Source organism: Anabrus simplex, chromosome X (assembly GCF_040414725.1).
Source record: "Anabrus simplex isolate iqAnaSimp1 chromosome X, ASM4041472v1, whole genome shotgun sequence".
NCBI lineage: Eukaryota > Metazoa > Arthropoda > Insecta > Orthoptera > Tettigoniidae > Anabrus > Anabrus simplex.
The window spans coordinates 154,891,049-155,179,406 of record NC_090279.1 but is presented as its reverse complement, the minus strand read 5'-3'; the positions used below and the strand labels follow the sequence as shown (position 1 = coordinate 155,179,406).

The following is a 288,358-nucleotide window of genomic DNA, read 5'->3' as shown; positions in this document are numbered from 1 at the left end:
ATACACTGACACTGTATAGCTGGCTATTGCACAATATTACACATGAAGTCACTTGTGTTACACCAGCTTGCTTCAAGTAAAACTTGTATGAATACCTATAACTCTCTCCCACTTAATGAAATTATTATTCTATATTTGACACACTATAACTCCTTGCCACTGTTACAGGATCATATTAACTTTATATCACTATTCAATATCCTTAGTCTCGGAGGTTGCGGATTCCAGACTTGCTCGAGTCTGTTCGCTCAGCACTTAGACATGAAAGGGGCGTGTCGCGACACGTGGTCGTGACAGGATGTAATCAGTTTGGTTCTTAGAATGCCCATTCGGAGAGGTCCACGTAAAGAGACGATGTTTGTGGTGTTTAAATGTGGAATTCATAATGGAAAGACTGTTGTCGGTTTTAAACTGTATCAACTGATTGCCTCGCTGATTACGTGCGCCCAGGCCTTACTGTCCTACAGTTTCTCGCAAGTGGTTGTCCATCGAGGTGGTTCCTACTTTTGCATTGAAGTCTCCCAATATGATGATAATACCTCTTGGTTTAAGTGATGCTATAGTATCTTCCATGTCTGCATAGAATTCTTCGATCTCTTGGTTGTCTGCAGCGATTTTGGGTAGATATACCTGGATCAGGTGTAGTTTATATGGTTTGGTGTTGAGAGGGAGGGTCAGTATTCTTTCATTGACAGGTCTGTATTCCTCAACATATTGGGATATCCGCTTATCAACAAGAAACGCAACACAATTTTGACCTGTATCATTTGCTCCGGTGATGTATATTACATGGTCATCTGTTTCATAATGGCCACATCCTTTCCAGTCAGTTTTTGACAGTCCACAAAATTTGAATTTGATGTTTCTTTAATTCTCTTTCTACAGTGCAAAGTTTTCCCATCTGAAGTAACCCTCTCACATTCCATGTAGCTATTGCTTTTTACCTTTGCGAAGTTGGTCTGCATTTGGTCGATCAGTAGCAGATTTACCACACGAGGCCTGATTGTTCACCTCTGCACGTCCGGTCGCACATTTCACATGGTTCGGCCCGGACCCAAACTGCCGCCGATCGCTACTCGGGTCGCGCAGCATACCAATATTCATTTCTTGACCCTGCAAGATGCTCATGGGATGATAATCAGGTGGTTTCCCCTTACCTTCCTGATCCTATGCCGTTGCCCATCCAGTGGTTCTTCCGCCTTTAGGGGCAGCTTCCCACCCCAAGGACAAGAGGGTGCCCTGGACCTCTATCTGCTCATCCGCCCTCCAAGGAGGCCATTGGTACTTGGTAGAGAGGGGCCACTTATACCGATGGTCACTCGGTAGACGCAGTTTAATGTCTTGCCCGGGACCTAAATCTGCATAACAGCTAATTTGATTTCCGTCCCATACCAAGTTCTCCTGTATGGCTATTTCATCGAACATCAGGGAAGCCAGTATTGGCTCTGTACTTGCTTGTGCCTCTTGCTGCAATTTCAAGAAACTCTTCTCTGTAAATCCAGGATTTCCGTCAGGAACAGAAGCCCAGTACTGTAAGGTCCTTGGATGCGGTAATTTGATGAGTTTTCTTAGGTACTGATGTGCCTGGGCTGAATGAAAATGGGTAGTTAGAGGAAGTTTTTTTGCACTTCACTATTGTAACTTTGTACGTCATCATCCCGAGTAACCTTCAAAAGTTCATTCAGAATGCCTTCAAAGCACTTACCACTTCAGATCCTGCTTTTATTTAGCCCTTTAAAATCAGTTTCTGGTAGTTAATTATTTTTCATTCTTTTTGGAGAACAGCCTGATTAGCAGATTTGATTTTACTTCTTAACTCTGTATCCACTTCACGATCCAACATTTACTTCATCTTCAGTGGGCTAGGGGCAGAATAGGCGGATCATGGCTAGATCCTGCACTTTACCTTGGAGTTTCTGAAAAGAAAAGTATTAAGCCTGTTACGTTTGCAACAATGAGTTCAAAAAGATATATTTTTTTAGCCATTACTATTAAAATGACTCAAATCTCTCTCCCTAAATGTTAAGACAGCTTAACATATTTACTGCAACATACAATTTGATTTCAAATTCTGTGTAGTTGCTTGGAAACTTTGCTTCTTTTGTGAAGGTCTACAGGTCTGCTTCTTCTGCAGATGTGCAGGAAAATTGAAAATTGCAAGCACTTGCATTAGCTAAATAGATGTTCATGTCGTTTACTTCATACATATATTTATCTTCGAAAAGTAAATGAAGACAGGAAACTGTATCTCATAGGATACCTTTTATCCTTTTTAATGTTGACAGCACATCTTTTTGTTAGCTCCTGGTTCTCCAAAGGGAATCTGAATTGTAATAATCACACACACTTAAAACTGCTGCATCACATTTTCATTTGAAGTCTACCACATGCTTTTTCTACCTTGCCCATACATGAGACCAGGCCGGACAGTGGTTTTGTACACTTTGCCTTTAACCCTTAGCAGACATATTTTTTTTCTTATGTAGTACTGCTCTAGTATTTTTTTCTTCAAAAAAGCTGTATGTTTACAATGAAGGTATAATGAAGATCCAACGTCTGACTCACAACATTATGAAGTAATTTATCAATCTAGATACACACTATAAGCAATAAACATGTAGTTAAACGGGCAGTTTGCCCCTTTCCCATTTATATTTCTTCTCCGTCTGGTACTTCTCGTAGCATGAAGTCTAGGATGAAGTCTAGGTTTCTTGGTGCAGGTGTTGCAAAAATACGCTGTTTCTCTTCTGCCCTTTGCCTGCCTGTTGCTGCACACTGTACAATCTTTGGAATTTCCCTTGGTGTTTGAATATATGAAGCAATGCTTCCCATTCAGCCATTCTTCTTCATTACTGGTCGTCCTCTCTTTTTGACATTTCGGTTACGGGCATCACGAAGAAACTCTCATACCAGTTCTTTCCTGTATCACCTTTGCCTTGGTGGTTTCTGCTGCTGCTGTGATTTCGTCTCCATGTTGAAAAATAAGCTGTACACCACACAGACATCCAGCAACCAGAAGAAAAGTTTACGCCACAGTTTTGTAGGATTTCCTCCCAAAATTATATGTTGACGTATAGTGGACAGAATAGGATCAAAATCCTTCTTACTTAGGTGTGTTTTGCTGCATGCTGATGTTGTTTCATGTATTCGAAATTGACACAATCCTTTCGTCCTTCCATGAAAGAGCAACCATTTTATCCTCCTTCCTAAATGCCACAACATCATGCTTCATCTTCTTCTTCTTCTTCTTCTTCTTCTTCTTCTTCTTCTTCTTCAAAGCCGTTGATATCATTTGAGTTGGCAATCCTTTCCTGTTTGTATTCACTGTTCTCGTAATGTGAAACCCTAATTTCAGCAGTTCGTCTGCCAGATCACAACTGGTATAGAATCTATCGGTATAGATGTGGTAGCCAGCATTACCATTGCTGTTCTGAAGCATCTGTTGCCATAACTGAAGAGCAATTCTTGTTGTAAACGGGTAATTAGGATGTGTTAGTGCATTTGTTATGGGATCACTGTAGTATGGAATAAATGAGCATACAAATGCTGCCTGTGAATCTGCTGCTACAAATATGCGCAGTTCCAACTTGGTTTCTGGGCATTGTAACACTTGAAAATGATGCGTCCTTTGAAGTCCACCATACTTTCATTTATAGAAATGTTACGCCCTGGAACATAATACTCTCTAAATTTCCTTTCCAAATAGTCCACTACATTACATATTTTGTCACCTCTAGTTCTAGTAGCAGAGGACCGGAGGGCACACGTGAAACATAAAAAAATTGGATAGAAAAAGTTCTCTGCAAAAAAACAAAAAAAAAACAAAACAAAACAAAACAAAACACTAACTTTGGAAAATGAGCATTTTCTACCGAATCTTCAGCAAAATAATCCTTTATATCTAGTTTAGAATTCATGCCCATATTGAGAGTACCACACCGGGAAAATAACCCCTCATTTCTGCGATTGTCACATCAGTCCAATTGGCCCAAACACTCCTCTCCCTCAGTGGTGTATTCATTTGTATTTTTTCTCTTGCATAGTAATTTGTTGTACTAATTCTTCCTTAAAAGCAGTTTAAAAATTTAGACAGGAGTAGATGGTTTCTTACTGCAGGAGATGAGTCGTGTGTGGTTTATTTACAAAGTTCGGATCAGCTGGGCGGTAAACTCTCCAACCATTGTCTGGTTCACTACTACTTGTATTGCTTTCATTCTTGCTTTCAATTACTTCCATTTCACTAGAATTGTCATCTTCACTCTCGGAAACATCAAACTTGCTGTCCATAACCGCTAATTCGTCATCACTGCTGTCAGTTTCATCTAAAAATCGAGCTATATCAGACGAAGGAGGCCTACCCTGTCTGCGCGCGGCGATTTTCACAGCTAACATAAACAACAACTCGTTCTTTATTTACCTGTAAAACTCTTAAAACATCTGTGACTGCTAAAAGTTCTATACAATAACTACAGACAGCAGCAGCATGCATAATTGCTCCCACGCGTATATATTTACCATGGAAACAGCTCGTGGGTATATCTCGACACCTCCAAAAGAGGAAACTAGGATGTCGGGAAAAGCCAGACAGTTGTCCGCTGAGGCTTAATTTGACTGGCACCCGCTTATCACACCGAACAGAAGTAAGAGACCGCCATTTCATCCAACCCACACTGAGCGGTGCTTGACATCTGTGTCGATATTACCATCAGTTGTGATGACTGATCAAAGATATTTGAACTTGACGGTCATAATCAGCAGTCTCCAGCATGGAAGACAGCTTGCCCTGGCTGCAGAAAGTTGAAGAACATATACTCTTGTCTTCTTGCGACTTATTCTTAATCCATTCGCCTCTAGTATTACTTGCCATCGTTCAAAGACTTCCCCAACCTCCTAACATGATTCACCAACCAAAACAATATTGTAATTTTTTTTTAAATTGGGGAAGATAAAATTCATTATTGCACTACTTCAGTTAATTTCCTCACTGGTTCCTGTAGCGTCGCTAGTCCACAATTAACCTACTGTCTTTTCTTTTAATTCTTGAGGAGCGCGATAAATAAAACAAGTGATTTCTAGTGTGATTATTAGATGTACCAACACTTGGTGACAAAGCACCAGCGTATAGTTCCAAGCTCATACAGAAAGAATACTGTGGCAAATCCAACAACTACTTGAATATTTCGGGGTAGAAAAACAGTCATACCACATGAGTTGGCCAATTAAATAAACAGAGTTAAGAAAATGACTTTTTTTCACACAGAAAACTCACAGGATATGAAATAAAGGAAAAAAAACATTAAATAATTGTTAGTCTCTATCACAAATTCACTATCAGTCGGTATAGAAGATATTTTGAATTGAATTGGAGCCTTGCACAGTGGTGACAGAGAGACTACTTTGCTGCTCCTGAAAACCAATAAAAATCTTATGAAGAATGCCCTGACCATTAAGACTTTTCGTCTAGCGAGACATTTAAGTGCTTTATAGTACTTAACTTCGTATACTTTGCAAAAGAGGATTTTTCCCTCCGGTAGAGAAGTATCCCTCCCCAAAATCTTTAACACAGTTTCTGAATTGAACACTGTTACTGTTATGTCGGCTGAGTTACTGTTAATGTATCTGTAGCCTTAAATATTGTTGTTCCTGTTGAAATTACCGGGCTGAGTGGCTCAGACGGTTGAGGCGCTGGCTTTCTGATTCCAACTGGGCAGGTTTAATCCTGGCTCAGTCGGGTGGTATTTGAAGGTTCTCAAATACGTCGGTCTCATGTCCGTACATTTACTGGCACGTAAAAGAACTCCCGCGGGAAAAAATTCCGGCATCTGTGTCTCCGAAAATTGTAAAAGCAGTTAGTGGGGCGTAAAGCCAATAACATCATTCTCTTTTGAAATTTGTAAGAGAGGCGGGGGTGGGGGGGTGGAGGAACTATGTAATTTAGGCATTACCTGAAGTGTTAATGGGCCACAAATGCTAAGATAAATAAGAAGATATTTCCTTGTCTCTTAACACTGTTGACATTCTAGTGGACATTAATACCCACACTGGAAGTCTTGCTCTAGAACTAATGATGTAAACACAGATGAGATACAATAAGCATCCGCTACTCAGCTTGGAGGCCTGAGCTTCAAGTTTCAATCAATCCAGTTCGTACTGATCTGGGTTTAGGGCAGTCATCCAGGTGGAAGATTCCCTATCTGTTGTTTTCCTAGCCTTTCTTAAATAATTGCAAAGAAATTGAAAATTTAAACATCTTCCTTGGTAAGTTACTCCAATCCCTAAACTCTTCGTCCTATAAACGAATATTTGCCCCAATTGGTCCTCTTGAATTCCAACTTCATAATGTGATCTTTCCTACTTCTTAAGACAACACTCAAACTTATTAGTCTACTGATGTCATTCCACGCCATCTCTCCACTGACAGCTCAGAACATACCACTTACAGAGACTTACAAATTGAAAATCTTCCACTTGCAAACAGGCCACTTAATCGAGAAGCTAGTCTCCGTTCTCCTAAGTCTTCCCAGCCCAAACTTTGCAACATTTTTGTAACGCTACTCTTTTGTCTGAAACCACCCAGAATAAATCGAGCTGTTTTTCTTTTGATTTTTTCCAATTCTTGAATCAAGTAATGCTGGTGAGGGCCCCATACGCTGGAACCATACTCTAGTTGGAGTCTTACTAGGGACTTACATGCCCTCTCCTTTACATCCTTACTACAACCCGTAAATACCTACAAAGACATTTAGAGAGGCAACGTCGGACATCACACTGAAAGTACAATACATTTTTCTGTGTAAAATATTTTTAAACAATTAAAATGACCAAAATATGACCAAACCAATTAAGAATGTAAAATATACATTTATATGCCCAATAAAATAAGGCTAAATTTGCTTAGAATTGTCCATTTCGTACTTAATTCCAACAAATTGCCAAAACAGGAAAAAGACATTTCCTGAACATCCAAACCCTGGTAATCATATATAGGATATAATATTCTGGAGGAAATAAGCTTTCTAGTGGTGAAAGAAGAGTGGCTTCCAAGATTACCCTCCACGTACAAACAGTATTACCAGTTACAGTTCTGAGGAGTTGGACAGTATTCCGATTACTGCTTTCATTCACTCTTTGACGGGCCATTTCTTTGCAGGGTTGTGAACTTGAGTTGGAAGGTTGATATTGATTGTGAATTACTTCTTTGTTTCCTTTTGTCTTTGTATTGTTTCTTGAAGTATTATTATACATGTTGTTATATATTTAAAAAAAGACTGCTTTAGAAGAACATTAGTTATGTCACCAGCAGGTTTCGTAATTCTTATTTTGTGTCATATTGCTGGAGTGTGTTTCTTGATTTAAACGTTATGTACCGTGTCTGAGTATTAGCACATCTCGCAAGTCTCCTGTACTAGGTACAACCTTGTGCTTACGTTCGGCCTGTACTGAAGCAACTCGGTATTGAGAATTGTAGTCTACTGCAGCAAAACCTCTGCTCGAAAATTGTGTACAGGCCAGCTGAAGAAAGACATCATTTTGGTGAAGCTGGTAATTATAGAATGAGTGTGGTAGGAAAAGTATAAGACGCCATTTAATTTCAAGAGCTGTTCTGAGAAAAGAATAAAAGATTTGTTATGTAGAATTCTCTTATCACACCTTGCAGTCTCCAGTATTGCACATGGGAACAAAAATTGATCACATCTATGTTCCTTCATTTTCAGGTTATGACAAAAAATAAATTTTCAAAATTAACTATATCTATATATGACAGATCTATGAATGAAAATTATACAATCATTTAACGAGATAGAACATATAGGACAAAGATACTCTAGCTTATCTCTGCCTCAAGAAAGGCTTCACAAATTTGTCTTGTGACATCTTTTAATTTGGTAGGGTTTTTATCAGTTCTTAAGAGAATTGTTTCATACAGCTGAAGTAAGATATCATTATACAGTAGCTGTTCGTTGAGACGTTTTGACCCCCCCGCTGGAGCTCAGAATAGTGAAGTGTTACTTTAGATTTGTCTTCCTCAAGCTATTGAGGTTGTAGAAAATTACAAAGAATATCAAGTGAGCTCTGTACAATCGTGTTTTATTGTTAAAAAATTATTAGGTTCTTAAATATTGGAGGTAAAAATATTCTGGATACACATTCAAGTACATCAGCACTATTTTAGAAAGGAGAGATATAGGTAACCACTTAGCATTTTCTACTGTTATCCCAACTGGCTTTTTTGTGGGGATGTTCTTTAAAGACAGAAGAAGTAGGGGGTTTTTCCTACACAAGTATAAATTTTTTCAACTACCAGTTTTCATTCAATTCTATTATGAATCATAGTCTGTAGATCATTAAGAGAAAGAAGGAAAGAATTGTAATCTTTTTAATTGTGTGGAAACTAATTTATATCCTGAAAATCACATCACTGTTGTTCATGTCCATTCCGCTGTTCGGTGCAGTAGACTGTTTCTCCCACTTCACCTGTTTGAGGGTTGCAGAGGCTACGGTTCTCAGGACCTGACAAGTGCTGTGTCATGGTCCGTGAGCTAGCATTGTCCTAGTCATTGTACACATATGTATACATGGTGTTCACCATCACATACATGCAGATTGTTCATATAACTGTAGGTAGACCCCTCCCCCATTCCCCCTTTAGTGTGTATGTAGCAGTAAGTTAAAACACTTGTCATTCATAATGTATATAAAAACTGAATATATCTCATTTTAAACATTGTTTACACAGTAATTCTCTAGTTGTTTTCCTTTCATTCATGACCCCCAGTCCTTTTCCCTTCTCAGCATTGCTGCTAATGGAGTACCTAAATTCTCTAAAAGGCTTAGTTCAACAATAAAGACCCTCCGAAGCACTACACGCCGTAGGAAAAAGCATACAAGAACTTGACGTATGCTTCGGCAAGTCCTGTCCTAAGTGGGATCGAGGAGGGAACGGAAAATAAGAAAAACAGCACATCATGATCATGTCCTTGGACATGGAAGGTATGTATTGTCTCAGCTTGGAAGGAGAGGAAACTGTTGAAGGATTTGTGGCTCTCTTGTACACTACAGTGCCATTAGGGCTTGGAAATTGAAGACCTATAAATTGTCTTAAACAAGATCTAAAACTGGCAAAAAGGACGTAAAGATGCAATCCAAATTCATTCATACTTTGTTTTAATTACATTTATAGTGAATGAATATTATCTTTAAAAGTACAAAATTCTTGTGGTATGCAACATACAGTGGGAAAAAATTTGAAGGGAGGAACATTTTCCCAATATTACTACCATCTTGTGGCTCTAAGAATGTAGTTTCAGTACTCTGTCCAATAAAGGGAAGGAACCTGCTAAGTTCCTGGATATGACCGATTTTAAAAACCATACACGGAAGGAACATGGTGTTACAAAATTTTAATAATGCTCTCCTGTAAAATGATTAAAACGTGACTTCGCATGTTCTTTCCCTGGACCCTTCATTTTTAGATTGACATAATTTTAAAAACACATACCAACTTTCAAAAGTAAAAAATCGGGAGAATTTTTTTTTTTGCGGCATATCCCAACATGATATAGATGTTGATTCCCATACGGAACCTGAAATATTTGTCCCAAATGAGTAAATTTATAATACCAATATAAATGGTCCATTATTGGACATTATAAATTTTCCAGCTAACTCATTACTGGTTGCCAGCGTTTCGCCCGTGTGTGCTGAGAAGCCTTACATCTGATACGTTTTTGACATGCTCTATTGGTGAAAAATGTCTAATTCCCTCCATGGGAATTTAAAATTTTCCTTTTCCACATGTTCTCGTCCACCCTTGAAGTGGACTAAGTATCTCTAGGCCTAAGATAGAGAAAGTGAAATCTGTCTGCAAATGAATAAGGGTAGAAAATCTCCAGGATGAGGAATTTAGACAGAAGAAACGCTGGTTAATAGAGCAAACGCCTGAAAAGCCTTGCATCTGATACATGTGGAAAAACAGAAAGACGATTGCCATCCTCAGACCAGCATTACAGACAGAAACATTTGTGCGGTTAAAGACATTATGAACGATGATCGACGGGCAAGAGTATCAGGAATTGCAGAACAAATCGGAATCGGTTATGGGAGCTGTCAAGCAATCATCACAAATGACCTACAGTTCCGTAGTGTGTTCCAGTTGGGTCCCTCACTTTTAGACCGAAAATCTGAAGTTTGGAGGTCTGTCGGAGGCTTACAGCAAGGTTTGCGGAAGGCGATTTACTTGCAATTTCCATTTGTTCGGACCACATAAAGAAGCTCTAGGAGGGCAATGATTTGCAGATGACGAGTGTGGAAGACCGTGCGCAGTTGGCTGGTGACATGACCCTGTTCTTTTTACGATGAGGACATCAAAAAGCTGCCCATATGCTGGGACAAATGCTTTTCCAAAGCAGGTAGTTATGTGGACAAATAAATTGTAATTGCCTTGTTTTTTTTTTTTTAATAAAGGAATTTAAATAAAAAGTAAAATCCCGTTTATATTTTCCCCTCCTTGTATCTATGTTATTAGTGGTCCTATTGATAAATACCACATAATAGAAGTTATAGAGAAAATAATTTCAGATTTATGCCTTATACAGTTGTATCTCACCGGCTACGATGCTGCTGCTTAGTCTACATCAACGCCAAATATCGCTAATGTGGAAATAATGTTCAATAGTTTGAACTGGCAATGGTGGTGGCTTGAAAGATCTATTTGCAGTTCAAGGATAAGATTTGTGAGAAGTTTCGAACAGTAGACAGTAAGCAGGTTCAGGATATAGAAAGAGAATGGGTGGAATACAGGGATGCAGTAGTAGAAACGGCAAGGGAATGCCTAGGAACAACTTGTGTGTAAAGATGGGAAAAGACGAATATCTTGGTGGAATGATGAAGTGAGAGCAGCTTGTAAATGTACAAATAAGGCTTATCAGAAATGGCTCCAAACAAGGGCCGGGAATTTTACGTGGATAAAAGAAACAGAGCGAAACAAATAGTTGTTGAATCCAAAAAGAAGTGGGAAGACGTTGGTAATAACCTGGAAAGGCTAGGTTAAGCAGCAGGGAATCCTTTCTGGACAGTAATAAAGAATCTTAGGAAGGGAGGGAAAAAGGAAATGAACAGTGTTTTGAGTAATTCAGGTGAACTCATAATAGATCCCAGGGAATCACTGGAGAGGTGGAGGGAATATTTTGAACACCTTCCCAATGTAAAAGGAAATAATTCTGGTGGTGTTGCAAACAGCCAAGCTCATGGGGAGGTGGAAAATAATGATGGTGAAATTATGCTCAAAGTAGAAAGGATGGTAAATAAACTCCATTGTCGTAAGGCAGCAGGAATAGGGTGAAATTATGCTCGAAGTAGAAAGGATGGTAAATAAACTCCATTGTCGTAAGGCAGCAGGAATAGATGAAATTAGACTGAAATGGTGAAGTATAGTGGGAAGACAGGGATGAAATGGCTTCATAGAGTAGAAAAATTAGCATGGAGTGTTGGTAAGGTACCTTCAGATTGGACAAAAGCAGTAATTGCACCTATCTATAAGCAAGGGAACAGAAAGGATTGCAACAACTATCGAGGTATCTCATTGATTAGTATACCAGGCAAAGTATTCACTGGCATCTTGGAAGGGAGGGTGCGATCAGTCATTGAGAGGAAGTTGGATGAAAACCAGTGTGGTTTCAGACCACAGAGAGGCTGTCAGGATCAGATTTTCAGTATGCGCCAGGTAATTGAAAAATGCTATGAGAGGAATAGGCAGTTGTGTTTGTTTCGTAGATCTAGATAAGGCATATGACAGGGTACCGAGGGAAAAGATGTTCACTATACCGGGGGACTATGGAATTATAAGTAGATTATTAAAATCATTCAAAAGCATTTATGTTGACAATTGGGCTTCAGTGAGAATTGATGGTAGAATGAGCTCTTGGTTCAGGGTACTTACAGGGGTTAGACAAGGCTGTAATCTTTCACCTTTGCTGTTCGTAGTTTACATGGATCATATGCTGAAAGGTATAAAATGGCGGGGAGGGATTCAGTTAGGTAGAAATGTACTAAGCAGTCTGGCCTATGCTGACGACTTGGTCTTAATGGCAGATTGTGCTGAAAGCCTGCAGTCTAATATCTTGGAACTTGAAAATAGGTGCAATGAGTGTGGTATGAAAATTAACCTTTCGAAGACTAAATTGATGTCAGTAGGTAAGAAATTCAATAGAATTGAATGTCAGATTGGTGATACAAAGCTAGAACAGGTCGATAATTTCAAGTATTTAGGTTGTGTGTTCTCCCAGGATGGTAATATAGTGAGATTGAATAGAGTTGTAGTAAAGCTAATGCAGTGAGCTCGCAGTTGCGATCGACAGTATTCTGTAAGAAGGAAGTCAGCTCCCAGACAAAACTATCTTTACATCGGTCTGTTTTCAAACCAACTTTGCTTTACGGGAGCGAAAGCTGGGTGGACTCAGGATATCTTATAAGTTAGAAATAACAGACATGAAAGTAGCGAGAATGATTGTTGGTACAAACAGAGGGAACAATGGCAGGAGGGTACTCGGAATGAGGAGATAAAGGCTAATTTAAGATTGAACTCGATGGATGAAGCTGTACGCATAAACCGGCTTTGGTGGTGGGTTTATGCGAGGCGAATGGCGGAGGATAGGTTACCTAGGAGAATAATGAACTCTGTTATGGAGAGTAAGAGAAGTAGAGGGAGACCGAGACAACGATGGTTAGACTCGGTTTCTTACGATTTAAAGATAAGAGGTATAGAACTGAATGAGACCACAGCACTAGCTGCAAATAGAGGATTGTGGTGACGTTCAAGTAAATTTACAGAGGCTTGCAGACTGAACGCTGAAAGGCATAATGGTCTATAATGATGTATGTATGTATGTATGAAAAGTATAGGATGAATGAAATGAAAACCTATAACCTGTTTTCCAGTCAATAACCGGGTCAGAGATGGAATGAATGAAGCCCCCATCTTGCGGCGAGGATAGGAATTGTGCCAGTTGCTGAAGCCTGTCGCACTCCTCTGGGGCAATGATTAATGATGGACAGATGAAATGAAATATTAGTGGAGAGTTTTGCTGGAATGAAAGATAACAGGGAAACCCGGAGTACTGGAGAAAAACCTGCCCCCGGCTTGTCCAGTACAAATCTCACATGGAGTGAGTGGGATTTGGACCACGGAACCCAGCGGTGAGAGGCCGACGCGCTGCTGTCTGAGCCACGGAGACTTTATGTAAAGTACAAGATATGAACAGAAAAAATAATTTGCTGCACTGAAAACTGCATAGTTTATGGAAAAAAGGACAGAATAGAACATTTATTTATTGCAGCAAGGATGTGCACCATGGTACTTAGAGTTGCACAACACATTGTTCGCCAGTGCTTTAGGAGGTAAGGCAAACCATGTTTAGAGGGCATCCAAACCCCGCTTCGTACGGGGACCCTTTAATTCCAAAACGTACAGTGCTGCTTATCATTAACTGGACAAACCTTAGTTCACGGCTCCTTCCGTGGTGTTGTGCTCCTGCCATCCATGTAGTTAGCATATTTTCTATGTCTTGACTTGCTTGCTCTTCGCAGCCTTGGCTCTGTCTAGATTTACCATGCACAATCTAAAAATTGGGTCATAGTTCACTTAAGCTGTTCATTATTTTGTTAACGAACACTTGACCATAGTCGACTGTGACACTGAGGGAGCGCCTAATAATGTAAAAATGTCAAATGTCCCATGTCATTCCATCTATATGATGGGTCTGCAAATACCTTCTCAGTTTTTTTGGACTTCAGTAGCCTGAGAACAACGAATTTAGTGAGATGGTCCTGATAAACCTTTATGAATTTATAGTCTCCTGGTTGCGATTGGAGGTCACTGAGATCAACTTGACATTTCGAATTTAAGTCTTTGAACATCATGCGCTTCACTAATATTTCTTTCTTCTGACATTTTTGTTTTTGCAAACAAAGCTCACACAAGCTAAGACAAATCTGGAAATCTCTAAGTTATATTATGGTTCTTTGACTAAGTATTTTATCTTTAGGTTGCGTCCATCGTGGCCAGTCGTTACATGAGCATCATGCAGAATATCATACAGTTCTTAGTCGTAAACATAGTACTAATTAATCTTGTCTTCTTTAGTAACAGGTTGTACTAATTTCGTTATTCCATTCACCTTGAGCACTTCATATCACTTGAAAAATTGTAGTTGTTGGCGTCCCTATTTTGTCCCAATTTTAGTGATTTAACCTTGCTGAATAGACTCGTACCTTTCTCTGTCCATGAAGAAATAATTATAATTGGGATTTCCCCGTTCCACTCTAAGATGTTCGTAAAACTTCACCGATTCAACCAGAGTTGCACTGCTGCACAACATAACAATAACCAACTGAAGACAATTATATTCATGCCAATGCCTGGTACTGTCGCTGGATGCTAATAGGCCATGTTAGAGGACAAATAAATCGGTCTATTATTTGATCATATTCATAGCCAGTAAAAATTCATGACCAAATTAAACGCGCACCATTAATAATCTGCTACTGTACAAGTTCACTAACCGGGGCCAGTGATGGTGTACCTTCACTTGTGTATGTGTTTTATTCATTTTATGGTAAGCTTTCACTGATCATTTTAGTGATGGTAAGCATGCACTAGAGATATTTGGGATGGAAACTACAGGTAAAAAAAAAAAAAGTCTGTACCACAACAGTTTGTTTAATTATAAACCATCTCTGACACACTTATATACAATACTCTAAACATATTATTTATAAAAAAAATAATTAGAAAATTTCTCCAATCACAAATTATAAAAAAATATTTTGCACTTTCATTTGTTTTGACATTATTAATGCAAACTCTCACACGTGTTAATCTTGCCAAACTACTCATGAGGAATGTACAAAATGCTCATCAAATAGTTCCAACCCAATGACACAATGAAGGTGGATAGTGAAAGATAGATTTGTGGGGACTTTTTTTTGTGTGGAAGTGACTGAGCAGGGACAAGTTCAAAAGTTCAGGGATCCCAATCTGGACCTTCTTCGTTTAAGGACAGGGGCTTTCAAGCTTTACACTTTTGCTTACTGATGAACAGCACTAAATGGGCATATCTGTAAACTGGCCAAACTGAGCCTTGACTACATTCCTATTTCAGATTCAAAGTAAGGAAAATCTCCTTAATGGAATTGTTCTCAACTGCCATTTCTGCGATTTTTTAAAATGCACGAGCTAACAGAGCCAAGCACACAAACTTACTTAATGCCTTAAGTCACCAGGCTGTGAAGATCTACAACTCAAATGCAAGGGATCATAGCACCTGCTGCAAGGGCAAGCACAACAGCTACTACGCAAGTTAAATCTGCACACATATTGCAGATGATAGGTCTGGAGGGCATGTTACTGTCACTTGAAAATGTGGATGCTTCCATATCAGTTTATTGATTCGTATTGGAGACATCAACACCACACACAAACTGGGTTCAGTAGTATAAGAAGGTGTAATTAGATACTATGAGACTGGGACTTGGGTTTAAAAATATACATAAGAAACAGCCAGGCGCGGCTGTGAGCTTGCATCTGAGACATAGTGGGTTCAAATCCCACTGTAGGCAGCCCTGAAGATGGTTTTCTGTGGTTTCTCATTTGCACACCAGGCAAATGCTGGGGCTGTACGTTAAGACCATGGCGGCTTTCAATTCCTAGGCCTTCCCTATCTCCCATCGTAGCCATAAGACATATCTGAGTCGGCACGAGGTAAAGCCACTTTAAAAAAAAAAAAGAGGCCAGGACTGTTGAAATGCAAGTTTATTGTAACTGATTTGCATGTCAATTTTGATGTCCTAGACAGGCCAAGCCACTGCAAATAGCTACATGTCACACATCTAGTGGCAAAACTAAAGAGCTCTATTGGATTACAATACTAACAGAATGTGTGCTGTGCATTTTCCTCTTATAAATTCTGCTGACCTCATAATGAGACAGCCTGGCACCCAGGAGCCCCAGTTGAGCCTACTTGTGGAAAATTTCTTTCAGACAATTGATGGTATTACGCCCTATCACTAGCCAACACCCTCTTTTAATTTTAATTCTCATAATTCTTGTATCCAGCCAGGGGGGCTGGGGTAGTGTGCCCACCTCTTACCAGGGTTTGATTCCCAACCAGTCCAGGGATTTTAATTCTGGAGTGGGGTTCACCTAGTCTCATAAGATTACCCCAACAGCACAGAGTGCCAAACATTAGCAGAAGTAGAGTGCTTTACAAATAGGCAACATGCAGCCTCAGCATTATCCTACCATCAGTTGAAGGATTGTGAAATTGACAAAATTTCTTTTACACAGGGATAGTGTATTTCTTCCTCTTTCTACTAGTGTATATATTGACTTTTTTCCCCAGCAACTTGAAATTCATCAATTTGTCGACCATGGCTGGAAGCTAAAGTGCATCTTTCCGATGAGAATATTCTTTTCTAGTGAATAGGGATACTGATCTTAATTACAATGCTAGTTTATTGATAAATGACGTTACTGAGCTGAAATTAATACGACAACAAGGTGAACGATGTTCAGCCACATGCTTGCACGTCAATGAGACACGTCTATTCACGTGGGCCAGTGGAAGATATTTTGTAATGTAAAGTAGAAGAGTGAGCGTATTTTGTGTGTGCTTGTGCCAAAACTCCCAAGTTACAGCGGTTCCAATATTGCACATTTTGCACTCCTAACTTGCAGTGAGTTACGCCTCCCCACTCCTGCACCAGTGAATGACATGCTGTGCTGTGGGGTTATCCGAGTAGCTGCCCCATAGAAGAGGCAGCAGATGCAGTGAAGAAAGCCAAGCAAAAGGCAGAGGATGTCATAACGCTGACGACGTGGCGCTTCAGTACCTGCAGGCCAAGCAGCTGAGAAGGCCAAGGCTCTAATGGGCTATTGTGCCACAGGTTTGTTTTTGTCTTTTCTGTTTTGATAATCCTTCCATACTGGCCCTTCGTAAACACAAGACCATGAAAAGAGGCAGCTTAGTACAAGTAGGAAAGATTAAACATGAAACAAGTCGAGGGACATAGAAACCGGACAACTACTTCTGAAAAGGCACACAGCCTACAATAGAAATTAGTAGCAGGCCAAGTTCAGGATGCTACTCCATTGCGTTCAAGGAATGGAGATACGAGGTATGTCATAATAATTTGTGACCACAACTCTGGCTTTAATTTAACTGTTCCCGAGCATGTTATAAACGTGGGTTTGTTTCTTTATGCAGCTGGTGCAATTTCATGAGAGTTGACTGTAAATATTAGTTTCTTTGTAGAATATAAGAGTGCAAGTGTATTAGAGTGGGTGGACATTTAGGATCTGTAATTATACACAGTAATGTGAGAATGTGTTGTTTTGAAGTAGGTCGCTCGTGCTGTGTACTGGGTTGTAAGTCAAGCTATGGCATTGCCTTTCTAAGTGGATTAGGAATATGTACATTGTGACTGTTTGGAAGTCGATGACGAAATGGTGTGGATACATCTTTTCAATTCTAAATGGTGAATTTGTTTGTGTTCCTCAATAAGTCCAAAACTAAGTAATGATGCTAACTCCACAATTTTCCCTAACCAGCCATCGTAACTAACAGCGATTCTTATCAAAGAAAGGGAAGATCCTGAAGCATGTGTGCAGCAGATATGAGAGAGACACGAGAAGAATTTTAACAGGAGTATTGCAAATTTTGACTTTTTCATAAGTGAAATTAAGGATAGGCAGGTAATTTCATTAACAATTGTGAAGGAAGGCTGTTATTTTCATTAAAATACGTGATAATGGACATGATGATGTAGACTTAATTCTCGATTGGAATTTCTCACTTCAGTGAACTCAACAGGGGTCGACGTATGTGTCCTTCCTCCATTCTGATGTGTTTATGTTGTGACATGTAATATACACTTTGAAGCTCAATTTTTTGAAGTTGGAAAAACAGAGGCATGCTGTGATTACATTTTAAATTATGTTATGTATACAACATATCCAGTGAAATGAAATCAAATCAAAGAGAGAAAGTGAATTAAGTGAAAATTCTAAATCATCACTTTCCCTTTTGCTGCGGGTCTATAGTAGTAGCATTACGAATAAGAATACCTAGTGAGATCACTCACCGAGTTCAAGCGCGCTCCTGCTGAGCGGAAATAATCACATTTAACCCGCATTATGATACCTTTTGATAGACACTTGGCTTTTGGGCACCGGTAATAGAACTAGACTACAACTGTCGGTAGATGCAGAGTAGGTTTCAGGCCATAAGTGGCAACGGCTGGTCCGTGGTCTAACAGCTGTGCACTCGGACCGGCCAACCGCGTAGAGAAGGGGTGGCAACAGCTCTACGCTTCTGCATTCGGGACTGGGCTGGCCCCAATCGTTAGCTGTTCTGAGAATGGATTTCCATTCTCCTTCACTAAGGCGAATGCTGGGACAGTTTCTCGTATAGGCCGCGGCTGCCAACCCCCTCACTTTCTCCGTTTGTCTCCTTCACCGTAACAAATCTCCCAGCCTGCGAAATGGTGTTACCGCCTAAGAGGCCCTGCTCCCTCTTCAGGGGAGGAATGAAAACGTTTTAGTAGTAGTAGTAGTAACTACAACTAGGCTGACTCTGAACCTTACCGTTCACTCTTGCTATCACTGCTTCACTCTCATGGTGATTCTTGTTCCTTATCCTCTTGATACTGTCTTCATTCAGTTTCCTACTGGGTGCCTTTTACAATTTTACCTCAGGGGATAGATATCTCAGTAAACTTAGAAAATTATGAGGCGCCGCTACTGGTTTTAATTTCCACCTGATACAAGAAAGTTCAACATTTTTTACCATTCACAACGAAACAGTCCGCCTTTTTAAGTCAAATTTGCCGAAAGATGCAGATCACATATTCTGCTTTTGGCTGACAACTGCTTTTCTGCAGAAAAACTCTCGACCACTTCGCAAACAGATTATTTCTTTTTGGTAGTATAAAAAAATTGACTACCATCAGGCTTCCTTCCGTAACCCGATTTACAACTAGGAACGAAACAGTACAACATTTTCTGGAAATAATAGAAAACTAGTCGAGTGCACACAAAAAGTACTGCACAGATATTAGTACAGACTTTTGGAATACATCAAAACAAACAAATTCCCTTGATAGGTGTTAGCATGCGTGCATGAAGTCGTGATAATAATACTATTACCTACACTGACAATTTGGCGCACATGTTGTTGCCGCTTGTTCGTTGCAACTGCAGCGGCACCAACAACGTCAAGCGAGTGGAGTGATCATACTAGGTATTCTATTCGTTATGGTAGTAGATTACATCTACATGGCTAAATGGTTAGCGTGCTGGCCTTTGGTCACAGGGGTCGGGTTTGATTCCCGGCAGGGATGGCACAGGGACTGGGTGTATGTGCCGTCGTCATAATTTCATCCTCCCACGGGAGTTAAAGCAAAAGACCTGCACCTGGCGAGCCGAAATCCTCAAGACACATCCCGGCACTAAAAGCCATACACCATTTCATTTCATCTACATTCTAGTAGATTACATGTGATGGGTAGTTGTTGACGAAGCTTTTGCACACATACAAGTGATTTTACCTTGGTTTAATAAAAGTTGGAATTCAAGAGAATCTGGGTTAATTATTCCAATCCCTAATTTCTTGTCCTATAAATGAATGCATATTATGAATGTAATATTTTGCGTTAGCCAATGGCAGCAGTTTACAGTCCAAGCATCTGAGTTGCTTTTGGCTAAATATGTGCAGCAGTCGAGTGGTTAGGTTGTGGGACTAGTAAGTAAAGGATCCTGGGTTGAAACCCCGCTAAAGTAGTTTAAGATTTGTTTCATGCATAATTTTTTGAAACAGGAAACATATATTGTAACGCAAAACATGTACTGTTGTGAGTGAATGTTAGAATACTGTTGTTCACATTGTGCGGGACTTGTCAACATCGATATTTTGACAATTCATTCACAACACTGCACATCTTTCTTTACACCAGTTTCAAAATGTGTGCATGATATGGTGTTACCAAACCTAAAACAAACAACTAGCAGGATTTGAACCTGAAATCCTTCACTTTCTAGTCCTGCATCTTAACCACTTGATTGCTATGTAGGACGTTCAGCCTTGCACGTAGATTAGCATGCATCGTAGTCACTGATTATATGATGTACCAGTACCTCCATTCCTTGCACATTTCCGCTAGTTTTGTAACATTTCACGATATCTATTTGATGGTCTCTCCTCGTTAGTGCCAACCTTACAGATAGTTCAAGTCCCACTAAGAGGGTCTTTATGGCCTGCATTAAATGGCTTCGCTTTTCGATAACAAATGGGTTAGGGGATGATGGAAGGGAATGTCTGTATACATAAGAAAAATATCATTTTTTATAAAAGACAAAATACACTTACAAATGACACGAGCTGTAATCAACTCGTATGCTTGATCAGAAACCCTTCACAAACACTGTACAATATTTACACTGGAAAGAGTTTGAAGGAAAAGTAGTGTAACTCTGTAACTTTCAATAAGGCAATTTCTTTTAGCAGAAAACCAGTTTATATTATATGAAGCAGACACATGAGAACTTCAGTTTTTGAAAAAATAATCCTAATATTTTTATATCTGCATTATTCATTCTCACTTGTGTATTTCATCATGAGGATGGTCCTCCCATTCAGCACTGTGGCTGCTAATGAAAGTGTCAAATTAATGGATAAAAAAATTATTTTAGTCTGACGATATGAAACATGTCACGGTCTCAATAGACTGCCAAAGACAAATTGAGGGTAACATAAAAAAGCCAGGTAAGGAAAGTACTGAAGAAGATTAAAGTAAAACAAAAAAGAAATATGTAACATTTTTCTGATGAATTTGTTATAATATTTCAACCATATTTACTTGCATAATCCTCCCCTCCCCCCCTACCCTCAGGAGTTTTAGGACATCTTTTAAAAAGCATATTTTTCTGAAATATTTTCTGCCTTATAGTTTACAAGTGTAGTAAGTCTATAGTTTCAAAATCTTGAGCCGGTGAATGTTACAAAACCATGAAAAAATTTCAAATTATTTTCAGACAATAGGTGTGACAAAAGTGTTCAATATCTCATTTTAAAGAGAAAGGTGCCAATGTTAGCAACAAGTGTTTGACCTCTGTATCACTTCATCGGGTGATGCAATTGCACTACCATCTTGACGTACTAAAAATGCTATGCTGCAAGGAAGAATCAAATAGTGAAAATCTGAGAGAACTGTGGTATGATGAAATGTGAAACATTCATTTCAAAAAGTGTTGTGTTAAATGGCTCAAAAATTATTGAAAATGCATTCAAGAGAATGAAGTGGCTTGTAGGAATTCCAAAAGTAAAATCATCAAGGTCGGAAGGCTTATTAGGAGCATCTCAAAGGTGGTTGAGGTGAGATCCACGCTACTGGAGCCCCATTACATAAAATCAGCTTCATGGTCCGTATCGCACTTCAATAGATTCACAATTAAGTATTTATTTATTTTCCACCTAGTCGATACAATGATTGCTTAAGGCAATTTTTAATGGTCAAAAGTGGTACATGTTTCGTATATTATCAACATCTTCAGCCACATAACATTGTTTAGAGGAAGTGTCCTTAAAATAATTTTAAGCATTACTTTGTCAATTTTATATATTTTTCATCTAAACAGTGTTATGTGGCTGAAGATGTTGATAATATACGAAACGTGTACCACTTTTGACCATTAAAAATTGCCTTAAGCAATCATTGTATCGACTAGGTGGAAAATAAATAAATACTTAATTGTGAACTGGAGCCCCAATCGAACAATGGTGAAAAATAATTTTGAACTCGTGGATTTGTTAATTTGTTTAGAATTAAGAAATGTTTAGAATAAAATTTCAAACCCACACTGACAATACCTATCAGACAATACATATTTTATACTGAAACCTGCAGTTGTAACGCACCCCCATCCAGACACGCATACATTTTAAAAATTCATTCAAACCACAACAACTAACCCACGGCCACGTTGGTCATGCCTATTAGTTGATTTCCCTACTTTTCCTTCTACCTATTGGTAAGAGGATCAGGTACAGAGACAATTCCTTTGTCCTTCAAAATAGTTACCACTTATAAAAATGAAGGAAGTGAAGTATTGGAAATATGATACGTACCAGTAGTTCTACGGATGACAAGTCATGCAATGATGTGAACAATGACAGGATCTTCATGGCGAAAGCAATAAGAAATGCAAAGGAACATGAATTTTGTTTAAGTAATTTATAAATACACTGACTGACAGAGCAAATGCAACACCAAGAAGGAGTGGTCAGAACTTTATGCCAATTGCAGGGTAGACTGACGTCACTGAGGTATGCTCATGATGTGAAATGCGCCGCTGTGCTGCGCACGTAGCGAACGATAAATGGGACGGCGTTGGCGAATGGCCCACTTCGTACCGTGATTTCTCAGCCGACAGTCATTGTAGAACGTGTTGTCGTGTGCCACAGGACACGTGTATAGCTAAGAATGCCAGGCCGCCGTCAACGGAGGCATTTCCAGCAGACAGACGACTTTACGAGGGGTATGGTGATCGGGCTGAGAAGGGCAGGTTGGTCGCTTCGTCAAATCGCAGCCGATACCCATAGGGATGTGTCCACGGTGAAGCGCCTGTGGCGAAGATGGTTGGCGCACGGACATGTGGCACGTGCGAGGGGTCCAGGCGCAGCCCGAGTGACGTCAGCACGCGAGGATCGGCGCATCCGCCGCCAAGCGGTGGCAGCCCCGCACGCCACGTCAACCGCCATTCTTCAGCATGTGCAAGACACCCTGGCTGTTCCAATATCGACCAGAACAATTTCCCGTCGATTGGTTGAAGGAGGCCTGCACTCCCGGCGTCCGCTCAGAAGACTACCATTGACTCCACAGCATAGACGTGCACGCCTGGCATGGTGCCGGGCTAGAGCGACTTGGATGAGGGAATGGCGGAACGTCGTGTTCTCCGATGAGTCACATTTCCGTTCTGTCAGTGATAGTCACCGCAGACGAGTGTGGCGTCGGCGTGGAGAAAGGTCAAATCCGGCAGTAACTGTGGAGCGCCCTACCGCTAGACAACGCGGCATCATGGTTTGGGGCGCTATTGCGTATGATTCCACGTCACCTCTAGTGCGTATTCCAGGCACGTTAAATGCCCACCGCTACGTGCAGCATGTGCTGCGGCCGGTGGCACTCTCGTACCTGCAGGGGCTGCCCAATGCTCTGTTTCAGCAGGATAATGCCCGCCCACACACTGCTCGCATCTCCCAACAGGCTCTACGAGGTGTACAGATGCTTCCGTGGCCAGCGTACTCTCCGGATCTCTCACCAATCGAACACGTGTGGGATCTCATTGGACGCCGTTTGCAAACTCTGCCCCAGCCTCATACGGACGACCAACTGTGGCAAATGGTTGACAGAGAATGGAGAACCATCCCTCAGGACACCATCCGCACTCTTATTGACTCTGTACCTCGACGTGTTTCTGCGTGCATCGCCGCTCGCGGTGGTCCTACAACCTACTGAGTCGATGCCGTGCGCATTGTGTAACCTGCATATCGGTTTGAAATAAACATCAATTATTCGTCCGTGCCGTCTCTGTTTTCTCCCCAACTTTCATCCCTTTCGAACCACTCCTTCTTGGTGTTGCATTTGCTCTGTCAGTCAGTGTATATAGAAATATTTTATGGGTCAAGTATAATAATACACTGATGTCTCTGTAGGCAGGACCATTCCCCAGACCAGCCAAGGTCACATTACATTTTAGAACAGCAATATAAGACACCCAGCAAATATGCTCGTAATTGTCAATTTTGTGTACGTATATATCTATATAAATAATGAAAACGTTTTTCAGAATAAATCAGTAGTTGTTGATTTATCTGATACCAAAATCAGTGTATAGTCCTGCTTCATGGCTAAATGGCTAGCGTGCTGGCTTTCGGTCACAGGGGTCCTGGGTTTGATTCCTGGCAGGGTCTGGAATTTTAACCATCATAGGTTAATTTCCCTGGCATGGGGGCTGGGTGTATGTGTCACCTTCATCCTCATCACGATGCGCCTTTAAATTTTGAGGGAGAAAATTATGCAAGTTGATACGGCATTTTGAGTCTTTCTAGTCTAAGAAAAGTGTCTGTCCTGTATATCTTCTATACCAAAGTTACACAACTTTTAGATATGAGTTTGGTAATGAAATCAAATACTGTTGACAACTGCAGTGGCTGGGCACAGTGACATACTGTGTACGTTGTACACCCACATATTAAAGGGTTTAACCTATAAGGGTGAAAACCAACCTTACATCAGTAAAGATGCACGTCAGTGGATAGGAAATTTTATGTATGTACAAAGATAGCAACAGATAACCACAGACCTCTTGCATAAAAATCAGGCTTCAACAATGATGATATGAACAGGAGTAGCACATTTGGGAACAAGTTGACATCAGTATTTGGACAACTATAACATCTATCCATCACAATTGAGAAACTGACGAAAAAATGTCTAGTTATTTATGTACAGAATTGAGACTCGGGTGAGCAAAACAATCACCACAATAAAACAACAAGAAAATGAGATCAAATGAAAGATAAAAAGACACCTAGGAGTGAAGAAAAGGTTAATGTACATTACATGAGAAAAAATTCAGTCTACCAAATTCAGCAGCTAAAAAATAAAACTACAAATCTTTTCTCAAAGTTTGTTGTTCACAGTCAAATAGCCTTATAAAACCTTTATGAAATGTTTACATCAATTGAAAATGTTCAAACTGAAGCTTTGCAAAACATTTGATGAAATATACCCAGTTCTAGTTTCCAGAGCAGGAATGAGGGCAGAGCGTAATTATAAACAAACAGGGTTGTTACAAGTTTGATAATTGAAGAAAATCATACGTCTTTATATGCAGCTGAGCTCCATCTTGATCCCACATGAAATGCAAGAAGAGGCAGAAATGGAAATAGGCAAGAGAATCACAAGTTAAACACAAATGTGAGCCCAACAGATCGGGTGGCAAGAACATTTGTTGTACGATTAATGGCAGTACAATCCCCACAAGAGTGCGGATCAATTGTTTCACAGGGTACCATTCCATTTGTTTAATACAACAGCAATAATAATAATAATAAAAGAAAATTCAATTAAATCTTTGTCAAAGGTTTTATAAAATTATTCAACAAATTTTGATCGCGAGCAAGAAAGGAGCAACAGGATGCAATTGGAAAAGTTTTGGAACACAATTAGTCTCATTTGATCTCATTTTTGCAGTTTGCCAGTTATGGGCTACCCTACAGAAACTTATAACTACTGTTCTACTTACAGCCTGTTTTAAAATGAAATAAAACTTAATCCACTGGATAAAAGCCTAAAAAGCACTGGAAAAAACTCAATACAATGTTGTGTGTTTCAACAAATGTAAGATCCTAAAATGATAGTGGAGTACAGTAAATTTCTTTTCAGTAAAACATTTGGCGATAGAGAATTACACTTTAAAAAGTAGGTGCTTTATGTTTTAAAAAGAAACAGCAGTTTTGCCCTGGAAAAGGGATTTACTGTACTTGAGTACAAGTAGTCAGTAAAATATTTACAGTTTTTCCATTTTTTGGAAACTTTTAAAAAACCTTGACATGTGGAAAAGGAAATTGAAATATTTTTCTTAAAGTTAAAAGTTTCAATTTTAAAAAGAAACATGTTGCATACACTTCTTGATAAGGTGAGATTTAAAATTGGGTGGAATCAAACAACAAGTACTGGTACTAGCTTATAACAAGATCTCCATTTGTAAATACATTTTCTTTGAAACACCAGTAATAAATAATTATCATCATACACCCATCTTCATTACAGACTGTTATGCTTTTCAGCGTTCAGCCTTCAAGCCACTGTAAATAAACTAAGCTCCACCATAATCCTCCCAAATGACCTCTGTACTGAGAGCAATTGATGTGTACATAAGTAGTAATAATCGTATAACCTCAGTACTTGGTTCCATGTCTTCCATTTAACACATTCATCGTGAAATGTGCCACCAGTGGCACACGATTAAAATATTTTACCTCTCACAAATTACTTTGCATTCCTTAACCCGGCAAAGCCGTGCGGTACCGCATGGTACCAGTGCGCCTTACTTTCAGATTTTCTCATACTGATCATTACTCGCGACGTAAATATGGCAACTCCGCTTTAGAATGTAAAGGTGATACTCCCTACAATGCCTGAAATCAACATAGGGTTTTATTTTGAGCGTTTGTTCGCGGCAACAACTGCTTGAAATGTGAGATCGTGTTGAGAGGAATAAAAATGACTGCCCGTCTATAGTCCTCTCCGTGTAAGGACGTACACTAAGGGTGCAACCTTACCCTTTCTCCCCTGTAATATTAAGGTATTGGTTTATAGTGACTTTTCTTGCTGTTGGGTCTTTTTCAGTGTCGGTAACCATACAGTTTAGGGACCCTACTTGCCGATACGACGTCTTACTGTTACCGTTAATCTGGCACGTTGGCAACGTTCAGTCACTGTTCTAGCGTGAATTGTGTGTTGCCACCGCATTGCCTCTAAAGTCACTAGCGATACATTTGCGAGAATATTTAAAGCATATTTTCTTTTTCTGTGGGATTGTAAATCTATTTGGCTAATACCAGGTAAGTAGAATTGTGGCATGTTCGGATAATGCATTTAATAACATAGTTTGTGTGAAATGATGAGCACATCATTTTATTAATTACGTTCCTATTTCGTCCCATACTTATACGAACAGAATTCGATTGGGATGTCTAAGAAGGAAGAAAAATCTGCAAAAACTCCTCCGAAAAGGAAACCAAGGTTACGCCCTTTACAAGCTTCAGGTCAAGAAATGCTTGTACATTGCTACGAGCAATTGAAACAGGAAGACGACGAAGAAGGTATCAGTCGTAGTGATACGAAGCTAATGGCAAGAGTTTCATTATTAACTGGGGTAAGTGTTCGTTTTTATCTTGTTTCTATGATAAGTTTCTGGCATAATGACAATCAGTTGAAAAGGAGCAGTATTTCATTCTGAACCTAACCTAACCTAACCTGATCATGTACGCCTAGGCCTATACCGGTACCATGTCTTGTGTCGACTTCGATACGGTTCGTAGACTTAACCTTTGTGTATTCATGTTGACTTATGGTATATGTGTATGTAATATATTTCTGTGTGTGTATTCTTACAGTGTAGTTTCGGTTTAGTCCGAAAAGTAATAGGAAATTTCAAGAAGGGAGTTGAATTTTCTACACCAGGTAAACGCCGAAAGCGTGAACATCCAGTGACCGGCATAGACAGTTTTTCTAAGGAAGCGATAGCAAGGTTTATTTATGATAAATTACATAAAGGTAAGGTGACTTCATAAGGAATCTATTGCAACATTATTTATAGAAATTGGCACGCAGGTGAGATAAGCTCCCAGAAATGTTTTGTGCATGTATTGTCATACAGCTCTTTTGAGTCCCTTGTAACTCTCTTTTTTCTTCCCACAGGAGAAGTCGTAACTGTAAGAAAGGTTTTCGACCACATGAAAGCAAATTATGACACTTATTTGTACAAGGGCTCCGAAACATCATTAAGAAGAATTTTGAAGGCCATTGGGTTTGTGTGGAGTAAAGGTGATCCCTATGCGTATGTTAGAGAAAATGAAGACATTTGTTTTAAGAGATCTTGTTTTCTGAGGGAATACATGCGTAATAAGGACAGTGAGAAACCAAAACCTGTTGTTTTCTTGGATGAGACTTGGATTTTTATGAATGGTGAATATATATGTTATATATTACATTTTATATTTTAAAAATCTTGGAATAATTTATCTTCATCAGGTGTCTTTGGTTTCAATTGTGCATTTGTCTTTCAGGGTCACCCACATACTCCTGGAATAAACCACACAAATCTGGACATGATGTTCAAGGAGTAATTCGTCGACCTGTGTCTGAGGGAGGAAGACTGGTTATTGTTCATGCTGGAACGAAGGATGGCTTTGTACCTGGTATGTTCTTAATTTATTTTACTTCATTTTATTGTAGTGAGGTGATCTCTCTTTACATAGTTATGAGGGTATTTAGGGTTTGTAGTACGGATGCAGGGGGGGGCACATAAGTCTCTGATAAGACCCCAACTTAAGTACAGTTCCTGTGTATGAGACCCTCACTGGGATTACTTGGTTTGAGAATTGGAAAAGTTCAAAAGACAGAAGCACGATTTGTTGTGGGTGATTTCTGACAAAAGAGTAGCGTTACAAAAATTTTGTCGGGTTTGGGCTGGGAAGACTTGGGTGAAAGGAGACAAGTTGCTGGACTAAGTGGTATATTCCGAGCTGTCGGTGGATAGGTGGTGTGGAATGACATTGGTAGACGAATACGTTTCAGTGGTATTTTAAAAGTAGGTAAGATCACAGTACAGTGCTAAAGTTGATGAAAAGTGGGGCAAATATTTGTTTTTTTTTTAAGAAGGGAGTTAGGGATTGGAATAATTTACCAAGGGAGATGTTCAATAAATTTCCAAATTCTTTGCAATTATTGAAGAAAATACTAGGCCTATCCCTGAAACTACATCTTCTGTCCTAAGTGCAGATCAGTGGTGACTGATTGATTGAAATTGACTGGCACTAGGTCGGAAGTGGCATTATAACTTACCGCTCATTGAGCTCTGTACGTGGTTTTTGATTTTGACTTCTCCACTGTTATTAAAAAGACTTGCAGGTATTCACTTTAGGCCAATGATTAACCTTAGAGAGGTATTTCAATCAAAACTTACTCAGTGTATTTTCATATAATATTACTGGATATTTGTATCAGTAAATTACTTGTATTGTAGGCCTATTTATTATGTTTATTCTGCATTCGACAATCTCCACCTGAATCAGTGCTTGATACCTGACTGTTGAACACCTTCCAAGCTTCTTATTTCTTACTGCCTGATATAGGTTCAGTGTTCGCAGCAATTACATTTGTTCTAAGGTATTGAAATGGGTGTTTATACTTATATCTTTTATGCAAGTGATCGTGGACTTCTAATCCAGATATAGGCCTACTAATGGAGATACATTCATGAGAGATGTTACGATAAAGTAGTGTAAGTAGTAATTAATTGACTTCATCATCAGGTGACTTTGCTACACAGTAGTTGGTTTTACTTAAAATCAGACAGCTTTTTGTATCATTCAACAGAAATCACATTTTTTATTAATAGGCCTATACTTTTTTTAGAACAAATAACTTCATACTAAAACTTAAAATTCTTACAGGTGCTGATTTGATATTTGCTACAAACTTGAAGAGAAATCAGGATTACCATGGTGCTATGAACAGCGAGAAATTTCAGATGTGGGTGAAGACGCAATTAATCGTAGGATTAAGAAATATAGGACCCTGTGTTATTGTAATGGATAATGCACCATATCACTGTAAGCTTGTTGAGCATCAACCAACAACGAAATGGAGGAAGGATCAATTAGTGGTAATTATACTTAATTGAATATTTCCTTCTACTGAATGATGTTTAATGATGTTACAGAAATTAATTTTTATTTTTCCTTTAATTTACAGTCATGGTTAAGGCAGAATGGAGTTTCTCCACCAGAAAATGCCACAAAAGATGAGCTGCAAAGGTTGTGTAATATGAATCGAAGTCACTTAAAGAGGTACAGAAGCACGTAAACATAAGTTTAGATAATGTTGTTTACACTCGTGTATTTGACTTTCATGTATGCATAACAATATTTCTCTGTTTCTTTAAAACCAGGTACATTGTTGACGAGATGCTGCACAGTGAAGGCCATACTGTCTTACGACTTCCTCCATACCACTCATTTTTCAATGCCATCGAATTTGTATGGTCTGTGGCAAAACAGTATTATAACAAAACAGTGGCTTCAAGACCTGGTCACGGATTGGACAGAGCTACAGCTGTGTGGAAAGAATCTCTTGATCAGGTAGGCCAAGTGGAAATGTTATTTATTGGATATATGCAAGTGGAGTTTATAATATATTTGTCAGGTTGTGATACTTCAATATATCTTATAGGTGACAGCAGAGATGTGGAGAAATGAAGTAAAACACACTGAGAAGAAGATTGTCGAGTTCTACAATAATGAGGTGAGAGGTCTTCCTGAAGTGGAGGAACTAGTCATTCATCATGGAAGCAGTGAATCGGAGGAGGAAGATGAAGAAGATGAAGAAGAAGAAGAAAGAAGAGAAGCCGAGGAGTTAGCTGTACCATTGTAAGAGCCATTCCATGAGATTAAGAATGTTATAACTTTGCTGGGAAATAATACATTTCTGATTGCCCCGTCCTTTCTGATATAACGAAGTTACATTTCAAAATTGTGGGAATTGTGTATCTACAAGTTACAGGGCGGTATAGATGTGCAGGTGGGGATCAGTGTCCAATCGGAGTGGAATTATCTAGAACTGCTGTGGCGCAATGTGATGAGGAGCGGGCAAGGGGGGGAGAGAGAGAGGGAGACAGCACTCTGTCACCAATACACGATGTAAACATTGTACGCCTGTTAAAATACTGACATAACTTAAATTTTATACACTATCTAATGGTTTTCCACAGTTCTCTGAAAGTCACAACTCACGTATACTGTATATATATAGAGAGAATTACATATAAAAATACCTGTGTACACAATAAGTAGCCCACATATTAAATATAAATCAATTTGCTTTACGTCGCACCAACACAGATAGGTCTTATGGCGACAAAGAGGATAGAAGAGATAGGAAAGGGCTAGAAGTGGGAAGGAAGCGGCCGTGGTCTTAATTAAGGTACAGCACAAGCATGTGTCTGGTGTGAAAATGGGAAACCACCGAAAACCATTTTAACGGCTGCCGACGGTAGGATTTGAACCCACCATTCCCCGAATGCAAGCTCATAGCTACGCGACCCTAAACGCACGGCCAGCTAACTCGGTCATCTTTGAAAATGTCTTTTTCTATCAGCAGAGGCTTTTTTAAAATCGTCATATTTTGTATAGGCTACAGGAGATGTACAGTAGCCCACTGGTTTTCTGATTAAACATCATTTATTTAATCTATTGCATCAGTCTACTTACATACTCACTGTCCACGTACATCGGTAACCTCGTGATTCGATTATTGAAGTATTGTGCAATGATGCGACATACAAACTAAGAGAATACCGAGTGGTTCTTCCAAATATAAAACAGACAATTTCGAGTGGTCATGAGCATGACTCATAGTCATAGGGTAGGCTAAATAATAATGTTATTGGCTTTATGTCCCACTATCAACTTTTAGGTTTTTTTTGAGACGTCGAGGTGCTGGAATTTAGTCCTGCAGGAGCTCTTTTATGTGTCAGTAAATCTACTGACATGAGGCTGAGCACCTTCAAATACCACCGCACTGAGCTCGGCCCTGCCAAGTTGGGTTCAGAAGGCCAGCGCCTCGACCGTTTGAGCCACTCAGCCAGGTGTGGAGGCTAGAGAGCTGAGTTTAAGTAATTGTCGAACATCAACTAGTTATAAAGATACTGATTGATTAAACTAATACAGTAATTAGAATAACCTAATTGACTACCTACTTACAACCTAGGTACTTTGGAATTGTGTTCTATCTTTTTAACACTGCAAATAAATCCATGTATTGTTTAAAACTCCCTGTAAGAAGAGGACAGTGGATGCGAATAGGTATTATTTTCAAATGAGCTGAGCTCGAGAGTCCATTATAGCATACGATTTTTTCAGTGTACCATGACTCTGTATGTATTGCTTCAGAGGAAGTTCGGCTCCCCGCCAATGTCCAGTGTACCGATAATGAACCATGTGTGTGTTGTGTCTCACTGATCCATGACTGCGTACGATTCTTTCAGTGTGCCATGATTCACTGTGGCTCACTGCAGCGAAAGCTCGACTCCCCGCCAGTGTCCAGTGTGCCTATAAGGAGCCGTGTGTGTCGTGTGGCTCACTGAGCCGTGATTGTGCATGATTTGTGTGCCATGAGCTTGCCGTTCCTGTGAATCGATTCACTCGGACACTGAATGAATCGATACACTGCTTCGAATCAAGCACTCAGTAGCCTACAATAGTAGAGGTACATAGTACATTACCATTAAGATAGATAGCATTGCAAAGTAATTTGTCTTTACCATAATAACAATAATAATAATAATAATAATCGTATGGCCTCAGCTACCATGTGCAGACATTTCAAGTTGACGCCATCTGGCTGTCTGCTCGTCAATTTTGACGTTCCGTTATACTCTAGGCCCACTAGATGGCAGACCGAGTAAACCGAAACTCTCTTGGGCGTCTGTGGCTGAGATTTAATGAATTTTGTCGGGTAAACACCAAATGCGTCACCAGAGATCTTTTACATGCCGACATCGTACGACATGAAGTGTCGAATGGACTTTTTTCTGCCCTTCAAAAATCCGACTACCTCTGCCGGGTTTGAACCCGCTATATTGGGATTCGGAGGCCGTCACTCTACCACTGATCCACAGAGGCAGCTGTCTTTACCATGAAATACATCGTCGTCGTACATGACTGAATTACTATCAATATATCTTAGAGAAACTGTAATGTACATGAAACCGAAATTGAGTTAATTTCCACGATACATTCTTCCTATATAAAGGAGACCATGTAGCTTATCCACCTTCATTTCAGCCACATAAATATTCAGCAAAAATTGCAAAATCACATTAAAGGACAAATACAATTTTTTAAGTAGAAATAGTCTGGAACATAGATTAGTGAGGTTGGACATCCTGCGCGTCATCATTCAGGAGTCGCTGTTGAACATACTGTACTTGTCAAAACTAGTAAGTTTCTATTTTACACAATAATAGTGAAATGTTGATGAAGACGACATACACCCAGCCCCCGTGCCAGAGAAATTAACCAACGGTGGTTCAAATTCCCCACCCTGTCGAGAATCAAACCCACACCCTGTGACCAAAGGCCAGCACGCTAACCATTTAGCCATGGGGCCAGATAATAATAGTGAAAAAGCATGTTCACTGCAGCTATTGTTGACAGGATATTTCTTCTCTTTAAAGAACAATGAGTACCACGAATTAATATCCTGTTTTGTTGATTCCTGTAAACTTTGTATGTACGGTTTTGGTTCGCCAGTTCCTAGCGTATCTACTGAATGAAAACTTTGTAGACCAATGGATTCAGTTTTATGTTTATTGCCTTCAGTCGTCACGACAGTTTTTTCAATGACAACAGTCGCTCAATTACAAATCCTGTCAAACCTAACCTAACCCTGCGACAATCAGTGGTTTTCGATGGATCACTACCTAACCGGTCATTATAATTTGTTTTCGGTGGATCACAACCAAACCTGTCACTATCAGTGGTTTTCGGAAGAATACAGTGGTTTTGTCACAAGTCAATACAGACTCTTGAATCAATGTGTGAAAATGGGAAAGTGTAGAAAACCCTCTTCAGGAATGCCAATCTCTAAGTCCATAGTCTTTTCAGCGTTGTCACACAGCTGAAATTCACTTTAGAAGTAATTGTAAAAAGTCGTATATAGGCTCTACAGATACATAGTACATTACCAATTCCATCTCGATTGCTATGATACGCACACTGCATAGCGGTTTTGCTCTATAGATAAATCATATTATAGTGAAAAAAAATTTGTTTAAAAAAAAAATCTGTCTGGCATGAAGGTCCAGAAGGAAAATACTTTCATTGAATTCTTATTTATGTGCTCACCACCCTAGTAGGTTTAAATAAACCTTATAAATACGTTGTAAGACCCATTCTCGAATATGGATCTGCATGTTGGTTTAATAAATTCCCTAGAGAAAGTTCAAAGAAGAGCGATGCGTTTCGTAACTGGGAATAGAAGGAATACCATTAATTGGGAAAGTCTTGAATCTAGAAGAACTAGAGCTCGCCTGTGTGGTCTTTATAAGAGCTATACGGGAAGGGCTGCTTGGAGTTGTATTAGGAATAGGTTATAACCTCCCTCATTGTATCACTATTTGCAGCGATAGCCAGGAAGCGTTAAAAGCACTATGTGCAGTTAAAACAACATCAAAAATGGTATGGGAATGCCAAAGGATGTTAGATCAGCTGTGTGAATTTAGCTCAGTTACCCTATTACGGGTCCCTGGGCACACAGGTATCAGTGGAAATGAAGAAGCTGACAAACTAGCGAAACAAGGCTCAAAAGGTCCTTTTATAGGACCAGAGCCCTTCCTGGGAGTGTCACTCCGAAGCGTGAAACTGGTAATATCCCAGTGGACAAACCAGTCTCACTTAAGACATTTGGAAGAGGTTAACTATAGCAAGGCAGGCACGTGAACTTATCAAAGGGCCTAGCCAAAGTTATAAAAAGGTCCTGATAAATTTGAATAGGACCAGAATGCGAATGGTAGTTGGACTGTTGACAGGCCACAATACCTTAAAGAGACACCTACACATCATGAAAATCAGTCAGGATCCGATGTGTAGAAGATGCGGTAGGGAGGAGGAGACCTCCGCGCATGTGTTATGTCAGTGTGAGGCTCTTGCAAGCACTAGACATCGATACCTTGGCTCACATTTCGTGAGCCTGGAAGACATCAGGAATGCCAACATCCGGGCACTGGTATCCTTTATAGGAGCACTAGGTCTGGACTAGGCAAACCCGTTTAAGGGACACAAAGGGTCTTCACAGACCTACGTGTGGAGCCCTGCGAAGGCAGGGTTCACCCATTCTTTATCTATCTATCTATCTAACCTCCCTCATACTTATCGAGAAATTATCATAAGCATAAAATTAGGGCCAGAAACCAGCATACGGATGTATTGGAAATAATTAAATTGTGTATGAAACTGTACATGATGCTGGATTTAGAATGACTAGTAGTATTTCTTGTAATATTTTTTTCCATGGAATTCCTTTTTGTACTTGAGTTGTTGTAGTTGTTGGGTAGTATGATTTAACTTTATTATCACTTGTAGTGTTAAGCTAGTAGTAAGTTCAATCTATAGTATTGTAATTTGTAGTGTTAAGTACTGGAAATACTTAAGTTGTGTGTGAATATGTATATAATGACACTGGATTTAGAAAGTTTAATTAGTAGTATTTCTTGCTTGTTGTAATGTTGTTGTTGTTGTTGTTGTAGGGTAATTACGGTTTAACTTCACTTTATTATCACTTATAATGTTAAGCTAGTAGTAAGGTCAACCTATAATATTGTAAGCCAAATTGTTAAGCACTGTAAATACTTAAGTTGTGTGTGAATTTGTATATGATGTTGCTCGATTTAGAATATTAAACTAGCAGTAATTCTTGTTATATTTTCCTTCCATATATCTGCTTCTTGTACTCTTGTTGTTTGTTTGTTTGTTTGTTTCTTTGTTGTAGTTGGGTAATTATGTTAACTTTATTATCACATTACTGTAAGTGACCGTTGCCACCGGGGTATTTCCCATTTGCAATTTATTAATAATAATAATAATAATAATAATAATGAGTGACAGAGGTTTAACGTAATTTGGAAGGAATGTTTTGCGTATGATAAATGAGTACCAGTTAACTATTGGGGGCAAAGGCGGTCATGCGTTGAGCTAACCACTCCACCCCACCCCACCAAGTGCCAACGTCATGGATAGTGGAAGCCTTCACCTTCCCCCTTTCCAATGGCTTTCATGGTTTGTACGGAGATGACTTTGCTTTTTGCTTTTTAAATATTAGTATTCATGTTTATTATGTTTGTTTATTCATACCCCTGCTTTGTAATTCAGTGACCATGGAATGGCTCTAAATGTTGTAAATTATATTTATATTTACTTGTATTTATTTCCTTTTTCCTTATTGCACACGTTTGTTGTTGTTATTGTTATTACTACTACATATCGCTTAACATGTAAATAAACTAATATTTAATGCAGTAAATAATGCTTATCTCTTCGGATTCATTTCTTCGTTGCGTATTCGTTTTGCTATGACAACATGACTTCTTTATGATATAAATAAATATAAAATAAAAGTATTTCTTCCCAAACATATTTGTTATACGTGCACCAATCAGAGAACCAACTAGGGAAGTACCTCTTACTAAGGTGCATAATGTTTTTGCATACATGTATAATTGAAGAATTGAAGATCCATATACAGGTAAGTGGGTCGCCCATGTGGTAGGCCTATTACGCGTCATAGGAAACTGAGTGAACTGGCTGTGCAGTTTGATCACATTGCTGTTAGCTTGGTTTCAGGAGATGGTGATGTATTCGAACCCCACAGTTGGCAGGTCTGAAGTTTTTTTTTGCCCGTCATTTTCATTTCAGGCTAGTGCTGTGTCTGTACGCTTATTTACATCTTAAATCCTAGCCCTCTTTCCTATCCAATTCTTGCATCACAACCTGTCTTCATGTGATTTAAGCCAATATATATGTAAAAATCTGGTAATGTTGTAAGCTTGAGATACACCAACTTGTAAGCTGAAAATATGTTTAAAATGCCAAATGCCAAAAACCGTAAAAGTTCTTAGTGGGATGTAAAGCTGTTAGCATTATTATTAAAAGGAAGGACATATGTCTTATGTGGTAAGTCCTTGAACTTGCAGAAACCGCAATGAATTATTCAATCTATATTCCCTCCCCCCTTTCTTTAAGAATGCAGTTATAGTAATGCATACATCAGAATCAGAATAAAGGCAGGAAATGTTTAACATTATTTTAAGCGAGTGAAGGAGAGAATGTATGACTAGCTCATGTTGGCGGATTCGAGTTCGGCGGTATTTGAAAGTGCTCAAATACTCCAGCCTCATGTCTAGATCTACTGGTACATAAAGAACTCTTGCGGGACGAAATACTGGCACCTCGGTGTATGTGAAAACGATAGAAGTAGATAGTAGAACTAATATTCAATTCTGCAGTGAGCTTGAAGCTGACCTAATTTCCGTTCACGTAGCTTGGCACATTAGTATTCCTATATGTTTCCTGATAACCGTGAAGATATAACCAGCCTGCAGGCTGAAAATATGCCCAATCTCTCTCCTTAGGCTACGGGTTACCGGTATTGAAGAGAGAAGGAAATGTTCGCGCAAAAGAAAGGGAAGTCATTGGACTTTCGAAAATCACACTGCAAAGACTTATTAAACAAATTGCATCGTTTAACACGCCCCTATTTTCAAGAATATGGTTATAGTACGCCTACTGCATATCAAAATAAAGACAGATATATGTAACATTAATTTGAGTGAGAAAGGGTGTTTATTTCCTAAATTTCTCATTGAGCGTGGAAACCGACTTAATTATGAATATCTTGATTTATTTCATCTTAACTTTTATCATTTACTAGGGTAGGGAAACATTTATTATCGGTGTTTACATTGAGGTTAGTTTGTTTGGTTATGTCTGGTGATTTTAATATGTAACCAGGCAGGTTGGCAGCAGTGATCAGCCATTACAAAATAGAGAAAAGAAGAGCATCGGGCGGCGATATTTACTTTCTGGGGTATTTCGTTACGTGGCTATTACTATACCTAAGTTGCTTTATTTTATTTATAAATTTTGACAATAGAATTTGGTATCGCGTGGTTTATTATCTTGAAATATCAGTCCATGATTTGAAATAACAAGCAACTGGTCAGCACTTCTGTGTTAGCTGTTATGACACCAATTAATTTGTCGGTACCGTATGGTACCGTACGGCGCTTACCGTACCTCTCCGTTTCTTTTCTCCTCCATGGTTCTAAGGGCGATTTTAAAGAAACAATTCATACTGTAGTTGCCAATAATGATTTATATGTGTCATTAAGTTGTTTAATTATGGATTTTACTACAAAATATCCACACTATAACGCACGTGGCGAGCGCGATGTATCGCGTCCAATGATACGTGAACTTCATTCGAGTGGTTTGACGCTTGAAGAGGTGCTAATCCGCACTCCATACAGGCCATGAAGGTAAATAGTGTCGATGGTTAAGAGGATACCGACGCTGAATCCATATACATTGAACCTCCGGAATGTAATGTATTATCTGATGAAGATCCGGCTGCGGAAAATGAAGGGGGTCTCGCAGATAACCTTACTGGAGGTGAACTCCGAGCACCAGCTGAAGTAGTGCTGAGCCAGTAAATTTCGCACAGGAGTACAAAATCCATGCCCGATAATGATTAATAGCCCACGAAAAGACAAAAATCATCACCTCGTACACCAGCTGTCTGGATGGCGGATAACCTGGTTCCCACAACAATCCATTTCGCTAGTTCTAAATGTTCCACTTTTCGAAATATGATGCTGACCGAAATATTTTGAGCTTAATTTTAACGATGAATTTATGAATTTCTTGTGCTCTGAAGCCAGCAAGTATGCGCTTTTTAAATATGAAGAAGATCCTAAAGTAACCTCCCAAGAAATGAAAGTATTCGTCATCACTGTACTTCACAGTGGCTATGTGTAAATGCCACCATCAGAACTAGGAAGGTGCAAGATATTTAACACTATATACATGGGTGGTATTTTGAAGAGAAATAAATACAGTTGTTCACGCTTCTTTTCTTTTGAGTATCTGACACTAAGATTCAATGACCTACATCACTATATCGTTCCAACAAACCAACGCCGGTGCCGCGTGGCCGCTGGATTCGAATCCTGCGGCCGCACAGAACGAGTCCAGTGTAGTGTGGGTGTCTGTAAACTACTTTCTGCCAGTCTAAACTAGTGAAAAGTGGGAATAGGTTAATAGAAACTGAAGTGTATAGTAGTATCATTCCAATTTCCTAAAGATATGTCACGTTTGAGCTAATGTTATTTTTCGGAATTCCCAAAGGGATGTCACAAATGAACCTATAAACACAGTTTTTTCTTTAATTTATTACTAAGTAATTTGTAAAAGATATTCTGTAACAATGTTAGGCATTAAATTTTATGGTATTCGAAGGAGGTAACAATTTCTATGGTTCACCCAAAAGGTATGTCAAACGCCGTGCGGTACCATACGGTACCAGGCCCTCATTTAGAAACCAATCATCAAATTTTTAGAGAAATGACTTAAGTGTTCTATAGGATGTGAATGCTGGGAATATCAAACAAAAATTTAAAAATCGAAAACTGAAAACTCTGGCGTTCCCGGGTTAAAAGACTACACCAGATTTTTATACAAACAACGTTGTTTTTCACATGAAACATCAATGGCCAGTTTGCGTATTATAAGAGTTTTAGGAACATTTTACAAACTTTATTTTGTGTGCCACGGATGGTACATGCAATTTCATGGTCGTTGAAGTAGATTTTGAAGATTTTTAATCAGATACTGAAAGTGATAGTGACCTTATAAGTATGCTGGAAGAAAGTGAGGAAGAACGAAGTGATGGAAGAAAGGAGTGATGGTGATCCAGTATAAACGGTGCTGTTCATAATGATCACATAATTAATATTTTGGAGTGGAGTGAACTTGAAAGCCTCGTGTGGGGAATTTTCTTTTTCAGGATGTAACAGACCCCGTTACACTATAGGCTATAAACAATTTTTAGATGATGAATTCTTAGATGTAATAGTTTTAGAAACCAACAGATATGCAAGGGAATACGCTGCCTCCAGAAAAGTAAAAAGACACTCACTAATGGATGATTAAATGGAAGGACTGCACGAAAGAAGAGTTGTTTAGATTTCTCATGATCATAGGCATATTGTCCTCTTCCTCAAAGAAGAATGTATTGGTCTAACAATCCTATGTATGGAAATGAGGTTATAAAGAAAACTGACACACAAAGTTGACACCCAGCTGAAATGCTTGCATTCCATGATAACGAGGAACCAACCATTGTTAAACCACGCCTGGCAAAAATCAAAACCTGTATGTTCTTACACTATGAAGGTCAATTTGCAGTGGAATTTAACAAAACAACCTTATTATAACTATACAGAATTCTGTAATCTTACAAATTGTTTAAATACATTAAACAGATAATTAAAGGAGGTTATTGAATGACAGTTATTAACAAGATTTTTGTGCACCAGTTTTGTTATAACATGTACCACCCATGGTACAAAATGTATACAAATCCTAATAAAGTCGAAGCATTACTCTGTTTCCTTGTATAAACGCCGACTGTAATATAAAGCAACATGTATCCCGAACCATATTGTGTGCCACCGGTGAAGCACGTCGGGTTTTATAAAGACAGCATGGCCCGCTGGTGGGGCAGTTGGAATTTTGGGAACTCAATGATTGTTCACAGTTGGGCTGAACGTATAAGTTTTCCTTAAGCAGCGTTTCCTTACAAAATCCCAATGTAGACTAATGAGCACATTAAGCTTGTAACTTACAAGCATACCTGCCAACTTTTAGAAACCAAAAATAGGAAGATTTTTTTATTCCTGGATTTCATCACATATATTCCACCACGGTCTAGGTGAAAAAAGGTCAAGATAAAAGGCATACATATCTACAGTTACAATGCGAATTGACCGTTAAATTTCAAATCTTAAACTACCAAAACATGAAAATGGTTACAAGAAAATGTACCTTATCATTATCATTTATGACACTTAAACGAATGATAATATTTATGTCACACCGACACACGCAACAAAATGCATAATATCGTATTTTCTCGCGTAATTAACGCACTTTTTGACGAAAAATACAGGCGAAAACTTCGGATGCGTAAATTATTCAAGGAATTAAGATATTTGCAATTCATTTACATTTAAAAGATACATAAAATATAATATAAAAACACAACTGGTTCAACTCGTTTGTGGTTATCGTCATTTGGCGTAAAATTCCGGAGTGAGATTTTTCCTGAAAATTCAAATAGGGTACATCAGGTAAGTTAGACACGTGGGATTGAAGTACCAACTGGAAAATATTCTTCCCATTACGAGCTGACAATACGACCTGGAGTGAAAACATGAACTAATAAAAGTACAATTCATGTAATGCCATAACAATGACATACCGGCAAAAAGAAACTGTCCAACACGAGAAGGGCCGGGCATCGAAGGAGGGACCCTGCTACATTACCCCAAACCGTTCGTATCCAATCTTGTACGAGTGACGTGTCCATCCATCCTTCTTCTTGAATGCGAACGTGAATCACTCGCGGAAATTTTGCTTTGGGCATTGTTTTTCGTTTTAGATCAATGTAAGGTGTAAGTTTTCTGAGATCAGCTGTTATAGCAAGCATTGCAGTACATCGTTGTTTTTTGCTTCCGGTAGCGTGTACGATAACACTGTATGATCCTTTCTTATCGATTGTTCGACTTTGTGGCATATGGAAACTGATTGGCGTCTGATCTGCGGTTCCTATAAGGGAGATCAAATATTCCTCACTTTACGCTTCTCAATCACAAAACGATGAAAATGGTTTAAATCATTCGTCATTTTTTGGCATGATGATGTTCTTCGCCGAAGAGGAAGTCCATTTCTCTTCATAAAATTAATCAAGACTCGGCTAACCTTCAAATCCGAGACACTGATTCCATGTGCAGCGGTTATTTCACATTCTTTAAAATACTGCATTTCGTGAGAAATTGCTTATCCAACGTTACGTCACAAAATCATATATTTAAGCAGATCCTTCTCTACTTGCGGAAACTTGCCGCTTTTTGGTCCGCGAAATGCTTTGCGAGACATGTTGGCTGCTTGACGTGCACTTCTGTTAACGCGGTAGCGCACGTTTCATTTGGGCATTGAATACTCGCTGCCCTCTTCCCGTATGTTTCGGTGTAACTGATCACCGCGAGTTAGTATGATGCAGTATTACTCGAATACTGTGGACTGACAATTTTGAGATCACAGAATGTCACGTACCCGAAACACTCGTAAAACTAGTGCCGGCTAATAACAGCACGTTGCCCTGTATCTGGAATGCCCGCTTTCGCAATAGGAAGCCTGCTACTTGAGTAGTTGACATCTTTATTTCGAAACGCATCCGGAGCTGCGTGATGGATGTTCGAAGTTGTGGGAGCGTCAAATACGTGAACATTTGTTTTTTGTCCACTTTGGACCCAAAAACATTGGGATGCGTAAACTATGCAAGGGCGTTAATTACGCGAAAGAATATGGTAGTTTCTTTATCAGACGGTAAAATGAACGGAAATTTATAGGTATCTCTGAACACTTGGAGATAACGTTTGTTATATTTTTGGCCTTAACGAGAAAATAAACTACCTGAAACTGTCACCGACACAACCCCCTTAAAAACATTCAACTCATTAAAATGATGCACTTAAATACGCGAAACTACCACATACAAAACAATTCTATATGTCCCATACATTATTAACATACGACTTTGGCAGTGGGGGAAAGCACACAAATGCAAGAAAAAAGGGGACTAAAACTCCGACGAAACTACGCACAGAAACGATGTTAACAGCGCGCGAACAACAATAATAAACTCATTCTTTCATCCCGATTAACTGAGTCGCTAGCGCGCGCCAGCCTGTCTTGCTTGCAGGACGATTGCCGCCCCGAATCCCAGCTGCATAATGCGGACACGCTGCTGTGGTGAGCGGGAAACACGATACACGAAGGCGCAGGACGAAATACTCACGAAATAAAGCATCATATAAATACTCTTGAAAATGAGGTTTCGTAAATTACACAAACACATAAGAATTTATCGTATGGGAAGAGTATTGGCCGTGCTACAAATTATATTGGTCAAAAATAGGAAGAAGTAAAAATAAATCGGAAAATCGGAAGACGAGTTAAAAACCGGAAAGTTTCCGGGTAAATCGGAAGGGTTGGCAGGTATGCTTACAAGAAAACAAGCAATATGAATTTGCAGTAGATAAGAGAATTATGTCACTTCCTGATTGTTTACTATCAGTGGTTGATAGGTCAATCTGTCCCAGTAATCATCTTGGTCGGTAGATGCAGACTGGGTCTCGGCCCTCAAGTGGCCACGGCTTGTCCGTGGTCCAACAGCTCTGCGCTCTGAGCGACCAACTGAGCAGAGGAAGTTTGGCCATGGCTCTACCGTGGCTCTATGCTTCTGCATTTGGGAGACAGGACAGGGCTGGACCTCGTGGCTGGCCCCAACCGTCAGCTGTCCTGAGAATGGTTTTCTGTAGTTTTCCATTCTCCTGCACTAAGGCGAATGCTGGCAGTTCCTAGTATAGGCCACGGCTGCCAACCCCGCCACCTTCCCGGCAACAAATTTCCTGGCCTGAGAGATGGCGTTACCGCCTAAGAGGCCCACCTGCCCCTTCAGGGAGGATTGAAAAGGTTTTATTAGTAGTAGTAAAAATCTCCTGTATGCCAATCAGAATTGCTCTGCAATAGGAGTATCTCTCTTTCCTCCGTTATTATGTAATGATGAGAAGAGCAATTCTAAATGGTCTTGGTTAAACCTTCTATAAGAAAATATCTGAGAAGTGCAACTTCTGCCCAGATATATTGTCTCTGCTGGTTCCTTTAGCTTAACAGGTCAATAATAAATTCACATACTGAAACTCTTCTGTCTGACTTGTATACAGGAGTACCACCCTAAAGTTTCAATTTCTTTAGATAAGTGATACACAGATCTGTTGAACAACTAGGTCCTTTTCCTTTTCTAGAAAGAGGAGACCTTGTCCCTTTTCCCATTCTATAACTTTTACGAACTCCAGTCAGTTCACAGCCATGGAATTCTTCTGTTCCTATATATAAGCATAAATCCAAAGTCTTTGAAATGGAATTGCTTATAAAGTTTCTGCAGCAAGAGAAACATTCATCTTTTGACTTGGCCATTGCATATGACATAACCTTAATTTATTAGATGCATCACGCATGTAAACCTTCTCTCTCTCCTGTAGAGAAAGTAATCTACAGAAATATTCCCATTTAATTTCATCCTCATTGCATTTCCAAACCCGATTCACAAAGCCTTCAGTTTGATCAATTTATGAAGTGATCGTCAGTCAGGCTGCCTTTTCCCCGCCTAACTACAATCTGCTTTACCGTTTTGAGTTTCCACTTCAAATCACCATTTTTGCCCCCTAAAGGGTCATATAATTTCTGAAGCTTTTTGGGACACTCAGCCTGAGACACATTGGCTGTTTCTTTGACCACTTGTTTCTTGAGAGGTTCTTTGCTGCTGTGGTTTCTTTGTAAATGGGATGGGCACTGCCTTGGTCAGCAAACATCTCCTATCATTAACTACAGTAAATATTACACGTCCTGAACATTTTTGCTTGGGTTATAACTTATCTCTCATCACGTTATTCACCCACTGCCTATTTATGCCTTTTAGTAGGAACCCGTGATGAGAATTGGAGCATTACAGTGGTGAAATTCAAGGTCTTTCAAGATAGCCTTCTTATAATAGAAATAAGATATACTGTTTGGCTGCTTTTGTTCAAACAGTAGCACACACAACAGAACGCAGGCATATTCATGCTACAATAAATAAAGCAGGTGTGTTTGCGCACCACATGCCCCCTGTGCCAGCGGCAGTTGTATAGGAGACCTTGTGAGCAGTGGCTGTGCATGTGACAGACGTAACATGGAACGTTGTTGTGAAGTGACACCGTTCGAAAGGGGTATGGTGGTTGGTGCCCGACGGATGGGAAGTGCGATTTCGGAAGTGGTGCGGAAATTCGGCTTCACACGATCGACCGTGTCTAGGGTGTATCGTAAATGGTTGAATGTGGGTGTCACCATCCACAACAGACGAACGACCGGCCGTCCAGCCACCCTCGATGACCGTGACCGGCGACATCCGAGACGGATTGTCAATAGTGATAGACGGGCAACCGTGCAACAAATCACGGCTCAATTCAACACAGGCCGTGCTAGACACATCTCCAAGTGGACAATCCGTAGGAACATGGGTTCTATGGGGAAGGGGAGCCGGCGCCGCACACGGGTGCCACTGTTAACCCAACGTCATCGGGCACAGCGACGCGCATTTGTCACCAGTCGTGAACACTGGAACAATGGCGCAACGTGATATGGTCAGACGAATCACGATTTCAACTGCACCATGCCGGTGGGAGGCACCGTGTATTGCGCAGACCACATGAAGCGATGGATCCCGCCTGCCTCGAAGGTGTGGTCCAGGGCGCTGGTGTCTCTGTTATGGTCTGGGGTGCATTTACCTGGTATGGAATGGGCCCCCTAGTTGTTCTGGAAGAGACTTAGAATGGTAGCGGTATGTTGAGCTGCTCGGAGACCATCACCCATTTTTGGCCTTCCAGCGCCCAGGCGGTTGTGCGGTGTTTCAAGATGATAACGCGCCGCCACATCGCTCCCACGTCGCCCGGGAATGGTTCCAGGAACATGCAGTGGAGGTCCAACGACTGCCATGGCCACCCAGGAGGCCCCGATATGAACCCTATCGAGCATATCTGGGATGTCCTGGAACGCAGGCTCCGTGCCATGGATCCTGCACCCACGAACAGACCAGCATTTGGCGGTCGCTCTGCAAACGATTTGGTATCGGCTGCGTCCAGAGGACTACCAGGGACTTGTCGACTCACTTCCACGGCGTCTCACTGCAGTTCGCAGGGCCAGAGGAGGCGCCACACGCTATTAGGTGACTATCCCATGACATTTGTTAAGTCAATGTACATCCAGACTACAAATAAGGAATTTTCCATCAACGAACTTGACACACAGCTCCAGACAGTTGACGTCAGCTAGTATATTTATATCATGGTGGCGGTAGTGTTGCACGCCTCCGCCCAGAGCACTAGTCGAGCTACTATAGCCACCTTATCGATGGCCTAGATTGAATACCTCGTATCTCAAAATGTTCTTCCTAGCTATTATTTGCCTTAAGAGTGGTCACGCCTCCCAGCCACACATGAATATGCAGTCCATCAGAACAATGTTCATTACGCTGATGCGTAAAGGAAAATGAACCTTATAAAATTAGACTGTAGGAGTCAGTAAATACTTTCCTATAGTACGGTACGATAAGGTTCATTTTCCTTCACACGTTGGCATAGGAATAAAGAACACAACGAACATTGTTCTGATGGACTGCGTATTCATGTGTGCCTGGGAGGCTTAACCAGTCTTAAGGGAAGTCATGGACAGGAAGAACTTTGTGAGATACGAGGTTTTCATTCTAGGCCATCGTTATGTATTATATGTCCGACTCATTGGCTGAACGGTCAGCGTACTGGCCTTCGGTTCAGAGGGTCCCGGGTTCGATTCCCGGCCGGGTCGGGGATTTTAACCTTAATTGGTTAATTCCTACGGCACGGGGGCTGGGTGTATGTGTTGTCTTCATCATCATTTCATCCTCATCACGACGCGCAGGTCGCCTACGGGAGTCAAATAGAAAGACCTGCACCTTGGCGAACCGAACCCGTCCTGGGATATCCCGGCACTAAAAGCCATACGACATTTCATTTCATGTATTATATTCTAGCCCTTTGATCTAAAGCATGCTCCATCTGTAAGAAGGCATGATTACCTCAATGGCTTAGCTGCTGCCTTCCCACCCAGAGGGCAGAGGTTCAAATTTCAATCAATCATGGGTTGACAATTTCATTTAAAAAATTCACGGAAAATGCTGATATTGTTAGTGGTGACATTTTCATATCCCCTCCCCTGAAAATCACCTAAGCGATGAGGACAGTGAAAATGAGGGAGAGGGCCCTGTTACCATTATTAACTTAACGGGGAACCAACTACGAGCTCCAGCATAATTTCGAGGCAACGAGAATTTTGCCTGGTTTTGGGCTGGAGAAAATAAACATTTACACAAGAGTGTACTTCAAGATTGTGTTAGTCTCTCAACTTCAAGAAGACTCAAACTAAATGATGCTCATTGAAGTATCGCTAAGTGACAGTATCAGTGGTTGTGAGATATATATTTAAAAAAAACAACCAGAAGACGTTTAGACACAGGACAGGGGAAAACTGCTGCTCAGCCCGAAGACCTGCAGATTACGAGGTGACGCATGGTCAGTGTGACAAAGCCTCTCAGCCGATATTCCTGGCTCTCTACATCGCGATCGCCATCTCGCCATTAGATAGCTCCTCAATTAAAGGTATTCACAAAGGCTGAGTGGACCTGGAACCAGACTTATATCCAGGTAAAACTGCCTGACCTGGTCGGAATCGAACCCGGGCCCTCTGGATGAGAGGGAGGCATGTTAGACCGTGAAACCACATTAATTACCAGTACGCGAGTTCAAAATGTCGATACTTTATATTAAATTTTACAGGGGAATCTTCGTCAGTTTCCCGTGAAAATTTCTTTCAGTTCAGCAACTTTGATTAGTCAAACTTTGATAAATCTAATAACGGCAAGCCAAACGACAATCTACCACAAGTAGTTTTTAATTCTCTCATTTAATAAAATAAAGCACATTAGATACACAAGTGCCCAACATGATGGCGAAATCCCTACTTTTCTTAATCTTTAATTGTAATTTGGTCTCCGGTATACTGTTTGTAGTCAGTTTCTCGAAATCTTGTACTGTTACCGCGAAAATTAGGCCTACATCGACTTAAAGGTTATGTTGAACTCTAAAACATGGTTTCGACAGTAAGTATCGATTCTCAAAAGTTCTCGAATGCATTATATTCAATTCTGCCGTCACTAATCCAATCAAATTGAAAAGATAAAAGAAATATCATCAAAACTTCAGAAATTACAGTTATTCTTGACCATGAGGTCATCTAGAAAGCACGCTCACTGCACATGTCACTACGAGTTGGAAATAATACAAACCATTTAAATGTACCGGTAACGTGCGCAAATAAAACGACTGCGGTTTTTGGTATTTTAACACGAAAACGTAAAATTCCCAGTCTTACATTAGGACCTAAACAGTAATAGGCAATCCCAAGACCTCCCATGGCTTTCTTTTTTAATGTAAGGTGCAACATCTGTTCTGGTCTCGCTAACATAATCGCATACGATAATATACAAATACTAAATTTGTGTTAAGGAGCAGTTTCGATTCCTGCCTGCTCAGTAGTACGATCGAAAAAATGTTAAAATATAAACATCTAACCATGGACATAATGTGTACGCTTTAAAAGTGCGAACATTTGACGAAACTCGTTCCGTCTTCAAGCAGAGCTGTCGAAATGCGCTGTGTCTCCTTACAATTGTTGTGGCCACTCTCTGCTCTATGATTTTTTAGATTCTCTAAACAATACCTCCGAATGCGATGCTAAGATGGTCCGTTATGCAAGTTCACCGCCGATCGCTTTTCCAGTACCGATATATTACTTGCTTTAATTAACACAACGACGGGGCGTAAACGCCAAGATCCATACGTATGCCATAGCCATCCTTTCGTGAGATACAGTTTATTAAAAAACAATTGATCGAGGATTTAGCGTTGATAGGACTGGAATTTATGGATGGTTGATCCGGGAAATCGTTTATTCGAGGAACGGATAATGCAGGATTTTTACAACGTGATTTAATTATGATGCTCGCGGGACCACGCAATTTGAAGGCATATTCCGGGAAAACGTAGTTTCCGGGAATAGATAATCGAGGTTTCACTGTAGTTTCCCTGTTAGACTGCATTTCTCTAGAACAAGTTTTTTATTTTTATTTTTTATTTTTACAAGTTGCTTTACGTCGCACCGACACAGATAGGTCTTATGGCGACGATGGGACAGGAGTGGGAAGGACGTGGACACGGCCTTAATTAAGGTACAGCCCCAACATTTGCCTGGTGTGAAAATAGGAAACCACGGAAAACCACCTTCAGCGCCGCCAACGCTGCCAACGGTGGGATTCGAACCTACTATCTCCCAAATACTGGATAATGGCAGCACTTAAGCGACTGCAGCTATCGAGGTCGGTACAGAACAAGTTTTAATATCAATGTTGACAATATCGTCTAGTCTCACACCCCCGATTGTACTTGCCTGTGCTTGTGGTCAACATGCCAGCTTCTCAGGCCCACGATCGCTGGTTCATTCAGATCAAGGTCAATTGATTTTTACAGATGAAAATATCCATAACATCACGTCACTTTTATCTGCACATAAAAGGATGTGGGGGGTGGGAGTGTCAGCCTCCGGATTTCAAACGTCTATTTGGCACTTCTATCATAGGATATCAGCATGTAAAACATATCTGGTGACATATTTGGTGTTTACCTGACAAAATTAATTAAACTCAGTCATATGTTGCACAAGAGAGACCAATTCCTTTACATAAAATGGAATGTCAGAGTTGACATGTAGGCAATCTACCAGAGCCAAGTCAAAACGCCCACATATCGTAGCTGAGGCCATACGATTATTATTTCACCTTGCATATTGTCCTTCGAAGCAATATAATATTCCATGCTGTTTCATTACCCTAGAGTTTAGACAACTGCTACACTGAATAAAGACGTTAAAATGCAAAACCACTGTGATATTCTCCCTGCAGAGTAATTTTATGCCATGTTATTTACTGTACAAGAGCATTTCTCATCAAGTTGGCGATATTCTGGGTAATAATAATAATAGTTTTTTAAAAGTATTTCAAAACCAGTTACAAATACTATGTAACCTGCTCCCAAAGCCTGCAGCAATAACTAAAAATTCATAGAGAATTATTCTAAAACTTAAAATCAACAGTACAATAAAAGGTACATATTCCAATAAAAAGCCCTACCTGTGGCTTCATCTATCTGTACACATTTGTAGATGGTTCACATAGAGATCTTGCCAAGCTTAAGATACTAGCTGTTGTTCATTGTCTACAAAGTTATGAAATGGTACTTCAGAGATGATAAATTGTGTTGTAAACAGTTATCCCCTAGCTTCTAATCTGTGGGTAGTAACTTTGTTAAATTTACAGATTTCAGCAGTAATCAAAACATATATTTTAAAATTAATCTTTAGATTAAAGAGAGAAACTAGTATCAACCATTTATGAGAACTTGTTATGTAATTCCACTGCGCAATTGAAATGAAAATATTCTACAAGTACTTTCACAAATTGAAATCAGCCAAATATCATCTAATATCAAACACAATTAAAAATATTTTCTTTTAAACTTAGAGGTAAAACTTGTCACAATATTTCATTGTTATTTCAGGTTTCACTGCCAAGTTCAATTCTATTGCAAGCTGTCCACTTCATTACCGTATCGATGAATTCAATCAACAAATTATTAAACAAATTAATTTAAAACACCACCTAATCAATAATTTATTTCTTGCCTTTTGGCAGAATTATAAAAACATTATCATATACAGGACACTTAGTGGTCATCTTCAGCTGTCTTTAAATAGCTTAGATGAAACAATTTGATTAGTAAGTACATTAGTACATTAAGATCTTAAATTACTTTCCCATGGGAACTTATAACTATTGCTTAAAGCACTCAAAACATTTTTGGGGAGGGGGGATTTTAGTGATGTGGTGTGTAAAAAGGTACTTAAATTACAATTTGCGCCTACAGTAATATGTAAAAACTTTCTAATTGAAAACGTCTGTAATTAAGCACTTTTTGTAAAAACATTAGGTGGCTTGATCTTGTTTATGTTAAAATTGATGTCTATAACAGTCGTCAAGGGTTTTTTTTTTTTTTTGTTATTTGCTTTACGTCGCACTGACACAGATAGGTCTTATGGCAACGATGGGACAGGGAAGGCCTAGGAAAGCGAAGGAAGAGGCCATGGCCTTAATTGCATATTGCAGCCTGGTGTGAAAATGGGAAACCACGGAAAACCATCTTCAACGCTGCCGACAGTGAGGTACGAACCCACTATCTCTTGATTACTGGATACTGGCCGCACTTAAGCGACTGCAGCTATCGAGCTCGGTCTTCTTCAAGTTTCATATTGATTGTCTGTTGTGTTATCTTCCTTGAAAGTTGCTTTTTTACTTTTAGTAACAGGTTGTGTTGAACTGTTAATTTACAATGGTCCTATGGTGACTTCTCTATTAAGTTATGTGAAATGGCGGTCCTCAGATTTGGGCAGTTTGCCTCACAATCTTTCTGGAATGGTGTTTATACTCCGCCGCCTTGGGACTGTTTTCGTGTACACGACCTATTGCCGCAGGCACCAAATTAGGCGGGTGAGGAAAACTGCGCTGTCGTCAGATATGGGAACGGCGAAGCGACAGAAGATCGAGAGTCGCTTACCTCTGGGTACGGATTGGCAACGCTGATCGTGCAGTGCTGTCAAACTGAAGCCCATCCGCTCCAGGCCACCTTACCCGAGTCATTCCCTGTCAAGCAGCGTTGAGCTCGCATCGTAAAGTCAGTTAAAGATGGATAGTGAATGTGAATTGATTTGGGCTCAAGTCAAGAGAGAAGTGGCAGAGAGGAACAAGACATACAAAATAAAGGGCGTAGAAAATCTCACGTCAGAAGCCATTGACCGTGTGACTGCTGCAGATTGGGAAAAGTGCTTCAATCGCGCGGAAAATGTTCAGACGATTGGGCCAAGGAAATAGTAAGGGACGAAAGAAAGGAGCCATTCATCATCAGTGTAAAAGACGACTCGACATATAGTGAGATGAGTGATGACAGCGACAGACTGCCTTGATGCCAGAAACCGATTCTTACTTGATTGTAAATTAATGTAAACCTATTCTTTAAAGTTGTTCTTTTTCTATATTACTCGGTACAATATACAGTATTCAAATATTTATAATGTAATAAAACTGATACGGATTAATATGTAATCCGAAAGTATTTACGGGGCCCTACAGCCTGTGCTGGTGCGCGCGCCTCGAACTGCCTCGGCTAGCGACATTTACATGATCGCTTTCCGGGCCATTTTCCAGTAAAATTACAAGACTCACGGAAATATTTTTCAGATAAAAAATATAAGTCAGGTGATTTTTTACATTTTTCCCGCAGACAAAATTTTATTGGCTGAAAAAATAAAAACTTGGCCGCTTACTGAAATTTTCAATACATGATTCTACGGATTTAAACTTACTCGTTCAAGTTTTTATTTTTCATTATTATTTAAAGTGGTTTATATGGAAAATAGTTATACCATTGGAATCAGCAGTCTTTTCTGGAGCTTGTAGTATAATTTGTCTCTAAACATTGTATGAAGTAACATCAGAAGCTTGAGAAAGAACAACTTGCCTCGTGCTCCGAAATGATGTGTTCAGTTAGACATTTCTTCGCCAGTTGCTACATAACCTTGGCAACAGCGTAATTTCTCTGACCCGCCTAATTTGGTGGCCGCGACAATAGTGTTATAGCAATAATCTTTAGATTAAAGAGAGAAACCACAGTAATATAAACCATTTATGAGAAACTGTTATGTAATTCCACTGCACAATTGAAATGAAAATATTCTACAAGTACTATCACAAATTGAAATCAGACAAATATCATCTAATATCAAACACAATTAAAAAATTTTCTTTTTAAACTAAGAAGGTAAAAACTTTTCACAATATTTCGATTTTAACATAAGCAAGTTCAAGCCACCTGGTGTTTTTACAAAAAGTGTCTAATTACAGATATTTTAAAATTTTTAAATAGGTTCAATTAGAAATTTTTTAAAATATTACCATAGACGCAAATTGTAATTTAGGTACCTTTTAACACACCATACCACTAAAATTCCCACCCCTTATCCCCCCTAAATTTCAAGCGCTTTAAGCAAGAGTAATAAGTTCCCATGGGAAAGTAATTTAAGATTTTAATGTACTTACTAATCAAATTGTTTCATCTAAGCTATTTAAAGACAGCTGATATGATATGATAATGTTTTTATAATTCTGCCAAAAGGCAAGAAATAAAATATCGATTAGGTGGTGTTTTAAATGAATTTGTTTAATAATTTATTGAGGTTCAATTCTACCAGCCACAGTAAAATATTTGTTAACACATTAAACACGGCTCTTACTGCCATATACAGAACCTAAAAATGTATTCGGGAAGGGACGGAAATGAAGATAACTCCATTACAACGCTGGCCTGTGAACTTTGTGCCAAATTTTTAAGACATAGTAAAATTCGAACTGTAGAAGATGGATTACTTTTAATGGCCACATTTTTTCTTCTTTTCTTTTTCTTTTAGATAGCATGAGAATACTAATGTAAAAAAGTTGGATGAGAATTTGAAAGAAATTTAATCACATACAGTACATGCAATGAAAACACGAAAAAGTGGAACAACTTAAAATTTCATAAATACATTGGCTTCCTTTTCAATTTTAAATGAGGAGCTAGGAAACCAAATCCTTTCAGTGTTGGGACAGAAGTTTCAAAAATAAAAAGAAGAAGCACGTGGCTCCCAAACGGCACAAGTTATAAAGCCTCATAATATGGCTAAAATGCTTGGTATACAGCAGCTAACATGTTAAAATATGCCAGTGGTCAATGTGTTAACAGGATAGAAAACAAGGATATAAAGAGAAGGTTTCTCACAATTACCCATCCACCTTCAGTTTGGTTTGGGCTTTGTACTTCATTACACAACTTTCCATAGAAAACTCAGGCAGAATGTCGTCCGAAAGCAATCATCATCTCTTCAGATGGTGTTGTAATTGTTAGGATTGATAGTCACCGACTTGGTGCAGTCATACGTCTTGTAGATGCCTACCAAGTGGTCAGCTAACTCGAACATGTTAGCACGGAGTGAGATGACGATGAACTGAGCATTCTTGGTGCGTTCCTGTTCAACAAAGAAACAAAACAATGCCTATTGTACAGTAGTTCTTTTACTATCTACAGGTGGTGACAAATCTTTCACATTAAATTAATTCACTGATCTAAGTTTAACATTGTTATTTAGAACTGGCATTTGACCACCCAATGAATATTGTACCAATACACTATACCTCTAATTTCAAAAGTTGGGACAGGATAACCAGAAAGTTCAGAATTTAGCACCTGCATCTTGTACAGTGCAAAATTCTTTCACAGCTTTCGACAGTCCTTATCGGAGAGGTGAAAGTAATCTGTCTTCCCTCGTTAGCACGCTGAACAGAGAAATAGAATGCCTTTGTTTCAGTTACCGCATCTTGTGTCCACCAGTCATTAGTGTCTTATTAGCGTGCGTTTTTAATTATGGAGAAGAAAGTATGACAGATAACCAATTACGAAAGGCTGACGACATTCATTCAAGTAGACAATAATCCTCCCATGAAATGTGTGTATTTTGTGCAGAAACTGAACATTCTTCCATCCACACTGAATACCATACTAAGGGAAATAAAATTAAAAGAATGTACGTGCGAAGAGACTAGTGGCAAAATAGAGTGAATGCACGAGGCTGTTTCCCGAGCTGGAAAGAGAGTTACTGAAGCGGATTAAACAAACCCACGTGCCTAATATCCCACTCCACGGAACTGTGGTTCGAGCCCAGGTGTTTCATTTAGCATAGCAGCCAGAACTCTCAAACTATCAAGCAACCCGTGGTTGGATTGAGAATGTAAGAACAGGCATAGTCTAGTGTATAGATGTGTGCGAGACAAGGTTGCTAGCGTGAACCCTGAGACCACAGGAACACGGAGAGATGCTACATTGCAATCACTTCTCAAGAATTACAGTCCAAATTATGTTTTCAATGCAGACAAAACAGGGCAGGTTTTTACCTTCTACCAGACAAAACCCTGGCATTTAAGGGCACGAAATGTCACTGAGGAAGTTGTATAAAGAGGACTGACAGTCCTATAGGGTTGCAATGAAGGTAGAACAGGAAAGTTAGTTCCTCTAGTAATAGGGAAAGCAAAGAATCCACATCGTTCTAAAATTATGCAGGCATTCCCATGTAAGTATCCAAAAGCCTGGATTGCAGCCACAGTATTTGAGAAATATTTGTGTGTGCTGGATACCTGGATGGGTGTTAAAAACCAGAAAATCCTTTTATTTATTAACCACATGCAGCACATCTAACCAAAATATCATCTCTTCAGAATGTGAAAGTTGTTTCCTTCCCAGCAAATTGTACAAGTAATCTGCAGCTTCTCAATCAGGGTATCACATGATATGTTAAGTAAAAGTATGGAAAAAATATTGTTCAAAACTGGTTGCCTTCTCTTCATTCCACAGTAAGGAAAATAAACATCCTGGATGTGATTCAGTTCATGATAACAGTATTTGAAAAAGGAATAAGTTAATTAAATAATATAATGACTGACCGACTAAAGTGATCCTATGTGGTCATAAAAGAAGAAGAAGAAGAAGATGATGACATGTTTTGTTCTTGAAAGATCATCAGATTCTATCAGATCACACACATTTTTTCATCATCTTCAGCATCTTGAACAAGTTCCAGTTTCCAGGGTGCGATAAATGAGTAGGGTTTTATTCTATAACCTCCTGCAAATCCAGACCTCGCCCTGTAAAAAATTTCTAATCTGATCGATCCACCTCTTGATTCCTTCTCAAACCACACTCTAGCTGTTCTTTGTGGGTCCATTCTTTCGAGATGACCACACCATTTCAGACTGGCTTCGACACAGATCTTGCTGAGGGGTTGTTTAACTTGGACATGAATCTCATTGTTTCTTATTTTGTCACCCCTCGTTTTCTGAATCATAGTTGTTAAGAACTTCATTTCCACTGCTTGTAGTTTGCTGATATTTCTGTTGGTATGGATGCAGGTTTCTAGATTGTATGTGGTAACAGATGAAAAGAAGCTTCTGTAGAGTATTAATTCTGATCTTAATGGGACTTGCTTACCTCAAAGAAGTTTTCTCACAAGATGATAAAACTGTGCTCCATTCTGTACTCTACAAGTGATTTCTGAAAATGATTGGCTATCTGTTGTTACTGTACTGCCAAGATAGCAGAACTGATGCACTTTTTCCAACATTGATCCATCCAGAGTGATGTTAGTACAGATGTTTTTGTCATCTAACAGGCAAGACTACCATTTTGGATTTGCTTATCAAATTGCTTGAGTATAGCATTACAGTCATTCAGTTTCTGTTGTACTTCGGCCTCATTACCACCCTGTATCACAACATCATCTACAAAGGCAAGAGCTTTAAACTCAAGAGTTGTTTTGAGTCTCTTGAGTCTTTTCATTATTTCATCCATTACACCAATGAATAAACGTGGCAATAGCACGCTGCCTTCTTGCCCACCCTATCTAGTCTCAAACCACTCTGAACAGCCATCGTCTATTTGGACACAAAAACAAAACAAACCCCATGGCACTACAGCCCTTGGAGGGCCTTGGCCTACCAAGCGACAACTGCTCAGCCTGAAGGCTTGCAGATTACGAAGTGTCGTGTGGCTTTCTAGACCGGGGCCGCCATATCACCGTCAGATAGCTCCTCAATTCTAATCACGTAACCTGAGTGGACCTCAAACCAGCCCTCAGGTCCAGGTAAAAGTCCCTGACCTGGCCGGGAATCGAACCCGGGGCCTCCGGTTAAGAGGCAGGCACGCTACCCCAACACTACAGGATCGGCCTATCTGGACACAACTCGGGCAATATTCATACAGCATTTTGACTTTATTAATTAAAGCCTGTCTTATAGATCTATTCTCAGGCATTCCCAGATTTTTTGTCCCTGTACACTGTCGTAAGCCTTCTCGATATGTAGGGAAATAAAGACGATATCTTTTCCTTCTTCCCAGGGCTTCTCCATGATCCTTATAGAAAACATTAAACCTGCTGTTGCCCTATTCCTTCTAAAACCATAATGTTCAAGCTGTGGTTCAATGATGGTTCTTAATCTCTGTTCTATTATTTGTCCCATTATTTTAAGTCCATGAGATAGAAGAGTGATGCCCCTCCAGCTGCTGGGTTTCTGTCTGTTCCCATTCTTCAATACAGTAGAGGGACGATGACTCCTTTAGCAATATCTTTGGGTTGTTTTCCTTCATTTTAAATGGCGTTTATGATGCTATACAATCGTTACAATCCTTCCACTCCAACAGCCTGGATCGAGCCAGTGCTTAATTCACCTATGCCTGCTGTCATGGCTTTACTCATGTTCTTTACGGTATTTACCGCTTCTAAATCGGTGTTATAGTGGGCTGCACATTTTGAATATTTTCTTTTCGCCAGGGTCTCCTAATGATCGACATTTAAATTTTCTCCATTATGTAATTTTTTAATTTTATTTTATATACATATTTATTATTCCAGTTCCAGATGGTACTGCATTGCTCGCTAGGATAAAATGGTGCTGCTCCTTCCTCAATTTTAATTATGAACAGCAATAATGAAAAGGGAAATAGATTTATCTTTTTTTTTTTTTGAAATTACAAAGGGCTACAGAGAGCCAGAAAACTAGCACATCCTGACAAGCTGCCGATGAGGAGAGGCATGCAAACGTATGTGCCTCAGAATCTGGGCAAAACACGAGGGGTGGATAAAAAAAAACATGACGCAAATGCTAAGTGATTGTTCCGTCAACTATAGGAACTACAGCTAGTCACTTTTAGATGAAGACTGTAAAACACAATAACAAACCAATGTGCTGTATTATTTATGTAATTTCCTCAATGATTTTTAAAAAAAAATTTTAAAAATCGAGTATTCGAGGGCAGAATACTAACCTTAATGTAATTTCCTACAATGGACACGTTCCTGAAGTCGAGAGCAGCATCGATCTCGTCCATGATGTACAACGGAGATGGTTTGTAATAATGAAGGGCGAATACCAAAGCAAGCGATGCAAGCGTCTTCTCACCTCCAGACAGGTTGGAAATGTTCTTCCACGACTTCTTTGGCGGTCGTACACTAAAACAAATGCATTGTAAATTAAAACTGCCAGTTCACATAGATTACAAAACAAACTGTGAATATCTTCAGCCTTGGAAATATCATTGAAATGATCAGGGAAAGTAATCATAGTTAATGTTGCTGGTTACATGTCCCACTACTGTTATTTTCAAAGTTGCCAAGGTGTTGGAATTTTGTCCTGAAGGAATACTTTTATGTGCCAGTAAAAAATAAAGAACCAATCAAAAGCAAGCAGTAGTTTATAACAAAATCAGTAATCTATTCAATAAACAAACTAAGACCAACAACAAAAACAACAACAACAACAACAACAAACAAACAAACAAACAAACAAACAAACAAACAAACCGAGTTGTACCCAAAAGTGGTCCAATACAAACATTTCAAATAAAGTAACAAACTTTAGAAAAAGGTCCGAAGTTTTAATTTTCAACAATGTCAATGGATAACAACATAAAACAACTAATCACTGACGTTGAAACTGCATCCGACATGTAAAGCCACACCGTGATAACAAAATGTGGCAACCAAACACTAAAAAATATCAGACTAGGAAATTCAACAAACAAACCAAATTTTAACGCGATGAGTGCCAGACCAAAATTCATAAGATTGCTAATAAGATCGAATTACTCCCTGGTGCCAAAACGTTCACAGGCTTAACCAAGCAAATGATCGCTGAAATGAAGATATATTTGTGATATATTAGGTTAACTTATTATGGGTTAGGTAAAATATTGCGACCCCATATGGGGTGATACTTACCTTTTCAGGAACGTGTTATACGCCGTTGATTACGAGAGATGTGTTAGCTTCTTCATACTGGGGCCGTAAAAAAGTACGATCTGTGATTTTAGGTCAAGAAATGTTTGTAAATGACGATCTTCCGATTTGAAGTTGGAAAATTTTTGCATAAAATGTTATATAAAGTAGTGAAAATTATGTGAATTTGGTAAATTAGGATGTAAGAGAATAATATTATAAGAAGAATTAGTAGTTATGAAATACTGAATAAGTATATAATTATATATTTTTTAAAGCTATTTGCTTGGGGCATCGACCTAGAAAGATCTTTTGATCCCTTCGTGCACCATATGTTAGGAACCTGCGTGTATATGGAAATTGCGGAAGTGTAAAGTGTTGAATGTGAGGAAAGGAACGTGAAAGACGACGCAAACACCCAGTTCCCAGGCAAGGCATATTAATCATTTACAATTAAAAACCCCTGAACCAGCCGCGAATCAAACCCGGGGCTGCAGGGTGACAGGCGGACGCATATCCCCCTACACCGTGGGGCTGGACATATAATTGTGTTTGTATAACTTTGAATTTGGGTAAGAGAACCCAGCAGCGATGATTGTGCAACATGGGAACCAGTGACTATATCGCTGAAGACTGTCATAATTGTTGCAACAGCTGGCTTGGGAATCCGGAGTACAGTGGGCATGTGTATGCTGAATACTGTAATTCATCAATGTGGATGAATGTGCAAGGTCGCTATTTGCTCTGTACTGGGTTCAAAATCACTAACTATATACTTCGTGTATATCATCATTGCCTGACTTATTCGATATATCATCCAGACTATCTACATTAAGTCTTTTATTGCTCGATTTACTCATAGCGACTTTAAAAAGACAAGGAATCTCACAGCAATGCACACTTGCATAAACAATCCGTGCGCGAGATATAGATAATGATTTTGTCACTCTACTGAGCACTCTTGACGTACCCATATGGGGCCGTGCCAAAGCAGGAATTGACGAATGGAAGGTGGACTATGTACGTACTTAAATAGACGACCAACAGATGGCAGGAAGAGACTTAATACAGCTTCAAAGCACATACATACTGCGCACCCAAATGGGTTCGCACAGTTCCTGATTTAGAACGAATGTACGACTCCATATGGGCACGTGAAACTAAAAAACTTGACCAAATGGGGTCGCTTGGCACTCAACGTGTTAAAGCTCAAAACTCATTACTAATAATAATATTATTGTTTTTATGTCCCACCAACTACGTTTATGGTTTTTGGAGACACCGAGGTGCCAGAATTGTAAATCTACTGACACCCTCAAATACCACTGGACTGAGCCACGATCGAACCTGAAAGGTTGGAGTCAAAAGACCAGAACCTCAACCATCTGAGCCACTCGGCCAAAGCTCATTACTAAAAGGCATCAAAAGCAAAATAAAAAGCGATAAGCTAATGGTCACAAAAGTAGACAAGGGAAACTCAACAGTCATAATGAAAATGGACTAATGCATACAAAAAACGAACAAATTCATCAGCAACAACGGAATACAGGAGATCAAATGCGACCCAAGGAATACAATTCAAATCGGCATAAAGCAGGCAATCAAGAAAACAGATTTAATCCCCGCCAAACAAGAAAAATCCCAACACTAAGAGCACTTCCCAAAATACACAAAGACACATGTCCCATCAAACCGATGCACCAAGTTATAATGTAAACAAATTTTTCAACAAAATGTTAAAAGACAACAATAAAAAAGGACAGGTCGATAAAAGACATATCAGAACTAACAAAGGAGCTAAATAAACAGAAAATAACAGAAAGCACGAGAATATATTTTTTCATCACCAACATGTACAGTAACATACCAATAGAAGAGTTGGTTAAATTTATACAGAAAAACATCTAAAGGAAAGTAACTGATCACAAGAAACAGAAGAAATAATCAACCTGTTAAAAACGACCTTAACCAAAACACTATTTAATGTTTTTACAGGGACCTGATTTGTTTTACCTTAAATGGGAGTTGACCCTAAATCGAGGTTTCAGTAGAAAGTGCACCTTTTCCAGAGATCTTTGCCTGTATTAACATATACTATTCCATCATACATTATTTATTTACACAGTGACAGCAATAAAACAATGAGATATCCACCCTACACACTGTACTGTAGTTATGGTTTGTGCTTCAATTTGATTAATTTTTGTCAGTGAATGCAAAACTGCTTCGGTTTAAGGTTGTTCTTATAACGTTATGCACGATTTTCTATAAAAGTTGGGAAAGATATCAAACTCGGACAAAAACACAATAAAATCGGTATAAAACAGCAATCTGTTTGTTTAAACATTTTAGCGAATGTTTTCTAAGCAGCAGCTTACTCAGTAGCATGTATTATCTAATTCCAACAGTCTGAACACACATATTCAGTTTCATTCTTAAAAAACATCATTCCAGAGGCTTGCGGCAAACATTTTCTTACTTCAAACGCCATCACCTAAGATAGGTTTACCGCGCACATATTATGAAAATATATTTCAAGCTTTCTGTAGAATCATGATAAAATTTTCACTATAAATTTACATAAGAACAACCTTACTGAAATTTAACAAGATGCAAAAGTACATAATCTAAACCTCTGAAAATAGTTATGCACACCACTGTATCTTGAGAAGGAGAAGTAATACATTCTTATTTGATTTCAGTACATAGTATTAAAATTAAGCAATTGTTTGCTTCAGCCTCTATTTGTAAGGATTTAACAACTTCTGGCATTGCACTTATTAAAAAAACATATTATCCCGAGGTTTGTTTACACAAGTAGGAGTTGTGAGCTGTGAGGAGACATCACGCTCGCTCAGGATTGACTCGCTCGCGTGTAACGAGGAACCGATAAGGATAATGAATGATAGCACTCAATATAAACACTGCAGTTGAGTCATTTGCCCATAATAAAAACTTAATCTGTAAAAGGTTCTCATTGTAACTGAAAGATATTGCACAGCCCAATATAAGAATTTTCAAAGGTTATAATAACATTGTCATTAAAACGGGGGGGGGGTTCTCTTCTGCTATAGCAGCCGTGGTTAGATGTGCATCTGAGTCCGACATCTCACTTTAGCCCTAAGTGCTTGCACTTTAAATTCCTCTTCTGCCTTGAATCATCCTTAGCAAGCTTATGAAGTCTTTTTCATAGGTTCTTAATGTCCCATAACCAAAACAAATAGAAATAAGTATTTGAGAATTTCAACATTTCCTTAATGCTAAATGCGGGTTTTGCCCTACTGTGAATTACGTTAAATCTAATATAAAATTGCATTGCTCTTATGGAATAATTTTTGGGACTGGAAATTTCTTCTGTTAAATGCAGGTTTACGTTAAATCGAGGTCACGCAAAATCGCAGTTATACTGTATGTATGTATGTACAGTCAAACCTCGATATCTCAAATCTCTATCTCCTGGCCGTTTGTCCTATTCTTCACAAGTATTTATTTCACAAATTTCTCGATTTCTCAAAGCTAACATTTTCTCCCTTGAAGCAAAAAATACTCTGTAACTTGAATTTTGTGCAACATTAACTGTGCAATATGGCATTTGTGGTCTGTGAGGAACAGTTAACAAGTCGTCATCATCATTTCTGAGTTTACAAATTTCCTGGCTAATAGCTCACTTCAATTCATAGCAGTTTGTGTTTAAACTTCCGGTGACTGTACAGGCGAATTTTTGCAGAACATACGTACACACATCGCGCAGCTGAGGGACAGGGGAGATCATGGCTTGGTTAACAAGTAAAGTAAGGTTTACGGTGATGCTGGGAGCTACTTTGATGGCAACCAAAGCTAAAACTTCTAATGATCGGAAAATTGGAGAAGTATAGCTGTTTTTTGGGTGTGAATTAATTACCAGTCGTGTACGAAAGCAACTCCCGAGGTAGCAGATGACAAGTTCCATTTTCGAATTTCGGCTGCATGGTATTGACAAGAAGTTTCAACATGAAGGGAGGAAAAGTTAACAGTAACAAACAGAAGAGACCAACAGATTTTTCTCTAAAGGTGTAAACTGAGGTAAATTTCTCATTCACTGCTGTATGTACTGTATCCTATCTTCTAAAAGGTTAGTATAATGAGGGTTATACTTAAAGTAATGTCGTAAAATAGAGTTAGCTTGCATATTTTAAAATACTGTTAAAAATATGTAGCCTGTAGATACATATTATTCAATTATGTGCTATACATGCTCAAAAATGTTATTCTATATATCTCAAAATTTCAATACCTCAAAATAAAATCTAGCTCCCGAGGTGATTCAAGATATCAAGGTTCCACTGTATGTATGTACCGCAGAACCTCTGATTGGCTGATTGGATCCTCAACACCTCCACCGTTAGCTGTCATAGGTGGCTTAGGCATCACCGAAGAGGCGTGCTAGGGAAACGAGGAGTAAGATAGTTTCCCGTTGGTCTCTCACTGAGCCAGGAGTTGCTACTGCATATCAGTCTGCCAAGCCCACTGGAATGCATGCACCAATCGATGCTATGAGCAACATTTTCACACCATTCATAACAGGTACTGGCTACATAAGGAACGGTATTACTACCATCGCCCATACCTCAAGTCACTTTCATATTGTCAAAGCCAAGGATAAGACTGTGACAGATCAATGAAAGTAAGTAACATTGTTCTAGCCCATACCAGAAGACAGTGCAGTGTGAACACTGGATCTCCCCAGCAAAGGCGTAATATATTCACAAAAATGAGGATTAGCAGGGGTTTACCATTATCGAGAATAATAGCGAACAGATTCCTAAACAGCATTGAGAACCAAGTAGATGTAAGTGGCCTTTAAATGGTTTGTTAACACGTTCCATACCTGTTTCTGAGCGGGGCACTTGAATGCCTGCACCAGCCATTTTCATGTCTGGCCCTCTTAACGTGCATTATTTAATAAAATTCACCATTACTCCTGAACTATAAATATTAGAAACATGATACTTTGTGCTAACTTCTAGTAAATATGTCGGGAGTGATATCTGGTGTCACAGGTTCCAAAATACGTCCAATTTTATACAGCCTATCTGTACTTTCGGCATAATGATTACTGTCATTGCAGTGAAGAAAGGAAAGAATATGAAGGAAGAGTATTTGGAACATTGGTCCAGTACATTTTTATATAAGGATTTTGGAATAATCAGTTTTCACGTTTGCATGAACGATTTCTTCGTGAAAGGCCGGGGCGCCGTGCCTATCACTTGACTCGTGTATAGATTGGTCTGCTCACACACACATACTGATAAAATTCGTCATTCGTGAAAATACTCACCTAACTCAATACATCCTGCTCATTTTCTGTTTGAACGTTTATAGTTTTCTTCCGTAAGAAACTTTGTTTTATAAGCCATTATACTACACTCGGTAAGGACGACACACACTGCATTGGAATCTCAACTACCGACTTGACAAGCGAGGAAGTGCTGAGATATTTCCGCTAAAACAGCTAAGATACCAACGCGGGAGTTATCTAAAAAATGTCAACCAATTTCCTGCTACAACCAGTAACGCTGACTAAGGTGTAAGAATGCACAGATGACGAATATAAACAGCATTGCTTCGCGCGGAACATTAAACGTCTTACGCCATCCACGGCCCGCAGCATAGGAGGAAGCTTAAACGTCTTGCGCCGTCCACAGTCCGCAATGAATTAATACATCCGTCCAGTAGCTGCAAAGTAGATGGTAGGCCACCAGGAATGACTACCTTTTTTTTTTTTTTTTTTTTGGAAGGAATCGGCCGTGGCCTTAATTAAGGTACAGCCCCAGCATTTGCCTGGTGTGAAAATGGGAAACCACGGAAAACCATTTTCAGGGCTGCCGATAGTGGGGTTCGAACCTACTATCTCCCGAATACTGGACACTGGCCGCAATTAAGTGACTGCAGCTATCGAGCTCGGTTGGAATGACTACCTGCCGTGACTTATTTTTGTTGAGAAGTTGCTTCACTTTGTTCACAATGTGACCGTGGAAACTACATATAACAAGCAGAGCCTGGTGTTTCAGTAGTGCACCGGGTCTTCTATCCCACACCAGTTTTAACCTAGTAAGCATGAGCTCTACATCCATCCAACACTTTAGTTGCACTCGTACGTCAATTCCACGGGAAAACTGTTTTTTCTTAGACACTGTTTTCTTCTTGAAAATTACGTAAGGCAGCAACATTCTTCTGTCAGCTGTAATGGCAAGCATTGCTGTCATTGTAATTTATCATTACTGCTGATTTACATAAATACGTTCCATGATCCTTTTGCAGTGCTGTTGTGAGGCATATCAAAAAAGACTGGAAAATGATCAGCATTGTTTCCTGGCGCAAACGTAAGACAAATTGGTGAAGATTTACCAACCTTGTCTGTGCAATCAGCAGGCAATCTTTGACTTAGTGTTGTTTTCCTTTGCACTGACAGATTGTCGACTTGCTTTAAACTGAGTTATGGGAATGCTGTGTTTGTGCTCTGCCTCCTCTGTCTTCTTTTGTAACATTTTATGTGATACACTGCGGCCATTGTTAAAGGCCCTACAAATGATCTGATCTGGTCAGGCGCTAAATCAGGTTGGGTATAGTTGTGTTGTTCGACGAAACTCTTGTCGGGTGAAGTCAGGTGGCTGTGCCATCAGACTGCCTGACCACCTTACCAAATCACATCATCTGGAGCAAGTCTTTTAGGACCTCTAAATATGCTTCTAGATAGGTTTGTGTATTTTTAGCTTATCTTTTAATTTCCACCAGTCATGCACCTACTTTTCATTCACAGAAATAATCCTTTAGTATGCAGTGCTGTGGAGCTATGTGGTAAAACACATATTAGAGTAAATGCAAAGAGAACTTCATGGCGGAACAACCAACCAAAGGAGGCAATACAGAAGATGAAATGCATCCAGGAGGGGCAAGGGTACAGCAAAACTTAGAAGTGACTCAATAATTGAAGAGACTGGTAAAACTGAATGTAAAGTATTGATATTTTTAACTCGCGTAATTATTGTTTGAAGCTGGCCTTGTGATCTAGCTTGCCTGCCCTCACCTGGAGGCTCCAGGTTTGATTTCCGGCCAGGTTAGGTATTTTTACCTGGATATGAGAGCTGGTTCCAGGTCCGCTCAGCCTAAGTGATTACCGTTAATTGAGGAGCTACCTAATGATGAGATGGCGTCATGGGTCAAGAGGCCCAGTAATAACAGCCAAAGGATTAGTCACACCGACCATGCGTCATGTTGTAATCTGCAGGACTTTGGGCTAAGCAGTGATCGCTTGGTAGGCAAAGGCCCATTCTTCTTCTACTTCTCGTATCATATCCTCATTGGATGTTGGCTGTCATCAGGGCGATCTGCTTCTTGTTCTCAGCACTTGGAAAAGAGTGGGGGTACTAAGGACATACCATTCTCGTAGATTCCATAGCCAAGATATTCTCCTTCTTCCCCTACTTCTCCTTCCTTCAATTTTACATTGTAAGATAAGCTGAAGGAGTCTATATTTATCACTTTAAATGATATGGCCAAAGTACTCAAGTTTCTTCTTGTTGATGTTGTGCATGACATCTAGCTCTTTGTTTAGGCATTGGAGTACTTCAGTGTTACATATTCTGTCAACCCACGATATTCTGAGCAGGCGTCGGTAACACCACATCTCAAAAGACCAAATTTTTCTTGTGGTGTTCTCTGTTGGGGTCCAAGTCTCAGTACCATAAAACACAATGGAAAATACATAACATCGAAGTACACAGAGACGGAGATTGATCTTAAAGTGCCTCTTACAGAGCCGGCCCCGTGGTGTAGGGGTAGTGTACCTGCCTCTTACCCGGAGGCCCCGGGTTCGATTCCCGGCCAGGTCAGGGATTTTTACCTGGGCCTGAGGGCTGGTTCGAGGTCCACTTAGCCTACGTGATTAGAATTGAGGAGCTATATGACGGTGAGATAGTGGCCCCGGTCTAGAAAGCCAAGAATAACAGCCGAGAGTATTCGTTGTGCTGACCATAAAACACCTCGTAATCTGCAGGCCTTCGGGCTGAGCAGCGGTCGCTTGGTAGGCCAAGGCCCTTCAAGGGCTGTAGTGCCATGTTCTCCCCAACTCCCCCCCATGTTACAGAGAAGTTTGCTGATTCCTCTGAATGCAGTCCTTGCCTATTCAATCCGGGACCTAATTTCAACAGTATTGTTCCATACTTTAAGTGTTGGACTTGCTCCAGTGATGTGCCAGCTACAGTCAAGTTAACAGGTTCAATGACATGTTTGCTTATGAGCATTACTTTGGTCTTTTTTGTGTTTAAACGTACATTTGTTGCAAGCAGAACAATATCATCTGCACATCGCAAATTATGTATTGTGTCCGGCTCCATGGCTAAATGATTAGCGAGCTGGCCTTCGGGCCAGAGGATTCCGGGTTCAATTCCCGGCCGGATCAGAGAATTTAAACTTCAGTGGTTAATTCCCTTGGCTCGGGGGCTGGGTGTTTGTGCTATCTCCAACATCCCTACAACTCACACACCACATATAACACTATTCCTCCACCACAATAACACGCAGTTACCTACACATGGCAGATGCCGCCCACCCTAATCGAAGGGTCTGCCTTACAAGGGCTGCACTCAGCTAGAAATAGCCACACAAAATTATTTATTAATATTAATATTATTATTTATTGTGATTCCATTAACAATGATGCCCTCCTGTTTTCTTGCTAGTGCTTCAGAAAATACCCCTTCAGAGTAAATACTGAAAAGGAGAGGAGACAGAACACGGTCTTGCCTCACTCCTTGCTTTATTTCAATAGCAAAGGTGTTTGTGCTGTCAACCTTAGCTGATGCGGTTTGATTCCAATACAGGTTGGCATTGGTTTGGTTTGTTTTGTTTTAGGAGTGTTTGTAAGACTATATAATTACACATATTTCATTTTGTGATGTTTAACCAAATTGTTGATGGTTGTAATTCATTCCCAGATTTTCAGTTTTCCCGTGTCACACTGTCCCCCCCCCCCTTTGGTCCCTCCAAAAATAGCGAATCGAGGTTCCACTACATCAGGAATGTCATGAAAGTATATTTCGATAATCTCTTAAAAGGATCTGCAAACTCAGAATCTGGTGAATGGCCAGGAATAAGAGATAATTGTACTGATTACCTGGAATGAGGTAGAAAGAACAATACACCAGATGAAGAGTGGTAAATCAGCTGGGATGGATGAAGTAACAAGTGATCAAAGCAGCAGGACAATCTGGCATCCAATGGACGTACCAAATTCTTACCGTAGTGTGGCATGAGAATCAGATGCCTGAAGATTAGTCCAAGAGAGTAATTATTCCGATATTTAAGAAAGGAAGCCATTGAAAGTGTGAGAACTATAAAGGTATTGCAATGGATTAAAGATAATGGAAAAGATTGTGGAAGCTAGAATCTGAACCTTATTAAAACCCATCTTAGTGGAAGAACAGCATGGGTTTAGACCTCACAGGAGCACCGTAGACCGGATCTTTGCATTGCGGATACACATGGAGAAGTACTGGGAAAAGGAAAAAGACCTCTCTGTGGTCGTCTTGGATTTAAAGAGGCTTACGACTGTGTGTTCCGAAAGATGTCATCTGGAGAAAGCTACAAAAAAAATAGCCATACCAGAATACCTTATTCATTTTGTTATCATCAAGATCAAAATGTTACACAATAAGTGCTACAGTTGCATCAGAATTGGCGATGGCCATTCAAAATGGTTTCAGACAACTCGGTGAGTACAAGAGAGGAGTGCTTTTTCACCTTTGCTGTTTGTGGCAGTTATGGATACCGTAATGAAGGGCTTGGAAAACAAAAACAAAAAAAACCCCAATTAAATGCAGAATTAAATGCCTTGGTGTTCACTGATGATTTTGCCATTTGGGGGAAGACAGATAAGGAAGTACAAGACCGGCTGAACAAATGAGTAGCCGAGTTCAATGATTTTAGGATGAAAGTGAGCAAAGCAAAAACCGTTGCCATGGAAATGTGGTTGCCAAATACAATTTGATGGACAATACACTACAACAGTACAAGAAGTACTTAACAGAGTGGCCAATGGGTCTAAATATCTATAACCTCATACGTCCCCTGATCCGGGACAAGAAGGTACCCCTGTGAAGCAAGATGTCCTTGTAAAACTCGTATTTTATTTCCAAACTCACATATAGCCTGGAAACCTGCATGTTGTGGTCAAGAGACCTCAGTAAACTGCAGGCCTGTGAAATGAAATGAAATGATGGCTGGACCAAATGAAGATGTGCGTAGAGAGTACAGAAAGAGACTGGAGATTGATGATGGAGAGAGAGAGACCTACAGGGAGAGACAAAGCTGGCGAGAGCTTGTTCAACACCACCCTAACTGGCATGCTGGAAAGGTTACATGATGGGAATGATGATGACTGAGGATTAATCACCTATGCCAAATTTACCTAAATATTATCCCTTCGCTGAAAGGATCAAGTGTGTCGACCAATTCGAACTCTGCATCACCACCTAGCGTAATGGTTTGGTACATCTCCCTCAGCTTCGTTGTAATAATGGTGTAGCCGTCCATGAAGTCCGTCAACCTTCGTTTTCTTACATCTTCCAGGATGCTTCGAGCCTTATTTCTCCTATTTGTCACTTCTTCCAGCTCAGCCACGCGGTTAATGTACTGGGCTTCCTGAAAACAGACAAAGGTGTGTTTTATTATCTATACAAAGAAAATAAGAGTTTTGTCTGTACTGTAGTCAAACATGTCATGTCCAGAAAAACGAGGGAATGCCATTTTTAAATTTCCGTCGTGTATGTATATTTGTATGTATGTATGTATGTATGTATGTATGTACTTATGAATGAATGCGTATCACACATCAAGAGGCAGAACAGAAATTAAAATATGTATTTAAGGTCAGGAGAGAAAGCACTACAATCTAGGCCAGGGCCTTTCAGAGTGCATGTGCCCGTGCACTGCACGGCGCAAGGTGCAGGAGACGACATCACTAGGTTGACCAGAGTGCAAACCCCCACTCCTCTTTCCCTACATCTCTCTCACCCGTTCGGCCTGTCTCCGCCTTCTTCACCTTCCCCACTGATTCTCCCCTCACTGCGAACTGTTGTATGAGACAATGTCACCAGTGTTAAAATACTCTTCTTTCAATTTGGTTTGAGCAGAGAATTTATCTTCTCTAGCTCTTCTTTTCCTTTTTATTCGCAATTATACCAGTAATATCTGGAACAGGCGATCAGCTGACAGCAATTCTGAGAGCATTCTTTAAATTACGATCAGAAATACTTGCACGCGACCTAGTTTTCGTACAAGTCAAAATAGAAAGGGGGAAAAAAAAAAAACTTTCACATATGCATGTGGGACCAAACATACAAAATAAGCTGATTCTCGATGCAGCTTAGGAAAACCTCCCTTTGACAAATTTTCGTAGAATTTGAGCAAAGCCTTTGTACTGAAAAATAGATCTTTTTGATAATGACATTGTACCGGGAGGTACACCCCAACGCTGCGCATTTATAACATGTAATTTAAATCTTGCGCCTAAAAAAGAACTCCTCTACTGGAGAAACCATGAAATTGAAACTGGACCAACTTATAAATTTTCTCAGAAGATGTCACCACATCAAGATGTTTGGACATTTTTCCATAGATGTCACCGCTGAAAAACTATGTTCATGCACCTTATTTTTATTCCGAGGTTAAGACAATGGCTGATGAAGCCTTCATAGTAGGCGAAACATGTACCATTTTTAGTTAATAGATCAATGTAAATCATCCAAGACAATGACTTATTGTATTGATTAGGTGGTCAATTTAATAAATAACTTACTGTTATTATTCTAATTTTTCTATTTTTGTCATCTCACCAAGTGAGAATTTGTTAACTTGTTGCTTTTCAAAAAAAATATAACCTTCTATTTCAGTTTTAAATTCTTTCTTGACATTGTAGTTAGACCCGTTCACCCCGGCACCTTCTTTCACCTCTGCGTTCCACGAGTAACCCCGTAAAAAGGGGTAGCAGAGCGTGGTCGAATGGGTCTCAATTCAGCCCATTTTGACGGCTAAACATAGATTTCGGATCGAACTCGAAGAATTTTCTCAGTCGCTGGAAATTTTTTTTTCTATTTTCTAAATTTGTAAACTTCTTTGAACATGTCCGGCCCTCGCGAAGTCCTCCATCCTGGCTACATGCGCAAGGAGGAATTAATTTACGAATTGCTTATTAGGAATGTTCAATCTGGAGGCACGGTTGCGGCCGATACCGCCAAGCTTAAAGAATCATTAGTTACCAATTTGTATCCCAACATTGGGAGAGAAGGATATTGATGACGCTCTATCCACTATCACCTACAACACCACCGAGCTAGCTTCTGTAATAATTTTTTTGAAGTGAGCGATCCTTCTGTTAACCAACTTAAAGAGTGCAGGCAAGATTGTTCCACTTTATCACAGGGTGAGCGATCTATTGTCTCTAAAATTAAAGGAAGGGCATGCTAAGGAGGTGAGTAATTTAATTGATCATCTATCAAAAAAGTCCAGTAAAGTTAGTCAATTGTTAACTGGGTCTGCTACTCCCAAAACCGACCAAGCCACTGTTGTAAACATCGTAAGTGAGGAGGATTCTTCCAAAGGCGAAGAAAGCGGAAAATCTGTGGCAACTCAACAAACTTCTGCCCCATTAGGAAATGAACCTGAGTGTCGTACATCCATTCCACCCTTTTTTTTTTTTTTTTTTTTTTTTTGCTAGTTGCTTTACGTCGCACCGACACAGATAGGTCTTATGGCGACGATGGGACAGGGAAGGGCTAGGAGAGAAGCCAAGAACAACGATGCGCCAGAGGAAAGGGAGCTCCGACCTGGAACACTAGTTCTTCGTCAAAACCATCCCCTCAGCAACAAACTCCAGAACTTCCACGCTGGCATGGCTCCCAAGTGCCTCGGACCTTTCAAAGTGGATACAAAGTTGGGAAATGGTGTGTATCTCCTAAAGACTACACCGCTGACGAAGGTGAATGCATCAGAATTGAAGGCGTTACCCCAACCCCTACAAGAAGTCAGAGAGACTGAGGAGTCAACACTCTCTACGGGGCCCCAGAAGAAGGCAGACTTCATGGAGGATCAGCACACACCGATACCTATCTTGGAGGATAAGCGAGATGAAGTCATAGATATAAGGACACCTAGATATAATTTAAGACCTAGAGTAAGGAATGTACAGAATAGATGTTGAAGGTTTTAGGGGGGATAATTATCAATGCTGTAACTGGTGTAAAACCTTCAATTCTTATGTTTAATATATTTTAATTATAAGGCTAAATTATCTTTTATTAAACGTTAAATATGATTAATGTATGTTTTCCCTGTAAATATGTAGTATAGATTTGTATAACCTCAAATACGTAGTTTATAACCTCAAAATCTATAGAGTCGAAAGCGGTAGAAAATTCCATAATGTTCGTATGTTAGACTGATTGTACTATATCTATATATATAAAATTTTTATATATAAAATAAGAGTTTTGTCTGTACATTGCTCAGAATTTGAAAAGAATGGTATTTCTGTATTGGTCATGTCCACAGTAACAAGGAAATGCACTTTTTACATTTCCGTAATTCCTGTTGTCTGTCTGTCTGTCTGTATGTACACGCATCACGAGAAAACGGCTGAAGAGAATTTCATGAAAATGGGTATGTAAAGTCGGGGGATGAACCACTACAATCTAGGCTATAAATCATTTTAATCACGCTGAGTGAAATGGTAGTTTAGGGGAAGGCCTAAAATTCAATTCTCAAATATTTATATTATTAGTGGTCCTATCGATAAACACTACATAACTACAGTTACATAGAATTAATTTGCTAATTATTTATGTCTTATACATTTTTACTGTACTGGTTATGATAACACAGATATTCATGAATTTCGATTTTTGTTGCTAAGTCCACATCAACGCCGAGCCACGAGAAAATGGGTTATCAGAATTTAATGAAAATCGGTAAACTGAGTCGGGGAAGAAGAAACTATAGTATAAGCTATAAACAATTTTACTGACCATGGATGAAATGTAGTTTAGGGGTAGGCGCCTAAATTTTGTTTTTTCAATACCTATGTTACTTGTCCTATAGAAAAGTACTACATAACTAAAGTTATAGAGAATACAATTTCCCATCATGTATGTTTTATTCAGTTTTACTGTACCGACTATGATAAGAGTAGTATTTCAGAGTCGGAAGAAAACTAAATGTGAAGGCCTACAATATCAAAAGCGTTCGGTATAGCATTGATCAACAATGACATTACATTGACCACGGTTTGTTGTGATGTTCTTTGCCTCTTATGGTACCCTCAACTCCGATAGATGGGATTACTGTTGCGTACCGAGTATAACAGCCTGATTGAATATTGGCAGGAAATAGCTAGGGGGTTAGAAAACTTTTTTCTTTAACATGCCATTCCTCTGGTTCATACATTGTGTGATACTGCTGGTCCAACACTGGTTCATCATAGTATACGAGCTATTCAATCCCTACTCTGATGTGCTGTTTTGAATGAGCAGTGTGCACATTTGGCAGATGCTCACTTAGTGCTCACCTGGTCTAGAATTACAATTTAGGCCTATTCCAAATTATAGCACCACAGTTCTCTAAATAATTCAAAATTCAACCCTGAAAAGAGCCGTTTCTTAAGAAAAGCGTCTTCCTCTTCCCTGTTATTAAATTCTACATTCATTTTATTCCAAATAAACAGTGAAGAGGGGTTTTCTCCTCTGGCTTGGAGGAAAAATTTGCTTCTAAGTCATATAGATTTTCCCGCCATCAGTGTAGTGAAATGAGATTTTCCGACTCATCGGGTACTCCTAGGAAACGTTAGTAACAGGGCATAGATTTGCCTTGGGACTCTCACTATTCGACCACCCCCCCACCTTCCGCCGAAAAAAAGACGAAGAGTGGAAGAGTGTTCACAGATCACGGCTGTCTGCGGCTTGGTCATTCCAGCTCTGGAACTTTGGACAGTTAGATCGGCAGCATAGAACCGTTCGTTAAAAGTGAGAAAATGCGTGGTTTTATTAATTGGTCGAGTATTTCATATTGCTTTTCATCGCGCCATTCCTACTGATGTCATTGTAATGATCTATGTCCATTTCACTTGGGAAAACCACTAAGACAGTCTTTCTGAGGATGTAAAACAGCAAGTGGAGAGTGAGTGTCTGCAATTATAATGAAAACTCTCTAATCTGATTGTGACTGATGGTAGGCAAGCAGGCCTACCATTACAATGAAAATTCCCTAACCTAGTCTTCATATGAGAAAAGACGTTTGGTGACTTCCCCGTCACGTTCCTAGGGTAACGTTAAGAGCTATGCAATATAGTACAATCTTGCTCACAAGGTGTACATTACCTAACGTAGAATTCTGTATACAATGTAGAATTCCGTACCGAAGCACGGGTACATCAGCTAGTGTGGTATATATGAAGGGTTCTGGAAACTTACTGCAAGGTTTTATTATCCAGATACATGTAGACACATTACGAATGTTGTAGATATTTCCATAGATGTTTTTAAATACTGAATGAATGTTCGAGTACCCATTCGACTAGCTGGTCGATCAAGGTTTCGAGTGTGTTCCATTAGAGTGTTGTAAGAACTCTTTTAGAAGTCGATCATTCTAGATGGTTGATCGAATAGTATAAATATCGAGCTGTCAGTCAGTGTGACAGTCTGAGTACTGGACTCAAGTGAGTGAGGCGATGAATTCAAGTCTGAATGTTATAGTGCACGCATCAGCGTTGTTGATATCTGTACTTGTCAGAACAGACTTCAGGGTACTCCGCTACTGAGTGTTGTATATGGTGTAATTTACTACTGTGTATAATTGTGGGTTGTGACTTACAGTGTAAATAAAGTAGTTTAGACAAGGAAGTGAACGTGTTCTCGTGTGATATTTATTTACGTAAAATAAAATCGCAACGTACAACGATAAGTGACTTCATGCCTTTCTATACTGAAAACCTACAACCTGTTTTCCAGTCAGTGATTGGGTCAGGTATGGAATGAATGAAGCCCCCAACTTGCAGCGAGGATAGGAATTGTGCCGGCTGCCGAAGCCTGTCCCACTCCTCTGGGGCAATGATTAATGACTGACAGAGGAAATGAACTGCTAGTGGAGAGAGTTGCTGAAATGAAAGATGACAGGGAAAACCGGAGTACCCGGAGAAAAATCTGTTCCGCCTCCACTTTGTCCAGCAAAAATCTGACAGGGAGTGACCGGGATTTGAACCACGAAAAGCAGCAGTAAGAGGCTGACGCGCTGCCACCTGAGCCACGGGGGCTTTCATGCCTTTCCATATCATCCGCGGTAAATAATGCACAGTAATCTACCGACGCACCTGGTGCATGATACGCCTGATGACCAGCATTACGTCTCGATTTTAACCACCGTGCGGGTCAGCAACATTCAAAACTCCAATTATTACAACTTTTAAAGAGTTCTCCACAAATATTTTGCTCAGGTTGGTGAGTATGACATGCTCTACTAATACGCAGTGAACGTGTTAAATGGCAATCATTTGTATTGGATAGGTGGACTTAACACAATTATACTCTGTATGGCTCTACATCTAAATTGACGTTTTAGCAGATTTTGGCTCTGTCTGGTGGTTATGCGCTGAAGCATAGACATCCAACCAATCCCAAGCTGCCTTCATATCGATTTATATCGGCAGAGCACGATCTCGAAACCCAGTTGCCAACTCTAATATTTACATTCGCCACGTGGTTAACCTCTCTCGCTCAGCATATGTGGTATTCGGTACGGTTCGCGATCTTTTGCATTTTCCTTGAATATTTAGTGTGTTTGTCATATTGTAGGAGGGTTCCAGTGACTCTGAGATCAGTAGAGTGTTCCCTTTGTAGGCCATAACCCCCTTTCTGTGCCAGCCATTAGCCGTTAGTGATGTATTATTTCCTCATTCTCTTTTATTGTTAATAATATATTCTCTTTTAGTGCCAGATATTGTTAGAAAGTGTAGTTCTTGTGAATTTGTTTTCAGTCCATATTCATTCGTTTTTCTGAGTATGTATTACAATTTAAAAGGTCTGTTTACTGCGGTCATACTGCATCAGCTGTTCTCGCAGGCGTAGCGCACTGGCAACAGAGGAAAGGCGATGCTCATATGTTTTGCGAAACTTCAATTTAGAAGTACGGCCGTGCGGAGTATACATTCTTTTTAGAATTTTATCCTAGTTCCTATCAATGTGAAGGAAGTACAGTAAGAAGCCACTCATTTATTTGACTAGATCAAGCTTTTGGTGTTGCTTAAGAACCACTTTGGAAGTGGATGGGAACCAAGAGAAGGACTGCAGTGTTATGCAGATGTACTGAAGAACTTGTAAGCTGATGGTGTTCAGATGGAGACGTTAAGTCTTCGCCAGAGTAGGATGTTAGCCGGCACTAGGTTTCATCCTCTTCTCTCCTACCATAATATAATCACATCATTCATTTCATCCCAGTAACACATTCAAATGGCCACACTGTTGACTGAAAACAGATTTAATTTGCCCGTCCATAGTTTGAGTGCACCTGTCACACAAAAACATGCATAAAATATAAAATAATGCAGATCGCTCAAATTTTGCATACATGCCATTGAGGGTTATGACTTACCTATTCTTCATTCCTTGAATGACTGCTGGCTGAAGTACGAATGTTTCATTCGAAATAATTTCAAAAAGAGCAGATCCCTGCACTCTAAAAACATTGCAATTTTGGATGGTGGGTGGACTATACATTTTCCATAAATATTTCTGAAACACTGCTGTATCCATGAAATGGATATACACTACTGTATATCAGGTTTATTGTCTTTATTTCTCCAATTTCCAATCACTACGGTTCTTTTTTGTCACCAGCCGTGCGCATTTGGAAGAACCTAGTGCGGCACTTTCACTCACACCAATATTCTGGATAGGAGAAGTCAGAAGGCCTGGAGGCTACTCAGGCGCCTCAGTAATGATCCCATCTCTTTGTAAGGTATCTGCAAACCAAATTGCTCACCGACTTGTCCAGTTCTAAAACAAAAGCGGATGTTACTAAGACAAAATTCAAACAGGAGACCAGTATGCTTTCTAATCCCTTTACCAGAACTGAATGAGGCTATAAATATCAGTAAAAATGGAAAGGTTCCTGGTGTAGATGAAATCTGTATTCAACAAATCAAGAATTTTGGACCTGTTACTAGAGAATGGGAACTAAATCTTCTTAACAACAGCATTCGAACATGCAGAATACCCAAAATTTGGAGGAAATCTAGAGTTATAGCATTCTTTAAACCAGGAAAAGATCCACATGATCCTAAAAATTACAGACCAATTTCCTTGCTCTGTCATTTATTCAAGATCTTAGAACGAATGATTCTGGTAAGGCTTACAAGAATAGTTGAACCACTTTTGATCCCAGAACAAGCTGGTTTTAGAAGAGGGAAGAACTGTACATCGCAAATCCTCCATTTGACCCAATAGATTGAAGATGGTTTTGAAAATTAGAAAATAACTGGTGCAGTCTTCATCGACCTAACTGCGGCCTATGACACAGTCTCCAAATTCTGTTGAGTAAACTTTATAAGATGACAAACGATAACAAGCTGACTGAATTTCTTCAATGTCTTCTTGAAAACAGAAGATTCTTTGTGGATTTCCAAGGGCAACATACTCGCTAGAAGAACCTCAGGAATGGCCTACCCCAAAGTAGTGTTTTGTCTCCAACAACCCTTGCCAAAAGGAACAAAAAGCTCCATTTATGCAGATGATCGAGCTCTTGTCACCCAGGGTGATCAGTTTGAAAGTGCTGAACGGAGACTAATCAAAGCCTTAGATGAACTGAGTCCATACTACAGAGAAAAACCATCTAAAGCCTAACACCTCAAAGACGTAAGTCTGCGCTTTTCACTTAAAGAATATGCAGGCAAGAAGAAAACTGAAGATTTTCTGGAAAGGTGCTCTCTTGGATCATTGCTCAACACCCAAATATCTAGGGGTAACTCTGGATCGTGCACTCACGTATGAACAACATTGTGTTAATACAAAACACAAAGAATCTACGCGAAATTCCATTCTTCGCAAGTTATGCTGTACCAAATGGGGAATGCAAGCTCAAACAATGAGAACTACTGCTTTAGCACTGAGCTACTCTGCAGCAAAATATGCATGCCGTGTTTGGTATAGATTGTGTCATTCCAAACAGGTAGATATTGCTTTATTTTTTTTTTGCTAGTTGTTTTACGTCGCACCGACACAGATAGGTCTTACGGCGATGATGGGACAGGAAAGGGATAGGAGTGGGAAGGAAGCGGCCATGGCCTTAATTAAGGTGTGCCTGGTGTGAAAATGGGAAACCACGGAAAACCATTTTTAGGGCTGCCGACAGTGGGGTTCGAACCTACTATCTCCCCAATACTGGATACTGGCCGCACTTAAGCGACTGCAGCTATCGAGCTCGGTGATATTGCTTTAAATGAAACTTGCCGGCTTATAACTGGTTGCCTACGATCTACACCTTGTGACAAGGTGTACTGCTTGGCTGGCATTGCTCCTCCAGATATAAGATGTGAAGTATTTGCCAAACATGAAAGATCTAAAGTAGACATTTCCCAAACACATCCGTTACACGATTATCAACCTGCTGAACAACGAATGAAATTGAGAAGTTTTCTTCGTTCCACTGACTGCCTTTCGGAGTCACCTCAGTCATCAAGACCAACTTCCTGGAGATCCAGAAACCTCCATCTCAATGGATGGATGGATCCATCTGAAACTCTTCCAGCCGGTTATGAAGAGCCGTGGTCTACATGGAAGAGTCTGAACAGTCTGCGGTCGGTCGATCTAAGAACAATATGAAGTGGGGTCTTTCGGAAGAGTCAACCTTCTGTGCCTGCAGAGAACAAACCATAGCGCACCTACTTAATTGCAACTCCTTCCCTCTCGTTTGCACCATGCTAGATTTGGTGAAGGCCACACCAAATGGTTGAGATCTCGCCAAATTCTGGTCCAATATGATACAATTGTTACTTGAATATAACTCTAGTATGTTTTCACCAGTTAAGCCTATCTCTCATTCTTAATTAATAATTTATATGATGTATTGCTTCTGATACGAATAAATAAATAAAAAGTAACTTTCGCTGTTGCTATCACTAACCTCAAACTCTGAATAACTTTCTGAAATATCATTATTGCCATAATTGTCATCTAAAAGAATGTCTACAAGAGCTTTCAATCTTTCATCATCTATCGGTTCTACTGCATAATGAATACTGAATACCAATGAAAAACTAATTCAACAATTTCATTGTCACACAGTAATACAGACAGCATTGTTTACCAACAGTACATACGTCTAGTTTCCTACAATGTGTATTGTTAGAAACTATATTGCAAAGGGAATCTAATATGTACGAAGATAAGAGATGCATTGCGAGGTGAGCTCGTGATTTGATTCATGCGCCAAAACACTGTGCGCGACCACAGCCCGTCATATGTCGTGAATGGGTTAATTACTCTGATGATGTTGACATCATGAACAGCATCCGGTCGTAAAAACCCTCTAGGAAGATACATCTCACTTCATCCCAGACCCTGTAGAGAAATGGGACAAGGGTTGGACACACATTGTCTATTCAAAAGCAGGCTGTTAGCAGACGCTTATGTGACGTGCTATCAATGTGAATGATTTTGAGTACAACAGCCTGTCTACTATTGGAGGGGAGGAGCTGGGAGAAATCACTTAACTTAAATTTTAGTCAAACGTGTAAAGAACCATCTACCTTTTCCTTGTATTCCTCCAACACAGCCATGTTCGGCCGCCTGTTGCTCAGCTCATTCTCCTTGACGGACACTTCATACGATAAAGCACTTTCATCCACCTTGAGTAACTCCTCTTCTGTTAAAGTTACCAGCTCACCTGGAGACAAATCTCCGGGAATCTCATGCAGTTTGAGAGAATCCAACTGCAAGGAACAAAGAAAACATATCAGAATGAACAATGAATCTTAAGAACCCCTGCATCATATGCCTTAATTCATTCCCCATTTTTTAAAAGTTAATAGAAAAGGAACAAACAATATCAATAAATACCAAGAAAGGGATCAAGCTGATACATCAACTCAACAGACAGGCAAATGTTCTTACAATGAACAAAACATACGTATTTTATAGCCTTTCATAAAGGAGAATTGCAGGGTGCCCGCTAGTCTTATCTTTTCATACAACTTCAACAGACAAACAACTTTGGATTTTATCTCATCTTTAACCAAATTAACATAACTTTCGAAGAGACATAACACCACAAGCTCTAGGCCTACTCAACCTCACACATTTTCCATTTGACTTTTAATACAAGAAGCTACAACCACGTCTACCAGCTGTATTTCTGGCGAGTACTTGTCCTTGCTCCCAAGTGCTTTAAGAAGTTTGTCGTATTATCTTTTTGTATAAAATTAACAACTTACCATCACTAAGAGCGACTTTTATCCTAACTATTACGCTGTCATAAGCTACTTACGCCATCTCCAGAATAAGGCACCATATTTACCTAATTTTACTTCAGCGCAGCAATTTACGTATTCTTTTTGAACTTTTAACTAACCACTTGTTACCACATTTTCAAAACCGAGACATTCGTAAAGATCTACAATAAGGATTGACTATAAGACTTTGTCATAAGAGTACTTATAACTACTATATTCTACCTGCTAGTCATTTTATACACATTTGTACCTAAAACAGTATCCTCTTATTTAGGTATAAGAACAATCAGGATCCTGATCTATCTATCTTTCTTCCAAGTATGAGATTTTTAGGCTGATGATGCCCTCATTATGGGTGAAACATGTCCCTATCTAATATGTTAAGAACTATTTCTTAAATTTAAATAAAAAAACTCTTATGTATTGAACAGGTGGAATTTATAATTCTAGTATTATTATTTGACTTTAGAGTAGAGCGTAGCCGGGAAGGTGGTTTCGTATCTTCGACTGCGCAGAGAGATGCAGAAGTATGAGGTGCGGTGATGCCAATTTGGCTACTCATAACAGCACAAAAGTGTGAACATTTTTTCATCCAGTTATATCTTTAATTCCAAAGTGACCTATATTTTTTATGGGCTTAAAAGTTTCGTAAAAGTCCAAATTAATTTTTAACACCAAACCCCTAAAAAGTGATGAGGGAAATTTTCGAGATATTACGGAAGGTAACTGGACGTTGAGAGAAATGAAAGGCGAAGTGCAGAGACTTAGAGAACATGCATTATTGAGACACTTTCAAGCTCCCTAAAAACTTAAAAATTTGGTACCAGAGAGGCTGATACATCCACGATCACATGAAAAATAAAAAACTCCTCAAAATAACTTAGCAGGCCAAGGTGGGCAGGTTCAAATTTGGGGATCAGAAGCTAAACACGGGATAAGAACACAAGCCATGTAGAAATTAATGAATATGCAATTACAAAACTAATGTACTAAATACACTTGTGTGTGTTACACATCTTTATCTATACCGTATTGAAAATGAGAAGCTTTAAATTCCTAATTTTATAATATGAAAAAGAAAGCTAACAATGCACACAGAGTGAAAACAACTGTAAATACTGAAACAAAATTAAAATATAACAAATTAAATTAATAAATACAATATTACCTGGTGACCTGAACACTATATTATTTTTATACCTCATTATCCTCTGCACTGTTCTTTTGAGGTGTGGCAACATAGTGTTTCTCACCTTCCCCACCTCTGAATGCCTGCTGCTGCATGGTCACAAAATACAAATACACTCTATATACTACTTCCCTCGCCTGTCGATGCAATACTTGTCTTTTTGCTCTTCCTGGATCCATCTTACACACGCAAATAATTCCCTAAATTTGTTGATAGTGATATTTACAAATAAAACTCAAAACATTAACTCGTGACCTGCACAAACAGGCACCTCTTACTGAAATGATTCTACTGGCTAAACTGCCTTCCTAGCTGTATTCTACTCTAGTAACCTAAAACAATTTTCCCTGTCCCTTCCCTGTGTTTTCCCTGGGATACTCCAATTTTTCCTGCATCAAATTTACTGGGACACTGAACTCAAGAGTGACACTCGAGATCTTTATCATACTCTGGAATCATCATCTTGAAACATATTTTGCACGAACACTTACTATGGCATGTATGTGTGCTCCAAAGAACTTGAAATAAATGCATCATAAGTCAAGCTACACCTTATCATAAAGTGCCAATCTGTGAAGTGGGTTAGCTGTAATCCCAGACACTACAAGTAACAAAAAAGAACTACATTAACCACACCAAGCCAACAGTCAATCACTGTTCAAACTAATGGCTGTGTTCATCAGGGACCTTATTCTCGAAGTTAGCGTTAGTAAGCATGTCAGTTTCTAAACAGAAGCATATGGGTTAGTGGTCCGAAACTCAAGAATAAGATCCCAAGTCCTGTAGCAAATGGAAGTGTTGTTCGAATATGTATGCTGGTCAACTATTGTGCATAGGAGAAAGCACCACCGACACATTTCTTCGTATATACAATATTTCTGTGATACCGAATTTTCTCGCATAATTAACGCCCTTGCATAATTTATGCATCCCAATATTTTTTGGTCCAAAGTGGAGGGAAAAAAAAAAAGTTCATGCATTTAGGCGGGTACTCACTAGGAGGCTGCAACACGTAACGCAACGGTTACTGCAACCTTGCATAATGTGTACGTTCGTCAAACCTCAATGCGAACACCAGTTCCGCAGCGTTCGTTGTGACACATGCAACAATGCCATCCAGTATAGTCGTCATGAGTACGGTGTATATTCTGCTGCAATACCTAACTGAAGACTATAAACATCCCCGTCGATGGTGGCAAGGTGACTTTTACAAAGGTAAAGCTAATTCCAATTTGCTTCTGGATTTGAAATTGCAAGAAATAAGAGGATATTTGAAGAATTTCACTCGTATATCACCGACCGATTTCGAGTATTTATTAAATTCGGTTGAACCGAAAATAAAAACAAGGGACACAAAAGTTAGAAAAGCTATATCTGTTCAAGATAAATTGGCACTTACTTTCAGATTTTTAGCCACCAGTGACAGCTTCACCAGCTTGCAGTATCTTTTCAGAATATCCAAGCAAGCCATAAGTAATTTTTTAAAAATAAATATAATAATAATAATAATACAAATCAAAGACAGAAAAGAGAAGAGGATTTTGAAGAACAAAAGCATAAGTCTCAAACTAAAAGCAGTTGAACGGAAACAATATACTATATCGGACACACAAAGGGCTTCCAGGTCGGAGAGGATGAAAAAGTTCTGGGAGAAGAAGAAGAAGAAATTAACTCAAATGTATTGATTTCAGTGCTCCAATGTGGGCGTAAAATATGTAAATAAATAAATAATAATAATAATAATAATAATAATAATAATAATAATAATAATAAAACAAGGAATATCATCAAACAGACACTTACCAACACCAAGTCAAAGGTCAAGTTCATGGGTGAAATATCGGAGTCCTTTGAAGTCAAGACTGGTGTGAGACAAGGGGATGGACTCTCACCAATTCTTTTTAACTGTGTCTTCGAAAAGGTGATAAGGAAGTGGAAAGAAGGAATCGCAAACAAAGAAGCATTCCGTATTGGAAGAGGGGCAGGTGCTATACGGATAGACTCCCTGGCATATGCTGATGATATCGCAGTCTTTGCCAGTGACATAGAAATAGCAAAGAAAAGAGTGGAACAACTCCACAGCATAGCAGAAATAACTGGAATGCAAATATCATACAGTAAGACTGAATTTATGACCAACATCAAAGAGGCTCCCCAAATGTTAAAGCTGAAAGAGGGGAAAGTCAAAAGAGTAAAGAGCTTCAAGTATCTTGGAGAAATAGTTCAAGAGAATGGATCAGAGAAGCTAGCTCAGATAGAACGAGCGAGAAAAATGGAAACAGCATATCAGCTCACTAGAGACACCTACAACAAGAAAGCTTTGTCATATGGAGCCAAATTAAGACATCTGGACACAGTCATCAGACCTGAATGCTTATACGCAGCGGAAACATTGGACATGATTGGAGATCTAGACAACATCAGAAAAAAAAAAAGAGAGGAAAATGCTCCGGAAGATCTTGGGCCCGAAAATGAAAGGTGGGGAGAGGAGACTTAGACCCAACAAAGAACTATACCAGAAGACAGAGGAAGTCGTCGTATTCATGAAAAAGCGAAGGCTTCAATTTTATGGACATCTACAGAGAATGGACACCAACCGACTGACAAAAAGGATTTTCAGCTTCTCCAGCCTAAGGAAGACGGAACCAAAATGGTTTTGGGAAGTAACGACCGACCTGGCCAGGATAGGAGTAGAAAAAGGGGACGTACTGGACAGAAACAAATTTAGACAAAAAGTGAAGGAGTTCAAGGGTTTCCAGGAGACTGGGGAAGAACATGTGAAGAAGAAGAAGAAGAAGAAGAAGAAGAAGAAGAAGAAAACCTACACAGAAGAAAGAAGTCAGTGCAAGGATGAAGAAGTACTGGCAGAATGTGAAGTCAGGACTGGGTGAAAAATAACAAAGACTGTAAAATGTGGTCCATAGATGGCCGGAACGATAATAAATAAATAAATAAATAAATAAATAAATAAATAAATAAATAAATAAATAAATAAATAAATAATAATAATAATAATAATGATATTTGCTTTACGTCCCACTTTTACGGTCTTCGGAGACGCCGAGGTGCCAGAATTCAGTCCCGCAGGAGTTCTTTTACATGCCAGTAAATCTACCGACACGAGGCTGTCGTATTTGAGCACCTTCAAATACCACCGGACTGAGCCAGGATTGAACCTGCCAAGTTGGGGTTAGAAGGCCACCGCCTTAACCGTCTGAGCCACTCAGCCCGGCAGTAATTTTTTTTTTTTTGCTATTTGCTTTATGTCGCACTGACACAGATAGGTCTTATGGCGACGATGGGATAGGAAAGGGCTAGGTCTGGGAAGGAAGCGGCCGTGGCCCTAATTGAGGTACAGCCCCAGCATTTGCATGGTGTGAAAACGGGAAACCACGGAAAACCATCTTCAGGGCTGCCGACAGTGGGGTTCGAACCCACTATCTCCCGGATGCAAGTACACAGCTGCGCGCCCCTAACCGCACGGCCAACTCACCCGGTAATCATAAGTAAATTTGTACCACAGGTGTGTCAAGCAATCATCAGCGAATTAAAAGATCACATAGAGGTAAGGTTCATTTAATTTTATTTCATTTCATTAAACTTTTAAACTTTTTTTTAATAAGATATCATTTATATTGAAATCATTTCGCACTTCCCTGAAGGGTCCCATAATAATGCTATTTGCTTTACGACCCACTAACTACTTTTACGGTCTTCGGAGACGCTGAGGTGCCGGAATTTAGTCCCGAAGGAGTTCTTTTACGTGCCAGTAAATCTACCGACACAAGGCTGTTGTATTTGAGCACCTTCAAATACCACCGGACTGAGCCAGGATCGAACCTGCCAAGTTGGGGTTAGAAGGCCAGCGCCTTAACCGTATGAGCCACTCAGCCAGGCAATAATATACAATTGCGATACAATACTATTAAATTTAGACAGGATTCCTCAGTCCACTCCATGACCTCCGTGCGTCCTGACTATGAAATGTGTCTCGAACACGTCAACGAACATACTGCGCGCTGCTTTGTGTTCACCGGAATACCGACAACCAGATGGATCACAGCGCGCCTCACTGCGAACGGTTGCAGCAACGAAGCTCAAGGCGTACTCATTAGAAAAATATGGTTGCAGCCTCCTAGTGAGTACCCGCCTTTTGACGCAATAACTTCTTCGAACATCCATGACGCAGCTCCGGATACGTTTCGAAATAAAGATCTCAAAAACTCTGATAGCAGCCGCCCTCCTGTGAAATCGGGTATTTCAAATACTGGGCAACGTGCTGTTATCAGTTGATAGGAAATACCACTGCACTAGTTCAGTGAGAGAATCAGCGCAGAAGTGACTAGTGACGCTCTATTCCAGTCTGGTACAAACATATTTTGCGAGTGTTTCGGATACGGGACATGCGTTTTCTGTGATCTCAAAATTGTTTGTTAGTGAGCAAGTATTTGAGTAATACTGAATCGTATAAACTCACGGTCATCAGTTGTGCCGAAACATACAGGAACAGGGTAGCGAGCTACAAGTAATCAGTGTTTGAATGCAACGTCCACTACCGCAGTAACAGAGAGTGCACTTCAAGCAACCAACAAGTATCACCAAGCATTTCGCAGACAAAAAAGCCGCAAGTTTCTGCAAGTAGAGGAGGATCTGCTTAACTATATTATTTCGTTATGCAACGCTGGATATGCCGTTTCTCATGAAGTGCTGTATTTTAAAGGATGAGAAATAGCTGCTGCACATGGAATCAGTGTCTCGGATTTGAAGTTTAGCCACGGCTGGATGATTAATTTTATGAAGAGAAAGGGTCTTTCTCAAGGCGAAGAACAACATTATGTCAAGAAAAATACCGAATGATTTCAACCACAAAGTAATTGATTTTTATTGTTTTATGATTGAGAAGTGTAAAGTGTAGGAATATTTTATTTCCCAAACAAGAACTGCAGGTCAGATGTCAATCAGTTTCCATGTGCCACAAAGTCGAACAGTCGATAAGAAAGGGACATAGTGTGTTATCGTACACACTACTGGAAGCGAAAGACAACAATGTATTGTACTGCAATGCTTGCTGTAACAGCTGATGGCAGAAAGCTTGCACCTTTCGTTGTTCTAAACCGAAAAACAATGCTTGCGTAAAATTTCTGCGAGGGATCCACGATTATATGCAAGAAAAAGTTCGATGGACACGTCACTCGTACAAGATTGGATATAAACGGTTTGGAGAAATCTAGCAGGGTCCCTCCTTCGATGCCCAGCCCTTCTCATGTTGGACAGTTTTCTTTGTTCTTTGCTGGTATGTCATTATGTAATTATAAAAATTGTATTAGTTCATGTTTATTTCACTTCATGTCGTATTGTCAGCTCGTAACGGAAAGAATGTTTTCCATTGTCGGTACGTCAAACCCATGTGTCCAACTTACCTCATGAACCCTATCTGACTTTTTAGAAAAAACTTTTAAACTTTTTTTTTATAAGATATCATTTATATTGAAATCATTTCGCACTTCCCTGAAGGGTCCCATAATAATGCTATTTGCTTTACGACCCACTAACTACTTTTACGGTCTTTTACCCAAATGACAATAACCGTAAATGAGTAACAATTGTGTTTCTGTAAATCATTTTTAAATATCTGAATTCCTTGAATATTTTATGCACACACAATTTTTGCCTTATTTTTCGTCAAAAAGTGCGTTAATTACACGAGAAAATACGGTAATTTCGCTTTCTGTTATTTTTCCTTAATAGTGAGGCAAAACCCATAATAATTATGTGCAATCCATAATAATTAGCACCTCTACATATGTAAATTACATGGGTAGGTTTTAAAACACTGGGCATTTAAAAGGAACATTATGACATTCTTTTGTCTTTCCCTTCAAAATTCCTATACTGAACTTTGTATTATCCTTCAATTACAGCGAGAGCCCTATCAACGACGCATCCGTTATTATGAGCGATTAAGTGTGCATGATTATTTTCCGTTACTGACATTTATGCACCCAGCGATTATATTGCAAGCGTTCGATAATCTTCTGTAACATGTCCTCGCTATGTCCACTAGCGAGCTCTCTCATCAACATTCAAAGGCAATCTTGGATACCTGTTGGATACCAATATAAATGGTCCGTTATTGGACACAATAAATTTTCCAGCTGACTCATTCCTGGTTGCCAGCATTTCGCCCCCCTGTGCCCCAACTACCGTGGCATCACTACTCTCTCATGCACTAAAAATTCTGGAAGAAATTATAAGAGGATAGATTATGAGAAATTATAGAACCACTTTTAGAAGAGAAACAATATGGCTTTAGGCCTGGAAGATCAACAACATTATATTTGCTGTCAGGATGCTAATGGAAAAACAATGGGACATCGAAAAGGCCTATAATAGCATACCAAGGGAGCTTATTTGGGAGTGCCTGAGAAAGCTCAAAGTTCGAGACAGTCTAATTTAAAAAGTTAAGATGCTTTACGAGAAAACCAGAAGCAAGTCGGTTCTGGATTGTCAGACTGGTTTGAGACAAAAAAGGGAGTACAACAAGGTAGTGCTTTGTCGCCCCTATTATTTATCATTGCAATGGATACCACATTAAAGGCGCTAAAAGAAAAGGGGCAACAAGACTTAAAAGCATTTGCATTTGATGTAGTAATTTGGGGTAACTCAGAGAAAGATGTGGAAGAGAGACTGCAGGGGTGAAGTCAGGAGTTTGAAAGAGATGTATTAAACATCAGCAAGGCTAAAACAGTGGTGTTGAAGGTACAGAAGGGTAAGTCAGCCAGAAATCATGCTAAATTGCACTAAGCTGGACAGTGTCACAGAATTTAAGTACTCGAGTAGCATAATGTCCAAGGATAACTTAGCTAAATATGAAGTAAACAGTCGAATCAGCAAAGCAATATATTTTTACCTCCAAGTAAGACAGCTACTATGGGATAAAGAAGTACCACTCAAAACCAAGATGACACTGTATAAATCACACTACACCCCTATCCTTACATACAGCCTGGAAACCGCTACATTAACAAGAAAGGACAACTCAAAACTTCAAGCAGCAGAAATGAAGTTCCTACGCACAATGATCCAGAAGACCAGGAGGGATAAAATCAGGAATGAAAAAGTCGGAGAAGACTTAAGACTAGAAGACTCCTTACTCCAGAAGATTCAAAAGGCAAGACTGAAGTAGTTTGGTCATGTGAAAAGAATGAGTGTCAATAGGTCTGCAAGAAAGGAGTATGAAAGAGAAATAAGGGGAAAGAGACCAGTGGGCAGACCTAGAGAAAAATGGACATACTTAACGAAGAGGGATGTAGAGGAGAGAGTTCAGGATTGGGAACGGATTGTGAACGAAGAATGGTTCATGGACCGAACAAAATGGAAGGGGTTCGTATACCACACCTGGGAAACTAGAGTTGGTCAATGATGATGATCATTGTTTAGGTTAAGGCTTAATCATAAGGGTTCAATATTGTAAAATTGATTGTAATTTATTCCAAGAGGCAAGATTTCTCTGTGACATACGGAGACATCAATAGGTATGAAAAACCTGAATTTACAGGAGTTAAAAACTGATCTAGTAGTTCAAAATGGAAATAAAATTGCATTAATTACAAATTAGAGATATAACCAATAATAATCATATTGATTAGTACAAAAAGTTGTTTTGCTTTTTTTAAGATTTCCATTTTGCGGTTACAAGGTACGCACAGACAAGTGCAATACAATTCGAGAAGGCAGTGTTGGTTAATTTTAAGCAATTCTGCTGGACAGTTAGTGACACGGTCTCCTTAGAACGATCTGGAGGCTTCGTATAATCATAACAAAATAATTAGGCCTATACAATGTTTCAGAAAAAATGCAGAGACAAGTTATCCATTCTTAGGCGATAATATGCATTTTTGCAAATAAATTCAGTTGTCATAAAATTGTACTTTTACCCTGGAGAGGGCTCTTAAATGTAACACCAACTAGTGTATGGCACTGAAGTAACGTGAGGCCGTCTGACAGCCTGTAAATTTGGACACCAGATAGGAGCACCAAACCAGTTAATTAACATTTTTTAAACAAAAGTGAGGGAGTTTAAAAAAGTGACAATAAGGCACATACCTGGTTTTTAGTAGCATTTAACTTTCCTTTGTTTTCCTTGAGTGTGGCATTTATTTCATCCAATCTGGGTTGACTGTCTGTCATTGCAGCTTTCAAGTCGTTTTCTTTCTTGGATTCTGCAGCCATCGCTTCTTTCCTCTTTTTGACTTCACCTTCCATTTCCAGGTTAGATTCCTAGGAATAGAAATACACATACACAAAATTTTAAATACTTTAGCTTAATCCACAAGGAAAGCATAAGGATGATGAGGATGATGATGATGATGATGATAATGCCTCAGCTACCATATGCAAACATTTTAATTTGTCGCCATTGTGGCTGCCTTTGTCAATTTCAATGTTCCATTTTATTCTACTAGATGATAAGAGTAACTGGACCTGTGTTGGGTGATCCGTGGCCAAGTTTTAATTAATTTTGTCCGATAAATACCAAATATGTCACTGGAAATAAAAAATATGGACTCTTTCATCTTCTTTTATAAAATGCGGGTTTGAGTCCGCAATCCTATGATCATAGGGCTGCTACTCTACCACTGATCCACACATTACCTTATGTCAAGATTGAATCCAATAGAACCTCGATGCATCGTTCCCAGAACTGTTGTTTTTCCCGTATTCATCATTCAATTTATTTAGTTTTGAAAATGTTCCATATAAACTAATGTTAAATATTCCTGCATCTACCATTCCTCAAACTACTGTTTATCGCATCGATCGTAAAAAAAAAATACTAGTCCTCTGCCACAATTTCCCCGCGTTGATCGTTTATGAGAAAAATATTTGCAAACATTCTTTTGAATTTAAAGTGGCATGAAATAAGGGCAACCTGTTACGCGAAAATGTATGAGTTACGACCGATTAGGAGTTTCTAGGCTTGAGCAAGGTTCATGTAGGCTGGACTGCAGTACGCAGATTAATTATGTGCAACCACACTATATAAACATGCCTATGAGCCTCCTGGCGCCAAGGCTTCTGCTCGAAGCGCCAAGCTGCCATTGTGCTGTTTCATTTCATTCTGAGTGGTTCTGTGCTGTGTCTAGGTTGTCTGCGGTGATTACAATTTTATCTATAAGAAATAAGTTGACAAGACCTTCGATCTTGACCATGACCTTTTCAATAAAATACATTAAGCAAACAGTATAACATTAGTCTTGGGGACTACTTTCAGCCACTTAGTAGCCACCATCAGCCAAAATAAAAATTAAGCAAAATCGTATGATAACAAAACATATGTACAGTAAAATCTCGTTAATTCGAAGTTGTTGGGATGCAAAAATTGGACTTCGAATGATGTGATTTTGAATTAAATGCCAACTCGTAATTCAGAAATGCCAAGTCTTGCTGCGTCACAAAATATCTAAGACCCATTACTTCATGCAATTAACCTTGAATCAGTTTAAATCATGCCATGAAAAAACTATTTCCAAAATGTACCCTACAAGGTGCATGTATAGTATTCATATAATGCACTTGGATAACTTGCCTACAAACATAACGTCACGCAACAAAAGAAGAAAAAAGCATGAAAGGAGAAATCTACACTGGCTTCCCTGTGCAAGAGGTTTATTCATTGGATTACTGTACTGTATGTATTTTAGATGCCATGTACTTGCACAGAAAGTACCTGATGCCCTTAAAGCATAGCGGCTTATCAAACTTTCCTATGAGTGGAGGAAGTCTCTCGTTTCTGTGTGCATTGCTACACAGTAAAACGACCCCCAACCTTGTACAATTTCCAGACAGCACTTCTACTGTTTAAAACTGTTAAGTCCGCTTGAGCTCGGCATTTAAAAAACAATGCAGTTTCATTGGCATTGACAATATTGTTCGGTGCTTACGAACCACGCTATTTTGCAAACTGTCGGCATAGCCAGTGTTTGCAGATTCTGTTTCTCCACACACTGCCTGCTACGTGATGTGGCGTTCCTTAAAACGCTGAATGCAAAAGAATTACAAATTCACTCTAATTTAGCAAATATGAAGCAAACTGTACACACACCGAAGTGAGCGAAAGTGCGGAAAGCTAGCCCCGCACGTTCTGGAAGACGCATTCAATAATGACGCGGATACATTTTGAATTTAAATTACTCTGTAAAATATTACTTTTTTTAATGTACTGGCAGTTTCGAATTAAAAGTTTGAATTTTGATAATTGGACAGACATTTTCTTCGAATTACGAATTATACGTATTTTGAATTAAACAATTTAAATAACATGCAAAACCGTACCTCATGTTTCCGGGAATGAGAGTATCTTCGAATTAGGCAGATTTTGTATTAACCGATTTTGAATTATCGAGGTTCTACTGTATATAAGAGACAGACAATGTTGTAAGAGCGATTATAACATTAAAATACATATAACAACAAATGTTACGGGTGTGACCTTCGTGTCATAATATGATGCTGTCTTTAAATTGAACTAGGCAAATCAAAGCAGATCTCAGGGAATGAAGTATCCCTGCACGACTTTGGAGATGAAATGGACCATATGGCTAGCGTTGACAATCTGGCCAGTATCAAGTGTGCTAAGATCTTATGGTGTTCCTGAACCTGTGTGTAACTGCTACACACAGAGCCAGTGTGAGTTCTGACGCCAGCAGCCATGTACCATGCAGTACTACTGCATTTTTCAGACCAACCACATTGCAATGTTGCCAAAATAGCAGCTGCTCATTAATGGGGCCCGGATATTTATGTCATATCAAAGTACAAAATAAGTAATATTCATAAAATACTGTATGTAATAGTACTAACGGATTAAATTTACAAAGATGTTCGTAAATGCCTTTTATTATGTTTTATGGTTATGACATAAGACACTAAAATACCTCTATATTTTACGACAGTCATCGTTGTTACTTTAGATAATTTATATAGTCTACTGCTTTCTAATTTTGACAGTATTAAATATGGTATAATCCCGAATACCACCCGCACTCTTTAACCCAAAATATTGGTTCTAAATCTTCTAAATATTCAAGCCGTTCATTCTCGTAAATATTTACTAAGTTTACAAGGAGTATTGAAAGAGATTTGGATACGGTTACCATACTCAATATACCACATGTAAACGGACATTCAGGTCTTTTTGTGCTTTACTTGCGTTCTAGAAAACAAGATCGATTTTTCTCAATATGGTTACAGTGGCATGTAAACGCGAAATGTACGGTAATGAAATACGGTCAATCAAAGAATATGGATAAATATGCAGTAAATATGAAAACCGCTGCTGCTGGCATGCTGGGTGCGCGAATAGCTGATCTCACGGGATATCATACTTTGGAAATTCTAAGTTCCCATGAAGGGAATTAGATTCTTTTCCACCAATAGAGCATATCAAAAATCAGATCAAAAATTAGATGTATGGCTTTTCCGGCGTTTGCTCTATTAACCAGCGTTTCGTCTTAGGTCTGACACTAGACTCTTCAGAGTGGGATGTGTCAGACCCTACCCACTCAAGGTTCTTAAACACTACTAAAGGTTGGGCCCAACGCGAGACGAGCTGCTATTGGTTAACGAAATGACGTCACAGAAGGAGCAAAGCAGCCAAGCCCATAGCGCGCAGTTCAGTAGGAATCTCATAATACCAGCAAACATTACAGTTTCTAAGAACTAATTGCACACCAGACACAAAGTTTACTGCTGTTATAAGATTGAAAGAAAGTACAGCATAGTAAGTTTCATTATTTCTGTTACGAATAAGACGTAAATGTAACGCGACGGCACACTGACCAACGCTCGAAATTTATTAACAAATCCAAGTTCCTCTATTTAGTTTGAGGAAGGCTACGTGCTTTCAAATCTGTCAACATAAATATTTAGAGATACGAAATGTTTGTAATATTAAATGTTGACAGCAGAACTTCCGTAATGTAACTACCGCATGTTAACACACGATATATGACTCACTTCCGCAGATATCGAGTTTGAAACTTAACACATATTATAACAGCAGCAGAAGTAAGTTCATGTTCGAAACCTTGCATAGATATTCCTACTTTTTAAAATTAAATAAGAAAGAACAGGAAAAACACTTAATTAGAACACAGTCCTACCTGTGAGATCAGATGTCATGAAGTGGTTGCTTTTGAAGATAAAATCTACTGCCGTGCCTTTCGCCGATGAGCTGCTATGGATTTTTCAGTCCTTTCCCGAATGTTCATTTGTCGTATGCGTATAAATGTTCTCGTCCTAACATACATTTTTACTATTTCTGGTGGTACAGCGGGGAATTTACTGCTAATTATTTGAAACACTTTGCGTATAATATTAGGTATGCGTGACAGTTCAGCACGTCCGTGAAAATTGTTGTAACCAAGGTTGAAGTTTACAAAACACAACTTTTATTGCTTCACTTTATGATATTTACACAAATAACTGAAATTTATTTTGAAGCAAAAAGGAATATTGAATCTTGAGAAAAGTCTGTCTTTATACAATATGTACAGGTTTACAGTCTTTATATACACTTCTATCTTGAAAAGATAGTCTTTGTGAATTGACACGTTGATAGTCGAAAACTATCTGGCACACGAACATAAATGTCTTTGAGAGTCCTTGTTTGTTGAAGTGCCTGAATTCCTAAAAAGCAAGTTCAATTGATTGAAGAAATTCCACCTAGCGAAACTAAGGGAGCTTGCATAACTTAGGGAATGAAAATGGCTTGTAAAAGAATTACGGAACATAGGCAGCGGAAACAGGTAAGGGAGCGGTGACCAGAGGTGAAACCTCGTACTGCCAGAAATTCAGTCCACCTGGTCGAAGCACATTTTCAAGAGGAGTAGCCTCCGTGCTCGACGTAGGGTGTATTCTGGAGCTGGACACCGGGGCGAGTGGGCAAGTGAGCAGGCAGGGAGCTCCTATTTATAGTACACTCGATGGTCAGGCACGCGCACTGAGGGCTGCGCGTCGAAGCTAGCAGAATGATACACAGGCGCGCGTGCAGCTGGCTGGCGAAGCGAGAAAGGAGCGCCGGACATACAACACCCTCCCCTCCTAAATACGCCGGTACGGCGTGAAACGGCGGCGGCGCTGGCGGCGACTGCGATGCTGGGGCGGAGCTGCTGATTTCTCTGTTGTATTGTCCGGAGCTGGAACTGGGCGGAGTGGCGCTGTCTCGTCCTGAAAGGAACCCATTGTTATTAAATGATCTAAAGCGCGTTCAGCAATAGATTTATCAGGTTTAGCAATAGCATCAATAGCTGGACAGGGGCGGTAGCGCAGACGTATCTGATCTTGATGGCGGCAGATACGTTTCTCCGTAGTCTGTATCTCATATAGACGATGACCCAAGGATCTGCAGATGACTCCAGGTATCCAGAGTGGGTTGGATTTGAATGTCCTGGTGTAGACCTTGTCGTTGAGGGAGAACTTCGTTGGTGATGTCTTATGCTGGGCCGGAAGAGGCTGTAACAGAGAAAGTAAAGTTCTGTGAGGTCGTCCATGGAGCTTCTGTGCAGGAGTGATATTATCAGCGCCGGGTAGAGTTCTGTAGTTGTTTAAGAGTTGGAGCAAGGCTTGGTCTTTAGTTAAGCCTGAAGAGACAGCTTTCTTCATACTTCTTTTAAATGTTTGTACGAAGCGTTCAGCTTCACCATTAGATTGAGGGTGAAAAGGTGGTGCTAGGATATGACGAATGCCATTATGTGTACAAAAGTTCTGAAAAGCAGTAGCTGTAAATTGAGGTCCGTTGTCTGAAATGAGTACTTGCGGTAAACCTTCTGTAGTAAAGATTTTCTGGAGAGCACGAATGGTAGCTTCGGTTGTAGTAGTCGAATGCATATCCACGACATATGGAAAGTTTGACAGTGAATCGATGACTATTAACCACATGGAATTGAGGAAAGGACCTGCGAAATCGATGTGAACTCGTTCCCATGGAGTAGTAGCAGGAGGCCATGAAGCAAGATCAGAAGACGGGGCGTTCTGATTCGTTTGACATTGCTCACAATGACGTATTAGCTTTTCGATGGCGGCATCAATACCGGGCCAGTAGCAGTGTTGACGGGCGAGTTGCTTTGTTCTGGAGATACCCCAATGGCTTTGGTGTAATAATTCGAGAACTTGTTTCTGTAGGCTAAGTGGGATAACCACTCGGAAGATGGTGCCTGCTTCTAGTAATACAACTCCGGCACGAGTCGTGAGACGATGCTGCATACGATGATAAGGTGCCAGGTGGGCAGGAAGTGTGCTCTGAAGAGGCCAACCGTTGCGGATGTAAGTACGTACAGTAGCAAGTGTACTGTCCTTATCCGTAGCTTTAGCTATGCAGGTAGCATCAATAGGAAAACTGGATACAGTATCTTCAAGTTCTATGTCCAACTGAAGACATTCAGATTCTTGAGAATCGAAGGCAGTATCAGGACCAACGGGTAAGCGGGAGAGGGCATCAGCATTACAATGCTGGGATGTGGCTCGATATACAATCTGATAGGAATAATCAGAAAGGAACATGGACCATCTTTGAAGCTTTCTGAGGGAATTCTCTGGGATCTTATTACCAGGATGGAATAAGTGTACTAGAGGCTTATGATCGGTAATGATCAGGAAATGGTTGCCATAGAGATATTCATTGAAACGGCGAATACCAAAGATGATGGCTAAAGCTTCTTTCTCTATCTGTGAGTATCGACGTTGATGGTCATTAAGTGTTTTCGAAGCGAAGGCGATGGGGCGTTCTTGTCCATTACGATCCTTCTGGGAGAGAACGGCACCGACACCGTAGTCTGAAGCGTCAGTAGCTAGTGTGATCATCTTGTCGGGCTGAAAATGAGTGAGTTGTATAGCTTGAATTAAGGCGTTGTTGATTGTTTTCCATGCCTGTTGGCATTGCGGAGTCCACTGAAACTTAACACCTTTTTTACGTAGAGCGTTTAATGGAGCTGCCACTGTAGCGAAGCGTGGAATGAACTTATTATAATAGTTCGCTTTGCCTATGAAGGACTGAAGCTGCTTGAGGTTCTGAGGTGCTGGCATGTTTACTATCGCTGAGACATTCTGTGTACTAGGACGAATTCCATTCTTATCAAGTATATGTCCTAGGTAGTGAACTTGAGGCTGAAAGAAGGTACATTTAGCGAGATTCGCTCGTAGTCCATTGTCTTTCAATTTCTGGAGAAGTAGGCGTAGATTGGTTAGATGTTCCTGATGATCTTTTCCAGTAACAATAATATCATCCAGGTAGTTAGCACAACCGGGAATGGAGGCGGTGAGTTGAGCCAAATAGCGCTGAAAAATAACCGCTGAGGATGAAACACCGAATGGGAGTCGCTGTAGCTGGAGCAGTCCGAGAGGAGTGTTGAGTGTGAGAAATTTCTTAGATTCTTCGTCTAAAAGTAGCTGGAGATATGCTTCTTTAAGATCAACTCGAGAGAAGAATTGTCCACCAGAGAGACGACGGAATAAGTCTTCTGGACGTGGAATAGGAAAGATATCTGTGTCGAGTTGTGAGTTGACTGTAGATCGAAAATCGCCACAAAGTCGAACATTACCATCAGGTTTCTTGATTACCACGAGTGGAGTAGCCCATTGACTAGAAGTAACTGGTACAACAATTCCAGTTTGTATCCATCTTTCTAATTCTTTCGTGACCTGGTCTTGAAGTGCTAGGGGTACTGGACGTGCTTTGAGGAAGCGAGGCTTAGCTCCGGATTTCAGCTGTATGTGAGCTGTATAGTCTTTGGCTGTTCCGAGCTGAGAGTCGAAGACTTCAGGAAACTGCGCTAGGAGAGCGGTAACGTCAGAAGTAGGATGCAATGTAGATACGACGTTAATGTTGTCATGTATCTGGAAACCAAATAAGTTAAATAGATCCATGCCCATAATGTTTGATGCAGTGTAGTTGTTAACTACGAGAAGAGGAATGGCCTTCTGAATTCCTTTATAACTAGCCTGAAGCTTGATTTGACCTTTGATGTCAATTTTCTTCTTGTTAAATGTCACGAGCTGGATGTCAGCTGGAGAGCATGAAGGTGAACCTAAGTCGTGGTAGGTAGTCAGGTTAATAATAGAGACAGGGGATCCAGTATCTAATTGAAAATCGACAGATCGATCAGAGAATGAGAGAGGAATGATGATTTTGTGAGAATCCTTTGTGGGAAGAATAAGATTGATCTGATCAACTTCCATGTCTTGGCGGGGCTGTATATGCTTCCGGCGTGCTGCAGTAGTCTTAGCAGGGCGGAGCGAACTTTGACAGACAGTCTTAATGTGTCCAAGTTTATTACATCGTTCACAAGTAGCTTTGAAAAAACGACAGTCACGACGTTCATGATGCTTGAAACAACCTCGGCAGGAAGGCAGGAGTTTCGAGGTGCTTTTAGAATTGGGCTTCCGTGTAGCATTACGAGAGGGAACCTGGCGAGAATGCTTGGTGGAGAGCGCCTTATCCGTACGGTGCACTGTAGCAGAGGACTTGCGGGCCTGAGGCGAGACTTGTGCAACTTCGTGTGGAGAAGCTATGGCTGCGGCAGTCTTGGTAGTAAGCTCATAAACCGTAGCAATACGCTGGACGTCTTCTAAAGAAGGGTTACTCTGCTTGACAGCGTCAAAACGTATTTTGTCTTCAGGAGTATGTAAAATTATCATGTCCCGAATGAGAGAATCAGTGTAGGATGAACCACAACCGTCCTTGGAGCAGATGAACTGGCAGGGTTTAGCTAGACCACGCAATTCAGTTATCCATTCAGTATGTGTCTGATGGGGTTGCTTTCTGCTCTGAAAAAATTTATAGCGAGCAGCCACTATGTGAGGAGCTTTGGCATAGTGTTCTGTGAGACGGGCCAAGAGCTGCGTGAAGGGTACCTCAGATAAGTGTTCTTCTGGACTTAATTTACGTAGTAATTCACACGTAGCATTGCCAACCGAACTAAGAAATAGTGCGCGGCGGCGTTGATCATCTGTGACAGAATGGCAGATGAAATGCTGTTGTAAACGGGCTAAATAAACTGACCATTCTTCCTTAGCTGGATCAAAAGCAGAGAACGGAGGAATAGCTGATGGCTGTGTAGAGACAGAAATAGCTTGAATAGCCTGAATTAATGCTGCCTGTTGTTGTTGCATAAACTGTTGTTGTTGCTGCTGTAAGGCTTGGAAGACCGTAGCGAGTTGTTCCGCAGTAGCCATTGCGAGATGCGTGCAAGAAAGAGTAAGGTAAGCTGTGTGTCAGAACTGGTTGGAGTGTCGTTGTTGTTTAACACGTCGCCGTAGAGTTGACAACTGGGCCTGTTGAATGGTAGTGTCGTGTTGACCTCGTTGCTATAGAGTTGGCGATTGGGGCTGAGGACGTGTAGTTTGTTGCTTTTTAACCTCGTCGCGATAGAGTTGGCAACTGGGGTCGAAGAATTGTAGGGTTGCTGGTTTACCTCGTCGCCATAGAGTTGGCAACTGGGGTTGAAGAATGGTAGGCTGTTGCGTTTTTACCTCGTCGCCATAGAGTTGTGTTGTAACCAAGGTTGAAGTTTACAAAACACAACTTTTATTGCTTCACTTTATGATATTTACACAAATAACTGAAATTTATTTTGAAGCAAAAAGGAATATTGAATCTTGAGAAAAGTCTGTCTTTATACAATATGTACAGGTTTACAGTCTTTATATACACTTCTATCTTGAAAAGATAGTCTTTGTGAATTGACACGTTGATAGTCGAAAACTATCTGGCACACGAACATAAATGTCTTTGAGAGTCCTTGTTTGTTGAAGTGCCTGAATTCCTAAAAAGCAAGTTCAATTGATTGAAGAAATTCCACCTAGCGAAACTAAGGGAGCTTGCATAACTTAGGGAATGAAAATGGCTTGTAAAAGAATTACGGAACATAGGCAGCGGAAACAGGTAAGGGAGCGGTGACCAGAGGTGAAACCTCGTACTGCCAGAAATTCAGTCCACCTGGTCGAAGCACATTTTCAAGAGGAGTAGCCTCCGTGCTCGACGTAGGGTGTATTCTGGAGCTGGACACCGGGGCGAGTGGGCAAGTGAGCAGGCAGGGAGCTCCTATTTATAGTACACTCGATGGTCAGGCACGCGCACTGAGGGCTGCGCGTCGAAGCTAGCAGAATGATACACAGGCGCGCGTGCAGCTGGCTGGCGAAGCGAGAAAGGAGCGCCGGACATACAACAAAAATTAACTCAAATTTCTTTACTTGGTTTAGCCATTCTTCCGGTGGAACGAGTAGACCTCCCCGAGATAACACTTCTATTCATCCCACAGGGGCTGTACCAGAAGATATGGAAAGCATTTCCCCAGTGGGATTTCCCATTGACCTATCATATTTTCTTCCACGGTAGGCGATGTAGCCGGTGAGGTACCGAAATCCCTCTGCTGAACAATCAGGTGTCGCTGTAGATTGCGGTGAATCATTAACGGCACGATTTTCTATCGCAATGTCCCGAATTTCTGTCTCACCTTCAATCATGCGTAATGCTTCAGACATATCCGGCAGTAAATCTACAAGTTTAGATGTCAGTATCACATTATCAGTTTCTGAAATCACTGCAGCTTTATTGGATAACGGAATATTTTCTGAGTTCGCGCCCAGAAGTAACAGTCTCAATCTAAATTTCACCTCGGTTGGTAGCGGATGTTCATAGAAATGCCCGAGTCCTCTTATCTGAGAAAATAAATTTTCCAGACAGTCTTGGTTTAATCGAGCAGTCAAAATGTACTTTATGTTGAGATATTGGAGGTCACTAAAAAGGCCAAATAATGAACGGATGATCGTCATAAAACCTTTCTGAAATGGAAGCAATTGACTCGATTTACCAACACAGAAATTTCCCACGCAGATATATACACTACAATTATACTATGAACACAGAAATTTCATTCCAGCTACTATTACACTCTTCACGCAACTGACGAAAAGAAAATAACTGCACGAAAATACAGTAGGCCACTATAGAAACCAATAGCAATATACGGAAAGAAACTAAGTATAGATATTACTTGGAAATCCTTTCTTTATAAGGCAGACAGCGATAAACAACGAAATAAGATACACGTGCGGTTGTATGCTACACAGTCACGGTGCTCCTTTGATGACGTCGCGCAGGACGAGAGAAAACTAACATCTACTGCGCAGCCAATCTGGGCCACCCGTGCTACCCACTGACGCTGGGGTGTATGCAGGTGAACTTATCAGAAGCTTATTTATGAAGCACAGTCTGATAACTGCAAACGGGAGATAAAACTCCACAATGGAACCAATGCCCGCCTAGCAATTCCAAATGGAAATTCTAAGTTCCCATGAAGGGAATTAGATTATTTTCCACCAATAGAGCATATCAAAAATCAGATCAAAAATTAGATGTATGGCTTTTCCGGCGTTTGCTCTATTAACCAGCGTTTCATCTTAGGTCTGACACTAGACTCTTCAGAGTGGGATGTGTCAGACCCTACCCACTGACGCTGGGGTGTATGCAGGTGAACTTATCAGAAGCTTATTTATGAAGCACAGTCTGATAACTGCATACGGGAGATAAAACTCCACAATGGAACCAATGCCCGCCTAGCAATTCCAAATGGAAATTCTAAGTTCCCATGAAGGGAATTCGATTCTTTTCCACCAATAGAGCATATAAAAAATCAGATCAAAAATTAGATGTATGGCTTTTCCGGCGTTTGCTCTATTAACCAGCGTTTCGTCTTAGGTCTGACACTAGACTCTTCAGAGTGGGATGTGTCAGACCCTACCCACTGACGCTGGGGTGTATGCAGGTGAACTTATCAGAAGCTTATTTATGAAGCACAGTCTGATAACTGACACATCCCACTCTGAAGAGTCTAGTGTCAGACCTAAGACGAAACGCTGGTTAATAGAGCAAATGCCGGAAAAGCCATACATCTAATTTTTGATCTGATTTTTGATATGCTCTATTGGTGGAAAAGAATCTAATTCCCTTCATGGGAACTTAGAATTTCCATTTGGAATTGCTAGGCGGGCATTGGTTCCATTGTGGAGTTTTATCTCCCGTATGCAGTTATCAGACTGTGCTTCATAAATAAGCTTCTGATAAGTTCACCTGCATACACCCCAGCGCCAGTGGGTAGGGTCTGACACATCCCACTCTGAAGAGTCTAGTGTCAGACCTAAGACGAAACGCTGGTTAATAGAGCAAACGCCGGAAAAGCCATACATCTAATTTTTGATCTGATTTTTGATATGCTCTATTGGTGGAAAATAATCTAATTCCCTTCGTGGGAACTTAGAATTTCCATTTGGAATTGCTAGGCGGGCATTGGTTCCATTGTGGAGTTTTATCTCCCGTATGCAGTTATCAGACTGTGCTTCATAAATAAGCTTCTGATAAGTTCACCTGCATACACCCCAGCGTCAGTGGGTAGGGTCTGACACATCCCACTCTAAAGAGTCTAGTGTCAGACCTAAGACAAAACGCTGGTTAATAGAGCAAACGCCGGAAAAGCCATACATCTAATTTTTGATATCATACTTTGCAAGAGCCAAGACTGTTGGTTACGGAAGTGTACCTTGCTCACATTCGAGTTCCGTATCTGTCTCGATAGTAAGCGATGGATTCAAAACGGTGTCTGCAGTCATCTACTGTGTGTGAGAAATTTAAAGTTGTAAGCGAAGCTGAAATATACGGAAATAGTGCCAATGGCAGAAAGTACGATATTGATGAATCATGTATTCGTGATTGGCGGAAGAAGACTGAAAAACTTCTAAAAAGTAACGGTGATCACAGAGTGTTTCGCAGGCGGAGTATAGTGTTTCCGGAAATTGAAGAACGACTCCACAAATTTGTGAAAAATGTGAGTTAGGATATGGAGTTTCTAGTGAAATGTGTCAACTGAAAGCACTAGAGATTTCAAAAGAACTCATAACACAGGGTTTTACTGCAAGACGCGGATGGATCTGAAACTTTTATCGGAGAAAGGGATTGTGCATTTGGAGACGTACGTCTATTTCACAACCTCCCTGGGGAGTATGAAGAAAAATTAACGGCCTTTCAGAGTCACATTATCAATTTGAAGAAGCAAAATTCTTATTTTCTCTCACAAATTGGGAATGCTGACCAGACACCTGTCTATTTTGAAATGCCGTTGGATAATACAGTGGATACGAAGGGTTCTAAAAGTGTAACCATCAGAACAGGTGGTAACGAATGGCAGCGATGCACAGTAATGTTGTGCGTATTAGCGGATGGAACCAAACTCCCTCCATGTGGTTCTGAAAAGGAAAACACTTCCGAAAGGAAACTTGCAGTCCGGTGTTATTGTTAGAACACATGAGTCCGGCTCGATGGACAGTTAGTTGAGGACTGGGTGAAGTGTGTTTGGCAATGTCGCCCAGGAGCTTTGTTACAAAAACGAAACATGCTTATGTTGGACAGTTACTGAGGACATAAAACTGACGTCGTAAAAGATATAATGCGGAAAGGAAAAACCGATCTTGCAATAATTCCCAGAGGGCACGCTCTATTCTACAGCTGTTGGATGTGTGCGTGAACCGGCCTTGCAAAACTGCAATGAAACAGTTTTACACCGAATGGATGTCTGAAGGTGATCACGCGTTAACTCCTACTGGACGAGTGAAGAGGCCTGAAGTGGGACTAATATGCAACTGGATAAAGACCATATGGGCGAGCATTCCCAATGATCTAGTGACCAAAAGCTTTAAGAAATGTGGAATTTCAAATTCAGTAGACGGTAGTGAGGACGACTATTTGTGGAAAGATGCCAGATGACAGTGAATTGTGAATGATCTAAGTATTGGACCGATTTTATTTACAATTTTTGTGATGATTTTATTAATTGTAAGCTGTTTGAATTTATTTTTGTGCATACCTGCCAACTTTACAAAACCAAAAATCAGGAGATTTTGACATTAAAATCAGAAAAAAATCAGGAGAAATCAGGAGATACAATTGGTCAAAACTGCTTATTCTACATGTCTTGCACAATACAGTACAACAATATATTTATAACACTTGTTGTCTCAAAGCCTGACTATTACCATACGAGGCTACAAAGCCAAAAATTACACATCTCTATTCCCTCACAGGAAGTATGTGAGTGAGATGATCGGTTTCTGAAAAGCCTACCGAAGATAGTATGAACTCATGCTCCACACGTGTGAATCAGTCCTGCACTTAGATACCATTACTTGACAAATGCATAGATTAATATATTGCATCAAGCGCCCTCGCGATTATGTGAAGCGCAATGCTATTTGGATCAAATAACTATCTTATGTACCCGTGCTTCGCTACGGAATTCTCAGAAAGACTGTCCTTATAGTTTTCCCAACTGAAGTCAACATAGGTCGTTACAAAGACACCGGTATGAATGTTGCGATTAAAAGCAATGCTGTCATATGAAATATTTGATAAAATGAAAACAGCACATTTTCTCACTTTTAGCGAAAAGTACTATGGTGTCAATCTAACAGTTCAAAGTTTCAGAGCCAGAATGACCAGGCTGCAGACAGCTGCGAACACTCCTGTGTAATTATTCCATTTAAGCGTGGACACTGCTTATTCAAATCACCTCAGAGTAGGGATCGAATAGCTGGAATACTATGATGATCCTCTGCGTTACGTACCAGTAACATAAAAAAATTTATGAACCAGAGGGATGGCATGCTAAAGCAGGGAGAAATCTAACTCCCCACTCCCCAGCTTCTTCCCGCCAATATTCAGGCAGGCTGTTATACTCTAAACGCAGCAGTAATCTCATCTATCGGAGATAAATGGCAGCAGAATACACAAAGCACATCACAAAAAACAATGGTCAATGTCATGTTATTGTTGATCGATTTTATGAGCTGTCTATATTGCAGGCGTTCACATTTAGTTTTCTTCCGAATCTGTGATATTAAAGCATCTAATGTAAAGTGAGTCGTCCTTTCTTTCATGACTCCCTCTTGTGTTATTATTTAAGCGATCGCTCCTTCATGACTTTTTCCTCATTCTTATAATCATCTTCAAAATTGAATCCCCATCATCACCTATGTTATAGTCGGAACGGTAAAACTGAATAAGCAAATTATCACAAAAATATTTTATTCTATTATCACCACCTATTCAATACAAGCCACGTGTTACGTGGATGAAATCTACATAATAATATATACACTTCTCAGGGACATGTTTTGCCCCTTGTTAAGGGCATCATCAGCCTGTAGGATTAATGTGTAACGTATTTTTCATTGTAATCCATGTATGAATAGATAAGGTTTCAGACATTTGACCTTAAGGTTACCTACAGGCTGATGATGCCCCTAACAAGGGGCGAAACATGTCCATGTCCCTGAGAAGTGTATATCGTATTATGTAGATTTCATCCACGTAGCTTGTATTGAATAGGTGGTGATAACAGAATAAATTTTTTTTGTGATAATTTGCTTAAGTCAGTTTCAATACGAATCAATCATGAGAATTGCCTCTTGCAAAACTGAACAAGATATAAATAATCGGAAATTGTATTCTTTATAACTTTTGATATGTACTACTTTCAATATGACCAGTAAGATAGGCAATTAAAAATTAAATTTTTGGCACCTTCCCTTAAACTACCATTTCGAACAGAGTGAATAAAATTATTTATAGCGTAGACTGTAGTTCCTCATTCCCCGACTTTACATAAAATTCGGTTCACCCATTTTCTCGTACCTCAACGCTGATATGGACTTAGCACAAAAAAATCCAAATTCATGAATATCTCTTATCATAGCCGATACAGTAAAAATGTATATGACATAAAGCATAGGAAATTTAATAATATATAACTTTAGTTATGTAGTATTTATCACGGGGGCCAATAATAACAAATATTTGAAAATTAAAATTTTAGGCCTTCCGACAAACTACCATTTCACTAAGCGTGAATAAAATTATTTATGGCCTAGATTTTAGCAATTTGTTCCCCAACGTTATATACCGATTTTCATTAAATTCTCTTCAGCCGTTTTCTCGTGATGAATGTGTGTACGAACGTACATACAGAAATTACGGAAAATTAAAACGTGCTTTTCCCCTTATTACTATGGTCACGACTGGTACAGAAATAGCATTCTTTTAAAATTCTGAGCAATGTACAGACAAAACTCTTATTTTATTTATATTGAGATATATTAAAATTAGTCAGAATTGTCTCCAAATGGCTCCTAAAATCTCTAGAAAAAAGTCACTAGTCGTTATCATTGAAATTATGTCACTAAATTACTAAGAAAGCGACTAGAATCGACCAAAGAGGATGGAATCGACTATACTGATGCGAACCAAGGGTGTGAACGAACACGAACATAGCACGTGAGAACAAGAGATTGACAATCGGTATACGCGTCGCGATATACAGGTTTCAATAAACATTGCACATTCGCGCACTTTTCTCGCCTTAATAAACGTTGATATTTCGTTTGAAAGTGGCCAATGAGCGTAAAAAAAGCTGAAATGGTGGGATTTGAAAACAAATGTTTGAAGTTCACCGAAAAATAAACTAAAATCGGGAGAAAAAATGAAATAATTGGGAGGTGGGAAAAACTGTTGAAAATTGGGAGTCTGCTGCCTAAATTGGGAAAGTTGGCAGGTATGTTTGTGGTATATTTGAAGAAAATTAAACAGGTATGTAACTTATTTGATTTTTCATTTTTTTCCCTGTATTTTGCCATCTCAAATTTAGGGTGCAGGTCTTATTCGGTGGCGGGTGGTATTTGGGATTATACAGTAATAAAATTAAAAGCATATTCAAAATACTTCAAATGTTTAAAAATCATGTTATGCACTGTAAATTGCAGAATATATTACACAATGTATTATTGTAAGCTAACTTCCTGTTGCCTTTATACCCTGAAAATTAGACAAATGTTACTAGAACCTGTCTTTAAACTCATTATGTAACAAATAAAGATCTCCACCCTTTATTTACAATCCCATTTACATATTACCCAAATGAAGATCTTTCCTTATAGTACCTAGGTGTTAATATAAGGAAAGATCTTTTTGTTTTGTTTGCCAGGCTGAGTGGCTCAGACAGTTAAGGCGCTGACTTTCTAACCCCAACTTGACAGGTTCGATCCTGGCTCAGACCGGTGGTATTTGAAGGTGCTCAAATACGACAGTCCCGTGTCGGTAGATTTACTCCTGCGGGACTAAATTCCGGCACCTCGGCGTCTCCGAAGACCTTAAAAAGTAGTTAGTGGGACGTAAAACAAATAACATTATTATTATTTTGTTTTGCTATTTGCTTTACGTCACACCGACACAGATAGGTCTTTGAAGATGATGGGAAAGAAAAGGCTTAGGAATGGGAAGGAAGGGGCCATGGTCTTAATTAAGGTACAGCCCCACCATTTGCCTGGTGTGAAAATGTAAAACCATGGAAAACCATCTTCAGGGCTGCCGATAGTAAGGTACGAACCTACTATCTCCCGGATGCGAACTCACAGCTACGCGCCCCCAACCACACGGCCAACTCGCCCGGTGGAAAGACCCTCATTGGGGTAATCCCATAAATAAGATTGTAAATAAAGGGTACAGATCTCTGCACATGGTTATGAGGGTGTTTAGGGGTTGTAGTAAGGATGTAAAGGAGAGGGCATGTAAGTCCCTGGCAAGACCCCGCTAGAGTTTCCAGTGTGTGAGAACCTCACCAGGATTACTTGATTCAAGAACTGGAAAAAATCCAAAGAAAGCAGCTGGATTTGGTCTGGGTGAATTACGACAAAAGAGTAGTGTTTCAAAAATTTTGCAAAGTTTGGGCTGGGAAGAAGTGGGAGAAAGAAGACGAGCTGCTCGACTAAGTGGTATGTGGTGGCTCCAAGTAGCCTATGCAGTTGCCTCCACAGTATGCACTAGCCATGTGTCTTGGTGGGTGCGCTATGTACCAACTGATGAGCTCAACTTAGCACATGGGGACAAAACGCAGTCAACCAGGAATGAGTCAGCTGGAAAATTTATAATGTCCAATAACGGACCATTTAAAGTGGTATGTTCCAAGCTGTCAGCGGAGAGATGGCGGGGAATGACATCAGTAGATAAATAAGTTTGAGTGGCATCTTCAAAAGTATGAAAGAACACAATATGAAGATAATACTGAAATTCAAGAGGACAAATTGGCACAAGTATTCGTTTATACGAAGAGAAGTTAGGGATTGGAATAACTTACCAAGGGAGATGTTTAATAAATTTCCCATTTCTTTGAAATCATTTAAGCAAAGGCTCGGAAAACAACAGATAGGGAATCTGCCACCTGGGCGACATCCCTAAATGCAGATGAGTAGCGATTCATTGATACGGGAACTTTTTTAATAGTGATGCGCAGTGTATCACCAAGTAAAGGGAGAATAATTTAAGTGTTCAGACTTCTGTTCGCATGCCGTGGGAAGTCCTGAGCGAGCGCCATATGGCTTCTGTCAACACTGGTGAGATAAGAAGTGTTTACTGCCAGCGCGCAACTGTTTAGCACGCTGTCCCTCAGTTCGCTAGAAACGATTGGACTTTTAAGGTGTGTTGTGAGGTTATTATCACAATTGTTAAATACACTATAGAGCAAGAATATTTTTGGTCGAGTGTTATTTGCACAAGAAGAAACCAACCTTCGAAAATTCCGTAGACAATTTCCTGGTGTGACAGTACCATCAAAACGTTACGTGCATCAGCTCGTTTACAAGTGGCGTAGTACTGGTTCCATAAGCAATTAGAAAAAGAAGCGAAAGAGAACAGCTCTCACACAGGAGAGGTTAGAAAATATAATGTACAGGCAAGACAGGTCAGTCCACATAAGTCTCTTCGGAGAGTAGCTCAGGAAAGTGGTATTTTATCTTCTTCAGCACGTAATGCAGCAAAATTGTTGCATTTATGATCTTATCGGACTCATTCAGTCCATAACATACTGCCTACAGATTTTAATGCAAGAATACGATTTTGCAATTGGCTAATGAATAGTGTCCACGACGGTATTGTGGATCCGAACTTTCTTTTTATAAGTGATGAAGCCTGGTTTCATTTGAGTGGATATGTCAATTCACAGAATAATAGAATCTGGGATACAGACAACCCGCACATTTTACAGCCGAGACCTCTGCGCGATGTGAAGGTGGGTGTGTGGTACGCTATCAGTGCCCAACGAATTATCGGTCCGATATTTTTTCAGGACATGATTACTTCCGACCGTTATATTCACAACATTCTGGAACCATTTTCTGCTGAACTGACTGAAGAAGAGAAAAGGTACGGCTATTTCCAGCAGGACAGTGCAACGGCCCATACGGCGTGTAGCACTATGTGACGGTTACTGCAAGTGTTCGATGATGATCAGATCATCAGAACAGTGGAACCTCGATTCTCCGTTTTTCGAGGGACCGTGAAAATAAAATGTACAACACGGGAAAACAGAAAATCCGGAAATGAATGAAAACCATCAACAATTTGGCTAAACATTTCAAAAATGAAATATGTGTAATTATAATGTTACAAAACCTCCTAAACAAAACCAAACTACAGTACCAACGGGACTTTGCCTGCCAAGCGACCGCTGCTCAGCCCGAAGGCCTGCAGATTACGAGGTGACGCATGCCCAGTGTGACGAATGTCCGACTCGTTGGCTGAATGGTCAGCGTACTGGCCTTCGGTTCAGAGGGACCCGGGTTCGATTCCCGGCTGGGTCAGGGATTTTAACCTTAACTGGTTAATTCCAATGGCCCGGGGGCTGGGTGTTTGTGCTGTCCCCAATATTCCTGCAACTCACACACCACACATAACACTACCCTCCACCACAATAACACGCGGTTACCTACACATGGCAGATGCCGCCCACCCTCATCGGAGATTCTGCCTTACAAGGGCTGCACCCGCCTAGAAATAGCCACACGAAATTATTATTATTATAGTGTGACGAATCCTCTCGGCCGATATTCCTGGCTCTCTAGATCGGGGTCGCCATCTGACCATTAGATAGCTCTTCAATTAAAGGTAATCACGTAGGGTGAGTGGGCCTGGAACCAGTCCTTATATACAGGTAAAATTACCTGACCTGGTCGGAATGGAACCCAGGCCCTCTGGATGAGAGGTAGGCATGTTAGACCACGAAACCGCATTAATTACCGGTACGCAAGTTCAAAATCTCAATACTTTATATTCAATTTTATAGGGGAATCTTCGTCAATTTCCCGTGAAAATTTATTTTAGTTCAGCAACTTTGATTAGCCAAACTCTTCGAAAAATCTAATAATGCCAAGCCAAACGACGATCGACCACAAGCAGTTTTTAACCCTTACCCCTCGAATTAAAATTCTCTGTGTTGTTTCTACTACTCGTATTTTAAAAGTAAAATTTTATCTTATATTATGACCTGTATTCATGTTTCACGATTTTGGAGATAGCACTTGCTTTTAAATGATGGAGTTAGCCTATACATGTTTACAGCAAGCTATACTGAAGCAAATAAAAGCAATATATGGAATTTAAGACAAATTATTTTGCATTTTTATTATTATTATCGTATACCGATCGGTTTCGTTAATAATTTCAGTGCACAAATTATCGCTAAAAACCAACTGAAAACCTCTATTCTGTCTATGATTTCATACCTCGCGGTAGTTTGTAGGCTAAAATCACTGTAAACGGCGATTTCTTGAAATCTGAATCTGTTGATTTATAATCGTGCCAGCCGTCGGCATCAGGTACATGTTGGGTTATGGTACACAAACCGACCATCTTCAGTTCACTTTTAGGCATCGTGAAATGCTATTAGATATATTCATTAGGAGCAGAGGTGCGAAAATACCATGGTTTCGTGTGTTCCCTGACATATACAACATACATATGACTAGAAGAGCACATGGCGACCGTGTTTGTTTACTATTGCTCGAGCTTTTGTGTGCGTGAGTGGACAGCTGACGGCTACATTGCCATCTAAATAACAGATTTTTGACTGACTGTCAAATAGTATCTGGATTCTACAAAGTTCCACGCTGAACCAAAAGATGGCAGTACAGTACATCATCGTGAATTTTGTTGGCTAAGAGACGGCAGACGAGCGGGGGGCGATAAAATGTCATGTCGGGTCTCCCCCCCGACATGCGACCGGAACGGGAATATCGAAATGTTGGGCCTCACCCGACAGACGAGTGGTAAGGGTTAATTGCCTCATCTAATAAAACAAAGTACATTAGATACAAAAGCGCCCAACATGATGGCGAAATCCCTTCTTTTCTTAATCTTTCATTGTAATTTGATCTCCGGTATACTGTTCGTAGTCAGTTTCTGGAAATCGTGTACCATGTAAATTAGGCCTAGATCGACTTTTAAAGGTTATGTTGAACTCGAAAACATGGTTTCGAATGTAAGTATCGATTCTCAAAATTCTCGAATGCATTATATTCATTTCTGCCCATCACTATATACCGTATTTACGTGAATAATCCCCGCATCCTAACTTTAGGTAGGCTTATTTTGAAAGAAAGAAATGCCAACTTTGACTCTAAAAACTGCATCCCAATTTCGTGCCTCAATTTTTTTTTTTTAAATATGCAGGTATTATTCGCGTAAATACGGGTATTTTGAAAAAACTGCCAACATTGACGCAAATAAAACCCGCACCTCAATTTTGTGCCCCAAAAGTTTTTAAAACAAATGTGCGGGTATTATTCACGTAAATACGGTAATCCAATCAAATTGGAAAGAGAAAAAATCATCAACACTTCAGAAATTATGGTTATTCGTGACCTTGAGGTTATCTGGAAAGAGTGGTCACTGTACATGTCAGTGCCGGTAAGAGTTGGAAATGATACAAACCATTCAAATGTAACGTGCGGAAATAAAACGACTGCAGTTATTGCCATTTTAAAACAAAAACATAAAATTCCCAGTCTTACATTAGGACCAAAACAGTAGGCTAATAGGCAATCCCAAAACCTCCCATGGCTTTCATTTTTAATGTAAGGTGCAACATATGTTCTGGTCTCACTAACATAATCGTGTACGATAATATTAAAATAGTACTAAATTTGTGTTAAGAAGGAGCAGTTTCGATTCCTGCCTGAAAGCCCAGTTACTCTACAGTGCCCTGAGGAAAGTGCAGAAAACCTGTTTGGCAGTATGATCGAAAAAAAAAAAAAAAAATTAACATCTAACCCTGGATATAATGAGGATGTTTTATAACTACGAACATTTGACAAAACTCGTTCCGTCTTCAAGCAGAGCTGTCGAAATGCACAGTGCCTCCCTACAATATTGTTGTGGCCGCTCTCCGCTTTATGATTTCCGAGATTCTCTAAACAATACCTACCACCCGAATGCGATGCTGAGGTGGTCCCTTATGCAAGTTCACCGCCGATCGCTTTTCCAGTACAGTACTTGCTCTAATTAATCACAATAACAGGGTGTTAATGCCAAGATCCATAAGTATGCCATAGCGGTCCTTTCGTGAGATACAGTTTAGCGTAGATGGGACTGAAATTTCTGGACGGTTGATCCGGGAAATCGTTTCTTCGAGGAACGGATGATGCGGGATTTTTACAACGTGATTTACTTACGATGCTCGCGGGACCACGTAATTTGAACGCATATTCCGGGAACGGATAATCGAGGTTCCACTGTAAAGGCTTATGGCCCTCTCGTTCGCCTGATTTAAGCACATGTTGATTTTTATCTATGGGGAAATCTCAAAGGAAAAGTTTACAGGAATAATCCTCGAACTGCAGAAGAATTAAAAATTGAAATTAGGAACATTGTGCGTTCTATTGGTGTCCATGAACTACAAAGTGTGTTTCGAAATCTCATTACAAGATGTGAAGCTTGCAGTGCAGCTGAAGGCGATCACTTTGAGCATCGTCTGTAAATACTGGTGAGTTCAGTTTAATTTCCTAGTTGATTAATTTGTTTATTCATTTACTTATTTGTCCAGAGCATCTATGCAGCCAGTGAGTTCAGCTTCGTTTAGTTTCTATAGGAGTACTCATGCCGCTTCTTCGAGCCGACTATGCCTGCTTGTCATTGCGGGCACTGCGCTCACTGTCTCCACTTTCCAGCGCGCCTAATCCTCGGCACCCCCTCTGAACTTTTAAATTAATCACCCTGTACTTCTCCATGTTTTCCATTGTGATGTCTTGGCACCGATAAAATTCTCTGGAAGGCTGAGAAGGACCGACAACATTGCAGGAAGTTATTGGTGCATATTTTAAAAGATGTTATCAGTGCTACACCTCCTTTTTTAGAATGGCTACAGCAACTGGACATTGATTTGTAAATATGAAAACTACCAACATTCTTGTCCTTGTATATATTGTGAATTTTCTTTTTCTTTCGTATTCTTGCAAATACGATAAATAAATAAATTTGAAAGGATAAACTAGCTGGGTAACTTCTTCCAAGTACTCTTCTTGTTCACCACTAACGATTTTGTAAACAGACGAGATTGAATAATCTAAATTTTATTTTTAAGACTGCAGGGAGTTTGTTAGAAACTCTGACCAATGACCATCCCAGATTCTGAGAAAGGATTAGAGCTGCTGTATGTAGTTGAGGTACAGAAATCCCAATTTTAAAGAAATTTTAACACCAACTTCAGAAACTGAATTATATTCTATGCGAGATTAAATTCGCCACTTATTTTACTATTTTTCTTAAAATACTAGAATTAACAGCTGAAACACATTTTTTATTTAAAAAAATAATAACCTAGATATTTTCAAATATGTTACATTCTTCACATAACATGTAACAGTGCTAAGAATGTGTGTGTATTAGAGTTATTATGGCTGCTGCAACTCACCCCTAAGGATTCTAGCTGACGAAGACATTCTTTGCCCTGTTTTTCCAACACCTCCTTCTCTTCTTGCATCTTCAGTAGCTTCTTACCCATGTCTTCAACTTCAAATTCCATATTGGTAATTTTCTCTTTACATTTTGTGAAGTTTCTGTAACACCAAGAGTGAAAATCAACCTCCTATTCATTAACAAACAAGATCTTGTTCAGTAAGTAAATAAACAAACACATGAACAAAGACGTCAACAACAACAATTTACTTTACGTCGCACCGACACAGATGGCGATGATGGTATAGGGAAGGGCAAGGCTACAAGTGGGAAGGAAGCGACCACGGCCTGAAATAAGGTACAGACCCTGCTGCCGACATTGGGGTTTGAATGTACAAAGACACATGTAAGATTAATGATGCCATTTATCTGAAAAGTGAACTTCTACACCATTAAAACATTAAATAAAGCAGGAGGATTAACACAATATTTATGGAAGAAAGAAAGAAAGAAAGAAAGAAAGAAAGAAAGAAAGAAAGAAAGAAAGACAGACCGAGGGAAGTTTGCTTGTAGATAATTTTAATGAATATTATTTCTCAACTCCATGAAGATATTATTCAAAGAAAGACCAAGAAAATTAAATTTTTGCTGTGTATGCAGAACTTTTATAAGCTATAAATTTCATTTTCGTTCTGTATTGAACTGCAATTATAAGAGTTGACAAGAGGGTACACCTTTTCAATACAATGTACATATATATATGGTACGGTTCGCGATCTTCTACATTTTTCTTCAGTAATTAATGTTTTCCATATTAGTATTTATCTCTCTAATACAGTATAGTACAGTGTAGCGTAGGACCCTCTTGTCAATTTACTCTTATTATACAGAATTTTTTTTTGCTATTTGCTTTATGTCGCACTGACACAGATGTCTTACGGCGACGATGGGATGGGAAAGGCCTAGGAATGGGAAGGAAGCGGCCGTAGCCTTAATTACGGTACAGCCCCAGAATTTGCCTGCTGTGAACATGGGAAACCACGGAAAACCATCTTAAGGGCTGCCGATAGTGGGGTTCGAACCCATTATCTCCCGATTCCTGGATACTGGCCGCACTTAAGCGACTGCAGCTATCGAGCTTGGTATACAGAACTTTTAGATAGTGAAAGTAATTCTATACCGTTTAGATGTTTTAATGCCAACAGTCAGTTTTGCTCTCTCTTTCTGGACTTTGTCGATCTTCTTGATGATTTCATCGAGCTGTTTGCGGGCTGCCTTCGTACGCGAGCCTGTGATCTCCATCAGCTTTGCATGATGTTCCTTCACCTGCGCATCCACTTCATCAGCAGCTGCTGCCGCCTTCTCATATGCTGGAATTTTAGACATCAAATGGTTAAGACATATTTTCATCCTACATCAAAGACACTCAATTGTCATATGAATAATGCTTTGATACACAATGAGAATACTCCTCCATACTTTCTAAAGTCATTTGGCCAACTACAGTAATCTCATGATTATTCAAGCATGCATGTTTTATCCAGTTTGTGGGTTCTCCCTGTAACCTAAAAAAATATTATAAAAAGGTGATCTAATTACTTTTTCCTACAGTTGAACAGGCTTTCTGTAAGTTGAGTTTTTAGGTACAGCTTTATGTTAGCAATAAATCCTGCATTGCCTGATAATAGAGAATCATATCTAATGGCATCAGTCTAACATCTCTGTCAAAATTGACTGAAACCTAGTTTCTTGTTGTTAATCTGTCTGTATAGTCTTCACTTCTGCCATATAATGGTAGAAAAATGTAAAAAAAATGGTTAAACAGGAATGAAAAATGTCTTCCATGTTGCCTGGGTTAATTGTCAGCACTGCATATCCAAATATATTGACAATGACAATAAACACCCACTAAGTTCCTGGCTGCATTCTTTATACAAAGCAAAGATGTTCTGCTTTATAGTACTTCTGATTTAAAATTGTGAACAATTACAAAAATTTCACCTGCCTGAATCCAATGGAGGCTGAAAATTTTATGAATCTAGAGCTTGGAACAGCTGGGATGTTGGGGCATAGAGAACTAGGCTGTAATGACATCATACCGTTCTCCTACCTTGCCAATCAATACCTCTTAAGTTTTAGAAACTGAACAAGTGCATTGTGGTAAACAAGGCTGATTATTTCGCAAGTTTCAAAGAGAAATTCAAAGGAGTTGTAAGTTTTTATTCCGATGGAAGTAAAATGAAGTAAACGACGGGTCTAGCATAGGCAAGCTTGAGAAAAATACATGAATGTTTTAAAATTGTGTGTTAGTGAGCGAAAGATGAGATAGAAAAGGCAGAACAAGAGGTTCCCACATCGCACGAAATGAATGCGGTGCCAGTGTTTGAACAGAACAAAACACTGTAAGTTAAGCAAGATAGTCATCAATTAAAACAAGTGGGATTGTGTCCTTATGTTACACTTCTTAAAGACAAGGTATGCAAGAAATGTATCGGGGATACTGCAGTCTAAAAGTAGCAACGATCATGGATTACATCAGAATTAAACTCCGCACTACTTTACTTATAAATTGACATTTTGGCCAATTTCGACTCCGTCTGGTGATTATGTGCTGAAACATAGACATCCAACCAATCCCAAGCTGCCATTCATATAGACTTATATCGGCAGAGTGTGGTCCCAAAACCTAGTTGCCAACTCTAATATTTACATTCACCACGTGAATAACCTATCTCGCTCCGTATGGTATTTGGTATGGTTCGCGATCTTCTACATTTTTCTTCAGTAATTAATGTTTTTCATATTAGTATTTATCTCTCTAGTACAGTACAATTTAGCGTAGGTTACAGTTTAAAATAGCATAAGTTAGTACAATACAGGTTTAATAGTTCTGTGTATACAAATAGCTGTAGTTTTATTTACGTCCGTGTATTGGTTAGTGTACTTACTTCGTGCGTGTTTAGCCCGTCTCAGTGTAGTTCGCGAAAGACAAGTGGCAAGAATGTGACTCTGAGATCAGTGGAGTGTTCCCTTTGTAGGCTATAAACTGGCCCCAGTCATTAGCGGTGAGTGATGTGTTATTTCCTCATTCTCTTTTATTCTAACTAATGTATTGGGTCAGATGTTATTAGTAAGTGTAGTTTTTATGAATTAGTTTCCAATCCGGATTCATTAGTTTTATGAGTATGGTATTACATTTTATGGGGCTGTTTACCGCAGCTGTATTGCATCAATTGTTCTTGCAGCAATGACGCACTGGCAACAGAGGTGAGGCGATGCTAATTTATTTTGCAAAACGTCAATTTCGAAGTAAAGCTGTGCAGAGTAGATTTAAGAAAGTACGGACATGTGATATAGAGAAAATTACGTCAGGGAGAAATGCTTATCTATCGCTACTCGGAGAACAAGGTAGATCTGTAACCATCTGGCTGACAACTGTCCACAGGGACATACAAAACTTGGGTCTCACTGAAGAAGATGCACTACAAAGAAAAAAATGGCACTTCCAGATTAAGACAGCTCACCCTGTATAACGGGAGGAAGAGGACTGTGTGCTTATGTTCAATAGGTGATAAAATCCTCACCACCAGAAACCAATAACGAACCCAGATAACTTCAATGAAAATAGGTAGCTGCGTACGATTTTTGATATTTACACTAATGGAGAATTTGCGACGATACTGAAACTTGTCAAGAAATGAAAAAGGCAGTGGGTTTCAGTGGAAGCAAATAGTCCCTCACTCAAATTTTGAAGAGTTTAGGCTTAAAGTCACCAGCCCCATGGTGTAGCGTACCTGCCTCTTACCCGGAGGCCCTGGGTTCGATACCCGGCCAGGTCAGGGATTTTTACGTGGACCTGAGGGCTGGTTCGAGGTCCACTCGGCATACGTGATTAGAAATGAGGAGCTATCTGATGGTGAGATAGCAGCCCTGGTCTAGAAAGCCAAGAATAACGGCTGAGAGTCGTGCTGACCACACGACACCTTGTAATCTGCAGGCCTTCGGGCTGAGCAGCGGTCGCTTGGTAAGCCAAGGCCCTTCAAGGGCTGTAGTGCCATGGGGTTTTAGGCTTAAAGTATTTAAAAAAATGTAACGACAGCCAAAGTGAAACAATAACGGCCAAATGCAGGCATTTATACAAGTAGAGGCATATGCTTCCCCTAGTGCACCGTCACTGCATTGTCCTACATAAGAGCCTTGCAGTGGTGTCTCAACGGCGCACTAGCCACCAGCATCTTGGAAAAGTGTAGCAGTCCAACTGATGACCCCACTGCTGCACTGAGGCGAAGCGCCGGTAGTTTCACGATTGAAAAAACTTAAAGAGCTGAAATGTTTAACATTTGCAATCAATGAAATTAAATTAGGGTTTCCTTCTAGAAACCTTATTTTTTGTTACAGATAGCCAAAGTTGTTAAGTCACTCGTATTTTAACACGAGACGAGGTCAATATCTTTGTGAGTGCTTTGTCAGATGGCAGACAATTCTGAGACTGTCATTTAAATACGGTATATCCTCATTTATTAGACTCTCCCTCCACCCGCCCAACGTTTTTGAGACTAAGAAAATGAAAAAGAACAGCGATTCTGCTCTGTAGTGGGTACAGGTTGTACTGTAGCTTCGATGACATAACACAAATAGGTGAATGGTTTTGTCAGTGTGATCTGCGCAATGCAAGCATGCATCGAATTCATGCAATATGTCCGCGTTTCCTAGTTAAGAAATGTCCACCTCAGTAGTGTACTGCAGCTCCGCTGAAGTCACAGAAATAGGAGAAACATTCCTGTATGCCCGACCTTCACACTGCAAGCACATATCAGTCATTTGTGATATGTCAGTGTTTTGTAGTTAAGAATGTTCGCCTCCGCTGCATAACAGCACAATTAGCCGCCGTTCAATTCAAGTACTGTCAGAAATGTAAGATATGCGGTAAAATGGTGCATGCGGCTCACCTCCATTGGGGGCGTGCCTGAAAATAGCTGTACCACCTTGGGATGAGGACACGAGCTTACTTAAGTTAAGAATTATTCATGGAAGTTGTTTACTTAAGTTAAGAATTATTCATGGAAGCTGAAATTAATTCAGCAGGCAAAATCATTAACTCATTGGGCCCGAGCCACGGAACCGTTCCGTGCTTCGTCTCGGTGGACCAAATGCCGGACCACGGAACTGTTCCGTTGTCTCATTTTACTACATAATTTAACTTTTCTTCAAGACATGGCAGAGTAGGTTGCATTTGTGATTTGTGTAGGGATTCTTTCTTTGCAATGTTATATGCTCTTTGCTAGTATATATCGATAGTGTGCTTGGTAATATTAGTTTGAAGTGTGCTATCTCTCGACTTTGAGATTCGCTTGTAAAGAAGATGGCTGCCAGTATAGAACTGATATTTACTGATATATAACCCCTTTTAGGAAGTAATGATGATTAGGAATGTATTTTTTCAGTGAAATTAGTAGTAATATTAGTACTAGTGTGAGCAATGCTCCTGAAGAACAAATAGATGTGGAAATCGAAGAGGAAATGCAAAAAGAAGGCCGTGTTACAGCTCAGCAGGCGGACTGAGTACGGATCCGTAATGCTAATAAAATAAAATGTTTTACTGTATTCCTTGTTCCGCAGTTTGTGGTATGAAAGCCTTTTATTTTCATGTATATTTAAATCTTTAATGGTCTTGTAAGTAAGAAATTTCTCGACATGAATCGACACTATATTTCCTCCAAAATAATCCCAGCGCCAACGCAGTTTCAATCCAACAAATATGCAGAGGTCAATGGGTTAACACTTGTGGGTTTAAAATGTGATAAATGCAATCCAATCACAACAATTATTTAATTCGTCAATATACCTAAAGAACAGGCCTACATTGCATTAATAAAAATTTGGAGACAACAGACGTGCAAATTAAACATTATGATAATAAAACGCATTACCCCCACACCTTCAGATATCTATAATACGCCGACTTTCCTGTTATTAATTTTTATTGTTTTCGTTGTGGAACTTCTGCACTATCCAGGCACTTAGATATGGCATACCTAACCTAAACAATGGAAGGGGTCTCTAACTCAATTACAGCTGTTTAAGTAAATTCTGAAGTGATAAATGTAAAGAACAAGCATGAATATACTTTAAAATGAAGGTAGGCATTCAACAGCCACAATTACCCAAACAATGCTTCCAATCACTATGTATCACATTTGTAAGTACAACTCCTAAAATTTTCTCAGACCTTCCCAAGCGATCAGCTGGTGGGCTGGCACACTTTCTACAGCACGGCTTTATTGCAATGGGGTGGCTTCTGCTACACATACACAAAGTGGGAGAATACAGGGACCATCTCTAGAAACCATCAGTGAATAGATTCTCACTGTTCGGCCTTGATAATCGGGAACAAAATTATTGTAAAAAGTTTCAAAGAGACCGGGATCTCAAATGCTCTAGATAGCAGTGAGGATATAATTTGAAACGATGACAATGCCGTAGCAGGGAAGTTGGTGCCACAGACAATGATAATTCAAATGAAAGCAGGGATTAGGTTTGTGTGTGATAGCCCTAGTGTTCAACCAACAAGCGAGACAAATGATTGGCATTAAAGTTCATTATTGTTCCTTTGCATTAATATTCCATAATACGATAAATAAAACTGTATGTCCAACCTTTTCTCTTCAGGGTCGGTTGTGAAGCGAGATGAAACTTCGTAGCAAGTTTTTACGACCAGATGCCCTTCCTGTTGTCAACCTCCTCAGAGGAGTTACTGAGATGAAATGAATGATGTGATATAAGAATAAAGCCAATTATACTTTGAGTTATAGTATATGTGGGCCTAAAAGACATGTGTTCATCATTTATTGTTTTTTTTTTTTTTAATTTCACAATACAGCCTACCAATGAAGGTACCCAGTCAGACTCCGAATACACACATGTACAATTTATAGATCTTTATAGCCAGAAGACATGTTAGATTTCCAATGAACCTAGTGTTGATGAAAATATCAATTGTAACAAAGGCGACAGTGGTATTCTCTATGTTGTTTAACCAGCAACAGGTGGTGGCGACAACTTCACACTTGTAACTTCCCAAAATTTGTTGATTCTGTTCCTATCCCTAATGAACTACAATTTACTGGGCAAACACCAAACCAAACTCCTCGGCACTTAATGCCATTGAAAGGGCTTTGGCCTGCCCAGCCCGAAGGCCTGCAGATTACGAGGGTCGTGTGGTCAGCACGACGCATCCTCTTGGCCGTTATTCTGGGCTTTCGAAACCGGGGCCACCATCTCACCGTCAGATAGCTCCTTAATTCTAATCATTTAGGCTGAGTGGACCTTGAACCAGCCCTCAGGTCAAGAAAGAAATCCCTGACCTGGCCGGGAATCAAACCTGGGTCCTCCGCGCGAGAGGCAGGCACGCTACCCCTACACCACAGGGCCGGCAATTTACTGGGCAAGCCGATTTAAAAATATATATTCCTGACAATTTTAGAATACTTTCTTCAAATAAATTTTTTGTAATGACTTTTACAGCTTTCGAGAAAATTAATTTTCTATCTATGTCTATATTTCTTGTTTATGTGTGCAAGTTTTTAGAACACGGTGGAGAAAGCAAAGTAGTCTGACTAAGACAGTGAAAGAGTCAAGTTATATGGAAATCCTTGCTGATTTTACTATAGTTCCAACATTTTTTTTGTATTGAATTGGATTATCTGTGTATGTTCTCCCCTTCATTAGCTCAAATAACCAGGAGTAAACGAGCCTGTTCTCTTTCAACAACATTAGCGAAGTGTTTCAAGACATTTCTCTTATTTCAGCAAATATTCCCATTCACTGTGGAGATGGAACGTTTCCACCTTCTCCTCGGTCAGGGATGGCAAACCTGCACTGACTAGCGTAATAATTAAGGCTAAAATCATCATGAAACCCCCTCATTTGACTTAATTTAGGTATTAGATTGCATTACATTTAAATCCATTCGACTGAATGTTACATGATCTTATTTTGCAAATTTCAACAAAAATTACATTTTAAAAACAGGTAAATTTTAAGAATGAGGTTCATTTTTACTTTAACTTAATAAAATTTGTAATAAATATGGCCACATAAATAAATGAGATACTTATTAAAGCGTAATGTTAAAATTTGCTACGTTGCTGGATTTTCGACCTATTATATGTTAACACATTGTTGCCCGGGCGCGCGCTACTCCATTCTTTCCTGTGGACCGGCAACAGAAGCACATCTAGCACGAGAAGTAGGATGAAATATGAATACATGTAACTTTTTATTATTGAAACTCGGTGAGAACAGTTACCACTGTCACTACTATCCCTGGCAACTTCACTCGTCTTATTGTCGCCATCAGGTTCCCTATGGGAATCAACATCTATATCATCTGATGGCCAAGCAGGCATCAATCTTTGGTAATGAGACAAAGTCTGTCATAGTGCATTGGCACTGCCGGTGGCTACAATTAGCCTACGCAGTAGCCTCCACGGTATGCACTAGCCATGCGTCTTGGTAGGTGTGCTAGGTACCAACTGATGAGCCCAGCCTAGCACACGGGAGCGAAACGCTGACAACCAGGAATGAGTTAGCTGGAAAATTTATAATGTCCAATAACGGACCATTTATGTTGGTATTACCAACAGACTCATCTGAACTGAATGTCGCACTTTCACTTCCGCGCGTACATTTTGATGTTGACGGACACACATCTTCACAATCACTAATACTTACACTTTTGCAATCACTACGGACATCAGATAAACTATCAGCATGAAATTCTCCAAATATTTCATCATCGTTCAAGCTGTCTTTGCTACGGCGCGCTATGCTGATACCTGACAAACTCGGTCACGCAGTACTGAGTGTTATAAAACGACACTTCCAATGTCGAAAGCATTGTCAAGGAAAGAATATATCTATCTAAATTCCTATCAACAAACACTTTAGTTTGTAAACAACACGAAATATTTCGATTAATAAACGGTGAAGAGGATAAAATCACACAAGAATGAAGCAATGTGAAAAAAATGTTAATTTACGTAGCACGTCATTAATGTGTTAAAAGCATTCAAATACAGTAGAAGTCCGGTATAGCGAGTACGGCTTATAACGAGAACTCCATTATAGCGACGACTTTTTTCTGTCCCTTCAAAATTCCTATATTAACCTGTGTATCGTCCTTCGGTTACAGCGAGAGCCCTATCACTGGCGCATCCGTTATTACGAGCGTTTAAGCGCGGCGATTTTTCCGTTACCGATATTTATGCACCCCGGCGATGATACTGCATGCGATCGATTACCTTCGGCATCGTTTCCTCGCTATGTGCACTAGCGATTTATCTCGTCGACATTCGAAGGCGATGTCGGAGTCGATTAGCAATATCCGTCGACAGCTGTTCCGTAAAGAAAATTCGAAATGAAAGAGAAAATATTTTCGTAATAAATGCGTAAATATGTCCGATAACGGTTAACTCGTTAAAAATTAAGGCTGACTAAACGACCGGTTAATTTTGAGGCTAAATACTGCAATTAAGTAAGAATGGGATACACGTCGAGATATGGCAGAGTGCTTAATTGATTTCATAGGTTAGTTTGTATTTTGTCGCGTCTGGTTAAATTACGGAAAGGCTATTATGAAAATTTATAGCGAGAAAGGTATAATTTATCTACCGGCGCTTGAAGTGTGTTTTCATCATACGTATAGTACGGTTAAGATAGGATACGTGACGCTGTTTGAATAAGAAAACGGAAACGTTTGCAACAAAATGCGATCGATCATCTTTGGTACGGTATAGTTTTCTCACTTTGTGCATTTGCGAGCTCTCTCGTTGACATTCAAAGGCGATATTGGAGTTGATTAGTAATACCTATCGACTGCTGTTCTCTAAAGAAAATTCGAAATGAAAGAGGATAACATGTTTTCGTAATAAATGCGTAAATAACGTGGCCGATAGCAGTTGTTAACTCGCAAAAATAAAGAGTGAATAAACGATATCTTAATTGTAATGTTATATACGGAAATTGCGTAACAACATACACCTCAAGATATGGCAGAGTGCATCACTGATTTCACAGGATATTTCATATCTTCTCGCGTCTAGTTACGGCTATTTACATGTAAATTTTTCGCGAGGAGGTTATTTCTCTACATGAATCAAATATGTTTTCATGATAGGCTACATATACGGTTACGTTAGGTGACGCTGTTTGAAGAAGAAAGCTGAGGTGTTTGCCACAGAAATCTCTGGAGTGATGCCGTATTTCTCCGAATCCAAGACTTTTTTTCCCCTCAGAATCTCATGCGAAAACTCAAAGAGTTGTTGCATTCGCGGCCTTACAGTAAGATAATGGATACAACTGGTAACTACCGTGATAACCACGCTGCTTCTTTTCACAAGCGCACAGAACTCATTGACAACCGCTTCTTTACTACACATCGCTACCGGTTGTACAGTGTGCAGTGCCTGTGTGTTTCTCAAATCTGCAGAATGGCATCAAAACATGCGACCCTTCAAATTCTTAGAAAAGCCATGGCTACTCAGTGGCAGAGTCATAACGCGTCTATTGTACTTGATGCTTAGTAAAATTAAGGTTTAAAGACAGCAGGAATATTTTCGTGATGGATAGTCGTATTGTAAAGATACGTGGAAAAGGTATTGCCGGCAAATTTTCAACGGGTTCTAGTCGATATTATAATGCCAATTTTAAGTTAATGATTATTAAACACTCGGAAATGTAGAATAATTGTGCAGCCGCAAGAAAATACGGCATAGGCCTAACTAAAGCCAATATTTGGCGTTAGCGTGAAGACAAAGAGCTAAAAAAAAAAAAAAAATGCGTACTGTACAAAAAATGCATTTAGTGGTCCACAACAAGGACGCTTTAAAGAAGTCGATGATGAAATTGTGAGGTATGTGCACAAAAACGCAAGGGCGGTTGGCCATACCGTGGCGCAATAAACTCGTTCGTTGACTTTCAACATTCGCGATTAGGCCTATACATCGCTAGCCATTGAATTTGGCCCCACCCGACAAACGAGACGTGCATGTAGCGGTAGCCGGTTATATCTGACGCTGCGTAAAAGTAACAGTTTTATAGACAGCAAGAATAATTTCCTGATGGATCGTTGTAATGTAGAGACGTATGAAATAGGTATTGCCGGAAAATTTTCAATGAGTTCTCTTTGGTATTATGATGCCAATGTTAAGTTAATGGCCCTTAAACCTGCGGAAATAAAGAATAATTATGCAGCCGCAAAAAAGAATGAAATACGGCGTGACGAAAGTCAATGTTCGGCGTCTAAAAATAGTCTAAACGTGCGTAGGCCTGTACGATTTTACAAACTTCCTTTTGAGCCAGATTTAAATTTTTTGAAGGAAAAAGTGAGGTTCATCTTGGATTCGGAGAAATACGGAACTAGATTTTTTTCAGAATGAAATTAAACATACACTTTCACGTAGTATCGGATTACGAAAAATAACAAACAAGTAAGCCGTAGTGTGGATATCATCTGCGAAAACGCAAGTTTTGAACAAACTGATTGCCATTTCATACCAATTTTAAAGTGGATGAAGGGTTTTCCGTCTTTTATACACAAATCGGATATAACGACAATCCGTTATAGCGAATGAATTCTTTGCTGTTATGAATTCTCGCTATAACGGACTTCTACTGTATGTTAGTATGTTGTCTAACGTGCCACAGAAGTCATCTTCGCGTGTCACCTAATGGACGCGTGTCACAGGTTTGCCATCCCTGTCCTAGGGTTACTGCTATTGGGGGAGGGGGATAATTTCCCTGTTTTCCCTATTAAAACAGCAATCACTACCGAAGTTACTTTAATATTTTCCAGTAGTTTGTATTCAAAGAAGATCACACTTGGCTGACAATATTTTGGATACTGTGAAATCAATTCTGCTATACAAATTTAACTTAAGTTTGACATAAGATGGAGGAAAACTACAAAATGGGATAGGAACATAAACGATAAATACAATGAAAAGTAAATTACGGAATGTCTAGAAAGGAACATGAACAGGAACACCCAACAGGGTACACACAAGGAGAGGTTAGAGTGGAAAGGAACATACAACAGGATTAACACAAAAACGGGTCAGTGCTGGAAGAGGGAGATACAGAAAACACAAGAGGACAAGGACACTGCCGTCTTCAAATAGATCGTCTCTCTCCTCACCAATCCCTGTTCTTCTCAGCGCCCGACGGAACTCATTTCTGCTTCCCAGGTACATCAGGAGGGCGGGCATCAACACTCATTGAGGAGCCATCTTGACAAATCTTCAGTCTTCATGTAGGAAGTGCAGGATAAGAAGAAAGCTGGATAAACACAGGAAAAGGGAAGAGACAAAAATGGTAAAGATGAGTACAGGTGGTGAAAGACTAGGAACAGAAGACAAACACAAAAGGAGCAAAAAAATTCAGCAGGTCTTTATGTTATGAAAAGGGGCAAGTGCAAATCAAGCATATATACAAAGGAACACATTATAGGATAAACACAGCGACGAGATCTGTCTTTACCCTCTAATGCCTGATTTCATAAACGTGGGTTAACCCTTTGCTGTTCCCCATTTAAGAGGGCTGCCCGGCTGGAATTACAGTGTTTGCTGACAGGGACATTTAAATCCCAACAGACCCAGCAGCATAAATGTCACCCATTAAAGAAAACAACACAGAAGTATAATGAATAAAGATACCAACAATTTCTTCTGCATTTTATTTCTAAATTATCAGTGCATATATATCTGTACTCACACTCATTTTGAATCTACAGTACATACTGCCCAACTTTCCTAAGTCTCCTATGAAGTAATCGTCAATAACACGTAAAACAAACCAACCCAAATAAATTAGAACACCTACTGTACTCTTTTTTTTTGCTAGTGGCTTTACGTTGCACTGACACAGATAGGTCTTATGGCGACGATGGGACAGGGAAGGGTAGGAGTTAGAAGTAAGCGGCCGGTGCCTTAATTAAGGTACAGCCCCAGCATTTGCCTGGTGTGAAAATGGGAAACCACGGAAAACCATCTTCAGGGCTGCCGAGAGTGGGGTTCGAACCTATTGTCTCTCGAATACTGGATACTGGCCGCACTTAAGCGACTGCAGCTATCGAGCTTGGTAAAGTAGATGACATAACATGATGAAAACTCGAACATAAATAACATCCAGCAAGAATATGTTTATACAATAGATCTGCTTGTGAAGTACTCATGGGAAAGACAGTCAACAAGATGCTGAGAGCTTGCTGAGTTATTTGTATCATACACTTGCTACATCAAGACAGAAAATCTGTGGTGACAGTCATTGTTCTTATTTCTTTTCCATGCAATGACAGGTCAATGTGGAAACAGGGAGCAGAAGGAAGTGTAAGATAGGTACAAAGCCGAATAAACATAGGAAAACAAGAAGACGAAAAAAAAAAAAAAAATATATATATATATAAAGATGAATACACCCGACAAACACAGGGAAAATGAGACCACAGCAATATAAGTATATTGGACAGAAACAGGTTGACCAAACAGATCGTTCACCTATTTGATTCAAAACCTAAAACCACGATGCTTTGGTTTAGAAACACCAAAGAAGACCTTCAAGTGATGCACATCAAACCAGAAGACCCCTTTGACAGAGGTCTTTTCCAAAATAAGATAGTGAAGAAAGGGCTAAATCGAAACAAACAATTGAAAATAAGACACAGTGTCCCTTGGACAGAGTAACGCAAACAGGCCCACTCAGAAAGAATGAGGGAATTGTGGGCTCAAAAGAAAGCCAAGTTCACTGTAAATGTAACAAGGCTTAACGTGGTCTTCGATGGCCCCAGCGAATAAATAATAATATTTGCTTTACGTCCCACTAACTAGTTTTAGTGTTTTAGGAGACCCCAAGGTGCCGGAATTTAGACCGCAGGAATTCCTTCACGTGCCAGTAAATCTACCACCACGAAGCTGACGTATTTGAGCACCTTTAAATACCACTGCACTGAGCCAGGATCAAACCTACCAAGTTGGGGTGAGAAGGCCAGCGCCTCAACCGCCTGAGCCATTCTGCCCTGCAGTAATAATAAAAAGAAAGGACAAATCAAATCATACTTATAGAGGAAGATAGGAACAGTGCAATCAAATGTGGAGACTGTCCTTGTTCATTAGCATTTTAAGGTTTATCCTCATCTCTTATTTTCTGTTGCTTCCTCTTCTCACCCTGACCTGGGGCCTGTTCCACGAACAAACTTTGCAACTTTGCACTTTTCAGTTCAGATTTTGTCTCACCATCACTTTTCAGATTTAGCTTGCACAGTGAAAAGTTAGAAATCTTTTCACTTTTCAAGCCTGTTATGTTCCTCCATTGGTACAGAAATGCAAAGTGCAAAGAAATGAAGTGAAAAGTTTTCAGAGATCTTGCAAAGAGACGATTCCTTTTTCATCTGTTAATTAAAAAGTATGCACACAAGTTTCTCGGTGTAGAATTTGGTTTAGCGATATAAACACGTTACGATGAGAGCTTTTGTTAGCATCAAGTGGGGACAGTGATGAAAAATCCAACAAGAGAACGTACAGAGACAGAATTAATTTTCATAACCTCACATCGATGGAATTTCGCGAGTGATTTCGTATTACCCCAACACGGGCTGACTATATTCTTAAACTTATCGGTCATTTATTGAAGAACGCAACAAAAGAAATTCGATCCCTTTCTGAGAAAGAACAAATTCTTATATGCTTACATTGGTTAGTAAATGGTACCCAGCTGCACGGTGTAGCAGCAATGCATGGGACATCAAAATCAATTATTTGCAGAACTGTTACCAAAGTCGTAGAAGTTATAGTAAATGTAATATTTCCTAAAACACGTTGGCCTGATAATCCACTTAATATAACGACGGGTTTTCTAATGAGGGGTAAATTTCCTTCTGTGTGTGGATGTGTTGGCAGTACTCTCGTTAATATTGAGGTTATTTTTAAAGTTGCCGAAAAGGACAACTTCCAACACAGCCAGTTTCCTGTTCAGAACCTTTCTTTCCCATGATAAAAACTTTGAAACTAACAGTACTGTAAGACAATTATACCGTCAAGTTCGCTGCGAATAATAAAACATTAAAATCATAGAGTATTAGGTCTATAAAGTTTGCCCATGGAATTAACTTGATTGGATCACTCATTCGCAAAGACTTTTCACTTTGCGAAGAAATTGGAACAGAGAGACTTTGCAAAGCTTGTGGAACAGGGCCCTGCCCTCATATTTATCCTTGAATATAATTTTAGTTTTCCACCTTTAATAAGCATTTCTCTACCTGGTTGTTCCCATTCCATTTTATTATTTAAGCCCAAAGGAATCTTTCCTCTACCCAAGGTTCCGTCCTTGTGCTTTCCTAGCTTCAGCATGTTATTTCTCACTATCAAAGAGTTCAAAGCTTGTTGTAGAAGTTGCTAATTAGAGCAAAGATAGAATCCAGCTCATTTTGTATTGACCAATGTTTATGCCATGGAATACTTAAGAGTAACAAAGAAAATACACATTTCGGTCTACTTGCTAACAAATATGCATATGTTGATGATATAAATTTTGATTCGTTAATATTTCTCTAACACAACACAATAATTTCTACAATTACTGTTATGTACCTTTTTTTCTTACAGACAGAAGATCCTTTTGGAGAAATTTCAAAGCTAGTGAAGAATACAATGAACACAAATCTCTCTCATCTTTCCTCTCATGTTTTAAAAAAACAGTTTGGAACATTTAAAAGAATAATTATATTTTTCACATCTTGGTTTTGGTTTTTCAACACAAGCTTATATTAACAAAAAAGTCGGATATTTCCTATTTTGGGCCCCTCAATATTACCACGCCACTGTATACTAAGCAATGGCCCCCAAAACTGAGGTGTAAGAAATTCATGCATAACTTGTCATCCTAGTTCTGGGGGCACACATCTGAGACTTCAGGGTAAACAAGGGCTCATATCCAACTAAAATTGCATCAACTCAAAAGAAATCTGTTCCATCAAGGTGATACCTAGTTTGTGCTGCATGTAGTCATCGCAAACATTAGCCTTTCGAATGTCTTCAATTTCGAGTTGCCCTGCATGTGGATTAGTGCTTCGTGATGTATCATAAATAGACTGAGAACTCCCAGGCCTCTATACAGGACAGAATAGTGAAAAACAATCCGTAGTCATTTCTACAGGTCATCAGGTTCTCATCTTCAAATAGCTAATGCTGCATGATTATTTTCTCACTCAAAAAATTGGAGTGAAAGAGTTAACTGGTTCTTTTTTAATCCTACACGTACCCTATCAAGAATGAAGATTTCTAAAGAATACCCCTTTCATACATACATCTTCAATAAATACTGTTATAGTACTCGTCACATAAGACTATACATTAAAAAGCATAATATCACCGCCCTATTCTCTCATTTTTGAACGGCTCATCACTGCTGCCAACTTGACTAGTAACATACTGAAATCACGAGAGATAACCATCAACAAACTAACCACAATGTAAATATCAATGATAGACGTTCCCTTATCCAAGTAAATAATCAATTGATACATCCATAATTCTGTTTTCAAGCTCAATGAGGAATTAAGCAAATAAACACCCTCTCTCAACTTAATGTTATGCAGTTCTACCTCTATTTTGATACATGCATTACTATAAGCGTATTCTTCGGTGTTTGCCTGGTGTAAATAATTCAGCTCCCTTTGTGAAATTTGCTATTACTTGTTGGACCGAAGTGAAACTACACTGTAATATATTACATGTTCATATGCCGTAAGTCAATAAGAATACATAAATCGTACAAAAGTCGTGGCAAGATAAGACAAGGATAAGTTAGGTTAGGTTAATAACAAAATTTCCTTCCATTTCAACTGAATTGATCTTTACAGAGGAGGTAACATTGCTTTTCTTTTCAGAGGAGTTCTACATTTTCTTGCTTCTCATCATCATCATTTTTCAGTTCCAGTTTCCCGGTTATTGTTGGCGAGCCTCTTCCATTCTGTCTTATTAAGATACATTCTGTTGTTAATGACGTCCTGCAGTGTCCTTCCCCGATCTGTAATGACCATCTTTACGATGTCCATCCAGTGGGTTCTTGGTCTTCTCTGCCAAATGTCGCTCCAATTTAACATATGTTGTTCTTGTTTGCTCCATCCTCATTACATGCCCAAACCACCTCAGTCTGGACATGCTGATCCGATCTAACAATGACGTAACAATCCCAGCTTCCTTCCTAACCACATTATTCCTCAAATTGTCCAAGTTGTTTTTTTGAATTGTGGACCTAAGGAACTTAATCTCGGATGCCTGCAACCTTGATGAGTCTTTCTTAGTGAAGGTGCAGGTTTCAATACCATAGGTTAAGATTGGTATGAAGTAGATTGAACATCACCAGCTTTGATTTTGTTGGTACTTGGGATCCCAGAGGAGTGTGTGTACTTGCTGGTAAAAGTGAACGCTCTTCTGCACCCTATTCGCCACCTCCTTTGTGGCTAGTGTATCTCGAGATATTACACTGCTGAGGTATGTAAAGCTTTCCCCACTTTCTAGTGGATGGTTTCCTAGCATACTGTTCGCTGTTCGTCCCTTTCTGTTTATTGCCATCACTACTGTTTTGAGTTCGCTTAACCTTAGATTGAACTCCTGGAACTTAACCTTCCATTCATTAAGTCTCCACTGTACTTCTTCCTCAGTATCTCTGCAGATCATATCATCAGCAAAGGCTGTTGCATTTAGTTCACCAGAGGTTTTCTTGATGTTGTTCATTATGTCATCCATGATTGTGATAAACAATAATGGGGATAGTGCACTGCCTTGCTGGACTCCACTTTCGGTCTTGAACCAGGATGAATGTCCGTCACCCAATTCCACACAGCTGATAAAGTTAAAAAGTAACTATAAATCTCTACGCTTAGTATTAACAGGGGAGAAAGAGTAAGATTGTATCCTAAGAGTATAATCTTACATGACATACACCCTTCAGCATTAGGCCTGCTAGCCTTTGTGAATTATCTTAATGCATCCACACTCATTTCCAACTAGCCCTGTGGCCTTGTTTAGTTTCACACCCCTTATCACATCACTAAAGGCTGTACAGAGTACTAAATGCCATATGAATAGACAAGAAAATACCTGCAGATTGGAGCAATGGTGTTATAATTTCCCTGTTTAAGAAAGGCAGTAGACTGAAACCCACCAACTATAGAGGAATAACACTACCGTCACATGGGCTAAATATTCCAGAGGAGAAGCAATATGGATTCAAAAGTAAAAGATCAATAATGGATCTAATTTTTAGCATCCACATGCTGATGGAAAAGTACTGGGAGAAAGGCAAGAACCTGGTCACTGTATTCCTGTATATAGAAAAGGCCTATGATAGTGTTATAACAGATAAGATATGGGAGTGCCTGAGGAAAAGAAATGTGCCTGAAGGACTTTGGAAGTGTAATCTCCAGTGATAATTTGGTCAGAAAGGAAATTACAGAATGCAAAAGGGATCAGAATTCTACCAACAAGTAAGAACACTTTTATGGGATGAAATGTTTCCAAAACTGCCCAAACTGATGTTTAACAGCTATTTCATACCAATATTGACCTACAGTATTGAAGCATGCACCCTCACAAAAAAGGAGACTCATCAAGACTGCAAGCATCAGAGATGAAATTTTTTAGATCCACCATCCAGAAGACCAAGATGGACAAGTTAAGAAATGAGGAGGTGAGGAAAGAAGCCGGAATGAAGACATTCCTACTGGACCGAATCAACACAGCCAGAATACGGTGGTACAGGCATGTGATCAGGATGGAGGCTGCAAGAACAACTAGAATAAATTTGGAAAGACAGCTGGAGGGGAAAAGACCTGCACGAGGACCTAAAACTCGATGGATGGATATCATCAAGGTTGATCTAGTTACCAGAGGATGGACAGCGGATGATGTTCTCCATGACAAGTTGTATATGGACAGGAAGTAGTGGTACCCGGGAAAGTGGAACTGTACAATGATGATGATCATTACATCATTAAAAACTGAGACTTACCATCATCGCCTTGGTCCCACTCTACTTCCCTTACCCTCCATGGCCGGGTCCATTATTCTCCTACGTAACCTATCCTTCTCCATTCACTCCACATGACCCCATCACCGAAGCTGGATTATACATACAGCTTCATCCATCAAGTTTATTCCTAAGAGGGTTCCGAGTACGATCCTGCCATTGTTCCCACCTGCTGGTACCAGAACTCATTCTCACAACTTTCATGCTTATTAATTCTAATGTATGAATAAAGATTTCTTTTTTGCCTGTTATGTACAAGTATTATCGATTCCACCCAGATTTCACTCCCAAACAACAAGTTGTTTAATATTGTTTTCTGCTTTACGACCTACTGATTACGTTTACGGAGATGCCTAGGTGCCAGAATTTAGTCCCGGTAAATCTACCGACATGAGGCCGACGTATTTGAGCACCTTTGAATACCATCGGACTGAGCCAGGATCGAACCTGCCAAGTTGGGGTCAGTAGGCCCGCATCTCCATCGTCTGAGCCACCCAGCCCGGCAGCAACTTGATTTGAAAACAGACTGATGTAATGACAGTTTTGTCCAAGAACTCACTTCCTTCTCACACAGTACCGTTGTTTGCGACAGTGAGCTCAGTGCCTTAACTTTGCTGCATCTTGGTTCAATTTCACTTGCTATGCTATGAAGGGAGTTCAATAAATAATGCAACACACTTTTTTTTTTTCAAAACCACATTAGTTTAATTGAGGATTCAAATACACCATGCTATTCCCTGCTGGACCCGTGGTGTAGGGATAGCGTGCCTGCCTCTTACCCTGAAGCCCCGGGTTCGATTCCCGGCCAGGCCAGGGATTTTTACCTGGATCTTAGGGCTGGTTCGAGGTCCACTCAGTCTACGTGATTACAGTTGAGGAGCTATCTGACAGTGAGATGGCGGCCCCGGTCTAGAAAGCCAAGAATAACGGCCAAGAGGATTCGTCGTGTTGACCACACAACACTTCGTAATCTGCAGGCCTTCGGGCTGAGCAGCGGTCGCTTGGTAGGCCAAGGCCCTTTAGGGCTGTTACGCTATGGGGGGCGGCGTTGGACGTTATTCCCCAATCCTTTTGCTACAATACCCAATTTTTCAACATAATCTCCGTTCAGTGCTACAGCCTTACGCCACCGTGACGTGAGGGCGTTTGCTTGCATGGTGCCACTCGACAAGCCGATGTCGGAGCCGACGTCGTGCTGCTTCAGTAACTTCCCCATCATTTACATAGTGCATTCTTCATTGGGCCAAACAGATGGAAGTCAGAAGGTGCAAGATCCGGGCAGTAGGGTGGATGAGGAAGAACAGTCCATTAAAGTTTTGTGAGCTCCTGTTGGGTGTGCAGACTTGTGTGGTGTCTTGTATTGTCATGGAGAAGGCTCACCGTGCTTTTGTCCACAGCCAGGTCTCCATAAACATTCTACAAGCGCCTATGAATATCTGTGATGCCCTGGTCTTCCGCCAGAGGAAACTCAATAACTGTTCTCTGTTTGATACACACATCCGATACAGACGCCATTTTGAAGGCTAGGTATAGCGCTGCCACCTATCACAAATTAATGAAACTGTACGAGACAAAGCGGGAATATTCAAAGATGACCCAAACAAAATTACAATGTTAAAAAAAAAAAAAAAAACTGGCCGAGAAATAAAATGCGTTGCATTATATATTGAACGCCCCTCGTACCATTCTGAGATAATACTCATCCTAAGACCTGTTCCAGTTTCACATGTCCTCACCCGACATCAAAATCCTCTTCAGTTTCTTTCCTATAGACATCACTTTAGTCTTGGAAATCCTCTTTTTCGTATCATACTCACTGAAACGCTCCAAAATGTAGGCTTCCAGCATAGCCTGCCATTAACAACACGTATACCCCTTTCTAACCTGTGTGACAGACCTGGAAGTCAAAAACAGGTCTGTTATTTTGTACAGAGAAAAATTGAGCTAACAGAACTGGGAATGACAGAGCCTTTCACTGAAGTATGAAGATGGTAAATTTGTCTCCGATGCTACTCCTGGCCATACCACCTGCCATTGTGCTTGTCTTACACGCTTGTGATCTCTCTATATGTGTACATTTCATTTCTATCCAATTCTATACCTGAAATCCCATATTCTATCATTGTACAACAGAGGACGAGAGGCACACAGCCCTTTACCTTTTTTTGCCGTGTCTCTGGTTGCTGTCAGTTTTTTCACCTGAGCAGGGTCTGAAGTGGTTTGTTTCACCTTCTCCTGTTGCTGCTTGACCTGTTGCTGCAGGATGGGCACCTGACCTTCCATGGTCTGTAAACAAAAAAAACAAAAACCCTCTTAGAACCAAGCAAATTGCTGAAGTACTAGACAAAAGTGCCAAGAAAAAAAATTATGATTCTCTCAATTTATGGACATTTTCAGTGGTTTTTCCCTCCTTATAAACAGAATATGGGATTTAGTATCAAGTTCACTTTTCAAATAATTCCTCTTTGAAACTGCTCATGCTGATTTTAAAAAAAGTTGATGCTGTGTTGAGACTTGACCTTGAAAATAAACCTCAATGTGGAAACAATGGTGAATTGTTTGAAATAGTCACTCAAGTTACTCATCATTTTATTCATTCATTCATAGATTCTAATATGTTTCCAATATTTTGTTAATTGCTTAAGAGTTTTCTCTTGAGTTTTTTGTTTGTTTTAATGTTGTCAATCTTATGTTAATTTTAAGAACACTTCTTCTTAAGCATTACTTTGTCAATTTATATATTTTTCATCTAAACAGTGTTATGTGGCTGAAGATGTTGATAATACACGAAACATGTACCACTTTTAACCATTGAATTGCCCTAAGCAATCATTGTACCGACTAGGTAGAAAATAATAAATACTTAATTGTGAATCTATTGAAGTGCGATACAGACCATGAAGCTGATTTTATGCAATGTAATCCCGCGTGTTTACGTGAAGCACAGCGTTATTTTTAACAAGTAATAAATTAAAATTTGCCAGAATTGTCTCCAAATGGCTCCTAAAATCTCTAGAAAAGTCACTAGTCCCTATCTTTGACATTCTCTCACCAAACTACTAAAAAAGACTCCAAATCTGAAGACTAGTCTCTAGAATTGACTAGACTGATGTGATGATCTAGATGTAAATTCCTCACAGGGAACCTGAAATATTTTTCCCCACATGAGGAAATTTATAATGTTATTGGACATTATAAATTTTCCAGCTAACTCATTCTTGGTTGCCAGCATTTCGCCCCAGTGTGCCAAGTTGGACTCATCACCTGGTACATAGCACACCCACCAAGACGCACAGCTAGTGCATACCGTGGGGGCCACTGCGTACGCTACATGGAGCCACTGGCAGTGCCAATGCACTATGAGAGACTTTGTATCATTATCAAAAATTGATGCCTGCCTGGCGATCAGATGATCTAGATGTAGATTCCCATAGGGAACCTGAAATATTTTTCCCGAATGAGTAATATGTGTATGTATATATATGTATTTGAGCACCTTCAAATACCACCAGACTGAGGCCGGATCGAACCCCCCAAGTTGGGGTCAGAAGACCAGCGCCTCAACCATCTGAGCCACTCAGCCTGGCAGAACTTAATACATATAAAGGTAGGCTAATCTCCCAAAGATACTCTAAACTTAAGATGCTACACATTAATGCTAGCACAATTCTTGTACAAGTAAATGTATTTTAGAATGAAAAGCATGACTTTTATATGAATTACCCTGTATTAAAAAATTCTATATTCTCATGCTCCAAGATGTTTCCAGAGGGGAAAAAAAAAAAAAAAAAAAAAAAAAAAAAATGCAGAAGGGTCAAAATATATCTAAAAACCAGATGGGATTGGAAGAAGGTTTACTGTACATAAATAAAATTTAAAAAAACCATCAGAACATTACATAAAGATGAATAAACCAGAAAATGGATGGTTCGGTTGCACACTCTACCTGAACATCAGCCTTGGCCCGGTTCAGCTCCATCTGCATGGTGTTCAGTTCAGAAGACAAGGTCTCCACTTCGCGTTCCAACTTGTTACGTTGCTCCCGCAAACTCACAGCAGCCGCATCTAACTTTGTAAGTTTCGCTTCCAGGTTTCCCTTGCTCTGCGGAGATGCTGTAGCAACAACCTGCTGCCCCATACCTCCTCTCCTCTGGACACGACCACCACCAGACATTGTACCTGTAAACAGAAAATTAATGCTTGTCCCCTTCAACTTCCTGACACACACATTCCCACCCACCTCAGATTTGGTCTTCCAAATTTTCGGGATCGTTCTAGCAAAGTTACTAGATATCTTAATCACTCTATTGTGACTGCCATGAAGTACATATCCAGCCCACTCTAGCCTCTTCATTTTAATTTCTTTAACCCTTTTGACGAGCTGAGGTCGCGCATGGTGTTTTGGCACATGCATCAAATTATGAGCTCAGCTCACAATGACTTGCTTACCTTCGAAAATCAGATTCTCTTTGCAATATAAATTCTTTTATAATACACACTGTGCTGCTACTTGTTTCCAAGAATATGTTTTTGTCCTGAAATACTTCTTAAAGTCTATTGGCTCTGTGGAGATGTCGCTGATGACTGATCAAGCCAATCTTTGCAAGAAACATGTGGCCACACAGGCCACATCTAAAGGTGGGTGGAGAACGCTGTTGAAAATGACAGAGTTTCTGCTTTTCATGGGTTTCAGTTTCTTGTCTGTGACATGTCTGCTCAAACAGTGAAACACCTTCTGCAGTAGCTTTGCGACAAAGAACATGGTTTTGTGCAGTTGTTACCTAGGTGTAAGCATTTATGTTGGTGTTATGCATATAGTCTTCTTAAGCTGGTATTTATAACATTTCAAAGGAGTACCTTGAGGCCTTTTGTCATGACCAATCTCAGTGTAGAGAAGTTGTTTAGGCAGTCTGCTATCATTCATATGCTGGTTGTGTCCAATTTCCAATGAAGACGCTAATCTTGATATATATCCATCTCGTGGATACAGCAGTATTTCAGAAATAACAACAACAAATAGGGTTTCCACCCACCGCCCCAAATTTGCAATGTTTTTAGAGTAACAGATCCACTCTTTGAAATTTTTTCAAATGAAACATTTGTACTGCAGCCAGCAGTAATTCAAGGAATGAAGTATGGGTAAGTCAACTTTCAATGGCATGAATACAAAATTTGAGTGAATTACATTCATTAGTTACTTGAACAACCTGCCTAAGCAGAAACGTATCAGAAAGCAGAAGAAGTTGGTTAGTATTTTAGGCATGTTTTTGTGTGAGAGGTATGCTCGAACTACTGGCTGGCAAATTAAATCTGATTCCACAGTGAACAATGTGGCCATTTATTGTGACTTAACCCGTTCAAGAACTACAAATAACAATAAAAGATCTCAAAAACAAAACAGAAAAAATTACGATACTTCAAGACACACACAAGGCTACAGACCAAGATCAATAAAATGTCTAAGGGGAGGGTATTTTCAACAGAACAAAGGAAGACAGCATCTCTCAAAATGAAAAAAATATTGCACTGATAGGAAATCAAGAAATCCTTTGTATAGCTGACTAGAGCGATCCAATGTAGGCCATAAAATGTAAAATAAATAAGTAAATATTTACAAATCGCTTATTTTATGGTAAGTTTCATCCTTAATGTAGGAATTTTTCAGCCAATATAATTGATAGATAAAGGATTAAAAAGCTTTATTTAGAATGTTTGATGTATTTAAACAATATTTTCTAACTATCTGTTCGTTACATAAATAAAACAATGAAATGAATGTACATTTCTTCTTCTTCTTCTTCTTCTTTTATGACCACATAGGATCACTTTAGTCAGTCCGTCGTTCAGGTCTCTTTGAAGGGATTGTTCGGGCTTTGCGGTCCTCCCAGTACATTTATATAAAAAAATGTAACATTACTGCTGATGAGGGGTTTGTGCAATTGTAGCTCATCCCATCATTTTCTTTTCTTCCAGCTCGGCGATATTAGGACATTCACAGCCTAAACATCAATCCTGCTCTTTTGCTCTCATTCTTCAAGTTGATCATTCCTTCATTTTGACATGATAATACTGAGTACAATTACAGGCTATGAAAGCATCAATATTAACAACCCTTCATTTTTTCTTCTCATCTAGATACCAGACATTATCTTCCTGATCAATAGGGGTTAATGACCACATAGCTTTGCAACTTATAAAAACAAACAACAATCAATACCATTGCCAATTCATTACTATGAGGACAGAACAATGTTATATTAGCAATGCTCATCGTTAAAGAACATGGTTATAGAAATCTAAAATTGTGATTAACATCATTACTTTAGTTCGTACGGTAAAAATATATTAGACTGAAAAGTTAGGAAATGGAATTTTCTATAATGGCATCAATCAAGTAACATACATCGCTGGCCAAAAGTTTCCAGACAAGCACTGAACTGTTAAAGAATGGACTGACATTAAAAGAAAACAACAAACCTATGCAAGGAATTGACATATATTCTACAACTAATGTTTTACAATAAAGCTAGGTTTCAAATTACATCTGAGCAAGAAACGGATAATATGTACACATTTACTCCCATAGATTCTCGGCATTCTCAGAACAAGTTTTTCTAACACTGATTTAGGTATACTTTGCCAGGCATTCCGCAAGATGGCCCACAGCTTTTTCGATGAAGGACACTCTTTTGGGACTTGCTAAACCAATTCCTCCCACAGCAGCTCAATTGGATTTAAGTCCAGGGATTGTGCGGCCATTCCATTAAAAACAATTCCCCAGAGTTTTGTTTGTTTTGCAGATAAATATGCAATAGTGAGACATGTGTTTGAGGTCAATCTCTTGTTGGGAGAACAAACCCACGTCAAATAAGTTGCTGTTTAGACAGAAGAGCATACCGAGATAGGATGGAAATGGTAGTGGTTTTTGTCCAGTGTTCCTTGAATTTTGCAGTGTACCAACCCCACTGAATGTGAAACAAACCCAAACCATCACAAAGCCAACTCCATGTTCCACTGTTTGTAGGTGTTATACAGCCAGGATGAATTTTTTCAAATGCTGAACGTTGACATAAACTTGTCGCCGTTGCCCGAAAACCTTCGAAACCTAGTTACAGTAATATAATCTGTCATTAAACATATTTGTGCAGATACATATCTTTTGTCCAGAAACTTTTGACTGGCAGAGCACATGCTAAAGAAACACATTAGACCAGCAGCATACTATGTAAGCATGAGTGGACAAAGTACACATTCAAGTGGTTCTATATTCTTCTTCAAATACATTCCGACTTTCATAATATTTTCGTAGGGGAAATATTAACATTATTCTTACAACCTCCTAGAAATATTTTAATAAAATTAAAACTCAATGTGTTCTGTTAACAAGTGGAAGAACTTTGAGAATCACCACTTACAAAACTGGTCCTCTCACCTGTTGGTTCAATGATCTGGCCCTCCAAAGTGACCACACGATGCCTCTTCCTGCCATAAGCGACTTCCGTAGCCTCCTGCAAGGTATTCGTCACCAGTGTGTCACGCAGAGCGAAATAGAAGGCTGTGCGAACTCTCTCGTCCTCCACACGGATCAAGTCGAACAGTCTTTTGGAAGGACCGGGACTGTTGGAAAATATTGATGTTTAATACAGTAGGAGAAAAATAAAGTACACTGACCAGAAAAAAAAAAAAAAAAAAAAAAAAAAAAAAAAAAGAAAAAAAAGATCACTTCGTGAAAATTCACTCAAAAACATACAGAGCTTGGCTAAGAAATCTCTATTCCAATAATTTTAGTGATAAATAGCAATAAGAGATACATACCAATCATGAGACAATTTTCAACCCTAAGTGCTAGATACTGATTTGACTGCACCTGAAGGCAATGAAACCTTTTAATTTAAAGCTTCTTGTTCATCTTTTCATTTAGGTCAACTGTGCACCATTTTAATTCTATTTTGGCTACTTCGTGGCTTTGATCCTTATTTCACTCTCTATCATTCTCCTTTTTAGCAGCCTCGGTGATCTGGTATCTAACATTTCCTTGGAAACACTTGATGTTCTTGATTCTCGACTTGTAGGCTTCCCAGTTGCTGATTTTCGTTTCATATACAGTGAAACCTCTATAGTGTGTTCCTCATTAACACTTTTTCCCACTTAGCACGTCGTAAATTCGAAGTCCCGATTCTCATCGTATTAAATTTATATAAAAATACCTCACTTATCATGTTACAAATTTTTGATATTACAGGATTATACAATCACATGATTCCTAGCCCTGAAAATGTTATTTGTCAACCTTTGTGGGGGGAAAACGTAATTTCCAACTTGGTTAAGATTTGTTGCCACAGTTATGTGATTACAGAAAGAGGCCTTCAATGCCTGCACTTCACAGGATAAGTTGCACCTTCGGGGAGCAAGCCGTCGGCCTCAGGAATGTTCAGTTTTGCTTGCCGGTTAAGCAGCAAGATTGCTGAATAAAACAGTGAGTCTTATTTGTGTTTGTATTTCACATTCCATTCAGAAGTTAGAAATGTATTTTGTGTTGAGTGGTACCGTGAAGAGTAGCGAATATTTGTCGTGTGATACGGTAGCCTATATCTGGATTAGAAACATATAAACATACCTATTGCATCAAAAATTTTCACTATTACCGCTTACTATGGTACGAGTACGATCATAATTTTCCTTGCCCTGAAAATGGTATTTGTCATCCCTTATGAAAGAAACATTATTTACAACTTGGGTAAGAGCTGTCGGCACAATTGCATGATGACGGGAAAAGTGGGCCTACATGTTCTCTTGTATTTCGTATTCCAATCAGAAGTTAGAAATTTAATTTGTGTTGAGTGGTACAGTGAAGTTTTGTCACGTCATACGGTGGTCTATAACTGGATTAGGAACACAATCGTGTGAAATTGACTAGCATGGTGCATATTTGTCTAGTTACAGGTACGGAAAAAGTCGTGAAATTCCTTACTAATGGAGACAAAATTAAAATTTTTTAGAAAGTGGACTGGCATTTACATCTTCAAGCCAGCAGAGGTTGCAAATATTAAACTCACAACTTCGAGTTTCGACTCGATCATTCGACTTGGTTGAAGATTTTAAAAATGGCGGGTAAAGTCATTAAAAGTAATAAATCTCATTGTAGACCATATTGGACATCACATATGAACATTAAAACAAGAATAATAGTTAACACCACCTTTCCAATACTTATCTTTCCTATATTTATTTTCAGCTGATGATGCTTACTACTGTTAAGCGAAACATGTCCCATCTTACAGCGCCTGTTGTAATGTTTATTTCCTAAATATAGGAAATATAAGTATTGGAAAGGTGGTGTTAACTATTATTCTTGTTTTAATGTTCATAAAGTCATTAATCCGGATTCCTCCCGGAAAGATAGTCGAGTGTTACCTCCAATTCATTGTCTAAGAGTGTGACCAGAAAATAATGTTTAATAACTCACTGCTCCGAAATATAACGCTTCTATTAACATTTGTTAATTGTGATCTGCAATAATACTTGGATATTTTTATTGGCCCCCGTGCATATGTTTTCATATTTTTTGTTTTTCATGCCTTTTAATGTTTTCCTCTCATCTTAGAAAGGGTAGATATAGTTGACACTGTACCCGCAGACACACGACGTAAAATGTCCTCATGTCAAAAAAATGTATCCAGTGTTTCGATATCCCTGTTGGATAGTTGTTATTCGTACGAGAAGTGTTTTTTAAGTAAGGGCCGTTTGAAAATAAGTACACAACGAACGACGATTTTCAAACACCACATTTATTTGCAGATTTTACGTACTTTACACTATTTTTCAACAGAGCCACCAAGTTTGTTTAAACACTTATCGTACCTTACAACCAAGTTTTGAATACCCTCTTCATAGAAACTTGCTGCCTGCTCCAACAACCAAGAGTTGATCTTGCACTGGGACAGAGTCTGTTTGGCCTTCACCGTTACAGTGAATGTGTGTGTCTCCATTCCATGCTTTGTTGCTTCAATTCGGGCGTGATATGCGAAACCCGTTTCGTTTCCCGTTACAATCTCACTCAACATGTTGTCAACTTCTTTGGCATAACACGTCAAAAACATCATCGAACCCTGAAATCTTTTGTTCTTGTGGTCCTCCGTTAGGAGTTTAGGGTCCCAACGGGAGCACAGCTTCCTAGAGTTTAGGTTTTCAGAAACAATTTTGTAAAGCACTAATCTAGACTTGTCAGGAAAGGAGTTACAGAGAGCTGTTGTTGTGAAGCGTCTGTCCTCACGAATCTTTGCTTCAACTGAAGCCACCAAATCGTCTGCTATCAGAGATGGGCGACCAGAACGGGCCTCATTATGGACATTGTTACGGATATCTTTGAAGTCTCGTAGCCACTTACGCACTTTGCCTACACTCACAACATAACCACCATACGTTTTGCAAATCTGTCGGTGAATGTCTGCAGCAGACTGCACTGGGCGGGCGAGTCTATAATCTCGAACATTTGATCAAGCACAGAACAGAACGGTACAGGTTAGCAACAGAGCTGCAACTAAGCACCGTTGTTCCCGAGGCATGCCGGCACATGACGCGCGCGAACTACTAGTGTCTACAACAAAACTGCCCTTACTTAAAAAACATGCCCCATATATTCAGTACTATGCTTTCTCACTTAACACGTTCATTTTTGTTGTCCCCTGCAGAAACTTCTTAACGAGGTTTTATTGTATTCCTATTTCTTACAGTTCTTTTTTTTTTCACCACCTGATACCAGTGTAATGTAGTTCTCTTGGTCTCAAAAATCCTCACAATCTGATTGGTTAACCTTCCTGGGTCCATTCTGTAGATGTGTCCTTTACAGATTGTGTTGAAGATCTTTATACATCTTGGGATAAAATTCTTGGTTCCGTTTTGTCTGATCCAACTTCTGTTCTTTCCTCAAAATCTTTCTCTCCACTACTTCCAAATTCTTGATCAATCCTGATTTTGTCAGTTTCAGGCATTCAGCTGCATTATAAGGTATCCAGACAGATCTTGAATCCCATTCATATACTGCCTATTCCTTGCATTTTTGGCATCACTCTCTAATCACTTTTTTTAACTACGCAGTAAAAAGGATACAGGGTGGGGAGAGTCCATCTCCCTGTCTGCCAGTTTTAATTCCAAAAAGTCCGGCTCCATGGCTAAATGGTTAGCGTGCTGGCCTTTGGTCACAAGAGTCCCAGGTTTGATTCCCGGCAGGGTCAGGAATTTTAACCATCATTGATTAATTTCACTGATTTGGGGACTGGGCGTATGTGTCGTCTTCATCATCATTTCATCCTCATCACGATACGCAGGTCGCCTACGGGGTCAAATCAAAAGACCTGCACCTGGTGCGCCGAACATGTCCTCGGACAATCCCGGCACTAAAAGCCATATGTCATTTCATTCCAATTCCAAAAAATAACAGAAGCTATTATTGGATTATAATATATTGTATAATTTTTGTCCCAAGTAACAATATTTCTTTCATATTTGTTGAGTAAAGGTACCTCTCAAACAAGATGCTGCAAGTACTATTGTGCTAATCAAGGATGAATGAAGCATTCATTATGCCCCTACTGTGATTGCTAGATCATTTGGAAGCATCCAGCATGCTCAAAGATGCTTCAATTAACTTAGAGAGGGTGAGGAACAGGCCGCTGGAAACCTACAACTGCCAGGGATGAGAGATTCCTAGCCCTTCAGGTCATGCGAGATCACCACACTACCACAGTTCAGGATGTAAATCAACATGAGGCAGTAAGAAGAAATGTCACTGTAAGACGAAGAATTCTGAATGCCAATTTGAGGTCAAGAACACCCACCACTAGTGTGCATCTTACTCACAAGCAGCGAGCAATGCGATTAGAATTTGATCATCAATAGAAGAATTGGACTGTGGACCAATGGTCAATGGTGCTCTTCACTGACGAACAGAGTATGGAGAAGGTCTCGGGAGTAATATTCAGCCTGCAATACATCCAGATGCCATTTGGAGGAGGCTCTGTCATGGTTTGGGATGGTTATCAGCTTTGAGCTGCTTGTCATCATTGAAGAAGGTGCTCTGAATACACATCGATTCAATGAGGAAGTGTTAACAGAGCATGTAATCCCCTTTGTTCCATTTGTCAGCATATATTCGGATTGATGCACAATGCACATCCCTTATCTTTGCTATTTGCTTTACGTCCCACTAACTACTTTTATGGTCTTCGGAGGATCCCTTATCTTTTGCTGTGTCAGAATTCTTCATGACATTAGGATACAAATAATACCAATATAAATGGTCTGTTATTGGACATTATAAATTTTCCAGCCTCCACGGTACGCACTAGCCAGTGTCTTGGTAGGTGTGCTAGGTACCAACTGATGACCCCAGCCTAGCACGCGGGGGTGAAACGCTGACAACCGGGAATGAGTTAGCTGGGAAATTTTTAATGTCCAATAATGGACCATTTATATTGGTATTATAAATTTACTCATTCGGAATAAATTTTTCAGATTCCCTGTGGGAATCAACATCTACATTAGGATACAAACACTAAACAGGCCAACACACAGCTCAGACCTCATTCCTACAGAGCAACTATGAAAAGTCCTGGGGCAAAATGTCCCGAAAACCCAAAATGAAATAAGACCAGCACTATTAGAGGACTGGTTGCCATCCTCAAGGAAACTATCCAGTACATCGTGGGTAGCATGCTACGGTGCATGAGAAGTCTGTCATCGTCGCCAGGAGGTGAAAACACACATTAATGGCACCAGGAAAGGGATCAGGGACAGCAAGAGAACACTCCATTGCGAGATTGTGAATTAAGAGTAGTCAGTGTCCTTTTATATTATATTCAGGAAAAAAACAAAAATTAGCAACTTTTTTGAAAAATGTCATAAGATAATTGTAACAAGAACATGATACTAACCTTCGACGATGACAATAATGCACAGAGCGCAGCCAAGGCAATGTGTTTGTAATCAATAAATATCAAGGTTTCAGGTAATTTTTACTTTTTTTTTGAAACGATCCACCTTTTTTGCCAGTTACTGTATTTCAAATGTTTTGGATTTAAAATACAAAGGAAGCTGCAACACACTCTTCACACATTCACATTCACTTGATATTTCACCTGATGAGAGTATGTACTTACGCTTGAAAAGGGGCGTTAAGGTAGTTCCATAGGTGCTCTTGCTTCTCCAGGGCTATGAAAGTCGTACGACCAACATTATTAGCCTTCAGAAACTCAATACACCGCTGTGCAGTGTCCACTGTATCCACTACTATGTTGTCTAGACGTCCACACGCTGTAGTGACAGCCACATCATAGAGCTTGTCAATGGCTCCCAGATCTCCCTGAAAGCAGTACATCATCCAATGAAGAAATGAAGGTAAGAGGCCAGAAAGTCTTTAAAAAAATGCAGTGCAGTGCAACCCAGTGTCCATCATTTCCAATAAAAATCCACGTCCACAAAGCCATATTAGCAACACCATGTTCAAATTATATAACTGAGATGTTTCTGAAAGCAATATATTCCCTCAACGTCTTTCAAGAAGACACGGACTTTGTCTTCTTCCCTTAGTATTTACAGGTTTGCTCCAGCTCTATTTTGTGTCGCTCTCTTTACCCACACTGACCTGTTACTGTTCAATAACTCAAAGGATGCCTTTCTGTCCGTTAGTGATAATCTTCAGAACCACTGGACAGATTAGCATGTGGCTTCAGTTTTTCTATAGAGCATTCCTTGAAAAAGTAAGTAATCTCGTTCCCTCATATGCAGGTGATGCAGCTCTTTTCAGGTACACCCCCAATGGAGTGACCTGCCTCTAATATTTACCAGCCCTCAAGCCATTCTTAAATTTCTGGCAGTACTGAGAATCGAACCCGGGTCTCCAAGGATGGCAGCCAATAGTGCTTACTGTCATACTAAGGAGGCGGACATTCCGTGAGTAATGTTTGGGCATTTGAAATATTAACCTATGATAAAAAGAAGCCCAGCAATGTCAATTTAAGTGGATGAAGACACAGAAAAACAGACTGAGCCCTCCTCTGGCTTAGGCTGCCAAAATCATTAATGCAGTAGAACCTCGAAAATTAAAAATCGATTAACTCAAAATACCGCCTAATTCGAAGAAACTCTAGTTCCCGGAAATATAAGGTACGGTTTTGAAGGTTATTTAAATTTTTAAATTCGAAATTCAAAGAAGAATATCTGTCCCATTACCGAAATTCAGACTTTTAATTCAAAACTAGCTCTACATTTAAAAAACCCCAGTATTTTACAGAGGAATCTGAATTCAGAATTTATTCGCGTCATGAAAGAACGCTTCTTCCGGAATGTGCAGAAATAGCTTACCGCACTTTCACTCATATTTGCTAAGTTCGAATGAAATCGTAATTCTTTTGTATTCAGCGTTCTAAGGAATGCCACAATATCATGTAACATGCAGTGTGCGGAGAAGCAGAATCCGCGTCCACTGGCGATGCCAACAGTTGGCGAAAAAGCATGGCTCATATAATCAATTTGTATGTAACAAACAATAGACTATTGTCAATGCCGATGAAACTGCATCGTTTTTTGAATGCCAAGCCCAATGGGACTTATGGTTTTAAAGGAGAAGAGTGCCAGCCGGAAAATCGTACAAGACTGAGGGTCATTGTACTGTGTTGCAATGCATATGGGAGCAGGACTTCCGCCCCTTATCATAGCAAAGTTCGATAAGCCATGATGTTTTAAGGGCGTCGGGTATTTTCCGTGCAAGTACAAGGCATCTAACAAAATGCAAACAGTACAGTAATCCAAGAAATAAAACATTTGCACAGGGGAGCCAGCATAATTTATCCTCGTCTTTGAATCGCGTGTTTTCTTCTTTCATTGCGTGAGGTTATGTTTGCCAGTGATTTATATAAGTGCATTATTTGAAAAATGTAAATGCCCCTTGTTGGATACATTTCGAAAATAGCTTTTTTCATGGCATTTGACAGGTTTAAAATGTGAATCGAGGCGATTGCCTGCATTAATGGGTCTTAGAATATTTTGGGATGTGGAATTACGAGAGAAGTGACATGGTGGGAAATCGTCCAGGGATAATCACTATACTGTGTAGCAATGCATACGGAAGCGAGACTTTCTCCCCTCGTGATAGAAAAGTTTGACAAGCCATGATGTTTTAAGGGCATCGGGTACTTTTCATGCAACTACAGAGCATCTAAACTGCATACAGTACTGTAATCCACTTAATAAAACATTTGCACAGGGGAGCCAGCATAATTTATCCTCATCTTTGAATTGTGTGTTTCTTTCTTTCATTACGTGAGGTTATGTTTGCCAGTGATTTATCCAAGTGCATTATTTGAATAATGTAAATGCACCTTGTTGGATACATTTTGGAAAGAGTTTTCCATGGCATTCAAAAGGTTTAAACTGTGAATCAAACTGCATGCAGTAACGGGTCTTAGAATAATTTGTGACATGGCAAGGGTTATCATTTCTGAATTATGAGTTGGCGGTTAATTCAAAATCACGTAACTCAAAGACAGATTTTTGCGTTCCAACAATCTGAATTAACGAGGTTTTACTGTACATAACGACAGTGAGTGAAATAATTCTTGTGCATAAAGCTCTACAGAAAAAATCCACACCAACTTTTAATGGTTTATGAAATGTGTGGGAAAAGTGTATGGACAATCATTTCTTCTTCCGTTAATGTATATTATATGCAGTTGACGGGAAATTACTGCAAGAAAGCTCATTAAAGTTGAGTGGTGATTACTACTGCACAATGAAGAACTACTAGACAATTATTACCTGGTAATTATAATCAAGGGGCCGATGACCTAAATGTTAGGCCCCTTAAAACAACGATCATCATCATCATCAATTATAATCAAAAAGGAAGAGGCCTCACCCTTCAAGCAAAGAAGGCATCAGCAAAAGAAAGGAAAGAGACGGGCGAGAAATACCAATACCTAATACCTATGAGTTTTTAGGAGAACTACTGTTAATCGTGGGGGTCGAATAAGAATGACACCAGAATATAGAAGAAAACCAAGAAACATCTGGGGTGCCAGTCACCACCCCTTCTTCCCAAAGCCCCTGGGGGAGAAGACTTAAGTAAGGATATGAGCACAAACAAAGGACATAAATAATGAATGAGAAGTGGATCTGAGGAGATGGGATTGATGTAGGATGATGGCGTCCTGATCCTTCGGCGATTTTATTTCTGTCCCTTGTCACTTCTTTCTGTTGCACAATTCTGCCTGCACCCCAGTCTCCCTATGAACTTCCTACTTGAACATGTCACTGTCCCATTCTCAATATTTAAATATTAATACTGTTGGGTCCTCTTTCTTAATCTGTGTTTGTCCTGTATTATTTGCCTCCAGCTTGCTGTATACCGTTCCTTTTGCCTCATTCTTTTGTATATTCTTCTTCCTTATCTTACACTTCTTACGAAGGTTCCAAATCCCCACCCAGGGTGATGTTGGGAAGTGGAAAGGAACTAACACAGGCTAACAAAAGATCAAAAAGAACTATCATTAGTAAGAAGAAAGAGCCTGTGAGCAAAAAAGAGGCTTAGTCCTAGTGCTTGTGTGTTCTAACACTAGTCGTTGTCTTACTTGCTTTCTCTTGTCATTGTACGTAAAGGAAAGGAATAAACAAATGTCGATGGCTGCCCAACCTAATGCACTCCTGGGAAATAGAAAACCACCAGCTGGGTGCAGACGAGAACTGCGGATGATTGTTGTTCTTGCCTCCTCCTTAAGGTTGCTTCAGCTTCTCACTGTCCTGTCACAGAGTTTATTGTGTATATTTTGATGTGAGAACATGCCACTCCGCATGCACAGAAAGTTGACCTGTTTTATCACAAGTTGTTTCTCGCAAACTGTGATACTTCCGACAGTCTGAAATCACTAGGTAATTCAAGGCCTCATCTAACTAATATAACAATACATTAAGTGTGATGAAGCAACTTCTTCCTGCGAGGGAATCGAGCTTTAAGAACTTAGAGCAGCATAGTGGGAGAATGTGTTGACCGATTTAAAAGATTCTCGTCTCATTTTGTTTGCAAATGGACAGACATTAAAGCAAATATAAGAACAGTTTGTAAACAGGTGACAAACATTGGAAATTTACAACATCATTTCTAAAAAATTCAAGATTTGATTGTCTAAATATAAATTCCAATCTGTTATGTGAGGTACCATCAGCAAGGTCTCGAGCCTCAGATGATAGTACCACAACGATCGCCCTACAACCCTCAGGGACGTGGGGTCAGAAATATCAGAACTTTCAAGGCTTGATATCAACTTCTGAATGTAACTTCTGACCCACAATGTGTGTACCACTGAATATAGAATCTTATAGGTGATGTAATAGTACTGTTGCAATAGATTTAGGATAATCAAGACAGAAGTTAATGTGCTAATTATCAAATATATTGGAACATATGCTCTGGCTATATAACCTTTCAAGTGGTACATTTCTTTTGATTAGCTACAAAGATACTTTTAATTGGTCAGGTATTTTCATCAGGTTAAAAAAAAAAAAAAAAAAGTCTCACTTTCAGGCTATTAAAATTGTTACAGTGCCAAGGGCAAGGAAAGAGAAGCTGGCTCAGTGAAGAGAGCAACGGGAAACCTACAATAACATACTCTTGTGTAGTCAAGTATTTTATCAGATTTTAAAAATACACACTCATTATCAACTTACCAAGATTAAAGTTCTTTTGCTAGGGGCTTTACGTCGCACCGACACAGATAGGTCTTATGGCGACGATGGGATAGGAAAGGCCTAGGAGTTGGAAGGAAGCGGCCGTGGCCTTAATTAAGGTACAGCCCCAGCATTTGCCTGGTGTGAAAATGGGAAACCACGGAAAACCATTTTCAGGGCTGCCGATAGTGGGATTCGAACCTACTATCTCCCGGATGCAAGCTCACAGCCGCGCGCCTCTACGCGCACGGCCAACTCGCCCGGTAAAGATTAAAGTTCTAAGGAAGCCTCCGTAGTAAAGTTCAGTCAGGGCATTACATTACTAACTCCTTTCCAAATAAAATATTTACTTACAGGATAAAGAATTTGTCTTAGGTATTACGATCACAACACTTATTCTCTAATTTACCATAGTTTATTCATATTCATCAATCTTGAAGCATTGTTTCCACTTCCGTGAAAGTACTCCCCCGAAGTCCACAACTGTGTGGTAGCACTGGAAGCAGGGTGGGGTGCACAGGGCTACTTTGCAATCTTCACACTCATTCCTAGATTCTAGTCTCTGTCTCATTCGGTAACAGACAACACACCACAGAGTAAGGTTTTCCTTGCGTGCTATTGCAACAATGTATGAGGGATACTGAGGGGCATTGATTCTTGTTGGGGCAGGAGTCTTCGAAGATCTGCCTGGCTGCGGTCTTTCATGTTTATTGTACTTCATTATAATGTTCTCAATAAGTCTCATCTGGAATTCTAATCGGGTATCCTGACGACCTGACTTCTTGTACAAGAAGTAGGCAATTAGACAGCATATGTCTAGCATATGGCGGAATTGCTTCTGGTAGTACTTCAGTTTTTACGAGTACTTCGATAGCTCACGACAAAGGCATCACTCAGGTCAACTCTGCCCATCGGACAGTTGTAATCAATAGCTAACTTTGGATTTGTAGTTTCTTTCCCTATCCCGCAACATGAAACCCTGGCATCATCATGTGTAGTGCTTACGAGGCACACATCCTTTTTATCCTTCCACTTCATTATCACCAGTTTCCCGATATAAAGTGCTAATTTTTCTCCCTTCCTAAGAGTGCTGTTGTATATTTCCAACTGAACACCCTGTCGATTTTGACACAACGTACCCATTCCATCTGCCTCCTTATCACACAGCTTGTTGTACAAATCTGGGCTTGAGAACCAGTTATCCATTGTTACACAATACCCTTTGTAGCGGTGCCATGAGTTGCAAAACCACTTACAAACCATATGATTCCTTTTTCAGAGTCATCAAACTGGGTGTTTCTTCCACACATAAAAAGACTTAGATTCACGCAGTTCAAATGGTTTGATACCAAATCTCGAGCGCTTAGACAGTATGAAAACTTACCACAACAAACGTCCCTTCTACAACATAAGAGACGCATCTACAGACACGTCGTTTCGGGTGTGCACACGCTTTGGAACCCCCTATTCAAATGGTCCAGATTCTTCGGACCACCTGTGGCTTCATCGTATGCTTCATTATCGACAAAGGGGTCTCTAATATCTGTCTACGAGAAAAGTAGCTGTTGTTGTCGGGTAGCTGATTAATGCCTTGCAAGGGAAAGAATGCAAGTAAAGTCATAATTTCATCTTTATTCGTGTCAGTCCACTGATTCACTCTCGAATATAGTTTCAAGGTTGGTGATAATGGTTGGTTTCCCTACTTACTAGTTCCGCTATTTCCGGAGAGATAAACAAGTGTAAATATTCTAGCAAGTTATTTATATCGTCAATTTGTACATTTAGTCCAGGTTGCGCCGTAAATGTAAATCTTGGCAGCTCAGATCCTACGTTTGTCCATACACTGAGCTGAATATCACCGCTAGTGCTATCGTCACGTTCACTTGAGTCTCTTTCACCACTGCACTCGCCATCTCCTGACATTTCAACATTAGTCTCACTATCAGATGACACATCACTCTCTGAATTGTCACAGTGTAATAAATCAAACAGTTCTTCTCGCAGACATTTCCAAGCTCCGCTTGCGCCTGCCATAATGCACTATCTACAACTCTCAGCAGCCCGGCGCCCAGTACTTTACAATGTAATGATGGAATATTCCATCATGGCTACTTAGGAAGCCATGATGGAATATTCCATCATGGCTACTTAGGAAGCCATGCGGCCATGAAGATTTATTCTGTCACTAGCGTTTTGCCCGTGGCTTTGCTCGCGTCATAGTTGAGTTATGTCCCATTATATTATTTTATTTCCCATTTTCTTTGAAGTCCACCCAACCAACCTTTTGCCTTCATCGACTTTCGTAAGAAATGCAAGACATGAACGTAAATGATGTGTTTTCCCGTCCCAGTTTCGGCCGGAATTGAAAAGTTTCATGTGTATTCCGAGTTCGCTGTTTAATGAAATTCCCCTGTAATAATAGTAGCTTCTATTTTTTTTTTTTTTTTTTTTTTTAACCCCGTCACACATAATCTAGTGCCATTGCACAAATTAGGTGGTTTAAGAATACGTAACAACATTACAGGTGCTCCTAATTTCAAACGAAGTTTGTGAGATGGGAATCCTCAAGAATTAAGAGTATTTAGGAATTCTACTGGATAACTGACAGCATCATCCGTTTGTAATACCGTGTCGACCGATTTACACTATTTCTTCTGCATCAAAATATGTAGGCAATGCTTCATTTATTTCATTAGCCGCGTCATTAAAGTAAATCTACAAAAATCCTAAATTTGACCCTGTACTTTGAAAGTTGGCATAAAGCCGGGTTGGATGACTTGCTTAGCACCAAAAGATGTTATTTGAAAACAGCTGCTATGTTTTCTAATTCGATCAAAAAAAAAAAAAAAAAGACCATGATCTGGATGGGTACCCATTAGTAACTGTACAATGGTTCAGGTTGGGATTAGAGTGGTGGCAGCTGAACCTTGCCAGAATCGCAACACATGCCTGGTGTTTCATCTTTCCACTTGAGAGCATCGCAGAATTGGCATTTATGGATCATTGTACCAGTGGTTATCAAGCTGGTATCTTCCTAATTAATTTCAGGATCGTAAGACATCCCAGAACGAAACTTAATTTTACATGGACGTAATCGTCTTTCTTTTCGGACCCCAGGGTGATGTTGCTCAAATCGCGTTTGAATTGTCCTGTGATATTCGCGATTATTTTGCTGGTGTGTAGCTGCCGCTGCTCAATGAAACTCGGGATTATTTTTCTGGTATGTTGGTGCCGCTGCTCTATGAACCTTGGGGTTATTCTTCTGGTAAGTGTCCGCTGCTGCTCTATGGACTTCGGGATTTTTGTTTTGGTATTTACTTCCAGCAATTGTACGTGCGGAAGGATTATTCTGTAAAAATGTGACTGCTGCTTTTTTAAATTGTATTTTTCTCGTAGCATTTGAGTATTGAGTACGACGTTTTTCAGAAACTTTTGTAACAACAAATGAAGCACTTGTTTCTTCACACAGACATTCATATACAATACTTCAAAATGTCCGTTAAGAGAGATTACCAGTAAATCGTGATCTTTTTACGGGATTAGCTTCATCACTAAATGTCCAGTATAACTTTTGATCACGATAAACTTCAAAGCGGAATGGAAATATTTTGCCTGCTGCCGTCAACTCACATGTTCCACCATAAGTTGAATCTTTGACTCGAAAAATCGGCACAATTTGAAGAGGATTAGTTATTACCAATTTCGGACAAAATGGAGACAACTTATGAAACTATAGCTTTACGAACTTCATTACGCCGTAACTGAATAGAATATAAAATGTAAGAAAGATCTAAATAGACACGCACTGTCACCTACAATAGAAACAATGTTATGTGGCAACACTTCACCATTAATGTTTAGACTGTCTCCTTGAAATATCACACACCAGTACGTTGAATCTTCTGATATGAAGTGTTGGTACTCTTCTGAGGAGGAATAGTTATTAGCCAGGATTGCCAAGGTTCAAACGCTTATTGCTCAAGAGTTCTATCACACTCACTTCATTACGGGTTGACAATATTATGCAGGTTGCCTCCGGTCTCTCCTTCGTCAATATGAGTGACATATCTTCGAACCATAGACAGCTTTGCTAATGACTCATGCGCGTGCCGAACTGGTACTTCTTTCGCCTAGCCTGTTTTACCAGTTGTACGGATGAAACAATTCATTTAAACTGTAAGCGGCTGCATAACTCGCTAACAAAATATAAAACTGTAATAAATCTCATTGATAAAACAATATTCCTGTGTTAAAAGAAGGCCGCCAACAGGCAGATTCGAACCTGCATTCTTGCAGTCTGTAGTCTGTCGACTTAACCGTTGCACTAACAGCGCAGCGTAAGAAAGCTTCTCATGAATTCACTCACAAACATTTGTATATGTAGGCCTACATACTGTTAATTGTATTTTCTTTTCTTTAAGGATTTGGTTTATTACCGTCTTAAAATACACGGAAGCGGAGTGAATTGTCATGTACACTTATATGTTGGAAAGTGCCGCGGCCATTTTTAATTGCCAAAAGCCAGAGATTCATGCGCGCAAGTGAAGTATTTCATCTGGAAAATCTTCAAAATAAATATATTTCCGTTGACTTTTCAAGAAATGCAAGATTTTTGCTGTACTATTGAGATGATTTGGAAGACTGAATATATATGTACAATAGTGTTTTTAAAAAAAACGGAGATATTGAACGCAAATGTGAAATCACATATCACCCCTTTTTACCCCTTTAAAATCGGAATTTTTAAAATTTCTTTTAAAATATTACAGTGAAACCTCGATTCTCCGTTTTTCAAGGGACCATGAAAATAAAACGTACAACACGGGAAAACGGAAAATTCGGGAATGAATGAAAACCATCAACAATTTGGCTAAACATCACAAAAATGAAATATGTATAATTATAATCTTACAAAAACTCCTAAACCAAACCAAACTAAACTACAGCCCCAGTGGGACTGCCTGCCAAGCGACCGCTGATCAGCCCAAAGGCCTGCAGATTACGAGGTGCGCATGGTCAGTGCGACGAATCCTCTCGGCCGATATTACTGGCGCACTAGATCGGGATCGCCATCGCACCATTAGATAGCTCCACAATTAAAGGTAATCACGTAGGCTGAGTGGACCTGGAACCAGACTTATATCCAGGTAAAATTGTCTGAAGTGGTCGCAATCGAACCCGGGCCCTCTGGATGAGAGGCAGGCATGTTAGACCGCGAAACCGTATTAATTACCGGTACGCGAGTTCAAAATCTCGATACTTTATATTCAGTTTTACAGGGGAATCTTCGTCAGTTTCCCGTGAAAACTTCTTTCAGTTCAGAAACTTTGGTTAGGCTAGCCAAACTCTTCGAAAAATCTAATAACGCCAAGTCAAACGACAATCGACCACAAGTAGTTTTTAATTCTCTCATCTAATAAAATAAAGCACATTAGATACAAAAGTACCCAAAATGATGGCGAAATCCCTTCATTTCTTATTGTAATTTGTTCTCCGGTATACTGTTCGTACGTAGTCAGTTTCTGGAAATCTCGTACCGCGCAAATTAGGCCTACACCGACTTTTAAAGGTTATGTTGAACTCAAAAACACGGTTTCGAATGTATCGATTCTTAAAAGTTCTCGAATGCATTATATTCAATTCTGCCCATCACAAATCCAATCAAATTGGAAAGATAAAAGAAATATCATCAAAACTTCAGAACGGTTATTCGTGACCTTGAGGTCACCTGGTAAGCGCGCTCGCTGCACATGTCAGTATGAGTTGGAAATTATACCAACTATTTAAATGTGACGTGCGCAAATAAAACGACTGCGGGTTTTGGTATTTTTAACACGAAAACGTAAAATTCCCAGTCTTACATTAGGACCTAAACAGTAATAGGCAATCCCAAGACCTCCCATAGCATTTTCTTTTTTAATGTAAGGTGCAACATCTGTTCTGGTCTTGCTAACATAATCATGTACGATAATATCAAAAATACTGAATTTGTGTTAAGGAGCAGTTTCGATTCCTGCCTGAAAGCCCAGTTACTCTACAGTGCCCTGAGCAAAGTGCCGAAAACCTGTTCGGCAGTACGATCGAAAAACATGTAAAAATATAAACATCTAACCCTGGACATAATGTGGACGTTTTATAAGTGCGAACATTTGACGAAACTCGTTCCGTCTTCGAGCAGAGCTGTCGAAATGCGCCGTGTCTCCTTGCAATTGTTGTGGCCACTCGATATGATTTTCCGAGATTCTCTAAACAATACCACCCGAATGTGATGCTAAGATGGTCCCTTATGCAAGTTCACCGCCGATCGCTTTTCTAGTACCGGTACAGTACTTGCTTTAATTATCGCAATGAAGGGGCGTTAACGCCAAGATCCATAAATATGCCATAGCCGTCCTTTCGTCAGATACAGTTTATTAAAAAACGATTGGTCGAGGATTTAGCATTGATGGGACTGGGATTTCTGGACGGTTGATCCGGGAAATCGTTTCTTCGAGGAACGGATAATGCGGGACTTTTACAACGTGATTTAATTACGATGCTCGCGGGACCACGTAATTTGAACGCATATTCCGGGAAAACGTATTTTCCGGGAACGGATAATCGAGGTTCCACTGTATTTATGATATATGAAAATAAATATCCGAATGAATATAAGTACAATATTTCTCACAGAATGGAGAAATTCACCAAAAAGTAAAATCACATTTCACCCCTTTAAAATAGGAATTTTTAAAAATCCTTTTTTAGTGCGTGTCTAAGCTACAGTAGGAACACGTCCTCAAATTTTCATGCAATTATCTCCAGTTGGTTTTTGCTGTGCGTTGATTATCAGTCAGTCAGTCAGTCAGTCAGGACATCTTGCTTTATATATATAGATTACCGTTTGAAAGGATAATTAGCTATCTGTGTCGCTAGGCAACCAGTGCGATAAGTCAGTTCTCAATAAATGATAACAACATAACAGCCGTAAAGATAAAATTAGTTAATAGCTTTTCATTTAATTCCTGACGTGGCAATTTTTTGCTACGTTGCCGTATGTATCTTAACATGTATTCCATTTCACCCAAAGTCAGAATTTCGACAGACAATACTCACAGATACCCAGCAGGACAGTCCTTAACCTGTTCCCATACAATTTTTAATTTTCCCCGTATCCATCTCTCTCTATATGACTTTATTTGTCAATTGTCCTTTCCATTACTTATATTGACCTCTTGAGATCCAAACCTCCCTAGAAGTTCATCCCATACTGCTAGGCTTTTACCACTTCTTGTCACATCAACGAGTGTTGATAGCTGCCCTCCTGATGAAGCCGAGAAGCTCATGAGGTCATCGGGGACTAAGAGGAAAAGGGTGTAGATGAACTGGGATTAACAAGTACAGTGGAACCTTGATTCTCCATTTCTGGGGCGACCCGTACAACATGGGAAAATGGAAAATCCAGGAATGAATGAAAACCATCAACAATTTGACTAAACATCACAAAAATGAAATATATATAATTATACCTTTCAAACACTCCTAAACCAAACCAAACTACAGCCCCAATGGGCCTTTGCCTGCCAAGCGACTGCTGTTCAGCCCGAAGGCCTGCAGATTACACAATCACACATAGGGTGACGAATCCTCTCGGCCATTATTCCTAGCTCTCTAGACCGGGGTTGCCATCTCACCATTAGAAAGCTTTTCTATTCAAAGTAATCACATAGACAGAGTCACCTGGAACCAATCCTTAAATCAAGATTAAAATGCTTGACCTGGCCTGGAATTGAACCCGGGCCCTCTGGGTGGGAGGCAGGCAAGTTAGACCGCGGAACCGCCTTCAAACCTTAATTACCGATACACGAGTTAAAAATCTTGATACTTCACATTTAGTTTATCCGGGGAAACTTTGCCAGTTTCCAGTGAAAACTTCTTTCAGTTCAGCAACTTTGATCAGCCAAACTATTCAAAATATCTAATAACGCCAAGCCAAACCACATTTAAAGATAAAAATTTCATAATGTTCTGTATTGAACTGTATCAATTTAATTAAGCCTAACAACAATCGACCACAAGTAGTTTTTAATTCTCTAATCTAATAAAACACATTAGATACAAAAGTACCCAACGTGATGGCAAAATCCCTTAATCTTCCATTGTAATTTGGTCACCAATATACTGTTCGTAGTCAGTTTCTGTAAATCTTGTACTGTGTAAATTAGGCCTACATAGAATTTTAAAGGTTATGTTGAATTTGAGAACATGGTTTCGAATGGAAGTATCGATTCTCAAAAGTTCTTGAATGCATTATACTCGATTCAATTCTGCCCGTCACTATAGTCACAGTCATTGAACAACTTGCATAAGCAGAAACGTACCAGGAAGAAGAAGACTAGTCACAATCAAATTGGAAAGAGAAAACATATCATCAAAACTTCATAAATTAAGGTCATAATAGCTTTTTCACCCAACACAGCAAGGACTGTAGCATTAGTGGAGAATGCGCACAGTATACATTATGTAGCAGACGTTACAGGCACGTCTTGCTCTAACGTGTACACAACTGTTAAAAGGTACAGAGGACAATATCTACACCAAGAGGCCTGGTTCCGGTCATAGGAGCACAAATGAGCGTGAAGATCGCTTTCTCGTAACGCAAGTTCTTTGTGATCGACACACAACACTTGTGGAGACCAGAAATCGTTTCCAGCAAGTACGGGGTACGAATATCAGCAAAAGGACAGTAAGAAGGAGGTTGTATGAAGTAGATTTAAAGTCCAAGAGGCCCACCACAGGACCCCTGCTTACACATGAGCACCGTGCCTCTCGGATGCAATTCGCAAACGCCCATCGAAACTGGACAGTGGAGCTCAGTGCTGTTCACGGATGAATCCAGATTCTGCTTGAGGGCACTGGATGGGAGAGAGACTGTATGGAGTAGGTCCAAGGAACGTTAATCACCCTGTACTTTCTCTACAAGGATACCGTTCAATTGAGGATCTGTGATGGTCTGGGCTAGGATTATCACTGATGAGCGCACGGAGCTTGTGTTAATTGAGAATGGAAGTCTGACAGCCCACCAATACATCAAGGAGGTTTTAGTGGATCACATGGTGCCTTTTTGCACTTGTCATCGGTGAGAACTTTATCCTGATGCACGACACTGCTTGCCCATACGTTGCTGTTTGTGTACACGAGTACCTGGATGAATCATAGTTTAGATAGTCCTTTTCTACCTGGACGAAGTTGGAATTGAGTGCATGGTGTGGCCAGCTTGTAGTCCCAACCTAAACCTGATAGAGCATGCCTGGAATATGCTTGGAAGAAGTGCTAGGAGTCATTCCCCTGACAAACTGGCTCAACTTCGGGTTGCGCTCTAGGCAGAATGGGATCTCAAGCCACAAGAAAACATTCAAGACTGCATCCCGAGCATGCCCGATCGAATCACAGTTGTAACAGTGGTTAGAGGTGGTAATACCCGTTACCGAGTCAATGGAAATGTGTTGAAAACATGTGAACAAAGTGACTGCATACGAAACTGTGCAGAGCTCAAGGTTTCGACATTTCAAAGTAACTGAAGATGTGAAAATAGCCCTTATCCCCCAGTGTCTCTTCATTTGGTTGTTTCCCTTCCAACTCTGTCCTATCAAGATAAGTAACAGAAAGTAACAAACAAATGCAAATTAGACATTTATAGAAAAAAACACACAAGAGGAACCACATGATAGGTCAGTGTGGGAAAGGTAAGAAAACAAGAACAGGGCAGAGGAAACTGTTCTGTCCAAGGTCACATTCGTGAGCTGCGCCCGTAAGGAAGATACAACATTTGTAATGAAATTCTAGTACTCAAATTTGCACTTCAACTCACAAGACGTCCAAAAATTCCTGGTATCCGGCCAGCCTGTTTCTCTCGCATGAGGGCTGTAACCACCTGGCCTCGGCTTTGCATGGCTTGCATGTTCGAGCGACTTTCTGCTAGGGAGACTCTCACTGTCTGTAATTCTTCATTCACCCTGGTCTGTTCCTCACGCACTCTTGCAAGTTCGTCCTCCGCAGTCTTCAGAGCCTTGCTAGTCTTAGGGATTTTTACCTGCAATTCCTCCATCTCTCTGAAAAGAACAATATAATTAACTATTAGTAAAATACCGTCTACTATTAAACAACTCAATGTTTTACCATGAAAAATAACTATTATCCAACTAATTATCGGTAGGTTGTCCTGGAAAATTCAGGGGCAAGGCTTAGACAGTGGATTAAGTTTTTGGTTAGTCATTCATTCTGTGTACGGCTTTTAGTGTTGGGAGTGTCCGAGGGCAAGTTCAGCTCGCCTGGTGCAGGTCTTTCTATTTGACGCCCACAGGCGATCTGCATGTCCGGGTGTGAGTTGAGGTACAGAGAGAGTGTGAAACCTGGCATACAATATCTGTATAGCCCAGACGCCGAACAGTAGTCATCAGCCGAACCAAATGTTATTACTATTTACAAAGATTGACTCGAAGGCTGGCTCACAGAAAAATTCATATACTGTAGCGAGAAGAACAAGGACTCCACATTGCCGTACACAAAACACAGGCATTTTTAAATTTTACCGACTAGAGAAAACACCATTTTTAACAATGGATTTAATTCAACAGCTCTAAATTATAATTAACATTTTTTTTACAATACAATGGACGTTACACAGATTGTTTAAAACAATGATAATCAAGATTTTAATGGAAGACAATAAAAATAGCTTTTCTTTGCAAAGAAGAAAGAAATAATAAAGCTGAACTACAGGCAATTTTAGTACAAAATTTTAATGCAAATGAGAGGGTCCTGGGTTCGATTCTCAGCTGGGTTTGGGATTTTAATCGTGTCTAATATTCTTCTTGCTTGGGGACTGGGCGTTTGTGTTTATCCCAACACTTCCCCCTCCATATTCAGGCAACATAACACACTATCCACTGCAACAGAAACAAGCAATAGTGATTACATCCCACCATATAGGGCTGGCGTCAGAACGGGCATCCGGCTGTAAAACAGGGCCAAATGCACATGTGTGACACCCGCAATCCCACAGGTGTGAGAAGTAGTTTGTTTTCATGCATGTTAAATTGAGTGTTATAGAATGAAGTCTTTTCCTAGGAATTTTGGATATCATTAATGATCGCTGAGGGAGAGAACAGACTTTGTTCTCGAAACATGTACAAAACCTATGTGTGTTAAATAAGTTTTCCAATAAGTCTTACCAGCCAAAATAAATCAATAAAACCGAACAGGGTGAGGTTTATTAACAGTGATTATGCAAAGTTATTTTAAGTAAGAAGACGCGAGAAACATCTTTTTCAACTGAACAAAAGATACATAGTTTGGAGAAAGTGGATTTGTTTAATAGAACATATGTTGCGCTTGTGAAGGGACATGACGTCTCTGTATCATCATTATTTTACAGTTCCAGTTTCCCGGGTACTGTTGGCGAGCCTCTTCCACTCCGTCTTATTGAGATATGTTCTGTTGTTAATGACGTTCTCCAGTGTCCCGCCCCAATCTGCAATGTCCATCCAGTGGGTTCTTGGTCTTCCCTGCCACATGTCGCTCCAACTTAACATATGATGTCCTTGCTGGCTCCATCCTCATTACATGCCCAAACCACCTGTCTGGACATGCTGATCCGATTTAACAGTGATGTAACAATCCCAGCTTCCCTCCTGACCACATTATTTCTCAACTTGTCCAGTTTGGCTTTCTGAATTGTGGACCTAAGTAACTTCACCTCGGATGCCTGCAACCCCGATGAGTCTTTCTTAGTGAAGGTGCAGGTTTCAATACCATAGGTTAAGATTTATGAAGTACTGATTGATCATCAGCTTTGATTTTGTTGGTACTTTGGGATCCCAGAGAAGTGTTCATACTTGCTGGTAAAAGTTTGCCACCTCCTTTGTGGCGAGTGTATCTCGAGATATTACTCTGCCGAGTTATGTAAAGCTTTCCACACTTTCTAGTGGATGGTTTCCTAGCATGATGTTAGCAGGTCGTCCCTTTCTGTTTATTGCCATCACTATTGTTTTGGGTTTGCTTATCTTGAGACTGAACTCCTGGAACTTAACCTTCCATTCACTGAGTCTCCACTGTACTTGTTCCTCAGTTTCTCCCCAGATCATAACATCATCAGCAAAAGCCATTGCATTTACTTCACCAGAGGTTTTCTTGATATTCTTCATTATGTCATCCATGATGGTGATAAACAATAATGGGGATAGTGCACCACCTTGCTGGACTCCACTTTCGGACTTGAACCAGGATGAATGTCCATCACCCAATCGCACACAGCTGGTACAGTTCTCATACAGCATCTGAACTTTCCTCACCAGTCCCTCTGGCACATTCCTTTTTCTCAGGCATTCCCATATCTTCTCTCTTGCAATGCTGCCATATGCCTTCTCAATGTCAAGGAAAACCTTGAACAGATCTTTGCCTTTTTCCCAATATTTTTCCATTAACATATGGACACTGAAGATTAGGTCTGTTGTGGACCTGTTAGGCCTGAAGCCATACTGTTCCTCTTCAAACTGCGGCTCTAAGATGACTCGCCACCTGCTCTTTAAGATTTTCTCGAGAATCTTAAGCCCATGAGAAAGGAGTGTTATTCCCCAGTAGTTGGAGCATTTTTAGCAATTTCTTTTCTTAAACAGGAGGACGACACCCTTGCTCCAATCAGTAGGTAACTTGCCATCTTTTCAAATTGCATTGAGCACTCTGTGTAGCCATGGTAAACCCTGGACTCGCTGCTGCTTTAATCATGTCCGTGCTGACTTCATCGATTCCTGGACACTTGCGGCATCGTCTTAAGGGCTGCTTCTATTTCTGCCCACGTAATGGGAGGTACCTCTGTGCAGGTTTCAACAGCTGGTTCTTTTCTTCTTCGATCTGCTTCTGTCCTGTTTAATAAGTGATCAAAATGATTCCTCAGAACCTCTCTGATGTCCTCTTCTTTCCTGGCCAGGTTTCCATTAGGATCATCAATTGCTTTGATGGTTTCAACTGAATTCCTTTTGATTTTCATCACTCTGAACAATAGTTTCAAATTGCCTCTGCTGTCTTCCTCCACTTTTTGAGTAAATTTCCCCCAGCATTTGATCTTCTCTTCTTCTACTATTCTTTTAACTCTCAATTTCTTGTCCCGGTAAACTCCCTCGAGGTCTATGATTTTCTCCTCGTCCCCTACCTGTTCTGGCTTGGATTTCTCTCTATCTCGTTCTTTTTGTGTCATGTTCCTTTCCATTATTGAGGATCTTACTCTTTCATTCCACCAGAGTGTCTCTTTTGCCCTTACTCTCGCACTTGTCTTCCTGCAAACTCTATTGCTTCTTTTATGGTCCTGATAGTCGGTCCTTTTTCCAATCTGTTGTGATTCCCACACCTTAATCTTAGGTAATTTCCTGGTTGTTATCCTTGGTACATTAATGTCTTTCAGATCTGCTAATAACCGATGGTCGCTATTAAGGTTCTCACTTGGAATCATCATGACATCAGTCAAAAGTCTACTTCTTCCTTTATCTGTAATGACATACAGTAGTCAATGACCATCTTGCTCTTTCCATCCCAGCTGTAACAGGTAGTCTTGTGACTGACTCTTCTGTTGAACCAAGTGTTTTTTACTACCAAACAGTTTCTTATGCAGAAGTCTGGGAGATGTTCGCCTTCAGAATTCCTTCTCCCATAGCCATGTGATCCCATCACCTTCTCATAGCCATTAATGTCTGTCCTGAGCTGTGCGTTGAAGTCCCCGAAGATGATTGCCCTCTCTTCACTGATGATCTCTTTTAGGTCTTCGAGAAACTTGTTTTCTTCATCTTGATTGCAGCCCGTCTGAAGGGCATACACTTGCACCAGTGTCAGCTTCTCTTTCCCAAGGTGAACCATTGCCTTTATTATCCTCTCAGTGATGTACTGGATCTCTGTAATACCATCTAACTCTTTAGACAATATTAATCCTACTACATTTCTCATCTTTCTGTTGTTACCATTCCAGTAGAGGGTATAGTTTTTCCTCAACTCAACTCCACATAGAAAATAATTGTGAACAAACAACAAAACAGTCCAGCGAAGTGCTTCTGCGTGCGGTCCATACATGAAGAAATACATCAAATATTCAAAATATGACACACCAGAAGAAACTGTGCACGATTTGTTTACTTCATCAAGAGCGGCAAATGTTCCCATCAGTGGCGTATCGCTGAAAGAAACATCTCTCAAAGCGGCAAACATGCTGGGGATTGACGACTTCACGGCCTCAAATGGCTGGATAGACCAAATTAAGAAATGGTACAATTGAATAATGGGGAACTGAACAGTGTAAGTGAAGAGACTGTTCAGACCTGGCAGGAGTTAAGGCTTCAGGAGTTGCTGAAAGCTTCTGAACCACGCAACATTTTCAATGGTGGATATAACAGGGTTTGTTCTACAGCCTTCTGCCAAACTGGACTTTCACTTACATAGGAGAAGCCTGTCGTGGTGCCAAGCACAGTAAAAAGCAGCCCACTCTCGTACAGGGAAAGAATGTGGATGGCTCCAAGAAACTGCACCCCTCTGTGGTGGGAAAATCAAAGAAACCTCAACACCTCTCCAACAAAAAAGATTTTGCCAACTATTTATGATGTCAATCAAGAGGCAGGGATGATATCCTCCATGTTCGAGCAGCAGATGTATGTCCTCAATGTCGAAAGAGATAAATTGGTAATCAATTGATTAAAGCCAGGTTCATCCTCCAAACTTGCCAAGCAAAATGTGGTGGTGGGAGCCTTCCCAGCCAGCTGCAGAAGCAATGTGTAGCCACTAGGGCATCCATGTCTTTCAGGGCTTCTACCAGAAAAATTTAAGTTCGGATTTCTTTTTTTAAAGTTTGCTTTAAGTCGCACCAACACACATAGGTCTTATGGTGATAATGGGATAGGAAAGGGCTAGGAGTGGGAAGGAAGCGGACATGACCTAATTTAAGGTACAGCCCCAGGGTTTGAAAATGGAAAACCAAGGAAAACCATCTTCAGGGCCACTGACAGTGGGGTTTGAAACCACTATCTCCCAAATACAAGCTCGCAGCTACACGACCCTAACCGCACAGCCAACTTGTTCAATTAAGGAAAGCTCAAAGTGTAATGAAGAGAGAAATGGAGCTAAGAGATATGAAGATTTCAGTTGCAGATCTTTTGTACCTTGTTGCCAAACTGTGGAATGAAGGAAGTCAGTCTTGCAGCTATATCTTGCTTGGAAAAAGCATGCATTTGTCAAGAAGAAGAAGAAGAAGAAGCAATAGTGCAGAATACTGTGTGGGAACACACCGCAAGACCTAATTTGTAGACTTGATCAAGGTTGATGAAAACATCGTCACTGCGGAACAACATGCCATTGAGGTCATCGACAAGAACCATGTGCAGAGAGATCACAATACAGACTCTGAAGATGGTGTAGTGACAGTCTTCCTTTAGTACGAGATGCTTTTTCAGTTCTGGAAAAACTGAGAAAGTTCCTCTCAATTTCAGATGGTGGTGATGCATCATTTATCACCTTCATGAACTTGAAAAACAAGTTGAAAAAATACAACAAAAGAAGGGCAATATCCAACTTACTTCGAAGGCATAAATGTATGTGCAGAATTTCTTTCATTACTGATAGAGAGTGAATATGTGTGGTTCTTATCCTTAACTCCTTTCCCAAATTGTTTGATATGTCAATTTTTATAGTGAAATTGGCATTTAAATTTACAATTCTTCTGCATCTTAGTATTCCCTTGTACATAACTTACTGTAAACTATCTGATTAATTTTACTGTGGAAGGTTGATTGTAATTCATTGTTGTGCATGTTTTGTATTTCCTTGTAGACATTGTGCTGATTTTCATTGTAAAGGTTAAATTTATTTGATGATTGCTGTGTATATTTCATACTACCAAGAAGGTAAGTTAAATGTATTTTAAAGACACCTCTATGCCCTGGTATTCAAGTGTTTTCTTATTTGTTCTATTTTCATTAGATCATGTTATTTTCAACGCCTAGTGTCGTGTGGTGGTAAATAACTTGATCCCAAGAGGGCTCGTCCTCCCGAAGCAGCTGAACCTCTCAAGATATTAGGTTATTTCCCATTGCCCAATACTGTGCATTAAGTCGGTGGCTATATGTTCTACTTCATTACCATAGCAGGGCCGCCTTGCCAAACACATGCAAGTGATCAAATTATGCAATATAAATTTACTTGCTACACAGAAACAACATTTTCAGTTTTGATGTCATGAATGAATCTTCTCTAATTCAGACAGATTGGGGCAAACAGGGCTCCATTCCACAATATGTTCCTGCCACTCCTCATCCATCATCATCTGCAGTTTCCAGCTGTTGGCCGGCTCTGCTTCATAACCATCTCCTATTGCTTTATTATGTTATTAACTAGGTTTGTCCTGAAGTGGTGCAAGAACTCTTTCCAGTCAAACCCCCCCCCCCCCCCCAAGGGGGGTGAGCTGCACATAACAGCCCTCCTGCCATTTTTGCATTTCTGGCAGTAGTGGGAATCAAATCCAGGCCACCGAGGATGGTAGCTAATAGTGCTAACTGTTATGCTACAGCGGTAGATATTAATCAGATGCACTCATCCTAAACTGGACTTCCCTTGGTCTCTCTTTCCTCCGTTCACGAATATCTTCTGTATACTTTGTCACAGTAATTCTAAGAATTCAATAGACATAACTTACTTTCTCTTGTCATTCACCATCTTGGAGACACTCTCAAAGTGGGTCTGCATCTCTGTCAGTTTGCTCTTCTCTTTAGTTTCACTGCTCAGGTACAGATCTAATGCAGATTGAGCAATATCCAGCTGTAATGATACAAAGATACACAATTACATATGTCTCAGTATAAGTATGGAAAGAAAGAAACAAATAAGTGGCATATCAAGTCAAATACAAAGAGATAGGAACATGAAAAGTAACCATAATACGACAAACAAAATAGGCAAATTGAAAAAAAAAAAAAATGTATTTAGATGATGTTTAAGCTTGAACAATGCCGAAGTACAGCTGCCATATTGCAAATATGTAATTTATCACTTAGACACTGTCTAAAGCTGCTGTTTAAACACTACCGCGGACACACTTTATTCTCAAATTTTAGGAGTGAATAACCATCAGAGATTATGTACCATGAAATTTATAATTTATTTGTTGAGACGATTCCTGGAAGAAATGTTAGTCCGACGGTCTCCTGTAGGACATCTGCTCAGATTTCATTTATAATATACGGGGAGATACAGTTTAGAATACACGTTCGCTTTTCAACAGATAATACAAGGGATTTGTTTCTTGAGCCTGACAGTCTGGCTGTGATTCTTGGCAACAGACCTATTTTTGTGGGGGGGATAATTTCTCTGAAGTAATAGGTCCCGTCAACTACATCCATATAAGAATAACTTGTCTGCATCTGCTGGGCATAACGTGCATGCACACCCACACACATCAAAGTTCTTCTCTGACTAATTATATTGGGGGATCTTATATGAAAGATTTTTTCCTTCCATTTTTTGTCTCGAAAAGCAGGGGCGTGTCTAACACACAAGGAAGAACGGTACTTCAAGAAGAGGCCAAACAAACTTAAAACTTGGAAACATCCTGATTAGAGAAAAGGAGAATTGCAGCTAGATCATGTATGCAAGGACAAATCCTTTCACTGAGAAATTTACAACGTTAAAAGTATTCAGAGGGAGAGAGACTTGGTTCAGACCTCTAAAGAAGAAGAAACAGAAATCTGACCAAGAAAGGAGGAATTATGAATTATGACCCACACCAATAATCAGAAATGACAAATATCAAGAAACTACACGAACCAAAAAAAGTAAGACTATTTAGAAGAACTGATACCATTTCTCAATCAAACTTTAAGTTTAGCACCCCACATAAAAGGCATGTCTGGTGGACATCAGAATGTGATAAAATTCATGAAGAAAGACACCAAACATGGTTAAAAGTTTAAACAAAGAAAACTTAGGAAAATGCAATCAACCTCAAAAATATATCTCAAAATTTCACCCAAATTATTAGGCAACTCGAGAGACAATCTCAGAAAGATCTAATCAAACGATAGGAGAAAATGATCACACAATCAATTATAGACTATTATAAAATCTTCAGAAGACTACTACAAAAATATGATCCCCTGCCACATAATGCTGAAAAGTGAGAATGGAAAAATGACAAACAGTAACAAGAAAAACAACAAAATCATGGCAGAAGCATTTAATAAACTTTTAAACTAGAACACAAGCAACTTTTCAAAATCAATGCAAACATTCCAATAAAGACCATATATAAACACACAAATCCAGCAAAAGGCCCAAAAGCCAGCACTGGAGGAGTTGAAGCTCAAGTGAAAAACTGGAACACAGAAAGTTTGCCAAATACAAGACCATGGCTACAACCCACCCACTCTTTCTTTTTGTTCCTTGAAGGTCCTAAATTTATGTAGTATTCTCATATTCTCATTCAGTTCAATCAAAATTTTATGTATTGATCATTTTTATAATATTTCTCTATACTCTTTGATATGGTGTATTAGGACCATACTTCTTTAGATTGTAAAACAAAAGATTGTGCGATACTGTTTTGTTCTTTGATCTCACCACTGAGGAAGGGAATAGTTGAGACTTCCCGAAACATGTTTGGTTTAATAAATCGTTTTTCTTTCATTTAATGAGTGTATTGATCAAGGCGGATTCAAATAAACTATTTTAAATAGTTATATTATACCTTCAGACTAGTCAATACAGAGCAGACACAGTATTAACCTATCATGGTTAAGTTTACTAACATTGATTGAGTCGCTAGCGCGCACTAGCCTCCCTTGCTCGTAGGACGATTTCCATACCAAATCCCTGACTGTAAAGTACACATGCTGCTGAGGTGAGTGGGAAACACGATACACAAAGGTGATGGACGATACACTCACAAAATAAAGCATAAAATAAATACACTTGAAAATGAGGTTGCGTAAATTACACGAGCACATAAGAATTTATCCTAGGAGAAGATTACTGACTGTACTGGAGGTTATATTGGTCAAAACTAGGAAGAAGTAAGAAAAAAATAAAAATGAAAAACAAGCTAAAAAAAAAAAAAAAAAAAAAAAACCAACAAAGTTTCCACGTAAATCTGAAGGGTTGGCAGGTATGAATTCTTTAAGAGAGTGAGAGGATTGATATGGAACAGGGATGTATCGCAGAGATGTAAAGGAATTATCTACAAGACTTATTTTGTGCCAATTTTGACATATGGATCAGAAACGTGGGTGATGAAGAGGGATAAAAGCAGAATGCAAGAGTGGAAATGAAGTTTCAAAGGTGTAGAGCAGGTTTAACAAGAATGGGAAGAGTAAGAAATGAGAGAGTTTGGGAAATGGTAAATGAGGTACCCCTAAAGGAAAAGATAGAATAATGAAGACTGCAGTGGTATGGACATGTTAAAATAATGAGAGAAGAGAGGATTCCAAGAAAGACTTTAGAAATGGAGTTGAAGGGAAAGAGATGTAGAGGAAGAGTGAGACACAGATGGCCGAAAGGTGTAAAGAAGAGCATAGAGGCAAGAGAAGGGAATTGGACAAAGAGAAAAGAAGAAGTGGATGGACAGAAAACGATGGAGAAGCTTATGTTCCAAGCAGACCCAGTCTGTGGTTGGAAACTGCTCTAGATGATGATGATAATACGACTGTCCACAAACCTTCAATAATGAAAAACTGAAATAACTTTTCAAAAGACAGAAATCGCGTTAAATGACTCACCATTCGTATATACATCACAATAGATGAACAGGAAATCAAAATCGTTGACAAATTTAAATACAGTAGCAGTCTGGAATAGCGGGTATGGTATACAACGAGAACCCCTTTATAACGATAAGTTTTGTCTACCCCATCAAAAGTCCTATATTAAACTTTGTATTATCTTTCGGTTACCGCGGGAGCCCTATCACTGACGCATCCGTTATTACAAACAATTAAGCGCGCGCGAGTTCTTCCCCAGCGATTATGTTGCATACGATCGATCACCTTCGGCAATCGTTTCCTCGCTATATCCACTAGCGAAATCTCTCGTCGACATTCTAAGGCAATTACATAAAATCAGCTTCTCTTGAGTTTTGTTTGTTTGTTTTAATGCTGTCAACCTTATGTTAATTTTAGGGACAATTCCTCTAAAGCATTACTTCGTCAATTTATGTATATTTCGTCTAAACAGGGTTATGTGGCAGAAGATTTTCATAATGTACGAAACATGCACCACTTTTAACAATTAAGTTGCCTTAGGCAATCATTGTATCGACTAGGTGGAAAATAAATCCTTAGTTGTGAATTCTAAGGCAATGTCGGAGTCGATTAGTAATACCTGTCGACTGCTCTCCGTCAAGAAAATTTGCAATGATAGAGAACATGTTTTCGAAATAGGTGTGAAAATAACATATCCGATTACAGTTGTTAACTCTTTAAAAATAAAGGCTGAATAAACGACCTCTTAATTTTAATGCTAAATACTGAAATTAAGTAAGAATGTGATACACCTCAAGATATAGAAGAGTAAATCACTGATTTCAGAGGATAGTTTATACGTTCTCGCGTCTAGTTAAATTTAGCAAAAGTGATTGATGGAAATTTTTAGCGAGGAGGTCATCATTTTTCTACATGTGCTTGAAATGTCTTCATGATACATATACGCTTAGGTTAGCTATGCTGTTTGAAGAAGAAAATTGAAATGTTTGCCACAGAAGCCTGTGGAGTGATACCATATTTCTCCGAATCCAAGACGACGTTTATTTCTCAGAAACTCATGTGAAAAATCAAGGGCCATCTTTTATTCACAGACTATCAGTAATAAACACCACTGGCAACTACCACAGTAACCACGCTGCTTCCTTTCACCCCCCTGCTGACAATAAATGACTGCCTCTTCATTATACATCGCTAACCGCGCAAACCGGTTGTACAGTGCCTCTATGTAACTTCGCTGGATCTCGGGAAATAGTGAAAAGAGACCGACATTCTATTAGCCTCTACAAAAACGTTTCTAAAATCTGCAGAATGGCATTAAAATATGCGAGCTTTTGAATTTTTAGAAAGGCCACGGATCAGTGGCAGAGTTATAATGCATCTACTGTACCTGACGCTTAGTAAAATTAAGTTTTATAGACGGCAGGGATATTTTCGTGATGGATCGTCGTATTGTAAAAACACGTGGAAAGGGTATTGTTGGCAAATTTTCAACAGGTTCTCGTCGATATGATGCAAATTTTCAGTTAATGTTTATTAAACACTCAAAAACGTAGAATAATTGTGCAACCGCAAGAAAATAAGGCATAGGCCTAACTAAAGCCAATATTCGGCATTAGCGTAAAGACAAAGATAGCTAAAAAAGGCGTAATATATAAAAAATGCATTCAGTGACCCACAACAAGGACACATTAAAGAAGTCGAAGATCAAATTGGGATGTAAGTGCTCGAAAAACACAACAGCGGAATGACCACACCACGGCGCAGTAAACTCGTTCGTTGATCGTCTACGCCCGCGATTAGCCCTATACATCACAAGCCGTTAAAGTTGGCCGAACCTGGCAAGCGAGACGAGCGTGTAGGGCCGGTTGTAGCTGACTATGAATAAAAGTTGCAGTTTTACAGTCAGCAAGAATATCTTCCCGATGGAGCGTCATATTGTAGAGACGCGTGGAATAGAAATTGCCGGCAAATTTTCAACAGGTTTTAAGTTAATGGTTATTGCATCCACGGAAATAAGGAATAATTATGCAGCCGCAAAAAAAATACGGCATAACTAAAGCCAGTGTTCGGTGTTGGCGTGAAGACAAAGATAGTCTTAATGCGTACTGAACGAGAAAGGCATTCATATGATTTTACAAAGTACTTTTAAAGCCTGATTTATATTTTTTGAAGGAAAAAGTGGGGGTCGTATTGCATTCAAGGTTGTCGTAGTGTGGGTATCATCCGTGAAAACGCAAGTTTTAAACAAACTGATTGCCTTTTCATACCAATTTTAATGCGCATAAGAGTTTTCCCGACTTGTACAAAAAATCGGATACAATGACAGTCCGCTATAGCGAGTAAATTTTTCGCTGTTCCGAATTCTCACTGTAGCAGATTTCTACTGTATGGGAGAAATAATAATATACAACCTCAATGAAAAGCAGACATGGCATAATAGAATAAATAAACTGACCAGAGCACAAGAATATATACAATAAAAAATGCTTCTCAATAGCCACAAAATTAAAAATCTTTAAACAGTAACACAACCAGAAAAACCATGCACAAGTGAAACCAGTTTCAAAACAACTAACACTGCACAAAAAGACAGAATATTCGAGATTGAAAGAAGAACCAGAACACGTACAAATAATACAAAAAAAAAGATACTAGGGACTACCTTCTAATGAAACCATCTACAACGAAATAGTAACATTAATGAATACAATCAGGAAGAAACGAATCTCATTCCTTGGACATCTACAGAGGAAACCTGGGCACAGGATTGTCAGGAGAATGATAGAAAAATTATGAAACAGTAAGAGGAATATTAGGTGGTTTACAAAAATCAAGGGAGACACGAGGAACTACAAATTACAATAGAAGATTTAAAAAACAAAACAGACAAAATCAAGAAAGTTGCAGATAAACCAACCACACTACAAACCAAAATCAACAGATGGACATTGGGACAGGTGATTTATGGTGAAGAAAGAAAGTAAAGATCCGAGAGAATGAAGAAGTACGGGGTTGATAGAAAACTGAGAAATCCTTTCTGTAAAAGTGACTAATGTGGTCCAATGATGGCCATAAAATGTAAACAAATACAGTAGAAGTCCGATATAGCGAGTACGGCATATAACGAGAACTCCGTTATAGCGACGACTTTCTGTCCCTTCAAAATTCTTATATTAAACTGTGTATCGTCCCTCGGTTACAGCGAGAACCCTATCACTGGCGCATCCGTTATTACGAGCGATTAAGCGCGCGCGCGATTTTTTCCCTTAATGGTATTTATGCACCCCAGCGATGATATTGCATGCGATCGATTACCTTCGGCATCGTTTCCTCGCTATGCGCAATAGCGACTTCTCTCGTCGACATTCGAAGGCGATGTCGGAGTCGATTAGTAATATCTGACAGCTGTTCCGTAAAAAAAATTTGAAATGAAAGAGGACATATTTTCGTAATAAATGCGTAAATAGCGTGTCCAATAATGGTTGTTAACTCGTTAAAAATTAAGGCTGACTAAACGACCGCTTAATTTTGAGGCTAAATACTGCAATTAAGTAATAACGGATACACCTCGAGATATGGCAGAGTGCTTAATTGATTTCAGAGGTGGGGCGATGACCTTGATGTTAGGCCCCTTTAAACAACAAGCAACAAGATTTCAGAGGTTAGTTTATATTTTGATGCGTCTGGTTAAATTACGGAAAGGCTATTGTGAAAATTTATAGCGAGAAAGGTATAATTTCTCTTCTACTGGCGCTTGAAGTGTGTTTTCATCACACGTATAGTACGGTTAAGTTAGGATACGAGACGCTGTTTGAATAAGAAAACTGAAACGTTTGCAACAAAATGCGACCGATCATCTTTGGTACGGTATAGTTTTCTCACTTTGTGCATTTGCAAGCTCTCTCGTTTACATTCAAAGGCCATGTAGGAGCTGATTAGTAATACCCATCGACTGTTGTTTTCTAAAGAAAATTCAAAATGAAAGAGGATAACACGTTTTCGTAATAAATGCGTAAATAACGTGGCCGATAGCAGTTGTTAACTCTTTAAAAATAAAGACTGAAATGAACGATATCTTCATTTTAATGTTATATACGGAAATTAAGTAAGAATGGGATACACCTCAAGATATGGCAGAGCACATCACTGGTTTCAGAGGATATTTCATATCATATCGCGTCTAGTCACGGCTATTTAAATGTAAATTTTTCGCGAGGAGGTTATTTCTCTACATGCGTTTCAAATATGTTTTCATAATAGGCGACATATACGGTTAGGTTAGGTGACGCTGTTTGAAGAAGAAAGCTGAGGTGTTTGCCACAGAAATCTCTGGAGTGACACCGTATTTCTCCAAATCCAAGCCTTTTTTTTTCTCTCAGAATCTCATGCGAAAACTCAAGGGTTGTTGCATTCGCGGCCTAGCGGTAAGTTAATGGATACGACTGGCAACTACCGCGGTAACTACGCTGCTTCCTTTCACACGCGCACAAAACTCGTTGACAATAAACGACCGCCTCTTTACAACACATCGCAAGCCACGACAACCGGCTGTACAATGTGCAGTGCCTGTGTGTTTCTCAAATCTGCAGAATGGCATCAAAACATGCGACCCTTCGAATTCTTAGAAAAGCCATGGCTACTCAGTGGCAGTCATAACGCGTCTATTGTACTTGAGGCTTAGTAAAATTAAGGTTTAAAGAGAGCAGGAATACTTTCGTGATGGATAGTCGTATTGTAAAGATACGTGGAAAAGGTATTGCCGGCATATTTTCAACGGGTTCTAGTCGATATTATGATGCCAATTTATGTTTATTAAACACTCTGAAATGTAAAATAATTGTGCAGCTGCAAGAAAACATGGCATAGGCCTAACCACAAAGTCAATATCTGGCGTTAGCGTGAAGACAAAGAGCTAGAAAAATGTGCACTGTACAAAAAATGCATTCAGTGGTCGGCAACAAGGACGCTTTAAAGACGTCGAAGATGAAATTGTGAGGTATGTGCATGAAAAATGCAAGGGCGGAATGGCCATACCGTGGCGCAATAAACTCGTTCGTTGACTTTCAACGTTCGCGATTAAGCCTATGCATCACTAGCCGCTGAATTTGGCCGAACCCGACAAGCGAGACGTGCGTGTAGCGGTAGCCAGTTATATCTGACACTGTGTAAAAGTAACAGTTTTATAGACAGCAAGAATAATTTCCTGATGGATCATTGTATTGTAGAGACGCATGGAATAGGTATTGCCAGAAAATTTTCAGCGAGTTCTCATCGGTATTATGATGCCAATGTCAAGTTAATGGTCCTTAAACCCGCGGGAACAAAGAATTGTGCAGCCGCAAAAAAAAAAAACACCCGGCGTGACGAAAGTCAAGGTTCGGCGTCTAAAAATGCGTAGGCCTACTGTACAACAAGGCATTCATATGATTTTACAAACTTCTTTTTGAGCCTGATAAAAAAATGTTGAAGGAAAAAGTGGGGTTCATCTTGGATTTGGAGAAATACAGTACTATATTTTTTTCAGAATGAAATTAAACATACACTTTCACGTAGTATCGGATTACGAAAAATAACAAACAAGTAAGCCGTAGTGTGGATATCATCTGCGAAAACGCAAGTTTTGAACAAACTGATTGCCGTTTTATACCGATTTTGAAGTGCATGTTGGCTTTTCCGACTTTTATACAAAAATCGGATATAACGACTATCCGTTACAGCGAGTAAATTTTTCGCTGTTATGAATTCTTGCTATAACGGACTTCTACTGTAAATAAATAAATAAATAAATTAGAAGTCCACAATAGCGAATACGGCATATAACGAGAACTCTGTTATAGCAACAATATATTTCTGTCCCTTCAAAATTCCTATATTAAACCGTGTGTCGTCCTTCAGTTACAGCGAGAGACCTATCACTGACACATCCGTTATTACATGCGATTAAGTGCGCGCGCATTTTTTCCGTTCCCGATAGTTATGCACCCCAACGATTACACTGCATGCGATCAATTATCTTCGGTATCGTTTCCTCCATATGTCTACTAGCGACTTTTCTCGTCGACATTCGAAGGCGATGTCGGAATCGATTAGTAATACTCATAGATTGCTGTTTCGTACAGAAAAATCGAAATGAAATAGGACAATATCGTAATAAATGCGTAAATAACGTGTCCGATAACGGTTGTTAACTCGTTAAAAGTAAAGGCTGATTGAATGACCGCTTAATTTTAAGGCTAAATACCGCAACTTAGTAAGAATGGGATACACCTCGAGATATGGTAAAGTGCATAACTGATTTGAGGTCAGTTCATATTTTCAGCGTCTGGATGAATTATGGAAAAGCTATTATGAACATTTATAGCGAGAAGGTTATCATTTCTCTACTGGCGCTTGAAGTATGTTTTTATCATACATATAATACGGATACGTTAAGAGAGGCGACGCTGTTTGAATAAGAAAACAAACGTTTGCTACACAATGTGGTAGATCATCTTCGGTACAGTATAGTTTTCTCACTATCTGCCTTTGTGAGCTCTCTCGTCGACATTCAAAGGCGATGTTGGAGTCTATTAGTAATACCCGTCGACTAATATTCTCTAAAGAAATTTGAAATGACAGAGGATAACAAGTTTTCGTAATAAATGCGTAAATAACGTGGCCAATAGCAGTTATTAACTCGTTAAAAATAAAGAGTGAGGTAAACGATCTCTTAATTTTAATGTTAGGTACATACGGAAATTAAGTAAGAATGTGATACACCTCAAGATATGGCAGAGTACATCACTGATTTCAGAAGATAGTTCATATCTTCTCGCGTCTAGATAAATTTCGGAAAGGCTATTTACATGTAAATCTTTAACGAGGAGGTTATCATTTCTCTACATGTGTTTCAAATATGTTTTAATGATACATATACGGCTAGGTTAGGTGATGCTGTTTGAAGAAGAAAACTGAGGTATTTGCCACAGAAACCTCTGGAGTGATACCGTACTTCTCCGTGTCCAAGACTTTTCTCTCAGAATCCCGTGTGAAAACTTAAGGGTTGTCTTGCATTCGCGGCCCAAGAGTAAGTTAATGGATACCACTGGCAACTAACGCGGTAACTACGCTGCTTCTTTTCACCCCCGCATGCATATGCACACACAAAACTAGACGACAAACGACCGCGACAACCGGTTGTACAGTGCCTGTGTGTAGAGAATGACGTTCTATTAGCCTCTACAAAAACGTTCCTCATATCTGCAGAATGGCATCAAAACATGCGAGCCTTCGAATTCTTAGACAGGCCGGCTACTCAGTAGCAGAGTTTTAACACGACTATTGTAGGTACTTGACACTTAGTAAAATTAAGTTTTATAGACAGCAGGAATATTTTCGTGATGGATAGTCGTATTATAAAGATATGTGGAAAAGGTCTTGTCGGCAAATTTTCAACAGGTTCTCGTCGATATTATGACGCCAATTTTAAGTTAATGGTTATTAAACACTCGGAAATGTAAAGTAATCGTGCAGCCGCAAGAAAATACGGCACAGGCCTAACAAAAGCCAATATTTGGCGTTAGCGTGAAGACAAAGAGCTAAAAAAAATGCGTACTGTACAAAAAATGCATTCAGTGGTCCGCAACAAGAACGCTTTAAAGAAGTCGAAGATGAAATTGTGTGGTATGTGCATGAAAATTGCAAGGGCGGAACGGCCATACTGTGGCGCAATATACTCGTTCGTTGACTTTCAACGTCCGCGATTAGGCCTATACATCGCTAGGCGGCAAGCGAGACGTGCGTGTAGTGGTAGCCATTTATATCTGACGCTGAGTAAAAGTAACAGTTTTATACACAGCAAGAATCATTTCCCGATGGATCGTCGTATTGTACAGTTGCATGGAATAGGTATTGCCGGGAAATTTTCAACGGGTTCTCTTCGGTATTATTATGCCAATTATAAGTTAATGGTCATTAAACCCACGGAAATAAAGAATATTTGTGCAGCCGCAAAAAAAAAAAAAGGCATGACGAAAGCCAATGTTCGGCGTCTAAAATACATAAGCCTACTGTACAACAAAGGCATTCATATTTTACTAAATACTTTTTGAGTCTGATTTAAATTTTTTGATGGAAAAGTGGGGTTCGTCTTGGATTTGGAGAAATACGGTACTATATTTTTTCAGAATGAAAGTAATCGTACATTTTCACGTAGTATCAGATTTCGAAAAATAACAAGTAAGTCGTACTGTGGATATCATCTGCGGAAACGCAAGTTTTGAACAAACTGATCGCTGTATCATATCGAATTTTAATGTTATGTTTTTTTTTCGACTTTGATACAAAAGCGCTATAACGGACTTCTACTGTAACAACAGTTACAACCTACTGTACTTACCACCGACTTGGTCTCATCCACTGACTTCTGCAGAGTGATGAGCCTGGTCTGCAACTGCTCCTTCTGCGCTTGCTGCTCCTTAGTCTCGGTCTTCAGCTTCTCCAGCGCCTTGTCCACATCTATTTGCTCTTTGTCCCGCTGCCCAATCAGTTTTTCCTCCAGGACCGTGAGTTCTTTGATTTCCTTCTCTGCTTTTTCTGGAGCCTGTTCTAAAGTTTGTAACTGAAAAAAAAAAAAAAAAGTCATCTTAGGCCAAAGCCTTTATACAGAAGCACTGGAACCAGTTTCACATGCGCCAACCTTCGAAAAGCAAAAATCATGAGAACATGGAGAAAAAAATCACGGAAAATTAGGAGTAATAGTTTTGTTGAAAATGTTATTACCGTATTTACTCGTGTATTAGACCTCCTCCCCCCCCTTACTTTTACACCCAAAAAAAGTAAGGGCGGATCCAATATGTGATAGCCTCAAATTTTGTGCAGTGAACACATGACTTCTAGGGTATAAATAAGTTGTACATGTAAACATTCTGCACTATTCTTTAACTAACATATGAACGTATTCCGAGTTTTACTGGCTATTTTCATTGGAAGGCAGCATTTCTAAATTTAAAAAGACAATAAATGGTGAACGCATGACTTTTAGGCCTACATATAAAGTAAAAATAGTCAGTTTTAGTCACTCTTATATCATGTCATTAGTTTCATCCCATTAGCTCCTCTGATGAGGTTGACATCAGGAAGGGCATCCTGTCGTAAAAACTTGCCACGAAGATTCGTCTCGCTTCATACTCGACACTTCAGAGAACAGGGATAAGGATATTGTATTATGCAGTAAGAATAAAAAAACTTAATGGCCAGTCATTTGTCTCCGTCAGTTGAGCAGTAGGCCTATCACACAGTAAACCTGATCACTGCTTTCATTTGAATTATCGTTGTCTTGTGCCGTGAACTTCCTTGTTACCGACATGTCAGTCATTCCAAATGACGTCATCTATTCTGCATGTCTTTCTGAAAGTTAAAAATAGTTTCTTTTTTTCCTGACAGAGTCCAAACAGTGAGAATCTTTTCACAAATGGTTTCTGGAAAGAGTCTCTTGTCATTCCCACCAGCTGATAACTAGCGTATGTTATGAGTTGTACTTCCGAATTTAATATATAGTGATTGGAAGCATTCTTCGGATAACTGCAGCTGTTGAAAGCCAGACCTTTATTTTTAAGTACAGGTAAACTCCGTTATACGCGGATTCGTTATCTGCGATTTCGCATGTATGGGATTTTGGTTTACAGTCTAGTGCTGCCATCTGTTAACAGTATGTGAAGCTGTAATGACTTAAGCACTGGCATCTCAATCCTATATAGAGATTGAGACGGCGGTGGCCTTGAGGCGGATACAGACATGCGTGCCGAACTCTGTAACATACACTACATCACGCGCCATGGTTAAATGGAGCAAGTGCATCTTCTACTAACTTAAGTGTGACTAGAGTGACCAAATCTCGCTCAGAAGCGATGGAAAGAATGGATTGTACTGAGCGTCACAACCAACAAAATATGCCTCTCTCTGGGGCTGCTATTCAAGCTAAAGCCAAGAGCTTGTACTGTACACTGTATGCAGAGTTTAGTTCATTATTGTGTGTTTCAGTGTTCAATTTTTAAGTGTATAAAATTAGCTTAAAAATGCATTTCGTAAACGGATAATGGTTATTTTTTGGAAAAATACTAAGAATCTCTGCCATTTTAAACTAAATATGTGAGAAAACAGAAACCTAACCCTACATTTTACATATAAAATGACTCAATTTATGTGAATTCGGTATGTGCGGCAATTCCATGGAATGTAAATATCGCGTATAACAAAGTCTACCTGTGTATTTCATGCTTGTTCTCTGCATTTATAACATCAGGATTTACATGAACAGCTGTAATTGAGATAAGAGAGACTGCATTGTTTAGGTTAGGTATGCTATCAAGTGTCTGGATAGAGCCACAAGTTCCACAATGGGAAGATTAAAAACAAATAAGAGGAAAGCTTGCTGCATTTATGGATATTTACAGGTGTGGCAGTAATGCGCTTCATTATGATAATTACAGACTATGCATCTCATATTAGATCAGCATTAATGGTTGAACTTCTTACAAAATTGTACAAAACTATTTTAATATCCTCCTGTCAATACTGTAATCATATTTGCTAAGTCCAATTAAGACAGAACTTCAAACATAAATCGACATGTTTTGACCCGGCATTGGTTCATCCTCAGTAAAACATGTATAATGAATTTAAAACACTGGACACACAAAATAAAATGTTAGTTAACAACCAAGGGACAACAAAAACAATGGAACAGAAAGACCTCCTGTCCAAGACTGTTTAAACGATCACCATTTCACAGGTTTTAACTTTCATCATGCTTTTTAAGAAAAAACTTTTTAACCACTTGACGTACTTTGACGGATCTCTCTGTACTGGCTCTCGACTGCACTCCAGCACAAAGACAGATCTCTCTGTCCGTGCGTAGTGTTTATCTCTAGACCTGCTCCAAGCCGGTTTCCGTTGCGAAAGTTTTTGATATTAGCAAGGTAACCTCTTGACAGATGAAACCACTGTTTTATTCCATTGATGTATTCGATAAACACTTCTGTGCAGGTATTCCGTGGAAAGAATAACCTGTATCTTAGCAAGCACATCGTAAGCGAAATCATGGCTGCCTCCAAGTTGAATGATGAAGCGATTATAAGGGAATTTTTAGAAGAGAGTGGCATTGATATAAAAATAAGCGACGAAGAATTTAGTGGAAATGAAAGTAGTTTGTGTGACAGTGACGTGAGCATTGGTAGGGGTGAAAGTGCTGTTTTACCGTCAAATGTGTAAATGAATTCTAGGCCTACATCTGATGCCACACCAACGGCTTCTAATAATTTTTTACACAATAGGGAGTGGAACTGGGAGCACGTAAGTAATACTCCAGAGTATCATTCATGCATCGCAACTAGTGAAATAATTAGTGTTGTTCAAAGGCACTTAGGACAATGCCCATACGAACTGCAAGTTGTGAACGAATTTCTAAAAGCAGAATTTTGGGAACATCTAACCAAAGAGATAAATGTTTATACAAGTAAATGCCTTGTATCAGCTGCTGAATATAAATAGGGTAATGCCATATCAGGAACACTGGTTTCCTGTATCAGTGAATGAAATGAAGGCCAGATTACCTTGAAGTGGTATGATGGCAAGAAGAACTTCAGACCCAATCTTGTTGTTGACTGATACTGTGGAATGGGTGGTGTTGATTCCCATGAACAGAGACTCCCATCATTCCCCTTGATGAAGTATGTAAAAGGATTAAAAAAAATATATTTCTACATGCTACACATGACACTTCTGAATTCTAGCATCATTCATCGCCTCCTCAACACCGACAAGAAGAGAGTAGGCTTTACCAGCTTCCGGATCTATTTGACCGAACAGCTGCTGTGTGACAGCAAGTATGACCTTGCCTAACTATCCAAAACGTGGTCGCCCAAGCCCTGGGGATACACCACCTAGACTTCCGGGGACACCCTGGGGACACTTTCCAACCAAAATACGCCCAACAAAGAAGAAGATTATCCCATCACGGAGATGCAAAGTATGTGTCACACGGGGTCTGAAGAAGGAATCTTCATTTGAATGCCCACGGTGCAAGGTGGTGCTGCACGTAGATGACTGTTTTATGATCTACCATACACATAAGAACTTTACAAAGTAAACTGACAGTAGTTTGGATATTTCCTCTCATTAGGTTGCTGTAAAGCATGCTTTTCCAGTGTCTGATAATATCACGTAAAGTAATGAAAATAAATGGTACACCAAGGCATAAATAAGCTCAATTAAATGGTATTTGAATGGGTTAATTAACATTCATTTTGTGTCTCCGATGTTTTTAATCCATTATACATGCCTTACTGAAGATGACCCAATACCGGGTTGAAACATGTGTATGTTTGAAGTTTTGTCTTAATTGGATGTAAAAAATATTATAGTAATGACTAGGAGGATATTAAAATAGTTCTGTACAATTTTGTAAGAAGTTATAATAATGTTTAACTTTGTATGTTTGTTGTCTCCATTTTTTATTAACGCATAGTATGTTTTGTTTGAGGTCTCCAAAAACAGTAAAAGTAGTTAGTGGGGACGTAAAATCAATAATATTACTATTTGTTAGGTACGTTGGCGAGTAAAACTGTCATTATGATTGGATTGTTTTTATCACGCTTTAAACCTACTTTTCTCCAAAAATTACCTATATTGGTCAGAGTTACGAGATATTAAACAATCACTCTGTTAATGATCTCGCCTGCTATATTAATAGCAAAACTCGTTTCCTCATCCCAAGGCGGTGCAGCTCGTTAGGCACACCACAATGGAGGGGAGCTGCATGTATAATTTTTACTGCATATCAATCGTCCTGCCATTCTTAAATCTCTGGCAGTACGGTACCGGGAATCGAACTCAGGCCCCCAAGTATGGCAGCTAATTGCGCTAACCACTACGCTGGTGGAAATTCTTAACTACAAAACACAGACATACAGCATGACCGATGCGTGCTTGCAATGCGGATGCAAAGTATTCACCTATTTGTGCGACGTCATCAGAGCTGCAGTAGGCCTACGCTATGGAGGTGGACATTTCTTAACTAAGAAACACAGATGTACCGCATGACTGACGCAGATTTTCATTACGCAGGTCGTTTGGACAAAACTATTCATAAATTTGTGTGGTATCATCGGAGCTGAAGTAAGGCTTGTACCCGCTTCAAAGCACAATCGTTGTTCTCTGCCGAATTACCTTGGGCGGGGGTCTTATAGGCGAGATTTAATTTTTCATTTTCTTTGTCTTGAAAAGTCTTATGGCAGCGATGGGGCAAGAAAGGGCTAGGAGTGGGAAGGAAGCGGCCGTGGCCTTAATTAAGGTACGACCCCAGCATTTGCCTGGTGTGAAAATGGGAAACCAGAGAAAACCATTTTCAGGACTACCGACAGTGAGGTACTAACCCACAATCTCCCGAATAAAATAAAATAAATTGCTATTTTACATTTTAGGTTATGGGGAAAAAGAGCTACCCAGGGTAAGAGGAAGACGACAACTTAAGAACGGTTAGGTCCAACAGGTAAGGAGATAACTTTACAGCTCCACTATTTAAACACAAGCAGTTGCCCAAGAATAAAGAGTAACAGCATTCTGCTAACGTAAGAATCTGCGGAAACAGCTCCACAAACGGGACGTCATCAATGAGTACATTAATAACAAAGTGAGGAGGAGGTCGTGGAAAAAAGTTGCCTTGTAATCAATGCTGTATTACATACAATAAAAATAAACTTATAATAAAATTTATAGTTTTAATTTTGGCAGGAATTTGAAATACACAAGTTGCGTATTCTGCTGATATGCATTTTTGTGCCTTTGATTGAATGCCGTATCGAGAATATTTTTCAGTAAGAAAGGTTATTACAGACCCTGAAGTGGGAATTCCTCATAAATTTGGATACTATTTGAATGTGGCCGAGATCATGTATAATAGGAGGACATAGGTTCAAAGGGGTGGGTTACCTTTTTCCGTTCTTCAGCCAATAATTCTTTAGTCTTTTTTCTGCTTTTGCTCAGTTGATTAATATCTTCTTGGAGTTGCATATCTTTTGCATTAGCAGCATTGAATTTCTCGTTCATTGCATCCTTCTTTGCACATATGGCTCCATACTCTCTGAAAGAATAAGAAGTGCTCACATTATTATGGTATTCACTCATGAAATTCTCGCCATCACATGTATGTTTGTAGGAAGATGTGTAGATTATCCTTGTCCTAAAAGTGTTTTCATGTATGTATTTGTCACCCATTTCATTTGGTCCTTCTTCCCAAACTGACCTATCATTATGTTTATCCTATTATGTGTTTGATTTTTATGTTCCAATCTCTCTAAGTAAATAAATAAATAAATCAATCAATCTGCACCTGGTAGATAACTTGTAGGGAGAGCTCTTAAAGTGGCATATGGGAGGATATCATAAACAAGGAAATACTAAAAAAAACATTTTGGTTACATTGTAGCATATCAGGTTACTTAAGTGCGTACTTAAAATGACATAACTACAAACTTCAACACTTACTTCGTGATTGAATCTATTTCCTTTGTCATCTCTTTCTTTTTGCTCTGGATCTCTTTAATTTTCTCTTTCATTTCAGCAAATTCTTCATCTAGTTTCTTCTTTGCTTCCATGCTTTCCTCAATACGTAGTTTGTATTTTCGTCTGAAAAAGAAAAAAAGAGGTAAAATCAGCAACGCAAGGGAAATGGTCGAACAAAATATTACGCCTGAAAAAGACAGCAAACAAATCATTCTCAATTGTGTGCCATATGCAGAAAACACAGATAGATTAATGTAAAATCTTCGAAGATACGAAACGTGGTAATAACTCAGTACCTGCTATTACACGTTTAAAATACGACAGCAGGGAAGAGGTTGTAGTAAGGATGTAAAGGAGATGACATAAGTCTCTGATGAGACCCCTGTCTAGCGTATAGTTCCAGTGTATGGGACCCTCACCAGGATTACTTGATTCAAGAATTCGAAAAAATTCAAAGAAAGGCAGCTCGATTCGTGCTGGGTGATTTCCGACAAAATAGTAGCGTTACAAAAATGTTGCAAAGTTTGGGCTGGGAAGACTTGGGAGAAAGAAGACGAGCTGCTTGTCTATGCGGCAAGTTATGGATGTTTATTCCCATAGGGAACCGGATATATTTGTCCCGAATGAGTAACTTTCCGAGCTGTCAGCGGAGAGATGGTGTGGAATGACATTAGTAGACGACTAAGTATGAGTGGTGTCCTTAAAAGTAGGAAAGATCACAATTAAAAAAATAAAGCTGGAATTCAAGAGGAGAAATTGGGCAAATATTCTTTTGTAGGAAGGGGAGTTAGGGATTGTAATAACTTACCAAGGGAGATGTTCAATAAATTTCCAATTACCTTAAAATCATTTAATACAAGGCTAGGAAAACAACAGATAGGGAATTTGCCACCTGGGCGAATGCCGTAAATACAGATCAGTATTCACCGACTGTGATTGGGAACGACTACTTGTTCACATCCGATGCCCCATCACCTAGCTCTGTCCCTAGGTACAGTACCGCACAAATCTATGATAGCTAGATAGTTAGTCAGTAACTGACAATACATTAGCAGCTGAGGCTTTCAAGCTGATGTTTTAAATGTAGTCTGTATTTTGCAGACTTCTGGACTACAGCCTAGGAGCATTTGATAGTACCGCCGTTTCACCGAAAAGGCATTTGGCCTTTTCAAAGGATGCATATGTTTTAGTTTGCTACGGAGCTCTTAGAAGAATGGAATGGTCACAAATGTCATTTAAAAAAAAAAAATCTCATACGAAAGGTTGAGGCTTTCTAAACACAAATACTAAATTTTATGTAAAACTTCCTCATAGTTTTAGAGATATTTACATTTTAGTGACAGCTGAAATGAAATGGCGTATGGCTTTTAGTGCCGGGAGTGTCCGAGGACATGTTCGGCTCGCCAGATGAAGGTCTTTTGATTTGACACCCGTAGGTGACCTGCGCGTCGTGATGAGGATGAAATGATGAAGACGACACATACACCCAGCCCCCGTGCCAGCGAAATTAACCAATTAAGGTTAAAATTCCCGACCCTGCCGGGAATCGAACCCGGGACCCCTGTGACCAAAGGCCAGCACGCTAACCATTTAGCCATGGAGCCTAGTGACAGCTTCCACATTGTGATGGGCATGGCTATGTAGCAATAGATGCAAATGTACAGCACAAGACGGATGTGTGGTTTCTCTCTTCATCAATTTCTTATATCACCCGGCTGCATGGTTAGTATACATGTAGGCCATGTCTGTATCCTTGGTTTAGTGAGTTGTCTTTGAGAGTTGAAAGCTTTGAACTTCTGTTTCCAATGTTTCTGTTATGTACTCTTTGGCGGTTGTAGCAGTTTTTTTTTTAAACTTTCCACGTGCTTCTATTACATTGTGTTGTGAATTGTGATCATAATGCCTAAGAAAGGGAACGTTGCAAGACAGAAAAAGAGGAGATTTGCTGGAAATTGCATTTCTAACGAAGAGAGCGGTGATAATGGCAATGTTATTATTGACATAGTGTATCAGCCAGGAAACTTGGGCCAGAACTTAGGTCACCTGTCAGTGATGCTAAGGATACCGACAGCGTGTCATATAGGATAATAAATTTTTCTTCTTTAGTGGATAATATAAGTGAACATTTGTGTTGCAAATTGTGTCTTGGAAATGTGAAATTAACTGGAAGTAATATATCTGGGTTGGCAAAACAGAATTACTGAGAAGATGTCTAAAAGGGAGAAACCAAAATGCAAATGAGTCATTCAACTGTAAAGTTTGGTCCATTTGTCCCAAAACATCATACAATGGTAATAAAATTGTTCAAATAGCAACCTAAAGTGCAGTGGCCAGTTTTAATGATAGAGCTAGCAGTAGCCGACAAGTACTGAAGGCATTGGGAATCAAAGTTGAGAAGAATACTGCGGAAGCTTTGAGCGAGTCTGACAAGGTACGTGTAGATTCAGTTGAAAAATGTGAAAAAACTCAACTTTGAAGGCTAGAAGGACTAGGTGAAGACTGGAAGAACAATCCAAGAACATCCAGACAGAGGGTATAACATATGGAAGTGGAGCCTTCTAAGGTGAATGGTGAGAAGAACTGTGTGTGACAACTTTACATGCAATGTCCTGAAAACTTATCTTTTTCAAACAAGAAACGTAATATCACAAGAACCATTTGTCTGATCTAAATGAAACTTTGCACAGTTGATCAAATAGGAATTCTATAGAGGATGAACTAAAAGAATGGAACCGAGACAAAATTTAGGCTTAATATAATGATATAAACAGGTCATAAAAATGTAAAAATTATATGTATATTTTTTTTTATCTGCTAAATTAATTTGAATGCACTTAGAGATTTCATCTTAGTCCATCCTCTATAATATTCCGTCAGTTTCAATTCAAAAGAAAGAAAACAACCTTTAAGCTCATATTTAAAGAGTGATGTTTTTTTGTCATATCATGTGGTTTATAATTTTATCAAAATTTATTAATTAATAATGTGGCTATTTTCCATTAAATTTTGATTTGTACTATATCAAACAATAGATTAGCATGTTATATATCATATTGATTTTCAATGCCCTACTTGAAATAATGCAGGAAATAGTCATATTTTTGTCAAGTGGTAACTAAACATGGCATGACTAGTGAATGACCCCCCTTAAACAAAGAATAGTGTAATGTTTATATTGAACTTCTTGTGTTCGACAGACTGGAAAGCCTTTAAGTTACATTAATCTGAATGGGTCAGAAAAGCCCAGTTTCCAGTCCTAAAAACCTTACATCCTAGGGGACATGGTGGCCAGAAAAAGCAACAGATTATCTACACTGAGGCTGGTCGACCAACGTTTGGCTCTACTTTCCTTCAGCCACGGGCCAAATAATAACCAATCAGTGATGGCTCCCCTACCCCCAGCACAAGATCTAGTGTTTCTACTTTCTCACATCCTGGGAAGTGACAGCTGTCTGTGCTGGCACTTCTCCTGAACAGATCTCATAGCTGTCGAGTTGCAAGACATTTCTATCACCATTCCCAGTGGAATTGCTTTCAAAACTAAACGAGGCCTCGGGTTGAAGCCAATCCATCGCTTAAGATGGAACGACGTGGGATAGGCAAGTATGTACATTTAAAAAGTTTGTATCATTTCAGACTCGTGCTTGTGCAATTTCTAGAGTTTTAATTTTTTCTTTCCACTTTGATTGTGATTAGTGACGGACAGAATTGAATATAATGGAATCGAGAACTTTTGAGAATCGATACTTACATTCAAAACCATATTCTTGAGTTCAATATAACCTTTAGAAGTCGATGTAGGCCTAGTTTACGAGGTACAAATTTCCCAGAAACTGAGTACGAACAGTATACCTGTGACCAAATTACAATAGAAGATTAAAAAAGAAGGGATTTCGCCATCATGTTGAGCACTTTTGTATCTAATGTGCTTTATTTTATTAGATTAGAGTATTAAAAACTACTTGTGGTTGATTGTTGTTTGGCTTGGCATTATTAGTTTTCTCGAAGAGTTTGGCTGATCTAAGTTACTGAACTGAAAGAAGTTTTCATGGGAAACTGACAAATTTACCCCGGTAAAAATGTAATGTATCGAGATTTTAAACTCGCATACCGATAATTAATATTTGAAGCCGTCCCCGCGGAAGGTCTGGGTTTGATTCCCGGCCAGGTCAGGCATTTTTATCCAGATTTGAGGTCTTGCTCCAGGTCCAATCAGCCTACGGGATTATCTTTGAGGAGCTATCTAATTGTGAGATGGCAACGCCGGTCTAGAGCGCTAGGAATAACGGCCGAGAGGATTCGTTACACTGACCGTGCGGCACCTTGTAATCTTCGGGCTGAGCAGCGGTCGCTTGGTCGGCGAAGGCCCATTGGGGCTGTAGTCTGGTTTGGTTTAGGAGTGTTTGATAAGATTATACATTTATTATACATACTTCATTTTTGTGATGTTTAGCCAAATTGTTGACGATTTTCATTTGTCCCCGGATTCTTCACTTTCCTGTGTTGTACATATTTTTTCCCGGGGTCCTTCCAAAAACAGAGAATCGAGGTACCACTGTATACTATTGAGTTTAGTTCCAGAGACATTTTCCCCTCATACATGATTCTGAACACTTTTCTCCAGACTGCCTAGATTTTCTCTCCAACATCCTTTCCACATCCTCCTTTGTGCATCACTGATGCAAGATATTTTGTTGAAATGGTAGCCATTTTCATGTAAGTTTAGACTTCACTGTACGTAACCTTTAAATTTGCAGTTTGTCAAAACTAATTCAATATTAATCAATGCTAGAAAATACCTGAAAAAGAAAAGAATAAGCAATTTCACTAGCGCAACAAAAGTCACACAGCAATACTCTGAACTCTATTCCCCACATGGATTGCAAGTTATCGAAGTGAGTCTGTACTGATGTCAAAATGGCTGTTCTGCAGTTGGCACTTCCCTCCCTTTCAAGAGGTAATTTAATGCAAGAGTTTCAATGAACCGCTCAAGCCAGTTAGACGTATATGCGTACGGACCTATGAAACATAAGTTAGGAGAGTTTTGACGTATACCTGTACGGATAATGCTAGCAATGTTGGAGATATACATCTGCGTGCCATCTGTTGGTTGCCAACGTGAATTTTAAGCATGGCTCGCAGCACAGGGTATTTTTCTATGCAAGGGAGCATCTTCTACCATAATACGGCAATGTGTTGGCGTAAAAAAATTTGTTCCATCAACATTGATCAGTGTAAACAACATGGCAGCGCCTTCGCATGGTCTGTATTTATCTATAGCAGCTCTCGAAAACATTAGGTGAAAGTAGTGATGAATCTGAATGATAATGAAAGTGTTAGTGATGATGATTATGCACAGCAGGAAACTACGTGTGATGTAAATAACGATAGTAATATCAGTGAATGCTCACCGAAGTGGTCAACGGCACCTGTTGGTTTGAATTTTCTTCCAACAAAAATCCCTTTCACAGATAACTGTGGCTCAACTAGTACAACTACTAGTGTTTTGGAATCTTTTAATTGTATTTTGATGAAGTGTTAGTGGGCGTTATTGTTAGAGAGACCAACAGATATGCAGAATAAAATTCAGGAATGCAGTCCTTTGAATCGAAGGTCCCGAATGAGATAGTGGAAAGAAGTGAAAGGGAAGACATCTACATAGTTCTTGCTTGTTCTTATGGGTATAATTCAGAAGGCAACACTCAAATTGTATTTTAGTAGGGATCCCTTTCTTAAAACCTCAATTTTCCCTAAGACCATAACACTGGAGAGATTTGAAAATTCATGCTTCAAAAAATTCCACACGCAACTGGATTTCTAAGAAGGTACTTAGGCATTCTTTTTTAACTTTGCATGCAACTTTTTGAATGTTGATACATCTACATGACATGAACTGCATATCCACTTAACCCATATGCACCCACCCGCCCTTTGCTCTGACATTGCTAGGAATCCGCCAACTTTTTAGTATGCAACCTGGGTGTTGCAAGCTTTCGGTTAAAACAGTATAGTGGGTGATCCTCTGCGCGTATTATCACAGGACCTGTTTTATACTGTTGACAATTCCCACACTATTGCTCATGACACAACAAACAGAATACAGAAATATAACACACAAAAAGTCCCTTTGAAATCTTAAATTTTTCATTAATTATCTCACCTCGGAAGTTCTTTAGTGTGTGTTATGGCCTTAATTATACAACACAAGCCTAACATTTGCCTGATTTTGAAATAAGGAAATAATAGGAAACCAATACATGAGCCTAACATTTGCCTGATTTGGAAATAAGGAACTAACGGGAAACAAATCACGTGTAAGCGAATTATGAGCTTCGAACCTATATCTCAAATACGAACTTACAGCCGTATGTCTCACTCTGTGTATTATTATAATTATTATTATTAAGATTCAGTCTGAGGATCAGTGGTAAAGTGTTCACATCCAGGTACCAAGATCGTAGGTTCAAATCAGGCAGTCGCAATCTGATCTTGAGGGGCGGGAGAAAGTTCATTCGGCATTTCAAGTCGTATGATATTACACGAAAGATCTGGTGATATATTTCGTGTTCATTCATGCACAGGATCACCCATAACTTCTTCCTCACTAACACTGCTAAAATCAGAGCCTAAAACATCAAATATGCTTTGAACTTCGCTATTACTGAGCATTTCGCACGAGCAAGCAACTTCCTTCTCAGCCATCTTGTCAACAACAGAAGACATTTCTAGATCGATATTTTAATCAATTCATTGCCAAAGAAGCATACCAGAGCACTCTGGTGACACTGAGACACCAAGAACAGATTTCAATTAGAAATGTTTCTGTAAAAAGCCAACAGATGTCACAAATGTCCCCAATATGCAACCTTCCATCCTGGCGTACCAGTCCGCTTGTGGAGTCTTGGCCCAGCCGTTCGAGCACGTACCAATCCGCTTACGGATGCATAGGGGTTAATTTGAACAAAAGCGGACAAGCCGTTTAAACGTTATAGCAATGTTCGTGACAGCATGTAATAAAAATGTGATATTTTTCTCAAATTTATTACCGCTGTAGGGTAAAACTTGGCCAACTTATTGAAACTTACCAGCTTTTGGAACAGTGAAACTAAACGGAATAATATACAACAATAAGAAGCTATATGTACCTTTTACACAGAAAAAACACTACACATTTTTCAAATATTTCAAATGCTTTTACAAAAGGTAGGCTGTTCCAACTGGTTTCTGACATTTGTAGTTGTTTATTTGTATACGTTGCCTCCCAATGGCGGTAGCTCTGATAACATTGAACTGTGACTGACTTGTACATAAAACTAACTTTATCATTTTTGTAGTGATTATTTTACTTGTCAAATGTTTGAAACTAGTAATTTTTTGACATTTACACAAATTTAACAAAATTGGAAAGTAAACATGCAATACTCTTTTACTGCAAAATTCAGGAAGGATTAAATCCCACGGGAAAAGGATGAATTTTTTTTATTAGAAAATGGAAATACAGAAATATTTAAAAAAACTCACAATGCTAACTGACAGAAGACATTTCTTTTCTTTGTAACCTCATTCTTCAACCTAAGATACTCGATACATTCATTCTTTGGCCCTTCTAGCTTGTTCTTCTCTTGTTCCGCATATTTCACCCGGTTTACTTTCTCGCTACGTTCCTGAACCAACTCGTCCAGTCGCTCGTTCAATTTTTCAATGGGTTCCTATGATAAAAGAAATAAAAATTAGTTTTCGAACCCAGGCAAAGTTCACATTATTCAAACAAAGAGGGTGAAGTTTGAATAAATATACAAACAATGAGGATAAAGTTGGAACAACTAACATTACAAGGGTTACAATATTAACACTGATGCTTTCATGGCCCGTACTTGTGGATACGATATGGACTTTTGAGCTTATGCCGTGGCAAGAAAACAAACTTTGCTCCAAGCCTTGTAAATTAAATCTTGACTGTTCACGAGGAAGTCTTCTACAATAATGAGGGTTTAAATTTAAGAACGCTTTACTGTTGGAGAACTGTAGTGGTAAGCTCTGCAAAACATAAATGGTTTCACCTTGTTTTGTCACAGCATAAGCCGAAAAGCCCATATCATGTCTATCACAAGGGTTTTTTATTTATTTATTAATTTATTTAGCTTATGGTACAAGTTATGCCACGCATAAATTGAGTAAGAATAACATTATTAAAAACAATGAGTAATTTACAAAACAGATTAAATATAAAAACTCAAAATAGAAATCGAGAGAGATATGTGCAATACAGAAAAATAGAATGAAAAATACAAGAACACAAAACTGATGCAAAATACAAGTAAATACATCATCTTGAACCAGCTCCAGTTTCTCGGGTGCAGTGAATGAGCGCTCTCCATTTACTTCTGTCCATGTATGTGTCTTCTTCCGTAACCTCCATCAAATCCAGACCTTGTCCAGCTAGAAGATCATTTCTAATCTGATCGATCCACCTCTTCCTTGGCCGACTTCTTGATCTTTTGCCTTCAAGTTCCTTCTGAAACCACACTCTAGCTGGTCTCAGTGGGTCCATTCTTTTGAAATGACCAAACAATTTCAGCCTGGCTTCGACATAGATCTCGCTGAGGGGTTGTTCCACTTGGACAAGATGGCGTATCTTGTCGTTTCTTATTCTGTCCCTCCTTGTTTTCTTAATCATAAGCTGCCTCTGTGGATCAGCGGTAGAGTGTCGGCCTCCGGATCCCAAGATAGCGGGTTCAAACCCGGCAGAGGTAGTCGGATTTTTGAAGGGCGGAAAAAAGTCCATTCGACACTCCATGTCGTACGATGTCGGCATGTGAAAGATATCTGGTGACACATTTGGTGTTTACCCGACAAAATTAATTAAATCTCAGCCATAGACGCCCAAGAGAGTTTCGGTTTACTCGGTCTGCCATCTAGTGGGGGCCTAGAGTAAAACGGAACGTCAAAATTGACGAGCAGACAGCCAGATGGCGTCAAATTGAAATCTCTGCACACGGTAGCTGAGGCCATACGATTATTATTATTTATTATTCTTAATCATAGTTCTTGTCTGTCTGTTAGGTCATCAGCCCAGAGGCTGGTTGGATCCTCAAATAGCACCACCAAAGGTTATGCGGTTATAAGGAAACCGCAAAAACCAATGGCAGCACCAAAATGAGGCGTACTAGACAAGACGAGGAGTGAGGTAGTTTGCCATTGCTTTCCTCACTGGGTCAGAAAGTGCTATTGCAGCACGACTGACCCTATGAGCAACACCTTTCATAACACTCAGATGCACTAGTCGTGCTCTAAATGTCAATACTCAGCACCACCCATACCCCAGCAGCTTCCATATTGTCACAGCCATGGATGAGACTGGGACTTTGGTGAAAGCTACACTTTACTCTGGCCTGTGCCAAGGGATGGATACAAAAGTACTGTATCCATCAAGAAATGGCAGCAGGTAATCATAAAAACTTTATTTCCACTGCTTGTAGTTTGCTGATATTTCTGTTGGTTTGGATGCATGGATACAGGTTTCTTGACTGTACGTGGTAACTGGCAAAAAAAAAAAAAAAAAAAAAAAAAAAAAAAAAATCTACTGTAGAGTATAAATTTTGATCTCAATGGAATGGAAGTTTTCTCACACGATGATAAAACTCTGCTCCACTCTGTACTCTACTAGTGATTTCTGCAGATGGCCAGCTATCTGTTGTTACTGCACTGCGAAGATAACGGAACTGATGTACTTGTTGTCCTGTTGACGAACAGGCAACACTGCCGTTTGGACTTGCTTATCTTGAGATTAACTTGCTTGAATATAGCATTCCAGTCATGCAGCAACTGTTGTACTTTAGCCTCACTATCACCTATCACATCATCTTCAAAGGCGAGAGCTTGAAACTCAGAGTGCCAGGCTGAGTGACTCACACGGTTGAGGCGCTGGCCTTCTGACCCCAACCTAGCAGGTTCGATCTTGGCTCAGTCCGGTGGTATTTGAAAGGGCTCAAATACGTCGGCCTTGCGTCGGTAGATTTACCAGCACATAAAATAACTCCTGCGGGACTACATTCCGGCACGCCAGCGTCTCCGAAAAACCGTAAAAGTAGCTAGTGGGACGTAAAGCCAATGGCATTATTATTAAACTCAGAGTTGTTGTCGAGTCTCTTAACTCCTTTAATTATTTCATCCGTTACAATGATGAATAAAAGTGGGAATAGTGCGCTGCCTTCTTGTTAGTCTCAAACCACTCTGAATATTCTGTACCCTATTTGGACCCAACTCTGGAAATGTTCATACAGTATTTTGACTTTATTAATTAAGGCACATCTATTATCAAGGTATTCCAAAGCTTTTTGTTTCTGTACACTGTTGTAAGCCTTCTCAATATCTAAGAAGGTACCGATGACATATTTTCCCTTTTCTCAGTGATGATCATCCTTACAGAAAATATCAGATCTGTTGTTGCCCTACTCCTTCTAAAACCATACTGCTCTTCTTCAAGCTGTGGTTTAACAAGGGTTCTTAATCTCTATTCCATGATTCGTTCCATTATTTTGAGCCCACAAGACAGAAGTGCAATGCTCCTGTAGTGGCTGGGTTTTTGCCTGTCTCCTTTCTTAAATAGAGGGACGATGACTCGTTTAGTCCAATCTTCGGATAGTTTTTCTTTTTTCCAAATGGTGTTTAGGACTCTGAACAATCACAGCAATCCCTTGCATTCCAGCAGCATTGTTCATGTCAGCGCTTACCTCTTGTATGCCTGTTGCCTTGGCTTTACTCATGTTCTTTAGGGCACTTTTCCATTTCCATCCATGTTATAGGAGGCTCCACATTTTGAATATTTTCTTTCACTGTGGTCTCCTGTTGCTTGATATTTAAATTTTCACTATTTTACAATTTTTCAAAATACTGTCGAATCTAATCTTTTATCTCTGTCATTCCAAGTGATTTTTCCATCTTCCTTTCCCAAGGGCCTTTATTCCTTTCTAATTGCTTTTTGCCACTTGATACAAAAGTTTCTTGTTGTTCTTGATGTCCTCTTCTACTTTCTCTGGAAATTCAGTTTAGGTTTCCTCTCTCTCATTAGAAATAATTCTTTTCACTTTAAGTGTTAGGTCTCGGTACAGCTGACCAAGTTCTTCTAACTTCTCTTCATTCCTTGCCACACCAACATTCTTTATCTCTTAGTTTCCTCATTTCATATCTCTCCTTTATTGCTGTTTGGACAGTTTCATTCCACCAAGGGGTTTCTTTCTCTCTTACCCTGCTACTTGTTTTGCCAACAATATTGATTGCTGTGTCCACCAAGGTTTTCTTAAATCCTAGCTATTCTTCTCCAGCTGTTCCCACTTCACACCTGGGTAGTTTGTCTCTAATTTTCATCTGGTATTCAGACCTGGCTGGTTTTTCAAATTCCCAAACTTTTACCTTCAGTTTATGCTAGGTGTTTATCTTTTTTTTTTTTATCATGATGTTCCCTAAGATGGCTACTAGCACATGTGGTCACTACCAAAACTTCCTCCAGGCAATGCTTTCACATTTTTAATAAAAGTTCCAACCTCTTCGTCTGCAATGAAATACTAAGAGATTTCTACTCTCCATTCCAGCTGCACCTTGTGATTTTAAGCTCAACTGCTTTGTGAACCCGGTGTTTTTGATTATTAGGTTGTTCTGTATGCAGAAGTCAAGGAGACATTCACGTTCATGGTTCCCATATCCATTAGGACCGACCACTGCCTCATACCTTGCCCTTCCAGTTCATACCTGAGCATTTAGATCTCTCATAACAAGAGTAATATCTTATTCGACGTGGTCCTCTAATTCTTGAAGAAAGTCATCTTTCTCTTCTTGACTACACCCAGTCTGTGGAGCATGAACCTGTACAATGGTTAGGGCTTTTGTTGATTTTCTGATGGAGCTTAATAATTCATTCATTAACATATTCTGTATCAGCCACAGCATCGATATTCTTTTGATTATGAATGCCACACCATTCCTCGATTCCTTCGTATTACCATGCCAGTCGAGTTTGCACCCTTTCCACAGCAATTTACAGTGCAACCTCGCTAACACGTTTCTGCAGGGGACAAAAAAGAATGTGTTAGGCGAGAAAACTTTTTTTTTTGCAATTGGCTTAACGTCGCACCGACACAGATAGGTCTTATGGCGACGATGGGATAGGAAAGGCGTAGGAGTGGCAAGGAAGTAGCCATGGCCTTAAGGTGCAGCCCCTGCATTTGCCTAGTGTGAAAATGGAAAACAACGGAAAACCATCTTTGGGGCTGCCGACAGTGAGCTTGAACCCACTATCTCGTGGATGCAAGCTCACAGTTGCGCGCCTCTAACCGCACGGCCGACTCGCCCGATTATCGAGAAAACGTACTAATATACAAAAAAAAAACTACCATTTCTAAAGATGAGAGAAAAGTAATAAAAGTTGTGAAAAACACGAGAGAACAACTATCAGAACCTTTTCTGCCGGAGATTATAAAATAAGTACCAGTACACTGAAAGGCGTGAAAAACACCAGACAACAAACAGGGGGCCAAAAAAATATCTAAGTACCATTGCGGAATACTCTCTTTGTAAAACAAATGTTATTAGAAGCCTTTTATATCAGAGCAGTGGGTTATTAAACATTATTTTCTGGTCACACTCTTAGACAATGAATTGGACATTACATTCGACCATGTGCAACTGTGAGGAATGACTTAGGCTGCCATTTTGTATTGAACAAAACTTCGACAAACTTGAGTGATCGAGTCGAAACTCGAAGGTGCGAGTTTCAACACTCGCGACCTCTGTAGATGGTGTTGCAGTTGCGCACTTATGCCAGTACACTTTCTGACAGATTTTAATTTTGTCTTCATTAAGTTATTAAGGAATTTCACATTTTCTGTGTCCATAACTATACTATCATAAAAGAAGTATGCACCACGCTAGTCAATTTCACACAATTATGCTCCTAATTCAGGTATAGACTACTGTATCACGCGACAAATATTAGCTACACTTCACTATACCGTACCATTCAACACAAAATACATTTCTAACCTCTGAATAGAATCCAAATACAAGCACAGACAGACTCACTCTGCTCTTCAGCAATCTCGCTGCTAATCAGCAAGCAAAACTGAACATTCCTGAGGCTAATGGCTTGCTCCTCGAAAGTGCAACTTATCCTTTTTTAGTTCAAGAAGGCCTTTTCCCATGATTACACAACTATGGTGGCGGCTCTTACCCCAGTTTTCACTTACCTTATAACGAGAGGTTCCAATAATGTCCTCCAGATATTCAAGCATGCCAACCTCTTGTTCTGTCTGGCCCTTTGGTTTCATCATAGCGATCTGTTCCACCTCACCCTGTGAAAACAGGCAGCCAATTGTAAGCAGTGTAAAATAAGAAATATGAGGAAATTCTAAAGAAGAGAAAGAACAAAAAGAAACCCAGAAAAGGTTTCTCTGCACTGCTTTTTAGGAATATGCGTGAATGACCTTAGAATGAAATTGGAAAACATGACGATACTGCTTCTAAGGGATTCATGGGCAGCCCATGCACACAAAATAGTCTTGGAAAAATGCTTGAGTGGAATTCTTCCCTTCAAATTGCACCAGTTTTCTACAGTCACTTTATCTGGGTATCATTGCAACTTCTAAGTGCACTACAGAAAAATGTTGGCTCAACATTTAGTAACACAGATGAAGGAAATTAAAAAATTTCTCCATTAACATACTCCAGTCCATGGGGTTCATTTTGGCTCCACATCATCCTCTGCAATTAACAACTGTTTCCATAAAGCTGGTTTATACAAGAAGAGGTCTCCTCTTACGAAGACATCGCAGATGCACCTGGCAGTGAGCAGCTAGATATACCAGAGGGGGTATCTGTATCTATAAACAATTGATAATAATCTGACTGTATGTGGAAACTTACAGGATGAGGAGGACATTGCAGATGTCTGTTGACCACAGTTCTGGTCAGGGAGAAGACAACTTGAATCTTCAACACCCAAACTCAGTGAGGTGTTAAAATGCAATGGATGTGTGTAGGCATTCATCAGTGCAAAAAAGATGAAGTGAAATCGCTGTTAATATGCAAATACATTTGTAAATTGGGGTGTTTAACTTGACGCCGAAAAAGTAAAACAAATCAAAACCACGGTCCAGCTCAAAATGAATTTTTCTCGTTAACTCCCTCGCAGTCTGCCCAAGTACGTACTTGGGTTTGTGCAGCGTTGCCTTAATTGCTTTGATTTTAGCCAATAAATGAATACAAACGCTATCTGTTGCACATCGCTGGAATCATAAAGATGTTCTCTTTGCAATAGCGCTGCTCAAAGTATTTGTCCTCCTTGCATGGCTGAATTAGAGACAAAAAATTACACTAGCTGATGTTTGTTACACTACGGCTTCCTCATCACGCAATGCTTCAAGTTCTTTGGTAAATGCTATCGAAAGAGAACTGTTTTGAGATGATTTATTTAGTGACAGTTCAGGTGAACTTAGCGATTTTGAAAATATCAATCATAATGAAGACAATAGTGGTATTTTTGATATTGTTCTACCAGCAACAGGTGGTGGTGACGGGACTTCACACTACTGTAAATTTGTAGATTGTGTTCCTATCCACAATAAAAAAACAATTTACTAGGCAAGCAGGTTTACAAAATAGATATTCCTGACAATTTTGCAGAACTGAACTTCTTCGAATACATTTTTTCAAAGGATGATTATTATTTATTTATTTATTATTTACATAGTTTATGCCCACATTGGAGCACTTAAATCAAACCCAAATACATTTATGTTAACAAAGAATTAACTGAAGATTTAGCTTGCATCATCTTCTTCCTCTCCCAAAACCTCTTCATTCTGGCTGACCTGGCTGCCCTTTCTTCATCAGATATGACATATTGTTTGTGCTGTACAGTTTTTAATGACAATCGTATTTGTTTGTTCTTGAGAATCCTTTTTTCTTCTCTATTTTCAATTTCCTTCACTGTAATATTCAGCTCTTCTAAATCATTCTGAACTTGTTTAAAACAATTATTTTTTGTTTTACTTCTATTATAGATTCACTTTCCCTATAAACCACTGCATTAGGCAATAATCTCCATTGTCCATCCACCTGATGTTTTTTATTAATGATTGTTCTGAGTATCCTTCTGTCAACCTTTTGCAGTGTATCAGTTGTTGCTTTGGTGTTCAATTTAAATAGTGTTTAGCATTTACTGAAAGAGATTTTTTCTTGTACGTTGGCCATGTAATTCGTTTTGCTTTTTTTAACTTAAATGTTCTGCTTTCTATTGATGATTTTTCATTGGAGTTCCAAGTTATAATTTCACCAAGATATTTAAACTTATTCACAATTTTTTTTATTTGGTATTGGCTAAGGTAATGGTTGGTGCTGTAACAGGGAAGGTTGGCATTATTTCTGCTTTCTCATATGAAATTTGCAATCCAACTTTCCTTGCTATGTTATCAAGTTCTTCTATTTGCAATTTAGCTTCTTCCATATCATTAGCAAGTAGTGTAAGATCATCAGCAAATGCTAAACAATTGAGTCTTATTTTTCTGCCAATCTTGATGTTAGGTTGACACATCTTATCAAAGGATTATTACAGTTTTTAACAAAATTAATTTTCTATCTGTATCTGTTTTCTTGTTTATGTGCATGAGTTTTTAGAACACTGTGGAAAAAGTAAGGCAGTCTGACTAAGGCATTCCACGTAAAGAAGGAATTATACTGAAAAAATATATTGATTAAAAATTTCCTATTTTCATGCAATGATTCAATAAAACTTCTAATTTACGCACTCTGCTGAGATATTTTGAAAAATACTATATTTAATATGTTTTATTGCTGAAGGGAGTAGCTGGTTTTAGTTGGTAGTTCATGGCCAGTTTTATTCATTGAGTTTGGCAGCATTTTCCCACATGGAGTTCAACTGTTAACTCCAGTCTCAGGAAGTTAACTGCTGAGTTTATGTTTAGAGACTCTACACACTGAATTTCAGAGACCAAGGTGAGCAAATTTATTGATTAAATGGAAAACAGTATTCGGATGTACATGCTTTAACATCTGTGACAAAAAAGAAGAAGCTTTTCAAAACTACCTAACTGAACTAAATTTGTTTTTATCAAAGGTAAAAAAGGTTGACATTCTATTAAAATACTTGAACCCTACCATCTTACAGATAATAAGAGTTTAAATAAGTATAAAATAGATGTCAAGGATGTTACATTTCTATCACCACTGATATTTTTAGATTAAGGCTGTCCAACTTTATGAACTACTGGTATAATTCAGAGAGATTTAAAATATATTACTGATGTGTAGATTTAGATTTTATTAAGTCACAGAGTAAAATGAAATTAATTTTCTTCCATCTAGAATTAATTTTTTATGCTATAATGAAATGTCCTTAAAATCAATGGTAGGTAAACAGAAACATAAAATAACCTATAATTTGGTCCAAGCTTATGTTTTCTCTTGTTGCAGATAATGACAACTGTAAAGTCTGCTCCTGGAATGGCAAAAATGAGAGCTACAATGAAATCTGAAAATCCAGAGAGATCAATCAATCAATACTGATCTGCATTTAGGGCAGTCGCCCAGGTGGCAGATTCCCTATCTGTTGCTTTCCTAGCCTTTTCCGAAATGATTTCAAAGAAATTGGAAATTTATTGAACATCTCCCTTGGTAAGTTATTCCAATCCCTAACTCCCCTTCCTATAAATGAATATTTGCCCCAGTTTGTCCTCTTGAATTCCAACTTTATCTTCATATTGTGATCTTTCCTACTTTTATAGACGCCATTCAAACCTATTGGTCTACTAATGTCATTCCACGCCATCTCTCCGCTGACAGCTCGGAACATACCACTTAGTCGAGCAGCTCTTCTTCTTTCTCTAACCCAAACATTGCAACATTTTTGTAACGCTACTCTTTTGTCGGAAATCACCCAGAACAAATCGAGCTGCTTTTCTTTGGATTTTTTCCAGTTCTTGAATCAGGTAATCCTGGTGAGGGTCCCATACACTGGAACCATACTCTAGTTGGGGTCTTACCAGAGACTTATATGCACACTCCTTTGCATCCTTACTACAACCCCTAAACACCCTCATAACCATGTGCAGAGATCGGTACCCTTTATTTACAATCCCATTTATGTGATTACCCCCAATGAAGATCTTTCCTTATATTAACACCTAGATACTTACAATGATCCCCAAAAGGAACTTTCACCCCATCAACGCAGTAATTAAAACTGAGAGGAGATGGGCTGCATATCTGGAGGATAGAGAGAAAGGAATAGCTTAAAAGAAAAAGAAAAGAATTTGAGGAGAGAAAAAAGACTAGAACAAGGGTGCAGGAGTGGAGGAGGAAAAAACAGCAGAAGCAATGAAGACCAATACATCTCCAAACCCTTTAGCTTTGGGCTCATATTCTTCAACAAGCACACTGAAAAGCTGAATACATTTTTCCCAGTTTAAGAGCAAGTATAGAGCTTTCAATATGTCTCACTTGCCTTGTGATCTCAATGTGGAAAATGTAGAGTGGAACTATTTTGCAGCTGGCCATGGTAAAGGAGCAGTAGATGCTACTGGTGGGCCACCTAAACGAATGGTCTGGAAAGCAGTAAAATCATGACTTTGTACTGTTCAAAGTGCTGAAGAATTCTTCAAAGTCGCTGAAGCTCAGTGTAAGTCAACTGAGGTTCTTTTTATTACCAAGAAAGAAAATCCACAGCCTGTTTCCAGGCATCCGACCGGGTCAGGAATGGAATGAATATAGCCCCCATCTAGCGGCGAGGATAGGAATTGTGCTGGCTGCCGAAGCCTGTCACACTGTCTGGGGCAACGATTAATGAATGGCAGATGGAATGAAATTATATTAGAGAGTGTTGCTGGAATTAATTATGACAGGGAAAACCGGAGCACCCGGAGAAAAACCTGTCCAGCACAAATCTCGTAGGGAGTGACCGGGATTTGAACCACGGAACCCAGCAATGAGAGGCTGGCGCGCTGCTGCCTGAGCCACAAAGGCTTTTTCATACCAAGAAAGAGATAGAAGAAAATTCAGTATTTTCGAACAAACGACAGGAGTAGTGCGAACGGCACCAGGAATATGAGAAATACATCACATCAAGAAAACTGATGATGTACACATAGTTGTTGGCTTGACCTCAAAATCTGTCAAACAAGTACAAGTTGCTTTTCCAGAAACAGTGCCACAAAAGTATGAACAGTAAATTGCGGTGGCATGGTGTGTTTTCATCTGATTCTTGCAGTGGATCTGAATTATGTTCTGATGATTAAGATGGTGATGTGATGCATCTGTTGAAAGCAACATAAACAAACTTAGACATAACTCGAAAAGCAAAGAATTAGGCCTATCAGTACTCTATACGAATATTGTACCTGAAGTATATGCTGAAGTCTGCATCACTGGTCGTGTAAAGACTCAGGTTAGCCACAACTATGTTGCAGTGTGCCAGACAAGTCTTTTGCGAAACAGTGATGATTTGCGTGTGATCTTCTAGAAACAGTATGGAAAACCTGGCAATTTTTTCGTATCTAATGAAGAGGGTGAAAAAGAAATAAACATTAAACAGGTGGTCTGAAGGAAATGAAGGAAATGAAGGAAATTGGTAGCAGAGTTATTTATGGATTCTGAAGCAAAATCTGCTTGTAGAAGTTGTATTTTTAAGAACGAAGTCTTTAAAATCCTATTTATGTTATAATAATTACAAATGAGATAAATGATAACACATTAGCCTTTTCTTCAATCCAGTAAGTCAAATTATTGGCTCTGATTTCTAATTAGAGTCCTAATTATGTATCACTGTATATATGTGTTAATTATACCATGTAAATATTCATTTAAGAAAGGCATCATAAACCTTAACTGTGTCATATATCATGTCAGATGTAACATCCGTGACATGAATAAAGCAATTATAAAATAAATCCCTTTTCATTCCTCTGAATTAATAGATCAGAATTAGAACCTGTAAGGCTTAAAGATCAACACAATGAGCATAAAATTAATGTTGTCTAAGGCAGTAACCTGGATTTTTAAATTATAGTTCACAGCCCGTAAGGTGAGCTCACAAATTTTTTTTAACATCTGTGACCAAACATTTTTTTCAGTTTCCGGAATAGTAATATATTTTCCTGAACATAGATTCTTCTGTAGAGAGGTCATTCATTATGTTTACTGTGTTTCATGTTTAAAAAGTTCACAAAATACATTTAAAATTGAATGTTAAGGGCTTTACATTAGTAAAAAATGTAACATCCGTGACAACTGGAATGGCTGTGCAAGAGTTAATGTTCCTACTGCTTTCCTACGGTTCTGCATATGCTAGCATTCTGTATACAATACTGTGGTATAACAAAACTAAAACTTTAGTGCTTACTGTGATGTTTCATTGCCAACGTATTCATTAACAATGTTACACACTTGATACATTAAAAGAATCATAAGTACAATTTTTTTTTTGCTAGTGGCTTTACGTTGCACCGACACAGAAAGGTCTTATGGCGACGATGAGATAGGAAAGGGCTAGGAGTGGGAAGGAAGGGGCCGTGGCTACAGTGCCAAGATGCCCATGCATCGGCACTTACATCCTGTACGAAAAATGCCAGAATGCCGATTCGATTGGCACCCTCTTATTAGTGGTGTACTTATGCAGTAAGGCGCTAAATTGCGCCACAAATCAAGTAGAAAGAAGGTAGAATGTTTATAATTCCTCCTTATGTCATTAGATGGCACTGTCATAGCTTCATTCTCGCTAGTTTACTCGTCGATTTTCAGTGTATGACCTGTGAGCGCTTGACGTCTATGATCCAATACGGCAGCCTCCTTGTTTGTTCATGTCTGCGGGTTGTAATTTGATGTCAATAATTTTACGTTCTAATTGACTCATTTATCGTAATATATTAAGTTTATTATCATTTCTACTGTAGTTATAGTTACTTAGCAATTTATTTAGGTCGTAGTAAAGTTGTAAATAATACATTTACTACAACAAGGCATGTCGTCATGTAACCCTAATTCGGGAGAAGAAATTAAGGAACTTTTGGGTTGCTTTGAAGATATAAGCGACTCTAATTTTAGTGAAAGTAATGATTATGATGTTTTGGGGTCTTCAGATAGCGCACCGGAGAATGATGGAGCTGTGTCATTGGCTAATGGGCTTACAACATTTCGTGCAATGTCTAAGTGTTATAGTGACAGTGCTAATGAAACTGACAGTGAATTAGATGATTCTTGGACTGAGTGCATATTCCCTGAAAGTAATGTTGTCCATCCCCACAATTTTTATCAGATCCCAGGGGCAAAACCTGTAGGCCTACCTCAACCTGATGCTCCACCCAAAGAATATTTCAATCTGTTCTTTACACTTTCATTCCTGACACTATTAGTTGATTTTGTGTGTTGTTCAGATCTTCGGATCTGTTTTGTAGTAACAAATACTGCTACTAGACACAGTTCTCTCAAATGATAACTATTACTCTCCCAAAGTTCATAAAATATCCAATCGTTGATAGGTTACACTGTTCGTGTTTTCTGTCCACATGTTCAATGTTTTTGGAAATTAGTTTATAAATTGGAAAGTAGACATATTAACAATATAATTGGTATATATGATCCCAGATAAGAGTTAAGATTAAACATCATCATTTAGTCACTTTGGATTTGGTGTAAAATGTGCTAATTAATTTCAAATTATGTTTTTCCTTTTTTAAATAAAAAATTAGTAATATTTTTGTGCACAATATTCCACGAAATGTTGTTTTTTGAAATGCAAGTCATATATTTATATTCCTTGCAGTATATCAAGAACATATACCAAATTTTACCTCCATATCTTTTAAAATGAGACGTAAATTAAATTTTGAATACACTGATGCAAAATCCATTGAAACATGCTTGGCATTCTATGCATATGATGACCTATTATGGGTCGGCATCCAAAGGGTTAAGGTACAGCCCCAGCATTTGCTTGGTGTGAAAATGGGGAAACCACAAAAACCATCTTCAGGACTGTCAAAAGTGGGACTCAGAACCCAGTATCTCCCGGATGCAAGCTCACAGCTGCGCGCCCCTAACCGCACAGCCAACTTGCCCGGTCTATAAGTACAAATAACCAGTCTTATCTTATTTCTGAAAATAGACAAAATTATTTTGATAATGATATCACACAATAACTAAACCTGATTTCTATGTAATTCTTAGTTACACAAAAAAAATTTATCACACAGATATATGAATAACTTAGGTTTAACTGCATATCCGAATAAATATGGCCATTTACTACTATTCTGAATACCCTAATAAGATATTACCTGTAAAATGAGAAAGCGATTAAAATCCAAATCCACACCATGACTTCTTAGCAGCTTGGCAATTTCCTTGAAATGAACACGTCGGCCATTCAAAGTATAAAAAGAAGTGTTATCCTTAAACGCTGTCCTCGAAATGACTATCTTTGAGTTGGGAACTATTTCATAATCATCACCCTGGAAAAGAGTACATACTTTTATGAGCAAGACATAGATACATTTTACATAGGTCCTTTAATGTAGGTTATTTGAACTTCCAACATAAGTGGAGAAGGCAACACACTGGATCCTGTAAGGCATCCCGAGTTAAATAACGTTGGGCAAGGTCTACACGTGACTGCACACTCTTGGCCACAGAGAAATACTGGCCAGCCTGCAACATGTGCATTTCAGACCAGTATGCCTGACCAGCACTCTCCTGCTTCAACGGGGCCACTGATAAGGCTACCAGGATTGGGTAAGGCGCTAAGCTTGATTTGACTTAATTCCTGTCGTCCCCACTGGAGCACAAGACTTTCAAGATGGCATCAATCTGCAAACAAGTTAAATATGCTGTAAGATATTCAGAAAATGTTATAGATAGAGGTAGACCTAATTATTACTCCGTATCCTCAAAAAAAAAAAAAAAACAACACACACACACACTGAAAAGAAATGGAGTTCGTCAAGGCAAAGGAAAAAAAAAAAAATCACAAAATGATTCAAAATCAAGAAGTTATCCAGCAACAACTAACAGATTCAGGGTTTCAAATAATGTTCAAGAACAAGGAAGCTTTTTTTTTCTCTCTCTCTCAAGATACAAACTTTGTGATGAAACCTACTGCACCGATAATAATGTGCGCAAGGTGAGGGGGATAAAAAAAAGTGCAACTATTTGGTGATGGTGTAGTAATAGGCTAATCAATCTGATGCCCTTCTTTCACCAATAGGGAAACCTATTTTAAGGAATGATTAAAAAAAACCTTGTTGAAATACTTCATAGTTTCTGTCAGTGGAATTAATAATGGAGTGAAAAATAAAGGTTTCATGATGATGGAACTTAAAAATATGTGCACAAAGCAATGTATAAAACAGAAAGGAGGATATGTTAGTTATCAGAAAAGTTTAAAGGTATGTATTAGGTGAATACCTCAGATATGTCTGTATATTCACTTGGGTGTTAGGTGCTTTTGATGTACATAGCGTATTGCAACAGCCCTGTACATTTTTAATTCTTGCTTCCTGTTGACTACCAAGCATTGAGAAAGGCTGAGAGATGACTTGAATATGTTGACACTTTACCAATTACAACACCTTCCAGGGGCCTATTCTACAAAAGTATGGTTTTGTACATTACAACTGACGACATATCAAACATACTATGTCACAGCATGAATCAGCTGTTTATCTTCGTATTCCAATTGTTGAATTAAGTTAAGCTTGCCTCATTTATCATAATATCGTACTTATATAGTAAAGATTCAAAGAACTAATATTCCTGTGAATTTCTTAATGCTACCATGTTATTCTTCAGTTTATTTCTTTGATGATAGGAAATTACACCGTTATTATCACCCATTCTGTTCTGCGATCCTCGCATATGTTCCACGATAAGTCTGACATACCTTGGTCTATCATTAGGAATCAGATGCCGCTAATAACTATATTCGGCCGCCAAACTTAACTGTTACGAAATGGCAAACTCTGCATGAATTGTTAAAATAATGTCAAGAGAAAGGAAGTAATACATTTTTAAGGAAATAGAAAGAAGAAAAGACATTTGTTTCGGTGCATCCAGTGAGAGTCTGAAAAAACAAGACAAAATAAATAGTTGGATGGAAACATTTGACTTGGGAAAAGCTCATGTAGCTTTTGAGGGGAAAAGTTGGACGTATGCAAGAGATATTCTGCTCATTAATGATTCCAGGAAAAGTCCTTCTTGAAACATTTTTATTCAGTATTTTCAGGTCAACAAACAATTTGAGGAAATGTGTTGTTAGAAACTGTTGTTTAGCAGAGAGAGATTTATTTCTGTTCATAGGATGTTTTAGCCTATGCCCAATATCTATCAAAAGTTCTTCCACTTGTATTGTGCTTAACCTAAAACGTTCATTGTATTCAGTGTTAAACTGGAAGTTTATTCTTTCCCTGTACAGAGGGTAGTTTTCATTTTCATCACTATCACTACTGCTAGACTACTTATTTATCAAAATGTATCTGAAATAAGCATATTTAAATAGCACTAGTACATTTATACATTATTGTCCTTTCATTGGTAGAGAATACTTCTCAGTTCACTAGTAAGTTACAAATACTCGTACTTTTGTCGAACACACCCATAAAAATTCACTGGTAATTTGTCCACACATTCATTTGTCATCACATGGCTCCCCGGACCATCAGAATCAATTAACCCTTTCCACTCGAATTATTTGTAAGTCCTGATTTCTCCCCACTCGTATTTATTTCTGTCAGCATTCTTCATTTTTTTAAACCTTAAGTACTGGTTGTAACAATATATACAGGAAGGAACTACAAAATGAATTAATTTATGGTATTTACAATGCACAAAATAATGTTTTTCACTTTCTTAATGGTATGCCTTGAGTGTGTGGAAGCGTTCAAAGCAAATGCCTGGATGGAGCCCTGGTTGCTTCTCACAGGTTTTACAGAAGTGGACTGTCTCTCTCCTCCCTCCAACAACTTTCTTGTCACTGCAAACCTTGCAATCTTTAGTTTTTCCTTCAGGATAGGGGTACAGCAGGTGTAGCTTGCCATTCAGCCTCACTTCTTCATCCGTTGAGGAAGGTCTTCCCCTTTTCCTGCTCTGTGTATTCCGCACATTTCCTACAAGTTGTCTTACCAAGTTTTTCCTGAACTTCAGATGGGTGATTCCATTGTTACCTTCTTTGAAGAGTAGGAAGGCATTCACTATTGTGATCTCCAGAAGCCAGAAGAACATTTTTCTCCACCACTTCACTGATTTACGTGTGAATGGGTATGAGCTAGCATAGTGGTCAGAAAGATCAACGCCCCCCATGTATTGATTATAAGCACATACGACTGTAGGTTTCTCTACAATTTCCTCGGCACCTTGACGTCTTATTCTTTGCACAGGTTGAGTGGAATCGTCATAGAAAGTAGACAGAATAGCAATAACTCGCTTGTCCTTCCAAACCAAGCAAGAAGTATTATCTGTTAGGAGTGCAATAATGTCATGTTTCATTCTCTTTGTTGCGGCTTTTCTCACTTGTAATGGCAGACCTCTCCTATTTACCATTACAGTGCCTGTAATATGGACCTTTAGTTTCAGTAGCTGAGCTGCAAGGTCGTAACTGGTATAGAACCGGTCCATAAAGACATGAAACGCAGTTTCGTTGGCGGCTTGCAAAACTTTTGTAACCAAATGAATAACTATCCTGCAAGTGAAGGGTAAATCTTGCCTAACAAGTGATTGTGTGGTTATATGGTTCAATAGCACATATGTATCCGGTACTCGAGTCTGACAGTACATAAATACGGAGTCCCCACTTTGTTGGTTTCTGCTTATTGTAACACTTGAACACGACACGACCCTTGAAGCCTACAGTGCTTTCATCAACACACAGATTCTTTCCTGGAATGAAGTGTTCCCTGAATTTCGTGTCCAGGTACGACACTATATTTCTGACCTTCGAACCTCTAGATTGTGGGCCTGCCCTATCAGCAACAGGGGAAGAAAGATGGAGATTCCAGAATATCTGCAGAAATCTGTCTCTAGAGAACACATCTTTGTAGAACACCTGCTTATCCAACCAGTCTTCACTAAAATAATCCTGCATTTCTGCCTTACTGTTCATCCCCATGTTGATAATTACACCAATAAATGCCTTCAGCTCTTCTAAAGTCACAGCTTTCCAAGCAAACCAGATAGATCTCTTCTGAAGTGGAGTATTTTGCTGTATTTTCATTTCGGCAAATTTGTTCGTCTCATGGACAATAGAGGTTAGCAACTGATCAGTAAAAAACTAGCTGCCAGTAATCTAGTTCTATTTTAGGTCTATTGCCACACGTTATGAATCCACTCACTAACCTGAAAGGAAATTTGGGTAATCCTGCATCACCAGTTCTCCACGATCTCCAAGGTATATTTGAAGTCAGCACTGTATGACTGGGACCGGGACGAGTCATAATACTATCGCCTCCTCTATGATTTCTTGTGACACTGATATCGATATCATCACTTGAATCACTAATGGATATATCACTATCATCGCCAGATTCAAAATTTTCATCACTTTCATGGTCACTATCAACAAAATCAGCCGAAATAGACGCAAGAATCTCAGCTTCGGTCAGACTGTGCGCCGCCATGTTGCTTCACGCGACTGCTTTCCATTGTCAAGGAAACGGAGCAATTTTGCCGAGCAAAGAGAAACTAAAACACTCGTATTTTGTTTCTTTCGGTTTCCGGAAGAGACCAGCACTTACGAAACGAAGTACAAAAGTCCTGGCTTGCCAGGTAACCTAGCAATGAGCGGCGAAACATTGTGTCGACTCAGGGTCGACACACGAGCTATAACGCTAAGTGACGGCTGTCGACCTCAGGTCGACACACGAGCGGAAAGGGTTAAGAGGGTCACATAATATGTGTACGTAACATATGACATCGACACAAGCCTGGAATGAAACATCTGGCAATGAGGAACGTACGATTTTGGAAAACACCGAGACGAAATAACAATAGTAAAAGGACAGGGAAGGGAACACCTACGTAAATCCTTAATGGCTGGCAACCAGGTATTACTTAATTGATAGCCAGTGTCCCTGTTGAAATTTCTAGGATTTCTACGTATTTCCACAGCTTCCTGTATAATCCTGGACCTGTAGTGTGGGTAAGAGCTTGAGCATCTTGGAACAAGATCATGACCCGACGATAGAGCGTGCTCAGCTATTGCCGATTTGTCTGGCTGGTTGAGACGAATATTACGTTCATGTTCCTTGATACGGGTACCAATGGACCGGCCTGTTTAGCCGATGTATACCTTACCGAAAGTACAGGGAATTTCGTGTACCCCAGGATGTAAAAGTGGGGACAATATGTCCTTGGTTTTACCCAGACTGTGAGCAATTTTAGTGGCGGTGCCAAACACTGTTTTCATATTGTGTTTGCGGAGGACCTTGGCAATTCTATCTGTGGTGTTGTGAATGTAAGGCAAGCAGGCAGTTCCAAAAGAGGCTAAATATCTGTCCCTGGGGGATGCAGTGCCACCTAGACTATATGGACTGCCTAAGATCCATAAAAAAGATGTTCCCCTCAGACCTATTCTTAGTGCGATAGGTTCTCCTACGTATCCTCTGGCTAAATAGCTAAGCAAATTGCTTCAGCCACACATAGGATGTACTGAATCATATGTCAGCGACTCTCCGTATTTCGTCAACAAGCTGTCAACTATAACCCTGCAACCTAATGCACTTTTGGTGAGTTTCGATGTGGAATCCTTGTTCACTAAAGTGCCGATTGACTCTGTCCTGTCTCTCACTGAACACCTGTTCCCTGAGGACATTACTAAGCTATTTTGCCACTGCATGACCTCCAGCTATTTCTTGTAGGGTGGGAATTTTTACGAACAGACAGACGGAGTGGCTATTGGAAGTCCACTTTCGCACGTAGTAGCTAATTTCTTTGTGGAGCATTTTAAGGACGCTACTGCTTCGGCGCCCGTCAAACCTATGATATGGTGGAGGTATGTTGATTTGTTGATTTTTGTAATGATTTTATTAATTGTTAGTTGTTTGAATTTATATTTGTGGTATATTTGAAGAAAATTAAATAGGTGTGTAAGTCATTTGATTATTTTTATTATTTTCCGTACTTTGCTGTCTCAAATTTAGGGTGCGGGTCTTATTCGGCGGTAGGTGGCATTTGGGATTATACGGCAAGTAATGCCTGGCTGCCAGCCATTAAGGATTTACATAGGTGGTTCCCTTCCCTGTCCCTTCACTACTGTTATTTCGGCTCGGTGTTTTCCAAATTCGTACGTTCCTCATCGCCAGATGTTTCATTCCAGGCTTGTGTCAATGTCATATGTTATGTACACATGTTACGTGACCCTCTTAGACTGATTCTGATGGTTTGTCAGCTTCCGCTTCAAACGCTAGCGCTGTGCCCTGTCCGGCGAGCCATCTGGTGATGAATAAACGTACCAATTCCACTTCTATTGTAACATCTAAACTTTAAAAAGTCATTGTTTAAGAAGCCTTTCTCGTGGACAGTCGAGATTTTCTTCTGGAATTGCACCTTATTTTCCTGACACAGCATAAGCCCAAAAGCCTATATCATGTCTATATTTCTATATTATTGTAATAATCAAATGGCGCCTACACCTCCAGAGCAAAATTCTGGTGCGCCCAGTACATAAGGCTGGACAGTGTTGGTGTACAATATCACGAAAGTTGAAGAGCCGTGCCATAAATCACCAACTATATGGAATGTAATCAATGGAGAAGTAGACAGACATGCAGTTAGAAGCAAAATTGTTACCACAGAAAATGATCAAAGTACAATGACAACTGACCCACAGCACCACACTAATGATGTACAAGATTAATGCCTATCTTTACCAAACAAACTTCAAAATAAAAATAACACATACAGTGAAACCTCGTTAAGAAGTTTCTGCAAGGGACAAGGCAAAAGCACACGCTAAGCGAGAAAACGTACTAACGAATATACGAATAAAAACTATCCAACAGGTATATGGAAACACTAAATACGGTTTTTTACAACTTGAGGGCATTTTACGTTGTTTATCCGCAGGTACAGTGAAAACCATAGTCCTATCTACCATTTCTAAAGATGAGAGGAAAGTATTAAAAGGTGTGAAAAACACGAGAGAACAAATATGAAAACACTTGGACGGAGGCCAACAAATATATCTAAGTATTATTGCAGATCACACTCTTTCTAAAACAAATGTTAGTAGATCCCTTTTATTTCGGAGCAGTGGGTTCATCATCTTCATCATCAATGTCCTACTCTAGTCGCCCGGATGTGGTTAACAAGCCTCCTTCACTCCTTTCTGTGGGTTATTTAACATTATTTTCTGGTCACACTCATAGACAATGAACTGGAGGTTACATTCGACCATATGCAACTACAATCTGCAAGGAAATCTGGTCGCCATTTTGAGTGAACGAAACTTCGACCAACTTGAGTGGTAGTCAAAACTCGAAGGTGCGAGTTTCAACATTCGCGACCTTTGTGCACTTATGTCAGTCCATTTTCTGATAGATTTTATTCTTGACTTCATCATTAAGGATATTCACAATATTTTTCGTATCCATAACTGGGCTATCACAAGACAAATATGCACCACGCTAGTCAATTTCATACGATTATGTTCCTAATCCAGATATAGGTGACCGTATCACGCAAGAGATATTAACCACACTTCACTGTACACTCAACACAAAATACAACCTTCTAAATGGAATGCAAAATAAAAGCAAGCAAAACTGAACATTCCTGAGGCTAACGGCTTGCTCCCCCGAAAGTGCAACTTATACTCTGAAGTTCAGGAAGGCCTTTTCCAGTAACCACACAGCTATGGCGACAGCTCTTACCCGAACTGGAAATCTCGTTTCTTTCAGAAGGGATGTCAAATACAGTAACATTATCCGGTCTAGGAAAAATGTGATCATACTGAACAATAATACCGAAAGTTGGTGACGCGATAAGCGAGGTATTTTTGTATAGATTTAATATGATGAGTATAGTGACTTTGAACTTACGACATGCTAAGCAGGAAAATGTCTTCATGAGGAACGCACTTACGAGGTTTCACAGTACCGGGTGGCAAAATGAAAAATATTTACAATAGTTCTGACCCTTATTGACTTCCATGACCCTTATTAATGAAAATCACAGATGAGGTTGGAAATATTCTCATCTGAATAAGTGAAAAACTGAGGATCCAACAGTCCTGACTCAACTTCAGTCAGAAACCACCGGAAAAACTCAACGCGCGAAGATTCCTCTGGAAGCTGTAACGCATGCACAAGAGTAAATGTGTATGGATACAAATCCTTTTTTTGATAATGGTTCCACACAACGATCTCTTAATTCCCACTTGCATAGATAACTGGTGTTGAGATTTTATCTGGACTTCTTTCCAGGCTTTCCTTCACTCGAGAAACGTTTTCCTGGGTTCGAACTCTCTTCGGATAGTTACAATTTTTATTCGCTACAGATCCTGTTTCGCTTCATTTTGGCACTATGTTTTATATTACACACTTTGCTGCAGATTTTGCCAAAACACTTCCAGTCTTAAACTTTTCCACAAACAGTTCTGCACAGGTTTTACACAAATCATGCTTCGCATAATATTAGACTATGAACACGTGCTGTTTTATCATGAGCACCATTTTGTGTAGCATTCAACTGGTCACTAAACAAGATTGGTGCATCGAAATCACGGTTTCCAGCATTTCCTGTGATGGGCAGCTCTCCTGTCCATTTCCACGTCGGTATTATAAATATTTTCAAGGCCAGTTTTTTAATTTTTATTTTGCCTACCCTGTATTACCAGAAGAACAAAAATTTGAAAACTCCTGATAATGAACTGTGCAAATGAAGAGAAGTGTACAGGGTGTTTCAAAAAGAATATACGTATTTCGAATGCATATATTTATTAAACTTTAAGGGCCTGTACTACGACTGTCAGATAAACAGCCAGATACGTAGGCTGCAGTTTTGCAAACTAGAAGTTAAATATTTTCTGGCGTACTACCAACAGATTTTAACTACGGTATTGTAATGCGGAAGATGTTGTAACATTTTTATTGGGTTGGTAATAAGGTTACTGAAAATATAGTGAAAGTTAGCATTGTGGCATACGTGTTCCATGGTGTTTTCATTTGTTTAGCTCTATTCTTTTGAAATTGTATTACTAGAATCCAATATCAGACTCTTATTAAGCTATAATGTGGAAGTCCAGGTCAAAAACAGAATTAGGACAGAAATATACACATACGAAGAAATGTTAAAATTAATTAACTGTATAACAAAACTGAAACTGTTATAGAAAATAAAAAGACTGAAAATGTAACCTGAACGCAAAAGTTAAGATTCAGGTTATGTATCCTATTGTCTAGTACTATTTACGAGGTTGCGCGTTACGACGAAGGTAAAGTTTATATTCGTAATTAATGCCACTGATGCAGCGTGGGATCATTAATTTTATTATTAATTCAAAAACTGTTTGCTCATTGAATAAGTAGTTAGTTTCTTTCTTTTCAATACAACGTGAGAATAGTAACTGGCAAGCATTTATCTCACTTTAGCGTAAATACTTTTGTAGCAAGTTGTTATGAAGTAAAATAAATATAACCTCCTTAACATCCTCATTCGTCGGACGAATCGCCATGAACAACGTCGTATACCTTTACTCCATATGTGCGTCGCGGATAAATTTGGAATAGAACCCACACTTTTGACACGCATTTTAACGATTAGGAAATGTGTGCTATCACCTCTAGTACCCTACCGACTACCATTTACAAGGTAAAAAAAAAATGTTAGACTATTGAGACTTGAACCCACGAAAAACTGCTTATCAGCTAACTTTGCTGCCCTAACGACCACGGCTACCCATGAAGCTTGCGGTTGACTGCTTGTGTATTACTGATATACTCAGTAGCAACAACTTGCTAGCTTGAGAAATCTTTAAGAATTCTGTGATAGTTGGACAGGAAGCATGACATACTTCATAAATATATACATAAATTACATTGTAACAACTTAATTTCGCACAGCATCATGCAGATGTAGATTCATCTTCATGAGTAGCCATTTTGATTCTTTACAGTAGCGTCTCCGATAAGAGCTAAGTCCCAGATAAGAGCGTTAACAGCCTCTCCAACTTTGGGATAGCTATACTCGAGAATATTTTCCCAGAATGCACATAAACGAAAGTCGTAGTACGCGGTTTCAACCGAACTTCCAGATAAATATACAAACTGCTAAATAAATTTATACCGCACTTTTATCTGGCTGTCGTAGTACAGGCCCTAAGACATACAAATATGAAACTTTACACACATATTTACAAACCTCTCAAGTTCAGATTACAGATGTTCAATATCTCCTCCATGAGCAACACGAACAATATCACATCGATACTAAACTTTCCCCCATACTCGGGCAAGCATGTCCTTCGTCACTGATGTTATGGTAGTACGGATCTGGTTCTTCAACTCTTCCAGGTTCCATGGGAGTGGTGGTACATAGCCTAAACGTTGTCTTTAACGAAACCTCACGGGAACAAGTCACAGGGTGTCAATTCCGGTGACCGTGGAGCCCAGCTGAGACATGCTGAAGTCGCCAGCTCCTTGATCACCAATCCAACGGTTTGGTAGAGTTTCATTCAGATATTCACGCACTTGGCGATCCCAGTGAGAAAAATGAAGTTGTCTCCTTGCAGCCTCGGACACAACCAGTTTTGTAACATAGCGAGATACTGCTGACCGTAAACCGTGTTTTCATCAAAGAAGAATGGGCTGTAAACACATTGACCTAGGGCGAATCTCGTACATGTTCAATGACTACATGTGGGTTCTGTAGGCCCCAAATTCGAACATTGTGTTTGTTCACCTGACCACTAACAAGGAAATTCGCTTCATCAATGAACACAATGCGTTGTGTGAAAGAGTTATCATTGTCAATAGCATCAAGAATCCCGTTACAAAATGCCACACGTTTGCGTTTGTCATCAGGACGCAGAGCTTGTAACAGCTGTAACTTGTACGGCTTCATAACCAACCAAGGTCTTAAAACATGCCAAATTGTTGTTGTAGGCAGTTGTAACTCCCGACTGGCACGACAAGATTTTGAAGGACCACATTGCAAAGCAGTTTCAATTCGTGCAACATTTTCTTTAGGAACACGAGGGCACCCAGGACTCTTTCCTTTATATACACATCCTCTATCTACAAACTGTCGATACCATCTGCGAACGTTCCACCCATTTGGAGTATCACTTTGGTACCTCAACCTGAAACGTCTTTGCACCGTAATCACAGATTTGCACTTCGCAAACTCGAAAACACAAAATGATTTCTGCTGTGGAGTAGCCATTTTAAACACATGACGGTCACCAAGGAAAACAGAAGACAACTGACATCTAGCAGCTATTAATATAAACTAGACTATGTATTAGTTTCTCCAATAGTCGAAATGAGGCGCAGCGATCGATAGTTTGGACAAAATAATACTTTGTAATACGTATATTCTTTTTGAAACACCCTCTAAAATGACAAACACAAACAATCGTCCTAAGCCTAAGGAAAACAGAAAACATCTCAGTCCCAGCCACGAACTGATCCTGCAACTCTTTGAACCAAAGACTACTACATTGAGTATTACGAAAAAAGCCAGATGGGAAAGGCAAAAAAGTGTACGGATAAAAGAAACGTGTAACTCGTTACACAGGTTTCCAAGTGTTACATAGTTAAACAACAGACAAAAATGTAAGTTTAGTTCCCACTTACCTTATCAATGATCTGAACAAAGTTGACAGTAACGGTACAACTGCGAATATCTCGATGTTTGTCCGAGTTGTGGAGCAGGACAGAAATCTTCTTGGAGCGCAGTTTACTGGCACGGTAACCGAACACGAAGAGCATTGAATCGATGACGTTGCTCTTTCCACTTCCGTTTGGTCCAACTATAGAGTTAAATCGCTGAAACAGAAAATATACTCAGCTGTACATAGAGGACAGAAACCACATTCTCCTCACTAAACAAAACAGAAACAAGTACAAAGAAAAGAAAGCTCCAGCTAGAAAAGCAAAAAAGGAGCTATTTCTAAAACATTAGATAAAAATTCAGGATGAAAAAGTTCTCTACTTTCAAAGCCTGTTTGCATTAAATTTATGCACTTATTTCTCTAACATCATCCACACAGTTACCAGTCACCCCCCCAGTGTCTCACAAGGCAGTGCTTTTTGCCCTTTGCTACTTTCCTCGTTTTGGGATGATCTGCAGTCTAAACACAACAGAACAGTAAATACACTACTCTTTGCTAACGAGTGCAAGATATTTAGAATGATCAGGAATCCAGCAGAGGCAGCTTTTCATCAGTCCTTGTTCAGTCCTCTTGAACTGGCGCTTTCTTGAAAACAAACTCAATCCAGAAAAATGCAGCCATATTAACCGCCTCTACTGACACATGGCCAAATATTATAATAACGAATTGAAGTCCAATCCGGAAAAGACGCAGGTTTGTGCATTTCATCCGAGACATAGGGAAGCCAGAAGGAAGTTAAACATAGTGGGGAAAATAACTGTCTCCCTGTGATGCCGTAATCTATAATTTTCATTTCCGTATTGACAATTGCACAATAGGTCCACAAATGAAGCTGATATATTAGATAAACTCAATACAATAGATTCCCATATAAAATTTACCATGGAATCCGAAAACAATCACAAACTGAACTACCTGGACATAACGACAACTAGACATGATGACCACCTTTCTTACAGAATATACAGAAAACCCACGCATACCTCAAATACAATTAAAATGGATTCCGTTCACCCCAACATACACAAAAGAGCAGCCTACTATAGCATGATACACAGAGCATTCAATATACCGTTAACAAAAGAAGATCTAAACAAAGAATTACAATTAATTCATGACATAGCTAAAAACAATGGATTCAAGAAAGACATGGTTAACAAAATCATTCATAAAATAAAATCCCAACCCAAAACCAAACTAACAAAAGCAAACGAACCCAAGAAAGACTATGCACTATTCACTTTCAATAATGTACACATATACCCCATAACTAATATTTTAAAAAAACATAACCTAAGAATAGCATTCAGAACTACACACAATAGTACCAACATCATACACAATGTCAGGACAATCAACAGCAACAACAAATACAACCACTCAGGGGTATACCGCATCAAATGTAATAACTGCGAGACCAGCTATATCGGACGTACCGGTAGAAACTTCCTAACCCGATATAACGAACACATAAACGCAGTGAAACACAATCATTTTTCCTCAATAGGACAACATGTCGCAGACTATAAACACAGTTTCACAAACATCGATAACGATATGCAAATCCTAAACATAAACCCCAAAGGCCCCCTGCTCAACATAACAGAAGAATTTTACATCACTTTAGATCAGTATACCAATCCAAATTACAACATAAATGAAATCACAGAAAAAACTAACATCATCTTCAATACAGTTATCCCCGCCCTAAAAAACCCTTACCTTAAGTTAATCGATAAACAGAACGCAACAAGCAACAGAAAAACACCAAACAACACACCCAACTCCATCCCTACCCCCACAACAACAACTCTCCCTACCCCTCCTTCCCTTCCCCTCACAGCAGCTAGTATAAGCCCAAGAAGAACACGAAGTAGTACATTACAAGCTCGCACGTCAAACACAACTCAGCTACACCAACAACAGTAAGTACATATTCCAATTCACACACATAACCCTTAGACATTCCTCCACACAATATCACTTATAACTCAATCTTATCTTCCACAGATAAACATAACATCATTGCACAGCTACAAATGGGAAAGGAGCCACTACTTTGAAACCAATATCATCCTCATTTACGGACGCCAAAAAGACAACATGAATTGGTTCTAATAAAAGGGCAACACACACAGCAGAGCTGAACATATTTTACTTGAATTTCATCCATACATTTGCCACCTATTTTAAATTGAAAGTGTTTTATCTCACATACGCACAGGAAGACAAAACTTTTATCCATGCAATTTTACAAACTCTAAGAATAGCAGCTGAAGTGCACAACTGTGAATAAGACTTAAATACGGAAGTTAGTCGATTTATTGACCACCAAGCAAGAACGAATGTTCATATGCATGAAGTGTTTTTATATATTGTTTTTATCTTGTACATATATATAAGTTAGTTTAGGAAAAGACGTGTTTTATACACTAGTTTTAAGACCTTCAACATTTTAGACATACAGTTGCAATATTGTACAGAATGACATATACGCCAGTTCACGCTAAGACGTGCCCCATTTGTATGTAACTAAATGTACATCATCATCATATGGCATTCCTTCAACACCACAATCTTAATCAAAGCTTCATTATATAAATATGTATGTATGGTTCAGCTGAAGATGACCTTGAATATGAGGTCGAAACCGGTCCTGTAATTTAATATATACAATAAATAAGTATTGATTGGTGGAAATCCTCTCCTATTTTTAATTGTCCCTGTGATGCTTCAAAATATCTAGGAGTAAAGTTGGATCACTCCATCAAGTTCAAAACTCACTGCAAAGAGATGAAGCTGAAAGTATCTGCTAGAAATAACATCATTCGTAAACTAACTGGCACCATCTGGGGTGCAGAGCCAAATGTACTCCAACATCTGCATTGGCATTGTGCTTCCCTGCAGCAGAATACTCTGCAACAGTTTGGTGGAACTCAGCACGTTAGATTGATGTAGCTCTGAATAAGCCTTGGATGCATCATGACAGGATGTCTGAGGCCAACTTCTATCCGTAAAACATATCAAATCACGGAAATAGCACCACCAGATATTCGGAGTAGAACGGCTGCGGAAACTGAGAAGAAGCAAGAATCTGATCAGAGACATCCCCCGTACAGATAAAAACAACAGCTTCCAAGGCTAAGATTAAGAAAGAGCTTCTTGCAGTCAATGGTGTCAACGTCCACTCCAACCACGGCGAGATTCATTCCCTGAAGAGCACTGGGAAAACGTTAAGGAGATACCTGCGGCGGGCTATCATTTACCGTATGCTACATGGAAGAACTGGAGTGCCCCGATGCAAGGAGAATCTGAAGAAATGGGGATACATCACTGAACAAGAGCATTGAAAGTATGGTGATTTACAGGGCCCACATCTGTTTATCTGCAGAAACCTGCCTGAAAATTGCAACATGAACGATCTTATTTCTGCTAATGATAAGGCCATCAAGTCTGCTGAATTTTGATCCTCACATTCCATCTAGTAACGTAGACTTCTGTATTTAATTACGAAGGTAAACCCGAAAATAAGGTCTTTTATATATACATAGACCTGTTTAATGGTTATCATTTTAAAGCTTGAACATTTAGCTATTTTTCTACATAATCATTTCGGTCTATGCATTTTTGTAGAAGCGGTGACAGTTTTTAAATACCCATGTCACACCAGCTTGCCGCTGTTCATGTGAACCTCATCTTTCACCTCGTCGTCAGTGCTGAATCGTCTCCTAGCCAAATGTTCTTTCAACCAAGGGAACAAGTTATAATAACTGGGCACCAAGTCGGGACTATACGGTGGGTGGGTGATTATGATCCACTGAAACTGTTGCAGGAGAGCAACGGTTTGCCAAGCGTTGTCATGGAGAATGTTTACGCCCTTGCTCAACATTCCTCCTCTCTGGTTCTTAATTGCCCGTCTGAGTTTTTTCAGGGTCTCACAGTACCGTTCAGCGTTAATTTTGGTCCCAGCAGGCACAAAGTCAACCTACAATACCCCTTTTCGATCCAAAACACAGCTGTCATGAACTTACCGCCAGACTGTGTTTGCTTGAATTTCAGCGCCTTTGGCGAAGAGGAATGCCACCATTGGTGTGACTGTTGCTTAGTCTCAGGTGCAAAGTGGAACGCCCAGGTTTCGTCACCCATGACAATTGAGTCCAAAAAGTTGTCCTGTTCGGCTGCAAAGCGTTGAAGAAATGCACAAGAAGAATAAACTCGTTGCCGCATGTGGTCTTCAGTCAGCATGTGTGGCACCCATCTTGCTCACACCTCCCGGTATTTCAACTTTTCCGTTAAAATTCTGTGAGCGGCACTTCAGGAAACCTCAGGAACCACAGTGCAGAGATCATCCAGGGAGATCCGCCGATCTTCACGCATGATTTGCTCAACCTTCATGAATGTCTTGGCGGAAATTGACGGTCTTCCGCTCCTTTGTTAGTCGTGAATTTCAGTCCAACCGGCTGCAAACTCTCAACAAAACTTACGAACATTTTTGACATCCATGCACGACTCACCATACACTTCTGTCAATTGGCGATGGATTTCAATTGGTTCAGTACCTGTTGCGTTCAAAAACTGAATAACTGCGCGCACTTCGCAGTTAACATCCAACGAGAGCTCCATTCTCAACGGCTGCCAGGCCAAGACAGTGCCTCAGTGCAGCATATGCATGTTTATATGCAAGCGCGGAAACACTCTTCACAATATTGTGACCAACAGCCAAACGAACAGAGTTCTGTATTTATAAAAAAAATAGGAGACCTTATTTTTGGGATTACCGTTGTATGTAAAACTGATATCCTGGACATGTAAATAAATAAATAACCTACTTTACAAGCCCATCTCTGTGGCTACGACCAGCGAGACACGCGTTAGACTCGATAGAAAATTAAAATTCAAGAGCCACATATAGTACTGAGCAAATTAATCAGAACAAGGTTTTTTCCATTAATTTTCATTTATTTGCATTTATTTTCATGGTTTATGACATATTCTGAGTCATGGCCCTCCTTGTGCTCAGGCGGCCAGGACTACACAATTCACCGGTGGTCCATAACCCGTTAGAGGAGACATCCTCACTTGGACTATGTGTAAGTAGGGTAGCACCCTGCTTCATGAATTTACCAAGCTCAGAATATTTAAAGCAAGCCTTGGACCTATGGAAGTAACGGAGTCCCACTCCAATTTGATAGGCGAGGGAACTCCTTGGAAACAACTTGACGAACGAAATGGAATTCGATGGGGAGTCATCAACATTAATGGGGCTTATGGAAGAAAGAAGGTAGAGAGTCAGCAAAGAGGATGCATCCGGATGTGCTAGGAGTAAGTGATATTCGGGTAAGGGGAGATAACGAGGAAGAGATCGGACATTATAAAGTGTACTTGACGGGTGTTAGAAAGGAAGGGCAGAGTATGGGGTAGGGCTGTTTTGTCAGGAACACCATTGCACGCAACATAGTTTCTGTTAGGCACGTAAATGAGCGAATGATGTGGGCAGATTTGACAATTGGAGGAATTAGGACAAGAATTGTCTCAGTGTATTCACCATGTGAGAGTGCAGACGAGGATGAAGTTGACAAGTTTTATGAAGCATTGAGTGACATTGTGGTCAGGGTCAACAGCAAGGATCGAATAGTGCTAATGGGCGATTTCAATGCAAGAGTGTCCGACTCGTTGGCTGAACGGTCAGCACACTGGCCTTCGGTTCAGACGGTCCCGGGTTCGATTCCCGGCTGGGTCAGGGATTTTAACCTTCATTGGTTAATTCCAATGGCACAGGGGCTGGGTGAATGTGTTGTCTTCATCCTCATTTCATCCTCATCATGACGCGCAGGTTGCCTACGGCAGTCAAATAGAAAGACCTGCACCTGGCAAGCCGAACTCGTTCTGGGATATCCCGGCACTAAAAGCCATACGACAGTTCAGTTCAATGCAAGAGTTGGAAATAGAACTGAAGGATATGAAAGGGTGAATGGTAAATGTGGGAAAGATATGGAAGCTAATGGAAATGGGAAGCGTTTGCTGGACTTCTGTGCAAGTATGGGTTTAGCAGTTACAAATACATATTTTAAGCATAAGGCACTGCTACACATGGGAGGCTAGGGGTACCAGATCCACAATAGACTATATCTTAACCGACTTCGAATTCTGTTAGAAATGTACAAGTTTTCTGGGGATTTTTCGATGATACAGACCACTATCTGATCTGTAGTGAACTAAGTATCTATACGCCTAGGACAGAGAAAGTGAAATCTGTCTGCAAACGAATAAGGGTAGAAAATCTCCAGGACGCGGAAATTAGACGGAAGTACATGGATATGATTAGTGAGAAGTTTCGAACAGTAGACACTAAGCAGGTTCAGGATATAGAAAGTGAATGGGTGGCATACAGGGATGCTGTAGTAGAAACAGCCAGGGAATGCCTTGGAACAACTGTGTGTAAAGATGGGAAAAGGCGAACATCTTGGTGGAATGATGAAGTGAGAGCAGCTTGTAAACGTAAAAAGAAGGCTTATAAGAAATGGCTCCAAACAAGGGCCAAGGCGGATAGGGAGTTGAATGTAGATGAAAGAAACAGAGCGAAACAAATAATTGTTGAATCCAAAAAGAAGTCGTGGGAAGAATTTGGTAATAACCTGGAAAGGCTAGGTCAAGCAGCAGGGAAACCTTTCTGGACAGTAATAAAGAATCTTAGGAAAGGAGGGGAAAAAGGAAATGAACAGTATTTTGAGTAATTCGGGTGAACTGATAATAGATCCCAGGAAATCACTGGAGAGGTGGAGGGAATATTTCGAACATTTTCTCAACGTAAAAGCAAATCTTCCTAGTGGTGTTGCGAACAGCCAAGCTCATGGGGAGGAGGAAAATGATGGTGAAATTACGCTTGAGGAAGTGGAAAGGATGGTAAATAAACTTCATTGTCATAAAGCAGTTGGAATAGATGAAAGTAGACCTGAAATGGTGAAGTATAGTGGGAAGGCAGGGACGAAATGGCTTCATAGAGTAGCAAGATTAGCATGGAGTATTGGTAAGGTACCGTTGGATTGGACAAAAGCAGTAATTGCACCTATCTATAAGCAAGGGAACAGGAAGGGTTGCAACAACTATCGAGGTATCTCATTGATTAGTACACCAGCCAAAGTCTTCACTGGCATCTTGGAAGGGAGGGTGCGATCAGTAGTTGAGAGGAAGTTGGAAGAAAACCAGTGTGATTTCAGACCATAAAGGGGCTGTCAGAATCAGATTTTCAGTATGCGCCATGTAACTGAAAAATGATACGAGAGGAATAGGTAGTTGTTTTTATGTTTCGTAGATCTAGAGAAAGCATACGACAGGGTACCGAGGGAAAAGACGTTCGCCATACTGGAGGACTATGGAATTAAAGGTAGATTATTAAAATCAATCAAAGGCATTTATTTTGACAATTGGGCTTCAGTGAGAATTGATAGTAGAATGAGTTCTTGGTTCAGGGTACTTACAGGGGTTAGACAATGCTGTAATCTTTCACCTTTGCTGTTTGTAGTTTACATGGATCATCTGCTGAAAGGTATGAAATGGCATGGAGTAATTCAGTTAGGTGGAAATGTAGTAAGCAGTCTAGCCTATGCTGACGACTTGGTCTTAATGGCAGATTGTGCCGAAAGCCTGCAGTCAAATATCTTGGAACTTGAAAATAGGTGCAATGAGTATGGTATGAAAATTAGCCTTTCGAACACTAAACTGATGTCAGTAGGTAAGAAATTCAACAGAATTGAATGTCAGATTGGTGATACAAAGCTAGAACAGGTAGATAATTTCAGGTATTTAGGTTGTGTGTTCTCCCAGGATGGTAATATACAGTAAGTGAGATTGAATCAAGGTGTAGTAATGCTAATGCAGTGAGCTCGCAGTTGCGATCAACGGTATTCTGTAAGAAGGAAGTCAGCTCCCAGACGAAACTCTCCTTACATCGGTCCGTTTTCAGACCAAGTTTGCTTTAGGGGAGTGAAAGCTGGGTGGACTCAGGATATCCGATTCATAAGTTAGAAGTAACAGACTTGAAAGTAGCGAGAATGATTGCTGGTACAAACAGGTGGGAACAATGGCAGGAGGGTACTCAGAATGAGGCAATATAGGCTAATTTAGGAATTAACTCGAAGCTGTACGCATAAACCAGCTTCGGTGGTGGGGTCATGTGAGGCGAATGGAGGAGGATAGGTTACCTAGGAGAATAATGGACTCTGTTATGGAGGGTAAGAGAAGTAGAGAGAGACCAAGACAACGACGGTCAGACTCAGTTTCTAACGATTTAAAGATAAGAGGTATAGAACTAAATGAGGCCACAGCACCAGTTGCAAATAGAGGATTGTGGCAACGTTTAGTAAATTCACAGAGGCTTGCAGACTGAACGCTGAAAGGCATAACAGTCTATAATGATAATGTATGTATGTTAATTTTTCCAATGGTTAGCAACATTACGCTATGCATTTCTTAGATACCAAGCACCCTACGCATTCTTTGCACTATTATTCATTCGTAATTAACCTATGAAACAACTGTTTCAGGTTAAAAGTGTATTTATTTTGATATCATTTTTGAGGAATCTGAAGGTTTCCCTTTCCAATTACAGTAGAACCTCGATAATTCAAAATTGGTTAATTTAAAATCCCACCTAATTTGAAGAAGCTCTCGTTCCCAGAAATATAAGGTACAGTATCGCATGTTATTTAATGTGTTTAATTCGAAATATGGATAATTCGTAATTCGAAGTATAATGTCGGTCCCTTTACCAAAATTCAGACTTTTAATTCAAACTGCCTTTATATTTAAAAAATCGTTTTTTCAGAGTAATTTAAATTCAAAATTTATCCGCGTCATGATAGAACGCGTCTTCTGGAACGTGCTGGAGTAGATTTCAGTGTTTTCGCTCACTTCGGTGTGTCTACAGCGTGCTTCATATTTGCTAAGTTCAAGTAAAATCTTCTTTTCTATTCAGCGTCTTAAGGAACACCATAATATCATTTAGCAGGCAGTGTGCGGAGAAGCAGAATCCGCAAACGCCGGCGATGCCGAGAGTTGGCGAAAAAGCATGGCTCATATAATCAATTTGTACGCACCGAATATTGTGAATGCTGATGAAACTGCATTGGTTTTTTTTATGCCAAGTTCAAACGGACTTATGGTTTTATAGGAGGAAAGTGCCAGCCGGGAAATCGTACAAGGGGAGTCATTGCACTGTGTTGCAATGCACACGGAAGCGAGAGACTTCTTCCCGTCATAGGAAAGTTCGATAAGCCACGATATTTTAAGGGCGCCGGGTACTTTCCGTGCAAATGCAAGGCATCTAAAAATTCTTGGATGACAGGCAAAATTTTTGAGGAGTGGCTGGTATGCCTTGAGCACAAAATGACATGCCAGGACAGAAAAATACTTGTGTTGCTGGATCAGTGCGCTGTGCACAAACATAATTTTAAAACATGTGCATCTTCTTTTTTCTGCCGGGCAACACTACGAGCTACTTGCAGTCCCTAGATCAAGGTATAATTTCATCTTTAAAATGTGGCTACAGAAAGCGACTTGTGCGTTACTTTCTCCATGAAGCCGCTAGAAATATTCCGGCAGGAGAAATACGCAAGTGGAACGCAGATGCAATGCGGAGTGTGACAGTTGCCTGGAGCACTATTACTTCGTCGATAATCAAGAACGGCAGTCTTGTTGGCTCCCCTGCGCAAGGGCTTTATATTGTGCTTGTATTGCGTCGTCTGTGTATAGTAGGCCAAGATTACTCTTTGTCTTTGAATCGTGTTTCGTTTTTCCCGGGTGTGAGGTTACGTTTGAGTCTTCTTCTGCCTGATACGCTTCTGCTTATGCAGGTCATTCACAGAGCCTCTTCCAATCTTCTCTTTTTTCCTCACATTTTATTGTTCATCACTGTCTGCCACTGTAGTCCTCTCCAATTTATGTCATCCTCCACCTGATCCCTCCATCTTGTTCGTGGTCTTCCAATTGGTCTTCTTCCAGATTCTGTCCATTCCAGAGCTCTTCTTGTCCCATTCTTTTGATGTGGCCAAACCATTTCAGCCTATTTCTCTCCATAGTTTCTTTTAGAGGGTTTATCTGTAGCGTGTTTCGTATGGTTTCATTTCTTATCCTGACCCTTCTTGTTTTACCCAAGATCCCTCGCAGAAAGCGCATCTGTCGCTTGTAATCTACTCAATTTTTTTTTTTTTTTTTTTTTTTTGTCCAAGCCCAACATTCTGATTCTGATTGTAAATCCATAGGTCAATACTGGCAAATAATACGATTTATATACCATGTTTTTTGCTTTGGTAGGTACTTTCCAATTTCTAATTTTGTCTGATACACAGTAATAAAATTTTGAGAAATTTCCTATCATCTCCAAAATTTCTTCCTTGATGTTTCCTTTCCCAGTTAGCTTACTTTCCAGGTATTTAAAAGCATCTACTTCATTTTTTTTGTTTTCTCTACTGATTTTCATTACCTCACTTTTTTATAAATTTATTTCCATGCTGCTTCTCAATTGCCCTCTGGCAGGTATTTAGTTGTTTTTCCAACTTTCGTTCATTTTCTTACCATATCATTACAACATCTGCATATGCTATGACTTTCACATCATTTGCTGTTGACCCTTGGTGAAGTTTCCTCATAATGTTGTCCATCACGATATTAAAGAGCACTGGTGAAAGTACACTTTCTTGTCGAACTACTCTGTCTGTTCTAAACCATTCTGATTTTTTGCCATCTATTATAACAGTTCAGACATTTGTTATACACGTTTCTAATTCTGAATTGCATTTCTCTTGACAATTCCATTCTATTCAGCTCTTGCCATGTCTCTTCTCTTCTAACCGTGTCATAAGCCTTTTGTATATCTATGAATGCAACTGCGATGTCTTTCCCAAATTCCCATTTCCTTTCTACTACTTGTCTAGCTGTAAATATGGCATCAATAGTTTATCTTCCAGGTCTAAACGTCTGACAGTGTATGGCATTATAAAAGAGCATTATTTGAATAAATGTACCTTGTTGGATACATTTCGGAAATATAATTTTTTCCCCTGGCATTTGGAAGGTTTCATTGTAAATCAAGGTGAGTGCATGTATTAAAGGATCTTAGAATATTTTGTGATGCAGCAAGGGTTGGCATTTCTGAATTTCAAGTTGGTGGCGGTTACTTCAAAATCACATAAATCGAAGTCCGATTTTAGCATCCCAACGACTTTGAATGAACGAGGATGTACTGTATTCAGCGACCAAACAAAATGGCTCCATTTCACCTAAGGGAAACCGTGACAGGTAAAACACAACAATGCCAACTGATAAACATTATCTCCGAAGAAGAGGAAGAAGCAAATCAAACGCCAAGCTTGCTGCTGTGAATTAGGGGAGGGGGCGAGTCTGCATCAACAGAGTTTCAGTGCATCTCATTTCGATAAATACCCATCATGGAGCAGCAGTTAATGACATGATTGTCAACATGAATGTTGCCTCTGATCCTGAAGATGATGTGGCCTCAAATGACAGTCATACAGATGTTAGCGAACGACTTAAAAAGCCGGGTGATACGTGTATCATCTAACAATGCACAGCTAGGGCCAGAATTCATGTTTGTTGAAGTCATTATTAACCAACAGGAACTCCTTATAGTTATTGTATACAAGCCGCCCAAAATAACGAATATGACTGAATTCGAATTTCGCTTACTTGACCTACTGCCTAGTTACGAGCATATTATTGCCATAGGTGACTTCAACATTAACCTACTTACTAAAACGCAAGAAACTAAATTTATTGACATGTTTAATTCCTGTGGTATGACCATTCTCCGTTTAGAGCCTACTAATCACACTTACACAGAAAACTACGAAACACACACTCTCATTGACCACATTGTGACAAATAACCCAAAGTTATAACTCACGGCCAGATTCCAGTCCCAACCATCTCCACTCGTGACCTTATCTACCTATCATACTCCCTCCGAATGCCAAAATATAAACTTAAGTATGTTATTTCCAGAAACACAAAAGGCATGGATATGGACGAGTTAAGACACGACGCTTACAATCTACCCTGGAATGACATATTCCTATTGGACGATATAGATGCGAAAGTAGACAAGTTTAACTCCCTTGTAATCACTCTATACATGCCCCTAAGCGACAGATAAAAGTTATAATACCAATATAAATGGTCCGTATTGGACATTTTAAATTTTCCAGCTAACTCATTCCTGGTTGCCAGCGTTTCGCCCCCGTGTGCTAGGCTGGGCTCATCAGTTGGTACCTAGCACACCTACCAAGACGCATGGCTAGTGCATACCGTGGAGGCCACTGCTTAGGCTAATTGAAACCACCAGCTGTGCCAATGCACTATGGGAGACTTTGTCTCACTACCAAAAACTGATGCCTGCTTGGCCATCAGACGATACAGATGTTATATATTATTATATTATATTATAAATTTACTCATTCGGAACAAATATTTCAGATTCCCTATGGGAATCAACATCTATATCAGATAAAAGTTACTCGCCCATCTTGTCCCTGGCTAAATAATGAAATTAAAAACATGATGCCCACCGCGATGCACTTTACCAACACTTTAAATGAACTCGTGACCAAAGTGACTTCGAAAATTGTTGGGTCCTTAGAAATAGAGTTAAACAGTTCGTTAGAAACCGTAAATTTACTTACTTGCAAAACATGACTGCAAACATGAATGCTAGCAGTGCTTGGAACACGCTTCGTTCCTTAGGCATAGGGAAACCTCGGCAACAACCCTATGTACCAGATATACCACTTGAGTGTTTTTACTGAAGAAAGAACACCCCCTAATGTATTAAATTCCCCAAACTCAGTACCCAACTCCGTTATGAACCCTTTACCTGACCAACAACATTTTACATTCCACCCTGTTACTGCTAATAAATTAAAAAAGTATTACATTCTATCAAATCAAAAGCCAGAGGAGTGGATGATATCCCTATAACTTTCTTATTACACCACATTATTGGTGCTGTTTTACCAATTATTACCCATATTTTCAACTACTGCGTTAAAAACGGAACCTTTCCTTCACTCTGGAAACTAGCTAATGTTATCCCTGTGCCTAAGAAACCTAACCCCTCCCTACCATCCGACTACAGGCTAATTTCTATCTTACCAGTGATTTCCAAAGCACTCGAGTGTCTGGTTCATGAGCAGGTATTCGAATACTTAAACAACCATTCTCTCCTAGACCCATTGCAATCTGGCTTCAAGACGGGACACAGCACAGCAACTGCCCTGCTCAAAGTGACTGATGACATACGGCACGCAATAGACCAAAGACTAGTGACAATACTTACTCTCCTTGATTTCAGTAGCACATTTGACACTATAAACATCCAGACTCTATTAAACAAGATGCAATCTTACTACTTCGATCAACAAACTATTAATTTCTTTTCATCGTACCTCAAAAATCGCGCGCAACGAATTATAACCCTTGATCAAACCTCTCACTGGCTAACCAGGAAGGAATGCCGCAGGGTAGTGTTTTAGTCCCATTGCTCTTTATCCTGTACAGAAACGACATTTCATCTAATTTAAAGAATTGGAGCTACCATCTTTATGCGGACGACTTACAAATTTACTGTCACTGTAAGACCTCCGATTTGCCTCATGCCATTAACAGGCATCAATGCTGACCTTCAGCAACCTAATGCTTACTCCTTGAAAACTTCCCTCCTTCTTAACCCCTCCAAGACACAAGCAATCATTATTGGCTCTCAAAAATTGTTGGCCACGCCAAGATACGAAACTATTCCTCCAGTTATACTGAATGGTAGGGTTATTCCATTCAGCCGAACTGTGAAAAATCTTGGAGTGACAATGAACGAAACTTTAAATTGGTCTGAATATATTAAGAATGTGTGTAAAAAATATTTTCAATACTTCATTTGGTTAAAACAGCGAAATTTAACCTTGTAATGTGAGAGTCAAACTCATACAAACGCTAGTGCTTCCCGTCCTCGACTACTGTGACGTCATTCTGGTAGGCGAAACAAAAGAGCAGACTTTGAAACTTCAACGAGCGCTTAATTGTTGCCTTAGATTTATATACAGTCTGAGTTATGATACACATGTCACCCCATACTATCACAATTTCATGGCTGAAACCTGACAAACGACGAACATATCACATACTGACAGACTGCTCTCTAAAAACAGACCACTATACATTTCATTGCAGCTTAAGTATTTGTCCTCCTTCCACAGCAGTAATACCCGCTCTGGTTCCTCTCTTTCTATTCCTGTTCACCGATCCTCTATGTACAACAATTCCTTTGTTGTGGTAGGTTCTAGACTTTGGAATTCCCTGCCTGTCAGTGTCAGAATTTCCACCTCATTACAGTAGAACCTCAATAATTCGAAATCGGTTAATTCAAAATCCCACCTAATTCGAAGAAGCTCTCGTTCCCGGAAACATGAGATACAGTTTTGCATGTTATTTCAATTGTTTAATTCGAAATATGGATAATTTGTAATTCGAAGTACAATGTCGGCCCCATTACCGAAATTCAGACTTTTAATTCGAAACTGCCTTTACATTTTAAAACAATAGTATGTTACAGAGTAATTTCAACTAGAAATGTATCCGCTCCGCGTCATAATAGAACACGCGTTCCGGAACGTGGAGGGGTAGCTTTCTGCACTTACACTCACTTCGGTGGGTCTACAGTGCGCTTCATGATTGCTAAGTTGAATGAAATTGGAATTCTTTTGTGTTCAACCTTTTAAGGAACGCCGTAATATCACGCAACATGCAGTGTGCGGGAAAACAGAATCCGCGAACACTGGCGATGCCGACAGTTGACGAAAAAACGTGGCAAATATAATAAATTCGTAGGCACCGAACAACATTGACATTGCCGGTGAAACTGCATTGTTTTATTTTAATGCAAGCCCAAACAGTCTTATGGTTTTAAAGGAGAAATTGCCAGCCGGGAAATCGTAGTGTGAGGGATGGGGGTCATAAGTAGTACATTGCAATGCACATGGAAGCGATATACTTTATCCCCTCGTCATAGGAAACTTCGATAAGCCACGATGTTTTAAGAACGTCGGGCACTTTCCATGCCAGTACAAAGCATGTATAATAAAAATGCAAACAGTAAAGAAATCCAAAAAATAATGCATTTGCACAGGGGAACCGGCATAATTTATCATCGTCTTTGAATTGTGCGACTTTTTTTCTTTCGTTGCGTGAGGTTATGTTTGTCAGCGATTTATCCAAGTGCATTATTTGAACATTGTAAATGCGCCTTGTTGGATACATTTCGGAAATAGTTTTTTTCTATGGCATTAGAAAGGTTTAAACTGTGAATCGAGGTGATTGCATGTATTAGTGGGTCTTAGAATACTTCGTGACGCGGCAAGTGTTTACATTTCTGAAGCACGAGAGAAGTGCCACGGCGGGAAATCGTACAAGGATAGAGTCATAGGAAAGTTCGATTTTAAGGGCATCGAGTACTTTCTGTGTAAATACAAGGCATCTAAAATGCATACAGTATAGTAATCCAATCAATAAAGCACTTGCACATGGGAGCGAGCATAGATTTCTCCTCGTCTTTGAATCGTGCTTTTTTTTTTTTTCTTTCTTTCATTGCGTGAGGTTATGTTTACCAGTGAGATATCCGAGTGGATTATTTGAATACTGTAAATGCACCTTCTTGGATACATTTTGAAAATAGTTCTTTTTTCATGGCATTTGAAAGGTATAAACTGTGAATCAAGGTTAAATGCATGCAGTAACGGGCCTTAGAATATTTTATAACGCGGCAAGGGTTGGTACTTCTGAATTGCGGATTGGCGGTTAATTCGAAATCACGTAATTCGAAGTCCGATTTTTTAGTCCCAACGACTTCGAATTAACGAGGTTTTACTGTATTTAAATTTAAGACTGCTTGCTGAGACTACCAGCTGAATGCAGCTAACTTGTATGACTGGAAGATCGAATGAATGTGAGTTAGAAAAGTGTAATGTATTTTTGTGTAGGTTATTATTTACTATACAATATTATGTACTCAAACTCTGCTCTCAATGATGTATCACTACAGCGGTGAAGTGTAAGAGAGGGCAAAGAGCCCTAACTTCGCCACCTACAAAGGCACAATAAATACAATAAATAACAATAAAAACTGCTTTAATTATTTCCTGATGACTATTTTTCTTAGTTTCCATTGCTACGTAGATATATGTGAAGTCTTTCCAGCGAGATATTTTGTTCCACAATTTGAAGCATTGCCTTAAGCATGCTGTTAACTGAGTCTCCTCTTCCCCCACCACAACAGCTTTGAGAGCTCTTAAAAATACACACATACAGTACTCAGTAACTAACTGGAAGCAAATCAGGTCTTGCAATGGGAGAACATTGAAATTTCTATCAATGAATGATAACTACTAACGAGCATAAGGAATGAACTTAAAGGCATTACCTTATGAAAAGGTCCCAGAACTTGTCTGCCGGCATAGCTCTTGAAGTTCTCATTCTCAATAGAGGTAACGATCAATCGAGGACCAGTACTGTCAAACGTACAAGCAGGACGATATGGTGGAGGGATATAGATGTCATCAAAGCGAAATCCACCCTCCTCATCAGATTCTCCCCGATCCTCATCTTCGTCCGCCTCGTGGAGACCATTTTCAACCGTCTCTGGCATGATGCTGAAACATGTTAAAATGAAATTAAAATAACACCACAAAATAAGAAGTAAATCTACTCAAACTGTACACAATAAAATATTTCACACATAATATATCAATAACCTGTGTGTGCAGCCTGTAACTGTGAGGTAAATACATTTGAATTTAAATGTAAACAGAGCCTTTCCAATATTCTATAACAACGATTTTAATTTTTCATCCCACTAACTATACAGTTTTCACAGATGTCGAAGTGTTGCAATTTTGTCCAGCAGTTCTCTTTACACGCTAGTCAAGCTACCAACACCAAGCGTGATCAAACCTGCAAATGTAAACTCAGAAGGCCAGTGCTCTACTGTCTGAGCTACTCAACCAGGATATTTTTATTTTCAACATAATCTGCAGTAGCTTCTTCTGTTGATCAGACATAGCGTGTTGCCCCCTGGATTCCACGAGTATAAGTTGAAACCCAGGAGAAAAGTCTCATATTTGAAGAACAGAAGTCTTCATGCTGTTCCATGCCATGTGGTGCTGGCATGTAAAAGATCTCAGATGACAAGTAAACAACAAAAAAAAGAATTGAAAACTCAGGTCACCCAGGAGAGTTCCAGCTTCTCTGCCATCTGGTAAGAAAAAAACCAAAAAATTAACAGACAGGCAGGCTAAACAGTGACAGAACTAAATAACTAGCACAAAAATGGATAACAATCTCCACATCTTCATACATTCTTTTTCAATTTCTGTTTCCAGTCTTCTGGGTCAGGTTTGTGAATTAAGGACCTCCACAGTTTTATGTATCTCTCTCTCTCTCTACCACTCATTTTCTTCCTCCAATATTTCTTCTACTATTACTCCTCTCTTCTCTACACACTTCTTCACTGTATCCCTTCACCTCTCTCTGAGCCTTCCCCGTTGTCTTCCTCCTATTATTTTCTCCAGAGTAAATACTCACTTTGGAACTATTCTCTTCCATTCTCATGTGTTCATACCATTTCAGCTTACTGGTCTCTATCTTGTCTTCCACCTGTGGGTTGGGGTGGTAGAATAACACCCACAGTATCCCCTGCCTGCCGTAAGAGGCGACTACAAGTGTCCTCAGGGGCTCTCAATTTAGGAGCGTGGGTTGGCAAACACGGGGCCCTTAGCCGAGTCCTAGCATTGCTTCCACTTACTTGTACCAGGCTCCTCATTTTCATCTATTCTATCCGACCTACCTTAGTCAACTCTTGTTCTTGTCTGACCCTGACTGTATTAGGCTGCTAGGCCTAGAGTCTTTCAATTTTCACACCCTCCTTGGCCCTCATTTTCCTTTGCTCCATTTCTTCATTTTTTGAAGTGTCAGATCCCTTCTCCTTTTTCTCCCTGATTAGTGTTATATAGAGGTTGGTTGCCTAGTTGTACTTCCTCTTAAAACAAAATCCACTTGCATCCAGGAGATAGTGGGTTCGAACCCCACTGTCAGCAGCCCTGAAGATGGTTTTCCGTAGTTTTCCATTTTCACACCAGGCAAATGCTGGGGCTATACCTTAATTAAGGCCAAGGCCGCTTCCTTCCCACTTCGTCGCCATAAGAACCATCTGTGTCGGTGCGACGTAAGACGAACAGGAAAAAAAAAATAATAATTACCACACCACCATCCTATAATAGGTAAGGACAGCAGCATTAAACTTACATAATATGTTACACCATTGGCCTAACAGCAAAGACATTGTTTGGGAGTTTTTATTGTTCAATAGATGGTAATTGATATCCAACTGTGTTCAATTCTGGGAGTGATGCCATTATTAGTAAATTTCAGCCAATAGCAGTGGCTGTTAATGCTGGAGGCATTGAAAATGCATGATTTCCAGTATTTTCCAATAAAGGTAAATAATTTTCTAGCAAGGGGCTGGTAGATCCACGTCATTGGAAGTGCACTCTTCTCCCTTGCACATGCACAGTAATAAAAGGTAAGATTTCAATAATGTGTCTTGTGTAATTATGAAATTTATGCTGAGGACATATCCTCTAGTTTTTCCTTGGAAGAAGTCAGATGCATTAAACCAGTGTCTTTCAAATGCATGCAAATAAATGGGGCTAGTGACCTATCATGCAACACATACCTGTATATTCTATGACAAAAGAATAAAAAATAAAAATTCGAACAAAGCCAACATCAATTCATTGGATGTCCTTGGCATTGTAAATAAAAATATGACAATGTGACACTCCAGAGTTCATTACAAACATGTCTCGTCTTTCAAGTGAGCCAACTTACAGTTTTTTTTTTTCCCTTTTTACATCGCATCAACTTGAACAGGTCTTAAGGTAACAATGGAATAGGACAACTGGGAAGAAAGCAACCATGGCCTGTTTCATGTCATTTGCATGGTGGGAAAATGGGAGACCACAGAAACCCATCTTCAGGGTTGCTTACAGTGGGTTTCGAACACACTATCTCCTGAATGCAAGGTAATAGCTACACCCTGTGATCCACATAAAAGCTGTGGTATTGTTCTCCCCTTGTCCCTGTGAGCTTTGTGACCTTTCCCTGGCAGCATCTGATTATTTCCCAGCAGTAGTCTCACTTGACAGATTTGTCATCATCTCCAAACAACAAAATAAAAGTTCAACTTGCCTCATAACAGACCAGTTATTACTCAAAGGAATAAAAGGCTACTGTCCAGATCATTCCTGACTAGGATTTCCAGATGCCCAATATTCGATACGGGTTGCCCCCTATTTGAAAACAAAGCTTGTTCCATATTGACCATATATGGAACAGCTAAAATCCTGTACTTATTGACAAGCAAAAATTAATTATTATTTTTATTTATTTATTTCATTCATTCATTTAAATCACTATTATAGTATGTCACGTCGTACAGGGTGGTCCAAATGTCTTGTCACCTTAATTTTCTGCGAAGTTTGGTACTAGATTTAATCCTCTATTTCAGATGCCCAACACGAGCTCCACCGTGTAGAAGAGCAGCTTTCTGCTACAACAGTCACCATTTCGGAAGGCCTTGGCCTGGTGTGTGCCTCAATAAACCACATGACCTTCATAGTGTGCAAATAGAAAAGCATCTTCGGTTGGCTGTGATGAGGGATGGAGGGCCAGCAACATTGCTGTCAGGTAATGAGTAAGGCTGACACTGTCATCTCATCTCTCCCTGCGCGGCCAAGGGCCTTCCCAAGTGATGAATGGTATAGTGTTTGGGCACATACATAGAGGATGTGAGATGAGACATTCCACACAGCCCATTCTAAAAGGACAATACTGCATTGGGAACATAAGCTGTTTCTGACAGAATCAAATAAAGACGAACGGAAGACAGGATGACCATACTCACAATTGTGTAGCATTGGAGGAACCTGTGCTCTGATCACCTATGAAGTAGCTGCAGAAAGCCCGGCTTGGAATAGTAGAAACCACAATGTTAAGAGAAGACATGTAAAAAATGATCTTGGATTGAAAGCCTTTAGGCCAAGATCTATCAACGAGCTAAGTGTGGATCATCTAAATTAGAGGATGAAATGTAATATACAACTTCACTGAAAACTGAGGTTGTGACAAGACAGTTCGTCAACCCTGTATATAAACACATTGCTTCAAAGACAAAGAACAAAACTACCACATTATTATAAACAGGCTTGCTTCTACACTTTCTTTCTTGAAGTGTTTCATTTTTTAATACATGTGAATGTACAATGATCTAGAACTCCCTGGCGTTATTATTTTAATTGTAGTCTGATTTATGTCAAGTGACATAGGCCTATAACCTTCCACAGCTTTAATTTTTCCCCCCATATCTCCTTTCTTAAAACATCTCACAGGCTATCATTTGAACTTATTACAAAACACATCAGACAGAGTTAAACACCGTGTAGGCTCGATATTCTTATATTTTGCTACATTTCTTTGATTCATCAAATTCAAATTTGAAGAAAACAAGGCCTAGCATTTGAGACCAGGGATATGGTACGAACAAAACATATTCACAAACAAATAATAAGTAAAGCACCACATAAATAATTGCGTTACTTACATTTAGTATAAGTATATATTCAATAAAAGTTCACAGTCACACATAAAATAAAATATTAAAATAAATTATCCGTTAATGACAGATTGAAATATTACGAACACTTTCACATTCACACATAACGTTTTCGCGCGCGGTCACAGAACTCGAACAGGATAACAGGATTCAAAAGAGGTCCAACGAAATCCGTTAGGTCAAGGAATAAAAGATCACATTTTATCCGTTAACATTAGCCTGCGTATAATAATATAATAACAATAATAATAATCTCATACCTGAAAATATGTTTGAATGTTATGACGGTTTAATTTTAACTGAAACTTTTCTTACTACAGACTAGACCCCAATCAGTTTCTACGGCCCTAACTCTTACCAAAACGCGACACTTACGGATTTGGCCTTGTTAAAAAGAGAGATAATTCGACGGTGGCGCTCCTAGTGACTTGATCTGAAAAGTCGCGCTAAAAACAAATGCATATACAAAATCTATATATATAAAATAAGAGTTTTGTCTGTACATTGCTCAGAATTTGAAAATATTGGTATTTCTAGAGATGGGTACTATCGACTGAAAACCGCTATCGATTAGTCGGGCGATAGTCCCTTCGAACTATCGACTAAATAGTCGAATGTTTTCAGTCGAACAAAAGTATTCATTACTTCCTGTCGAGAAGACTGAACAGTCGAATGAAAGTATTCATACAACGCAACTAGTTAGAGATGGGGAATCTGATTCTTTTAGAAGAACCGATCCATTTGAACCGATTCACTAAAATGATTCGTTCATTTAATTCGTTCATTCCAATACCACGTGACGGAGAGCCGAAAGCGAAACCATGGACTCAGATGAACCATTCCGTTATCTTCTTTATAACTGCTACTGCTTTACATGTTTACAGGTTACAAGAAGTGAAATGTTCAATGTATAATAATAATAATAATAATAATAATAATAATAATTGATAGCATTTTAACAAGAGTAATATCCTTTTTAGAGGTTACAGTCGAAAAATGCTACACAACTGTCTGACTAATCCTTTCCAAACTTAAGTAGGTACCATTCGAAACTATACGAGAATCGAATTTGTAATTTATAGTATATATTAACATTTTTTGTGGCCATGCTTCACACGTTAGTTCACGAGAACAAGAACGTGAACGGGAACCTTGTAGTAAACTTAACCTAACATTTCGCAACGAGCTAGAAGTTGAGTGTATATTAAAGTTCCGAGAAGTGTGCGACTTGAAACTACGTGATAATTTCTTATTAAAAAAATATATTTTTTTCTTGTAAGGTTAGGTTAGGAGTATTTGACTTGTGGACAGAACTTTTAGTTCAGGTTAAATAAAAATAACAGAGTCGTTCTTCACAAGTAGTCATTGATTCAAAAATGGTGGATTTGGCGACATGAATCAGAACGAACGAAGGAGGAACCAAGGAACGAGTTGCGGCTGCCATCTCTCGATTCAGATTTCGATTCACAAACGAGTCGATTCATTTCGTTCGCTGAATCATGATTCAATCGTTCAGTGCAATGATTCGTTCATTTTGAATCACTCGTTCAGAATCTCCCCATCTCTACAACTAGTGATGGGTCGAACTAGCTCTTTTGAGGGAGCTAGCTCATTCGCTCCCGCTCCTAACTGAGAGTCGTTCAAGAGAGTCGACTCTTGGGAGCGGGAAGGTAGGAGCGAGCCAGGAAGTCAGAGGCCGCTCTCCGCTCCAGGTTCGTTCGTTCATTCGTTCATCCGGTTTAGGGCAGACGGCTCTTTATGACTTCCGGTCGCTCTTCATGACTTCCGGTCGCTCTGTATGACTTCCGGGAACGAACGATATAGCGCAAATAGTTCATATTTTCCACAACAGATGGCAGCACAACGTCTAGTTCAGAAAGCTTCTCTTGAAATAAAACAAATAAACAAATGCACTCCTGGCAACATTGGCAAATAATCTAACGATAAAGCTTTATATACAGTAACGAAGAAATGTTTAACAAATATGCAATATTAATGGATAACATCTAATATTACTTTGCCCATGTTCCTTTCTTCTTAAAATGTTGCTTTTCAAGACTGAATGCACCGTGACGAGACGTATGTTCATGATATTGGCAATACTTACACGTTAATAAATAATTGTTTAAGAATGTAATGGGATGTAAGTTACTATAGTATACACTAAGCCATGAGTTTTTTATTCATAAGCGCCCAAAATAGCGTGATTTTACATCTTCTAGATTAATCATGACTCCCGTCTTTATTTGAAGGAGCGAGATGGTGCGAGATAGTTCACCTTTTACACAACAGATGGCAACACAATGTACAGTTTGGTACGCTACTCTTGGAATAAAACAAATGTACATTGCTGCCAAAATTCGCAATTAATCCGATGATAAAGTTTTATACACAGTAACGAAGAAACGTGTCACAAATATACAGTGTTGATTGATGACATCTAATATTACTTTGCCTAACTTCCATTCTCCTTAAAATGATGTCTTTCAAGATTGAATGCACCGTACGGGACGTATGTTCGAGATATTGGCAATACTTCCGTTCCACCCCGGCAATCCAGATAAGCATAAGAAGAATTCCTATTCCTGTGCACGTAGTTTACATTTCACTCAAAAGATGTCATCAGAATAGCCTCTTTCGACTGGAGCTGCAGAAATTTTTTCACTTGATACTCCGCGTTGGGACAACAGATTCTTTCATTCATTAATGCAGCGTAGGAAACATAGCTGATTAAACGCGATCTTTAACGAAAATAATGGAAACTACTATCAGCACAAATGTACATATAACCAAGTATACTACAGTACGCATAGCATTTTGCCTATTTTTCGTGTACAGTATGGTCACACTCTCTTCTATTTTATTTTTTTTCAAGAACGATTAAACCGTATGAGTCGTATATGTTCAATATATTGGCATTCCTTACACTATCTAAACTTACTTCTTCTTCTTCTTCCGCTTCGACCACTTTTCCCACACTTGTGGGTTCGCGGGTGCGAACTGTTCCGCAAATGTGGATTTGGCCTTGTTTTATAGTAAGTAATAATGTTACTGGCTTTACGTCCCACCAACTACATTTACGGTTTTCGGAGACGCCGAGGTGCCAGAATTTAGCCCCGAAGGGGTTCTTTTACGTGACAGTAAATCTACCGACACAAGGCTGACGTATTTGAGCACCTTCAAATACCACCGGACTGAGCCAGGATCGAACCTGCCAAGTTGGTGTCAGTAGGCCAGCGCCTCAACCGTTTGAGTCACTCAGCCCGGCTGGCCCTGTTTTATGACCGGATGTCCTTCCTGACGCTAACCTTATGCGGAGGGATGTAATCAATATTGCGTGTTTCTATGGTGGTTGGTATTGTGGTGTGTTGTCTGAATAGGAAGAGGAAAGTGTTGGGACAAACACAAACATCCAGTTCCCGAGCCAGAAGAATTACATTCCCGACTTGGCCGAGAATCGAATCCGGGACCCTCTGCAGCGAGGGCCTCAATGCTGACCATCCAGCTAAGGAGTCGGACTTCTTACACGTCAATAAATAATTATTTGAAAATGTACTGCGGTATACACGTTGGTATGAAAGCCAAAACTAGTGTTATTTTCTATTTGCCTTAATTCGATTTAAAACTACGGTATATTATTTTATCCACTGTACCGTAAAACCGAAAGATTTTGGCAATATGTTAATTCATAACTACGAACTCATTTAAGAAACAGATGAGGATTTATCAGAGTATTTCTTAATTATTTCAGACAGAATAAAACTACGCCGTTTCTACTTGCCGAGTGGTATATTCAGTATTCTGGATAGCGACTGTTTGTTCGTGCTTAGTTGAGGTTAGTTAACCCGAACTTCGTGTCGTTTATTTGCTCCTAACCTACTGGATCTATACTAGGCCCTAAAACCTTCATAGATTATGAGTGCATACAGGAAGTGAACAGGTAAGTATTGCTCAATAACATGTTGTTTATTTCATTTCATTGTTTCGTTACGTTGCAAGTTGCCAGAACTATGGCACAAAAACGTACCTAACAAACAGCCCACAACCACTGCACTCAGAGCACTGACTGAATGCGGGAAGAGGCTACACTGGGCAGCCTATAAAAAAGAAAGCTGCTTCAGTACGTCACGTGATTATCTGAGGCATGGCATTGGCTAGAAATGAACGAGAGTCGATGTGACGAGCTAGCTCTTTCTTGGAGTCGCTGCTGATAAAAGAGTTGGCTCGTGCTAGCTCTCAGGGAGCAAGGAGGGAGCTAGCTCATACAAGAGTCGACTCGTAATTGAACGACTAGCTGTTGATAAGAGTCGGCTCGTGCTAGCTCTCAAGGAGCAAGGAGGGAGCTAGCTCTTACAAGAGTCGACTCTCATTGAGAGAGCTAGCTCTGAGCTAGCTCTCTCCAATGAGTCGTTCAAAAGAGTCAGTTCGTTCATGAACGACCCATCACTATCTACAACTAGTCAGTCCACGAAGAACATTCGAATGTTTCCAGTCGAAACTCTCCGTATCAAAAGTGGAGAGTCGTACTTTTACGAATTCGGCTCATTTTAACGCAATTTACCAATAATTAGAAATCACTTGTATAGACACGCATTAAAATCCGATTTACGCACTCGTTCGTACACGGGGCTAATAGATAGAGAGATGCCCTTAATACGAACCAACATCATACGAATGGCCTTTCTTGGTGCTAAATGGACAGTGGAACGTAGAAAGACGACAATGAGGCTCTATTCCCAAACAATGTTAACAATAATAATATGTAAAACGCGTTGCTGTAGTACACAATCAAGAGATACTGTAGATGAGAATAGCCAAACGCAATACTACCGTATTTTCTAGATTATTATCGTTATTCAGATTATTATTATTATTATTATTATTATTATTATTATTTTTATTATTATTATTATTATTATTATTATTATTATTATTATTATGTTTGTAGTTTACATGGATCATCTGCTGAAAGGTATAAAATGGCAGGGAGGGATTCAATTAGGTGGAAAGGAGCAGCTGGCTGTCGTAGCGAGAGGTCGTACGTGCCTGTCGCTCCGTTGTCTCTCTCCTTGCCAGGCGCTCAGTACTTTCAAGTGCTAACCAGGCAGCTGTACTTATTAGTACGACTTCGAAAGGGCTTTTGTCTGAGCTGAGCACTTCTCAGTGCTCGCTTATTCTTATTCTCTTTCAGGAGTACCAGGATGAAGAAGAATACGGACGTGTGGCGAGCAGCAGACTACTGCTGGGCATCGGAGGAGAACGAGCCGCCTGCACCCGAGCCGGAGCCGGAGACCGAGGTGGAGACGGAGCCGTACAGGGACGGGTGCGACCCCCCTGACGGCTTTCTCTTCTCTGAAGGCCACACCGACCCGGAGTACGAGGCGCTGCTCGTGTACTACAGGCCAGGGCGCCCTGTAACTTCTGAACGGGGCCTCGTCCTGGACAGAATGCGGCGCCCTCGCCGAGGAGGCAGGATCATCTCGACAACCATGGCCGTCGAGAGCTTCCTACCAGGAGGCCTCATTATCCGGCATCACGACCAGGAACGGATGCGCGACGCAGAGAAGGAGCTTTCTACTCTGTTCCAGGTCATCCGTCTACCAGGGAGGGACGGCGTGCCAGGGATGAACACCGGCGCAGTCAGGGCCGCGACGGAGACCAGGGAGACGCCGAGGAGGCTAAGGAATAGGGCGGTTAATACCGACCTAGTCCTGGCCACCCAGCCGGCGACCAGCGACGCCATCACGGAGGTGGGGCATGACGCCCCCTGGCGCCGCGACGGTGCGACTTCAGTGGAGGAGGACGCCCCCTGGCGTTCTGAGGCTGCTGTCCAGGCCCAGCCTGACAGCACGTCTGTCGAGCTGCAGACCTCGATGTGCGCCCCACAGGACAGGGAATGCACTCAGGCGTTAGCACCGACCGACGCCGCCGCCGCCGCCAGCCAGGAGAAGGAAGAAGACGGCGACGCAGCGGAGCCATCAACTACCCTGGGGTCACCAGGCCGGGAGGAGGGCCACCAGGACGAGGCCTCTTCCCCCGCCGAGAAGCAACCCCCGGGAAGAAGAAGAAGAAGACGACGCCGCACCAGGAAGCAGAAGGCGTCGCTGGCTCACCAGGAGAGGACCGCCAAGCCGCAACCCAGGACTGCTCCCAGGACAGCAGTCAACCGAGGAGCCAATCAGGAGAGGACCTCAGCGGGTAGCGGCAGTCAGGTGAGAGTAAAACGTCCCCCTCAGCAGCTCTTGCAGTGTTTCCGCTGTCTGAGGTGGGGCCACCGTCAAGTTAGCTGTGGACTCCAAGTGAAGTGCAACCGCTGTGGTGGTGATCACCACTACACGGCCTGCGCAACACTTAAGGAGGCGCCGGTGTGCGCCAATTGCGCGGGGGGCCACCCGGCCTCCCACCGCAGTTGCCCAGTCTACAGGGCCATGGCGCGGGCAGAGAGGAGGGAGGCCCGGCGCCATGACCCACCCCATTCCAGGAGGCCCCCGCCTCGGCGGGCTTGGCCTCATTCTCCGGGATCGGAGACTGGGTACGAGGTACCCCAAGGAGGTGGAGTCGTGCGACAGGCCCTAGTGGTACTTGACGCATGGCTCCGCAGCCGGCAAGGACCGCGCTAGTCCCAGCAGTGCCCAGACGGACTGATCCCCAGGCGATGGAATGGCGAGGAATTGGTTTATGTTTTGTGCATGTTACCTGTTCCTAACTAACACAACCTCTGGTCTTTTTCCAGCCCACATCCTTGCATGTGCTATCAAAAGATGTCAGGTTTTACATGTAGGCTCTTTCTTCTTTCTGCCTATGTGGTTTTTCCCTGACCCTTCAATACCAAACTTCAATACCATATACCTAATACAATATCGCCTGGTAGCGTGTTTGACATGGAAACAGGCAGATACTCCTTGTATCACTTCCCACTCTTCCCTGCTATCTCTTTCTTCTTCTTAGAAATAATAGCATGTCGGAGGCCATGTAGATTGAGTCGTTGGTCACGCGGGGGGAGCGGGCTTCGGGGGCCCCCCCGAAGAAAAAAAAAAAAAAAATCAATTAGGTGGAAAGGACGAGTTCGACAGCCGTAGTGGAAGGACGTGTTCCTCCCGCTCGCTCTCTCTCTCCTTGCCAGGCGCTCTGTACTTTCCCAGTACTAGTCAGGCAGCTGTACTTGTTAGTACATCTTCGAAAGAGCATTGTCTGAGCTGAGCACTTCTCAGTGCTCACTCTTTCTCTTTCAGAGTTTGTTACAGGAGGACCAGGATGGACAACCAGGCGGATACGATGACGACCCAGGAACGGGCGGTGGCGATCGGGCACTTGCTCCGAGATCTCTTCACCGGCATGACACCGACACCGGAGAGCAACACGGAGCCGCAGACGCTGGAACCTGTGCCGGAGACTCCGGCACCCGAGCCGGAGCTGCCACAGGAGGACCCGGAGATCGAGGTGCAGACGGAGCCTTACAGGGACGGGTGTGACCCCCCTAACGGCTTCTTCTTCTCCGAAGGCTACACCGACCCGGCGCACGAAGCGCTGCTCGTGTACTACAGGCCGGGGCGCCCTGTAACTTCTGAACGGGGCCTCGTCCTGGACAGAATGCGGCGCCCTCGCCGAGGAGGCAGGATCATCTCGACAACCATGGCCGTCGAGAGCTTCCTACCAGGAGGCCTCATCATCAGGCATCACGACCAGGAGCGGATGCGCGACGCAGAGAGGGAGCTTTCTTCTCTGTTCCAGGTCATCCGTCTACCAGGGAGGGACGGAGTGCCAGGGATGAACACCGGCGCAGTCAGGGCCGCGACGGAGACCAGGGAGACGCCGAGGAGGCTAAGGAATAGGGCGGTTAATACCGACCTAGTCCTGGCCGGCGACCAGCGACGCCACCACGGAGGTGGGGCATGACGCCCCCTGGCGTCTCGACTGTGCGACTTCTGTGGAGGAGGACGCCCCCTGGCGTTCTGAGGTTGCTGCCCAGGCCCAGCCTGACAGCACGTCTGTCGAGCTGCAGACCTCGATGTGCGCCCCACAGGACAGGGAACGCAGTCAAGCGTTAGCAGCGACCGACGCCGCCGCCGCCAGCCAGGAGAAGGAAGAAGACGGCGACGCAGCGGAACCACCAGCTACCCTGGGGTCACCAGGCCGGGAGGAGGGCCACCAGGACGAGGCCTCTTCCCCCGCCGAGAAGCAACCCCCGGGAAGAAGAAGAAGACGACGCCGCACCAGGAAGCAGAAGGCGTCGCTGGCTCACCAGGAGAGGACCGCCAAGCCGCAACCCAGGACTGCTCCCAGGACAGCAGTCAACCGAGGAGCCAATCAGGAGAGGACCTCAGCGGGTAGCGGCAGTCAGGTGAGAGTCAAACGTCCCCCTCAGCAGCTCTTGCAGTGTTTCCGCTGTCTGAGGTGGGGCCACCGTCAAGTTAGCTGTGGACTCCAAGTGAAGTGCAACCGCTGTGGTGGTGATCACCACTACACGGCCTGCGCAACACTTAAGGAGGCGCCGGTGTGCGCCAACTGCGCGGGGGGCCACCCGGCCTCCCACCGCAGTTGCCCAGTCTACAGGGCCATGGCGCGGGCAGAGAGGAGGGAGGCCCGGCGCCATGACCCACCCCATTCCAGGAGGCCCCCGCCTCGGCGGGCTTGGCCTCATTCTCCGGGATCGGAGACTGGGTACGAGGTACCCCAAGGAGGTGGAGTCGTGCGACAGGCCCTAGTGGTACTTGACGCATGGCTCCGCAGCCGGCAAGGACCGCGCTAGTCCCAGCAGTGCCCAGACGGACTGATCCCCAGGCGATGGAATGGCGAGGAATTGGTTTATGTTTTGTGCATGTTACCTGTTCCTAACTAACACAACCTCTGGTCTTTTTCCAGCCCACATCCTTGCATGTGCTATCACAAGATGTCAGGTTTTACATGTAGGCTCTTTCTTCTTTCTGCCTATGTGGTTTTTCCCTGACCCTTCAATACCATACCTTAACACTATCCAACCAACACAAACTTTGCCGTGGTAGCGAGTCTGACTCGGAAACCGGCAGATACTCCTTGTATCACTTCCCACTCTTCCCTGCTATCTCTTTCTTCTTCTTAGAAATAATAGCATGTCGGAGGCCATGTAGATTGAGTCGTTGGTCACGCGGGGGGAGCGGGCTTCGGGGGCCCCCCCGAAGAAAAAAAAAAAAATCAATTAGGTGGAAATGTAGTAAGCAGTCTGGCCTATGCTGACGACTTGGTCTTAATGGCAGATTGTGCCGAAAGCCTACAGTCTAATATCGTGGAACTTGAAAATAGGTGCAATGAGTATGGTATGAAAATTAGCCTCTCGAAGACTAAATTGATGTCAGTAGGTAAGAAATTCAACAGAATTGAATGTCAGATTGGTGATACAAAGCTAGAACAGGTCGATAATTTCAAGTATTTAGGTTGTGTGTTCTCCCAGGATGGTAATATAGTAAGTGAGATTGAATCAAGGTGCCGTAAAGCTAATGCAGTGAGCTCGCAGCTGCGATCGACTGTATTCTGTAAGAAGGAAGTCAGTTCCCAGACGAAACTATCTTTACATCGGTCTGTTTTCAGACCAACTTTGCTTTACGGGAGCGAAAGCTGGGTGGACTCAGGATATCTTATTCATAAGTTAGAAGTAACAGACATGAAAGTAGCAAGAATGATTGCTGGTACAAACAGGTGGGAACAATGGCAGGAGGGCACTCGGAATGAAGAAATAAAGGCTAATTTAGGAATGAACTCGATGGATGAAGCTGTACGCATAAACCGGCTTCGGTGGTGGGTCATGTGAGGCGAATGGAGGAGGATAGGTTACCTAGGAGAATAATGGACTCTGCTATGGAGGGTAAGAGAAGTAGAGGGAGACCAAGACGACGATGGTTAGACTCGGTTTCTAACGATTTAAAGATAAGAGGTATAGAACTAAATGAGGCCACAACACTAGTTGCAAATCGAGGATTCTGGCGACGTTTAGTAAATTCACAGAGGCTTGCAGACTGAACGCTGAAAGGCATAACAGTCTATAACGATAATGTATGTATATTATTATTATTATTATTATTATTATTATTATTATTATTATTATTATTATTATAGTCATACCATAGCGATACGCTATGGTTATACCTTATGTATGAATAGGGCTTAACGTAATTAACATAAACAAATATGCAACGAAATAAAGAGTATATAAACGACAAGAGAAAATCGCCATTTATCGTAGGTACATATGAAATTAACATAATTATATATTACATATCCGAAGTGACCATAAACCGATAGTTCCATTCGCTTCCATGTCGCTGTGACTTGAGTGCGACTGAATTCAGTCGACTTGTTTTGTGCTGACTGGACAGTGAAACGTGGAGAGATGCGTGGCGGGAATGCGACTGAATTCAGTCGACTTGTTTTTTAAAGTAGTCGACTGTTGCGATAGTTTAAACTATTGACTAGTTCGATAGTTATCAGTCGATAGTGCCCATCTGTAGGTATTTCTGTATCGGTCATGTCCATAGTAACGAGAAAATGCACTTTTTACTTTTCCGTAATTTCTGTCTGTCTGTCTGTCTGTCTGTCTGTCTGTCTGTCTGTCTGTATGTATGTATGTATGTATGTATGTATGTATGTATGTATGTATGTATGTATGTACACGCATCACGAGAAAACGGTTGAAGAGAATTTAATAAAAATCGGTATGTGAAGTCGGGGGATGAGCCTCTACAATCTAGGCTATAAATCATTTTACTCACGCTGAGTGAAATGGTAGTTTAGGGGAAGGCCTAAAATTGAATTCTCAACTATTTATGTTATTAGTGGTCTAATGAAAATCGGTATGTGAAGTCAGGGGATGAGCTTCTACAATCTAGGCTATAAATTATTTTACTCACGCTGAGTGAAATGGTAGTTTAGGGGAAGGCCTAAAATTGAATTCTCAACTATTTATGTTATTAATGGTCGTATTTTAAAGAAAATGGGTATGCAAAGTTGAGGAATAAATTGCTACAATCTAGGCTGTCAATAATTGTATACACGCTGAGAAAAATGGTAGTTTAGGGGAAGGCCTAAAATTTAATTCTCAAATATTGTTGTTATTAGTAGTCCTATCTTGATGAAAATCGGTATGCAAAGTCAGGAAATAAGTCGCTATAGTTTAGGCTGTAAATTATTTTATTCACGCTGAGTGAAATGGTAGTTTAAGGGTAGGCCTAAAATGTAATTCTCAAATATTTCTTATTAGAGGTGTAATCGATGAATGCTACATAGCTAAGGTTATATAGTTTTAAATTGCCTATTATTCATGTCTTATACACTGTTACCGTACTGGCTATGATCACAAAGATATTCTTGAATTTGGATTTTTGTTACTAAGTCCATATCAGCGCCGAGTAACGAGAAAATGGGTAAACAGTATTTAATGAAATTCGGTATGTAAAATCGGAGAATAAGAAACTACAGTTTACGGTATAAAATATTTTACAAATCACAGAGTCGAAAGAAAACTAAATGTGTAGGACTACAATATAGAAAGCTATTACATTGATCAACAATAACATTACATTGACCATTGTTTGTCGTGATGTGCTTTGTGTCTTCTGTTGCCTCTCATCTCCGGTAGATAGGATTACTGCTGCGTACAGAGTACTTTTTATTTGATTTACGTCGCACCGACATAGATAGGTTTTATGGCGACGATGGGATAGGAAAGGACTAGGAGTGCCTTAGGCCTTAATTAAGGTACATGCCTAGCATTTGAGTGGTGCGAAAGTGGGAAACCACGGAATACCATCTTCAGCGCTGCCGACAATGGGGTTCGAATCCACTATCTCTCGGATGCAAGCTCACAGCTGCGCACCGCTAACCACACGGTCAACTCACCCAGTCGTACAGAGTGTAACAGCCTGCCTGAATATTGATGGAAAGTAGCTGGGGAGTTAGATAACTTTCTTCGTTAACATGCCATTCCCCTGGTTTATACATTTGCTGATACTACTGGTACGTAACACACTGGATCATCTTAGCATTCGGGCTATTCAATGCCTACTCTGAGGACTATTAGATTGGCACCGCAATCGTTATAAAAAGTGCGGCTTTCCATTTGATCGAGTATTTTATATGATAGCATTGCTTTTAATCGCTACATTCATACTTACGTTTTTGTAATGACCTATGTTGATTTCAGTTAGGAAAACCACAAAGTCAGTCTTTCTGAGAATCCCGTAGCGAAGCACGGGTACATCAGCTAGTGGATAAATAAATCATGTCTAGAAAGAAAGTATTGTTGAGATATTAACTTCGAAGTTGCTAAAGCAATTCTGGATAAATTAATGAAGAATTAGTTAAAAGTTATTATTTAAAGGCTGAAATTAGACATATAAACAAGATGTGAAAAGGACTGCTGTGAAATGGGTTGATCTTTCATTTATGCATTACTTTTTTGCCTTAGTATTCCTGCCTGAACTTTTACGGTTAGATTTATCTTTTTTCTCATTTAAAAAACATTGTATCATCACATTAAGACACTTGTCAATAAAAACATCGGCACATTCCTTACACACATGCTGCAATAAAATAACATTTAAGAGCTGAACAATTTTCCTCTTAACATGAAGCCTACTAACAGAAAGAACATCTATACAATCCCGGCTTTCATCTGTGAAGAGGGATAAAAGAAAGAAAAGTATGAAAATGTTGTCGATAGTGATGCTTTGAGGAATATTTACGTACAATTAGAGTAAAAATGTAACATATCCCTGGCTGTATAGTTGAGGATTTTTAAAGTCGCTGGCCTGGAAATGATCTGAACAGATATTATAATTCTTATATAAGCGTAACGTCCCTTCTTTATTGTACACCATATCCAAATCACTTCGGTGACATTTCAAAACCCACCGATCACACCTGCAACAACACATCGGTATTGAAGGACAACTGCTGCACTATACAATAATAATAAAGAGGAAAAGCGCAAATGTGCAGGAGAAAAAAAACAAATAGTTAACAATAGTTATTAGGATAGTCCCTCACAGCAAAGCATTTTCAATGAGCACTTCCTTTCACTGCATATCATTGCGTGATATCGATCACAGCTTCTGTTGCACAAAGCACAAACACAGGTGACGTCTGGATCGTGATATTTGCTGGTCATGCACACCTTGAAGTGGAAGCCATGAACGGCGTAGCGTGTCACTAAATGTCTCAGTTCATAGTTCCCTTGTTGCCAATCGCTGTAGATCATAGCGTCTGTAGCGTAGAACTCTGACCATATTTCATTTTTTTTTCCAAAGCACTTCCATGAGGCCTTTATATGCAGGAGTTGCCGGCAAAAGTAGCTGTAGTCGTAGTTCCTCAATGAAGAAAGGCTCCCTGGTGAGCTCGTATGCGAGACGAGAGGGTATGAATTTGGAAATGCATAATAATTTTTTCAGAAAAGTGGCTTTCACCTTCTCAATCTGTTCCAGATTTCTCTGTGTGCAGTGTATCCAAATTAATTCTAGTCCATATGTTATGATAGGAGTGATTTTAATTTTGAATAATTTCATTGCTGTTCCAATTGATAGTCTATTGATGAGTTTCATGTCGTTCATCGCCTTGATAGCCGCGTTTGTTTTGTCTTCTATGTGTTTTCTGAATATGATGCCACGTGTTTAAGGTCATGCCGAGATATTTGAAGTGTGACACTGCTGTTAGTTTCTTTTCTTGGTAGAAGAAAGAGGCTTGTGGTCCCCCTTTTCTGAAGCTAATGGACACAGTCTTTTTTTCGTTAATTTGTAGTTCATTTTCCTTTGTCCATTGCACCAGTTGATCGAAGGCAATCTGCAATTCTACCTGGTCTGTTTATATTATTACCATATCATCTGCATAGATATATAGGCGTACCTTTTCTGATGATATTGCTTGAACTATGTCAGCCGTTGCTGCAATGAAGAGCAGAGGGCTCAGTGGATCTCCTTGGAGTACCCCGTTTGTTTGATGAATTGGTCGTGAGATATTTATACCGTCACTGATGATTATGCTGTTGTCGTGAAGTATGTTTTGAATAATTCGCAATATATAGTTCTCTCTTCCAACCAATTGCTGTAGTTTCTCTATTATTCATTTCCGACTGATTGAATCGAAAGCTTTCGCGTAATCTATAAATATTGCATGTAGTTTTTGTTCTGGATTTGAAAAGGTAGTCTGTATGTCGTTGAGTAGGCAGGTAAGGGCTTGGATTGTGCTTCTATTTTTCCTGAAACCGAACAGTTCCTCAGGTAAATTCAGGTCTATTATGTTTGTAAGCCTCTTGCATAGTAATTTAGTCAGTAACTTGAACATCGTGCATTCCAGGGCGATTCCTCTGTATGAGTTAGGATCCCCAGTGTCTCCTTTCCCTTTGTATAACATTTTGACCGTAGATTTCCTCCAACTGTCCGGAATATTGCTTTGCTCTAGGCATCCGTTAAGAAGATTGATTATTTCATCCTTCATTTCAGGCCATATTTCTTTAATATGCTCACCGTATATAGAGTCGGGTCCACTTGATTTGTTGTTCCGAATACTTGTTATGACCTCCGCTACTTCTTCCTCCGTAAAAGGTTCGACGTTCGTGACATCACTTGCCATTTCCAGCTCAGGGCGTGTTTCTCTATCTTGAACTATTTTGCGTAGATGTTCCTCCCAAACTTCTGTTGAAATGCTTCTAGGAAATGTTGGTTGCCGTGCATTTAGCGGTTTATATGGGTTCTGTTCTGCTTCACGTATCAGTTCACTTTCTTCTTTTTGGTGATGCTCTTTCTTTGCTTCCCTCACTAGGCGTTTATAGATTCTTCGTAGTTCCGCATACTTCATGCAGTTTATCTCCGATGGTTCACTCCTTGCTATATGTAAAGCATACAGAACCTTACGCCGAGCCGCATAACATACTTCATTGAACCAAGGCTTTCCCTTTCTCGCTGTAGGAAGGACCGGCGATGCCGCACTTCTTATTACCTGCTCTATACCAGCTGCTCCACTGTTAAGGTGTCCTCGCCGAATGTGCTCAGATATTTGTTGTTTCAACTCAGGGTCCACTTTCCCCTTTGATAACTTTCGCCTTAACCTCCTGGTGATCGGTGCTTCTTGTTGTGCTTCCTTGCACAGTTTGATTCTTGTTTCGACCGGTAGATGCTTTCTGTCCGCCGTGTTTCTTATCTCTTGGGTCACTAACTTGTTGTTTTTCATATTTGTAAGAACTAAATCGATTGTGCTTGATCCATTATGACATATGTATGTTTTATTTCCTTTCTGATTTATTAAAGAGAAGCCCTCTTCCTCCATATTTTCCAAGACGCTTGCAGTTTTTGAATACAATAAAATATATATATATAAAATATGCGTACTATATTTTAAGCCAGTTAAAATATGGGTCGAGCAGGTCAGAAGATTATGAAGTACTATAAAAATATCTTTGTCACTGGAAGAATACAATGCACACACAATATTACTTACATTTTCTTGTCACGAGGGTAGCGAAAGAAAGACCGCGCATTCTTCTCTACATCGTAGTTACTGCAACCAAACACAGCACATACCTTTCCCCTCATGTTGAGAGGAGATATCAAGGAATGACACACGCTAGGTACTATTTAATTATGTCAACTCAATGAAAACGCATAAATAACACCAAAAACTTCACACACAAATACACGTGCTCTTCTGACAAAATCAGTACTGTTCAGGTCTATCCGCTAGAGTGAGCTCCAATAGCTGTCCCTCGATATCTCGCTCAGTGTCGCGTATTATCTCTACTGTATTTGCGTATTGGCAAATTTGCGACCCTTCCGGACTTAGCCTCAGTGTTACCAACTTATATTTTCGAGATCCGCTAAATACTACTAAAAATCCGCTAAAATTCCGCCAAGAAATCCGATCTCAAATAATGAGCAATAAAATGAGCAGTAATAATAATAATAATAATAATAATAATAATAATAATAATAATAATAATAATAATAATAATAATAATAATAATATTGTTTGTCCCACCCTTGTCCCGTTTCTCTACGGGGTCGGGTATGAGGTGAGATGAATCTGTCGTGGAGGGTTTTTATGACCGGATGCCCTTCCTGACGTCAACTTCTTCAGAGGAGTTAATGAGATGAAATGAACTATATGATAGTAGGGAGAGGGTGAAACCCGGTGCCGGCACATAGCCTACTCCAGTCGAATAGCATCAAGGGGTCTGCTCACGGCTTAACGTCGCCATCCAACGGACGAATCACCATCAACAGCGTCGGATGAGCACTGCGGAGAGGTTTACAATTTAATCCAGGCTTTTGGCACGCAATCTAGTGATTAGAAATTGTATACCACCACCTCTTCTACTCTTCGGCCAACATTCTGATAATAATAATAATAATAATAATAATAATAATAATAATAATAATAATAATAATAATAATAATAATAATAATAAATGTCTGCACTCACATCATCTGTGAGTTTCACTGGGATTAACCCCTGCCTGCGAGCCGGGGAGCTAAAACTTGTAGGCGTTTTACTGCCGGGTACAAACTAGGTGAATCGCCTATCTCAAAGGCCACACGCAGAACAGGCCAGTTCGTTAAACAGTCTTCCTTCATAGCACAAATATAAATGCTACTCTCTCACAGTTTCATCATCTGTCGTCATTCGTCAACTAAGAGATAAATACCCATTCCCCACGCATTATAAATTAATGAAACCATGATAACATAACATCAAATCCAAATAACATTTTTTCCTCATGTGTCTGCTAGCTCCCGACAAGAAATACGGAATAGCTCGGAGGCAGACTGGAGTACAATATTTTTTTAAAAAACCTGAAATGGATAAAACGCTAAATTCCGCTATAATAAATCTAGAATTCTGCCAAAAAATCCGCTGTCCGCTAAATGATATATTTCTCCGCCGACAGTCTCCAAATTTAGCGGAAAATCCGGTACGTTGGCAACACTGCCTTAGCCTTGTTAATAAGGAGGGAGCAATTCCGGTTCCAGTAGTACTGCCAACAGAATGGAACTGAAATCTGAATTGAATCGATAATATGATCGATCGATATGAATTTTGCTAAACCTTTGTTATCTTAAGCCAACTACTGTGTCACACACACATTATATAACATATCTCGATGCGAATCTTATTCCTAGAGTGAATTCTATAGTTTGGCTTCGCAGAGTCCAAGAACAAACAAAGAAGGAGAAGAAGAAGAATAGTTTGGCTTTGCTGTGTAAATAACCACAGTACTAGTACGTAAAGTGTACGTCAGATGTCGCACAGCGATGCATAAGCGACTCTTAGTTCGTGTTTCAAAGGTTGCCAGTACGAATCTCGAAGATTGCCGAGGTCGACCAATTCAGCACTAGGGTGTAAATCTATCCATAAAAGGTGCGCAGATGAGTAAAAAGAAAAATCTAGCCGCGAACGTTCATGCAGGAATTCTAAAACTCAACAAGTAATGCATAAATGAAAGATCAAGCTCTTTCACAGCAGTCCATTTCACATCTTGATTATATGTCTAATTTCAGTCTTTAAATAATAACCTGTTAAATAATTCTTCTTTCATTTATCCAGAATTGCTTTAGCAACTTCGAAGTTAATATCTTAGTGTGTTTGAGTCATCAGTCCATAGACTGCTCTGATGCAGCTCTCCATGCTACCCTATCCTGTGCTAACCTTTTCATTTCTGCCTAACTACTGCATCCTACATCTGCTCTAATCTGCTTGTCATATTCATACCTTGGTCTACCCCTACCGTTCTTACCACCTACACTTCCTTCAAAAACCAACTGAACAAGTTCTGGGTGTCTTAAGATGTGTCCTATCATTCTATCTCTTCTTCTCGTCAAATTTAGCCAAATCGATCTCCTCTTGCCAATTCGATTCAGTATCCCTTCATTTGTGATTCGTTCTATTCACCTCACCTTCAGCATTCTTCTGTAACACCACATTTCAAAAGCTTCTATTCTCTTTCTTTCTGAGCTAGTTATCGTCCATGTTTCACTTCCATACAATGCCACGCTCCACACGAAAGTCTTCAAAAACGTCTTTCTAATTCCTATATCAATGTTTGAAGTGAGCAAATTTCTTTTCTTAAGAAAGCTCTTCCTTGCTTGTGCTAATCTGCATTTTATGTCCTCCTTACTTCTGCCATTGGTAGTTATTTTACTACCCAAGTAACAATATTCATCTACTTCCTTTAAGACTTCATTTCCTAATCTAATATTTCCTGCATCACCTGCCTTCGTTCGACTGCATTTCATTACTTTTGTTTTGGACTTATTTATTTTCATCTTGTAGGTACTCTTTAACCAAGACTTCATCCATACCATTTAGCAGTTTCTCGAGATCTTCTGCAGTCTCAGATAAAATAACAATATCATCGGCAAATCTCAAGGTTTTGATTTCCTCTCCTTGGATTGTGATTCCCTTTCCAAATTTCTCTTTGATTTCCTTTACTACTGCCTGTTCTATGTAAACATTGAAAAGGAGGGGGGAACTGCAGCCTTGCCTCACTCCTTTTTGGATTGCTGCTTCCTTTTCAAAGCCCTCGATTCTTATCACTGCAGACTGATTTTTATACAGATTGCAGATAATTCTTCGTTCTCGGTATCTGATCCCAATCACCTTCAGAATCTTAAAATAGCTGGGTCCAATCGACACTCTCGAATGCCCTTTCCAGATCTACGAACGCCATGTACGTGGGCTTGTCCTTCTTGATTCGATCCTCTAATATCAGACGTAAAGCCAGGATTGCTTCACGTGTTCCTACATTTCTTCTGAAGCCAAACTGATCTTCTCCCAACTCAGCTTCAACTTGTTTTTCCATTCTTCTGTAAACAATACGTGTTAAAATTTTGCAGGCATGAGATACTAAACTAATGGTGCGGTAGTTTTCACACCTGTCAGCACCGGCTTTCTTGGGAATAGGTATAACAACATTCTGCCAAAAATCGGATGGGACTTCTCCTGTCTCATACATCTTACAAGCTGGTTTCTCCTAAGGCAGTCAGTAATTCAGAGGGAATGTCATCCATTCCAGGTGCCTTGTTCCTATTTAGGTCGCTCACAGCTCTGTCAAACTCTGACCTCAAAATTGGGTCTCCCATTTCATCAGCATCAACAGCCTCTTCTTGTTCCAGAACCAGATCTACATCTTCACCTTGATACGATTGTCGGATATGTTCCTGCCATCTTTCTGCTTTGTCTTCTTTCCCTAGAAGTGGCTTTCCATCTGAGCTCTTAATATTCATACACCTAGATTTCCTTTCTCCAAAGGTTTCCTTGATCTTCCTGTATGAATATCTACCTTTCCTAGGACCATACAACCTTCGACATCCTTGCACTTCTCCTTCAGACAGTCTTCTGTCCACTTCATTCTTTAATTGCTTGTACTCTTTTCTGCACTCTTCATTTCCAGCATTCTTATATTTTCGTCGTTCATCAATGAGGTCTAGTACCTCCTGAGTTATCCACTGATTCTTAGTTGATCTTTTCTTCCTTCCTAACATTTCTTCAGCAGCCCTGCTGACTTCATTTTTCATGACTATCCACTCTTCCTCTATTGTGTTTCCTTCAGCCTTTTCATTTAGTCCTTTTGCAACAATTCCTTGAAACAATCCCTCAGACTCTTTTCTTTCAACTTGTCTAGATCCCATCTTTTTGCATTCTTTCCTTTCTTCAATTTCTTCAGCTTCAGATGGCATTTCATGACCAACAAGTTGTGGTCAGAATCCACGTCTGCTCCTGGGAAAGTTTTGCAATCCAACACCTGGTTTCTGAATCTCTGCCTAATCATAATGAAGTCTATTTGATACCTTCTATTGTCTCCAGGTCTCGTCCATGTATAAAGCCATCGTTTGTGGTGTTTGAACCAAGTATTGGCAAGGACTGAATTATGATCAGTGCAGAATTCAACCAGCCGACTTCCTCTTTCGTTCCTTTGTCCCAATACAAATTCTCCTACTGTATTACCTTCTCTTCCTTAGCCTACCACTGCATTCCAGTCTCCCATCACAATTAGATTCTCGTCACCTTTTACATATTGTATTAAATCTTCTATCTCTTCATATGTTCTTTCGATTTCCCCATCATATGCTGAGCTAGTAGGCATATAGACCTGCACTATCGTGGTGGGCATTGGTTTGGTGTCTATCCTAACAACAATAATTCTTTCACTATGCTGATCACAGTAGCTTACCCGCTGAGCTATTTTCTTATTCATTATTAAACCAACTCCTGCATTTCCTCTGTTTGATTTTGTGTTGATAATTCGGTAGTCGCCTGACCAGAAATCCTGTTCTTCCTGCCAATGTACTTCACTTATACCAACTACATCTAACTTTAGTCTATCCATCTCCCTTTTCAGATTCTCTGATCTACCACAACGATTCAAACTTCTAACATTCCACGCGCTCTGACTCGCAGAATGTCAGTATCCATCTTCTTGATGATCGCCCCCTCTCGTGTAGTCCCCACCCGAAGATCCGAATGGAAGATTAGTTTACCTCCGGAATATTTTACCCGGGAGGAAGCCATCATCAGTACATCATTCATACAGAGAGAGCTGCATTTCCTCGGGAGTTAGTTACGGCTGTAGTTTCCCGTTGCTTTCAGCCGTGTAGCAGTATCAACACAGCTAAGCCATGTTGAGTATTATTACAAGGCCATATCATTCAATAATCCAGACTGCCGCCCTTGCAACTTCCGAAAGGCTGCTACCCCCCTTTCGATGTACCATTCCTTAGTCTGGTCTCTCAACAGATACCCATCCGATATGGTTGCACCTGCAGCTCGGCTATCTGCTTCATTGGGACACGCAAGCCTCCCCACTGCGGCAAGGTCACATGGTTCGCAGGGGAGGAATATCTTAGTAACACTTTCTTTCTAGACGTAATTTATTAATCCATTTTTGTGTATACATTTCCATTGATATTTGAAATTAGCGCAAAATTTTCAGGTCGAGCCACTAGGAGCGCCACTTGCGACTTGTCTCCCATTTTAACAAAGCTAAATCCGGAAGTGTCGCGTATTGTCTCTACTGTATTTGTTACGACACATCACTGATGGCAGAACATGTACTAATTCATTATAATTCAATACATTAACAAATCTATTTGGCCTACAATATTTTTCATTATTTGTACATGAATACTAAATACTGGACATACCTGAACTTTAGGAACGTGTGATTTCTCATCCTTCAACATGCTGAACACACTACAGCTAATTGTTGTTCAATACAACTGTAGCTGACCTAGCCCTTTTCAGAAACTCGGAACTAAATTTTTGCTCAAAGCACTTGCCTTCCTAAACTGATTTTAAGGTTAAAAGTTTGTTCAGACAGCAAGGATCTGAACTCTGTTTTTGTCTTTGTGACTGTTTAAAATCCTTTCACATTCTGCATTGCTATGTGGAAATGATAAAATAGCAAGCATCACCTTAGAGAATCTGTCATATTTAAGCACACCATCAGATGATTTCATCTGACCTACCAATGCCCACTGTTCCGTAATAATAAATTTGGAGCTTAATCTATAAGGAAAATAATTTATTGTACAGAAATAATTCCTAACACCATTATTGACAAAAGCACTTCCACTGGAACATGATAAACACACGCACTTGCGACAGTCATCTGTTTTGAAACAAAACTTAAGGGAGGGCTGTCATGATACCAACCACTACAAACACATAACAGGATAGAAATCAAAATTCTCTTAACATCCTCCCCACCTTGCAATTTTGTTTACACTAATCCACAGATAAAATTGCAACACAATGAAAATAGACAGCAGCATTCTACAATAAAACATTACAATCTTTCATTTGACACTGATTTTCATACAATGCTTGTCTCTTCTGGAGTATTTATAAGTCCAAACGTTTTGGTGTTTTCACTATTCTACCACTTCTTGTAGACTTCACTTGTGGATTTGCCACTGCATCCGATGATCCGTGCAAAGCCTTCTCTGGATGTATCTCCAGGATAGAATCTGGCCGATTGCTCTGCACTATTGCAGATTCATCTGATGAGGCGACTTCTAAAGGATAAAGCCTTTGAACTGGCCGCACCCTCTCGCCCACAGCTGTTCTCAGTTTGACAACCCTGACAACGCCATCCTTACCAGGGTACACCTCCTGGACGACACCCAGTGGCCAATCAGCTCATTTGATGTCATCAGCTCCGATCAGCACAACGTCTCCAACGTTCACTTTGTTAGATGTCCTACCTCCCTGTTGAATAAGAAGAGCCAGGTATTCTTTGCGGAACCTCTGCCGAAGATCGTCCCGCAGTTTCTGTAGATAACGCCATCTTAATTCTATTCCTTTTCTGTCGATGGCATCCAAATCTGGCACATCAGTGCTAGGTATCTCATGAAGAAAATCAGCTGGTTTCAATGGTTTCAGATCGTGTAACTCATCGGTTACATATGTCAATGGCCGTGAATTTATAATAGCTTCACAGTCACACAGTATCGTGCTTAACTCTTCGCAAGTAACCGAAGCCTTGCCCAAATTACGACGAAGTAGCTCTTTCACCATTCCAATAAGCCTTTCCCACCACCCTCCCCACCATGCAGCAGTGGGAGGGTTGAATTTCCAAGTTATTCTTTCTACAACACAACTGGAAACTATTTCTTCCCAGTTTAACCCTTGCAAAGCGTGGTTAGCCCCTGTGAAGTTTGTGCCATTGTCGGAGTAGATAACAGACACCCTGCCCCTGCGAGCAATGAATCTTCGTAGGGCTTGTAGGAATGCGTTTGTTGACAGAGACCTGACAAGCTCAATATGAATTGCTCGATAGACGGCGCAGGTGAATAACACGAGCCACGCCTTTTCTCCAGTCTTCAGATACAATGGTCCAGCAAGATCTACCCCGGTGACTTGAAATACTGCGGTGCAGTTAACTCGCTCCTTGCGAAGTGGGGCAGATTGTGTCTCCATTGACTTGGACCGATACCTCTTACATCTGACACAGCTCATTATGACTCGCCTAACCAACTTTCTTCCTCCTATGATCCAGAAGTCTTCTCTAAGCATTGTTAATAAAGTTTGAAGTCCAACGTGCTTAGACAGGCAATGTTTTTCCACCACCATTCTCTCAACGACGATGTTATCTGAAGGCAGCACAATGGGGCACTTGAAGTTTTCTGTATAATCACCGTAGGCTAACTTTGTTCGCAGCCTTAGAATTCCCTGACTGTCTTCAAAAATCTGAGTTTTCCTTTTCATCTTTTGCTCTATGATCTCTCTGTTCTCTGTTTGAACACATCTTATCAGACACTTTTCTGCCTCGACTACTTCTTCTACAGATAGTTCTCCATTCCTTTTTGCATCTCGGTTTCGTAGGTTGTAGACAAATCTCAGTGCCCAGCCAATCATGCATAACGTTCTATGGTAACTAGAAAAATAGCAGAGTCTCGATGTAAACTCTTCCTTATCGAATACTGCATTCGTTACGAGAATCTTTCTCTTCTCCTTGTTGACTTCATCCTCAGGAGCCGCAATGTCCAATTTAGGCCATCGTTCAGTGTCATCCTTGAGCCATGTGGGACCTTCCCACCATTTACTTTCTACCAGAAACTTTGCGCTCATGCCTCTGGATAGTAGGTCAGCAGGGTTTAAAAACCCTGGAACATGATGCCAATCCTTCGGGTTACTGAACTTGCGTATTTCCTCACGATTTCCTACAAATACACTCCAGTTTCCTTTCGTCTTGATCCAGGTGAGCACCACTGTAGAGTCACTCCAAAAGTATGTTTTACAGTCTTGGAGGTTTAATGCCCCTTTCACTTGTGTGCATAACCGAGTGGCTATGACCGCAGCTAACAATTCTAGGCGGGGTATAGTTATTGGTCCTAAAGGTGCAACCCTAGCTTTAGCTTGGACCAACTGTAATGACACAATAGAGTCCTTTTCTGCCCTTAGGAATATACACGTAGCATATGACGACTTGCTGGCATCAGCAAACACATGAATAGTTAATCCCCTGCTATCAAATTCCCATGGTACAAGTCTTCTTGGAAACCTGCATTGTTTCAACAAAGGTAAGTGTTTCACCCAAGAATGGAATTTGTTTGTTATTTGTTCTGGTAATTCCTCGTCCCATCCACATTTTTCTCTCCAGGCTTCCTGCATCAATAATTTAGGGATTAATGTTACTGGACACAGGAAACCAAGTGGATCAAAAATACGTTGTACAATTGACAGTAAGCTTCTCTTGGAAGTTGAAGGTGTGGTTAGCTCAACTGTATTAATGATACAGAACATCTCATCTGACCGAGCATCCCACATAAGACCAAGTATTGAAACAATGTTCTCTGACTCTGATTTTTCTGGTGAATTGCTTATCCACCCTCTTAATTCAAAATGTGCTGAACTCATCATTTTAGTAGATTTTTCAATGAACTCGCTCATCTCTTCTTTGGTTTCACAGGTAGTGACACAATTGTCCACGTAGAAAGAATTCTGCAGCTTCTTGGCCGTTTTCAGATCTTCAGCTGAAACTTTACTCAGGTGATGCGCTATCGTTGCTCCCAATAGGAATGGGCTGCACGTAACCCCAAACACTACTCTGCAATGCCGCAATGTGATGACCTCGCCTTTGGAATAATCTTTCCACCAGAGAAATCTCAGAAAATCCCTGTCATCCTCATAGAGGCTTATCTGCAGGAATGCCTCTTTAATATCAGCCGTGACCCCTATGGCATGCTTTCGAAACTGCAACAAAAGTTTGGGAATAATCTCAATTAAATTTGGTCCCTTCTCCAAGCATTTATTCAGCGAATTGCCATGTCTGTCCTTTGCCGAGGCATCAAACACGGGCCTAATTTTGGTAGTTAAACTTGATTCCTTAATTACTGCTCTGTGCGGTAAATAGTGGCCTGATGCCTCGTCATTCTCATTTACAGTCTCCACGATTCCACATTCTATCCACTCCTGAATCACATCATCATAATCTTTAAGCTTGTCCAAGTTTACCAATCTTCTAGTGACTGCTTCCAACCTCTTCTCAGCCAACTTCCTGTTATCCAACAATTCCGAATGGCCATCCTTCCAGGGGAGACGAACCTCGTATCTCCCTTCTTCATTCTTCCTTACAGTTTCATTGAAGTGTTTCACGACTTCCTCTTCCATCTCTTTCTTTGACTGAGACTCTGCAGGGTCCTTTATGCCAATAGTTTCTAACTTCCACAAGTCTGATATATCCATTGCTTTACCACAAGTGAGACTGACTAGTGACTGATTGCCCTGAGCCAGATCTCGCTGACCCATCACTGTCCAACCTAACCTGGTTTCCAGTGCATACATATTTTCATCCAGCTTAATCAGAACTCCTGTAAGCAGCTTCCCCAAAACATCTGCTCCAAGCAACAAATGCACCTCTGGAACATTGACCCCAACATCTGTTAACTGAATGTTTCTAGTTGCAAGAACAGGGTAAACATGTTGAGTTTCTAACCTTGGAACATAACCACATATTTTCTTCTTATCAAGCACCGAGACTGTGCATTTGAAATCCCCTTTTAGCGCTTGTAGTGTTACATTATAAACATTATGGGTCTCTTTGCTAGTTTCTACACCCCCAAACAAACAATGAGACATCACTTCCTTTCCCAGTTTTTGTAGTCCTAACTTCCTAGCGCTTTCTTTGGTTATGTAAGACATTTGTGACCCAGAATCTAATAAAACTCGTGCAAGCTTGACCGGTCCTTCACTACCAGAAACCTTCACAACAAGAGTCTGTAATAGCGTCTCTGCATTTTGATAGGCAGTTAAAGTCTCAGTGTTTTGATTATATTGATTATCCTTTCCCTTTGAACTTTCCCTCTCCTCTTTCTTAGTAACTAGATCAGGACATAATATAGCACAATGATCCCTTTTTAAGCAAATCATACACTTCACAAATGCTTTACATTTGCTCGAGTTATGCCCCTTCCTCAAACAACGAAAGCAAGCACCCCTTTTCTTCAAAATATCCTTCTTCTCTCCATTCTGAAGATTCCTCACTTTAAAACAATCAGCAGATCTATGGGAACTCTTGTCACACCAGATACAACCTGTTTCAGTTTTCTGACCCTCACCTGAGTACAAAGCAGCAGCAGTGGGAAGTCTCTCTTGTTTACCTGCCTTGCATAACACGTCATCCCTCTTCACAATAAAACTAGAGCGAGCAAGTGACAAACGTTCTTCGCTCTCCACTTCTTGTTTTATAAACAGCAACAACTTGTTTAGGTGATGATCGTGATCATTTTCTGATATATGAGATACACGAACTCTCTCCCATGCCTTCATAACCTCTTCTGGTAATGCAGACTCCACCAAAGGATACAGCATTGCTGCATACTTATCACTAGTGACTCCTAAAGATTCCAAAGCTCTCAGTTGTGTTTCTAATTTATCATAGAGACTTCCAATACTAAGGGTACTACCTTCGGTAGCTTGAAGCAGAACAAGATTTAGAAGTTCTCGGACATATACTTCTATAAGTAATTCTTCCCTGGCATACCTGGATTTCAGGTGATCTATTGCTTTTTGATAGTTCGCTCCGGACGGAGGGAAACTCTCAACTAGCTCCCTGGCCACGGAACCTGGAACAGTAGCCTGTAGAAGATACTGAAATTTATCTTCCGGGTTGATATCACCAAATACAGTAGAGACAATACACGACACTGAGCGAGATATCGAGGGACAGCTATTGGAGCTCACTCTAGCGAATAGACCTGAACGGTACTGATTCTGTCATAAGAGCACGTGCATTTTTGTGTGAAGTTTTTGGTGTTATTTATGCGTTCTCAGTGAGTTGACATAATTAAATAGTAGCGTGTGTCATTCCTTGATATCTCCTCTCAACATGAGTTGAAAGGTATGTGCTGTGTTTGGCTGCAGTAATTACGAAGTAGAGAAAAATGCGCGGTCGTTCTTCAGGTTCCCTCGTGACAAGAACATGTAAGTAATATTGTGTTTGCATATATATTCTTCCAGTGACAGAGATTTTTATAGTACTTCATAATCTTCTGACCTGCTCGACCCATGTTTTAACGGGCTTAAAATATAATACGCATATTTGATTGTATAGTGCAGCAGTTAACCTTCAATACCGATGTGTTGTTGTAGGTGTGATCTGTGGGTTTTGAAATGTCACAGAAGTGATTTGGATAAGGTGTACAAGAAAGAAGGGACGTTACGCTTGTATAAGAATTATAAGATCTGTTCAGATCATTTCCAGGCCAGCGACTTTAAAAGTCCTCGACTATACAGCCAAGGGTATGTTACATTTTTACTCTAATTGTATGTAAATATTCCTCAAAGCATCACTATCGACAACATTTTCAAACTTTTCTTTCTTTTATCCCTCTTCTCAGATTAAAGCCGGGATTTTATAGATTTTCTTTCTGTTGGTAGGCTTCATGTTAAGAGGAAAATTGTCCAGCTATTAAGTGGTAATTCATCGCATCATATGTGTAAGGAATGTGCCGATATTTTTATTGACAAATGTCTTAATGTGATGGTACAATGTTTTTAAATGAGGAAAAAGACAAATCCAACCGTAAGATTTCAGGCAGGTATGCTAAAGCTAAAAAAAAAGTAATGCATAAATGAAAGATCAAGCCATTTCACAGCAGTCCATTTCACACCTTGTTTATATGTCTAATTTCAGTCTTTTAAAATAATAACCTTTTAAATAATTCTTCATTCATTTATCCAGAATTGCTTTAGCAACTTCAAAGTTAATATCTCAATACCACTTTCTTTCTAGACGTAATTTATTTATCCATTTCCGTATATACATTTCCATTGATATTTGAATTTAGCGCGATTTGTTCAGGTCAAGTCACTAGGAGCGCCACCGTCGAATTGTCTCCCATTTTAGCAAGGCGAAATCCGTAAGTGTCGTGTATTGTCTCTACTGTATTTGATATCACTATCGTCGTTTACTTTCTTAAACTGTCCCCAAAAACCAATCCAGTTTTTTATATCTCCGTCGAACTGTTTAAGCTGTAGCTTGGGTAAACTGAAATTCCTTTTCTTCGTCGTCTCGATCTCACTCGCTAAGGCTTCACCTCCACCAACAGATAAATTCACTTGAAAATTACTTTCGAACCTAACCTTAGCTTGTAGCCACTTCTCGCGGTACGTTTCTGCCGTGTCGAATTCCTTGGCGTCGTCTTCTTCTATCGTTTCTTCGACACCCCTAAGTGCTTGAATCTTTTCATCCAAAGATAACATCCGCATTGCCTTATCTTCTAAAATACGGAAGTATGTCAACATTTCTTCCGCATCTACGACTGCTTCAGATATTTTTGTTTGAAACTCGCCATGTGCTCTCGTAAACAGTCTACGTATTTGTGATCTTTCCTTATTATACTGTTTAAGCTCCTCCATCTTAACTAAATCCTGTCACGGTCGCCAGAAAATGTTCCGTAATAATAAATTTGGAGCTTAATCTATAAGGAAAATAATTTATTGTACAGAAATAATTCCTAACACCATTATTGACAAAAGCACTTCCACTGGAACATGAAAAACACACGCACTTGCGACAGTCATCTGTTTTGAAACAAAACTTAAGGGAGGGCTGTCATGATACCAACCACTACAAACACATAACAGGATAGAAATCAAAATTCTCTTAACACCCACTGAACATCAATTCTCTTTTGCTACATCTGTTTCTTCGAGCTGAAAGTTATAGTAGAACTGGGAGTGCACAATATCAGTTTCTTTATCTAAATGTTCCGTTTCACTAGTCAGAATGTTCGGAAACTTGTTAATGAAAAATCTGAGGCTAGAAAATGATGTCTTACTTACATCAGAAATATTTGCAACTTCTGCATTAATTAAAACATCTTTGAACAGAAATTTGTGTACCATACAGTCACATGATGAAGAGAAACACTTTCTGACAGACTTAAAGAATATGCACTTTTCCTCAGATTTCAAAGTCTTCACCAAAACAAATGCAAAGTTCTCAATCATGAGATCACAATCATCCTTTTGATTTGCTAGAGAGAGGAGGAGCTTTTAATAACGTGTGATTTCACAAACCTTGCCATCATGTTCTTCAATAGTTCCTCCCAAACCGACTTCAATAATTTGATGTGCTGCGGCATCCACTGAAGACAGAGAGATGCAACTTGACAGAAAAAGACAAAAAGATTTATGTAAATTCGATGAAAGGAACATGAACAATCTTTCTTCATGTGACAAAACATGACTTTCAGTGTCATCAGTAGTTTCATATTTTTGGGGGTAAAAATGATAACGAGGTTTTCTTTTTAACTGAGGAGTGTGGTGAAACATTATGACAATGCTTCACATTTTCAGACAAACAAGACACATCTGCACTTAAGACTGTGCTTAGGAATTTTGTAAGTTTTCAAAGTTCCCATCTGAGAAACCTTACTCAAAATTTCTCTCCTGAATAAAGTAACCAAAGGGTCTAACTGCAGAAAAATCCTATCTAAACACCTTCTTAGTGATAACCATCGAGTAGGTACAATGCTTCAGAATTTTCCTGATCTCTGTGTTGTGTACAGTCTGAAATTCTCTGAACTTTTCTTTCCTCTTTGCACTTCTTTCCAGATAATAAAATATATCAACAGACAGAAGGGGCCGCGATGGGGTCGCCACTCTCTCCAATAATAGCAAACATGTATATGGAACACTTCGAACAGAAAGCCTTAGCTACATCTGCCCTGAAACCGAAATGTTTTCTCCGCTTTGTGGACGACACTTTCGTAATCTGGCCTCACGGGAGCAATAACCTACAGCTATTTCTCGACCATCTCAACTCCATACACGTAAATATTCAGTTCACCATGGAAATAGAAGTAGACGGAAAACTACCGTTCCTGGATGTGCTAGTAATACACAACTCCAATGGGACGCTGAGTCGCGCAGTATACAGGAAACCCACTCACACAGACAGGTACCTACACGCCTCGTCTCATCATCACCCATCACAAAAGCAGGCTGTCCTAACATCACTGGTGAACAGGGCCATAGCGATATCTGACGCAGAGCACCTCGAGGAAGAGAAAGAACACCTCACGAGAACCCTTAGGAAAAATGGCTACTAGCTCAATAACATCCGACGAGTCCTTAAAAAATCGGAAGAGAACAAAGAAAAGGCCGCCGCAGGAGAAAACAACGGGAAAGAAGAACTGACCCGCCAGAAAACAGCGATACTGCCATACATTAAAAACACTACAGACAGGATCGGCAAGATACTGGACAAATACAACATAAAAACTATCTATAAACCTCACTGGAAACTAGCCCGTTATCTACCACCAGTAAAAGACACAATAGAATTACAGACCCCTGGAGTTTATCACATTGAATGTAGCTGCGGAGTCTGTTATGTAGGTGAGACAAAACGTCTGATCTTCACCCACCTAAAAGAACATATCTGTCACACCAAGAACCAAAACACAGACATTTCAGCAGTAGCCAAGCATTCCTACGAAACTAGGCACGGAATATCATTTGACAAGACCAAGATCCTAGCAGCTATCCCTTGGAATCTGGAAAGGAAAATCCACGAGGCTATCAAAATCAAGAAAAATCCGAACAACATAAATTTAGAAGAAGGATATAAAATCAGTAATTCTTGGATGTCTATAATTCATAGTTTAAGACATACAGACCACAACATAAACACACGGGCCTCAACCCCATTGCATAACAGTGCGGGCAAGTCCCCACTACCTGGCTGTGACACATACTTTCCAGAATTCTCACGAGACAGCCAGTGCTTATGTCAGCCAGAAAGGCTAGGATATAAAAGGCCAAGATCAAGGCCACTCTAGTAGTGTAATTTCTGCCTGGGAGACTGATTACCTCGGATCGAGTAGGGGTATTTCAGTCGCCTTGACAAAGAATACTGCAATGTATTCGAAACGTCGGCAAACTGTACGTGATGTGCGTACAAGTACAACATGGTTCAACCTGGAAATTAAATTAAATATATCAATTATACTTTCATCTACATTAGCAGGCAAGCACGCTGCACCCTTATCTGCAGCAAGATTAATTAGGTGACAAGAGCAGCCTATGATGATTATGTTACTATTTTCCCGCTTCAAACATCCTGCCACACCATTCTTTAATCATACCATTACTGGAGCACTACCAGTACCAAGAGCTGGGAAGTTTTTGGATGAAGAATTCCTGAAAAGTTGAGAGCAAAACATTGATAGTGTTAGCTCCAGTAGCATCCACTTTTAAAATAGGCACAGAGAGTAGACAACTCTGAATTTCATTGAGTTCAGAGGCCTAAAAAATGTTACAATAATAGGATATATTTTCAAGTCACTTTTATTGCTACCATCAGTAGCAACAAGAAAATGCATTCACCTGCAAATGTGATACAATTTTCGCTCTTTCTTCCATGTACATTTCTGTAATGATAGCCGCTGTTTTCATTCTAGCACACCCATATCATTTAGCGATTTGCAAAACAAAGGCCCTGCATGGCCGGCACAATTTACAGGCAGGTTAAGTTCTACGATAAATGACAAATAAAGTCTCGCCATTCAACACAGGATTTACATCTCGGTTTTTACATGAAAAGTTCAGTTTCTGGTTTCTTTCTACACACTGAACACTCTCCTTATGTTTTTCGTTTGCACATGTTTGAGTATATCGCACTTCCCGCCATGCATGACTGAAAAATCACACCTATATATTGTACATAATGTGAACGTAGGTCCCTTCCTGGATTCACTGAAACTCTTCCCTATAAGCTCTTTAAAACACTGCATCATTTTTTTCTTTTTTTTTTGGGGCCAAAACAAATATTAAGACAAACAACCAAGAAGCACTACTATGTGACGTAACACAAGCACTTATGCAGGTCCTGCCCTGGGTAGATGTCTACGGCATGCTACTTCTGAGGTCAGGTTACTCGCTTGCGACTTCCACTTCCTATTATTAAGCTATTTGAGTATTTGACTGTATTACAGACCAAAGAGGAGCACATGGCTGGCCCCATACTGCCATCCGGTTGTGATTATTAGAATTACTATTGACCAGCCATACTCAGCCATATATCGATAGAACGAGGAAACATCCGGGAGTTTAAAATAATAGGAAAATTACTGAAACTGTTCTGAAAATCGGGGGATCGGTCCTGGCAAATGGGAAGAACGATGAAAAATCGGGAGCCTTCTGCTTAAATCAGGAGAGCTGGCACATCTTATCATGGAAGGGAAGTATGAAGGCAACAGACCAGAAGGAATCATCGTGGCCTCTTAGAGATGGAATAAGTGAAGGCAACCACCAAGTTACCAGTTCAGCGTGCCTAAGGAAATCTGAGGTTAACGTAGGATGGGAATGCTACATCAAAGCTCTAAGAATCTGATACTCAGCCAGTGGGGTCACAAAGCTCAAGAATGATGGAGGAAAAGATAAATATATATACAACTTGTAGTAATTTACTAACATGAAAGCAAATTAATTTAATACAGTATTATGTTAGTTACAAATGACATATCATATATATTTCACAATCAAACTCAGCCTCATCACCTTTCATTTTGATTAACGCTCAAAATGAGTAGAAAAAATAAAATACTTTTTCCTAACTTTATAAAAGTTAAGGAAAAATTATCTTGTGTTCCTTAGCAGGCTGATTGATGTTCCTTCATATTTTGGTGGAAAGATATACTGATCATCAATCTTGTGTACTGTGGCGTGCATCTGAATGAAGCCTCATAACTTGATTTATTATGGTGTCCAGATTTATGTTGCCCATTTAACTGGCTTGCTCGGGACTGGACGCTCTACCAGACAATGAAATGGCTGATCAGTGACAATATTAAACTAAAGGACCTATCCACTAATTTATGACCAACCTTTTCCAGACTCCTCATTCATTACAAACGAACAACCCAATGGGAAACTGTGGGTAGCTATCCAAATGTCATCTCTCCACAGGTGTTTCTTCCGCTTGTGGAATCGATGCCACAACAAGTTGCCGCAAGTGGCTGAGCTTAGACCCCTATCTCATTATTTTTAGCATGACAGTAGTAAGTGATGGAAAAGAACAAATCAAGTTTTTTTCTATTTCTCCCTCTCCTCACACATTCTTTTGATACTCCCGTCTTTCTAAATACGATTTGATTTGCACTAGCTTGTTCCTTTCCATTAGTTCTTAGAAAACTATGCTGACCATGTCAGATTCATATGCATCCTAGCAGCATTTGAGCAGTGTTGTTTACCAAATTTTGGAACTATGGGTTTTCTGTTCCCTTTCACTCACCCATCAAAAGATAACCACTTAAAAAGAAGAGCAGAAAGGGTTTCTCTTCTTGCCAAACACACCACAGTGCCAAGTTTATATGTACAGTAGCATGCAAATTAATCTGAACAAGATACATAAAAGTGTTCTCGTAACAAAAGTCATAAAAACTACTGAAAAACAGTAGTGACATGTTTTGGCATGGATTCCACCAACTTTTTGCAAATATTTTTGACCCCTTTCTTCAGGCTAGCAACTCATCAGATGGACATTTGATCGCTTTCAAGTCTTGCAATAAAAAAAAAATGCAAGACCGTAATGGGACACATGGAAGGAAGATGATGGTGATTCTTGATCCCTTCATTGTGAAACCACACCTTGATAAGCAAACATGCGCTCACTTTCACTGATCTATCCAATTTCACCATTCTCTTCTTATACGTGACCCCACAAATTTTTGATGGGTTTGATATCGTATGAGTTGCTGGGCCAAGGGAGCAATTCGAAGTGTTTGCCTTCAACAACTTTGTTGATCTTATCTGGATGTGTGGCATGGTGCAAGATCTTGTTGAAAAACATTTTCACCATATGGAGAGAGGTTTTGTTAACTCAGGCACTACCCTCATTGGAAAGATTTCTATGTACTGATCACTGTTCACCACACCCTTAACGTGGACTAAAGGTCCTGGCCCCTTCGAGGCAAAACATCCCCAGAACATCACATTTGGAGGATGTTTGTGTGCTAATTGAATACAGGCCGGTGACGTTTTCTATATTTGTTCGCGCACATAAGGAACACACTTAAGACAAACTTCGACATGGCTTTCCTCTGAAAATATGACTTTGTTCCAATCTTTGACTGACGAGTCATGTATTTTAGCCCATATCAATTGCTTTTTGCACATAGCATCCATCAGAAAATGCTTCTTTGCTGATCTGTGCACTCTTCTTCCTGCCTCCAACTGTCTGTGGCGAACTTTTGTAACATGAATGTTTCGCCTTTCTTCTTTGAGTAATTCAGTCTGACTGGTTTGCCCCTGCGATGAATCTTCTCCAACTGGGTCGATCCTGTGCAGTACGTTTTGCCTCTGCACAGCACCTGCATCCCGAGTTCACAAAAAATGTCATCATGAACGTCTTTCTTGGTTTTCCATGACAGCATTTCCCTGGTATTTTACCTTCCAAAATTTCCATCAACATATTCCTATGTCAAAGCCTATGTGCCATCCAAGGAAGGTGTCCCTTCCTAATCTGACTCAACAGCTGCCTCTTTTCTTGGACAATGTTCAATACCTCAGTGCTGATCTTCTTCTCCACCAAACTTATCTGCTGCAGTTGACGTCAACACCACATCTCAAAGGCTTCTAGCCTCTTAATATCACTCTTGGTTAACGTCCAGGTCTCAGAACAATACAGCACAACAGACCAAACATAGGATTTCATTATTCTTTTACGTAAAGTGAGGGCTATTGTTTTTGACATAGAAGGGACTGTTTATCTCTAATATTGTTATTTGTGTTCTTACTGCAGAGTGACACTGAAGGTTTTCACCCAGTCTGACTTAAGTCTTTCCTTCCTTCAGCGATAAAAAGGACCTGGTTTATCGGCACAGCTTCAAATTTGAACCTACCGTAGCCACACCACCACCACCACCACACTGTGAAGAAATCTGTCTTTGTGTCCTACAGGTATGATCAGCTAATATTATCATTTTTTAACGTTTCCACAGGGTAGTAACCGTTACCAATTTGCAGTACAAAACACGACACAATACTGAAAACGTATACGACCTTACCAGGAATGTGCCATAAACAGTATCCAATAATGTTGCCATACAAGAGCCTCCATGGCTCAGGCCTCTCACCACTGGGTTCCGTGGTTCAAATCCCGGTCACTCCATGTGAGATTTGTGCTGGACAAAATGGAGGCAGGACAGGTTTTTCTCTGGGTACTCCGGTTTTCTCTGTCACCTTTCTTTCCAGCAACACTCTCCAATATCATTTCATCCAGAGGAGTACAATAGGCTTCAGCAACTGGCACAATTCCTATCCTTGCCGCTAGATGAGAGCTTCATTCATTCCATTCCTGATCCAGTCGAATGACTGGAAAACAGGCTGAGGATTTCCAATGTTGCCATACACTTAAATTGCAATTTGGTTGGCATCAGGAACAGTACTTAGTAGGAACACACAATTCTGCCAACATTAGTTATAAATTGTCTTAGAAATGACTGTGTTCAGATTAATTTGTACACTACTGTAGTATTCCTCCAATGGCCTTCATGAGTTGTACACAGATGAGTTTGCTTTTGATTTCTAAAGAAACATAGGAGAGAAAATGGGATTGGCATGATGGGTATTTGAATCTCTACTTCCCCCATCCACAAAGATATAGTAAAGCAACAGATTGGGCAAACTTCATAACAAAGTCAAATTTCAGTCAGATTCCAAACAGAACACATGACATGAGCTATGTATCAAGTAAAATTCACTGATAAACCAACTAACTTATGAGATAGTGTTGTAACTAGTAAGGTCTACAAAATTCTGCACAATTTTTAACTATCCTGTCCGCAACATTCGAGCTTCTTTCTTTTCCTGCAGTAATTTCTTTTGTTCTTCAATGACTAACTTCCTCTCTTCCAAAAACTGTCCGTATTCCACAGCATCTAAGTCTCTCACTATTTCGATACCACAAGAATGTGCTACACCCACTAGCATCTTACAAATCTCTTCTAAAGATTTGCATTCTAAAGTTGAATCTTCTGATTTGATTTTAGCTATTTCGTACAAATGTTTCAGGGTAATTTTCCCGGCAACTTCTTTACCTGGAACAACAAGTAAACCATAGTTGTTGACAAAAGCAAATATATTGTTTATCTCATTAGGAAATCTTATAATGTTAATACATGGGTTGGAACTTTAATAGTGGCAACACTACTGTGGACACAAAATGAAACAGAATTAGTTATTGCCACTTCTACCAGATGTTACTCTATCTCCAACCTACAACACTGTAAAATGAATTGCCCACCAACTGACATGCAAACAATGCTGTGGCGAGCAGTGAGTCTTGTGTGAGTTGTCGCTCTAACCTGTTGAGTGTTGTGCATTTGCCACGTTTACGAAAGAGGAACAGTGATGTTGGCTTAAAATTCAAAGTGGCCGCACAGTAAGACAATGTCACTAAGGTCTTTGTGAAGCATGTGGTGAAATGGCATTACCATACAGAACAGTGGCAAGGTGGGTCAGAGTTATCAATGAGGGTCATGGAAGCGTGGCGGACATGGATCAGTCGGGTCACCTTAGTGTCAATGAGGAGAAAGTGCGGGTTCTTGCCATGCTATTAGACAAAAAGCGACATCAGATGATTTGTGAGGTGTCACGAGATGAGTTATCGCATACGACTGTGTGCATATTCTGAATAGGTGGACCCATTCTTCTAAAGAAGCACCTGATAATGTGGAAAATTGCAAATCAGTAGGTTCCCAATAAACTAACGGAAGCACAGCGATGGTTACAGTACAATGCCGCTCAAACTCACTTGGAGCGCTATGTTCGGGAAGATGTTTTTTTACGCCATATTACTGCGCTTGATGAGAAGTAGGAGAGATCGTACGAACCTGAACCTACATGCCAATCCAACATCATTATGAGTCACCACACAAAACAAAAGTTGTCAGACCCCTACGAATATGAAAGTAACAGCAATTCCTGTTTACGACTGCAATGGTATTATCTAACACATGTCGCACTGCAATGACAGACTGTTAATGCACAGTATTTCCGTAATTTTGTGGAGCATCACACGAGACCAGCGTTGCAAAAAAAGCGGCAACACTTCCTGCAGAATCCTCCCATCAAGTTGCAGGATAATTCGCAGACACATGTGTTACACCCTGAGAGTCCATTTGTACGGTCACTGGGTTCGAGAAGTACTTTTCCACCATATTCACTGGACTTAGCCCCTGCAATTATTTCTTGATCCCAAAAATGAAGGAACAACTTCGTGGCATTTGCTTCCGGTATGTTCCTGATATTCTGCATGAAGAGATCGCTCCATCAGAGACATCAACAGAATAGACACTGCTACAGGGATTCTACAATTTCCACACTGCTGGCAACGAATTGTAGACAATGCTGGTGACTACACTGAAGGACTGTAAATGTTTCACACAGGTATCACTTCTGTCTTAGTAGTAAATAAATAGTTGCCACTATTAAAGTTCCAACCTATTATGTTCTAAAACACTTTTAATACTACCACAATAAAAACCAGGTATTTTCTAAAGAGTTTTTCGATTGAAAACTAGCTCTTCTGGACACTCTGAAATAGTTATTTTACCACAGAATTCATGGCTTATTGCATTACAACATCCGACTTGAGTACTGGCATTTAAAGGATTGTTATTTGGTAGCAAGTGAGGTACTACAAAATATACCTGGAATATCTTGAAAGGGTTAGGTATCCCCAGAAATACACTCAACATCACTCATCATCAAAGACTCGTTAAGCATTCTGCACCCCCACCTTTATATTTCACAAATGTTAATCTAGGCCACTACATCTGATAACCCCTATGAATGTGTTGCATTCTGGAAAGTATAAGTTCAAGCCATTTTTTTATTTGTACATATGAATAGTCCCTCCACCCCCCCAAAAAATTCAGTATCTTTGTGGTCACACACAGTACATGTGCTGATGATCGTGTGAAAATATATACAGTGAAACCTCGTTAGTGTGTTCCTCATTAACACGTTTGCCCGGTTTGCGCGTCGGAAATTCGAAGTTCAGGTTCTCATTGTATTAAATCTATCTATATAAAAATACCTCACTTATCAACGTCACAAATTTTCGCTATTACCGCTTAGTACAATTACATTTTCCCTAAACCTGAAAATGTTACCTTATTTGTCATCCCTTCTGAACTTCAAAGGATAAGTTGCACCTTTGGGGAGCAAGCCTAGCCTCAGGAATGTTCAGTTTTGCTTGCCGGTTAGCAGCGAGATTGCTGAATAGCAGAGTGAGCCTGTTTGTGGTTGCATTCCATTCAGAAAGTAGAAATGTATTTTCTGTTGAGTATACAGTGAAGTGTAGCTAATATTCGTTGTGTGATACGGTAGCCTATATCTGGATTAGGAACATAATCAAGTGAAATTGACCAGCGTGGTGAACAGGGTATTTGTTTTGTGATAGCCTAGTTATGGATATGGAAAATGTTGTAAAATTCCTTAATAATGAAGACAAAATTAAAATTTATCAGAAAGTGGACTGGCATAAGCGCACAAAGGTTGCGAATGTTGAAACTCACACCTTCGAGTTTCAACTCGATCACTCAAGTTGGTCAAAGATTTGTTCGATTCAAAATGGCGGCCAAAGTCATTCCTCGCAGTTGCACATGTTGAGTGTAACCTCCAATTCATCGTCTAACAGTGTGACCAGAAAATAATGTTTAATAATCCACTGCTCCGAAATAAAATGTTCCCACTAACATTTGTTTTAGAAAGAGTGTGATCTCCAATAATACTTCGATATTTTTGTTGGCCCTTGTGCACACGTTTTCTCATTTGTTGTCTGGTGTTTTTCACACCTTTCAGTGTACCAGTACTTGTTATTTTATAATCCACAGCAAAAAAAGTTTCCATATAGGTTCTCTCGTGTTTTACACACCTTTTAATACTTTCCTCTCATCTTTAGAAATGGTAGATAGGCCTATAGTTTTCACTGTACCCACGGACACAAGGCGTAAAATGCCCTCCGTATCCCTGTTGGATAGTTTATATTCGTATATTCATTAGTACGTTTTATCGCTTAACACGGTTTTTTTCTTTGTCCACTGCAGAAACGTCTTAACAAGGTTTCACTCTTTGCAAGTTATAACTCTCATTCTGTATTGACGGTTATCACTTTACAAATAAAGGTATTTATAAAATCCTCCTTATCAATACAAATCAAATCATCTGTTAGATAACAAAGTCTATAGATGTTTCTCAAGGCCATCTTAAGTAGCAGAACAATTATTACATAACACAAAAACAAATTGAGGTACAAAGTCCTCTCATCTGATAGGTCGTTCTTGATTGACAAATAAAACTTGCTGACTATTAAAATGAAACACTATACTGGAGAATATTTATATAGATATTGACCAATATAACAATCCCGTGCACAACCTAAATGAATTCAACGAGAAGAAAAATGTATTACTGGGAAACCTTTGTCCTGCTCATCTGTGAACAATTTATTAATAAAAACGAGTTTCACTACTGACATTCTAGAACAAGACCTGCCCTTCCCTCAACATCCCCCTCCCGTGACTCACTTCATCCCTTCCCGTTCGCCCCTCCCTCTCCTCTTCCCCACCCAACCGCATCAGCACAGACACACGGTAAGCCACACACAAGCTTAGTTTTCAATGTGACTTGAGACTGACAAGGTCCTTTCACCCGAGACAACATTTTTTATTACAAGTAAGTCGATTGAGTTTTCTTTTCGCACAATATTTTGACTTGTTTTTCATCCACTCATAGTTCTTTTTCTCATTACAGATGTTACGCACTTTTTAATCCACGTTATTGAGGGTCTCACTACTCTGCCAATCAAAGCAGTGCTCTTGATTGACAATGCGCCTTCTCATCCACACGAAAGTGAACTTAAAGGTTATATGTACGTGAAATACCTTCCCCCTAATGTAACTTCTATCCTCCAACCAATGGATCAAGGCGTTATTGCTGCTTTAAAGAAGAACTACAGGTCATCTCTGTTATAGCAATTGGTTGAGGAAGGCATCGATATTCCAACATTCTGGAAGGACTTCATTTTGTTGGATGCTCTTCATGCAGTCAATAAGTCATGGGACAAAATTACCGCTACTACGCTTGCACGATCATGGAAATCTTCTAGGTGAAGAACATTTGCCGGCTTCAGTGACGATGATATTTCGAATGGGCAACGTGGTCTCGCTACGATGATATCATTACTGAAAAACCTGGATAAATGCAAACATGCAGAAGAAAGTGACATTATTGAGTGGTTAGACGTCGATAAGGACGATTATGGTTTCATACATGAAAGTGAGGAGGATATTGTACGGAATTTGACGGTTGGTGAGGAAGACGCAGATTTAGATGATATTGAGTGCGGGAGTGATGCAATGGAAACTCCGAAAGTTTCCCCACAGCCAACCTAGTGTCTCTATAGACACACTTATCTCTTACATAGAAAATAGAGATGAATTTTTTTGAGATATTGTTTTCTTGAGAAAGGTACAATCCAAAATTCGAAAAAATGAACAATCGTCTAAGAAACAAAAAGTGATGACCGATTTTTTTTGTTAGATACGAATGTTGGCAAAATCCACGTGGCATTTTGTAATTTTTCTCTAGTGTGTCTTTCAGCACGATGTGAAGTGTTAAAATTATTTTCTGCTTGTTCATAAAATACATTTCATTATTTTAACCTATGGTTTTGTTTTACCAGGCTAAAAAAAATGACTGCAGATAATTCGCGGAAGTGCGTGCATTAATTACCGTGAATTATCGAGAGTGCGCTGTAATTTAAATTCAAAATGTCTCCGTGTCACGACAGAATGCGTCTTCCAGAACGTGCAGAGATAGCTTTCCGCATTTTCTTTTACTTTTGTGTGTCGACAGTGTGTTTCATAGTTGCTCAGTTCGAGTGAAATCGTAATCCTTTTGTATTCAGTGTTTTAAGGACCGTCACAATAACACGCAACAGGCAATGTGAGGAGAAGCAGAATCCGCGAACACTGGCGATGCCAACAGTTGGCGAAAAAGCATGGCTCATAATTATAATCAATTCATACACACCGAACAATACTGTCCATGCCAATGAAACAGCATTTTCTTAAGCCTAGCCAAAACAGACTTTTTTTTAAGGAGATGGAGTCACTGCACTGTATTGCAATGCAAACGGAAGCGAAAGACTTCCTCCCCTTGTCATAAGAAAGCTCGATGATAAGGCACAATGTTTTAAGAGTGTTGGGCACTTTCTGTGCAAGTATACGGCATTTTAAAATGCAAACAGTACAGTAATCCAAAAAATAAAGCACTTGCACAGGGGAGCCAGCATAATTTGTCCTCGTCTTTGAATCATATTTCTTCTTTTTCTCCCGTTTTGTGAGGTTATGTTTGTCACTGAGTTACCAAGTGCATTATTTGAATACTGTAAATGCACCTTGTTGGATACATTTCCAATTATTTTTTTTTCTTTCCATGGCATTTGAAAGGTTTATTTTTTTTAATTTTTTTTTTGCTAGGGGCTTTACGTCGCTTGAAAGGTTTAAACTGTGAATCACTGTTAGTTGCATGCAGTAACGGGTCTTGAATATTTTGTGACGCAGTAAGGGTTGGCATTTCTGAAACACGAGTTGGTGGTTAAAATACGAAATTACGTAATTTGAAGTCCGACTTTTGCGTCCCAAAGAGTTCGAATTAATGAGGTTTCATGGTATCGCAAACCTAACATCAGTGTTCGCTGGTGTGTCTGTTTCAAGTGTTTACATTTTACGAAAAGAATTATCCAACACCGGTCGTGTTAATATCCGAGTAAAAAGAGACCGCATGTGAAAAGTGTTTTAGATGTGGAGTGTGTAAAATTTGTAAGTAATTTAGGAGAGGATTCTAGTGATGCAAGAGACAACGAATCTTCTGATCTAGGCTACAGGGAATCGAGCGGCAAGTTCAGATTAATGAAATACCTAGGCCTGCTTGCTAATTTTCATGGCAAATGTATTTTACAGCAGTGATAATGTATTTTTATCATCTCAAATATGTTCACACAACCCAGCTATATCCATACATTTACACGTTCATATTTGCGTAAAGACCACGTGAACCTCACAAAGTGATACGAAATGTTTGTTTATGCCTACGTTACTCTTTCGATGGAAGGAATTTTAGTTCATTTAATTTTTTTTTCAAAATGATCTTTCCTAAAATTAGGGTGCGGAGGTTATTCGCGTAAATATGGTATTACTTAGCTGTTGGAAATGACAGATTCCAGCTCAATGATTGTTCCCAATCAAGAAAAGGAGTTTCCCTAATTTAAGTCAAGAATGTTCCTTAAGCAAAAAAGTGTCTTCGTATAATAAATACATCTATGACACAAATCTAGGAAGGAGGATTAGTACACATGCACAAATTTTCTCCCTCATGATAATTTTTTTTAAAGGAGGAGGTTTATACAAGTAAGTATGGTATGCAGAACAGGAAAGAGAAGAATGATTGAGACTGAGATTGTATGGGCAGTGAAAAAATTAGGAGAACGAGGATCCTGAAGTCAATGCTTGGACTGAAGTTTGGAGGGAAAAAGACGAAAAGGTAGACCCATGAAATGATAGAGAAAACAAACTGAACAAGATCTAACGAAGAGAGAGGCAAACTTTCAAGACGTCTTGGATGAAAAATGGTGGAAAGATAGGCAGAGATAGAGATCAATGATCCACAAAACAATCCAAGAACCCCTTAATGATGAGATGATCTAGTGAGAAAAACTGTTAAAACTTTTTTTTTTACAAGTTGCTTTACGTCACACCGACACAGATAGGTTTTATGGCGACAATTGGATAAGATAAGGCTAGGAGTGCGGAGCAAGCAGTTGCAGCCTTAATTAAGGAACATTTACCTGTTGTGAAAATGGGAAACTACAGAAAACCATCTTCAGGGCTGCCGACAGTAGGGTTCAACCCAATATTCCCTGAATGCAAGCTCACAGCTGCGTGCCCCTGACCACACAGCCAACTCGCTTGGTAAAAAACCATTGAAATTGTCAGCTTTTCAGCAATGGAGATATAATAATAGCCTAATACCATGTGTGCATGTGGGTGTGATAACAATGTTTATCAACTGTGGTCCTATTGTTTGTTGAAATAATTTTTCTCACCTGGTTCCATCGCACCTCTCTGAATCCCAGCTGCTTGTTTAAAAAAAAAGGTGGCAGGTGGTTTAAGAATTTCTAGCTCATAGCTACGATCAGGATTGACTGATATTCGACATGGCAGGGGAATGCCCTCCTTCATGTCCTTGGTTCTCTCATTGAAGTCTTTGCAGAAAGCAGCTATATTTATTCCTCGCTGAAACAGAATAATACAAAATGACACGATTTTAAAATGGTTCACACTAAAAAAATAAGCTCTTTATTTTAAACAAATTGCACCTGTTGTATACAGCAAAGGTGTCTATTATCTTGACCATGATGGCCACTAATGGTCCGTATTGACTTAATTATAACAGTTAATTGTGTTCAGGTTCTGCCTAGTCAATACAATTCAGAATGTATTATTATTTAAACTATCATTTACTTATATACACACTTATATACAAACACAAGTACATGTTTCGAGAAAACAAATTCTCTTCTTCAGCTTGTTAGTAAAATCACAATATCACAGACCTTATTTATAATAAACTATGACGTACTTGACCATAATACTGTCACATTTAAATACAATGGATCAAAAGTCAACCAGCTGTATTTTAATACATCATATACAGATATTTCATAGATTTGGGACATAAAATGAAAGATTCTCTATTTGAATTTTTAACATTGTTTGTCAGCACACAGTTCAATACTTGTGATTTTACTAACAAGCTAAAGAAGAGAACCAGTTTCCTCGAAACATGTGTTTGTATATAAGTAAATGATAGTTTAAATAATAATACATTCTGAACTGTATTGACTAGGCAGAACCTGGACACAATTAACTGTTACAGCAAAGGTATTCAAACTTTTTGGTGGCGTACCCCTAAAATACAATTGTTTTACCTTCGTACCCCTGAAGTACGAGTATACTGTGATAATATCAGAAATTGCAAGTGATAAATATGCCAGGCATTTTGTATCCTTTCTCCCCAAACTGCTCCCATGTAAATATGTTAATATAAGCTTTGTAATTTCCTAACTTTTCTAATAGAGTAGCGTCAATGTTACTTGTCAGACCCCCACAGCTGGACACTGTTAAAATGCCCTGTGACTTATGCATTGGTGCTGACTACTTGTATCTTTACCTTAGACTGCCCCAATGTAAATAATTAATGTAATCCCTTTTAACTCCATATTATTAATGAACATTGTTTTTCTCATTGAAATTTAGTAATTATTTCCTAACATTTCTGATAGTGTAACGTCAATATTTCATGTCGGACCACTGCTGCTAGACACTGTTAAGTACCCTGTGGTCTTACGTAGTGGTGCCAGTCACTTGTATTTTCCCTAGGATTCCAAATAATATGAAATGAGGTCAAACCACTGCTGCATATTACTGTATAGTGCCTTGTCAATATTGTGATCATCAACCAATGGCAGAAATTACAGTTATGCACATTGGTGCCAGACATCTCGTATCCTTTCTCCCCAAACTGCTCCCATGTAATATATATATTTTTTGCTATTTTGCTTTACGTCGCACTGACACAGATAGGTCTTGTGGCGACGATGGGACGGGAAAGGCCTAGGAATGGGAAGGAAGTGGCCGTGGTCTTAATTAAGGTACAGCCCCAACATTTGCCTGGTGTGAAAATGGGAAACCACGGAAAACCATCTTCAGGGCTGACGACAGTGGGATTCAAACCCACTATCTCCCGGATGAGAGCCTACAGCTGCGTGCTCCTAACCGCACGGCCAACTCGCCCAGTGTAATATATTAATATAAGCTTTGTAATTTCCTAACTTTTCTAATAGAATAGCGTCAATGTTCCTTGTCAGACCACCACTGCTGGACACTGTTAAAATGCCCTGTGACTTACGCATTGGTGCTGACTACTTGTATCTTTACCTTAGACTGTCCCCATGTAAATATGTTCCTTTTATCTCCATATTAGTAATGAACATTGTTTTTCTTATTGATATTTAGTAATTATTTTCCTAACATTTCTGATAGTGTAATGTCAGTATTTCATACGGACCACTGCTGCTAGACACTGTGAAATACCCTGTGGTCTTACGTATTGGTGCCAGTCACTTGTATCTTTTCCTTAGACTGCACCCATGTAAATAGGTTAATATAACCTTTGTAAGACATACCCTAACATTTTGACGCTGTATCCTTCACAACTGATCATTTACAGCCAACAACTGATATGTTAGTATCCATATTATCACTGAACATAGTTTTTCTCATTGACTATCCCTACTGTAATATGTCAATATTATTTCTTAAATTATAATTTACATACAAATCAGGTACCTGATTTATGCCTTGAGGTAGTACTGTGACTGATGATGCCTTCAATGAAAGGCAAAACATGTTTCATATGGAAATAAAGATAAATTCCTAATTGTTTAAAAATTTTAATATATTGAATTAGTGAATTATAAACTAATTAGCATGCTACATATATCAGAAATAACAACTGATCGTAGCTGAATGCCAAATAATATTAACTATAATAATAATCACAATCACCATCAACTTCCAAAGCTTATCCTGCTTGCTCAGGTTCCCTGCATGCACTGAGGCACGAAACAGTTGTGGCCGGGGATTTAAGATTGCATGCCATTCCTGACACCACAGGATTTTCAACTGAAAATCCCACCACAGCAGAGAAATCAAACCATGGTCACTGGGATGACAGGCAAGCAGCTAAGCCACTACACTACCCTGTTCTCCAATAATAACAATAATGTATTGTATATATATCGTTGCAGGGCAAAGGAAACCTCGTTAACTCCTTCGGAGTAAAGGTAACAGGAGCAGCCCAAAACTGAGCGATCAGCAATGGCTGGAGAAGTGTTCCTGGCATTTTCATTCCTTGATGATTGTCCAATTGGAGACCATCAGTCTGTTTTCAGACAAACTTTGCTTTACGGAAGCGAAAGCTGTGTGGACTCAGGATATCTTATTCGTAAGTTAGAAGTAACAGACATGAAAGTAGCAAGAATGATTGCTGGTACAAACAGGTGGGAACAATGGCAGGAGGGTACTTGGACCGAGGAGATAAAGGCTAAGTTAGGAATTAACTCGATGGATGAACCTGTACGCATAAACCGGCTTCGGTGGTGTGGTCATGCGAGACGAATCGAGGACAGGTTACCTAGGAGAATAATGGACTCTGTTATGGAGGGTAAGGGAAGTAGAGGGAGACCAAGACGACGATGGTTAGACTTGGTTTGTAACGATTTAAAGATAAGAGGTATAGAACTAAATGAGGCCACAGCACAAGTTGCAAATAGAGGATTGTGGCGACGTTTAGTAAATTCACAGATGCTTGCAGACTGAATGCTGAAAGGCATAACGGTCTATAATGATAACGTATGGACTGTATGTACTGTATGTAGTATTCTGTTCTCTTCTCAGGCAATGTGACAAACCTTCACAAAGCAGATGGAGAAATGTGGTTTCCTCGTGAGTTAAATTATGAGGTTTTCTTTACCTAGCAACAATACGCGCGTGCGCGCGCACGCACACTTATTCATGCAACAATTACCCTTATGCTATATGCACTGCTACAGAAAACATTTGAAGCGAATGAGCGGATTTCAAGACAAAAAATTTAAATAGAGCAATGCAGCAAGAGTAAGCATTTTTAATAATATAGTTACTGGCTTTATGTCCCGCTAACTACTTTAACGGTTTTTGGAAACACTGAGGTGCCGGAATTTAGTCCCGCAAGAGTTCCTTTACGTGCCAGTAAATCTACAGACATGAGGCTAGCGTATTTGAGCACCTTCAAATACCACCGGACTGAGACAGGATCGAACCTGCCAAGTTGGGGTCAGAAAGCCAGAAAGCCACAAACGTCTGAGCCACTCAGTCCAGCAATAACCATATTTACATACCTACAGGTCACTCCACATTAAGAAAACAGTATTGCTCTTATGTTCTATTTTTTTTTTTTGTTAGTTGCTTTACGTTGCACTGACACAGACAGGTCTTATGGCGATGATGGGGCAGGAAAGGCCTAGGAATGGGAAGGAAGCGGCCATGGCCTTAATTAAGGTACAGCCCCAGCATTTGTCTGGTGTGAAAATGGGAAACCACGGAAAACCACCTTCAGGGCTGCCGACAGTGGGCTTCGAACCCACTATCTCCCGGATACGAGCTCACAGCTGTGCGTTCCTAACTACACGGCCAACTTGCTCTTATGGACCTATAATGAGCGAACACACCCCGTCCTAGACGCCCATAATTCCTCGTGATTAAGGATTATTATAATGTACTTTATATTGTATTAGGAAAGAAAGAAGAAAGGATGAAGCATTTTATGCCCGAGTGTTATTAAAGTAACTACTGAAGCTTTTTTGTTTCATAAATACATTCCCAGGGAGGAAGCACAATGGCGGGAACAACCATTGCTTTGTTGCCTTCCTTCATTTCCCTTCTGTGCCGCTCTGGTACATGTAACGCGTAAACCATTACTCAGTGAGTCCTGACAGCTTATTACTGTTGTAAAGAAGACCTCTATTTATGTGTTGCATATCTTTTTTAGTCTTTATATCAATGTGGACCTGTCTTGTGTTGAGTGAGTGTTGTGTGATTAATTAGCCTATGTGTGTGATTTATTTACTCTATGGATGAGGCTGATGAAGAAACAAAGTAAACAGTAAACTGTGCTTAATCTACAGCATATTTTCTTCTCCCTTTTATCTTGAACTTAAAAACTGAGTTTCATAAATTTACGTTCCGCTGTTTTGCCGTTATCCTGCAAACATCAAAATGAGCTCCTCTAACCCCCGCTAAATCCCCTAGAGTTCATAAATATTATCTTCAGTTTAGTTTCTTCTACCTTTTGCCTCAAACTTAAATACATTTACATGCCACTGTTTTCCCATGATACTGTTGAATGGCAACCCTGTTGCCATGAGAGCAATACGGTTTTCTTGACATGGAATGAACTATAGTCAATGGGAGTTACAAACCGACACATTTTAGAATGAAGGATTTAGTGTAGTGGTAGACAAAAACACTAAATCAAAACAAGATTTTATTGAAAATAACCAGAACCAAAACTTTTCTGAAATGCTCACTGAAAACAGTTAGAAGCTACGGTAAATTTTCATGCACCTTGAAACAACCCTGCGTACCCCTAGTGGTTCGCGTACCACACTTTGAATACAACTGCCCTAAGCTACCTTGTGCAGAACCTAGTCTGTCATGTCCTTTCCCTTGAGGTCTGACAATTACAACTTCACAAAAACTATTAATATCATTAAGATTCCATTTTTCCATGGGAGTGAATAGGGAGAGGAGGAGGATGCATTAAACATGCTTTAGCAGTTGAAAGTCTTAAAACAACAAAACTACCAACTAGAACTTCTTACATTAAACCACTCTTAATTACTGGGTGGTGGCAAGGTTCTATCCTCCAATATTAAGTATATTTATATATTATTTATTTATTCGAATCTGAAGCAATAACGTCAAATGGTGTAAAGGAATATTACAATTATAAATTGACAATATTAAGTACGGTACTGAGGTGGTATTAAACCAGCAGTACAGTGGCATATGCTGGGATTAAGACGTAGGCTACCACTAGACTCAGGTTACCCCTTTTCGATAGTTAGTTTAGTGAACATCAAGCCCTAAGCGTTTGGAGATTCAGCCAACAGTCAATGGAGTAGCCTGCTGTGCTGTCAGTACTCTTTCACAAGCTACTGCCATGGCCCCTGCTACTGTCAATAATCAACACCTGATCAGTAGAGATGGTAGGGTAAGGTTTAGCAAATTAAAGTCCGGCTTTGTGACAAATTGGATAGAATGCTTGTCTTTGGTCCGATGGGCCCGGTTCAATTCTCAGAATCAACCCCCTTATGCTCTTAATTCCCCTGGCTTGGGGACTGGGTGTTTATCACGTCTTCACCATTAATTTTATCTTCATTAGGTCACCACCAAGCCTATACATATGCCATGCACCATTATTATTATTATTATTAAAATTTTGAATTTTACAGCATTACCAGCAGTCGTACACATCGTTCAATGGTTTATTAACTTCCTTGGTAGATCAGTAGTGGTGTCCGACCCATGATCACGGTTTCGATTCCAACCAACCAAAGAGAACACTAAACCTGAAAGACTGCATTTCATGTTAGCAGACCAACCTATAAAAAGAAAACTATATTACTCCTATAAGAGTAGCCTTGCAGTGTCTTTCTACAAGAACGTAGAAGCAAAATGGAGTGAAATACCAGCACTCTGTTATCTGTATAATTAAGTTGGATTTATGAAGTGAGGAAGTATATACAATGAGAAACACGTGACAATTTGGAAACTTCCAGAGAACTTCCGAGTCTTTTGAGCTATCTCCTTCGTTAGCAGTGGCGATCTGACGGACCGAAGCCTAGCACACCTATCCATCCCGGTCCCCACATCTATCGGGCATTCAGAATTAAGCCGTGCGAGGTGAGACGAGGGCAGAAGGACACAAAGCCTGGGCTGCAGTATCTTTCTCCGATGCCTTGCTCTCTGAAATACGTGCGACGCTTTTTCTCATTGCTTTCAAAATTTTGTAAATGGCACAATGTGCTAGAAGCTTACATTATAATGTGCTTTAGATTTCATTGTTCTCATTTGAGGTTTGAGCTTCACCAATAGCCTTGGTAGCCCTCAGTATACACTACTGCAGCAGTGACATGAGTGGCTGCAAAAATTTCTGGGAGGAATGAATTATATGTGTTAAATGAACTTAACTTTTCGGGGAAAAAATTAGGCCCAAAAATGTAGTTTTGGGTAGCAAAAATTGGCCTATTTAATGAAAGATAAAAAATCGTGAGGATAACGTTTCCTGAATTTTTACATCCTAGAAAATGCAAATATATTTTAAGCTGGGAAGAATAATATAAAAAGCCTAGGAGCCGCCGGTAAATTTTATCGAATGACTCCTCGCTTGCTCCAGAGTCCTTATTTAACTTCATATGTCATAATTTATTATAAAGCAGCTCATGAGGTTATTCTTGATAGTATTTGATTTTTTGGGTTATATATACGGATTCTATCACTATCTATCCACATTATCTATACAGATATTTGACGAAAAACAGACTATATCCCGTTTACCTGGCCTAACATAGGACCTAAAGGAGGGCCGGCAGCCGCCATTCCTGCAGGAATGTCTGTCCTCATTTTATTTCCATGTTGAATCTTTTCAGCAGCTTTCTTGAGACTTTTTAATCTACTCACTGCTTTCGACATTCTTCAAAAACAAAAACTATAAATACCGCACGTGCATATAACGACGACGATAAGGTTATAAAATATCGATCAGTACTGCCAACGCCAACGCCGCGAGGAGCAAAGTTACATACAATGTTGGGAAACGCTACAACATAAAAAGCATAACCAATCTTTCTATCAGCACGATAATATCACTATTCAACACAGCGATAGGTTCTGTCGTAACGTATGCGATTCACAATATATGTGAAAATCTTACAATCGATGATTTAGCAAAATTGAAAAGGTCAAAGCAATATTCATGAAAAGAGCAGCAAGGTTGTACCACGCAAAACTTGTCCGCCAGGTAGCGTAATGGTCACCGAGCACAGAATAACATAGAGATGGCAATGTGT

At 39.8% G+C, this 288,358-nt stretch overlaps 2 protein-coding genes across 2 annotated transcripts; both read right to left on the bottom strand.

Annotated features, from left to right (window-relative positions):
* Positions 1–52,668: 52,668 nt before the first annotated feature.
* On the bottom strand, positions 52,669–237,688 carry glu (structural maintenance of chromosomes 4-like protein gluon). Its single transcript, XM_067159498.2, has 22 exons — positions 237,577–237,688; positions 233,341–233,569; positions 216,823–217,014; positions 205,318–205,491; positions 197,218–197,322; positions 191,498–191,685; positions 183,959–184,099; positions 183,404–183,554; positions 177,813–178,034; positions 166,381–166,502; positions 159,526–159,766; positions 145,115–145,317; positions 139,390–139,574; positions 135,904–136,136; positions 134,117–134,243; positions 114,055–114,244; positions 112,891–113,035; positions 89,156–89,329; positions 79,159–79,341; positions 68,779–69,011; positions 57,383–57,566; positions 52,669–53,537 (listed from the first exon to the last, which is right to left on the bottom strand). The coding sequence occupies exons 2-22, from the start codon at positions 233,563–233,565 to the stop codon at positions 53,394–53,396; spliced, it is 3,762 nt and encodes a 1,253-aa protein (XP_067015599.2). The 5' UTR covers positions 233,566–233,569; positions 237,577–237,688; the 3' UTR covers positions 52,669–53,393.
* Positions 237,689–273,232: 35,544 nt separating this feature from the next.
* Positions 273,233–288,176, bottom strand: mRpL11 (mitochondrial ribosomal protein L11). The gene is made up of 3 exons (XM_067158654.2): positions 287,847–288,176; positions 280,730–280,919; positions 273,233–273,653 (listed from the first exon to the last, which is right to left on the bottom strand). Exons 1-3 carry the CDS (start codon positions 287,979–287,981, stop codon positions 273,388–273,390), a joined length of 591 nt encoding a protein of 196 aa, XP_067014755.1. The 5' UTR covers positions 287,982–288,176; the 3' UTR covers positions 273,233–273,387.
* Between the last annotated feature and the right edge of the window lie 182 nt (positions 288,177–288,358).

What these genes read in the sequence shown, in the direction of transcription:
- glu (XM_067159498.2), bottom strand. Translation starts at nt 233,565, where the DNA reads ATGCCAGAGACGGTTGAAAATGGTCTCCACGAGGCGGACGAAGATGAG. An exon ending in ATCGCTTTCTCATTTTACAG is followed by an intron (nt 197,323 to 205,317) that starts GTAATATCTTAT and finishes CTGTTTTCACAG; the next exon opens with GGTGAGGTGGAACAGATCGC. An exon ending in AGCGAAGGGATAATATTTAG is followed by an intron (nt 57,567 to 68,778) that starts GTAAATTTGGCA and finishes CATTTGTTTTAG; the next exon opens with TGTACGACCGCCAAAGAAGT.
- mRpL11 (XM_067158654.2), bottom strand. Translation starts at nt 287,981, where the DNA reads ATGTCGAAAGCAGTGAGTAGATTAAAAAGTCTCAAGAAAGCTGCTGAA. An exon ending in TAGGTCCTATGTTAGGCCAG is followed by an intron (nt 280,920 to 287,846) that starts GTAAACGGGATA and finishes ATTCTGTTTCAG; the next exon opens with CGAGGAATAAATATAGCTGC. An exon ending in GAGAGGTGCGATGGAACCAG is followed by an intron (nt 273,654 to 280,729) that starts GTGAGAAAAATT and finishes TTGTTGTTCCAG; the next exon opens with GTAAAGAAGTTGCCGGGAAA.